The sequence below is a fragment of the Chelmon rostratus genome, chromosome 4, assembly GCF_017976325.1.
Source record: "Chelmon rostratus isolate fCheRos1 chromosome 4, fCheRos1.pri, whole genome shotgun sequence".
NCBI lineage: Eukaryota > Metazoa > Chordata > Actinopteri > Chaetodontiformes > Chaetodontidae > Chelmon > Chelmon rostratus.
Window position 1 is genome coordinate 21,251,026 of NC_055661.1, and position 288,358 is coordinate 21,539,383.

At 43.0% G+C, this 288,358-nt stretch overlaps 8 protein-coding genes across 9 annotated transcripts; 7 read left to right on the top strand and 1 right to left on the bottom strand.

Moving 5' to 3' along the window:
• Nucleotides 1-45,224: 45,224 nt before the first annotated feature.
• ssbp4 (single stranded DNA binding protein 4) lies at nt 45,225-133,584 on the top strand. 2 transcript variants are annotated; one of them, XM_041934604.1, is made up of 17 exons: nt 45,225-45,352; nt 56,532-56,604; nt 60,651-60,712; nt 68,292-68,376; nt 110,966-111,055; nt 121,372-121,455; nt 123,579-123,705; nt 123,872-123,939; nt 125,138-125,202; nt 126,175-126,220; nt 126,323-126,358; nt 126,496-126,550; nt 128,045-128,115; nt 128,243-128,321; nt 128,740-128,768; nt 128,858-128,959; nt 130,392-133,584. In XM_041934604.1, the coding sequence occupies exons 1-17, from the start codon at nt 45,297-45,299 to the stop codon at nt 130,419-130,421; spliced, it is 1,158 nt and encodes a 385-aa protein (XP_041790538.1). In that variant the 5' UTR covers nt 45,225-45,296; the 3' UTR covers nt 130,422-133,584. The 2 variants fall into 2 exon arrangements, with proteins under 2 accessions (XP_041790538.1, XP_041790537.1); XM_041934603.1 differs by having other exon boundaries at nt 130,580-133,584.
• Nucleotides 133,585-134,602: 1,018 nt separating this feature from the next.
• fkbp8 (FKBP prolyl isomerase 8) lies at nt 134,603-140,214 on the top strand. The gene is made up of 9 exons (XM_041935208.1): nt 134,603-134,688; nt 135,264-135,531; nt 135,786-135,955; nt 136,113-136,201; nt 136,555-136,775; nt 137,129-137,301; nt 137,381-137,458; nt 139,351-139,488; nt 139,723-140,214. Exons 2-9 carry the CDS (start codon nt 135,276-135,278, stop codon nt 139,807-139,809), a joined length of 1,212 nt encoding a protein of 403 aa, XP_041791142.1. The 5' UTR covers nt 134,603-134,688; nt 135,264-135,275; the 3' UTR covers nt 139,810-140,214.
• Nucleotides 140,215-142,065: 1,851 nt separating this feature from the next.
• ell (elongation factor RNA polymerase II) lies at nt 142,066-177,847 on the top strand. Its single transcript, XM_041935128.1, has 12 exons — nt 142,066-142,208; nt 155,960-156,004; nt 163,341-163,462; nt 164,665-164,828; nt 166,029-166,279; nt 166,409-166,533; nt 170,613-170,682; nt 172,610-173,228; nt 173,700-173,766; nt 174,694-174,865; nt 174,981-175,025; nt 175,119-177,847. Exons 1-12 carry the CDS (start codon nt 142,074-142,076, stop codon nt 175,221-175,223), a joined length of 1,920 nt encoding a protein of 639 aa, XP_041791062.1. The 5' UTR covers nt 142,066-142,073; the 3' UTR covers nt 175,224-177,847.
• Nucleotides 177,848-181,940: 4,093 nt separating this feature from the next.
• On the top strand, nt 181,941-206,176 carry dot1l (DOT1-like histone H3K79 methyltransferase). Its single transcript, XM_041935486.1, has 28 exons — nt 181,941-182,282; nt 187,322-187,365; nt 187,473-187,547; nt 187,824-187,887; nt 188,197-188,425; nt 188,838-188,932; nt 189,491-189,553; nt 189,675-189,730; nt 190,105-190,184; nt 191,543-191,611; nt 191,724-191,830; nt 192,585-192,626; nt 192,722-192,817; nt 193,046-193,268; nt 193,452-193,565; nt 194,059-194,150; nt 194,338-194,439; nt 195,135-195,272; nt 195,523-195,648; nt 195,954-196,393; nt 196,528-196,624; nt 196,716-196,865; nt 197,130-197,172; nt 197,350-197,966; nt 198,253-198,458; nt 198,781-198,854; nt 198,948-199,640; nt 201,361-206,176. Exons 1-28 carry the CDS (start codon nt 182,202-182,204, stop codon nt 201,366-201,368), a joined length of 4,224 nt encoding a protein of 1,407 aa, XP_041791420.1. The 5' UTR covers nt 181,941-182,201; the 3' UTR covers nt 201,369-206,176.
• A 1,788-nt stretch (nt 206,177-207,964) lies between these two features.
• amh (anti-Mullerian hormone) lies at nt 207,965-212,168 on the top strand. Its single transcript, XM_041935368.1, has 7 exons — nt 207,965-208,097; nt 208,257-208,523; nt 208,607-208,776; nt 208,883-208,994; nt 209,069-209,168; nt 209,249-209,679; nt 211,217-212,168. The coding sequence occupies exons 1-7, from the start codon at nt 207,965-207,967 to the stop codon at nt 211,627-211,629; spliced, it is 1,626 nt and encodes a 541-aa protein (XP_041791302.1). The 3' UTR covers nt 211,630-212,168.
• A 2,449-nt stretch (nt 212,169-214,617) lies between these two features.
• oaz1a (ornithine decarboxylase antizyme 1a) lies at nt 214,618-220,960 on the top strand. The gene is given in 6 exon segments (XM_041934600.1): nt 214,618-214,805; nt 217,766-217,823; nt 217,825-217,911; nt 218,484-218,659; nt 219,421-219,506; nt 220,313-220,960. Coding segments are annotated over 6 exon segments (657 nt in total). The 5' UTR covers nt 214,618-214,686; the 3' UTR covers nt 220,444-220,960.
• A 972-nt stretch (nt 220,961-221,932) lies between these two features.
• peak3 (PEAK family member 3) lies at nt 221,933-225,721 on the bottom strand. Its single transcript, XM_041935844.1, has 4 exons — nt 225,399-225,721; nt 224,893-225,041; nt 224,048-224,598; nt 221,933-223,660 (listed from the first exon to the last, which is right to left on the bottom strand). The coding sequence occupies exons 1-4, from the start codon at nt 225,461-225,463 to the stop codon at nt 222,566-222,568; spliced, it is 1,860 nt and encodes a 619-aa protein (XP_041791778.1). The 5' UTR covers nt 225,464-225,721; the 3' UTR covers nt 221,933-222,565.
• A 5,371-nt stretch (nt 225,722-231,092) lies between these two features.
• Nucleotides 231,093-232,802, top strand: org (oogenesis-related gene). The gene is made up of 5 exons (XM_041935369.1): nt 231,093-231,149; nt 231,281-231,352; nt 231,429-231,648; nt 232,286-232,446; nt 232,665-232,802. The coding sequence occupies exons 1-5, from the start codon at nt 231,093-231,095 to the stop codon at nt 232,800-232,802; spliced, it is 648 nt and encodes a 215-aa protein (XP_041791303.1).
• Nucleotides 232,803-288,358: the final 55,556 nt, after the last annotated feature.

Here is a 288,358-nt window from a genome sequence, read left to right on the forward strand (position 1 = left end):
TGCTTTGTTAGACTTTTCGTGTAATTAATTCCTCTTGTTTTAAACAAATGCCACCTAACACCTTGAATCAATTAGTTGAACATATTCCAGATTTTAAAGGGCTGCACTTGGAGGCCATGAGTTCAGTAACATCCAAGTATTGTGCCAACATATAATTAAGTTTCATGGAGCATAATGCATGCTGTATGAGATTAGCAATTTGTATACTGAGCTAGTAGTTGTTTTCATTTCATTTCTGTATGCAAGGGAATATATTACAGCCTCCTCATTTTCAGTACTGGGGAACTAATGCTGGAAGTGGTTCATGAAGTTTGCTGTGAGACTGTTGAGATTTCAATTAAATATCGGCCTGGTCTGTGTCATGGATTAAGTTTCATAAAATGTGAAGACATATGCTGTAAAGACTGACTGGGTGCTGCTGAATCCTGCAGCAGCGGAGCTGTTTAGTGGAGTATTGAAAATGAAAAAGATGACTCATTTGTAATCTCAGAATATTATTGAGTTTAATTATTTTTATTGAAAACACAAATTTGCTTTCATTCAGCTAAACTGCTCTCATATGTAACTATTACTGTAATGGGTGCTATGTTTACATCTTCAAATTAATGGACTAAATGTCTTTATTAAATTGTGAAAAATTCAGTAATTGAGTAAAATAAGTTGAAGGAGAATGATGCATAGGCTTACAAATTTATCAAAAACATTAACAAAATACCAATAAAGCCAACAGCATTAATAGCTATGACTTTTATGTAATAAATGAACAGATGGTGCAGGATGACCATGTGGGAAGATGTAAACTTGTAATCTGCATATCCAAAAGAAAATATACATTTCATTAGTGTCATCAACATCTGTTGTGTGGTAAATATTCTGTAAGAGCCTGAAATCAAACTGAACCACTGACCGCGATAAAAAAAAAGTTCTCTGTTGAGAAATCAAGTCATTTTCTTCAGGAGGACTTTGTTTATCTTTATTGTGAGTGACAAAAAGCATGTAATAAAGTATTCTTTGTTGTGTGGCACAAAGTATTTGTGGACGTAAATGCAGGAGTCAGGGCCTGGCTGCTGTTGAACTGGTTTGTATTACACCGAACCCGATTCGCTTTACTTACTCCACATCTTCCTGCTTTTAATTTCACTCAATTATTTCATCCATTCTTCCATTTCGCCTCCTCCTGTCTCCTCCACCTGATCCATTTGCTTCTCTACTTCTACATTTCTCTCTCCCTCCACGCCACTCTCCATCTGCTGGCCTTCCTCCATCTCCCCCCTCCGCCCCCTCTCTCCTGTCTGCCCAGAGTCACCAGTCATCCACCAGCATGCGTTCCTCCTCTGGTCATAATGGAGATCATATGTTGAAGCCAGCTCTGAAACCCAACACGGGACGTCCACATCAAATAAAACCTGCTGTCAGCAGCGGGGCCTGGCTCTGCCAAGGGGAGTGAAACCATATCTGTGTCGACCTCACCAACACGCCATAAAATGGAAACCCGAAAGACCAACAGACAGACCACACCTCTCTGGGAGACATTCCATTCCCCCCCCTGCAAAACTACAGTTTTTGTCGCATCTCGGTTGAGGTGTGCTCAAACTTCTGAGGTGAAGTTTGCAGCCTTTACCCACAAAGGTTTGCAGCCGTCAGTCATTCAGAAAAGAAGCGAGATGCACACTGGTCTGGTTGGCGAGCGGCGTGTGTTAAATCCAGTGTGTGTCATCTCAAAAATGTTAACACTGTCTTTGCAGCTCCGTCATCACTGTGGCATCCTCATAAGTCATCTAAATGCTCGTGTTTATTGCATTACCTTCCTCGCCTGAATACATGGATTTTCTGTACTGAACATAAAGTACCGTTGCTTATCCCGGTGTGCTTAGCTGACTTGTGAAATGTGCTCATCTTCTGCCAGTGAACAAAACAACGCTGATTTCAAGTTGGCACCGAACATCGATGACTTGAACTTAGAGCATTGCTGGACTATCAATGCGCATTACGCTGTGAAAATAAAATCTGATTACAACCTTAGTTTGGCCGCGACGATTGACTTTGAGCTTCACGGAGAGACTGCATTGATCTGCAGACAATAAGGCATGTCGCCCTGGATAGATACCATCGAGCGTCTCACCTCGAAAACTGAGCCTCGGACCAGTCAGAGCGGTCACAACTTTAACAAGCAGTGGCTCAAATACAGTCTAGATGCAGTTTGTTGCCATATTTGGGATGTCATCCAGTTTAATCCTTACCGAACCTTGCAAACTATAAATTGTTTGGAAGCTCACAGCCCGTTAAAACATCTTTGAGCCACTGTAAATTTGGTTCACTCCCACTAATTCTGAATTTTTGACTGTAAACCATGAAGAGGAGATCGGGATCACAGCTGTAGTGCAAAGGGTTCGAGATCAGTGAAGATCAGATCATCAAAACAGGGTGCTTGCATGTGGACGTAATCTACTTTTATGATTTTAAATGTCTTCCATCAAGTGTGGGACTTCCTGTGTGGCGTCACACACGTGGCCCGTGGCCCACCACCCACCATATAAGGCGACGGCAGCATCACCATTTCTCAGCAGATATGACCGAGATTGAATTGCCCTTCCAGTCCCCATGTCTGAACGGTAGAGATAGAGATCCAGAGTAGGAGCTGGAAGATGGATGGAGCACTGGCGCTGATGGTACTGCTGCTGGGGGGGTGGGGGGGCCGGGGGTGGAAGCCGAGAGTGTCCTGTTGTTCGTCAAGTAGCCGAGAGATCAGATGCTATCGGGCCAGGAAGTGTCTGCTCTGCTCGGCTCCATTCTACAGCCCGGGCACTGCACACAGCAGCTAGTTTACGTAAAGGATAAACAGTGACCCGGGGGTTGTAATCCACTAGCAGGCTGAGCAGGACTGTGTGGATTACTGGAGGCTAACTGTAGCCTCTCCACTTGTTCTACACCTCAAGAGGATCCTAATTGAGCTAAATCTCATTATTTATGGCTGGCTTTGGAGACAGTAATCAGAGAGGCTGGTGTGTCTTTAAACAGATCAGTCAGGAGTGTGTGTCTTCTTATGTGAGCATGTGCGCATGTGCCCAGCAAACACACACACACACACACACATATGCATTCACACAGGTTCAGTTTCCAGGTTGCTCTCATGAGAAGACTTAGCAGTGGGAGGGGAAATGTTCTGCGGTCATTAGAGGCTCCAGTACACTCATCATCACTGTGCTGCACGTATGAGAGTGTGTGTTTGTGTGTGCATGTGAGAAAGGGAGGGAAATGAAATCACACGAAGGCATTTTTGCTGTGGACAAAACCTGGAGAAAATGAACATCACCGTCACTTGTAAATGACAGATTTAATATTTTCGTAAAACAATAGTTAACGAGATATTTTCCTCTCCTTTATTTCTTCTCGTTTAATGAATCCAGCTGATGTGGATCCAGAATATTCATCGCAAGCAGCTACCTAGACCAGCAATTTCCCGTGTTATTAAAAGGCAGGGATCGTTGATATGGAGATATGAAGTTTCATTGCTGGCTGATATGAGAATTATGAATGGCGACAGAGGGCAAGAGCTGACCCTGTGTGGAGCCATGGCGCTGAGGGGTCTGCAGCTCCACTGATAGACAATAGGGAAGAGAAACTCCAAGAACAGTTCATATAAATGTCACGCTTTCTAGACTGCTAATAAAAAAAGGACAGGGCTCACAATAATAGCTGTGCTAGAAGAGCAAAAGACAGAGAAATTAGGAAAGCAAGAAAGGAAAGGCGGGAAAGGAGAAGTTTGTTAATATATTTCAGACAAAAGGGAAAAAATAAAATGGCGCTGGAGAGATTTCGCAAAGATTTTGAGGTGGTGGGGATGAGGTGATGTGGAGCAGAGTGAAAGAGAGAGAAAGAAAAAGAAAGACGATGAGATGGTGGTTCGGGAGTTTAGAAACCTCTCAACCATATGCATTTCTACGTCTGCAATATACATGCAAATGGCGACACGCAGGCGATAGGAAAGCAAGGAGCAGAGATAGTTTTGGGTTTTTTTTAGCCTGAGCAATGCCAAGCTCCAGCCTACCTCCACCCATCAATGCAAAACACACAGCGCTGCAGACGACGCTGGACGTTTAACTCTTAAATCTAACATTTTCCCCCAGCAATCATCCATCTCTGCAAATCCCAATCTGTATTCATGACTGTGGGTGAAGTCATGGCTTGTGTTCAGAGAGTTATTTTAACAGACAATTAGTTTTATTTTGTCAACACAGAGTGTGAAAAGAAAAGAGATAAAAAAAAGATTTAGAGCCGTGGAGAGACAATAAAACAGAGAGACAGACAGACAGACAGATCCTGGTGCCTGTAGGAAGGGGGACCTGGCTTTGATTTTGGCAACCGGCTCACACCGCAACAAAGGAGCTCCAACACAGACACGGAAAACCCAGAGAGACATAAAGCCCCAAAAGAAGGATTTCTGTTTTCAGGTGCCGATCAGGCTGCTGGATGGAGGGAGAACCTGTCTGAAGCAGATGTTTTATTGGGACACGTGAATGCTTGAGAGGACATTTTACAGTCCATTTTACATCAGTGAACTTGGCCAGCAACAGGAGAAATACAATTTGTCTCGAGGTGCATGTGTGTGCTCTTGTAATTCAATCTTTGTGGGGACCTGTTTGAGTTTTAGACTCTGAGAGGACATTTTTGGTAAGTGAAGCATTCTGGCCTCTGTACACTTCTCTAAAGGGCTTTTGGGTGGTTAAGACTTGGTTTTAGGGTAAAAATAGATTTAGGTTTAGATTAAAGATTGTGCGAGGGTTGGTGTTTGCTCATGCATTATCTCATTAAGGGTCCTCACTAGTATAGAAGTACAAACACACGTGTGTGTGTGTGTGCACTTTGGCACCTGTTATTTTGCCAGTACAGTGAGCAGAACCCGTTCAGCGAACGCTGAGCTCATGTTTTGACACAGCCTGATATGTGCAAGGCATTAATCCTCACACACGTAATCTATCAAAGGCTGAGTGGGTCTGGATGTGTTTTGTGTGCTAAAGTGATGGTGATATTTCGCCACACTGGGGTTGGCACTGGCGGTCAACCACTTTGGTCCATACTGAACAACTATTGGATGGATTTCTTGAAACTTTTGAGCACATTCATGGTCCCCAGAGGACTAATTCTTCTTTCAACCTTTCCTCTAGCGCCACCATGAGGTTGACATTTTTAGTTCTTAGTGAAATGTCTCAATAACTTTGAATACATTGCCCTGAAATTTGGTAAAGATCTCCTTTGTGCCTACAGAATGGACCTTAAGGATTTTGGTGATCCAATACTTTGTTTTGAGACTAATACCTGCAAGAGTAACAACATTTCCACGCACCTCAGCTGTACTTTGTGCATGTTGTGTTAATTAACTAGCAACATGATATACGGTACATGAATATGGGAAACTTCAGCATGCCAGCATAGCCAGGGTCAGCATCTCAGCATGCTTGCATTAGCATTTAAATCAAAGCACTGCTGATCTGAAAGTTACCAAAATTTAAGGATGTGAAGCCTCCAACAGATCACGGTTCAGACCATACAGCCAAACCATGGTCTGATGAAAAGAGGTGGTCTCGGTCCAGATCAAATTGAGTAATGGTTCGGCTCCTTTGTGAGAAAGTTCTTTTGGATGATTCAGACTTTTGGACCCATTTCTGGTAGGTTGTCATCAGAACTGGAAAAAGGAAAAACAGCGCAACACAACGAAATGAGCAGCAGGACACGGAGAGAGGAGACCATGTGACATTTGTCTGTCTATTTTATAGTCAGTTGGGAAAAAAAATCACAAGTATTCCGACACTTTTTAAATTCTTTTCTGAGAAGGTGAGAGAAGAATTTAATTGAATTGATTGAAATGTGCCAACATCGGGCGCATCTATAAACCAATCAGCTGCAAGCTGCAAGTACAAGACCATGTAGGTGATGACAACAGGACGTAGGTATATCATGTGTAGTTCTTCAGCGCGGTCACGTGGTCATGTGAAACCAAAACAAACTGGATCAACTGTAAACAAACAAACAAACAAAAAAAACAGTTGAAAGCAATAATTTGTTTTTGTTTTTTTAGATATGTTCAAGTTAAAATGTAGCAAGCTAAATATATGAGAGTAATTCAAACAAATAACATTTTTTTCTGTCTCTGATTTCTCACCTAAACGGCAATAAAAATCTGTGTTTTTTTTCACTCTATAGCACAATTAGGAGAATGGAAAAAAAAGAAAATATTTCCTCTCACAAATCTTCTTTATCTCAAAAATAATGTAATAAAGGGTTTTTTTTTCGCAATGTCAATTTCAGCATCACACACATGTACAAGAGAATGGATTGAGGGAAATGTGGCTACAAATTTTGTATGTTCAGCATTGTTGGCATGGCAACATACAGCACAACCTGCACTGTGAGTGTGTAAACTGTTGCGTGTCAGTGTGTGCGTGTATGTGTGGTGTGGCTTTGCGCGGTGCAGGTTTGAGGGGTTACACACGGGAGTGTGTGAGCGTGGCTCCATAAACACAGGGGTGTTAGAACAGGAGTTTAAGAGGGTGGAGAGGTGTGGAAGAAGGGGAGCCAGTGTAAATGTTTGTCCGAGAGTGGGAGCTGTAAAAGCATTAATGTATGTCGCGCTGTGTGTTTTAAGACCCAAAAGGAGCACCTACATTAGTGTGTGTGTGTGAACAGTCCGACTGATCATACCTCTCTGACTGAGCATCATTTTTTCTTTATATGTGCGAACATGCATGTTCTGTTGTCTGCGTTTGCACATACTGTAGCGTAGCAGCCACATTTATTGTTTCTCTTGGTATGCGTGTGTACATGCATGTGTATTTGGTGTGTGCATATGCATGTGTGTGTGTGTGTGTGTGTGCAGGTCATTGTGAGAGGAGCTGGCAGCAGCCTCCTCTCTCCTCTTCTCTCCTGCAGTAATCAGTAAGAGTGGAGGCCTGGCCTCCTCTACCTCTCCTTGCCTGTGGTTTGCTCACATACCGTCTCAGTCGAGCGGGTAGGAATGTGTGTGTGTGTGTGTGTGCGTGCGTGTGTGGAAGCATTTCTATGTGTTCTCGTGTGTCATACAGATTGTGCGCGCAGTGATGTGTGCATCTTTGTGTGTGTGTGCGTGTGGGTGTGTGTATGTGTGTGAGAGAGAGATTTAGTGTGTTTGTGTGTAAGAGTAGGGGGTGGGGGTTGAAGAGGCCCTGTAAGGGAGAAGACAGAAAACCTGAAGGTAGTTAGTTGGCCTTTTCCCTGCAGGAAACAGCACATGATACACATGAATTCAAGCCAGCCTATTGTGAAGTGTATGCACGTCATCTAAATATGATGAACGTTTAATCAAACTGTACTGAATGTCAGTTAAATGTCAGGTTAATATCATAATTGGGGAAAACAAAGAAAAATATTGAATACTGATCTGAATTTTCCATCAGGCGTCTTGTACAATGTGTTGGTGTGTCGTATCAGAAGAAACACAGCTGGAGAATTCCTGTCTGTTTTGGCGTTGCTTGCTAGAAAGTGAAGCAGACACAAAAGCCTGTGAGCAGCGTTGTTTTGCAGTCAGATGCGGGCAGAAGAGGACAGAGGAAGGCATTAAAACACCACTGTTTATGCCTTTTCCCAGACAGTCTGCGGACTTGGTAAGCCTCTCTGCTGGTTCCCAGAAACACACACACACACACACACACACACACACACACGCACACAGAAACACACATGAATCTCTCTCTTTTAGTCATGCACACACACACACACACACACTCCTACTATCAAGTTCATTAATGAATTGCGGCTCTTGAACAAGGCACAACGCAAGGCTTATATTACACGGGCTTGGCATGATCCCTCAGCTGATATAATCACAACGTGATGAAAGGTTGTGATGACACATGAACATGGAACATTTGGTGCCTCTCCAAAATATGTCACTATTACAATAACCCACTTACCATGATATTATGATGACTCTGCAGTCATGGCAAAAACACCTAGCATGTTTTAGCAGCATTTTTTCTATTTCGACCTGTTCTATTATAAAGCTTAATTAAGATATGACCTCATTACCTGAAAATATTTGGCTGAGCTTGTGAGTTTATCCAGTTAAGAATGGTCGAGGAACTTAACTGTAAAACACGTAACACTACAAAAAAAGGTAGCAAGGGCTGCAGAATGTGATATTATCAAGAAACACTTCCTGGAGCTAATCCATCACCTTTGACATGTCAGACTGTGACAAGACGCTGTGCCCAAGGTGGCGGATCTCATTACAACTTAGGGGAGGACCACCTGATGATCAATGTAACATTCGCTAACAAGCTAGCTAGCAAGCTACCTCTGAATGCGGATCTGGCTGGGGATAAGTTAACTCACTCGAGGCAATAAACACAGTATGGTTGCATTTTAAAACATTTTATTCTGTTGATGGGTAGACTTCATCTTTGTTTGAACAAACTTAGTCACAGGACTAGCCTATGGTCCTGAAAATCACCAGTCACTAGACCGATAGTGCTTTCATGTGATGTCGGAGTAACAGAAATTCCTGACTGGGAGAATACACGTGAATGCCCCCTCAGGCTGGAACAGCAAAAGTAAAAAATTCTGGCACATGACTTGCCAACTTTGACGTAATTTATGCAGAAACATGGCAGACAAAAGTAAATGTTTGGTTCGTGGTAAGAAACGTTTCATCAATTCATATCATTCATAATTTGCAATATGGAATTAGGTTGTAACTGTTGATGTCCAAGTAGAATCCTAGATTAGTTAGAAAAAATCAAATACATCCGTTTTGTACATACAAGTAAACAAATCAGAAAAACGACTTCCCAATCACTTGAGGAGCACATGAATGCACGACTGCTCACTGAAGACACGAGCTACAGAGATGGACTCTGGGAAAAGCAAAGGTATCGGGCTGCAGCAAACCACTGACTTCATTTGATTCACACTTAGTTCAGTATATGCAATGATTCAGACCACTGAGCAGGATACAAACCTTTTAAAAAGTGTTGATGTGTCAATTATTTCAAAAGTGGAGTCAGATTCAATTAAATATAATTATATATATAATAATTATAATATATATTCAATTACATAATATATTTGCTAGAATGACAAACTGCTTGTATCAGGTATACACCTGGCAGGCAGCGAGGAATTTCCAAGTCATGATTAACATCTATTGTTATCAGAGTTGAGTAAAACACAAAGAAATGAGAATGAAGTTTCTAATAATATATCATAAATAAGCATCTTTTAACTACGGCCGCTCAAACAGTAACATCCTGCATCTCACAAGAAAGTGCGGACACTTGGTTGTGAGGATGTACTTGTAATTGTTTTGATATGCAGCCTCAGTTGTTAACAAGTGGTAAGCAGGGAATTAGTAAATTAAATCTCTGTAGAATTTGCTTGAAATGTTGCTTGAAATTTAGCTGTTACGAAGACTGTGACTGTGCTGTTACACTGAAGCTTGGTTTGGGTGGCCTTTTTCATCTCTGCCGATCTCTGCAGCCTTCCTCCGGATCGCTGTTGAGTCTGTGCGCACATCCCAACACAATAAACGTATCACCGTAATGGGATAAACTCACATTAAATTTCACAGGCTGTTATTAAGCTGTCAATGGAAAAACTCTCTTGATAACATCACAAATTTGCATATTTTCATGTCATATTCCAACAGCTTCGAGTTGTTTGTACTCACACGTGTTTAAGTTGGATTCAAAGATTTGCATATTAAATGAGCATTAGTGTCACATTGTGTGCAGTTTCGTTACAATGAGAAGAAGATCACCGACCCTCTTGTACGATCCACGTGCGAAAACGCGCCAGCTGAAAGGCGTCACGTCTCACTTTCAAAGTGGGGTGGCGGCAGGTCAACTGGAATGTAATGTCAAATCTATAATTCAGTGTAAAGCATGGCTGGAGCATCAGATAGGAGCCATAGACAACGAAAGAAGGCGACAGCAATCGCAGGAGAGTGAAGAGAAACAGGCTAAATGATCAAAAAATGCTCATGTATTCATTTAGAGAGTTAAGAGAAATTAATTTGATTTAGCCAAAAAACACAAATTTCACATTTGCCCCAGAGGACTTAAAATCTGTATAACACCCTAAACACTTGTCGGTGTTCAGACTGAAACTTGCATTTAAAACAAGTGGTGTTAGCAGGGATGTGTATATAGCAGTGAGACAACTGTGGAACAACCTGAAGCACAATTGAAGTGAATGAAGTGCTGCGTTTTTTTCATGTATGGCTGCTGCCTGTGCGAACACGGCCTTAGACTTCTGATTTTGATTAGGGGAAAATTCCACAAAAAACAATTCAGTTTTAATCGGAAAAAATGGTGTAGAGAGAAACTTGACCAACACCCTGTTGTAGCTTGGATGCACCTCCGTGTATTGAAAAAATGCATTCGACCCCAAAGCCGTTGGGAGGATGTAGATTCACCACAAATGCTTAGTTCAACATTGTAAATGTTGAAACTGGAAGCATCGCCCACATGGGACTGAAAGTCACGGGTGAGAGGTATTGGACATCACAGACTTTTCACTGATGTTGTACTGATTCATTTGCTGGTCCAGAGGACAGAATCACTGGATTATTTCTGCATTCCTCCTGACATTGTAATGAACACGATGGGACCAGAGTTACGGAGTTAAAACGCTGCGTAAAATGTAAATAAAAACATTTAAAACAAGGTGTGTTGACTGACAATGGTTTCACAAAGTGTTCCTGAACCCATGCAGTAACGTCCTTTATACAATCATCACAAAGATGTGAACCTCGCTCCATCCTTACTTGTGAACAACCTTTCCAGGATGCCTCTTTCATACCCAATCATGATACTGTCACCTGTTACCAATCAACCTGTTTACCTGTGGAATGTTCCAAACAGGTGTTTTTGGAGCGTTCCACAACTTTCCCAGTCTTTTGTTGCTCCTGTCCCAACTTGGTTTGAACGTGTTGCTGCAACAAATTCAGAATAAGCAGATATTTACAAACATCAATGAAGCTGATGAGGTAAAAAATTAAATATATTGTGTTTGTGCTGTTTTTCATTAGAGCACATGTCAAAAAGGATTAGCAAGTTATCACAATCTGTTTTATTCATGTTTTACACAGTGTCCCAGGATTTTTGGAATCAGGTTTGTAGTTGATAATAAAGTGACTCCATATAATTTACCAACTCAGAAAAGTGGATCTGGTTTAAAGTTAAAAGTGCAGCATTTCCCTCCACGGCATCCTTTTCCTGTCTGGACATAAATAATGGAAACTTACCTAACCACATTTCTATTGTCTGCACTGATTTCACTGGTTAATGATTACAGTGATCCAGGCTCAGGTGCTGCTGAGAATGAAGCTGTTCGTGACCCTCCCCGACCTCCCCACCTCAGCCACACACACATATTCAGCGCTGCGTGTCTCAGTAAGAAGGACAATATGCTGCCATCTCTCTGTGTCGCTCTCCTCTCTTTGAGCTCATCCTAAGCCACCGCCCAGTCTAATTCCAGCCTGCATCTCAGTGCCTGGAAAAAAAAAAAGGAAAACACAGAGTCATAAACATGCCAGATTAGGTCAGAGTTGGTTTCATAACCACTCCATGACCTCTTTACTCTCCCCCTCTTTTCCTTTCTCTTTCCCTCTAGGTCTCTCTCTCTCTTTCTCTCTTTTCTGCACTTCTCTGTCCTCTCTCTTTCCTTCCTGCACCCTCTCCCTCTCATCTCACTGCTCTCCACTTTCTGCGGACCAATCTGTCTTCTATTTGGCTTCGCTCTCTTTTCCAATCTTCCCTATCCCCCGCTCTCTTTTTATGTGCTCTATCTTCACACTCTTTCGCCCACTTTATAAGGTCCCGCTGTACCTCTAAACTTCACAAGTCCCGCGCTCCTTGTATTTCCCTTTTTCCTTTTCTCTGTCCTTTCTTTTTCTTTTTTCCTCACCCCGCTCGCACAGAATTTATTATCCATTTTCTGTGCTACGGCCATCTTAGTCACCAGCTCTCAGCAGCCTGGTGTCTCAACATGGCAAAAAGACATTTCATAACAGCAGCCAAAGCCAAGTCAATATATAGATGACTTCCGGCAACCATAGAAAAAGACAGCGAGATTGATGAAAATAGCATGGCGGCGCCGTGTCCTGGTGGCTCGGTGAAAAAACAACAGCAGATTCGTTGATTTAAAGGAAATTCTGCGAAGCTCTCTTTTAAAATTTCACTCTTGTTTGCTCTGTTTCTCAATACGTAACATAAATTTGGCAACAATGACAAAAATTTCTGGTGTTTGCGTAGTTGTCAGAGTTAATGTTGTTAATAAAGCGTCATGATCAGCACTACTCAGCCAAAGTTTTCTGTGCTCTGGAGGGAGCTTTGACAAGTCGGAGAAAATTACATACGATGCATCGGCCTCGTTCAGACTGTCTTCCATAATCCGTTTTTTTGGTACATCTTTACAAACCACATGAAATGTGATTTTTCCAAATGGGTTCCAAGCCACATTTGGAGGTGGTTTGAAATGCAATCCAATCGGATTCTGCAGATGTGTCTCAGTCAGGACCTTCTGGCCGCTCAAATCGGATTTCAAAGTGTCTTTGGCGTCACTCACAACATGACACATGTCGACCCATCAGACTGACGGAGCACAGTCCCTGCAGCGACGAGCAGAGCGGCAGGACGGCACAGAGGACAAAAGTCCTCGTCACCGTCACTTGACAGTGCGATTGTTTCAAGGGTGAGATGATGGATGTTGTTCTCTCATTCTTCCTTGTTGCAAAGTTGTGTTGCCAGTGTATGTAGTTACTGACAACTATGTCGTTACCGCAGCAACCCATGCAGACACACTGGTGATGTCTGGAAACTGATCGCTCACAAAATACAGTCTGTCTTAAAGATCTGACTTGAGAAACAAATCCTATTTGCCTGCAGTGTGAACAAAGTCAGATGGGAGATGTGGCGTTTGAAAAACATTTACAAGGCAAGGAGGGTCATTGTGGGAAATGTAGTCAGCATATCTTCAAGTTGGGTTCTGCTAGAAAAGAAAGAGTTTGTACGATGTGTTGTCTGGTCACGTTGGAAACCCACTGTGTTCATTGCTGGCTGTGCCTACACTGACCGGGCTGAAAAGCCAAAAAATGAAAAATTTGGGGCGTTCATAGTGTAGCACACAGTTGTTCACTAACCTGACGTTCCAGATGGTTTGTTACGAGGAACCGTCCTAAAAGTCGTCCATGGAAGCTGTTTGGAAAAATGTAAAAAAGACTTGGCAGGTGATTGGATGAACCATCTGTCTATCACCGGTTATCACGGGCTAACGTCAGCCAATCAGATCAACAAACCATATGAGTTTAATCAAAGCCAAGAGAAGAGTAAAGTCATTGTTTCCATCGTTGCCTTCAGCGCCGTTCGTTTCAGTGAAGAAATACACTGACCTTATAGCAGCAGCTATGCTAGCCTCCACAGGAGCAGCCATTGTTGTTTTTGAACGAACGGTCGCTTCTCACTGTTGTCACTGTCACACCTAAACCACACCTGCAGCTGTTAGTAGCCCCTCATTGGAAGCTGATTGATCTGAACGACTGGCCTGGCTGGATGGATTCATCATGTGAGCTCACGTTCGTGTGAATCCAGCTGCCTTATAAGGTTAATTGTTGGGTGTCAATGTCAGACCATCTCTTTCGCAAAGTTGCAGAAAAGGTTCATGTCAGAAGTTCTTCCTTTTGTTCATTTTTTATATTTAACCCTGTTCAAAGTTGTGGAAGTCTGGATCCGGAGGCATTGTTAGTATCTTAAAACACTGTGGGCTTAGCCCAGGCCACAAATCTTTAGATTTTGACCCGATAATTGCACAATTTTCAAGTTATTTCAGAGTAAAATGAATGTAAGATGTGAGACACTGTGCTTTATCATAAGGCTCCAGTCAGGTGCGAAAGGCTGGCTTTCACAACGTGAAATCAGAATAAATAACATGAGTGCAATCTGAGTTCTCATTCAACTTCCTTATTATTTTTATTTTTAGCAGCGGGAGCTTTTAGCAGCAGGAGTAAAAACCTTAAGAAAAAATAATGATGTTGAAGCAGTCATATGCTCGACTGACCGGCTCTGGTCTCAGAGCTTCTGCTCCTTATTGTGTGACAAAGACTCCTTTCGAACTGTGACAAACTGTGTTAACTCTGCGTCCGTCCATCTGATGCTCTCTGCTTCTTCACCTCCCCAGTCGCTCCTTTGGCGTCTCATCTCCTCTGCTCGCTCCCCCTCCCCCCTTTCACGCCAACGAAAACCTAACCAAATCTCTCATGCGATGACTAGATCATAAATTTACAATTTTATTTAATACACAGACTTAACCAATCACTTGAACGCACCAATCAATATCAGATACACAAAGTGAACAAATCGGGGGGCTAAATAGTCATCACTGCTCCATGTTGGCTGACATTCACAAAACACAGCAACGTTATTGGATGACAGCTGCAGGGCCAATATTCAATGCAGAGACATATGTTTCACTGTATCCTTTAACTCTCTAATTCTGTGTTTTCTCTGCATCTTTTCACTCCTTTGTTATCTGCATGTGTTTCTGCCCTCTCACGTCACGTCTTTCCATCCCCAAAATCTTCATTCTTCCAATGAGCTGTTTCTCTTCCTCTTTATCCCACTTTCTTTTGTTCCCCCAGGTAGACCAGTGGTTCTCAGACTGTTTGGAGAGGTGGCTGCCTGAAACCTGAATGCATTACCTATAATCAAATGTAAAGCTGTGCCTTGTACTTGTATTTGTACTTGTAATACTTGTATTCTTAAATGGCGTGTCTCATGACACATTTGAGCTGGACTAGCTAGCTAGCTAACGAGCCCTCCTCTTAACCCACCCGAGCACCCAGATGATTCAGTGGCGCTCTCGCATCCTGACTCATCTGCTGCTACAGCAACAGATGGAGGAAGGTGACTCTTCCTCCACCTCCTCTAACCCCGCCTGCGCCTCGTTGCCTTCATCCTCTCTCTTTCTGATAAAGCTTCTTATATCCATAACCTTCATGTCTCGCCTTTGTGAATTAGCTAGCTAGCTACCGCCAGATGCCAACAATGACAAGCCTTGTAATCGGCGCTCTCTCTCTCTCTAATACTTGTGTGCAGGTCATGTGAAATACATCTGCTGCTTAAATGACACATAGAGGACCCAAACCTCCAGCTACTTTAATGATCGGCTTTAATGCATGATCAGAATGACAGATGAATAGATCTGGGGTGATTTCGTTGTTTATATCTCTTTTTTTTTTGAGAACCATATTTTTCTTTTCCATATATATATAAATATATATATATATATTTATGTTCATTTAACGAGCACCGTGGCCTAACAACGCCACTGATCCAATCTAAAGAAGGGACGTGTCACCAGTCCATTAAATGAGACTGTACTGGTTCATTTTCCAACGGACCATAAATTCTCCAAACTAATACTAAAAACTGCTCCAATGAAACTACATTTGTAATTCTAGGCTCACATGCTGGGCTTCACTGTGAGGGAACGAGAGATAAAGCCACAGGAATAAAACCATACAGTGCAGCTTAAGCTTGGATAAGACAGGTCAGTTAATCTACATCTGGGCCAAAGGACAGCATGTACAGTATCAACACTCTTAAAAGAGAGTATTAAAATATGCTCTATGCTGTCTACTATTAGACACGTGGTGCCTATATTTTAAAATCTGTATGTTATACCACCAGAATGAGAATGAGCAACATAAAAAAGTATGTGTGCAATGTGCAGTGTGTATTACATATTCTCATGAGTATGTGTGGAATTTCACAATCTGGACCATCTGAACCAAAGCGTATTGCATCACACTCGCTTTGCTACTGGGACAAATGTATTGGGGAGTTCTCAACTGTATGTTTAGTAAAGCACAAACTCCGCTTTAGGAATGGATCTTGAATGATTTATCGGCCATAAAATGCATTGATCACAGCTTTTCAGAAAGGAGCAATCTAACAGGGAGTTGAAAACTAACAGCGTGGCTGCCGGGCACGTTCGTGGCCAAATATTCTGTAATCTGTTGTGGTAATTTAATTAGTCAAGAAAGAATGTGATTAATCAAATCAATTAGATTGCACTATGAAAACATAAATCATGTTTCCCCAGTCTCATTATCAACCTCGGGGTGCGTGTGTGTGTGTGTGTGTGTGTGTGTGTGTGTGTGTGTGTGCAAACATGTGTGCGTGTCCAAGTGTGAAAGTGAGAAAATGTGGGTCTATCCTTCAGCAGCAACCATTTTATCTATACAGAGGGTACCAGTCTGTGTGTGTGTTTGTGTGTGCGCGTGTGTGTGTGTGTATGTTGGCGTGTACAGCTAGTGTACACTAGAGAGTAGCTGGAGAGGAGAAAGAGAGGGATAAGCATTTGCAGGCTGCAATTATGGGTAATTTTCCAACAGCAGCAAAATTAAAGCTCCCCAAAACAAAACAAAGAGGGCAAATTTACTCCCTGGACGAGTCTGTCACTGATGCACACAACAGAAAGAGAGAGAGAGAGAGAGAGAGAGAGAGAGAGATAGAGAGAGAGAGAGATCTGTACAAAGCTTCAGGCAGCATCTATTACACAAATATTGACAAGTAATGTCCGTTGTGTTGTTGAGTCAGTTTGGTTCATGTGGGGGCTCTGGCAGCTTCCTCATCTTTTTCCTGTGGGCCCCGACAGGGAGGAGCCTCCCATTTTCTATGGCGTCACCATAACGCACTGTGCCACATTAATCCGACCACACACATCCCGTGCACTCAGGGTTGTACAACGCCGATTTCAAAAATGTTGACACACTGTGTCAAACATTAATAAAACAGATCCTTTTTGACATTCACTCAAATTAAAACACTGCAAAGACAATATATTTAATGTTTGACACATCAACTTGATGCAGCAACAGGTTTAAAACAAGTTGGGGCAGGAGCAGGAAAAGACTGGGAGAGTTGTGGAACGCTCCAAAAACACCTGTTTGGATCATTCCACAGGTAAACAGGTTGCTTGGTAACAGGGGATAGTATCATGATTGGGTATGAAAGGAGCATCCTGGAAAGGCTCAATCGTTCACAAGAGAGGATGGAGCGAGGTTCAGCACTTTGTGAACACATGATTGTATAAAGGATGTTACTACATGGACTCAGTAACACTGTAAACACACTTTATTTGCAGATGATTGCATTCTGTCTTTATTTTGCACAGCGTCCCAACTGTTTTGGAATAGGGGTTGAATATTGAGTGCATATTTAGATTAAACCTCGATGTATCCAGCTCTGCTAGCTAGATAACTTGTTGATATAGCCTGTTTGATGTCAATAGGTCGATTCTTCCACAGTCTGGGGGCTCGAACAGTAAAGGCCCGGCCACCTTTAGTCACAAGATCTAGGAAGAACCAGTAGAGCTGCATCAGCTGATCTCAGAGAACGCCTGGGCTCATAGGAAGTCAATAAATCCTCTATATATTTTGGAGCAAGATCATTTCAGGCATTAAAGGGATCAATGAAAAAATGTATGAACATACATTTCTAATAACCCAGACTTGTGCAATGCGTTACGTCCTTCACTCCATATGTCTCCATAGAGATGATAAAATTTGTTGAAAACCAAAAAAATTTAGTAACATTATTTATTTAATATTTCAGTTTTTAGTATCTGTTAGCAAACACCATTTCCCGTAAGCCCTAGATCACAGTTTAGTTTCCTGGTGGCGGCCCTTAGAAACATTTTGTGCAGCCCTGAACATGATATGACGAAGCATTTTATTTCAATCATCAGTCTATTTGAATATTTCCCCTTTACTGCGCCCGCCTACCAAGCGTCTGTCACGTTAGGAATGACAACTTGCAGAAAGATGCTGGTTTCATGTGAAACCAGCGGAACCTCATGAGTGTCAGGGAACTGGGTTCTGTCATCAGTGCGAGTGCTGTTAGCAACACCAAGTGACTTCGCTGGACAACTCAGCAGTTTCATGTGGAAAGGAGATGGAAGAGCCAGTACAGAAAAAAACCACTGTATGTTTGAGAAGAAAAAGGAGGCTTCAGGACAAATTAATCAACTCTTATTCTGTCAGATGTCAGAGGACATATGAAGTGATCTGTCGTGTCTGCAAACAGGTGAATTCGGTGCTGATGGAAAGTAACATGAAGTAAAAGAGGCTAAAAACACGTTGCAGAAATTGCTGATTATTCCCTCTGGGTTTGTCACTTTGATCCACTGCTAATATAGATAAAACTGATAAGTGGAGCTTTATGCGTTTGGTTTATGATACTTTCATCTGTGTGAGCGTTTGTTGTTGGAGACAGTGAAACATCCGAGTTAAAAGTAAATATCTTGTCTTCTAAATGTGGATGAATTCAGACTCAAGTTCTCACTCGCCATCTCTAAGAAAGAGAAGTAATAGAGGGTGAAGTCGGGTAGGTGTGACTCATCCTGTTCTGAGAGTCACCAGAGCTGAAATTATAAGATGGTATGCATATCAATGAGAACTGAGCTACCATGACAACTCCCAACGATATGAATATTTCTCACAACATGTATACCTTTTTACTCATTTAGTTTTCACACTTTGTTGGAGGGGAGCACATCAGCATTTTGCACATGCTCTGGATATGTAGCAGTGTGAAATGTTGGTATTCTTGCAGCAGCGTTTTCAGTGAAGCATCCCTTTAATGCTCTGTGTGTCTCCCAGAGCGAGGTGATAGCAGAGAGCAGCCACGGTGCAGAATAGGGGTTAATTAACTAAACCTCACAGTGTCACTGCACAACTCCTTTCCTCCCCTTCTCCTCTCCTGTCTTTTTTCTCCCCTCTCCTCTCGTGCCCAGGGCCACTTTCATAGTTGATGTTGTTTCCAATGACACCAGAACGACCATCATTAAAAGCCAGCCAGCATATATATACTCAGCAGTAATAATCCCATCAAAAGGAAACAGGCTAACAACCTCTGTCTAATCCTTCATTAGCTTGGCTCCTCCCCTCACATCTCCCTCCTCCACCAAAGCACCAGTAATTAGCTTAGCACTAACGAGTCGCCAGAGGTAGCAATAGTTCATCTCAACTGCTACATCTCGTGTTAAAGTTCAAAAACGCTGCTGGAACAATGGCATAAATCTGTGTCTATCACACAGGATCACATACTCCCCAAGTGTTCCCAGCCATAACAACTGGACCAAATGACCGTTTCAATTTCAGAAATCATTTGAGCAATCAAAAATGAAGATGTTCTCTTATCAATCCATCAAAAAAAGAAAACAGGCTGAATTCTTCAGGCTGGATTGGACAGAAAATTTAAGTGAGAAGTGATAATTATTCATTTGTTTGCCTGATTTCCAAAAGAATGAAATTATGCTGTTGCCAATTTAGGCAACAGCAGCAGCATGCTAGCAGCACGGCTCTGTGAATACCCCACAGACCAAACTGTGGGATGGATTGCTTTGAGGTTTTGCACAGACATTCAGGCTGACATTGGTTTTAAGTCATATGTCTTAACCAATGGATTGAATTGCATTTTTTTTTTTTTTTTTTTACAGTTAGGTCTTTTGCATTTTAGCTTTGGTGATCGTCTGATCTTCTATGTAGCGCCATCCTTAATTTGTCCCATCCTTCAGTTTATAGTCAAATATCCACAAATATTTATCTATTAAGCCACAGCTGAATGATTTTTGTCTCACTGAAAGAGTTCAAAGCTCTGAAAAAAATTGTGTAATTGCTATTCCTAACATTGATTTTGAATTATGTATCTGTTGTCCCTTATCTGCTTTAAACATCTTCTATTTTATCATTTTTGTAGCAAATATGTTACCTTGCAGGTAAGAGATTTTGATCTCAAGGGACTTCCTGGTTAAATAAAGGTTAAATAATAATTAAAAAAAAAAAAACAGCTGCAGGACTGATCCCATCAGCCTCAGCTGTGCTTTGTCTTTCTTGCTGATTGGTAACTGCTAGCATTCCAGCACGCTGAAGTAAGATGGTGAACATGGTAAATATTATACTTTCTACACCTCAAAATGTTAGCATTGTCATCATGATCATGTTAGCATGCTGACATTAGCATGCTAACACTCGTCACATATGGGCTTTAGTATCATACTTATTCTAAGCCAACAGTGCTCTTAACCTAAACCTAACAAAGTAGTATTGTTTTGGTTCCTGAACGTAACCAAAGTGCGAACGTTTCACAACAATAACCACGTGTTTATTATTGTTCTCAGCAAACTTCATTTTGAAAGTGGAATCAGAGGTTGCATATTTATTCATGCTAACTTGACTGCACAGCCCTGCACATTGGAAAATGATGCTAAAGGCGTACCCAGTGCTCTAAAATGTGACACCAAGGGGTCCTGACCAAGTGTCCATATGTGACGAGTTGGGAGTGAGAATGTGTTGCAAAGAGATGTTCTTAAATCCAGCCTCACAGTCTGGGTATAAAGATGATCCACAGTGGAGAACAGTCACCTCTTACTTCTTTGCACATTTGTAACACAGAATGAATCAAATTTTTTGCTTTTTTGAAACATTTAAGCTGAATTGCTGCATTCACTGTATCTAGAATGAGAGCTAACAGGTACCTGCAGTGATTAATTCTACAGTACTGGCAACATGTGGCTTAATGACGTCGTCAGTGTAAAAACAGCAAAGTCTGTTGTATTGCTACAGAAACCATTTGCTCACACCGTGAGAACATAGAGTTTCAGTGAGGCTCCAGCCAACCAGGCCACTGTCTTTTTCACACGCACATGAAGCACATAAAGCATAGGCAGTCACACACACAGCGGTGCCATAAAGAACAGGTTGGACTTGTAACGCCGAGGCAGATGAATGTTAACTTCAGCGCAGATCTGACGGGAATGACAAGTGTTGTTCATGAAAAACTGTCAGGCCCACATTTAAACGTTAGTCACAAAGTGAGTGTGTGTGTGTGTTCCTCTGTCAATATACACTGAGCCATTAGCATGCGTGAAGCGTAGATTATGGAAATGGACCATATACTGCAGGGCCGTCATGGAAACAACTCAACAAATGAGTTCAAGTAAAGGGGAGAACAGGAAGTGGAGCCAACAGTTTTAATGGTAGAGGTTCATGACACAGAAAAATAATACTCTGTGTGCACATGTACTGTATAGTCATGAATATCAGTGCAGTATTTACAGGACCATCTCATTAACAAACAACTGATTTACTGTGTGCATAGTCTCCCAAATATTCCAAAACTATAAACATATTTATTACATAAATACGTTTGTTTCAAGACTTACTAAATATTAATGAGCTGGAATGTTTCCTCTGAGTGATGTAACCAAGGAAACAGCTTTTATAATTTTATAAAATACAGCTAGTAAAATATTCTTTTAAAGCTTATAACAGACTCTGTACAGTAAAGTCAGGAATTAAAGGATACGAGGAACTGAGGCTATATGTCCTGATATTTCATAAACCAAATCCAGTAGTGAAAATCACTTTAAATCCTGAAGTAAACAAAGCAATAAGTCAGTGGTGTATGTATGCTTTATTTATGTGTTTGTATTTATGGGTGCAACATCCTTCAAGGCAAGGAAAGTAAAAATCTGTATGATCTACTAAAATTCCTTAGAATTGATCCAATGGTTTGGTAACAATATATCTATTTTAGGGGGCAATCATTTGCCAGCATAATTTAATTTAATGCAGTATTGATGAAATATACTCTGTGGTAAGTGGTAAATGTGGTGATTTTGAACTTTCCATCACAGTTGTTTTGAATCTGTAATTGGCACTATTTCTTCTGCCCCGTTAACCCTGAAACAGACCTATAATTCCCTTTGCATGAACAGAACACAAGTGGACAGAACAAAACACAGGTGTGACCGCATCCAAAAGAAAACGAACCACTTTATTGAACATGAAAAGTGAAGCCAAAGTTTATATTATAATGAGTAATTTTGTCTTTTGGCCTGCAAATTACTGGGTTCAAGAGGTGCTGAGCCAATGTGGAAGAGCCATAAACCTGTGTTTTCTTCTCATGGCCAGCAGGGGGCGACGCCACTGGATGCAAAAAGAAGTCTGATTGTATGTAAGCTTATGAGAAAATGACCCTGCTTTTCACTTGATTTATTACCTCCACAGTTTTTTTTTGTGGAGAGTTTATGGTCTCAGTTGTCTGCTCCAAGTCTTCTTCAATGCAGCATGATGTTCATTTTGTAAATTATGATCCCATTTAGAGTAAAATAGACAATAAAGCAAAGTATTTTTTTTATTGACGACTTGCTAAGACGTCGTGCCTGCAGGATCTCAGTCAGATCCAATCAGGACACCATGCGTATCCATGGCAGCTCCACCCTCTTGTCCAAATATGGTCACTTCTGGCGGCAAAAAAAACAAGATGGCGTTAATGCCAAAGTTGAGGTTTTACAAACAGCAGCCCACAAACCAATGGGTGACATCATGGTGGACAGGTCCACTGTTTATTTAACAGTTTATGAGTTGAACCAGGGAGGTCTCAAAATTTAAATAGAGATTTTTAATAGGAAATGTGTGTAATGAGTTGAACATTCAGTTTTCTTTTCCAAATAAATCTAAGACAGCTAAACTTGGGTTAAACTGGGCTTGTTTGAAACCTGTCTGATTGCTTGTATTTGTGATGACTCACAGGCTCTGTTGTAATGCTGTGCTGAGTCCCTGCAACCATCAAATGAATCATTTAAACTGGTAAGTAAACTGTTTTCATGCGCAACCATATTCTCAAGTAATGTAGTGTGAATGCACATGCACCCACAGCCGAACTGAAGGACTACATATTCAGCTTTGTAGCACAGTGTGCATATAGCATGACAAAGCTTCGAAACAGTCAATTTGCCTGTGCCTGTCAATTCAGAAAACATTTTAAAATCCCACTGGAGACAGCAAAGAGCCGCTGGGGTCCTCTCCTCAGATGACTTTTTTCCTGTTTGGCAGCAGTCAGCATCCCCACAGATAAAATCACATGTGAGCAGGGAAGCAAAATCTCATCAGAATTGGTCACTGGAGACACATTTGAGATGCACTCTGCAGGCCATCTGAAATGGATCTGGACACAATCTAGATATATCTGGATGTAAGCTATTAGGTCTGAACAGGGCCTTTGTTCAGCCATGGTGGTTATCGCCATTCATGCTAAATACACCGTCATCCTGTTGTTGCTGCTAGAAACAAACACATAACTTGTGTGTGCCATTTTTCCTCCCACAGACCCACCTAACTTTGAGGAGCACATTTTAAAGGCTGTTGTGAGCTGGTCGCCATGTCACCTCAACTGCCGGAAGAAAAAACAGTGAACGTGGAGAGAGAAAGTGAGGAGGCGTGACATACAATAAAGGTCCCGGGCCAGATTTGAATCAGGGGCGCTGCACTTTGTGTGGTCTTAGCCTCTTGGCCAGAATAACAGCTCCAAAACACACTTTCAACAAGATAAAAATAAGGAACAACTTTTCTTAACATTATTATTATTATATTATATATACAGTATTATTATTTATTATTTGCTCAATTTCAAGATAAGATAAGATAAAACTCATCCCATGGCGGGGAAACTAAATTGTTACATAGGTTTCTGAACCTGGACCCCCTACAAGTTTGCATGTCACAGTGATACTTTTGTTGATTGTTTGCATTGCATTATAAAAGAATTCATAAATTCATTGCAACAATTATTCAGTCAAAATGACCCGTTTTTACTTGAAGGGGATTCTCCACAGTCTCGTTCTCACAACCCTGGTTCCAAAAAATTTAGGGAGTTTGTACAACACGAACAAACACAGAATGCAACAGTGTTCCTGAGCCCATGTAGTAACATCCTTTATACAGTCATGTGTTCACAAAGTGGTGAACCGCGCTCCATCCTCGACGACTGAGCCTTTCCGGGATGCTCCTTTCATTCCCAATCATGATGCTATCACCTGTTACCAATCAACCTGTTTACCTGTGGAATGTTCCCAACAGGTGTTTTTTGGAGCGTCACATTTTGTTTTATTTATGTTTTACACAGCATCCCAACTTCTTTGGGTTTTTCAATCGATGTTGTAATTATTGAGGTGCTTTAGGAGTCTTAAGATGCAACAAATAAAGAGACAGAATCAAGGCATATTCCAGCTTTTGCGCATCTTTTTTGTTATTTACATGCTAAATGTAATTATTTTGTCACATGTCATTTCTTCTTGCATTCCGTTATCTTAAGTACAGACTGATTGAAAATTAGGACACTCATTATCAAATATAATACACATGAATGTGGTAATATGAATATGATGTAGTTATCATCAAATTGAGGTGCGAGCAAACCTTTCTTTCAGATTGCTTCTTTGTTTTGAATTTTAGAAACATGTTTGACAGTTGTGAAATACAACACAGAAGATACAACAGCCTTGACTTCCTGAATGACGAGAGGTCACATGTGGAAAAAGTTACACAAACAGATTCACAATCTCATATTTCACCAGTTTACAAATAATTGAAGGTTTTTATGCCATTTCCTGAATTTTGCAGTTATTTTGTGCTCTGGACATGAATTAACGTCCAACGTCAGTGTGCTCTCATCTACTGCAACAGATCACGAGGGCGTGTTAGCACAGGGTTTTGCCATCACCTTGGCAACCCAACCTTTTACCCTGCAGGTGTTCACACTGTGATTTACTACTTTGGTAACATACAGTAGGAGGATCACATCCCTATATACAGATAAATCTCTCCCTTCCTGTCTTTCTCTCTCTGTCTGTCTCTTTCACTCTGTCAGGCTGAACCCCGCTGATCTGTTCAATCACCCAGGAGCGCTGAGGCAGGACCCCGTAAAAGGTGATTCACTCCATTTCAGCGCTCCATACACCATTTGTCCTGCTCCTCTCATCCCGTCTCCTCTCTGTTTATAGTTCCCCTCGGTCAGCCATTGTTGACCTAACACTGCCGCCTGACATTAAAAGAATTTCTGTTTTAAAAAAAGGAAAAAAGAAAGCATGCGTGCAGACACTCCCATATTTATTTTCTAAAGTAAACACTTCTGTTATGCAACTGTCACTTAAACTAGTTTATACTGGCTTGGTTACTGAGAGACTTCTCTGTAACTTTCGTGGCATTTTGAAATTTTTGACAGTTTGAAATGTTGCAGAGAGCTAACAGGCGCACTGTGTCTGCTACCATTGTCTTGTTTGCAACCAATGACTGACATCACGTTATTGATGCGGACCCAGATCCCAGCGGTTTCCAAACTTTTGTACATGCCATTATTACACATGAGGAGTCTGACAGCCACATGTATAAAGTGGCTGATAGGTGGGCCAGGATCAGCCAAAAAAAAAAAAAAAAAAAGATAAATTGGACAAAGAGCTCCATATAATCTCTGCCTCTCAGCTGACCAAAGATAGACAAAAAGAAATTGAAAAACACAGTCTTTGTTCAAAAAAATATGGCAAACAATTACTCTATGTTCCCTATTGTTTCAGCCGCTGACCCATGAAGGCTAAGAAGTGACTGATGTCTGATTGTATTGTGTTGTGGCTCCTCATCTCCATTCAGTGTGGCCAGGAAACGTAGGGGAACTGGGCAATTATTTCTGATTTATCTACTTGGACAAATCCTGGCATATTGAGCACTGCTCCACAGTCTAGTTGAGGTTTGTGTCCTCATTATCGATACTCTCCATACTGTTGGCTTACTTCAAGCTTTGCCAAGACGTCCAGTTCGTTCTTGGGGTCTATAGTGCATGACTGATTTTGAGAAGCATGATTTTCAGTCATGTAAATGAGTTCATGGCTGGGTGACTCACTAAAGGAGGAGAAGCTGGCCTGGTTTTGTCTTAGAAGTAAACATAATTGTCCACATAGATCGGATATGATGACGAAATCAATCTGTGGACTCCTGTATATTTTAGAAGAAGGAAGGTGAAAGCATCAATATTGTCTGTAGCTCTTTAAATCTACGGAAAAACTGATCTATTGTCAGATTTGTCAAAGTAAGAATGTAAAGAAAGGAATAGTGTAGAAAACAAAGTACTAAATGAATGATTAAGGGTCTGAGGGTAATGTTATTAGCTGGCTGCTCATCATCGGCTGTTGGACAGCTTCTGTTTGAAACCAAGTTTTCTTTATCTGCACAAAATAACATTGCGTAGCATAAATAAAATCATGAAAGACAAACCAACCCAATTAGAAAGCCAATAGTTTACTCTTCTATATGCAACTGTACAAGCACAAACATAATATATGGCTATATTTCTAAATCTATCAGAATTCCACATGTGGACGGTGAGTCATAGTGTAATTAGTTGTACATTATGTGTGTGTTTAGCCTGCGTTTCCAGAGCCACACCTTAGTTTGAGAAAAACGTTTCCCGTATTTATTTCTCCAATTGTTTTGTCACTATTGAACGTTACAACCATCTACTGGATTGTAAGATACATGGTAAATATTCTGCATGCCCTGTCTTGCGATGTTAACGAAAGTGAAGAATACTTTATGTGTCCGGCCAAGGAAGAAGCCACATTTAGTGGCTTCTTCCTTGGCCCAAGCTACAGCCTTCCTCCAACTTTCGTGAAAACTAGGCCAGTAGTTTCTCCATAATCCTGCTGACAAACAGACAAACTGAACTGAAAACACAACCTCGTCCGTGGAAGTAATTAAGCCTTTTCTTTCTTACCTCAACATTAGCCACATTGGTACGCAGCTGCCTGTTTAACAAGGGGACGTGGCAGGGGAGCTCATTTAGTCTCACAAACTCATGATGGTGGTGCTGAGTAATGACTTATTACAAGTAATGCCACACCAAAGTTTTATGGTTGCAAAGCTTGATCAGATGCCACATAAAATCTTACACAATGGTTCGCTACCAGCTTAAATATGAAGACATAACTCATTATTTCTTGTCTTACATCTTCTCTTTATTCTAAAGTGTTTGTTTCTGTGCTCTGAAACTGTCCCGGTTGTTTGTAATCAGTGTGTCTTCAGGCTACCGTTCATCATAGCTTTAGCAGTGTCGCATATACAAAAGATACACTTACACTTGTACATGTATGACTGCACACAATGTGATAATGTTGGTAGTGCACTCCTTTGGCAGTTAATATACAAAGGATGGTGCAATTCATGCAACAACAACCATCAATCAAACACTTTGGAACACTTCAGACAGTTTTATTTGAAGACTTTACAACAGCAGACAAAACTGCTCATCCGAGAACTACTTTATTTCTTTTATTTTGTGATTTGCTGCCGTAACTAATGCACTACCGTGCACAGTCTCTTTATATATTTCCTTGAGGAGCTCTTTAGTAGTCTACTCTTAGCTCTTCAGAGTGTTGGTGTCTAAGTGGTTACACAACAGTAGTTTGCTTCAACAGTACACTGAGAAATCAAGCAAGTTTTCGGATGCATATGTGCATTTTTATATACACTTAATTTTGTTATTTTTCTTGTGTTTGCACAAATTAGAATTATGATTGGCACAAGCTGTACTAGCATGCAATTAAAACAACTATGTACTGACAGTTAAAATTCAGGAAATACTATAAATGTATCAGAAGTTTAATATCTACATCTTATATATTCAAGACATTGTGTCAAATTTCCAGACAGCATCTCATGATGTTCTGTCCCTCAACATTTACATACAGCAGCCTACCTGAAGGAACATGGGTGTGAAGAAGAAACACCCATGAATTAAATTGCATTTAATTGATTAATTAACATTCATTAACAAGACTAGTTGGCCCGTATTTAGTTCAGACTCAGACATATTCTTACAACTACATTTGCACTAGTTTTAGACCCTAACCCAGCGATTTAGGAGCTGATAGCGAATTCTCCAGTGTAAAGTTAATGTTTGAAGTGGGCAGCAGCAACACACAACATTTTCTCCAGCAGTTGCTGGAGTTGCAGCTTCATGAGTTCGTACTAATCCTTTTTCAACAGTGTTGAAGGGGTTTCCCATCTATGTTGAGCACTTGTTGGCTACTTTTCCTTCATTCTGCAGTCCAACTCATCCCAAACCATCTCACTTGGATTTAGGCTGGGTGATTGTGGAAGCCACGTCGTCTGATGGAGCCACTCTCCTTCTTGGTCAAATAGCCCCCACATTACCTGGAGGTGTGTTTTGGGTCACTGTCCTGTTGAAAAGCAAATAATGGCCCCACGAAGCACTAACCAAATGAGATGACATATCGCTGCAGAATGCTGTGGTAGCCAAGCTGGTTAACTGTGCCATGAATTTTGAATAAATCGGCAGGTGTCATCAGCAAATAACCCCAAAACAATCAAACCTCCTCCATGCTTCACGGTGGGAAGCTCACAGTCTCCTCCGAGCAGTTGATATTGAGATGTGTTTGCTACTCGGACTCTGTGAACTGAACTGAGCTCTATTTTGAAGTGCCGTTAATTGGTGATTTCTGAGGCTGGTAACTGTAATGAACTTATCTTCTACAGTAACTCTTGGTCTACCTTTCCTTGGGTGGTCCAGTCTCATCACCAGCATTTGATGTTTATATATATATATATATATATATATATATATATATATATATATATACACACACACACAAACTCCCACCAGAAACCCTCAACTCACTATAGACGATTGCCCATGCTTCACTTTCAATTATCCTTCTCCATCCTGCTACCCCCTACTCCACCCATCCCCCATCCCTAACAGTAAATTGACACTGCTCGACACGTAGGGCATGTGCTATATTCCTGCACATGGAGAGGCCCATTCAATTAATTCCCAGGCAGTGAGCGAGTCATCCAGCCAGCCAGTGAGGCAGGCAGCCAGGGAGGAAGCATTCTTCAGGATTGGGCCATGCTGTCTCGGCCAATCACTGACATACGTATCTTGTAGCTACGACTGTGCCTCCCTCATAGGCACCACTGTGGCTCTGATACGCCTCTTTGTTCCAACTAAATGCTCATTAGTCATGCCAAACTGACACACACATATACAAGCACTCAACCACACCCCTACAACTTCCCACCTCATGTGATTCAGTCACTATAGAACAATGGCAAAATAACTACGGGACAAGAAGCAAACCATGCCCCTATGATGAGAGAAGTGTGTGACACCATCTGCTCCACCACTGCATGCATCCCTGGTACAGTGTTCATTGAGTTTATAATGTCCAACAAAAAGCATTTCCACTTTATAAAACTTTTAAACAATTAAATAAAAGCATTGGCATTGGCATTGTCCGCATATAACGATATAACTCCAGTTTATTTGTCAAGCCTTTGTTCACACAGTGTAAAAGGACTTCACAAAATTAATGAACATTATTATTCTTAATATCATCAAACATCAGATCCGCTGCGTGTCCTGACACCAAGTCCAACTCAAGGAATACAACACAGCACTTTGTGTGGTCTTATCTTTTGTTAAAGCAACCTCAGGCATCCAGGCAATTCATAAATACAAAAAATCTATTATTATATTTTTCCAGCAGTAAAGAAAATGACATAAAATAGTAGACTATCGCATTTTTCTGAGTGGGCCCTGAACGCAACACATGCAGAGTGCTGCGAGAGCTGATATCACGTTGATGTACCATGGCGCCTGTCAACAAAAAATAAGTAGATGCAGAGTATTGCGCTTTCCTGGAGAAATTGACAAACAATTTTTTTGCTGAAGTAAAAGACAAGGCAGTGCATCTAAGTTAGTTTGTGGGGACGAGCTCACAGTCACTAAAAAGGCCAATCTTGTGCATCATTAGCTACAATTAAGCTTAACTGGAAGAGCTACAAGGACAGGTGCACTTGGATAAAGTTAACGCTCTTAGGAGGAGTTGGGTGCTAAACAAGCAGCTGCTAGCTGTTGAGCTGCTAGCACCAGGCAAAGTAAAAGTGTTCCAACGTGTCAGTTAGTCTGGAATAATTCATAACCTAATGCGGAAACCCAGCGATAGCAGGTGTCTGTGTGATTTGGCCTTCATGGTGGACATTACCAAGTACCTCTCAGAGTTGAACCTCAAGTTCCAGCCAGCGTCTCAGCTCTCTGTTTTCAAATAAAGCTGTGGCAAGTGCAACTGGAAAGAGGAAACACTGCATTTTCCAACTCTGTAAGATCAAAAGCCTGCTGTGACATCTGAATATGCTGCTGAGTGTGAAAACTCCTTCAGAGGTTTCAGGACATGAAAAGTAATCAGAAGGAACTGCTCAACTAGAATTTTTGAGCTGAAAAGAAACAGCCGACAACTGTGAGCAGCTCTTTTCAAAACTAACTCTTGCAAACCTGGAAAACCAGCTGTGAGTAGCAACATCATCATAATCATCAACATCACTACTATCTGACACCAGGCGCCTCACCAAAGAGAAGCAGCTCCTGCCATCGCAGAGGTTAGTGTGATACACGTGTTCAATAATTTAGCATGGCTGGGGGCGCTGCCAATGGGGGGCAGGGGGGCCAAGGCCACCCCGATACAATTGCTGGCCCCCACGAGTGAACCCCTCCACTCGACAAGATAACAAGCCTTCCTTATTGTTTTACCATTTCAGATTACAGAATGAGCTCTTATTTCCAACATGGTCCCAAGATATTGAAAGACAAAGAAAAGGCAAAGAAGTACCAGACATTCATCAAAAATGAATGAAAACTGAACAACACAATCCTGAAATCCAAAAAGACATCATCACAATTTAAATAATAAAACATTACTCGTGCTGCATCTTAAACAGAACAAAATGGAGAAAGACATGTAAGATCCATAAATGTACTGTAAATGCACCATAAGCCCCAATTCTATCAGAATAAGAAACGGTGTGGTGCAGTAGGTTGACTGCCTTGGCGGGCCATGGAACATATGCCCCTCACCTTACCAATATCACTCTAATACAGCCAGGAGAACATCCTCTCTGACGGTCAAGATGCATCAAAGCTTGTCCTCCTGTGCTTGTCAGAGGGTGCAGCTGTATCAGCAGGAAAGCTGCTAGTGCTCTGCCCAGGACTGGCTTTCCTCCCATCAGCACCAGAGCTTCTAGCATCCTCGCCACTGTCGCCACATTCAGGTTGGGTGCAATTTAAAAAAGGGCAGATTTCTTGGTCTGAATTTCAGCCATGTGATCGACGTCCATCTTTGGTTTTGGACAGATAAAATACTCTTGTTGGGAAACTTTTATTACATTTACAGTAACGTAACAAGTTGTCGTCAACTGGAGTGATGTTATCACTTCAACTGTTTCCCCCCTGTGCTGTGTGTGTGTGTGTGAGTGAAATTGGCGCAACTGTAAACGACAGCAAAGACTCACACACTGAGCTGAAATGAAATTAGTGCACATAAATTAGGTAAATAACCTAAATGAAATATTTTGTTCTTTTCACAGGAAAATAATAAAGAAAATTTGAATGATAATTGTTTTTACGGTTGCTGACATGACATTTAGCTGTGCTTGAGCACACCTAAAAAGAGTCTAAAATCGTCATATGTCATACAAACCTGTTCTTTTGGAGCACACCTCGGCCATTAACAGCAACTTTAGCACATCGAATGGAGTTAAGTGCAGATGCTTGCCTGGGTGGCATTAAAACTGTCACATGAAAGCAAGCCTATAAAAATGGGTGTTTTGTGTGCCGTTTTAAAGTGAGCTCTTCAGGTGCTAAAAAAAACCCCAAAAAACGTGGCTACCTTTACCTCTCTGAGCAGCTTGAGGGCTGCGCCTGATGAGCTAAGGCTGTGTACAGGCTCATAGGAAGGTGAAAGGTCTGCAGTATAGGTGAGGGCCACAACTTCAGATGTCATGGGTAAAATCTTGAAAAAAAATGATTTTACTGCAACTGCAAAGCACCAATCTACGAATGAGAGCAATTATTTTGCAAAGCTGACACCTGCGAAGATTGGCTCAAGACTGACTGACCCACACCTGGAAAACAGGCCAGTAGCATCATCATCACCACTACCATCTGACATCAGGCGCCTCACCAAAGAGAAGCAGCCTCAGCCATCGCAGAGCTTAGTGTGATATATGTGTTCAATAATTTAGTATGGCCAGGGGCGCCACCAAGGAGAAACAGGGGGGCCAAGGCCACCCCGATACAATTGCTGGCCCCCACAAGTGAGCCCCCTCCACTGGACAAGATAACAAGCCTTCTGGTTGATGTTGGAAATAGATAACATCATGAATAGCTCAAATCGGTCCTACATTTCTGGTAGGTCAGTTGTCGGATGGTTGTCTAGTTCACAGTGAAAGAAAAACAGAGATCGGTACATTTGCATGACACTTCAGACAGCAAATGATTCATATCAATCGGTTCACGCCTTGTGGAGCGCACTATTTATAAACTAGTGTTACAGTCCTCCTCTGACTCACCAATGCCTCTAGTTAAAGTCTTTTTAAGAAATCCTACGCCAACAATGACCACAGTGTTCATTGTGCTGCTTAATCATCAGTGCGCTGGAGGAGCTGCAAGGTGCCTTGACACATAATACCCAGACACTCAAACACAAGCAGAGGCAAAACGCACAGAGCTGAATATGTTATATCTAAGTCTGGATTCTGCGTCACTGTGGCGAAGGCTGTTTACAGAGCACAGGAATACGTGTTGTATGCATTTGTAAATGTGCAAATATGTGTGCTCTTTTTGAGCCACTGCCGCCGCCCCCCGAAATAAATAAATATGCACAGCACATCTACTGTTTGTACTTAAGCAAAATAGACGGCAATGCTGGTGAGCAAAACATCTATCATTTCTGCCTCTGATTAATAGTTGTCCTGGGGATGGCTGCTCTGCAAAAAGAAAGAGAGAGAGAGAGAGAGAGGGGGGGGGGGGGAGCTGAAGTGAGGGATGAGAGGGAAAGGGAAAAAAGCAAAAAAGCAAAAAAAAACAGCAGTGGAGAAAGAATGAGAGAAGAGGAGGAGAGAGAAATGGTTCCTGCTCAGGGGTCTGAAACAGTTAAACAGAAAACTGAGCTCAGAGATTTCTGAATGTCTCCTGTTGTGTTGCGATTGTGTGTTAAAAAGGGTTTATGAATAAAGCCTGTCAAGAGGATGGTGTCATTGTTGGGAAGATGGTGAATCACAAACCACAATGAATTATGTTTATGGAGGTTTGCTTTTTCCCGTTTTACCTCTCTTTCTCTTAAAACATCAGTACTGTAAGCGTAGCCTTGACTTGACCTTCTACGCTCTGTGTCGTCATGTTACTGTGTCATGGCGGTGATCATGCTCACTGCAGTGTGAGCTTCATCATGTAAACTGCCACAAGAGAAACTGTTGGTTTCTTGCACAATTATTAACAAGTCCTCCAAAATAAATGGCAAAATGGTTCGTGATCGCCTTCCAAAACATCAAATGTGAGCATTTTTTATCTTATAGGACAGCATTGATTGTCAGTGCCTCCCAAAAGCATTACAAGTGATTCATATGGCCGTTGTCTGACCTGCCACCACCGCTATGGTTGAGGTTTGGCTATGTTTAAGCACAAAACCTACTTAGTGAAGGTCAGGGAATGATTTTAGTCATGTTTAAAAGAAGAACTGCTTGGTAAAGGGTCAGGAAAGATCACGATCGTGGTTTTAAAGTACACCTAAAAAGGAAACGGGACACAAGCATACATCTCACGCCTCAAAATCACCCATCCAACCGTTCCGCCCCACCTCCAGAACAGGTTTTGTGGGTTTTTGATTTGCTGGTGGAAAGTAAAGCAGAATTGGCGGTTTCATGGTTGTGTTTAGGCAGCTCAAAGCATTCGGCTATGGTTAAGGAGAAGATCATGGTCTTGTTTAAATATTGAAAGAGGCAACATTGACTTGAAGCAAAAGACAGGACATGTTTACTTTTTCAATATTTTACCAAAACCACAATCATTTCCTAACGTGAACCGAAGTGTTTCTGTGGCCTAAATCTAACCACATGTTGGACCCAGAAGACGGTGTCAACATCGTTAGTAGCAATTCCTAAACTGGAAAAAATGTTGCCGGTGGACATATTCCAGGCAGTAATTTCTTTTCCTTCGAAACTTTTTTGGTAGTATGTAGATGTAATTTACAGCAGGAGATTCTTGTCAGATGTAGGCAGATTTAGGACATTCAACAGACGACGGTTGTCTCCATAACATCCTAGATGTTATAAGTATGCTGGTTTCATCTCAGATGTGCCTTCTGCTCTCTGTGGTGTCGCATATTTATCAGTTTTGATGGTCCTGTGTGATCGTGTGTGAGCTTCATTGTGGAAATTGTTTGCCATGAAATCCTCCGAATGGAAATTGTTGGCCACAAGGTTGCTCACATTCTCAATGTCCATCTACCATCTATGGTGCACATGTGTGTATGCGTGTGTGTGTGTGTGTGTCAGAGTGCCATCTGGTCTGGTGTTGAGACGGTTAAAGGCAAACAAAGGACACAATGCAAATAATGTAAATAGCCTTCTTCTTGCCTGTCTCACTGTTATCTTGTGCGTGCGCATGTGTGCGTGCGTGCATGCGTGCGCATGTGTGTGTGTGCGTGACAGTGTGCAAGAGTGTCTATGTGAAATATGGGTGTATGCTAATAAGAAGCCACATGGATATGTAGGTCACGTCAACCTATTTTCTGCAAGGCTCACAGCCCCCTTCCATGTAACATGCACACATGTACTGAAGCACGCAAGCACACATGCAAAACACACACACACGCAGAAATACAGTCACTGCAAAACGTACAACCCCTCCTCACTTCTTAAAACACCCGTTTTTAGTTTGAGCCACTTTGAGTGAAGCTGAGGTAGAGGGAAAAAGAGTGAGAGGGAGGGATGCTACATTCCTGACACACACACACACACACACACACACACACACACACACACACACACCAGGATGCTTTTCTCATATAACCCAAAAAGCCCCGGTGAGCATCTTGCCGAGCCTCCACCTCAGTGTGGAGCCTGCGGTGGCATTCCCCAGGCATCCCGTGGCGTTGGCTCGGTTTTGATTTTACTCTTCACAGTGGTGCACGCCGAGACAAAAGCTTCAGTGTGCCGTCCCCGCTGCCGTCTTACAGACTTCAAGATTTTTTTACAGTGCGATTTGAAGCAGGAGCAGGGTTCATGCAGGAGACAGGCTCCCGTGGGTCTATCCATCGAGATGTTTAAGTGCAAGGAAGCAGGGAGGAGGGAGGAGAAGGGAACCAAACAATACCTCCATCCTACTCTCCTGACAACACAGGCAGCTCTAAATTCATCATCCCACTGTGGCTATTTCGGGAGCTTAAAAAATTAGGAAAACTTCACACAGAAGTGTCTCCTGATCTCCTTCTCTGTGTGTGCTTCTGCCTCTCCCCCTCCCTCCCACCGCCTCTCTCTGCCAGTCGGCTGGTGTAGGTGTTAAGAACGTTAAGAATGGCTGTTTACTTTCTGTGTGGTATTATTCACATCACTGAGCCCTCCGCCTCCCCCCTGCCCCTCCTCTGTACGGTGACAGGACCACGATCCGGTCCGCCCACCCCTAACACCCACCCTCGCGCACACCTCCAGCTATCGTGTCAGCGACTCTGTCCCCTCGGTGACCCTGTCTTTGCATCACACACAGTTTAGAAGTTAGTCAAATGTACAAGCAGCTGACAAGTCCGCTAGAATAAAACACAGTTGACAACAAGTTAGTCTCACTCCATTGTCTCCATCAACCCATTGCTGCATTTTTAGAAATACCAATCATACCCCTTGGTATACTTCCATGTTGCTGTAATTGATTTGTAGTGTTTTTGTTGTTTTTTTTCCAGGCGTTCTGGCTGAAACGATGGCAAAAAATCTGAAATCGCAGGCAGGAGATGGAGTTGACTCATGGCGATGACTCTGAAATAAAGTGAAATATTTAATGGCTGTGAAAGTTGCAGGTTTCATTTTCTTCCCTGTGTGAATGGCAGTTTCATCACTGAGGGCTTGTGTTGTGAAGCCCGAGTAGTGAATGATGTTCATAATGGCACCAGTTCTCTCTTGTAGGGCACAGAGGAGCAGACGACCGTCTATCCCTGACTCCCTGGTGTGACAACCCCCATTACCCGTCTGCTTAAACCCCATCCCCCCTCTGCAACACCACACACACTCACACACGCACACATATACATGTACACATAGGCCCTCAGGGCAGTGGGAGGTCACAGTGCTCCGTGCTGCCTGGCAGTGGTGTACGAGGGCGCGTGGGAGACCTGCAGCAGAGACAAACTGTGCTGCAGAATGTATGCACGCGGTAGTGTGGGCACGCATGCTGGCAAGCGTGCTCATGTGCATGTTTTGGAACGGAATTAAAAAATGTGACAGGGAGCAGGGGGAGGGAAATGAGGGGTGGCATTGGAGAGAGGCTGCTAAACGGAGAGCGGGGACGGTGGGAGGAGTGACTTGGCACGGCATGTTTTTTGCGGGTTCCGCCGAGGCGTGTTTTTGGCGTGGTGGCTGCCTTCACGCCGATGATGCAATTTCACTGGCAGGCGGGCGCGTGTTCCTCTGCCACCGCCGCGCCGGCCCTTATCAGAGTGTGACTGCGGTTCGCCAGTTCCCTCCAGGTCCAGCTTAGGGGATCAGGGTACCGCAAAGCCTGTTACAGAAACAGCTAGCTGCCACTCTCACTTCTCACTCAGCGCGGGCCGACTGCAGCCCGTCGTCCTCCTCAGCGCTGTCATGGTAATTTGACTCCATGTCTGAGGAAAGCAAAACCAATATGTTGTGGTGGTAGGGAAGTCAAGGATGGTGGGGTGGAGCATGGTGGATAATGGATAATGGAAGGAGAGAGAGAGCAGGCACAGGATTTAACCACATGTTTCAGTGTGGCTCTGTCGGGTTGGGCCTAGCTGTTTGTGGTTCCCATCTAAAACTAAGCAGGAAGCCGCACTGGAAAAATCCAGAGCAATTCTTCCTCACAGTTATCGCCCAGAAATAAAGGGGATCTACTGGTGGTGACATTACAGCCGTGTTTGTCTGTGATGTATCAGTCACAAAGGAAATTCCTCTGGTGAGATCAATTCCAATACTGTCACTGCAGTGGCCCATCTGGGGTCTTTCTCTCTCTAACATGCAGAAATGTTCCTCTTTAATCCTCCTTTTCTTCCCTCCTCTCAGCCACGCTTTCCTGTCAGCCTTCTTCACTCTGTCAAGCAAATTTTTTCACCCAAGTAACCGTCCCCCTCCTCCTGTCCGTCTCTCAATGTCTCACTTCCCCTCTATGCCGTCCCTTCATTTTCCATGTCTGCAGAGGATGATGGGATGGCAGCTGTGGAATATGGTCGTCAACATGACTCTCTCTTCCCCGACTGTGCGAGGATAGGGACCCTCGCTCACACGTAGAAAAATGTGTTGCCTTCCTGTGTGTGCGTGTGTGTGCGTTCATTGGCAGGCGTGTGTTCATGCATGTGTGTGTTTATGCTGCGGTGGGGCTGTGCCACTTCCCACCGAAAGAAAACACATGAGAACATTACCACCGCCTCCCTCCCTCCCTCCTCTCTCTCTCTCTCTCTCTCTGCCACTGCACTTCTCCCCATTCTCGCTCACCCCCTCCCCTTTCTTCTTCTTCTTCTTCTTGTTCTTAAAGGTACAGGGACAAAGTAATCAAGTAGAGACAGAAAAGTGGAGGAAATTTCAGTTGTCAAAAAAACATTTAAAGGCAAACAGTTCAACAAACAACTTTAAAGCAGGATGGTGAGGTAAAAACAAATTCGCTGTCATGTTCTGTATGTGTGCTTGATGCAGCGTCATGTCAAGGCCCGACACACTGCGCGGTAACGGCGATCTTGCAGGTTCACTGCACGTCACACTCTGGGAGATGGGTCTAATAAAATATTGGTCTCAATCTGTGCACGTCATTCTGTCGTGCACGTCATCCCGTCGTGCGTTCCCTCTGGGCCGCTCTCATGTTTTTGATTGTGCATCAATTCAAAATTGCGCAACACCACATCAGCCACTGTATCCTGCAACACTTTGCAGCAGTTGACGCGACGTCAGAATTTTGACGCAGGCCACGGTGTGATCCAGGACCGGCGCGTTTCTTTTCAGCGTCAACTTTTGTCTGAGATTACCCAAAATCACGCAGTGTATGTAGTTCATACAGACATTAGAAGCTTGTGATTAAACATGAGCACCCTGGTTCACTTCAATGCCTCAGAGTACATCCACACTATGCTGGTTAAATTGTATATGCACTTTTTCTCTCTTTGTCAGCTCTTTGTCCACTATAAGCAGGTTTTTTTCTCACCCCAAAATGACATGACTCCAGAATGTATAAATCTTAAAATGATGTCAGCCAGCCAGAGGGTCAGAGGTCGTTTGGCAAACAACTTTCTGATGTCTCTAACTTTCTCCACTTATTCTAAATGTTGACATAGAAGATTATCCATTAACATATATTTATGTTGATTTTGGAAGCCGATGTCGTGACTATAAAGTCAATCTGTCACTCCAGACGGCGGCTGTGCAATTTTGTTGTTTGCCAAAGAAAAAGAGATTTAGGTGTTTTGATGTCATTCAGGTGTTTCATTGTGGACAGAGCACTCTGCCTCGGCCTGGAAACATGAACGTGGGTTAAGGTTAGGGCGGCATTTTGAAAATTAGATGTCATAACGTAGACATACTCTCACTCAACTTTTGACTCAATGTAATACCATGTCAAATAGCAAGGTGGCCAATCAAATACATGCAAGCATTTTTTATTTACTTTGTTCCTAACCTGACGTGCCAGATGGTTTGTTAGATAGAACCATCTGGGAAGTCGTCCATGGAAACTGTTTAGAAAAGGTCCTTCACTTCTGAAAAATACTTTGGTCAGTGATTGGATGAGCCATTTGTCTATCACTGTCTACAGCTACAACCAATCAGATCAACAAACCACATGACTTAGTAGGAGAGCCAGACTGTGACAGTTTTGAACCTCCCAACTGCTGGAGCCAGTTAGGGGAAGAGTGATGGAGAAAAGCCTTCAGTGCTGTTCTTTGCCCTTCTTCCAATGAAGAAATACTCTCCAGTTCTGATAATACTGATTGACAATACAATAATTGTCATTATGATAGCCTGTCACATGGTATTATGAACCACTCTGCAGCGTTACAGCACAAACTCATGAATCTGGTGCTCAAACTGGACTTATTTCGTCATCTCATTGGTGCCTGAAACAACATGACCCCACCAGTGGTGTTAATGCAGCCTTTTTTGATCAAAACACCTGGTAAGGCCTCATCTCTCCTCGCCTCAAGGGCTGATTGATGGTAAGGTGGCTTTAGCTGCTGGTAAATCTGAAGTAATGGCATATACAAGTTAAAAAGAAAGGGGAAATGTAACACAGATGCTTTTTACCCATTAAGGCTTTTCTGTTGTCAACTGAAATATGTGGAATAGTGTTTTTAAAGTTCGCAATGACTTTGAACATTTTTACGAGGCGGCCTAGAAGGAAAGATATGGGAGATGGATTTTATTATTATTTCTTTCATGTGTGGCTGCAACCTGTATCTGCAGAGGAGGCGCACAAAAGCAACGAGTGCCAAAGCTTGCTTTCTTTCTTTGTCTCTAATTATGGGAGCGCTGAAGAGCACAGTCTTTCTTCATCACAGCAGAGGCCCGCAGTAGCCGCTGGGTGTCAGATGGATGAAGCGAAGCGAGGGGGGTTGGGGGGGTTGGGGGGTTGGGGAGGGTGCCGGGTGTTTGGGAATGGCACAGATGAACTTGGTGACCAAGTGGAATGACGCAAATCAAAACAGACAAACAGACAGGAAGGCAGGCGGACAGACCTAACAGCTGGTAGGTAGGCACGCAGACAGACAGAATGGCAGACAGACAGACATAACAGACAGACAGTTTCATATTTGGGATAACAGTGCTTGAAGTTATGTAAGCAGCTGCTTACAGCTTCAAAATTCTTTCAGCAGCAGTAGATGTTTATCAAGACGGTGCAGTGTGGATGGATTTTTTTTTTTCTCTTGCAAACAATTTCCTACATGCTCAATGTTTTCTTTGGCTTCTGCTGAGATATGTAGTTTCTGCTATTAAAAATTAATTACCTTAAGCTGAGCATTATTCAAGCCTCGCAACGAAACAGAACCAAAAGAAAGAAACGATTCTGAGACGCTTGTTTCATGTCAGTGACTGAAATCCAGCCAGGGGTTAAATATATGTTTCGTATTATCGGCTGTAACAGCTGAATGATTTATTGATTGATGTCTCTCTGTGTTCTCTGGTGTCAATTTCACACTTACATGTAAAACAGCAGTAGCATCAAAGAGTTCGCCACATGCGCATGCCTCCCATTGTCTCCCGCTCTCTTCGTACATGCAAGCGCATGAACTTCCTCCAACCTGTTGACCCAATCAGCGACATAAAGAGGGGTAAGGAGCAGTTTGAGTACAACCAGCACACCCCTCTTCAGGAATCTGGCGCTTCATAATTCATTTAAAAGTGCCATTTTTCTTCTGTAAGGCAAGATGTCAAGGAGGAGGAGAGGAAAGATGGACTGAGAGCAAAGGAGAAGAGGAGAGGCGGATCAAGGGCCCGCTGCGAGTCAGGGCTGACTCATAGGGATTGTAGGGTGGAGGTTTTGCTGCTGCCTAGTGTTTGGTTGTTTTGGGGTTGTGTGTTTCTCTTTTTACTGGCACTGGAGAAGCGCCTCTACCACACACACACCCAAACCTAACCTACACGCATACATGCAGGCGCTGGGGACGCCTCCTGAGGCAGGTGCCGAGAAATGGGCCGAGAAAGGCATCCATTCGCTCGCCGCTGAATTATTCAACCTGTGATTAATTATAATTTGGCCCCACAAAGGCAGGGGCTGGGGGAATTCCTCTGTTGGTCTGGACTGCAACTTATTGTGTTTTTCCTTCCCGTGCAGGCCGACGTCGGGGCGGAGCAGAGACCTAACAGGGGTACTGGATGCCTGCACGTCTGACGCGGACCCTCTCTGCTGGAGCTGTTGCATAACATGAAAGTCTTTCATTGGGAAGGACCACATTCTGCAGACTGGAACAGAGCAACGAGAATTTAACACACATTTCATGGTAAAGAAAGCTAGCGTGGCCAGAGATGGCTTAGTGGTTTCTGGCTTTGCAACTCCATTGCTTGCCTGAGTGAAAGAAAGGCCACCAAAAGGGAAAAAGGCAGAGAGGGTGAGTGAAGCAGGGAAAAACAGCACATTTACCTCTAGATTCCTCCTAAAATTGTTATAAGTTGCCCAAATAATGACATGTTATCTTATTTTTATTCTATATTTCTCACATTAATTTCTTTGTTACCCTGATCCAGTGTAAAGAAATACCAGTGAAAGATACTGGCCTGCAAGGCGTGGTCTCTCTTACTTGAAATTAGATCTTATTACAGTTATAACATATCAGCACTACTATTACCTCTAAACTCTGATGTCAAACATGCATTGCAATCATAGTTTGTCAAGATCTGAACAAGTCAAATTCAGCCAAATTAAAGGGCCACTGATTTTACTCATGAAGTCCAGTTATTTTGTCACAAGCAGTACTGCTCAGCATGTGAAAACATTTAAATTAGATGTCCTCTGTGGTTCTGGAGGCGGCTCTCCAAAGTTTGCAAAAATAACACTGATTATGTCATTAGGCTCATCTCAGCTTGGGCTTGAGACTTTGACAAACTGAAGCTGTAGGGTTTGGGGAGGGGGGGGCTTAATGAAGGATGCTATTTAGTTGCATTATGGGAAATGTAGGATCCAGTGTTTTGGGAGCTTGACCCTCTGCTTCTTTGATTTTGATCCTTCTTTTTCAGATCCATCTTCCGAGTTCATCAACGCGAATTAGGTGTAATAGAAACTTGCCAGAGCGCCCCTTTAAGTACACACACAAAAAACAAAATAAGTGATTGCATAACCACCTTAACCCCATTGGATACTTCAGATCTGGTCCCTTCCTTGTGTCTCCTTCCTGTAGCCAGCACAGTATCACATGCTAATCTCTGTGGGCAGCCTGATAAGCGAGCATGCTATAGGATATTAAGAGTTAAAGATCACAAGCACATCCTGCCTTTAGGCCTGTTTGACAAATACCATAAGCACGCCTTACTATAAGGATCTAGTGGCTAATCGTTGATGCTATTATATAGAGCTGGTCACATTCGGTGATACGGAACAACCGGTGTGCCACCTCCCCACAGCTGCTTTGTAATTGGAGTCGGGGGTGTAAAAGTGCCAGGGAAAGTGGGTTGCCCTCGGGTCACTGGGGTGTCAGAGCTGCAATGAATAATAATAACCAATCCCCTTTAAGCTAACAAGAAATCAGCTAAAGATCTCATCAGGACCGTGGCCTTGCTCGAGACTTGAAATGTACTTTAGAAGCTCTGCTCCGGCTGTGGGCCGATCGCTCTCTATGCAGAACAGTGAGTATGACTTGGCACTGGAGACTGCTGCTTAAGCCTCCCTTGTGTTAACCAAGAACGCCCTTGATTAACTCATCGCTTCTGGACCCACATCCAACCCGCTCATTTTTGATTTTTTAATAATCTGAGTAAGAAGAAGCCGTGTGTCTCTTGCTGCTTCCAAAGCAGATTCAGGACACCTCAGAGCTGTTTGTGTGGTGTGTCGTTCTCTGACCAGACTATAACAACGACTGCTTCTCAGTTTGAGTCAAATCATTTTGAATACACAGCTAAACCGTGAACTCAGACAGTGATTATCATCAGACAAACACTCACCAATATCTGTATGTGTAGCTAATGTACCAGAAAAATCCATGAGGGTTTCAGAAAGCCCGATCCACATACCTGTTTGACAGTACAAGCATCAGTCATCCATATTGTAAACATCTCTCAAGCAGCTTTAAGTGCCTGCTGCTTTTTCTTAAAGCATGGGTCAAGAATTGGTGATAAAATGTCTTCCCACGTCCAGTGACCTGTATCAATGACCCACATCAAGATCAGGGTCTGAGCCACATCTGTAAAACGGGTAGCTTGATGAAGAGGCAATAACGAACTGACCACTGAGTAGAAAACTACCTGAGTCCTGTTCCAACCCCATATGTCCTTCAGGGGTATCAGGGGTCATCAGGTTTGTTGTGAAAGGGTCCCAAACAGATCCCAGTCCCTGTGTTGGGACCTGTGTGGTTGCTGTGGTGTAAATGGTCCCTGTGTCATGCTGAATGAAATCCACTGGTAACAGAAAGGGAATATGAAGCATAAATACACAAGCTGTTCTGATATTTAGAAACAAAAGATGAGGTGGAGGCAAAGAACAGTATTATGGGAAAAAGGCTGCTATGATGCACATACCGGAGCCACAATGTGAAATATGCCACTATACAAAGGAGTGGGTTTCCCTCCAGCAAGCCAGTCCTATTCTCAAGACACCTTGGAGAGTCTTTTTGCAAAGTGTTTAATATCATACTCACCTTGGGCAAGAACAGAGGCTGTGTTCAAGATGTTATCCATATGTTCATCAGTATTTCTGCATTGTCAATGAATAAGTGAACGATGAAGCAAATGTTGCCATGGCTAATGCATACTAATTTAGTGCAGTGGTTAAACTGACCAGAAAGGTGCGTTTGGGCCGTGAGCAAAATCGTTTTTCAGAGACGTCATTGTTGCATGTAAAGTTAATTCAAGAGAGTGCACACAGACAGATGGATACATGGTCCAGGCAATGCTAATTAAGGTGAAGACACATGGACTCCGAGTCATGAGGAAAGCTAGCTCCAGCTGACATCTGTACAGTTTCAGGCAAATGAAAGATCCACTGCTAGACGAGAATGTTGATATCAGCAACTTCTGCAAAACCCAAAATTAATGCTCCTGTTTTGTCCTCCATGTTTTTAAAATTGTTTATTTCTGCAATATTTTGGCATAGCAACTATAGTATTTGTAAGATAAGAGAAGGACCGTAATAGCAACTATGGTTATGGTATGGTTGGATTTGGTAACTGAAACACTTGGTTAGGTGTAAGGTAGGTGGGTAGTTACTTGGTTGAGGCTGTTATAATTAACAAAAACAATCAACTTTAATTGCAAGACAAAAACTTGTGTAAAACTTGAATAAAAACAGAATGCAGTCATTTTTCAACTGTATTTACTGACAAAGTGCCGACGAAGTGCCCCTGAGTCCATGCAGTAACATCCTTTATACAATCATGTGTTCACAAAGTGGTGAACCTCACTCCATCCTCGCTTGTGAGCGACTGAGCCTTTCCAGGATGCTCCTTTCATACCCAATCATGATACTATCACCTGTTACCAATCAACCTGTTTACCTGTGGAATGATCCAAACAGGTGTTTTTGGAGCGTTCCACAACTTTCCCAGTCTTTTGTTGCTCCTGTCCCAACTTCACTGAGACGTGTTGCTGCATCAAATTGAGAAGAAGCAGATATTTACAAAGACCAATGAAGTTGATGAGGTAAAACATTAAATATATTGTATTGGAACTGTTTTCAATTGAGCATTTATGGAAAAAAAATAAAAAAGTTAGAAAATGATCACATTCTGTTTTATCTATGTTTTACAGTTTTTTTGGATTGAGGTTGTATTTCCTGCACTGGCACTGAAAGCTGCCTCTGGATATAAGCCGTGAGGTGCAGAATCATCCTAACGTGAATCCAGAGGTCAAACTCATGCGAACGACACCAGGCAAAAATTCACTTGATGTTCAGTCTGAAAGAGGTATCTTTTAAGAATACTTCCTGTGGCCACACTATGCTAAAAAAAAAAATTAGCCTGTTCGCTGATATAGCAATGTAGAATGGTGCAGTAGATATTTTGTGATTGTGTCAAAGCAATACTTGTTACATCAAGACCACATCATAATCCAACAAACTGTAGTGAAAAACACCTTCGGTATCAGTGTGTGCAAACATGCAAAAAATGAGAGTAGTGTCAAAGTAAAAGTCCCACAAACCGAAGTCCTGGAATGTCTTTTTAGTGGAAACAAACATGCCGACTATTGCCGCCCTCCCAAAAGGAGCTGGCAATAGTCTTTAAGTGCAGAGCCTGTACCCGGCATGCCTTTCCCCATCTTCCCCCCTTCTCTCCTCATGTTTCTGAGGTCAGTAAACAAGAAGTGTGTGTTTCCCTTTAAGGAGCCCCCACCGTTTGCACAGCGGAGGGAGGAGGAGCGGGCCTGCGGAACAGCGGCTGAGGAGGGGAAAAAAAAATCCAACAGAGGACGGTTTCAAGTCCCCCCAATAGAAACTGTGCCTGATTTGTGGCCAATGTTGGAGATGTAAAAAAAAAAAAAAAAAAGAAGAGAAAGAGAGGGAGGGAGAGGAGAGAGAAGGAGGAGGGAGGAGGAGGGGGAGGAGGAGGAGAAGCGGGGAGGGGGGGAGGAAAAACACTAAAGGGGTAGCTATGGAGATGGAGCGTTTTCCTGGCTGCTTTCTTTGACAGGTGTTGAGTGGGGCAAAAGTCTTAAAACAGAATCCAGCATGTACGCCAAAGGTAAAGGAGCTGTCGTCCCTTCCGATAGCCAAGCGAGAGAAAAGTAAGTGAATTATGCGCTATATGTGAGAGTTTACCTGCTTATCATGCAGGCGAGGGGGGCAGAAGAGGGGAGTCCAACTTTCTAAACTAGGTACTGTAATTTAAAAGGAGTGTACTGTACTAAAGTGCGCTCCTCCGTGCGGTCCCCCCTCCCCTCCGACCACCTTAGAGGTGCGTCTCTTAAACTTTTTTTTTTTTAATTATGCCTCTTGTTTGCACTTTTGCGTTTTTTTACACAGAATATTTACTGATATCGTCCGTTGGTTCACGCTTGTTCTTCTTCTTCTTCTGCAACCTTCCGGAGAGCAACTATGTATTTAAATTGTATAAGCCGCTGCAGCTTTAGAAGAAGAAGAAGAAGACGCGCAATTTCGTTTCATTTAGGCTTCCACATGCTTCTGCACGGGCTGTGTGTGCTCGTCCCTGCGCGGACCGGGCTGCTCGCTCGTCTCGTAAACTTTCGGAGCTGAAGCCGCTGGATGCTTGAATCATTTCGTGTTTCCCGGATAGAAATCGGCCGCTCTGCTCGGGCTGTTCGCGGTGGTTCTCGAGGCGTGAAGCCGGGCGCGCACGCACCGTGGCGGCGGCGAGGGGAAAAGTTTTGTCCCAGTCAGCAGTCAAACGGCGGTGGTAAACTTTTCAGCATCCACTCACACGAAGGAGAGTCACGCTGCCACCGGTACCGACACTGTTTGTCCAGAAGCGGACTTTTAATTGATTGGCCAACTTAGGATCGCGTATTCCTGATCGTTATTGTGTCTGGAAATATTAAAAAAAAAAAAAAAAGAAAAAGAAATCACTACTGTGTTTTTAAATCCGGTGCAATTCCACCATGCTTTGTGCTTATCTTTTGATTTCCTTCTACCTTTCTCATAAAAGCAGATTTGTGCATTCATTGGCGCTTCTGAATAAAAGATTGAACAGCCTGTGTAACTTTTAAATGTCCCTCGTAGACTGGAGGCTGCACTGCTCCTCATGCCTCCTCTTTTTTTATTTCTACGCTACCTAGAATATTTCTGCAAAGGGGCCATTCAGATATTTGGACCTTCTTTGCATCCCAGCACTTCAGATCGGTGTAGTCTTTTATCATCATTAGCTATTTTTAAGCGCTAAACTGGCTGAGGTTAGAGGAGTGAGCAGGGATCCCTGCTGAGATGCAATTGTAATCCAAAAACACTGTCAGGTCCTGAGAGGCTGTGCTGCAACACAGCACCTCATACATCTGTAATAAGAACAAAATTTCTTAAGAGACTCTTGTATTTTTTTGATGCGTCGCCGTGTCATATTCAATTGATTAAGCTTCCTGGAGATGTGGCGCGCTTATGTGCTTAGTGTAAGCTTCCTCGAAATACTTACTTTGTACACTTCTGGTGCCACGAGCGTTCAATTTCACTCTGAATTCGCATCAGATTATTGGAAAATTGAGCAGCTCCGTGTGCGTTTGTGTCTGCGTTGAGGTGGAGGAGCGGAGCCTAAATGAAAACAGTCCCATGTGGTTTTACGAACAGCAGGCAGAGTGACCTTTGAACCAGCATATGATGCTTTAATATTGCATATGAACCATCCGCAGACGTTGGGCTGCTTTTACACCTGCTGGTGTGCTTTAGCACCGTTGCTCTATTTACGGCACGTCGAAAGCAGTAGATTATTTAAATGCTGTGTTTTTAGACAGTTTTTACTTGCACTTGCTTGCTCAGGCAGTGTGGATTATGTTCCATGTGTTATTGGGAGTGAAATCAGTGCAGAGGCAGCATGTATTTCAAATGATAGTGTAGGAGGAGGATTAATAATTTAACTCATGAGAAATACAAGTCTTTGGAGGACTGGAAATGATGAATGCTTCTGTGTTGAAGCCGCTTCTGAATAACAAAATAATTGAATTGGTTAATTTGAGTGTGTTTGCTTGCCTTCATGTATCAGAAACCCCACAGTACATGTCATCGTCTTTAAGCCTTTGTGTGCATTTATTTTAGTTCATGTGTGTGTGTGTGTCACAGGCCTATAGGTAACGTCCAGACATAATGGACGACGCCTGCCCTCTCGCCTCACCTGTCTTGTCACCTTAACCTGCCCCGCAGGGCCAACACATGTTTCCTTGTAAAAGTGGAGCTCACAACAGCTGCCTCAATGCATCACCGAATTAGCTCATATTCATATTTACATATTCATATGGCTCTTTACATATTCAGATACTTAAAAAAAAAGGAAAGAGGGAGCCCCGGATGGACTTGTAAGGACAGACTCAGTCATACAGTATGACAGATAGTAGCACAGCTGCAACTCTCGCTTAGAGGATTGATTATCAACTCATATACTTACTTGATTAAATAAACTATAAATGAGTGATATGATTTATGCATCTCTCTTGGTTTCATTACGGCTGGAATCAGTTCCAGTCAGCTGTTTGCTGCTACTGTATTTCAGCTCTAATCACGCATAGTAGTGGCTCTTCTCCCCCCGTGTTACTCAAGTATTGTTATTCCACTAATGTGCGAATGTTCCCTCTTAAGCTTATTGAGCGACGTGGACGCCGTGTTGCAGTTAGATCAGAGACACAAAACTTCTTGGAGGAACTGACGGTAGAGACTTGAGAAAAATGTAATTAGTCCAAAGCAGTGTTTTCCTTGTGCAGTTGAAAGCCATCAGACCATACAAGGGTATGGGCAGGGCATGAGAGCCGCCCCGCACCAATGGGTGCTACAAGGAAGACGTTGCAGGAGTGAATATATATAGTGTATTGAGTTTGTTTTGATTTTTGGAGCTACTTCCTCGTGCAGGTCCTGTAGTGACTTTTGCTGCTGTGGTCATTTTTGGACATGTCTCATTAGGTTTTGTTTTTTTTTCACATAAAGTATTTCAATGGCGTCACGTTAGAGTGACGATTCCGCTGCTGAAACTTTGCAGGGAAGCTGGATTAACGTCACTCTAACTGGATGTTGTGCAAGAGCCTTTGTCATTTTCACACCACTGTCTCCTTTAACTCCAAGTGAAGAGTTACTGTGTGTGCTGCAGTGTTGTCAGTGTTTCAGCTGCTGTGGTGTTTCTGTTAGCGCCTGGTGTTAGCTCCATGTTGCTACAGGTAATGATGATCTGTTGATTTCAGTAAGGGGCTGTCAGATTTGGTACAGTTGCTGCATATAGTCTGAAACCGTAAAAGTTTAGAGGACAAATCAAACACTGCTGCACCGCACAGCTCATCCTCCTGTGTTTAAAGCACTGAACGCTTCAGCTGTCAGCCACCTGAACGGTGTACAGTAAGTCTGAGGCTTGCTGCACGAAACGTTCCAATTTACAAGCTCAGGTGTGCATTAAAGTGTGTGGCGACACTGTGCACAAAGCCCTGTGTGTTTTTATTTCCTTTAAAACCTTGAAACCAAGGCCTGAATCCAAACAGTTTGCTTAGAAACACAACATAAAACAAACAGTCACATGTGCATTTCACACTTATGTGGATTCCTCCACACATCCGAGGCCTCGCCATACAAGTGGAACCCAGTTGCCTGGTTTCACTGTCTTGAGATCACAGGTAGCAGCATGACGGTGTGAGTGAAGTGTTTTCTTCACATATCCTTGACAAACATCATTGTGATCAGACATTTTGTAAAAAGGAAACATGCTAATAATAATAGAGGTAGAGGAAGAGTCGGTGCCCTTGCGACCAAAGAAATTAATTACTCTCAACACTTTTTTTTCCCCCTGCGTTTCATTGAATTTAATTTGAACAGGGGTAATACAGCAGCTTCAATATTAATGTCACCTTATTATTTAGTAACTGGAACCTCTTTGAAATATGCACTGATGAATCCGGCATCTTAATTAACGGTGCCATTCACAAAAATATTTAATGGCTTGATCAAACATCTCATTTTTTAAAAGCACGTTCTTAGTTCCTGAAAGAATTCTGCTCCCTGCGTCTGTTTCCTAATCCTCCGTGTTTGTTTACAGACATTTTTTGTGCGATTTGGAGTGTCGCTGGATTTGTTTGGGAAACCAACTTCAAGAACTTGAAGTTAATCAGTTTGTTTTGAACATGGGGTTCTTTACATCCTCCACTCCTCCTCTGGCTCCTCCCATGTATTTACATGCAGTTTAATAGGGATCTTCAGGTCTGAATGCATGGTTTTGATTCTACACAGATGGCTCTGCCATCTGCATTTTAGCCTTTTGAGGGAGGCATAAAGCGCCGCGCACTAACATAGGCAGAAACACTGCACTAAAAGTAAAGAAACCCTTGATTTACCCTCGGCACCCTTTGGCTGACTGTGCTTTCATTCAGATATGTCAACAGTCAATTAATGCTGCCTTTCGTCAGCTGCTTTGGGTGCATCCGCACAAATTTGTTAGTTTTCTCACTTGAAATAAAAGAGACAGTATAAATATTGAGACAACGTGCCTGAAGTTGTTAATCAGTTTGGCGACAGAGTTCACAGAAGAGAAGTGTGCGCGACTCTTATCAGCATGCAGAGAATAGGATCTGTCTGAACAGTGAACAGATACACAAGACTTCATGTGTTCCCAAAGATAAAGTCTGTTTTTACATAGAAAACAAGCCATTCTTTCTAAAGTTTGGATTATTTTTTTCTAAGTTGCATCATGTTGTTGTCCTCGTTAACGGCTGTGGGAGGAGGCTCTGGTGATAACAAAACTATGTCAGCTATGTCAATATAATCTCTTATCACAAATCATTATAAAGCTCTCTCCTCCGCCTCTTTCGCTGAAAAGCTGTTGTCGTGAGTGGAAATCAGAGTTTTCCTGACAGCGAGCGAGTTATCAGGCTGTTAAACTGTGAGGTTAGAGGACGTTTACAGGTGAGTCTGTCTGCAGGTAGCGTCGCAGAGTCAGGCCTGCAGCTGGTGGAGAGCACATGGGTGTGTGTGCTGGATGCTCGTGTGTGTGTGTGTGAGACAGTGTGTGGATTAACCCATGGCTAAAGCCACGCGTGTTTACACGCCTATTGACACTGATTTGTTTTGACAAAGGAACTGCCATAACAAAGCCAAGCAAATATAAACTGTGTGTGCAGTGGGAATAAGCTTCAGTGAAACGGCTTCACAGTATCACAGGTGTCTCACACAGACATCCAGCCTCTCGTTCAGCTTCAAGTGATACACCACTACATTCACACCCGTTCACCACTGTAGTGTCAGATCCGTGCCGCTTTTAAATGCTTATAAATATTTAATATTCAGGAAATAATATTTTGTGTTTTCATCCAGTTATGTTTAGTGTTACATTCACTGCGCCACTGGACATATAAATTATAAATGCTGTACGTTTTTAGTCTTTTCTGAAAGGTGTAGATTATATATGAAAGCAGATGCAGTTGCTGCTTAAACCTCCTCCATCACTTCCTCCATGCATACCTTACCCCAGCCTGCCCTTGCTCTCGCTGCTGAATTATTGAAACGAAGACATGGAAGTTAATTTGCTAACTGTCTGTGCTTTAGCTGGCTAAACTCAGCTGAGATGCCCTTGTCTCTGGGGGCGAGGGAAGGAAAGGGAAGGCTGGATGGGGCAGCCCGGGGCTAAATGTCAGGTGTGTTTCCTGGGGACGGGGCAGTGGGAGAGATCTCCTTGATGTGTGGACACGGAGCAAAGTACTAGTTAGGCCACATGAGGTTAGCGTGAGGAGAGGAAAGGAGCTCAGAAATGCTGTAGCTGCCTCAGCTGAAGTCCCACCCAAGTTGCTTTTTTGGGTGGAAGAGCTGTTGCAAATGGTCTTGTAGCTCAAAGGGGAGCTTGAGAAACGGATGTCGTGCATGGCTTTGTGTCTCTTTCAACGTAAACAGCTTCATATTGTGAACCTTGACGGCCAGTCCAGTCAAAGCACGGGTCAGATGTCCGCCCACTTGGACTGATCTCGTGCTTCTCATCACGTCGTGCGCATCAGCATACTTTACTGGTAAATTTCATCTTTCATCCGGCTGACCTCATCCGAGGAAGGAGAGAGTGAAATGTGCAGTGGAGGAAATGCGAGATGCGGAGCGGCCTGCATGGTTGTGGTTTGTCTCGTAAGCATCTCATCTTTTATTCCTGAGTGACATGTGTAACTAGTGCAGGGTTCGCAGGGAAGGAATTCGGGTTTACAGTGTCCACATAGGGGAATAAGTTGAGGCCTCGACCTTCAGTTTCCCTCTGACGCAGCTCTCCTTTACAGCACAACCCCCTCCCGTGTCTCCTTTATCTACCTGGCCTTCCTCGGGCTCTGCTCCATCAGCTTGCAAAAAAAGTCTCCTCCTCAGAGTTACACTTACTGCTTCTGACAGAGTAACAAAAGGTGTCCCCTGAAGCCTGGATTGAATGAGTGTTTTTAAATAATGCATTGCAGCCGGAGCAGGTGCCCATCGCTAGGGCATAGAGCCCCTCAGATCACACCGGGCTCTGCCATGAAAATTTCATTGCCGCAGTGCTCATGGGAATCTCTGTTCGATCCTGGACAGCGCGGACGGGGCGTATAGGAGCTGACGCCTGCCGCTGGGTATTTCACACTGTAAAGAGGGCCTCGTTTTTATATTTGACACCAGCGGACTCCTCACTTTGCCCAGAACCCTGAAAACTTAAACATCCCCTGAACTGTTCGGGCTGATGGAGCAAAAAGGAGGATCGAGGGTTACGTCAGCGTAACAGCGAATCACCAAAGAACACAGCCCTGGACCTGATAGCAGTGTTGATCCACTCATCTGTGTTGGCTTCAGTTATTACCGTGCACTCACAGCTATTAAGGTTTATGACCAGCAGGGAGATATATGTGGACTTCTGTTGCCCTGGGTGTTGCCCCTCAGGCAAAAGGCTGCCTTACCTTATTCCTCGAGGTTTTGGGGCAGTATAGCATGGATGCATGAAGGAGAACTGGATACCATGTTTAAAGATGGTTCCCCATTCATCCATATGATGATTGGTCACTGGGTGCATATATTGAAAGCCTGCAGGGGCTTCCTCATGCTTCCAGCCTGCGGACTTCTTGTTGGCTCCTTGTGCATATGAATGGGACAAAATCATTAAATCACATGGCTTCGCTCAGAAAACCGTAGTCATTGTTTTCCAGCAACTCCATTTACAATGCTAGATGGACAGTGTGCATCACGTGATGATTTCAGAAGATGCAATACCTCGCATGGCCACTACACCAAAATTGTTCCAGGGGCTTAGCATTCAAAACCTGAGAGAAAGACCGCAGTCACTGTTTTGGGCTGAAAAAAATCACTTACAGCTTCTTTTTGGTTTAAAAAAAAAATCTAGGTGTTATTTACAGTTGATATTCTCCCTGAAAACACACTAAAATCAGGCATCAATCAAAGATCAGGCGTTTTTACATGCAGTTTTTTGTTATACTGCCATTATTCTGAACAGTACGTAAACAATTTCATCATAACGTGTTTTTTGCCACCTTGCTATAAATGTGCATAAAGGTAGGAAATAACATTTGCCTGTCTTGAGTGAGCCTTCTGACCTCTCACAGCAGTCTTGTTGCACTAATTTTGAGACAACACGCAATTAAACGTGATAGACTTGTTCCTGAACACAACACTGATCAGTTTCACTTAACGATAGCGGGGTAGCCACTCCATCTCAGGTCAATATTAAACATTTACAACGAGCATTTTGCCCCTTCTTGCGACTCGCGCCTCTCATGCTCTGCTCATGCAATCTGCGAGCGGGCCTTCAGTAGTGACGCCTCTTTGCATAAACACTGACCACCCCTCCGTCGCCACATCCCCCCCAGCAAACGCACACACACCCAAATGAAACACTCTGTCCAACCATAAATCCTTGTATTGGAACAGAGTGTTTACACTATGTATCTGAAATGGGTGTTGATACAGTCGTATCTGATGTAAGAGTGAGAAATAGAAGACGCGATAGCATCTACTGTCTAATGCTAGTTGAAACTGGTTTGGACCAGACCTAGAAGATAATTTTCTTTTAGCAGATGGTTGTCAAGACATTGTAGTGAAATTCAGTGATATCTTTGAGAAGATAAAGAGTCAGGTTCTTCAACTGTGGCCCGGCTCATTATTGATTCATTCAGTATCATCCAGCATCAACCCAAACATCATAACTCTGTGTCTGCTCTGGCCTTGACGCATGTGATCAGCATAAAAACAGTCGCCCACCGTGCACAAAAGCACAGCAGCTCCCCTCCACTCTGTGTCAGACCTGGAGACAATTGCATACAGATGATTGCAGGCTGTGATGTGTGTCTGGGCCTCTCTGCGTTGTAGTAAAACTGTTGTTGCTTCGAGGGGTCGAAGGTTGCTTTTGTCCTGAATTGGTTAGAGCGAGAGGTTCATGTGTAGTCCAATCAGAGCCGGGAAAAATATTGGATATCTGAGACGCTCACGACGATTGCTGGTATTAAGTTGTTCTTCAGGTGAGCTCTGAGCTGCAGAAGTCTTTCAAGGATGAGCGAGTTCACAAGAAAGAAAGCATTCAGATCCTCTATTTAAGTAAAAATACTAATTCCAGGCTGCGTTCAATTATTATCAGCAGAATGTACTTGAAGTATGAAAAGTAAAAGTGCAGTAAAATGCTCGCTGTCAGTGTTTTAGTATTTAATATGTTCTTGTTTTTATTAATATCGCTGCTGCTTTAATGTGTGTGTTGCATGTTGCTGCTGTAGATGCTGGTGAGCTAATTTTAACTGCTTTAAATAGTGTTGGGTGTATTGCATCATATTCTGTAGGATCATCATCATCATATGCTTGTGGTGTTGCGGTCCTGTGAGGACCACGAATCTCTGCAAACTTTCATGAGCTCAGAGAAACAGCCTTGTTTTCCAGCGAATCCAAGGTTTTTGTTTTAAATAGTTTATTTAGGTTGGGGATTTAGGTTCTCAGCCCATGAAGGAACAGCTAATCCTTCAGTTTATCACAAACATTCAAAATCAACACATCTGGAGATTTGTGGTTTTCACTAGACAGGGAGAAAAATAGTAATCTGAAAAGTAACTAGTAACTAAAGCTGCAGTGGAGTAAAAAGTGTAATGTTTCCCTCTGAGGCGTAGTTGAGTAAAAGCATGAAGTTTCATAAAAAGCAAATACTCATGAAAGTTCAAGCAGCTGGAATTTGAATTTAACTACAATGCTCGAGTAAGAGATGGTAATGGATCACATTCACAACAATCCACAGTCTTTTGTGGACTTCCTGCCTTTTTGCTTCTTTAGTTAAAAACAGGCTTTTGTTCCGTCTAACTCTGGACTGAAGTAGTTAACAGAATAGTTCAGCATTTGGGAAATCAGCAGCTTTCTTGCTGAGAGTTAGACGAGGACATCTTTACCACTCACACATCTGTACATGCGTATTTTAAACTACAGCCAGGAGACGCTTAGCTTAGCTTAGCATACAGACTGGAAACAGGGAGAAACAGCTAGCCTGGCTCTGTCTGCAAGTAGCAAAATGCACCTGCCGCGCTCGCTAGTAACATGTTATGTTTTGTGTAATTTATATAAAAACCAAAGTGTAAAAACGGCCCATTGTGCTTTTACGAGGGGTTAAATGTTGGAGTATTTCTAAGCCGGGAGCTGTGACTTTGTGGAGTCTTGTCATCTTGTTGCCAGGCAACCACACTTTTACTTTGTATGGGAAAACATTAATTTTACTCTTTGTATCAACACGTCACACAAACTGAATGCCTTTTCAGACTTTTTTCATGGGGAAAGCTCAAATGTGTGTTTAATTCTTGGTCACAAAAGAGTCAGAATTAGCATGACTTGTTTAAAATCCTGCAATACTAAGCCAGTTTAATTGAATTTATTAGTATTATTAGTTAAGTATTTTTTTGTTCTCCCCATGACTAAAATGTTCAGCTTGCAAACAGAGTGCAGTCGCTTTATTTTTCCTTTCAACTAGTTTTCACCAGAGTTTGTCCAGGTGTCCAGTGTGTAGGATGTAGGGCAATCTATAAGCAGAAAAGAAATATAATATTAATATGGTTTCATTAGTGTATAATGATAATAATAATAATAAAAATAATAATCCATTTCATTTATAGAGTGCTTTTCAGGGTACTCAAAGACCCTTTATATACCTTAGAATGATCATCAGAAAACACATTTATCACCTGAAAATAAGAGTTTGTTGTGTTTTCGTTAGCTTAGAGTGAACTCTTTTTCATTTAAGATGGTCCTCTTCCACAGAGTCCCCCATGTTTCTACAGTAGCCCATAATGGACAAACAAAACACTGGCTCCAGAGGGGGTCTTCCATGGTTTCAGCAGCCACTGTAGGGAAGGGTGAGGCGAGTGGTCGCTAAATTGCAATCGCTAAATGCTGCTAAATTCCACACACTGGACCTTTAAGTCTTGATAAAGGCATATTTTTTGTTAATAACGCGAAATCAAATGAGAGTCAGCACCAGACCTTTAGCCTTTTACTATGAGTGGCAGTTATGTTGTTTTAGCATGTGGTTGACTCGCTCACACTCACAGTTGAACCGTATTCGGGTTTGATGGACCGAGCCAGAGCGAAAATGTGAATATTGGACTCAGCATTTGTTAGTATGTGAGACTGAAATCCAGTGGGATGCTCATTATGTTTCTGTGAGTTTCTTTAGGAATCTTTCAGCATCAAATATGAATCATAATCTACTGTTTAGCCATTTCGCCACACTTTAATCTGATGCATAGGTCGGCGTCAACATGTGTGTGACACCTAAAAATAACAGGAATCCAACAGGCAGCGTGTGAACATCTGAGAGTCCAACTTGAGCCACGTCTGAGGGTATTTTTTCGTCTCCCATGTCCGTGTTTCTCTCAGTGTCGACACTGTTTTGTTTTCAGCCACTCTGCCCCAGCAGCAGACTTTCTAAAACCACAGGGATATGGCTGAGTGCCACAGAAGCTCTTCAGCTCAGCGCTGCAGAGCTTTACATCACACATTTACAACCCCCCCACAGCCTATATGATCTTCATATTGTAAAATCCTGTTTGTCCAATCTCCATCTAGAATGACACTGATGATTTTCTACCAGTTGTGCACATTTGTTGGACTTCAGTTGATGGGCCACTTGGACTGAAACACGTGTGACACATTTGGGGATGAAGAGATAATTAATTTTGAAATTATCTTTCGAATGGGGGCTGTTTTTGTGGGTGAAATGAGTTTTGAGGAGCAAATGTGTGTGAAAAACGCGATCCTCAACACTGATTTTTCTCTCTTTGTCTCTCTTGTCTCTGTTTGCAGGTTAGCTTTATACGTGTATGAGTATTTGCTGCATGTCGGCGCACAGAAATCAGCACAGACCTTCCTGTCAGAGGTAAGACGTTCTTTCAGTTTGACTTCCTGTGCCTGGGGGCGAGTGTGATTCCCCCTCTATTGTACGACCACGGATGGAATTCACATTACAAGTTGCTCAGGCAGCTGTTGAGCAATCTGACTAAAAGCTGACAATATTAATACATTAATGAGCCAAGACTTGCTGAACAACTGCAATGTTCTTTTGACTGTTTGCTAATTTGGGACAATGTAAGCATGGCATCAGTTGGGCTACTTAATATCATTGCCCGCTCTTCATTATTAGCTCTAATTTGTAGTCATAAACACTGTATAATTAGAGCAGTTTGACATATTCTAAGCATGTTGCTCATTTAAGACACGCTGCCAGTCCCTTTAATATTTGAAACCATTCCAAACATAACCATTTGTCCCAGGTCTGCTAGACTTATTAGTCTCATATTAGGCCCCTGAACTGTTGAAGAGGTAAGGTCTCTAATGTGTTGCATCCTCTTCCTTAATGGACATCCTTCCTGCTAATGGTCCCGTGTCCGGCCGTCTCCTGTACAACACCTCTCATGCCCACTGGCTTTATTCAGCTCCACTTAATACGCTGAGAGGGGCTCTGATGGCAAAGTCAGGTCTATACCGTTCAACTTTAATACTGACATCGTTTCATCAGGCGAGCTCAGTGGACAGTCACATAGACACAACCTCGCACATGCGTGCTGCTGCCAACAGTCTTTGATGGAGCTACAGTCAGCAGCCGGTGAGCTTAGCTTAGCATAAAGACTGGAAACTAGCCTGGCTTTGTCTACAGGTGACTAAAGCTCACTATTATCACATTAAGGTGTATTTATTTGACCTGTGCAAAAACTGAAGTTGTGGTTTCACAGGGGTGAAGTCCTGGAATATTTCTTTGTTCGGGTGCAGTAACTTCCTGAAGTTTTGGCTTCACCATGAAGTTTTCAGTGTGCATTGCCTGCGACCCAGAACTTGAAATGCAGCCTCCGTAGTATTTCCCCCTGTTTCTGGTCTGCAGGCTAAGCTAAGCTAACCGGCTAATGGCTTTAATTTACAGCACAGACATTAGAGTGGAATAAATTGTCTCATCTGACTCTCAGCAAGAAAGTGAATCATCATGTTTCCTAAAATGTCAAACTATTTAGTGGGCCGGACCTTTAGAGTAGTGTTGATAGAGCTGTGAGGTTTGCTTTTAGTGTTTTCAACCACAATCATTTATTTTACTCGGCCTGGGCAATAAAACAGGCTGATAATACCCGCATTTTAATTGTTATAAAAGTTTAATCTCTTCCAGTCGTGTTGAAAAGGCTTTGGATTTTTAAAGAAAAATAAAATCTAAAGAAAAAGACCTCAAAAAGAACAGATACTTGCCCCAAATCGCTGAAACGTGGATGTATCAATCAGACGCAATCAGACAGAAATTGGTTGCCTTCAGTTAGAGTGCGCAGGCAGGCGGGCGGGCAGCAAGGCGGGCAGGGCTGCTCGAGGCCGGCCCAGCTGCCAGCGACCACGAGCGGACGTCTAAAATATGATGCAAAGATGGGGGAGCAGCGCAGAGAGATTAAGTGGTCGGGCTGCAGAGAGCCGCGCTCGTTTCTGAGCCCTCGTGGGTGAATCTTCTCCCAGAGATTGAGGGTTATTGGTGAGCTGCTGGAAAGGGGTGAAGTTCTGGGTCGCAGGCAACCGAAGGCAGACACGCGCGCACACACACACACACACACACAGACCCACGCACACTTACACGGCCTCAAACAGGAATTAAAACAACATCTACACAGACAGGGATTAAAACGGCATCCACGCAGACACACACAAACAATCCATGTCCACAAGGCATGCATGCTAAGACTGCTAAGTCAATTTGACGCCAGTTGTCTCAAACGTCGCGCCTGCAACAGTATATTTCTTAATGATTTTGTTTGTTTGAACCACTGCATCGCTCGTGTTTAGTTGTCTTATATGGTCACAGCCAGTGTGTTTGGATTAGATTTACAGTAATGGGGACATATCTGAGCAAACACAGCAGCTTGACCTTTCACCTTTCCCCCTTCGTGCAGTTCTAGCATCAGGCTTTAAAGTGTTCTCACGAGTATTTGAAGAAAGGTTGCAAGCAGACGTGATTTCTTAGACTCATCTGGATCGCTCAGTGTTCAGTTACCATGTTAGCAGCCATCCTCCACATCTGCCTTGAAGCACACAAAACCTGATCAGCGTCTCCTTGCTTAGTTTTCCTTCCTGTGTCCTCTTCTTTTATGCTTTAATCATCCTGCCTTTTTTCTCCTCGTCCTCGCTGTTTAATGCCTCCATGTTTCCCCCTTGTCCTCCTGCTCGTTCCTCCTCACTCTGAGAAGAAAACACAAGCAAACGAAGAAAATATCTTCATTTTGACAACTCAAGAAAACGTTTTCTGCAAATGAATAAATATGCAAGAACATTGAGAAATACATTCAAGAAGACACATGCGGGGCAGAAGAGATGCAAATGCAGACATGCTGCAAATCGTACACAACAGAACTACCTGTGAAAGCTGATTCTTGACTTTGTAAACTAGTTCAAAACTCAGAAATGCTCAGAGGACTACAGCTGCAACTAACAGTTATTTTCAGTATCGATAAATCTGCCAATTAATCTTGATTAATCAATTCATCATTTTGGCTATAAGATCATAACATTGTTAAAAAATGCCTTTTATTATTTGTCATAGCTCAAGGCAATGTGTTCAAACAGCTTGTTTTATCTTATTTTTACTAGACAAAGCGTCAAATCCTCACACTTGAGAAGCTGAAACCATGGAACATTTGGCATATTTTCTTGAAAAATGACTAAAAGATGATGAATCAAGCAGCGAAATACTTGAAGATTAACTTTCTGTCGATCAACTAATCGATTGCTTGGCTCGTTGTTGCAGCTTTGAAGTGGACAGAGCTCACTGACACTAAAAACTGGTGAACACTAGAATAAGAAGGCTGGTGTTACAGTAGTGTCTGAATCATGTGACAGAAGTTTAAAACTAAAATAAACTCTTTTTAAATCGGCATTTTGCAACACATTTGAGGAATTATCGACTTCATGGTGTCGTGCAAAGTGTATCCCATAATCCTCTATTGGGTTCTAGCTTTCCCGTGTTTTGCAGCATGTCTCTATTGGACTCTATGCGATGTTTTCTTTGCAGCACCTACAGTGTGTACCTCGCAGTCTCTTCCTCATGCATAAACACACACACACAGAAAAACCCATAGAAATGTTTCAATAGATAAGGGACTTCTATCCTCACAGGTAGACTGAAGGCACACACACACACACACACACACACACACACACACACACACACACACACACACACCTGCTCAGCACCATCTAATGAGAACACTATCACCTGGACTCTCCTGCCTCAATTAGCCTCTGTTCCTCTTCAGTGAGGAGCGCGCACACACAAAAACACACGCACTCACATTTATAGTATACACACAATACACTTCTGTCCCCGAGAGGACTTTGCCACTCCATGCTCTCCTGCACAGTGCAGCACTCAGCTCTTTAGCAGCATTAAATCAACAGGCCCAACCCACATACGGCACATCACATCACTATAAACTGCACTGGGGAAATCTATAGAATAGACGCTTAAATAGAAATCTGGTGCTTGGATCTATTTTCTATGTATGTATAGAAAGCACAGACAAATGGAGGCGCTGTCATGCTGCCCCTGTGTGTGTGCAGAGTCATGTCAGTGTGTGAGGCGGGCAGCGAGTCTGTTATCTCCCACCGGATCTTATCTCGGTGTCCAGATACAGGCAGGAGCTCTGCTGGTTTGTGAGGGCAGTGGAGAGGGCCGCCGCTTCAAGACAGTCACAGTTTCTTATCCACAAACTCCTCACTGCGCCGCACTCCACTGCGCTGCCCGTTGGCCTATTTTTCTGCCTGACAATCACTCCATCTGTCTAAAGTTGGAAGGACAGCTGAGCAAAATGATTACATTATGCATAAAACATGCTGCAGCGTCTAATTTTTCATTTCCCTCCTCTGTCTTCTCCTTCCTCTACCCCACTTCTCTCGTCCCCTCAGATCCGATGGGAGAAGAACATCACACTTGGGGAACCTCCAGGATTTTTACACTCATGGTGGTGGTATGTATACGTCGCCCGTCTCGCTCTTTCTCTCTCTTGAACAGACACGCACACACACATGCGCACGTTTTTCAGCAGCTCACATTCATGCTGTACAAGTACTCTTGATGGTCTGAAAGAATGTGCAGGGGTGGAGAGGGACAGTAATTGCAGGGAATGCTAAGTGCATCATCTCACACATGTTTAAGTGCTGTACTTCTGCCGTCCCTCTGATTGACAAGTGAGCTAACTTGTCTTGCTCTGTTATTTAAGCTGAACTGTTGTTCTTTTTTTTTTTTAACCTCACATCGAAGTGTGCACTGTCCAATCAAAGTCAGAGAGAGATCTTCTGTGGCTGTTGTTTTCGAAGTCTGACACTGAAGTTTAGCAGCTACAGTTTCCAGTTTCCCAATGGAAAGTTTAATATCGCTTCCAATTCTCTGAGCGATGCCGTGGGCTACAGTTTGAGCCCCTGTTTTAAAACATATATCTGTGGCACCATTAAAATTATGCCGAATTAGCTATTAGCAGTTTTTCTTTGCATTGTACCCATGGATGTACACACAACTCTCACCGGATTACTTTAGTACTGAAGACAACTTTAAAACCTGATGATTCTAAGTCAAGTTTGGCAGTCATGAGGAGCGCCTTTTTTCTATGGTTTCTAAGCAGGTTTATGGGCTCTTATCTGTGATGAACATCAGATATAATGATATACACAGCAAATCTAAGCCACACTGAATGTACAGATATGTGTATTGTGTGTGTGTGTGTGTGTGTGTGTTCACTTTTGATTGAGTTATTCCTCTGAGACTCGATGCCATTTCTGACAACAGTCGGGCGCTTACGGTTTTAAAGTAACTTAATTGCCTCCATTAGCTGCGTGTCACAGCCTCTGTTGCTGCTGCGTTTCCTAACTCTGTTGGTGAGGAGGCCAAATCAACAAGCCAAACTACGATAACTAACTTTCTGTTGTTTTTAGAACGCTGGCATGCACCTGTGCCTTTCAACTCTCGCAGTATCTTTACCCCACCGCACCTCCCCTTCAGCCCTCCCACTCTAAATCTCTACCCCACCGTCAAGATTCTGAGACTTTTTTAGCCTGATGCTCCATTTAGCAGAGCAAGCCTCTGATGTGTGCTGTTCCTCTTTTCTTTCTGCGTCTTTACACAAATCTGTCAGATCTCTTAATGCTAGATAAATAGAGGACAGCGTTTTCTATCTGGCTGGAAGAACAGGGTCAGTGGGCTTAGCGCCTGACACGTACACTGTTTTTCTCCATGTCTGAATTAGAGGGAATGGGAACACCCAAATGTAGGATTCCCCCTTTCCAGTGCTGAAAAAGAAAAATCCGACTCTAAGGCAAAGAGGGGAGCGGGCTGGCAGCGAGGCTGGGCAGCTGGAAAGGATGCAGACAAAGAATCAAGCAGGCAAACAGGCAGGGAGGTTGAGAGGCTGAATCCTCAGCAAGGCAGCACGAGAGCCAGGATAAGAGGTTTGACAGGGCCCGCTTTGTTTGTCATTCATGCTATCCTGCTCATCCCCAAAGCCCCCTGGCCAGCCCTGTGTAATAAACCCGGACATGCGGCTTGATTCATTCATCCTCTCTGGCCCCAGTGTGTGTTGTAATTGTGCAGCCTGTTGACACGGTTCATAATGGTCCTTAAAGAGCCTGGCTTCTCTCAACCTGACAGCTCTCAATTGGACAGCTACCAGTAATACTGACAGAATGACATACACAAACATACAGGGCAGCTTAAGTTTGCTCTCGCCTCTGCCCGAACCAATAAGAGGGCTCAGGGAGACTGGCCCAGTGTGTGTGCGAGAGTGGGAATAGAAAGGGAAACTGAGCGCCCGTAGTTTGTGTTCTGACTGTTTTGATATATTTCTGCACAGTGTGGGAGATGACCTAGTGTGTGAGTGTGTGTGTGTGTGTTTGTGCACCAGAGAGCAGTTGGAGTGCAGGCTGATGATTAGCCAGGCTGAGCAGGGCAGGGCTCCGGTGTAGTATGACCTAGCTGAGGGGTGTCTGTCTGGGCCGCGCAGCACGTGGACATTGAGACTCAATGGGGGTGGGGTCCGGGGGTCGGCTGCTGGGGGAGGAGTCCCCTGTCCACCCCTACGCCACCCAGCAAACCCCCTTCCAACCTCTAGCCTCCCCCAAAACAAAAGCTCCAGATGGTAGGAAAGCCACCATCCTCCCTCATCCCTCACCCTTCGCTCCCCCTCCCTCAACCTTTGTCTGGAGGCCTGTCCCTTTGTTTGCGGAAGAGAGACCCCCGAACGGATTAACTCTTTGCATTCCAGCCTCTTTTGTGTTAAACAGCCAAATCTAAGACCCCGACCCCGCCGCCACCCCAGCCCCGCCCCCGCTGTCCCCTCCTCAGCACCTCACTGGGGTTTTCTTCCCTCCTGTCTCTGCCTCTGTGGCTGCTTCCTGTAGGAAGGCGTTGGTGGGGGGCTTCAGAATGAGCGCCGGGCTGTAAGAGGGGGAGGTGTTGGGGGAGGAAGAGGGAGGCTGGTGGTGGGGGTCACTCATCCACATCTGTTGTTATGGGTGGAAGGATAAAGAAAAGGCTCAGCGAGGGCTGCAGGTGTTGATTGTGTCATTAGCTCCCTCTCTATTGGCTGCTGCTAGTTGTCTCCTCCTTATCCCAAAATCGATTGCTTTAACCAGTTTTCACTGGATGGCCGCTGAATCCTCAATACACACCCCCCTTGCACACCCCAACGCACAAAACACACACATAAAAACCTCAGCACAACAACAGTCTGTAGCGGGATCGTCCGTGTGATAGCCTCTAGCTGAAATTCTTGTTTGTGAGGGGCAGAGAAAACACTGAGTGCAGCCCTCCTCTGCTCTTAAATGTCTGGACTTCTCTTTAGAAACACAGGTAGCAGACAGTCTTCTCCACCTCTTTCTCCTCCGCCTTCTCCTCCCGTTCCATGATTTATCCTTCTTTCCTCACATCACAACTTTCAGATCGTAAATCGTCCAAAAAATCGTTCACCACCGCCTCCTAGTGGCAGGTACGTCTAAATAAAATTCGATATTAGCGCTAATACAGTCAGTTCAGCTCATTTGAAAGAAGCTGTACTCTGTTTGCATTTGGTTTCACTTGTTAATGAGCTGCTGCGAATGTGTAACAACACAACAAAGGCTAATTAAGGCTATTTAGCCAGTGTGACCTACAAAGCTAGCGGTGGGGGTAACCATTTTGGAATAATGCATCAACAATCAGAGTAAACAGAGGTCTTCGTGTTCCTCTGATTCCTCCAGCGTTGCAGCAAATTCAGTGAATCTCAGATGAATTACTTGGAAATCCTGAAAGTGCATAAATCTTCTCTCAACTTTTTCAGCAATTGCAAAAGCACGTTCGCTGCAGGAGATTGAAACAGCAGGATTTCTGCCCATAATCAATTCATTTTGATGCAGTTGTTGCAATGAACCAGAGTTCAGCTTTGACAAGCGAATTAGCATTGTTGACCAATTGGACGCCCTCTCGCCGGCGCTGACGTTTGAAGGAACTCCGATTCGGAGGGTCCAAAATAGGAGAAGCTGCTGCGCAAGCGTGCAGATTTATATGACCTGCGCTTCATGGTTTGCACGAGATGCTACGAACATGTCTGCTGAAATGAACCGTGTTAGCTCGCTGCAGGTATCCACCACATCACTTTGTCTTCATGCCAGAAGGTCTGTCAAGTCTGCATCACGCACCTGAATGCAGGAATATCCTCCAGCTGTGTGTGAATATCCACCAGCGCACACACACACACACGCACACAACTTCATTTTATTGCTGCTTCCTCTTAAGCCGTCAGTCTTCTTGCGATGACAGTTGCTGTAATTATTAGCCACAGTCCAAAGGGAGTGTTCCTGATTTACATGGCACGTTGATGTTGTTGTTTCCTCCTGATTGCTGAATGCATTGCTGCTGCCAGGAGAATAGCTGGTACTTCAGTCAAGGTAATAAAGACAACTGGAAGGGTTGTGTTTCCCCGCCTCTGCTCTTTGATTGCAGCATTTTGTCCCATTAAGAAGAGCCTGTTCTGATAAGAGGAGACAACATGGTCGTCTCCCTGCAACTTTATTTTGTTGGACTCTCTGCTTCTTTCACTCTTGCTCTGTCTGCCTTCTCACCATCTGTCTCCATCTCCCTCTTCATTTCTATGTATATTTCTGTCTCTCCTGACTCGCTGACTGGCTAAAGACGCATACGGGATTATCATGTAGACCTGCCACCAGCAGCCTGTGTGTCTGTCTTTCTGTGTCTTTGTTTACTCTCCTTATTATAATGGAAAAGCACATTGTAACCACCAGCTTTGTCAGACCACAGTTAATTGCAAATAATTATCGTGATGGCATTTAATTTTAGTAATTGTCTTCTTCTGGACGGCTGGACGCTAATCCCTTCCTCCTCTGTTCTGGATACAAAGTGTGTGTGTGTGTGTGTGTGCTGACAGTGCCAGCTCATATTTTTACAGCCTTGTTTCTCATTTGAATGAAAGAAAAAGAGTTTGCATGACCCTGAGCTGCAATTTGAATCTCTCCCGCGACTCTTCAAAGTAAGAGTGGTTAAAGTTTTCTTCCATAAGGAGTTGTGTGGCTCTGCTACCCATAATGCTATAAAGAGCTTGCCATGATTAGATGATTAGATTGAAATGATTAGATAATTGGATAGAAAATTTACTATTGCAAGGGTGTGCAGAGTACAAGATTTCTTGCAGATTGCTGGTGCTAATTAACCGCAAATGTTGACTTCCCAGATAATTTCTGAAGATTAGTGTCTCTGAAAAGGAAGCGACAACAACTATGACATGGGCTTTCCCTGTTAACTGTGGGTGGGATTGTCAAATCAGAGCAAACAATGGTCCCATCCAGACTTTGCCTCGATCCACTCCCAGTGATACATGAGATGGTACAGTAGATGGGAACGTTTTTTCCCCTGATTGCACCCTGACCGCTCTCTTCAGTAAATCTGCCTCTCATTAGCATGGTATTAGAGTAATTATGCTTGTTAATCTAACACCTTTTCGTACCTAATGGCTCCTGTCACTAACTCTATACACAAAAATATATCCTAACCTACAGTAATATGAGAATAATGAAAGTCTCGGTTTCTGCGTTTAGTCTCGTCCACAGGCGATCCTGCTTCAGATTATGCAGAGCCACAGAGAATGAGATTTCCCCGCGTGGCTCAGACAGCTGCAGGTCAGCTGTTCAAATCGCAATATATTTCAGACTTCACAGGCCGTGAGATGTTAGATCACCTTTCCCCTGCCCCTGCGCCTGTACCTGGTTGTGTCTTTTCGCTAACAAACTGTAACCCGCGTCCCATTTCATTTCCCTGAGAGCTGATTGGATTTGCGATGGTCGCGCCTTCTTCGCCGCGGCTCGTGTCTGACGGAGCAGCAATCTCTTTAACGCCAAACCGATAGATATGATAATGCACACTGGCTTTATTGTCAAGTGACAGAAGGGCAGCACGACACACACACCATATGTGAGCACAGCCCCTCTCTGTTCCTTCAGCGCCCTCCTTGTCTAGAGGGGGACCCCAGTGCTCGCTGAACGCCTCGGGGCAGCGACTCTGTCTTTTAATCTTTAAATACTTTAATATCACATTTCTATTGTTGTTCTTATGCTTTGATGCCAGGGTTGAAACTCACTGTTCTTTGTATTTTTTAGGACGCCTATTGTTGCACTCTTGTTTTCTCGATGCCCTCGAATAACAGAAAAAGAACATAAGGGAAAGTAGATCAGTGATCAGCAGCGTTCTGTAATCACCGTATTTAGGAGACAATAACACTAAACCATGAAAATCAAACATCTTGTTCGCGGAACAATGACAACATGTGACAGGGTGCTAGTGAGCGATTCTCTGACAGTTATGGGCGATCAGCTAATATTTTCTGCTCCATTTCGCAGTCTGTCATATCAAGTGTCACGGCTGCTCCTAACATCAGCACAAAGAATGCATGTAACAGTTTATTTGCACCTTTAAATGACAGCGAGAATTTCCTCTCATGACTTCAGCTGTTTCTTTTTTTTTTTTTTTATACGCTGTCCATGAAATCAATATCTTGAAGAAGGAGAAGTCCTTAATGTGGACCGGCTTAGCAGGTACTTAATTTCAGTGCAGTAATTAAGGGTCCATTTGGAGTGGGACCTGGTGGCCCCTGCTGCCCTGGAGAGTGGGATTGGTCTAATTAACTAATATGAGCACGGTTGATTGGGCAGTAAGTAACATAATCACAGCTGATTGGTCAATAACGTGCAGGTCGCCAGGGCAGGCTGAGAGGAACATTTGGTGACCCGTCCTCCCTGGATGAAAGCTCTCTGGTTCCTGTTTGCACACGGCTGTTTAACAGGGCTTCCTGTCGAACCTCAATGCAGTGCATTGCAGTGCTGAACATAATGTGTCTGTAGTGTGGAGTGTTGAAAACTGTCAAGTGGAGCTGAAATGTCTCGCTGATTAATCAATAAGTCTATCGACAGCAAGTCATTTGAGTTATTTTTTAAGCAAAAATGCAAAAAGCTCTGTTGTTTCAGCATCTCAAATGTGAATATGTGCTGGTTTTCTTTGACCTCTATGATAAGAATCTAAATATAGTAGGATTTTCTACGGTTGGTTGAACAAAAACAAGCTATTTAAATATGTAAACTCAGACTCTGGAAAACTGTGATGGACATTTTTCAACGTGTCCCGGGCAAACGGGAGAAATTCCAGTAAAATATAATCTGTGTTTATGGACCCTTTTTCCCATGTTTTTGTGTCTAAGTGACTAATGGGGACAACAATTTTTGAAATTGGTCCAGTATTGAGTGAGAGCACTGCAGCCAGCAGCCGAGAGACGGCCTACAATAAAATAAAATAAATCTCTCTGGGCGTTTGTGCAGCGTCAAAGTACGTCCACTTTAAGTGTTTCTGCCACTGACAGCATTACAGAAAGGGTCCCTGCAGAGAAAGACCTTTCTGATAAAGAGTAAAATCCTTTGGTTCATTGGCACCCAATGAACGCTGAGCACAAAGTTTGGCTTGCTTTGCACAGAAACAAACATACATTCATATTACTCAAAAAGTATAGAATATTAATACTGTATCAGTACTTTAAACACTGAGCCTCTGGAGGATACCCCTTTCATACCCAATCATGATAATATGACCTGTTACTAATCAACCTGTTTACCTGTGGAATGTTCCAAACAGGTGTTTTTGGAGCGTTCCACAACTTTCCCAGTCTTTTGTTGTTCCTGTCCCAACTTGTTTGAAATGTGCATCAGATTCAGAATATTTCATATTTTCACAGATATTTATCAGTGAAGTTGATGAGGTAAAACATTAAAAATATTAGCAAGTTATCACATTCTGTTTTATTGATGTTTTACATAGCAGCCCAGTCTTCTTGGAATCGGGGTTATACCTCCAAAGATCCACTTTAACCACTTTCACTCATTCATTGTACACAGACCTGTCTCCTCTGGGGAACTGCAACCACATCTGCATCAGACACACACAAACCAGGAACATAATGGATGTCTGTGGATCACACAGCTGAAGTGTCTAACCGCTGTCGCTCTCTTGTCCTGTGTGCACAGTGTATTCTGGGATCTGTACTGCGCTGCCCCGGACCGGAGGGAGACATGTGAACATTCCAGCGAGGCCAAGGCTTTCCATGACTATGTGAGTGAACTTAACCAACCCTCCCGTTGTGTACGAGAGGCACAAATACACACACCCACACTCACGCACGCTTGTGAGCGCATACGCGCAGAGTGTGTATCGGAGAGACTGTTCTGTCTACGATAATGCTGCTGGTTCTTGTTTTGACATGTCCGTCCGCCTGCTGCAGCCTCCGTTCTGGATGGGACAGCGCCAGACGTCTGAAATAGCATGCTTTTAAAAATGCAGCACCTATGAACACCACTTGTATATTTTATGGGGAAGCCCTTAGACTTCCATCTTTGGATTTTTAGAGTCTGATGGAGAGGCTTCATGCCATTCTGCCACAGATATCAGCCTCAGCAGCCTGCTGTTGTAGCTCATCTGCCGGCCGCACTTCCTCAAACGCTGACCCCTGACCCCTCAGGTCTCAGCGAAACTGTTGGCCCTGGGGTGAAAGGTCATGGCAATGCCCGGCTATTTATTGGTCCACTCAGGGCTTCGGTAAAGGTCAGAGCACATAAAGCAGCTGGCCGATCACACAAACACATTAACACACGTCCACCAACAATACATAGGACACTATTAGAGCTGGACAGGCTATGGTAGTTGTGGCTGCAGGGGATGGACGGGTGGTGAAAGGTCAGGGTCCACAGCCCCCTTGACCCTCTCATCTTCTGAAGAGTCGGAGCAGTCGATCAGTAACCTATCGAACACACACACACACGTGCATTGTTGTTGAAGAGCCGGTTGATGTCTGAGCGTATCGACTACCACTGGTCCAGCTCTATGGCAAATTTTGAGGTCACTGGCTTTCCGTCAGTTTGGGTTTTCAGATGGATTTCTACACTTTGCCTCGAACGTCTTCCTTTTAGCCTCGTCCACGCTGTATTAAATATTTGCACTGTGTTGCCTGAGAGGTATTTGACTAAGGATTACATGGTTGTTAGGATGTTGACTGGACAGACCGCTTCGGCTACTAGATTATCGTCCCACCTGGGCAGGAGTGAAACCTGAAATGGATTAGAGGCGCTATTCTTACCATACGCTTTCATTCGGGCTGTTTTAGCCCATAGCCAGTCACCCATTCAGTTGAACTCTCTTATGAGGCTTGACAGCAAAAGTGTGAGCACTTGTCAGCTGAACAGATTACATTTGTTGTGCATGTACTATGCGTGTGTGTGTGTGTGTGTGTGTGTGTGGGCACGGGCTGATGTGTGTGTCTCCGCGCCCGTCTGTGAGTGTGTGTGTGTGTCTGTGTGTGTGCATATGTTGGACCACCATAAGATTAATTACATGGTTAATTAAACCTAGTAGTTAATTAAATCTGACAACTGTGTCTAATTAATCTAAATGCAATATAATTTCCTACACCTTTCTCCAGAGGTAGGCCAGCTGGATACCTGCATGTCAGCTCTTTAACGGGTCCGGTTTGACTCGCCTGGTCAATATACGGCTGGACTTCAAGCTTCAAGTTCTGCCACTGGGAAAAAGGTGGATTTTAAAAGTCTGCGGCCACATAAATCTGTCTGCTGAGAGTCAGGATCGCCGTTGTTGCTGGACATTAGATTATAGGGGGAATAAACCAAATGCAGACTGCAAACTGGCACGCTGAAGGCTTCTTGTAGTTCTTGTGAGGACTTTAGTTCAAGGATCCAGACGCCATTGTTTGACCTTCAACCTGGCTCAAGTTCAGGAGGTGGGAGGCTGTGAGCTGTCTGACTGTTGGTGACATATAGTGAGAAAAAAAAAAAACATTATTAATTTAAGAATTAGTTGTTAGCCTTGAACTCTTTTTTTTTAATTTATGTGGCGTGGAAGTTGGAAAACTCGTCTTATTCCATCTTCTTTCAACTCCTCATTGAAGCTTTATGATGAAATATTCAAATCCAAGACTCTTTGATTTTATTGTTTCAATATTTCAGCAAGTGGATGTCTTGTGCATCATTTTTTACACATTTCCTAAAATTTCAGGCTCATATTTTCTGGGATCTTTGCAGAATTTGAAATGAAGTTATGCGCCTCTGAACGGTGTTTGGCTGCACACAGCATGAGTTGGCCAGGACTGACCCAGGGGGCTGCTGCTTTTTAGTGATGCTATTTTGTAATGAAGGAATATTATAAATTCTTTTGGTGTAATTTCGATTGTAAATGCTGGAACTTCTATCCAAAGTGGTCGAAAACAAGAAGGCAGGACAGCAAAGTGTGTGTGCCTGCAGGGAGGGTGTGGCAGAGGCTCTGACAACAGGAAAACGCAGGAGTAGGTGTGTGTGGGCACATGTGCTTTCGCGACTGTTACCGTGTGCGTGCGTGTGTCTTTGTGCGTTTGTGTGACAGAGAGAGAAAGAGAGAGAGAAAGTGAATCCCCAGGGTGATGAGGGGTCTGTCTGTCTCTGATTAACTCTGGCTCCTTGGTCCCCGCAGACCGACGGCCTGATCAAGTCTCTATCACGGCCCCTTGCTGATAACGGCTCCCTCATTCCCCCAAGTCCCCCCGGATCACAGAGTGAAAAACAACACGGCTCCCAGGAGTCGCACACACTCGTTCTGTGTGTGTGTGTGTGTGTCGCTCGGCAGGAATAGTGAAAGAGGAATGTGTGTGAGATAAACTGGTTTGTTTTTATTTATGTTTCTTTTTTTAAGAACTTATAGTCTCCTCTGGTAGCTTAACTGTCAGTTTGTTGTGGGTAACAATGAGAAAATATCAGCGCTGGCCTATAAAATTGATATTTAGAAATACAGTTTGCTTATTTGTTTCCTGGAACTAATGTGGTTGCTAGGCAACATTGAGCCAGAGTAGAGTCTTAGTTACAGATTTGGTTTGGCTCAGCTCAGTTTGGCTCAATTTGGCCCGGTTTGAAGGCACCTCTTACTCAGCCCTGTCCTACTGGCCCCCGTTCTGAGCGATGATGTAGACTTTGTGGACTCTCCAGTTTGGGAAAGATAATGGAATATAATGTGCTAATCCTCAGATCTGGGGACTGGTTGACAGCTAATCCAGGGGAATGTGGTGGGATTGGAGCCCTGGCCGCACTCCCAGAACTGGAGGCCTCTGACTGGCTGGATCGCTGGTTGGCTTCACCCCTGGATGGTGAATTTGCAATCATCGCCACTCGCACATGCAGGCACGCTTGTGTGCAGATCGCACACCCACACTCGTATGCAAATGAGCGCACACGCTGAAAGTAAGCAAGATGATACTGTATCATAAAGAGCTGGAACAGAAGTGAAGTCTTGTACCTCTGTAAAGTAATTTAAGTGGTCTCTCTTGTCGTCTTAATTGTTGGAGTTGTGTTGCTGTCCTTCCTCTTCACATTGCCTTTTAATCATGTTTATTTCCTAAAAGAGATCCGCAAATCTTATAGTCCCCTTTTCTGCTGGAATTTGGATGATCCTCAAACGAGCACTTTGTTGAGGAAGCGTGTTTGATTATGAGAACGTGGCACGTCTTTAGTAACTCAATATGAATGATTAAAGGACGGGAGCTTTGTGATGAAGAAAGCATACATATTGACGAGCGAGACGCGCTTGTTCACACACACACACACACACACGCACACATTCTTGCTCACATTAAAGCAGCCAGAAGAATGAGCCTCTGTTTTCTGTGGCACACACACACACACACGTGCACGCTTGCAATGACAGACAAACAGTCTTTCAAGAAGTGATACACTCGGCCTTGTTGTTGCAGACATTTTGCTTCGCCCCAGCCTGAGGTCGCAACCCCGAACATCTGCGATTCATGCCAATCCGGGTTCACCGCCTGCAGAGTGTCACAGATTTAGCGCCACAAGTGCGTCATTCACATCGCAGTGCTTCACTGACTCTGCTCGGCTCTCGGCTTATTGATGGGGACTGTCACGATGACGGTAGAGATGGATCATGTTAGGTAAAACTAGCGTAAAGGCATGTGTCAATGTGGACAAAGATTAGTCAGAGATTCACGTTGAAGTCGAGCAAAAACATTCACCGACTCCAGCTTCTTGAATGTGAGGATTTGCCAGTTTTCTAATGGAACACGTTGGGCTTTGCAAAATTGGGCATTTCTTGCTATTTTCTGACAAAAGATCAGGTTTGACCTGCAGCTTACACTTAGATTATTTTCTTGATTATTCATTTTGTCAGCAAAATGTTAGAAAATAGGAAGAAGTGACCATCAGGATTTCCCAGAGGTGACATCTACAAATATCTTGTTCAAAGGTATTCATTTTTCCGATCATATAAGACAACACAAAATGAGCAAATCCTCACATTAAAGACGCTCGAACAAGGAAATATTTACTTGAAAAATGACTTCAAGGATTAATCAATCATCAGAACTGTTGCTGATTAATTTTCTGTCAGCTGATCGACTAAGCAGCTAATTGTTTCAGCTGTGAATCTGGACAAAAAGATAATGAAAGTGAGAGTTAGTCGCAGCCCTGGTCTGATGTGTTCCCAGCATGCAGTGTGCAGACAGCGGATAGATGGAGGTGCACTGTTGGCTGTTGCCTGGGGATTCTTTGAGAGGGTTAAACATTTGTTAGGCTGGACCACAGTAACAGGTGGCACAAGGGGAGGAGCTGCACTCTGTAAACAACCGTTGATGGCCAAGCCTTTGTCTGGACTCTGTGTGTGCTCGCGTGTGTGTTCTACGTCTCCACAGCTCCCCGTGTTGCCGGACCAGGTGCTCGCTAATTTTAACGCCACGCGTCTGCTCAAAGCCTTCCTCCCCTTTCACGGCCGTCTTTGTCTCTGTCCTTTTCGCCGGAGACAGAATTTACTCATCCTGCACCGTTTTTCCCTGCTTCAATTCCTCTCAGGTCTTTTTCACCACCAACAACCCCCCCCCCGCCGCCACACACACACACACCAACACCGCCACCACCTCCTGTTTCTTTCCTTTCCTCTCTGTTCCACGCTCTCTTTCTTATTCCTCCCCCTCTCTCCTTTTGCCTCCCTCCCGCCGCCCTCCCCCTCTCTCAGAGGAGATTGATTGGGTAATCTGGCTGGGTGCCAGTAGTGCCCGCTTTCTCGCTCGGGGGAAGGAGAGAAGCGGGGGCGACATGACGACATGCAGGAATAATAATAACATCCATAATATAGGCAGAGTAGGTATGGATGGAGGGATGAGGAGGAGACAGAGAAAGAGAGAGGAGGAATGGAGCCGGCGTTGGCACATCGATGTCTTCTTTACGCTTCGGTTTAAATATAGCCGCACACAAACGGCATGCCACAACATTGTGTCTCCATCTCTGTCCGTCTCTATCTGTCTTTCTATCTGTCTGTCCCCCCCTCCTTCAGCTCCTCCGTTTGCGCCTGTGTCGTCTTTTAATATCAAACAGTGCGTGGAGTGCAGGCTGCAGGCAGACGGGCGTTGAGCGAGAGGACGCTGTCTTTGTGTGCCGTTGTTTACCTTTGTTGCCGTCTAAATGAAAAAGGCCAGTTGGCTCCTCTGTCTGTGTATACCTTTCTCTATCTGAGGGAAGCGACAAAGCCTGAAAGTGCTGCCCTCAAGCTGTGTGTGTGTTCGGCTGGAGGTCTGGAAGTGACAGAAGCAGAAGATCAAATATTGTTTATGATTCCCTTCCTCGCAGGTTCATTCTGGGCAAGCTTAAAAATGTGCCGCGGTTTAGCATTTGATCTTGACGCTGCGAGCGCGGGCTCCCGGATCTGTGTTTGACAAGAGACAGGCATGAAGACAGACATATGCAGACAACAAAACCGGGGACGGGGACAGAAAGACAAGCGGCGGAGGGGAGAGGAGGAGGAGGTGGTGTAGGAGGAGGAGAGACAGTGAGGAAGAGGGAGGGAGATGCATGAGCGTGCAGGAAGAAAGAGGTGTCTGAAGACACTGGGGACTCCTTTGAAGTCTGCATTTTTCTTAGTTTATCTGAGTTTTGGTGCTAGCTATGCTGCTTGCTAGCCAGAGCAGCGTAAAATGCCATGAATCCGCCTGAGCAAAGTTATTGTAGAAGCCAAACACTGCGGCGTTTACTTTCCCTGCATCCATTGCAGATTTCCAACCCGGTCCCATTTAATTTCCCTAACCCAGTTACCCATGAATGCCCTCTTAGTTGCAACATCATCATCCATAAAATTTAAACGAACACTTTAAAATGAATACTACATTCTGGGAAATACTGGGAACTCCTCTGGGCATTTGTTTATCTCTCCCAGTGAAATGAGGGTGAATGCTGCCAGTTCGGTTTCAGTGTTGTCATTTTCAGGAAATAAATTATGGTTCAATAATTAAAAAATGCAGCATTCATCACTTGTCTGCCTTGACTGTAACCGGCTCACTGTGGAGGGATGAAGTGAGCAATTTGTCGGGGGGGGGGGGGCTGGAAGTTCGAGGGTGACCTCCCGTGCTGGAGGTGTTTGTGTCTGTGGCGACTTGTCTGTGGTGTCTCCTGACTGCACTCATTTACACACACACACTCTCGCAATCATTGAAGTTCCCAACACTGGTGACTTACGGTATCCATTTATTCATTGTGTAAAAAGATCCTGTCCTGCTCAAAATGGCATAAATTACTGCAGTTATAATACTTCTGCTGTGTTTTTTCGTGCTTAGTTTCAGCTTTCCTTTGACTCTGACTTTGTGTTTTTCTAACTTTGTGTCCTAAGCCTGGGAGGAGAAGGCAGAACAACCTGCTGTGATTCATTTTGTGAGCATTTTACAGTTTTAGTCAATTTTAAGGGAGGTTTCTCCTCAAAGTGAGGGACGCCGCTCGTCTCCAGTCGACTTTTCCAGCTGTTCTCTCTTCGCAGAGCAAAGCTTGGAGCAGCAGTCCATTACTGCCTGTCCTCATTAGGTCTAAAACACTGACGGTGGTTACGAGGATTGTCAGGTGGGGTCCCAGGGAGTGAAACCTATCTTTAAACATACACTCCTGTTGGTTAACTCAGGGAGTTGAGAAGCCGTTTCCTTCTTTTTTACGCCAAGTCTCTAAATTAAATCAGCTCACTCTGGAGCTGCTGTGGTGGACATAATACAAGAAAAACTAGATTTTTAAGTCAAACTTGATTGCTTGCTGTTGTACAGGTCCAGGAGCGTATGTTAACTGTCTGCTGAGGAATTGAATGTTTGGCAAACTGTGCAGGTGGAGGACATAAAGAACTGGGACTTTCTGTGTTAGTGTGTGATGACACGTTTAAGGCTGCGAGATCACGGATTAATTGGGATTCTTATGAGATTTCCACTCACAGGAGAAACGCTGCATATATGTATATTGTTCTTTGACGTTACATGCAGTTTGTTCTTAGCAATCCACAAATATAAAATAACCTTTTCTATTAAAAAAGGCCCCGTCAAATTATGGTAGCCCTTTACCAAGTGAGTTTTTCTGCATGATATGTGTCGATGATGTCGAGATGTCACGTATGAGAATATGTCGTGTAAATAGAAAAATTAACAGATATACCTAGCCACCTGCCTTTTATTAGGCCCTGAGCAGTGTCTACAGGTATTCCTTTCAGGCTGCATACAGGCCCTTAACCAATAGGGTAGGTCAGCCTGTCAGGCGCCTGAGGAGTCAAGCTCAGGGCAATCGCATTGCCTCCGTTGCTTTGAGTGCGCATTAATAACTGAAAGCAACGTTTTTTTCAACGATCTTCCCTTATCTGGACTGTGGTGACAGGACAGTCAGGAATGTTGGATGTTCAGAAAGACTTCAGCAAGAAAATCAACCTGAAACTGTAAAAACAACAAAAGCAGGATTTTTGAGAAGCGAGCAGGACCCCCCGTGGAAATTACACTTGTGCGGCAGGTTGGTTTGTGGTTAGGTCTTTGTAGATTTCCGAGCTTCCTCGCTCAGTGTTTTGTGGTGATGCCTCCAGTGGCTGTATAAATCTGAGGAGCTGCCGCCACCACAAAACACTGATGTGCTGTCTTTAAACCCAGAAACGTCCCCCACAACTGAAAATGAGCCGGTTTATTGATACGAGCTCAACATTTCCCTTGTTTCCTCATTTCCGTCACCGACAGGGTTGGATGGCTTGTTTCCTCAGTCGCCAAACATTCCCGTCATAGAGATCATAACGTTGAGCAAACAGTAAGTCAGTTCGCAGCCTCTGCATCCCGTCTCCTCCGTCACTTCCTGTGGTCTGTGTGATTATTCCACATGTTGCATGCTGCAACAGCACACACCACGGTGAGTTCAGTGGCTGTTTGTTTTTTCAACGAGTTAAAATGCAAATGAGAAATAAAAAAATATGTTTAATTAGTAAGTAGCTGCACTTCCTCCCTCCAGTCAGGGCTGCGTTTCTGCTTCACACTCGGGAGTTTGAGTTTCATCCTTTTTAACACCATAACAACTTTTTTTTTTTCTAAAAGTCACTCGCTCCTTTTCCTTTTCTTCCTCACGTCTTTGTCCACTCTTACAATCTTTCTCCTTCTCGCACACACACTTTGTCCTGGCCTTTCTCCTCTGCCTCTGCCTCTCTTTGTGGCTTGTCGCTGGCAAACGTTGCAGCCTGGCACAGTGTGTCCCTGGCACAGCGTGTGTGTGTCTCTGTATGCATGTCTGCTGTCTGCTGCACAGCTCTGCCAGTCCACCAGTCTCAAGTACCAGCTGGGCACCCGAACTCACAACCAAAATAAACTGGCCGTACTATCAATGAGCCCATGGGCTGACGCGCGTGTGCAGAAGTGTGCTTGCTTGTGTTTGTGCGTGTGCGCGCGTCTTAGTGTGTGTGTGTGTGTGCGTGAGGTGCTGATCGGACACCCTGCTTATTAAGTCTCATTGAACCGAGTGGTGAAACAAACACAGTCCTTCCTCAGATGAATGCCTGAGATGTTCGCCTGTCTCAACTTTGCATTACACTGAGGCCCTCCCTGCAAGGATTAAAGACTAAAACAATTACAAAGCCTTATTTGTAATTCAAATTCTCCTCAATGCAGACTTAATCCCCATTTTCCAAAGGCAGCAACACTGAGAGGCAGAATAAATGTGTGAGGGAGATCCAGTTCAAGCCTCTGTCGGGGTTTCTGTTGCTAAAATAACACTTATAAGTTATGGGGGGGGGGGTAATGAATGCGCTTTGAGCTGGTTGAGTTATATTTGGAGAACGGTTTGTTTCTGTTAAAAGCTTGTCTTCGTAATGGCGGGATAAATGCTCAGAAGCAGCAGGGGAGTCGCTGATTTTCGCCGCGCTCGTGCGGAGGGACGTGTTCACATCCTCGGGAATATTTGCATTTTATTTTCATTTGCACGCGTGTGTATTTACATATTCACATACATGTGCGTTAAGGTGCGTGTGTGTCCTGATGGCGGGGGCCACAGTGAGCGTGCTTTACTGCTGCCCTGGGTATATTTACAGACAGTGACTTTAATGCAGTGTAATGATTATTTTTATTCCAGGTACTTCGGCAGCCTGTTCGCTCTGAGTGGAATGACTCCCCATTGGCCCACTGATTACCTCTGTGGCTGCTGCCACACCTGGCTCCTTCAGCTCCCCTCTCTCTCCACCATTACACCTTGAGAACCTTCCCTCTTTTATTACTACACCTTCATCTGTTCATTCCTCTCTCCCATTCAACAGTGGCCCACACCTTCATTTTCTTTGGTCTCTTTGTCTGCTGCACCTTTATCATCTCCTCATCTCTTCCTTCCTTTCCCCTCCTCAATTATTACACCTTTACTCCTCTACCTTTCCTCATATAACACCACGATTTCAACCCGCTGACTCTACGCATCTCCCTCTGCACCTAGCGTCACAAAAAGGGCATTAAAACAGAAGAACATGTAAATGGATGGCGATGAGCCAACTCTGTTGTCATTTCTTGCTTTCCTTTCCTGAATGTTTGGAGTCAGCGTCGTGTTAATCTTCCAGCAGAGCATCTTCCTCCCCTGCTTTCCATTTCACTGCACCTTTCTCACGGCTCTCACCTTGAGTCTGGTTTTCACGCGGCTGTTCCTGAAGAGAAAAGCAGCTCGAGCTCCTTTAGCAGTTAACAAAACATCACACTTGGACCGCCTCTAATTGTGGCTGCATTTTAAGCTCGTACTCCCACATTGAGCACGAGTTGAAAGTTTGCGCGTTTAGACTTAATGGCAGTAAGAGGAGAGCGTCTAACGAGGTCTGTCGTTTATAGTTGGCTTCTGAGGCCATCTCCAAACTGCTGGCAAAGTGACAGCCTTGAATTTATGTTGAAGGATTAATGAGTTAATGTTTCTTGGAACTATTTTAGATTTTTAGATTTGAAATATCAGGGTTTTCTTGGCAGCTCTTGAAAGACTTTTCCTGAGCTTTGGAGGAAACAGCACTTGTTCACACGCTGACGCGACTGATGTTACACCTTTAAACACATCTTTGTCAGCTTTTCAGAGACACGCTGAAGAAAGCTCAGTGTTTCGGACTTTTAATTGATTTTTAGCTCAAAAAAGTATTTTGCAGATGTGGCTTAAAAAAATAAGATGTTCCCCCCATAAACTAGTCCTCTCTTCAGCCGACAACTCTCATGTCGTCCATATCAGGGCTGCATCTAACAACTATTATCATAATCTAATAATGTATTATTGAATTATTATTATTTAGATTTAGCCTGATGTTGTTTGAGGCATGTGCAATTCAGGAATTATCAAATTTCTTATTTAGTTTGGTGTTTTCTAACCTTGTACGTGGACAGCACCATGTCCTTCATCCGTAAATGTCGCCATGAACGATGCAAGATGGAAAGTTAGCGCATGTTTGGAATGTGAACGCAATCGATGTGAATGATAATTATTTGCTACTCTTCAACGATTAACTGATCAAGAGAAAACGTATTTCAGAATGGAAAAAAAATACAGCACATAACAGGGAGTGACGTGGCTTTTAGCTTTAAGCTAACTCGCTAGCTAACTTAACGAGGCGAGTCTTCACCCTCCAGAGAGCCTCCTCTTCAGATGCTCCCGCATGACTGATGTGCTCCCATGCCGGGCAAGGTCCGCTTTGTAGAGTGAGATGCCACGCTTTGGGGGGTTTTTGGTCGCAAAGGTGTTGCCATCGAGCAGTCAGCAGTGTCACCATCTCATCGACAGCTAAAGTCATCGGCAGGTAATTCGTTTTTCGGTTTTAGTCAACTATGTTGATTATTCGTCCACATTAGCTCGTGTTCACTCTTTTAAAGGTGTGTTGCTGAGAACCTGCTGATATCTCAGCCTCAGTCTATGGGGAGACACAAAAAATGTGATGAGAATATTAATTGATTCATATTTTGTGCACTATTAATCCACAGTATAAAGACAGTGATCATTTTCATATAGAACTGATTGTCTGCAACAGATATTGAAGGTGTCTGTGCTGCATCCATCGATGCTTCTTTGTTGACCATAGCTCACAGTTTATCTGCTGCACAGTAAAGACAAAAGAGCTAAAAATAGAAATGTTTATATCTTAGCGTGTGTGCGTATCTGACCGTTCGGTGATTTTCCCCTGAGCGAGGTGTTAGCCAGCCTTGAGGTCAGCGCGGGGTCAGAGGTTGCCCCTGCTGCCGTTTTGGCCTTATTCTTCTGAGGGGGCCAGAAAATCCAGAAATCATGTGCTCGGTAACAAGTGCAACGTGTGAACTTCCAACCTCGCCTCTGCTGTCTGGATGTAAGCCTTCAGATCAGTTATTCATATCTCTCATGATTAAGTTCAGTGGATAAATAGGACAGCACATCTGTTTCATTATTGACTGAATGTTTTGGTCTTGTTTAAGCTTCGTGTTCGTGTGCATCCGTTAAAAAAAAAAAAAAAAAAGGAAAATCCAAGGACCAAAAGATGAACGGCGTGCACACACACACTCACATACTGTACACGTGTTCCTCCTCGTATGTGTCCCGCCTGCGCCGTTTGATCTGTTTTTACCACATCAGATCTTTTTTGTAAAAACTGACATTTAGAATAGAGAGATCCACAACACTGCACTCTGTTGCACTCCGAAAAGGTCAGCTTTCACCGAACGAGTGTGTGCGACCAGCCGGCGCTCTGCAGGAGAGAGGAGAGATTTTCTGCTGAACAGTTTGGTCGGATGGTGCCATAGGTTCCTGCTTTGTGTCGACCCGGTTTGGACCATCTCTTGAGTTTCTTCCTCTGTGCCGTGCTGAACTGAGCTGCTCTCTTCTGTGCTGAACTGTTCTGCTGGATGCTGTAATCTCTTCAGTGCATGGCCAGATTACTGTCTGCTCCATATTGTCTGGTGGCGGGCTGCAGGATGGAGAGATGGCAGGAGGAGGGGAGAGAGGGAGGGATGGAGGAGGCTCTGATTTGCTGCTACACAAGGAAGATTACCTTTTTATTAATGTATCCATCTGGACGTTTGCTATATTTGGTTGTTTGTCCAGTCTGTTTGTTTGTGTATAAACCTTATGAGATTTCAATCTAGATAAATCAAGGCTGAGCTTAGACATATGTGATATTTCTCAGGAGTCGACAACCAGATGACCAAATCACAGTGTCGCATTATTATGATTAGATAGAATTAAAATAATGGAGAATTCCCTTTGTGGATCATTCCTGAATTCATTGTGCTATTTATCCAGAACTTCAAATTATTATTTTTGAATTCGATGCTTTTCAGTAAAGAAAAAGAGAAATTTGAGTATTCATTGTGCCCCCCTCCATCCACACCCCCACCCCCGCCCTTCCATGCGTCTTCCTCTCCATCTCTTTCTGTCTCCTGTGCACTCCGTGCAGAAATGATTTCCATTCCTGCTGAATTAATGAGGTTCTGCTGAACTGAGAAAAGGCAAGGGGAGTGTGTACGCACACACACACACACACACACACACACACACACACACACACACAGATGCAGGCAGGGAGAGACACACACACACACACACACACACACATTCTCACAAGCACATATCTACTATAGCCACATTGAAGTCACACTCACACATGCACACATGATTTGCTGAAGCTTGGCCACTTTTTGCCGTTTCACAGCACAAACAGTATTTTGTCTTATAGTAAATTTGAAGAAGCCGGAGATAAAGAGTTGGACAACAATCACAAATGAAGCAACTGGTATATTTTCGAGTGCTGGTTTTATAGTGCACCCACACACACACACAAATGACACACAACAAACACAAAGCCTCATGAGTCGGGCCCCTTAGCTGGGCCCAGTCACCCTGGTAACACACCACTGTGTGTATTAAACACTGCAGTGGTTTGGGACAGTTGGAGGTTGTTCAACACCCCCCCGACCCATACCCCATGCTCTCTCTCTCACACACACACACATAAATGTCATTCCACAACAGTCTCTGCTTGGACCGAAGTCCAACCTTGAGAAGAATCAGCCTTCTCTCTGCTCCTGATACTGATTTTCATGAACTAATGATGCGGCGCTCAGGTGAACAGCCACGCTGGCGCAAAGCTTCTGTCCCAACAGCTAAAGGCCCACGGAGCTGACGGGTGGCTTGAGTCTGGTTCATGCATTGTAAACACAGACAGTGGAAACACACGTGAAGGAGCACGCAGTCAAAAGGATGTAATTGCGGTGCAAGCGGCTGTTGTTATGTGCCAGCTTGCGAGCCACTTGAAAGCTGCATCAAGGATTGGCTGAACAAAGAGGAGCAGAAAGTGTCGTCTGATTCTGCCGAGGTTCTTCCTCGTTGAGCTGATTTTTCCCGAAGCACGACTAATCTGTGGAGTTTTCAGGTGCGCAGCCTTCGCGGGGGAGCGCGAGGAGGCATGAACGCAGAGCCACACGGACCACACCTGCTCACACGTGAAGCTCGAAACAGTCTTTAGACAACACAGACTGTGTGCAAACGGAGCTTTCTTCCTTTAATTCCTCTGGCGTCTTTTCTCTGTGTTTTGTTGGTCTGCCTTCCTTGCTTGCTTTCTTCATTAAATGCACATGATCATGCACATTCAGCCGCGCACACAGAAAATGCAACCTCTCTCCTTCTCCCCGCTCTCTGCTGTCTCAGTGTTTTTCTTTCCCATTTATCATCACTGAAGCAAAGGAACCGATTCCAATTTCATGTGTTTTCATTCCATTCCTCTATTTGCTTATTTCTTCATCCCCCTGTCTCTATTTTGATCTCAGGCAACCAGTCAGCAGTCAATAATCTGTTAAATAGCATTGATCGCCAGCATTTAGTTTCCTGGCCAGCTACTTAGGTTGTAAAGCTGATCAATGTCTTTGAATGGGAACCACCTAGATAGCAGATTGACTGCTGGGACGCGCTCTGCAATCATATCATTTGTCTTCATTTGTTGTTCAATTATTTGTCGTAATGGCTGCTGTCAAAAACAGCCCCATGCTGGCCCACAATGGCACACGGAGCCTAAAACTGAAGAGTGCACACTGTGCCGGCGTGCCCGACTCGCTCGGCTCACCTTCACTCTGCGCCCCCCTCCCCCGACCCCCGCCGCCTCTCACACTCGCACTGCTGCTGGAGGAAAGACATTATATAGTAAACAGCACGAAAGGAACAGTATCGCATGTCGAAACGAGTGTGGGGGTGTGTTCTTGCGTGTGGGGTGTGTGAGCGTGTGGCTCGTGAGTGCATGCAGATGGCGGTCGTGCCTGGATGTGTCGATGAAGTCTGACCCAGACTGGACTTCCTCTGCCCAAGAGCCCCTTCCTGAACTCATCAATCACTTCTTATAGGACACAGACGTGGCCGCATGCGTCCACGTGTGTGCGCGTCTATGTGTCTGGGAATTTTTGGCTTGCCTTGAGTTTTCATGTACGGTTACAACATTTTTTTTATTATTATTGATAAATACGACTCATTATTTGCTGAAGAGATTTGGGAATGTATTGGTTTTCATTTAGAATATTAAAAACAGAAGAGGAATATTTGAATATTTGAACATTTGAAGAAGATAGCGTTTGTTGTCGGGTTTTAACCATTTATTGATATCTTTTTTCACTGTGAGGGACTCTGGTGCATAATCAGCAGCATGTTTGCATTTTCTCCGAATGTTTCTCTGCACTTCCTGTCACCAGAAGCATTTTCTGAGCTGTGATGGTGCAAAAAGACCTTGTGTGCAATGAACTGCTGTGGTCAGCATCCTTCTGCAGCAGGAACCACAACAATGTATGCAGTCCAAAAATCTGGATAAATGTATAAGACCTACTTATACATCATGCACACTTTAGGAAATAATCATCTAATCGTGCAGAAAAAAACAGAAAAGTTGTTTTTCTAATGAAAACTAATCTTAGTTTTTGTTAGGGGTTTCACAGAAGAGGTGACTGGTTTACTATCAAAATTACAAGTCGACAAGTCCTCCATCTGTGGTATTAACGTCGTGCGTCCCAATGCTCGACTGCAATCAACGACATTTAAAGAGAGCAGACAAAGATTTGTTTGAACATTCATTTTCTACGTTATCCCGTGTCAAATAAACAGAGTTTACAGACAGAATCCCGCATGCTACTGCTGTCAAACAGCATCTCCAGCTCAGACAAGCTCGCTGCAGGTTCAGTCCAATCACATCACGGCTTATTTCTAAATGGCCTCTCAGAGCCAATCAAGGACTCAATTGCTGTTTCACCTCCACCCATGTTGGACATTCGTTAATCCTTTCCTGGCTGTGTTTGAGACCTTTTGATGAGAATGTATCATTGTTATTGCGTGAAAACAACATGATTCATCTCCTGCGATTAATCGACTACTTAAAACGCAGCGGTCATTAATGCCCTCATGTTTGTGACATGCAGCATTAGTTTGACACTCTTTCCTCCTGCTCATTCACATGCGGTCAGGCCTCATTTCAACATTAAAGTTGCCCTCATGCAGATTTGTGTCTATAGGTGGTTCTACTGCCCGTCAGTCTTTTCTGCTTTACTGTGGGGCCATCCCACTCTTATTCAGATCAGATCCACTCTGGCTCATCTGGCTCTAACTTACCTCCAACTTTTCCTCTTTCCTACTGTTGCTCTCTCTTTGAATCTGCGTCTGTCTCTCCGGCTCCTTTCTTCTCCTCCTGGTTTTATGGGAGAAGGAGTGTCCTCCCCCTCCCCCCTGCTTGTTTGAAGTGGCCTGCTCATATATCACGGCCTTTCCTCGCAGGATATCCTCCCTCTTCCTGCCTCTCCCTCTCTTTCTCTCCTTCTCCATCATTCCCTCCCTCTCTCATCAACCCCTCCCCCTTTCTGTCAGCTGGGGGGCTGGAGGAGGGCAATACCTGTTAACTCTATTTCTTTTCCACACTTTAACACTCTTCCTGTGCACCCAGCGGACATGCTCCCACACACACACACACACACACACACACACACACACACGGACGATAACGTTAGGTGTCTGCACTTTGCCAGCAGAGAGGAGCTCGGCTTCACATCATTCAGTTTGTTCCAATGTTTCATTATTGAAATAGTCAATTAGAGAACAGAGGTGTTACATCACCTAAACTCAAGTGTGACCAGAATCACGTCTTACAGTGGTTTTATTTGACTTTATAGACTGCATCCTGTCATGTTTTCTGTTCCTGACCTTTTCACTTGTTGTTGTCCTTCACCCATACAGCAAACACAATGTATACATAAACAATAAAGCAGCCAACATACCATACCAACATGCATAAACATGCACATAATTAAAAGGAAAGCTTTGATGTTTCATTATAGAAGTGGGCTTTCTAGTGCTATATGGTTTCCTATTGCAGTTTCATAAGAATTACTTAAATCATCAAAGCGTGGTCCATTTAATATTCTCTCTGTTCTTATTGGTTTTTGTAAATGGCCTTTCCATACTATATATACTGTATGTCCTCTACTGTTTCCAGTCACTTGTTATTCATTTTGAGTGCTGATCCAAAAAAGATATAATTCTTGCTTTTGTAGGATTTTGAGACGTGTTTCTGCACGTATGTTTTATGTTTTTCCACATACCTCATTCACCGAAATTCCATAATATCAGTGATGTAGGTGGTTCAAGTTTTTAGGTATGGTTACTTCCATATATCTCATCTTGTTCATCCCATTTAAAGTCAAACACAAGCACCATAGTTTTTAATTTCTTCTAATAGTTCATGTTGTGAGTTACATACGTCTGTGAGGTACATTATAGTATCGTCTGCGTATAGGGCTTGTTTATTCCTTTATTGTGAGACCTTTTATCTTTCTGTTTTTCCTAATGCTTTCAGCCAAAGGTTCTAAACATAACAGATATCTGTGATGATGGGTCCTCTTGTCATTTTCCTGTCTTTAAAGTAAAAATCGTAGAGATACCCCAAATAAGATGGACTGTGGCACCCAATCAGAGGTGTCTAATGTGAACATTTTGTGCTTCATTTTTGCTTTTTAAGCAGTGGCGTTAAGAGTATGCTGCTCATTGTTACCTCAAAGATGATCTTAACGAATCCTGTTTGATTGAGGTTAATTTTATTAAGTGGTATATGTGAAGGTTTGTTTGCTGTTATTGATATAAAGAGCTTTTGTTGTTCTGCATGATGAACACTCTGTTTTCTGTCTTTAGGTATAACAGTAATGGTTGCCTAACTCCATATGTCTGGCCAGTTTCCTGTTTGCAGGATCTCATTAAAAACTCCACATAGAATGAGAGAAACTGGATATCTGAACTCTAATTCATGAGTAAATCCATCACTTCCAGAACTCGATCTGGTTTTACCTTTAGGGGTAACCTTTAGAATTTCCATCTCTGCCATTGGCTGTACTAAGTGATTATTTTGTTCATGGGTCACTGTGGGAAGGTTTAAGATTTCAAGGTACTCTTTAATTCTCAGTGTGTCTGCACCTACTGCTTCTGGAGTAAAAAGGTTTGGTGCTATTTTTGATTTCCCCCTCTTATATGTGGGTTTTTTGTCCATAATGGCGACTATTGCCGTTTTTTCCTCTCTTTAATTTAATTGCTAATGTTTTCAGTGCTTTTGGTCTGTTATCATAATAGGTTTCCCTACAGAGCATGAGATTCTTTTCAATTGTTTCCAATGCTTTTTTAGCTGCATTTAATTGTATCTGTATATCTTTGTTCGTGCCCTTCTTTATTTTGTTTTCTTTTCTCTCTCTTTTTTCAGAATGAATGTGTTATTATTATGGTTGCTTTTGCAGCTTCCCACAATACTGTAGATGTCACTCCTCCCTTATCATTTATCTCCAAAAAAAAAAAAAAACATCCGCGATACGTTTTGTTTTCTTCTTGAAACACTGATCACCAAGTAAGGAGTTTTTTATCCTCCACACAGTTTCCCATTGTTCCCTCTTGATGTTTAATTCCATTATGACTGGTGTATGGTCTGCTATACTTATGGGCAATATCAAGGTTCAAGGTTAACTTTATTGTCCCACTCGCGGAAATTTGCCGTGCAGCAGTTGTTCACATAATGTCAGAATGCAGAATGACAACATCAACAATAAATCACATGGCCTGTGCAGGGAAATGGGAATTTATACAAGGTACAAATATGTAAGAGTGCGAATGTGCCAGATCTGACCAGGATTGAGGAACGAATATAGCCAGAGTGCTAATTACAATTAAGTTAATCAACAGCACTTTGGATAAAAGAAATGTTTTAGTCCCATGATGAGGAGCCCTAAAACAGCAGCCTGAGGGCAGGAGCTCAGACTCCCTCTGGAGTGGGTGGTCCTGGATGTCCAACATATCATTAGCCCTCCTAAGGCCCTGCCTGTTATAAATGACCAAGAGCTTGGCCTGACTCCTCCCTGAGATCTTACTGGCAATTTAAACAAGACTACCAAGTCTATTATTATGATTTCACATTTTGTAACCTTTGAAATCTCATTTTTTAACATGAAGAAATAATCTGGTCTCGAATAGACCTCATGTGCACAGGAATAAAAGGTGAGAGTCTTCTCTTGAGGGTATAGACAGCGCCAGATATCCTATTTGAGTTTTTGTCAGTGTCTCTGCTGATTGTTTTGATTTATGTCTTACTTTACTTTAAGTGTCTGCTCCACGTTGAAGTTTCTCCCCATTACGATCGCTCCCTTCGCTTCCGTCGTTAGCACAGAGGATTCGTTTCAGAAGTCACAGACACCTTCCTCATGCCTTCCTTCCTTATCTCTGATGCACTTTTCTCAACTGAACATGAAATTATTTCTAATCAGAACTGCCACCCCCCTTTTTGCTGATGTGTGGGAGGAGGAAAGCACTTGGGCTGAGGCTAATTTCTCCAATTTTGCTTGTTCCACATTACTAAAGTGTGTTTCCTGAAGAAAAATAAGTTTTTGGACTTTCCTTTTGCTTCCTTTTTATTGGGTTATTTAGGCCATTTGTATTGAGAGAGATGAATTTAAGCTTTAAGCATTGCGCTGCCTCTGAGGACCTGTTTTCCCTTAACATATAAGAAAGCTCAATGAGCCCCATGTCAGGACTAACAACTCAATGAGAGGGCGTAAATCTTATTCTCTAAAGGAAAAGGAGGAATCAAGGAAAGTATGTCTGGTAGCAGGTTGGAATGGAAGCCAAGATTAAACCAACATGCCACATTATTTTGAATAAAGAACGGTTTTCCCTTCAACCCCCTTTCATTTGTTGTCCTTGTGCAAAGTTCATAAATGGGTTGAAAACCTCTAGTGTGGAAATAATTTCATGCTCTTTCAGAGAAGCCTGCATCTTCTCTTCCAAGCCCGAGTTAATCTAGAATGTTCCTTTAGTTTTTAGCGGCAGTAGCACCTGTTTTGTCCTTAGGCTCAGTTCAATATGAAAAACAACAAGTGTTAGCCCATAAAGCTCAATGTCCCATGTTATTAGGAGGAGAAAAAACAATCGGCCACCGGGTTTGGATGAGTAACTCAAATTCTCAGGTGTAAAAGTCACTCTTGCAGTCATACCTTTCAGCCACGTGCTGTCTGGAATGTGGTGAATCAGGCCTCTGAGTCGTGCACCAATTTCCCTGCTCCTGTAGGTGCATGTGTGTGTCATCTGTGGAGTCACAGGTCGTAGGCCTATCTACAACAACCTTCATATATCGTGCGATTTCTCTTTTTGTGGTGAGTCGTTCCTGCTTCTTTCCTCCTCTATCTTACCTCTACTGCCCCCAAGTGGCCAAAAAATTGTTTTTCCCACAAAACTCACACCTTTAAATCACGATGAACACATGTAGGCAGCACATTGCAATGCTAGCATGGGGTGACTGACGAGCTAGAAGTGCGTGCAGCGTTTTTAGACAATCCTAATCGTTTACATTCAACAGGTTCACAACAGCAGTGCTCACTCGTTCACTCATTTTGCCCCTCATGTTTGATCGCTCCGACACCGCTGATGAGATTTGAACAAAACTTGAGGGGATCACACATTTCACCACAGATCTCCAGTGTTTTCATTATTGCACCAGTTGGCTGAAGGCTGGAGGGGGGGAGTGGTTGGCACAACAATTCCAGGTCAGAACGAGACGACGGGAATGTTTCTTTGCTGATTGGCCATGAGGGCGACAGTGTCATTTTCTACGAATTTCATACAAAACAAATTTCATCATTACATGAGTACGAGGGCGTACTTCAACATGGTTTCCTGTTTGGTTCATTATATTCGCCACAGAAGCTCTGCCACCAGGATTACCCCGCTGTCCTTCATCACTCCCTCTCGTAACACAGTTTATTTGACTCTTATTCGTCCTTAATATCTTTCCTTTATGAGATTCATTATTCACTTCCTCCTTTTCATACTCCTTTAATTCAGCCCTGTACTGCCTCTCTCTCTCTGTTTTTCTCTCTTTCTCCAGCTTTCTCTCCTTTTTTTTCTACTCCTTGTTTTTCTCTCTCCATGCCCTTGTTGTCATTTCGCTACTTCCCCCAGCTCTGCCCTCCCCCTCCATCCACCTCTCCTTTCTCTCTCTCCCCTCCCTCGGTCTCTCTTCCTTTGCTATCTTGCATTTTCTCTCCCCATCTCTTTCTCCCTCCATCCTCCTGCCCTTTTACGCCTCCACCCACCCCTCCTCTCTTCCTCTCCATCCCTCTCTCTCCGGTTGAGGACAAGGAGGTGAAAGCCAAGCGGATTACAGTGGCAGTTTAATCTGGCTGACCCACCAAGGGATTGCTCTCTACTTTGCTGTGAGGCTGCAGGGCTGGAGGGCAGTGGGTGGGTGGGTGGGTGGGGTGAGGGGAGGGTGAGAGGAAGGGGAAGGAGACCAGGTTGTTCGGGAGGGGGGGTTTGGGTTTTAGAGGGGAGCAGTAAAGGAGGGAAGGGAGGGAGAGGAGGAAGAGGGAGGAGGACAAGAGCAGTTGAATTTGTAGATTTTTTCCTGTTTGTCTCGGGCCAAGCTGACATGCTCTCCAGGACAGGCCTGTGTGTGTGTGTGTGTGTGTGAGAGAGAGAGAGAGAGAGAGAGAGACTGTGTGGTGCCAGAGGTGGGGGATGGGTTTTGGTTGTTATTAAGAGATGGAATATTAATGCTACTTTGCCTCTAATTTCTTTCCATCTGCCATCAACTTGTCCTCTGTGTGTGTGCCTGTCTTAGTCTATGAATAGATACTCTTCAGATATTAACAGACAATTAGTCTGTTCTGTGTTTCAAAGACAAAATACAAAAACGTCCTTGGCTTGATTCTTCTTTTTCTTTATTCTGAAAACATCAAAATCTCATTTTACTCCATCTTGTCAAAGTCATTCAAACTCACGCGGCTTTCATCCGCAGTTAACGCGCAGACTAAGGCCTCGCAGAATTTATCAGTTCAACGAGCGCCGCGCCGGTTTCTGTCTTTGTCGGCTGCAGGTCATTAGTGTTTGTTTTTTTTATTGCTATTTTTAATCTCTTGAAATTTGAACATGAAGAACGAGGATAATGTGGCGATTATCAGAGGGGTTCACACAAGCGTTTTGGTTTAGTTTCAGTTGTGTCGTGGGGGGGGGCATGTGAAGTCAGATGTTGTTCAACTAAAAAAAAATGAAAATATGTGTTATGTTGGAAATAAACAGCAAATACCAGATTATCAGTAAATTGGTTATTGAGCTTTCCAAAGGAATGATAGTCTGGTAGAAGAAATAGAAAAAACACATTCAGCTTCCACTAGAGTTACGAGTCCTTCCCAGCCTTATCGTTTATTGATATTAACTGTAAACATAGATTATTAGTTATTTATTGATCTGCCTAAAAATGTGCAGGTTTGTAAGTGTTTTGCAGCCCTAAACTGTGCCTGTAGTCTATCATTCAGCAGCAGGTACAACATCCACCAATCAGAGGCTACGGCAGGTGCCTGAAAGGCGAAACTGGGGGCAAAGAAAGGCTTAATTGTTGTGTGCCTGTGATAATAATTAAAGTCCAGTGTGTGGGATTTAGTGATATCTGGCGGTGAGGTTGCAGATTGCAACCAGCTGAATATCCCTCGCCTCATGCTGCTCTACAGCGGTGGCTATGTGAAAAGCGTGTTGCCTCTGTAGATATATGGAGCTCATTCTAAGCTAACACAAACACAACAAATTCTTATTTTCAGGTGATTATAATAGATCCCACTAAATCCTGCACACCCGACCTTGACGTGGACATGTTTGTCATCTCTTCCCTCATCTGGATTTTGGCAGCTGGACATTAAGACGATATGGTTTGGAGAGATTTTAGCGAATAAACCAAACTGAAACTATGAAAGCAGCAGAGACGAAAACTGGATTTTGAAACAAGAGGGGAACATTTACCCCCAGAGGAAATTACGCTCTTGGATGCACACACGCAGAGTGTTTCAAACACTCGGCTCGGAAGTGCACTCACACTGCTGCAAGTACAAACCTGCTGGATCCATTTTGGAGTCATCTTTTCAACTCGAAATTAAAGTACTTTTACTGCTTACTTATTTTGACTGTTGACACGGTGGTTGTGCTAAAAGATCAGTTTGGATGACCTCGAGGTTTTTCCCTCATATGGGCTTTTTACTCCAATCGAGGCTAATTTTGCTCACTGACTGCGACCAAAACGTAATGTTCCAGAGTCTTGAGGTTTGGCCTTGAACAAACAGGATGTTAATAGTTGTAAGAACACAGCGTGAAGTTTTCGACATTAAGTTGCTTAACCTGTGCATCAAGTGGCTGCAGAGAAGAAATGTCAGGCTAAAAGAAAGTTGGACGCAAGCCTTGAGCTCGAGCAAGAAAATGACTGATTGATGATTGATGATTCTGTGCTGTTTTAATGTCCTAAATGGCTTGTTGTACAGTGGTGAGCGCGGCGCGGGGGTCTGAGGCACGCTGTGTCTGCAGTTCTGTTTGCCTCTACAATGCCTTTCATGTCCCTCATATCAGCCTCCCTTTCATCAGTCCACCCCCGCTGTGCCGTTTCGGAGGAGGGGTCCAGTCGGCGAGCCGGATTAGCTTCCAACTGGTGCTTGTCCAGATTCTGATTCTGAAGGGGGGCTTAACCAACCTCGCCTCAGAAAAGACGAGAGGAAGGAACAGGAGGGAGGGAGGAGAGGAGAGAAGAGGAAAAGAGCTCCTGTGGGGTGGACGCTCCTCTTCAGTTGTTTACCTTGCAATTAGCGCGCTGGATTGTCCCGTGAAAAGGAAGAAAAAGTCAAGTGTGGAGACTATAGAGCAATAGGCCACCACTGATACAGACACAAGAGCTGACGGGGTTCATTATACAGTAGGGAGGGCCTGTGGTGCTGCTCAACACCTGCTCTATTCAAATAGTTATGTATCTACACACACACACACACACACACACACACACACACACACACTGTACAGCATTAAAATGTGCAAAAGCAAACCCCCATACTGCGAGTGTCATGGTCAGGGCACAGACGATGGCACCGACCAATCAGCAACAGATGCCCCCTGGAGATAAATGATCTAGACTGTGTGTGTGTGTGTGTGTGTGTGTGTGTGTGTGTTGTTCAGTGGCACAGTGGTCAACACTGGCCCTCCGAGCTGCTGTCATCGTCACACCACCCTGCAACATGGCTGCCTGGGGACTTTATTTTAGGCCACACCAGGTGCAAGTGTTTTGGGCTGGTTACATGATCTTGGATGCATGAGTGTGTGTGAGTGTGTGTGTGTGTGTACTGTGCATGTGTGTGTATGTGTGTGTGTGGGGGGGGTGTGCATATAAAGAGCTGTGATTGTGTTGCTGGGTCAGACGTGTGTGTCTGCGTGCTGGAGTCCAGGAAAGGTCAGAGATTGGGTGGAGGTGCCAGGAATAGGGGTGTGAGATGCCTGGGTGTCTACAGGGCCGTGTGAGGCGTACACACACACACACACACACACACACAAATGCACACACAAATACACACATAAACACACACATGCATGCAAGGCCTTCAAACCCGAAGACACAGCAGAACAAAAGCTGGTCAAAGTGGGGCAGTTTTCTCTCCCTCCCTCCACAATCTCCTCCTCCTCCTCCCCTTCCTCCTCATCTCTGTCCCTCACGTCTATCCCCATCACTCCTTTCCTCTCTCCTCCCTCCTCCTCCTCCCCTCCCCCTCATTTTTTTTCTCCTCCTCTCCTCTCCTCTCCTCTCCTCTCCTCTCCTGTCGTCTCCTCTTCTCTCTCACGTAAACACGATGCTGCTTTCTGGATCTGGGATGCCTGAGGGACAGAGCACAGACAGGAGCCCCGTCACCATGACAACAGCTTCTCTGAGCTGCCTGACACCCAGACGCCATTGGCTGAGGGCTGTTGGGGGGAGGGGGAAGTGAGGAGAGAGAGAGAAAGAAGAGAGAGAGAGAAGCAGGAATAAGTTAAACAAGGGGTAAAAAAGAAAAAAAAAACGGGGTGTAAGGACGGGAGGCGATGTAGAGAAAAGGAGATAACGGAGGCAAACGACCACATTTCTCCTCATGTGGCATGTTTGTGTTCATGTGCAGGTTTGACATAAAGGCGGAGGAAGAGGGGAGAGGGGGCAGAGAGGAGAGGTGGGGAGGAGCAGGAGGCCAGTGTGTGTTAAAGGGTGTGGGAGCGTGTGTGTAAATGATCGTATAATAAAGCTGCCGCTCCAGGTTTGTGTGTGAATGTGTGCATGCGTGTCATGTGTTTGCATGTTTGCGGCTGTGGGCTTTGTAAGCTCATGAGTCACTGTCCAACCTCACAGTTCATGTGAGTGTTTTCTTAACGAGTCTCATCTCATATTAAAATGGCTTGCGACTGGACACCGTCACACACTCCTTCCTCTCCTCTCACATTGAGCTCCAGTGGAGGTTCAGGTTTTGCAGCTTCTGGGTCATGACATAAGTGCAAATATTGTTGAGTAATTGCTTTATCAGGTATAATGCTTTCCGTGTTCGCCGCCTTAGTGTAGCGCGTTTGCACGCTAACATATGCTAATTATGAGGAGCCTTCAGATGACCTGTGTTTTAACTTTGTGAATGTGTCACGTCTGCGCAGGATGCCGACGCAACACCGCATGCAACCATGAGGCTTTAATGGCAACCATGTGCTTTGGAGCGCAGGGAGTCTGCAGGTTTTTACGTCAACCAAACACGACATCAAGTGATTTCACGATTTCAACTGGAAAGGCATACTGCGTCAGTGGACGTCTGCGCACTCTGGTCATGACATTAGTCCAAATATGTAGGCTGACGGGACTTTCTTTAGTTTTGCAGGTATTTGGTCATAAAGAAAAAAAAGTCTGTATGCAGTTTCTTTGCAATCCATCCATGGTGAGATATTTCAGTCTGGACCAAAGTGGAGGAACAACCAGCAAACACTGCCATCCCTAGAGCCACGACACCAGTGTGCCTGAAGAGCTTACTTGAAGCAATGATAAAAAAAATGAACATGAACTGGCTCTAAATCAACATGAACCCCTGCTGGAGCAGAGACGCTGCAGTGTACTATACAGAGTTGCAGAAAATAGTAAGTCGGGTAAATACTACCAAGGTTACATGTTGGTAGAGTTCACTTTGTGAATGTATGCACTGTTTCTTTTTGTGGATCAGAGGAGCAAATGATGAAGACTACTGAACATATTTGGACTAATGTCACGGTCAGAAAAATCAAGTTTGTACCGACGCCGCTGTAAAGAACGTGTCTGAGAGCGTGCAGACCTCTGATGACGTCACTCACACAGTATGGCGTTCCAGAAATCACCTGATGTTGCGTTTGGTTGATGTAAAAACCTGCAGACTCCCTGCGCTCCAAAGCACATGGTTGCCTTTACAGCCTCACTGTTGCATGTGGTGTTGTGGCATCGCCGTCCTGCGTAGACGTGACAGACTCACAGAGTTAAAACACAGGTCAGCTGAAGGCTCGTCGCAGTGCCGGACTTGACTTGAGTTGATCCTGAACGGACTTCCTGATGCATGTATTTGTAGAGTTTGCAGGGCTGCGTGTTCTTGATGAACTCGTAGCTGGCTTTGCGAAATGCTTCAGTTCATGCTGCTATCTCTGCGGATGGATGGCTACCTCAGTCAGAGAAGGAGAAAGATACAAAGACAGACGAAAGAGAAAGTGACAGAGCAAGGTTTGAGAAGGACAGATTAACACTAGAGGGAGAGGAAGACAGAATCTAAAATCATCCTCAACATCTTCACCTAAACGAACTGAATAATTAAAAAAACAATAACGTAGCATATAAAATAAAGAGAAAATGCTTAACTTAAGAGGCTACAGTCCTCTCAAGCTAACAAGCTAACATGTAATTGAAAACCATTAACATATTTCATCAACTCCCAACTCATTAATAATGAAATATAATCTGGTTCTTAGCTCTAATTTGTACCAGAGTGACACAACAGCCGCTGATGTTTTTACTACCCGCTGGTGCGATTTGCTGGAGTTTGAAAAGCCGCGGTTCCGACTGAGAGCGAGCGGGCCGCTGATGTGGCTTAAATATTTTCCAGTGTTTGCATTACTGTACCTGCAGAAAGGCTGTGAAATGCAATGCACCATGTTTATGTGTTGCCTGGCAGCCTGCCGGCACTGCTCGGAGGGGCAAACTGCGAATGAAAAGTGTGTGTGTGTGTGTGTGTGTGTGTGTGTGTTTGTGTGCGCGTGTGTGTGTACTGGATCTTCCTGCCGTTCTGTGATCACTGCCATATTTAAACTAATCATTGAAGAGGGGGAGCATGTGTCTCCGTGAATATGATCTCGGGTGCTGCTTGCTGTGTATGTGTGTCAGTGTGTATGCGTATGTGTGTGTGTATGTGTGTATGTGTGTCTCTATATGTGTGTGTATAACCACAGCTCACACAGGGGGCATAAATGTCTCAGGCTGTGCTTGCACACGTGTTGGTGTATCCATTTGCAGGAGAGAAGAGTTTTACTCTCTCTCTCTCTCTCACACACACACACACACACACACACACACACACATGCTGAGAGAGAGAGAGAGAGAGAGCAATGAATTGAAGAGAAGAAGGGGAGAGCGGTGAACGAGAGGAGGTTGTTTCCTAAATCAGAACCAGAAGTTCAGACAGAGTGATGGAGCAGCGGCTCAGACAGGGGGGTCGCTCTGTGTGTGTGTGTGTGTGTGTGTGTGTGCGTGTGTGTGTGTGCGTGTGTGTGTGCGTGCGTGTGTGTGTGTTGCAGCGCGGCACAGCCCAGTCTGGTGTGTGTCTGTCTGTTGGGCTTTGGAGGTGAGGAGGTGAGGGGAAAGAAGGAGTCTGACTTGGGTGGAGCAGAGGGCAAAGAGGGATGTGGGGCGTTCAGTGTGTGAGAGAAAATAACACCACCCCCCCACCCTGTTCACAGGAGTGAACAGTAAGCATGTTTTACCTTGACTATTAATCCTTTCTACTGACTGGAGACCAGCAGCAAGCACAAAGAACAGAGGCATCTCCGTTCTCTTTCTTTAAATCTCTCCATTTTCTCTTTCTTCTTCTCTGTTTCTCTATGCCTTCCCTTTTTGTTCGCTCTGTTTCCCTGTTCCCCCTTTATCTTCACATCTTAGTCTGTGTGCGTGCGTGTGTGTGTACGTGTGTGTGTGTGCGTGCGTGCGTGTGTGTGTGTACGTGTTTGTGCATGCGTGTGTGTGTGTGCATGCGTGTGTGTGTGTGTGTGTGTGCGTGTCCCCTCTCTGGTTCTCTCTCTGTGCGTGCCAGTGCTGTGCTACGCTGGCTGAGACGATGCCGGGGATATTTCTGTCAGCCTCTATTTATTTATTGATGGCGATGCTGGTGAGAGTTCGCCTGCCTACATGCGTGCTTGTGTTCAGCGAAAGTGAGGTACTCTCTGGAAATCTTCACCTCCTCTTCCTCTTCTTCGTCTCCTCCCCTCCGCGACACCTCCTGAGTAAATATTTGTCAACCTCCGTCCTAATGGCAGCGCGGGGGGGGCGACCCAGGAAGTGTTGGCTGTTTGACCTCAGAATAGTCGGACGGGAACTAGCTGCTCTGCGGTCTCTGTCTTGTCTCGTGCGGCGGATGAAAGGCCGGTGTCACTGAAATAGAAGTTTAAATCATCCCTGAAAGAGCGCCTCCCCGACGCCGCTGTCTCTGACGGCAAGCTATGGCAAGCTATGGCAAGCTATGAGCCGCGCTGCCTGGCAACCGAAATAGTTCCTGAGAGCAAGAATGCAAATAGAGCACATTAATGTCAGATCTCATTGTACGTCAGGCCCTGCTGAACACTGGGAGCCTGTCGACTGGTGGTCCAGAGGTCAGCAGGTCCTACCGAGCCCGTTTATCTCCCAGTGTGTCTCCTGGCAACAGACAAGGGGAGGAGCTAGCGGAGGTGGGATGGCGGGGAGGGAAGGACCAGGCAGGTGTGGTTGTAAGGTCACCGTCTCATGGATGGGTGACCGTCAAGTAAGAGTAAAGCCGTGTTTATGCTTGACACACTAATTACAGTAATTTCGTTTACTTTTCAACACAGAGGGATGCTTTCATAGAACAGGAGTTACATCAGCACACTTGCAATGTTATTTATGGGAGACCACTGAGGTGCAGTCGCCATCTTCATCTTCATTCATTCGTACAAAGCGGTGATAAAGTTGAGCACAAGCTTTGCAGTGGAAATGTCTTTTCTTGATCCACGAACAGCAGAAAACCGCTGAGGGTCTGTCTTCAGCTCACTTCACTGTCAACGACCTTCATCAGAAACGTCATGACAGTGGCAAACCTTCATGTGTAGTGACGTTTCTGTGGAGATGGACGTCAGCTAAAGCACCACCCTTTAACGCGTGGAACACAAGCCGATCAGGTAACAGTTTTCCTCATAAGCCGCCTTTCCGTCAACGTGGTTTTAATGCAAATTTTGAATAGATAGAAACAGCAAAATTCTGTAAAATCTTCTCAATTTTACAAAAACATTTTTTGCGCTCGCTTCGGGATGCTTTTGCCTTTTTTGAAAGAGTTGATGTGCTTAATGGGAGATGGAAACACCTTTTCTGAAGAAGTAGCAACATTTAACTCACATGACTGATCAGCTGTTTCTGAGACAAGAAGAAGAAGGCGAAGAAGAAGAAGCTGTTTCCATATTGTTCTCTTGTAGAAGTTCAGGGTGATTGTTGTTTTTTTTTCTTCTTCTCCTTCTTCCAGGAGGTTTACTGGCAGTTGGCAAAAAATTGGTTTTGTTTCTGATCTCTACTTCTTCTTCTCTGTTTATTACGGCTATGGGTAACGTAGCCTGTACTGCCAACTTCTGATGAGACTGTGCTTTGTGTAGTAGAGTCTATTCACTCCAAACCAGCTGATGGAAACGTGCCTAATTCACATGTAATTTTTATTTTCTTTTTTTTGCGACATTTCCAAAGTTCACTTCAAATTCACTTGACAGTTAGTTGGAAACATGACTATAAACATTATCCCAAGGTGGTTACCCATTTTCCAGCACCATAATCACACCAGATTAAAGGAAAAAGTTGCCATTATACATACAGTACATTACATACAGTATTTGCATTGGTTTCAAGTTAAACCAGGTAGCTCAGTTCTAATTAGCTGACTCAGCTGTGTTAGTATTAGTATTGGATTTTATTTCCAATTACTGTGCCGCTAGTTTGGCACTAGTTTTTTGGACTTTGACTTCAGCAGTTATTTTCGCCAAGTGGGAGATATCATAGCTGTCAAGAAATCATGCCTCCTACTTGTAATTGCAGCTACAGGGATTCCCGCAGTGTTTTAGAGTGAAAGCAGGGGTCCTCACCTGAAACATAGACAGCCTACACACAGTGACACGAGACTAACACGCTTCCATGAACAAAACAAGAACAGCCGGGTGAAAACGAGCAGGGGTGCTGCTTCAAACGCCAAATGTTGATCCGCTAAGAAATTTGATTAAGAGACAAGATGCTCCAGGTGGTTTAACACCTCTCTTAAACAGTGTCCTGGGGGAAACCTTGGACCAGGAGGCGGGTGGTCCCACATGACTGCTCATAGTTATGGTGCGTATGACGTGACGTAAGATAAAACACGAGTTCTGACATAGCTAAACTAAAGTAGCAGCAGTAATAGTAAGGCTCTTTTTGTCTTGCTCTGTCTGTGTTGCTGAAAGCAGCCCCCCCCCATCGGTTCCTTACAGCAGAGCCAGCACTCCCTTTCTCTTACACCTCCTCCTTATTTGGCCACTCTCTCTCTCTCTCTCTTTGTTTTGTATTTCTTTTTCTCCTCTAACTCTTCTTCTTCTTCTTTCTTTTTGCCTCTCTCCCTCTCTGTTTCCCTCCTTCCTCAACGTGCCCCAGGGCTCTCAGAGTCCCACAGACCGTCCATTGTCTTGGGAATGCGGTTTGCTGTCTGGCCTCACCTCCTCCTCCTCCTCCTCCTCCTCCTCCTCCTCCTCCTCCTCTTCCTCCTCCTGTCTGGCAGGAGACAGGGTTAGGTGGTGTTTGGCCCCTGGGTCCTCAAGGCCACTGGGTTTAAAAACTCGAACCTGACTAACCTTAGGACCAGGACCAGGACAGCCCATGAGGCTAAACTTGGCATCCGACTTGGTGGAAATCTGAACACTGTTTGGAGAGGACAGATGATGTTTGTCATGGTGTGTTTGTCTGTTGCTACAAGCCTGTAAATCTAGAGATGCTCACCCCGATCGGCTGGGTTGTTTGTTTGATGATTAAGTGAATGAAAATATTTGGTGTGCACTTGTGTGAAGCAGTGATTATTTTGGCTCAAAATGAATTTTTAATAAAAGGTGGACGAGAGCTTGAACAAATGTGTCACAGCCTCTGAACTTTCTTGTTAAAGTTTGTTGGGTTAGCAGACAGCTCGTTCCTCCTGAAGTGTGTTTGGTCTTTATGTCTCGGTACTTCTTAGAACGTGTGCGCCAGTGTGACGGAGGAGATGACGGCCAATGAGGCGAGTGTAAAAGCATCCTGTGAATCTCTTTGTCAAAAGGTTTGAATCGGATCTCGCCGTTTGTGAGTTTTCAAGCCGAGTCTCCGGGATAAGAAGTGGGAATTGGTTGCATGTCTGTATGAATGCATGTGTGTTTGTGTGTGTGTGTCTCACACACCCAACCCCCCGATGTCTGGCGCTCAGGAGGACTGCTCCTATGGGAATGCCTCTTCCTGCCTGGTCCGACACACACACACACACACACACGAATACTCTAAAATAGAAATGGGGTGAGTGGATCAGACTGGCGTGAGATGGTTTTAAATGTCTGGTCTGCTGGTTGCTAAACATAAGTGTCGGACACCAGACTGAGAGAGCGGACGGGTGAGAATTTGGCCTGAGTGTCACGTGTGCTGGCGTGTTTCTATTGTTACAGTAGAGCAGAAGAAATTCAGTCACAGGCTTTGACTTTTTTCCCTAATATTTCTCTTATTCTGTCTGCCATGCACACTGTTTACTGAGCTCATTTTCGCTATTACCACATTATGCAGGGTAATGTATGGTAATTCTTTAACTGTTTCGAGCTAAAGACGTCTGACTTCAGCTTTTCAGGTCCACCGTGTTGCTTTAGGCGCCGCGGAATGTGTACAGCCCGACTGTAACTCCCCGGCTGCTCTCTCTCTTTCCATTTTCTGTGTTCGCACTATACGGCACCACCACTTCCCTCTCCTTTTCATCTTGCACCTTCTCAGCTCTGCAGAAATAAAATCCAGTTGTGCGAGCATAACTTGAGAAAGAGAGCGCGTGAGAGAGAGAGAGAAGTGAGCGGGAGAATATGAAAGAATGCCAAAGAATAAGGAGGTGGTAGATATTGCTAACAAGGTTGCCAGAGACTCTTTTCATTTTTAATAGTCCCGTAGGAGGTCTGGCTGATAAAGTGTTATGTTATATTATTAAATCTTGGCAAAGATTTAGCTGCAACAGATTCCTACAGTGGCAAGTGTGAAAGTGAGTCTGTAGGTTAGATAAACTGCAGCAAAATTAATAGACAGGATCGTTCAGTCCGTAAAGGTACATGTGTCTTTCGGATTTTCTGTAGAGTCTGTCGTCTTTAAAAATGAGTTTCATAAAACTGTTTCAGTCAGAATCGTGAAGTTTTGGTTTTGCTGATCCCTTCCTCTTCTTCTGCTAGCCAACAAGTCCGGTAAGCTTCTTGCGTTCATTAAACATCTATGAGGGGTCCTTCCTTTGCTGCAAACATGCATACAGTCCAACATACATGAACAGGGGACGTTGTGATTACATGGTCAGCATCTTAGCAGGACTTTAAAACAGTGAACGCAGCATTGTGCCTAATGACGGAGCGATGCAGTCTGCCAGAAGTTGAGCCAGGTTCAACTGATTGGCAGGATGGATTAGTGGCCTCATTGAAATGAATGAGGAGATGCATGTGAGGAGGTGTCACGTAGGGCCACCAGGATGCCCCCAGCATGATACATTTTATGCTCACAGACACATTAATATGAGTGTTCATTTTAGTGATAGCAGCTTCTTAGCATGCACCATGCAGTGTCTTTACATTGTGTCGCCACTCCTCCATATGCTAGTTTTTGTTGGTGCTGGTGTCGGTGATCCCTGCAAACCAACACTGATGACTTCCAGCGTTTTTGTCCAATGTTTGTTTGTAGACTGCTGCCATTATTATTATAATTATTGTTATTTTTTTCCTAAGGTGTTGTTAAGATCATTGAGAACAATCATTTTGCGGTTAATCGTCCGCCTCTGTGCTCGCTAATTGGCATTTTGTCTTTTTATTGTTAAAATCTGCTCCTTTCCCTTTCTCAGTATTTCATTCTTAGGTAATCTTTAAGGAGTTTTCCTCCATAAAGCTGTAAATGCAGAATATGTAGGAGACTGACATTCACTGAAACATAAAGAATGGAATTAGTATAAAATGTAGGATGTAAGAACAGGAGCGCAGACGTCTGAACCTGCAGAAAAAAATATTTGCAGATATGTAAATGTCACTTGGTGATGCTCGCTAAATGTCACTGTGTGTAGTCCATATACAGACCCACCTATGTGTGCTTGTCTGAAAGTGAGTCCGTATACTTGAGTGTGTGTGTGTGTGTGTGTGTGTGTGTGTGTGTGTGCACATAGACTGTACAGTATATGTTGAAGGAAAATTCCACTGTTGGATCCTCTAATGCTGTTATTCATCATCAGCCTGAGATGTTCAGTGCATTCCTGGAGTGTTTTTTGGTGATGAATTGTTTACAATTTACATATTTTTTTGTGGCACAAGCTTCCCCTCAACGTTTCCTGGAATTAGATTCTAAAATATACTCTGCAAACCTCAGACAGCAGCTGCGAACCTGTTGATTTTCTGCTGTTTTTTTTTTTTTTTGTGTAGGTGGAAAGTAAAAAGTGACAATGAAAGCGGTGATGGAGGTTGAGGTTTTGAAGCTGGAAATAGTGAGCATCTCGTCTGGTTGGCAAATTGCGACATGTCTCTTGGCTGCATTGCATTGTGGTCCACGGAGGCTGATCAGAGCTTCTCTGTGCTTGTTTTATAATGGATCTCTCTCTGTGATGGGTGTAGAAGGGCGGCTGATGAACGACTGTCTTGTTGTTTGGTTCTGAGGCACTGACACAAGAACCTGCCACTTACTGCATTTGACCCAGCTGAGAAAAAAAAAGGAAATGCAACTCACACCACAGCTTTTAAACAGTGTCTAGACTGTTTTAGTGTACCATCACCTGTGAAGTGGCCTTTCAGGGGATGATCCACCTGCTCCGTCCTGATCTGCAGCCCTCTCTGACCTGCAGAGTTGAGCGCTGGCTGAAGCCCTGCTGGATACAGAGTCCACGTCCGGACTTGGTGAATAAGAGCCACAGTAGCGTGACACCGGCCAGTTATTTCAGATGACAGGAGGGAGATAACGCATGATAAAATCATCTTTCTCGCCCGTGTCCCCCGCTCTCTTTCAGACAAACGCTCACACACCTGTCATTCTTCTCCGGTATTCTTCACATTAGCTTTTGTCTCCAAGCTCCTAGCATTCTGTTATTCCCTAATTAGCGGCATTAATAATCTTCAATTAGGCATTTAGCTTTAAGTGCTATGTGGAAGTCTGCCTCCACATGACAGAGCGCCATCATGACACCCTGTCCTCTGGTTCTCTGGTGGCTTTCCACCCAACACCAACTGCCTAATGAGGGAGTGAAAGGCCACGGGCAGAGGGGGTGGGGGCTGCATATCAGCGTGTGTATGTGCACTTGTGTTTGTGTTTGTGTGTGTGTCTGTGTGTAATTAAAGAGCAGTGCCAGCAGGGGGGACCTGTGTTAGAAAGGGTCACCAGGGCGAGCAGCAGGCCATCGCCAACCTTTGGTCATTATCTACTGACACCGCCAATAAAGGTTTCTGTGTGTGTGTTAATGCCTCTGTGTGTGTGTGTGTGTGTGTGTGTGTGTGTGTGTCAGGAGTCCAGCTACTAAATAACATCAGTACTGAATGTGTTTTACACACTCAGTTTATACATGTATTTGACACTTTTCAGTTAGCTTAGGGTTTAGCACTAATGCTCCAAGTAGGGTCCTCCTTTCATCAGTCCTGTCAGTGTACTTGTGCTGCAACTGAAGATTATAATCATTGTAGATTAATCAATATTTTTTTTCAAATAGGCGATTAAGTGGTTTGTCTGTAAACTGTGTGAAAATGTAGTAGGGTGTCCATCAGAGGCTACAGTTTAAAATCAAAGATATTCCATTTACAGTGATGGAAAACAGGAAAAGCAGTAAATCCTCACTTTTGAGAAGCTGGAATCAGAGAATGCTAAATGAATGAATCAAAATAGTTGTAGACTTATTGTTTCAGCTTTTGAACTAATGTTGTGATCTATCAAGGAGGCATATCAATATGTTTTTTGGGGGTTGGGTTTATTACAACAGAATTACATCATCTTATTTTGCAAGTTTTAGCTGTGGCTTCTGGTTGTTGTCGCTGACATCTGGAAAAAAACAGAAATACTGTTACCACAAAGTCCAGTGGGTGCATGAAATGGGCAAGGGCATGGTTTGGTAGTTAGAGAGGCTGTAAACAAGCCACCAGGTCAGACAGATGAGATCTACAGCAAGTACAGGAGGTCAAAGTTGAACGAGGGAGTCGGTCTGTGTAAGAGGCAGTTTGGGGATTAATGTTACTGTTCGCCTTTGCCTTTTCTTCCAAATAATGTTGGTTCACCTGGAGGTTTGTTTACGTCCTGTGTGATCATCTGACTGCTCATGCTTTGTCAGATTTCCAGGATTGAACTCTGCTGTTTCAATGTCATGATGAATGCCAGCAGGAACCACCACAGAAACTATGAAAATTCGATGCAAGTTGTAATTAACTGGAATCATCCCTTAAGTGTGAACTCTCTCTTGTTCTAATGTGCACATTAAAAGTGAATTCAGACTTTTAATCATTGTATTTCTCTGTGTGTTTGCTTGTTTTTCTTTATTTATTTGTCTGTCATGTGGTATGGACCACTCCCCTCCCTCTGTCAGCTGCCATCCAGCCCACAGAGAGTCACCACATCAGTATCATGTAAACAGGAGGCAGGAATTGACAAGCAGACCTGTTTCTGCTTCTTCTTGATTCTTCTCAGAGAAGTATTTTTCAGGTGTTTGTGTGCATATACACCACGAGTGCACAAATGTGTGTGTGTGTGTGTTGTCTTCCCTGTCAGGTGGTATGTGTAAATTGTCATAGGCTGATTGGTTAGCCCGAGAGGCAGCAGCGGGAGTAAAGGCAGGTGCTCCGGGGCAGCAGGGGGAGAGCCGCTGCGGCGTCCCCCAGCCACAGCGCCTTCCCTCTGGGCTTCCACCTCCGAGCGGTGCCTGGGTCGCTGGGAGGCAGCTCCAGGCTCCTGGGGCCCTGACACTGGGAAGATGGGCTGGGGATACAGGGAGGAGGGATGTGTGAATGTGTGTGTTTGTTTGTGTTTGCATGTGTTCTGTGGGGGGATCCCAAGCAGATTTGTTTACCGGTAATTAATTCACCTGATTGACATAACAGCTGCCGGAGCTATGGGAAGGCAACGGCATGTGTGTGTGTGTTTGTGCATGTGTGTGTAATATATACAGTATGCTCCCATGCATAGTCACTGTGTGTGTGAGTGAGTGATTGAGCATGTCTGACTGCATACCTGTGTGTGTGTGTGTGTGTGTGTGTGTGTGTGTGTGTGTGTGTGTGTGTGTATGCACGCCTGTGCAGGGAGCAGCTCCTGCCATCGAGGGCATTTCCATTTGGGAGTCGGGTTCCGGGCAGAGCAGCCCAACAGCTCTCCATCTTCCATCGATTAGACCCGTCTGTCGGCCGGCAGCCCTGCTTACACACTCCTGCCTCTCTGCTAATCTTTATAGAGTTGACTTCACTGACAGAGTTGTTGGTGCACTTGAAGCTGAGCGGAGAGGAGGAGAAGGAGGGCTGTGACAGAAGGACGAATGGGGGAGCTGAGAGGAGAGGGTGATGGCGATGACAGTTAGGAGTGGCGAGGAGAGGAGGGTTTAGTTACAGGGGTGCACGAAGCCAGATGAAACCAACAGTTTGTTTGCAAATCAGTCCGCCAGCTGCAGAACCTGCACGTATACACACTCAACAGAGTACACATTCATGCACACACACCCCTGTTTATGCCTGCACACACCTCAGTTTTAACTGAAGTATATGAAGTGAGCCTTGCCCTTTGTTTGCAGCCCTCTTCCACCAAGGACAAGTTCTATACATTAACACCTTCAACCCATCTGCTTTTTCAGCAGTATTTATGATTTGTGCTTTTTCTGTGTGGCTGCGGCACAGACTGAGAGAGAGAAAAAGAGAGACTGTAGCAGATGTAAACAGAGGAATGAGAGAGAGAGACGCAGGGAGCCCTTGAGTGAATAATGTAAGCTCATAGAAGAGTTGGACTGGCCTGTGTGTGTGCATGTGGAAAACTTTGTGTTCACAGCCTTAGGGCGCCACTATGGACTTTTAACATTTTTATGTGTTTGTGAACACGTTGCAGTATGTCTGTGTGCGTTTGGGATGTAGAGAGTGTGTGCGTGGAGAGGGGGGTCGCTGAAGACTGTACGGTCAGTCCAGGCAGGTCAGGCTGAGTCCTTGTGATGTGAAAGAAACACAGGCCTGCACACACACACACACGTACACTTGCAGACGCACTCGCACAAGCACTAACAGGTCGGTATCAGTGTTGTTGTGGGCAGCAGGTAGCAGTGTGTTGGCCTGCTTGTCTGGACCCAGATAACAGCAGATCCATTACCCCCTGGAAGCTGAGGTCTGATCACCGGGCAGATAGAGCCGCTCACTCACTGTCTGTGGGCCATCCAGTCGGCCAGCTAGCCAGCCAGCCTCCACTGTGGAGCTAAAGAGGATCACAACCAGGGGCAAAAGGGGAGCAGCCCCCTTCTGTTAGAGGAAATGCTCAAATACATGCCTGATGATACAGAAGGACTATTCTTTCTCATTTACTCAGAGAGACAATTCTCATTCATAGATGCATGAAACTCATGAAAGCTGCAGTGTGTAGTTCAGGTACAGTAGTAATTTCCAGCCTTTATTGAAATAGTTCCATATATGAACTACACACTGCAGCTTTCATGTGAATGAAATGAATAATGTGACTAATATGGCTGTTTGCCTTTCAACACCTTTGAAAAGAGCCAGGTTAGCTGTTTCCCCCCTGTCTTTATGCTAAGTTAAGCTAACCAGCTGCTTGCTCTGCCTTCATATTTACCATACAGACACGAGAGTGGCATTGACCTTTTCATCTAAGTCTCAGCAAAAAACGATTAAGTGTTTTTCTCAAAATGAAAAAAAAACCTGTAAGCAGCTTGCTCCCTGATCTTCTAGGTATTCAGGAGCATTCACCTTTCAACACGCCTTCAAATTGTGAGCAGAGACATGAAAAAAAGGCACCCATGTGTTTGCCCTTCCTTGGAAAAGTAGGGAAAAATGTATGTTTCCCTAAAAAAAAAAACCCAAATTGTTCTTTTAAATAGAAGCTCAAATAGCCACACACAACATTAAACACCCTGAAAGAGAGAATAAATGAACAGAGAGCTTTAGATTTCAAAAATATTGAATACTTAATTGATCTAGACGCTCTTTTTCCAATATGGAGGAGGAGGAGGTATGGATGGATGCAGGATTAAGACTGAAGATGTGGCATATAGCAAACAAGCGGGATCATTAGTTAAAACTGGGAGCCGAGCGAAGATAGCGTGGATGAAAATGTATCTGAAAGGAATGAAGATAATGTCGTGAAATGCGGCTCGAATGGTTTTACGGAGGTGGGGAGAGAGAGAGAGTGAGGCAGAGGAGAGTGATGTGTGTGAGGAGTTAACACTGTTCAGGTGCTGTGTATCAGGTTTGTTTGTGTGCAGAGAAAGAAAAAGAGGGAGATAGTGGCAAACAGGGCAGCTATCAAAAGCCACAGGCTGCTTTAAACTCCATCTCTGTTTCTTCTCTCTCTTTCTTTTCTCTCTCTCTCTCTTTCTCTCTCTCTCGCTCTCTCTCTTCCTGCTCCCTGGCCATGCTGATGATTGACGGCCTGAGGGTTTTAATGGGCACTGGAGAGCAGGAGCTGAGGTCGGGGTTGTCATGGCAACTAGGAGAAGGGGCCTTTTGCTGCTGCTTCACCTGAGTACTGTGGAGCCTCGTTGGCTGGTTGAGGCAGGCAGCCACACACACACACACACACACACACACACACAAACACACACACGCACGCACACGCTCGCCACACATACTTACATGCCAGCACCACTTCCATTCACTCTTCCTCCTCTCCGTGAGATGCCCCGCCGTTCATCCAGCTACCTCTTCCTCCTCTCGTTTTCACTTCCATCCTCCTTTTCGCTTTTCCTCTCCTTACTACATAACGCTCTCCGATACGCCACAGCTGGTTAAACGTGTGTGCGTGTGTTTGCATTTGTGTGCGTGCATGTGTGTAATATACAGCGTTTAGTCTTTCCCCCCCATTGTTCGATAACAGCTCACAATTATACACTTTGCATGGCCCAGCTGAGGTCAGATGTGTCTTTGATCCCCGGTTGTCTTTGTAGGAGATCATGTAAAGATGCTCCATCCAACACAAGGCAGCTGGAAAAAGCATTTTTAAAAGACACACGCACACGGCAGGATAGGCGTGTGCCGATTGGTGATTGGATTGCATATTGACGACTGAAGGGATGACCGACGATCTTTATTATTTCTACGGCAATATTTGGCCGATTTTAAACTTATTAACAAAACTACCGTGGCATAAAGCTAATCTCTTGATTCTGCGCCTTACTGTGTGTTTAGAGCAGTTTCTGGTGCAGCCGCATGTTTTTTCCCTGCTGGAATGGCCAGCTGCTTTTCTGCACCCGACTGGGAGCGCTCAAGTTTGGGAGCGCGACGTTTTTTTCCAGCTGAGACGCTTCGGTTGCTATGATACGGAATATCTGCAGAACTAAAGGTTAATTTGTGTGTTGCAAGGGCTTGATTTCACAGATAGTTTGTGTTACCAACAAATCCTCTGTGTGAACATACATAGAGTACTTGCTCTGGTCACACTTCCTCTTGACTTAAAAAACACATCATCATCATCCGGTGATTATGATCGTGATCAGAGCTGATAATGGATCCACACACATTACACACATGGACACACAGACCAGAGAAAAGCAACGATACAGCAGGATCCAATCCCTTTAGACTGATTTATACACTTGAGCTAAGAAACACAGAGACGGAAGACATGCCACAAAGGTCCCAGACCACCAGGCTGCAAGGACCCTCTAGAAGTTTTGAACAGTAAAACTATGCATACACCTCATTTATATTAATGTCCATCTATCATGAACCATCAACCTTCAGTTTTACCCAGATCCATTATGGACTTGTGTGCTGCTGTCAGCAGAGTGTGTACATCAGTTATCATGAGTAACTTTGAGATGCTGGGGGCATCAGTTAGCTCCTTTACGTTGTGGTTGGTGGATACTCTTGACTTCCTTCTCCTCGTGCTTGTTGAGGCTGATACTGATAGACCTCAGAGAACTATAGAAGCATCTTCAGCAGACTGTTCTTCACTGTCCGACCTCTCATCACCCTTTAAGAGATCCCTCTGTCTTTTCTTCTCCCGTTCTCCACCTCTCTTATTTGCCAGCTCCGTCTGTTTAAATGTCCGCTCTCTCTCGCTGCTCTCTGCTCGGGTCTGACTCCTGTGGATATGTCCACGTCCACACTCTGTAAGTCCTGTCGATTCACAGCCTCTTACCAGTGCTGTGTGTGTGTGTGTGTGTGTGTGTGTGTGTGTGTGTGTGTGTCCTGCCTCATGGCCCCGGGGCCTGTTAGTTAGTGTCTGGGCCGTGTGGGTCAGCCGAGAGATGGAGGGATTGTTTGCTCTGGAAGTGAGTGAAGCTCTAGTTACAGTGGGGGGAAGGGGTCAGAGGAGAGCACTCTGTGTGTGTGTGTGTGTGTGTGCTTGTAGATTTTGTGGAGCATCTGTAATTGTTTGTTTCACAGATTTTATAAAATTAAAAAAGCAATATTAAATCTACAACCTGTGGTCATTGACAGTGTGTCCACATGGAAGAGGGGCTGTTTGTAGCCTCAAAATCCCTCTTCTACAGCACTGGGCCATCCTGTAACTCACAAACTGGCTCCACATTCTGACTTTTTGGCTTCCTCCTCTCATCACGCTGGCCATGTGAAATTGTCTCAGAGCTCAGACAAAGCAGTCATGACCAAACACTGATTGTCAGCCTCACCGCCTCAGTAGAAAACCAGAGCAGCGAGTGTCACATCTGTATTCTTGCTGATGCTGAAAATCATTATGATTGAGAGCAAAGATGAAGGAAATAGTGCCTGCAACTTATTTGGGGGCCATAATCAAACTGGGGTTGCAGGATTAAAGGCAGCTCTGTATAAATGAAGACTGTGATACTAATTGAAGTTTTTCATCAATATGGAGCGGGATCAAAATAATGCTTGGAATTTAACAAAAGCATGGGGGTGGCCTGGATAATGAACCTCGATACTCAATGAAATGTGTTTTTAATATTGGGCATAAAAACTGTTGAAAGCTGGCAAGAAAGGTTTCATCCGATTCTTATTCCCGTAACTAAAAAACACGTCTTTCTTCTGCAAATTAAGCTGAAAAAGAGGTTTGGGCAGGGTTTCCATTGCTGGCCCGGGTTTTTAATGTCCCGGACAAATGGTAGAAATTTTGGTGAAATATTATCTGTGTTCATGGACCCAATTTTCCCATGTTTTTGTTTCCAAGTTCCAATGGGGACAACAACTTTTAATCACCGTCCATGTTTTTCCATTAAAAGCGTTTTTTTTTTTGCCACTGACAGGCTCAGATTGTCAGAATAAATCGCTGACAAAATTATGGTGAGGATTCCTACAGAGATGAACCTTTTTGTTAAAGAGTAAGATCCTTTCGGTTTAGGCAGAAACAGCTGTTTTATCGCTCTCACCAAAGCCGCCAGACTCCATTCACAGAAACAGTCATTTTATCATCATAAAACACACTTCATTCAAACTTGACAGAAACAAAATAAAACTCGCCAAAGCTGTCTTGGTTCATCTTTCCACTGTTCCAGCGATCACCACCAACTCTGGTTTGGGCTGAATAAACCCTTAATTCACTGAGTTAGATGTGAAAATATAGAGTGAGGAACGAGAGAGAGGGCAGACACGAGAGAGGCAGCGTGTAGAGCTGAAGGAATATTTTCACATTGAACTTGGGAATGATTTTCACCAGACGTTATGAGTAGAGAGATTTAGATACTTAAATGCCGATTTTCCCAGTAAAAGAAACTTAACAGATAATGGAAATACTTGTCTCTCGCCCTATATGGAGGCACCAATGGACGGCTTTTAATTTGAAGCAGTTGCAGGAAGTGTTGAGATTTGACATTGAGGAATGTTATTGTTCAGTCAGACATTGTGTGAATGTGCAGTTTGTACATTTCCACGTCGTTTTTCTTTAGGTCAGCAGATCAGTTTGAAGCCGTGGACAAAGTAGATAAAATAGTTTGTCTCCTATGTTTTGGAGAAGGAAACAGGAGCTGTGCATTTGTTTGACTCTTCCTGTTCATCACTCTGCTCCTCTCTGAAACTCACAGCTTCACAAGTCCAGCCAGATCTGAAAAGGTACAATTGATTTGGTTGTCTGTTACAGTCAGACGGTGCTGCGTACAAACTATAGTTCACTGGAAGCACGCCGAAGCCTTAATGTTCCTCCGAAACTATCTGCATCTCGACAAGATAGCTTTGTGCCCTTCATCAAATAATTCATCACCGCGGCCAAAGAATCATATCTTCATCAGTTATCGGTAATTGCTCCGTTCGTGTCCAGAAATCCAGTGAGTGTAATCAGGGTTGGAAGTTTTGTAGCTAATAATTTCCGCGCGCTGTATCTCGCTTTCCATTATTTTCAGTCAACACGATTATTTTAACACCTTGCTGATCGTCGTGCAACCGTTTGTGACTGCACTAACGCTGAGCGTACGCTGTGTTTTCTTGTGTTTCAGAGTGCGGCTGCTGCTCCCAGTCCAGTGATGGGCAACATGCCGCCCAATGATGGCATGCCAGGAGGACCCATGCCCCCGGGCTTCTTTCAAGTAAGGAAAAGAACTTTCTCGCTGACTTCATCCCTCACCCACCCCCTCCGTCACCCATCACACGCCCCCGACAGCTCCCCTGCCCCTCCCATCACCATCGCTAAGCCTATCCTTCTGTCTCCTCCTCCTTTTTTAGCCTCTTTAGCTGTCCTAATCCCTGTCCAGATGTGTTCCCTTCTCTGTCTCTCTGCCTCCGTCCCATATGTCCACCCTCGGCTTGTTAACTCCTGACGTTCTGTGTGACGCCGCAGACACGACTAACTGACTCCCAAAGAGTTTTTGCGCCGCGTTGTGTCTGCCCAAATACGAACCGCCGCTTTAGTGAGCAAGTGATCGGCTAGTAGATGCTTCTTTTTTCTTTTCGTTGAGGAGAGCGGAGGAGAGGAGGCTATTTTCTCTGGTTTGTGTTGCTTCACTAATTCCTCCTGTCATCACTGTTCTCTGAGGCTGACGAGGTCACACACACACACACACACACACACACGCAAACACACACACTCTCTGTTTCCATCGCTCTCTCCTTCCTCTCTCATACGCACACACGCAAGCCTTCTTTGACACTTTGATACACATTTAACTACCAACACTTAAAATATCTGCGCACCCAAAGATGCTCACTGAATTAGCAGGAGGTGTCAAGAAAGCTGAAAAATTGTATTCGCTTGGACTGCTTTCAGTAAATCTAAAAGAATATTACTATCAAGACAAGTGAACAGTTGTTGCACATTAAAACAAATCACCTGCACACATTAGATTTTGCCTCATGATAGTATTACAAGTCCAAGCTGGAGCAGCTACGTGTCTATGAGAGTGAAGGAATTAATCTGACTGTGTGTTTCTGAACGGGAAGGGCAGGCAGAAGGTCTTCTGGTTGTAAACGTCACCAGTTTAGCCCCCTCAACAGCCTTGTCCTTGAGCAAGACTACACCTGTGATGCTTGTCTTTCTCTGGATAAGAGCCTTTAAAGGAATAGTTCATTTTGGAAAGTATGCTTATTTGCTCTCTTGCCGAGAGTTTGTTGAGAAGATTCTCATGTCTGTGCAGTAAGTATGGAGCTACTGCCAGCAGTTGCTTAGCTTAGCTTAGCTTAGCTTAGCGTAAAGACTGGAAACAGAGGGAAACAGCTAGCCTAGCTCTGTCCAAGGGTGACAAAATCCACCTACAAGCATCTCCAATTAAACTGTTATATTGTTGTTTAATCCATTCAAAACTGGGTGAGGGAAAACACCACACACCACAGTTGTTTTTTTTTTACACATTTTGTCACTGAAGCTAAGCTAACCCGTTAAGATACAGCATGTTAATTAGCGATGTTTAGATGCTTGGATTAGAGAGTTTGTCTCCTTTGAACAGAGCCAGGCTAGCTGTTTTCTGTTCAGTTTCCAGTCTTAATGCTAAGCTAAGCTAATTGGATGCTGGCTCTTGCTTCACACAGACACGAGAGTGGGATCAATCTTCTCATCTGACTCAAGCAAAGCAAGCAAGCAAGTGAGCGTACTTCCCAAAATATCCCGAATCAATCCTTTAAGTGTGATGACAAACAGTCCCGACTCTTGATTTAGAAATGTAACAGTCAGTGATGAAATCATCTGCTGCTTCATCACTTTATCAACAGAAATTTTATTGACTTTAATTAGTTATCTTGATTTAAGCTCCAGTTTATTTATTAAGCAAAAGTGCCAAACATTTGGCTGCTTCTCTCTGTTAAGTGAATACCGCAGGGTTTTTGACCATTGGTAAGACAAAGCAAGTGATTTTGAGAAACTATGATGCACATTTTTCACTATTTTCACTGAACTGTGAAAAAAAATAGTCAGATTAATTTAAAATATTTGCAGCTCTAATAACTGGTTACATATTTGGTTTTCATTTTTCACTTGTAAGAATAACAAAAATGTGTATTCTATAACACTCCTCATATTGTTAATGATAAACATGTTTTACACATTTGCTCCTATTGGACATATAGCATGCATGATGTGTAAATACATACAGCGTGGAACTGTATAACCATTTGCCTGCATGCGTTGATTGGCAGCATGCCGTGTGTGTGTGTGTGTGTGTGTGTGTGTGTGTGTGTGTGTGTGTGTGTGTGTGTGTGCGTGTGTGTGTGCTGGGGTCATGGAGAATGTTAATGATGTATGAGCAGTGAGCAGGCCAGGGAGAAAGCTATCTGATGGTGTTGCATGAGTGACATTGCGTTCCATAAATAGACCCTGTGTGCATGGCAGACAGACAGATGGAGAGCCAGACAGACAGACAGACAGACAGGCAGGATGGGCAGAGGGGAGAGCAATGTTCACCGTCTTCTCTCCTCTTTGCTTAGCTCAGCTAGTCGGAGCAGCAAAGCAGGCAAAGGTAGAGACGACAAAAAATAAAAGCACGAACAGAGATCCTGCCTTAACGCACAAAAAATGTTCTCTGCACCTCTCCGAACTTTACATCAGCTCTCCCTAAATCAAACAGACGGTGTTGCCAGAACAGCAGCATATTTAAATGTGCTGTAGCATGTCCATATGGCATCTTTCAACTTCAGCTGAAGCTGAAACCACACACACTGCTCAGGTAGCTGGCATTCACTCCCTGGTGAACTAATGGTTGCGGTCGGCACTAAAAGTGCAGGCTACTGAGTTTTCTGCAGCTCATTTATTCATTGAGGTGAAGGGGAAGAAGACTTTTTTTTTTTTTTTTAATCTTTCCCTCCTGCATATTGTTGAGATTTTACACTGATTCTCGTCTCACTGCTCTCAGTTGCTCTGGACGCCAGGTCAGTCCACGTTTGTGGTGTTGGAGTGCATCAGATTCAAAACACCACAAATGTGAATGGATTGTATCGACTAAAACTGAGATTTTGTCTGTGCTTTAGTCAGTTTCATCTCTGGGTCTCAGCTTCCTCCTGCCACCTTCTCGCTCTCCTCTCTCCTTCGCACGCCTGGCATCCTTCTCCATGACATTTCCTCACTCTCTCCATTTCCCTTGTCTTTGAAGCTATTATTTTCTCACTCTCACACACTGTTTCGGCGACACATGCTTACGCACCGACTCCGTTGTGTGTAAACTGTGTGTGTGTGTGTGTGTTGCAGAAATTCTTCCCAGTTGCACTAGCTGGGTAATTAACATAGGTGACCCCAACACTGTTACTGGCTGTGGTCCTCAGAGAGGGGGATGAGGGGCAAAGGAGGGACAGAGGAGGAAAATGGAGGTGGAGGGAGGAGGAGGAGGAAGAGGGCGTCTGCTCCCATGCTCATTTAATCTGTAGCTGCAGGAGGAGCTGGACATGAGAGACATGCTAAAGGAAGGAGGAGGAAGGGGAACAGTGGCAAAAATAACAGACAGATGCTGTGAGGATTTCTCTCTATATATATGTGTACTATATGCTATAATTCTCCTCTCCTCTCAGCAAAAGTCCATTGCTGCTGCATCATGGCCCTCTGGGGAGGACAAGCAAAGTGGGAGATGACGGGGGGAGGAGAAAGAGGAAGGAGAGGCTGCGTGGAGAGGCAGAGTTAATGACAGGGAGGAGGAGGGAAAGAAAGCAGAGGAGAGGAGAGGACACTGAGACGTCAGGAAAGTCTTTCAAAATCTTTTTTTCCATTTTTTTTATTGGACTTCAGAGATGTGCGATCACAAAAATGACAGCTGACGACAATAGTGGACAGTTGACGGGTTCACCTCCCATCTGCTGCTGCATAGATGGAAATGAAATGTATCAGGAGAGGTCAGGAAAGTGTTAAGATTCACTACACAGCTTTTACAAAGCGTGCATGCACAGAGCAGATGTAAATACAACTGGACTGAATAATGAGAAAAGGAGACAAAATCTGGAAGAAACCAGCATAAATAGGAGCGTCAGGCTCCTATCCAGGGAAAAGCAAATTAGATAAAATGTGCTCTTTAGAGATTTATATGGTCCATCTGTCAAATAATGCCCCAGAAATCCCTCTTTGTTGACCTTATTCTCTGATCTACACGTGGTACGTCAGGTACTCCAAAACTTAATGCGCTCCATTAAGTCTGTAAACCAGTTAGGGTGGGGCAGCCTCTTTCCACTAAACCGGAGTGGCTCCTCTTACCAAAAAAGGTATCCGAAGTCAAGGGCAGTGTGTTTTACTGCAGGTAATTGCGGCTCTTCAGGGACAACACCAAAAAGCACAACAAGAGGATTAGGTTTGATTACACATTTAAGAACAAGCAACCCAGGTATCAAAGACAAATTTTAAGAACCTGTTCAAAGCTGACACATGGCAGGCACATGGTGAATTAGGGAGACATCTGCTCTCAGTAATTTATTTATCAAAGGTAAGACTTATCTCAGGGTTCATTCTGGTCAGTTGTACTACAAAGATGCAGATAAATAAGGTGATGTGCTTTAAATCGTGAATGGGAGTCTGAAAATCCTGCGGAGGTGGTTGAAGAATGGTGGCTCAGTTCTTGTTTATTATCTGCAAGGGTCAGATGTCAGATCTCAGTGTTTGATGGGGGTCAGTGTCAGTCCTTCGGTGGAGGATGCAGACTGGTGTAGATCCTAAGGGACAGAAAAGATGGTCGCAAGGTTGTTACGTGGCTTTTCTTGTACACAGAAAAGCGCACATGTCGCCCAAACTGCGTGTTCGACTCCTTTGACCACTGGACAAAGGAGGGCAACAGATTGCGCAGAAAAAGCCAGGCGAAGCATTTTAATCTCCTTTTCTATCGTATCTGTAACAGCGCTGTGAACAGAAGATTCGAAAAATACACACGCAAAAGGACCCAGATGAAAGCGTCCAGGTAAAACTTTTCACTTCTGCCTGAGCTGAAACCCACTGAGGGGAGGATCAGTCTGTGACTCTTATCGCCACCGCTTATCCTTGAGAGGACAGCGACAAAAATGATACCCAACAATTCTCCTTGAATGACAGACACTTGGAAACGAGTGGCAAGTCCTCAGCAAACATCCTCTCCGTCCATTGTCTGCCTGTAGCTACTATTAGATTTAGTGTCATCACAGTTAAACAGTGATTTCAATGTAGCCTTTGTCTCCCGTAGCGCACGCTCCATCCCTATCAGCAGCACTTCTCCGATACGGTATGTTTTATCTGTTTAGAGACAGATGTGAGAACTCCCTCCAAACGCACACACATTTCCCCGTGTGCCGGTGACACTTCAGCTGTAAGCTCTGAACGTTCCTCTCAGCTAAGGAGGGGGATCACAGATATATATAAATCACTCGGTGCCATCCTAACATGTTTAAACGGCTGTCAGCGTTTTCGCGGCCGTCCTCTGGGACAAAACACCCCTGATAGCGTGCTCCCGTCTCAGTGCTGACGTGTTGCCATGCTATATACCATGAGCTAGCAGGAGACCTACTGCTGCCACTGCCGCTCTCTCTGGAATGTTAGCAGGGAATGACAATGAGTGTGCAGTCAGTGTGTGTGTGTGTGTGTGTGTGTGTGTGTGTGTGTGTGTGTGTGTGTGTATGTGGTGCTGTTCCTCCTGGCTTTGTTTGTTGTGTTCAGTGATGCAGGCTGCTTTGTGTTCTCGCTCTCTGTTCGTGTGTGTGTGTGTGTGTGTGTGTGTCCAGTAGTTTGACGGCAGTTACACACTGCCCTCTAGTGTTAGCAGCTGCAAACAAGCGAAGAAAACTCAGATGACTGGTACTCTTCCATCTCTTTTTCTCTCTCCCTCTCTCTCTCTGTCTGTTAGTGGTCCATCAGGGGCAGCGGTGTGGGTCTTCCTTAAGCTGAAATGAGTGGTGGGGAGGCGAGGGGGTTGTGTTGATGGGTTTGTGGTACTGTGCCAAGCTGTTATCTCCTTAGCCGGGTAGAAAATGATTTTATTAATTGCTTCATTTAACGCTCCCTGTGCCCCCCTCCTTCTTCCCCGCTCCTGCACATATACACAAACAACACCACGCAAACACACTCGCACACACACCCCAGCCGAGCTACTTTTCAAACTCGCCCTGTGTACACCTCTGTGACAGTTGAAATGTTCTCTCTCTCTGCCTCTCTCTGCAGGGACCTGTAGAGAGAACAGTACGGCCATAAAGGCCATATGCTGGCCCATTCAGATGTAATAGCAGGAAGGCCCAGGGAGGCCCAGCCAGAGGAGCTATGCTCCATTATGGCACATTATAGAGAGGAACAAGAGAGGAGCCGTGTGTGTGAGTGTGTGTGTGTGCGTGCCCTGGCATGTGTGTGCATGAGATTGTGTATTACCTACATTGCAAGGACAAAAATGTGGGGACTCAACTCCCATTTGGGGACAAAAAGCTGGTTCCCACAAGAAGAGCTAATAAATTTTAGGGTGAAGACTTAGAGTTTTTGGTTAAAGGTTATGGTTAAGGTAATGGCTGGTGTTAAGCGTGTAGCGGCTATGGCTATGGTCAGGGTAAGGCTCCAAGAAATTAATCTAAGCCAATGCAATGTTCTTCTAAGTGACTAAGGCTTGATTGTGTGTGTGTGTGTGTGTGTGTGTGTGTATAGAGGAGAAGCAGGCTGCTGCAGCTGGATCAGTGCAGCCAGACCCCGCAGGGGTGTCTTGTTAGACATACACACACACACACTGGCACATCAACAACAATAACCTCTGAGGTCAGACAGAGCTAGCGCTGCATTAGCCCCGGTGTGAACCTGCTGAGAGACAGATCGAGCCAGTACAGCTGGTGTTAACCACCCAAAACATACACACACAGAGTAGCAGAACAACCACAGCGGCACCGGTACAAACGTCATAACTGTGCCAGCACATCCAGAGTGCACTGTATGTACAACTAAATAAACAGTTCCAGATTGTTGGAATAGATTATTGACCTGCTGTATGCTGTGTAGCTGGTTAATAAGTGTCTTTATTGAAGACGAGGCTGCTTCTCAGGTGAGCTGGTCTCTTGACAATGTGATGAATAGAATCAATGCATCAAGAAAAGTCAACTTCCATATCTCACAAGGACTGGAAGCACATATCTTGAGATCCCCGCTGCTGCTACCGAGCTCAACACTTGTGCCTTTTTAGGAAGGGTTGTGAGTCCATGAATGAGTGCTTCTGCTCATGAGCAGTATTGTTTTCAAGTGTACGTACAAGCTCATCTCTCCTGCCAAAATCTGCGCTCTTATACAATGTACCTGGCAGCGCAGCGGCACTGTGTCTGCGCCTGTGGGAACGCACTCGTTTCAAGCTGTCAGTCAGGCGTGTTTATTTTCCCAGTGTGGCAGCGCCCACAGGTTCCTGGTGCTCAGCTCTGTCGGCACTCCACCGCCCCGGCGATGCCAGCAGAGCACTCGCTCAGGGAGGGCGGCGCAGTGGGCAGTGTGGGAAAGCGAGGGGGAGACGTAGTGGGGTAAGGAGGGAAGGAGAGATTTGTGCGAGGCTGGAGAGACGAAGGTGTCTATGCAGCTGCCTCCTGTAGGAAAAAGTAATGTGAAGAGGTGCACAAGTCTAGACTAGTTACGTGTTAAGAAACAGTTAGTTGATTAATCAAAGGTGGTCAACAAAAAATGACAGCATTTGTGAAAAATGATCAGCTGCTCCAGCCAATGTGTAAAATTTCTAAATTTATGACTGTGGCGCCCCATTCTAATGTCAAAACAGATGCTGTGGTCACACTGAGCTGAAATGTGACGAATGCAGCAGTTTTCTCCAGGACTGTCTCGGTTTTCTCCGAACAAAACTTGTGCCATCAATTTTTAAGATCACATAAAAATTGCACAGGTAGTGGCTTTAAGTAATTTATAACGCCAGAATGCTAAGTATTTGCTGCTTGGGGCTTCTCAAATGTGACACGTTTTAGCAGGGTTTTTTTTTTTAGCTTTATATCATTGCACATTTAATTTTTTGTTTTAGTTTTTTGGTTTTGTTCTGTCGTGACACAAATGAGCAATTTGGATGCTTTTATTTATAATAATAAATAAAAACAAATGTTAAATCACTAAAGGAGCAATCAATTCCAGGCTCACTGCGTGTACGTGCATCTATTCCTGCATGAAAAAGTAAATGCAAAATTATGTAAACATGTCTATCAGAGCGTGTGTTTGTGTGTATGTGTGTGTGTGTCTCAGGTTATACTGCACATGGGTAATCCCCTAATCCTTTATCTATTCACTGTGATGCTGGATACACACCTGTTGAAGTAGCCCCCTTCAGTGCACACACTGTGCATGCACACGCATATTCAAGCCAGCGCACACACTCAGCACCTGAGAGAAGAAGATCCTGCCTTCACCTGTGAGCTCATATTCGCACTCATCACCGCTCAGGAGCACAGCTCACACACACACACACACACACACACCTGTAATGTTACCTGATAGCAGAGTGCTTGACGGAGGCTCTGGCAGACTAGTAGATAAGCCTGGTCTGGCAGTGGGTGGTCCTCTTTCTCCGTATTGATGTTCAGGTAGTAACAGCTCTCTGCTGGAGCAGCTGCTGCTAGAGTCAGATGAGGTTACTGTAGGAAGAGACAACGAGGTCAAAGTTCACACTGTTTTCACTTTAATGCACCTAACACAGTGTTAATGCTCAGAGATTAACTCCAGAATCGGTTCATTCACTCTCAGAGTGCAGTCTGAAACTGCAGTTCACATACCAGTGATGGTGTCATCAATCCAGAGTGGATTTTAAAGACACAGAATAATTTCAGTTACTTTCAACCTGGGACCCATTTTTCTATGTTTTGCCATAATGATGTTTGATTGGGTTCAAATATTTGGCACTTCTCTGGAGAGCACCAAAATTAGATTTGCTCTGGGGAAGTGTTGGACAGCAGCACCTCTCGCAAACTGGATCAGACATCATCATGGCAGAATTTAGAAAAACAACAGCACTTTTGAAAACATCCAGAATTATCCTTTGGCAGTGATTGTAAATGAATGTTGATTAAAGTCCATCTCGTGAATTGATCTGACCTCATCCTGCCAATTAACAAGTCCTGTACATGGAAATCAATGTGGCTCGCTGCAAATGTCAGTGACAAATCTTGTTTCATGCATTCGTTGTTGATGAAGCAGAATAGATATAGATAGATAATTATGCTGTAATTATACATACTTAAATTGGAAATGGTATGATTACTCTCTGATTGTAATGGCAATTAAAGCTGCGCTAAGCAATCTTGGCCACTAGGGGGAAGCAACAGAGTTTTACCATTGTACATGAGCTTATCGGGTTCTTATGAGCGACAGTTACTTCCCTACATTCTTACCTCACACAGAGCTGTATTATCATTTCATTGGTGTAAGGTTTCTGGCCATCGGATGCAAAGAAGTCAAGTGTTTGGTTCAAGAATGTTTGGTTCAAGAACCAAACATTTGACTAAATCTACCTGTGTGTCTCTCGGCTGTCACTTCTTTATTTTGTCTCTCCACCATGCCATGCTGGCCAGGTATCATACCATCAAGTTGTTGTGGTGTGTCTCATGGTTTTAGTATGTTTTATATGCTTGTCATGTTGAACCATTTCAACCAATATCGCCTCTAAAAAAGTTGGGACGCTGTGTAAAACATAAATAAAACAAAACAGAATGCAATCCTTTATGAACTAACTGTGTTACAGTTTCACAAAGTGTTCCTGAGCCCATGTAGTAACATCCTTTATACAATCATGTGTTCACAAAGTGGTGAACCTCGCTCCATCCTTGCTTGTGAGCGACTGAGCCTTTCCAGGATGCTCCTTTCATACCCAATCATGATACTATCACCTGTTACCAGTCAACCTGTTTACCTGTGGGATGTTCCAAACAGGTGTTTTTGGAGCGTTCCACAACTTTCCCAGTCTTTTGTTGCTCCTGTCCCGACTTGTTTGAAATGTGTTGCTGCATCAAATTCAGAAACAGCAGAGATAAACAAACATCAATGAAGCTGATGAGGTGAAACATTAAATATATTGTCTCTGTGCTGGTTTCAGTTGAGTATATGTCAGAAAGGATGAGCAAATGATCACTTTCTGTTTTATTGATGTTTTATGTAGCAGCCCAACTTTTCTGGGAATCAGGGTTGCTTTTTACAGAAGCTTTGAAAGCTGTGATGTATAATGTTTTTTAATGTTGTGAGCATCGCAAACAAAAGTCCATTTAGTTCCATTGCATCAGAGGAAAAAAGTCTCTTCTTCTTTAAATCTGGGCAAATAAAACCCAGTTTTGAAGATATTAATCTGCATGGCTAAATACAACTAGAGGAAAATGAGATCACATTGTCCTTTCAGTCAGTAACTCCAGTGCTCGCTCTGAAAAGGGATTTAATGCAAGGTTGTTGAACGTGATATTTCGTTCCCCCAAGCAGGTTTGAATATCACCAAATACATTATCGGAGCACTTTATTGACATCTTTTTAAATTTTCTTCACCAGGGTCCTCCAGGATCTCAGCCCTCCCCTCACACGCAGCCTCCCCCACACAACCCCAGTAATCCCATGATGGGACCTCACGGACAGGTAAGACGGAAACGTTTACGCTGTTCTCTCAGCTGTAGCTCCCAATCCAAGCCTGCTCTCACTCGCTCATTTACTCACTCACTCACTCACTCACTCACTCACTCACACAGCAGCAGTGTACAAACAGCGCACAGGTCCCTTGTTGTGCTAACAGACAGGACGGGCCGCATCCACGATGGTGGGTTGGATGAATAATTTAGCTGTGTTGGCCCAGCTGTAAGGAGCGGAGGTGCATCTGGAGGGCCTTCTCTCTCCCTCAGCCCAGCACTCACCATCCCATAGTCCATCAATAGACCATTAATATTGCAGCAGAGCCTGACACGGTGCAGCTCCTCATGCACAAACCCACCACAACATGGTCAGCAGGAGAGGAGAGGAGAGGAGGAAAAGGTAGACATGAAAGGGAAGGAGTAGGAGAGGAGGAAGGAGGGTAAAAAAGAGTGGTAAGACAGTCCTCCCCTCAAAGGCTAACTGGGATTATGTAACTCCTCTTTCCCCAAGTGCACACATACACTGACACACTAAACACACAGTGCATAATTACCACTGAAAGCCGGTCTCCTGTTGTATTTGTGTTGTCTGCGCTTATCTCAGTGTGAAGATGATGATATGAACATTATTCTGCTGTTCATGCTCCGTGACCGAAACACACAACTCTTACCCGATCTGCATTCAGATCAGCATGTTTCCCCTTGATACTGGAATAGTTGGATTGAGTTTGGAATTAATTCTTATCATCTGACACTGAAATATGGCTCGCTGGATGTGGGTATTTGTAGTTGCAGCAGTGTACTCTCATAGGTAATTCTGAAAACCATCTGTCTGGGGTGCCTTACATTATTCACTAGCTGTGCGCCGGCTCTGTGTGTGTGTGTGTGTGTGTGTGTGTCTCGGCCAGCGAGTTTTTGTCCCCTCTCTGCTGAAACATCTGTGTGGATGGTGCCTTCAGTTTCTGCTGTGAATCACACTATCCGGGATGCGTTTTGGTTGCACTGCTGTCTCGCGATGCAGACACAGCGAGAAAACGTCCAGCGCGTGTGCAGCTGCACAGGACATTGAAGAACACTTCCTCCTCCCTGTACGACTTTTCTGCTCCACCTTTCACGCTCTCCTGTATTGTTCTTCCAGTCCAACTTTATGTCCTGCATGTTTTCGCCCTCTCTCTTATCTGCCCTCTTTTACCTTTATCCTAATGGATTTTACCACCTGAGGTCTTACTTTCCAAAACTTAATGACAGGCCCCTCCTTCTTGGTAAATGTAACAAAACTGTGACAGTACATTATTCTTCAGCACAATAGCTCCCCCTGCTGACGGAGATAACGCCTCAAAACTGGGCAGGTTCAATCCAGAGTTTAAGCCTTTTGTGCCTTGTTTCGCTCTGTGCAAGTATGAGTGGAACATCTCTGCCTCTGGAGAGCAGGTTTTCACAGATATACTAAGGGAAGAGATGTTAAATTTAGGCTGATTGCAATGTTTTTATTATAAGATTATTATACTGTGGAGATCTGCCTTTAATTTGTTAAAACCTCCAAATAACAGCATCTTTAATAGAAGAGGTAAGAAATGAACCCAAAATAACACAACACTTCCATCTTAAAGCACCAAACAAGCAGTTCAGCAGGATTTATGGATGTGTGGTTATTAAGCTCAATTGTGAAGTTGAATCTGACGTTCGCTGAGCCGATAATGACAGTGGCACGCCGAGACATGTGCACTGTGGTGGTTTGTGTCTTTCAGGATTCAAACATTGTTTTATGTCATGTCATCGTTCTTCAAGTCTGTTTAATCGCTTCTGCTGCACTCATTTTGCAAACATTCCTCTAAATAAATTTTGCCAGTATATCTTTATGATCGGCTGACCCTAATTTTATTGTATTTCTTCACTTGAGATTAGCAATGTTTGGAGGAATACAGCATCATAATTAATTCCTCATAATCACTGTCTTTACTGAAGTTGCTGTTATTGAAATTGTTGATTTTAGAGATTCCATATTAAAACAAGGTCAGGATCAAACTTATTTTTGAGCTTTTAAAGCCCATCTGGCAAGAATCATGACAAGTATTCCCCTCATGATCATCCTGAAATAACGTCCTCATTGTCCTTCTTGTGTCCTTCCTGCAGCCATTCATGTCTCCACGGTACCCAGGTGGCCCAAGGCCCTCCCTCCGCATGCCAAATCAGCCTCCTGGGAGCATCCCCGGGTCACAGCCCCTCTTGCCAAACAGCCTGGACCCCACCAGACCTCAAGGTATTGACAAACCATGTGGTGATATTTCAGAGTGGCTGCACTTAATCTGCAGTGTGATCTCATATTGGCTTTCGAATGAGAGTGTTTTCTCCTCATTTGTGGGATTATTATTGATCTAAACAGAGCTGCCGATCTAACAAGCTGCACTCTCGCTGTTTCACCACAGGACATCCAAACATGGGGGGCCCAATGAGAATGAACCCCCCTCGAGGCATGGGAGGCATGGGCCCACAGGTGCGTACCGGTTTTAATACTCAGACGTACAGAATAAAGCACAGAACTGGACTGTGTTGATAAAGTCATGGCAGTGGATGGTGTCCTTCAGCACTGCCCGCCCACTGCACTCCCACTCTGCAGCTGCCACACAGGCAGATTTGGTGCTTGGACTGTCAGTTTATGAACAAACCCAATGTTTGGTTGCCCTTCATTTAGAGGTACCATAAAAGCAGCTATAATGTCAAAGCAGCAGCCCATAAACTGCATGCAGATTATCTTTTTTCGCTGCTGAAGAGAAATTTTTGGGTCTGCCAGCCTCGTAACTTTGCCTTTAAATGTCAGAAGCGCTCTGATGATTAGCTTGGCTCTGACCAGAGCTCACCCACTGCCAAGGCTAGTTTTACATGTTAAATCCTACTTGCCGACTCCCACCTAGGGAGACAAACAGAGGCGGAATACTCAGGCTGCTCTGAGCAAGCCGCCACCAACACATTTTGACCAAAAATGTTTTGGTTGGTTTTCTTTTATCACTTAAATTTTTGTGGATGTGACTCAGTGTAATACATAAGATGCTTAAAGGACAGTGTCCTTTTGAATTACCATTACCAGACAGCTGCTTCATTCTGCGCCCAGCCACCTCCCGCTCCAACATCACCTCACACAAAGACACACACACACACACACACACACACACACACAAACTCTCCCTGTGCCCCTCAGCCCCTCTCTGTGCCACCCTGGCTCGGTGACTTTGGCAGTGAGCGTACCAGCAGCTGGTGTGGCATCTGCTCGACAAGTGTAATCGTCTGCTGAACAAAACTCTTCCTCTGAGTGGAGCTGCTCTCTGGCCTGCCCCCATAGTCTCTCTTTATATCTGTCTCATTCACACACACACATAAGCGCACGCACACACAAGTGCACACACGTAGTAGCAGCCAAACCCGCCTGCTGAGCAGCTATGAAAACATACATGCAAACACGCAGAGGGGAGCACGGACACATAGAGATACATACTGTACACAGAGACGCACAACATACAGACAGACACAAACACACTTGCACACAGCTGTCCACTTCCACACTCAGCTCATACATCACATTATTAAACACTAGTTAGCGGGAGACATGATCGTCGCTGACCTTCATTAAGATTCAGACCTTTAGACGGAGCAGGTGTGAGACGGCGTGATGACTGTGTGCTCGTCTCTTTGTGCAGAACTACGGCGGCGGGATGAGGCCTCCTCCAAACTCCATGGGGCCAGGGATGCCAGGCATGAACATGTTAGTACACTGAGAAAAAAAAATTGAAATGTTTGTGGATTCTGCTGCCAGGAAAAGCCTAATTTTCATGTTGTTATTTTATAGCTTAGGTTATTTTAGTTGTTTTGCCATTGTTTTCGAGCAGTTATGAGACCAGTTTTATCACCAATCCAGTTGCTAAGATGTGGGGGCAGTGACTGTGATATGTCAAACCTGAACCAGGAACCTGGTCGGGACATTTATGAGGGGCTGATTGGTTGATAGCTGCAGCATTTGCTTTTTTTCTCTCTGCTAAATACTTGTTTATACATACAAATATGTGTTCCTGCCCTTTGAACTCACATCACAGTAGAACAGAATAAAACCACAGAAACTTTCTTCACATCTATGAAAGTGCAAAACTCTTTATTCTTCACGCTTTATATTAATGTTCATATATTAACTAGCAGCTTATTAGCATGCATCTTAGTTGCATATTAGCTCTTTATTAGTCGATACAAAGCACATAATAATGCCTTGTTCTCTGTGTTAGGGTTATTGAAGGTGAGGGTTTGGTTATTAAGATTGTGATGCGTCTGCAACAACTTCCTTACTTCCTATCAGTAACCAATAATTAGGAGGTTATTGAGGGACTTAGTCTTAGTTAGTGGTCTAGTAGCTGTAGAATATGCTCATGCAGAAGAAGGCATTAGTGTGTGCTTCATAACAACTAAAAAAGAGCCAATTTGCCACTAATATGCATGCTAATAAGCAACTAGTTAATGGTGAATATGTGTGCCTTAATATAAAGTGTTCTGATTCTTGTAAGAAGGATTTAATGCATTAGGGATGTTTGTGACTGTGTCCTCTGCAGTTAAAGTGCTGTTACCACACTTACAATGTATATGCACTTCAGAAATCACCAGTTTGAAATCATCACATGTGACAAGGATTTCCTGTGAAGCTTTGCCATGCGCCAGATATCTGTTAAATCTTTCTGTATGTTTCCCCCAGGGGTCCTGGTGGAAGAGGTCCATGGCCAAACCCCAACACCAACTCAGTGAGTCACATTCTCTTACATCTTTATCTCCTACGCGACTGAGTGTGTTAACAATAACTGTGTCTCATGTTTTGTTTCACCTCGGGTCTATTCTCTCCGCAGATAGCTTATTCATCTTCATCTCCAGGCAACTACGTGGTAAGTGTCCCGTCATGGACTCGTGTTCGACCATGGGCCATAAATTACCTGTCATGCAGTAATATCTAACAGGCACGTTGCCATCCAGATGCACTCAGCACTCATTTCTCTTCTTCTCTTGCTTCCTCACCCCTCAGGGCCCTCCAGGGGGAGGCGGCCCACCAGGAACTCCCATCATGCCTAGCCCTGGAGGTGAGTTATACACTTCAGTTTCCCCTCTGATTTCTACTTTTATCCAGTGTTCACTGAACACAGGCTCTGTCTAAAAAACATCAAACCTGCTCTCTGTCTGATACACATCTCTCTTTGGGAGAGACAGGCAGTTATAGGACTCTAAATACTGTAGGAACTGAGCTGTTAGGAGCAGTTTTGCAAGCGTAAAACACTGAAAAATGGTGAAATATTACAGTGGGCCGAAGTTTGTATTATATGTGCCACACGTACGACAAAGAAATGTGGTCAGGTATCACATTTGTTGTCAGCTGTTTCCACTTTAAACACATTCTGAAAAATATTCCAGTGTTGTTAGCCATGTTTCCTCATTGTGGAGACAGTTGCATAAAAGGGAAGCAGAAGCATGTCAGTCTGCAATCAAATGAGTCATCCATCTCAGCTTTGACCCATCAATCTTGTGTCTCTGTGGAGGATTAGCGGAGAACAAAACACCGTTGGCTGACATCCTGTAGATGTTCTGTTTCTGTTGGCCTGTGGAGAGCTTCTTTTTGTGTCCACTATTTATTATTTATATACATACCTCTATTGTGATACGTTGCTGGGGCAACCTTTTTGCACAAAACGCTCCTGCTCACACGTACACCGGGAGGGAAAACATATTTCCACTGCAGTCGCCAAGACTGAGCGTGCACACGCACTCACACACACACACACACACACACACAAACCTCCCACAAAAATGCACACCTCCCACTCAGTATTGCCCCCCTCCTCCAGTCACGACAACACAAGCTAGATTCAGGGACAATAACAGGCAAGATTTCTCTGCCACTTTGCACATGCTGTATCCATCTCCTCCCCTGTCTTTCAGTCTGTTTTTCATATTCGTTCCTGCTTTTCTCAGTCTTCCACTCACAACTTTCTGCCTGCAATGTCAGATCAAGGTCACCTCATCCTTCTGAATCTTTTCAGGACAGACAGACACACCAGGAGCGACACAGCATGTGCTGGTTGTTGCTAAGTTGCCAGGGTGTCCATGTAAAAACTTGGTCTAATCTAGTGATTATAGGAACAAGGGATAATGGGTTTCTTTTATTGCACATCGCAGAAAGCAGTGTGTAGATTGATTGACAGACAGATTCACGGGCATGATGCAGTGGCACTTAAAGTGAAGTACGGGTAGTCTTTGTCCTGTTCAGCAGAAATAAGAACATGCCTGGGTTGCGGCCGAATGCGTTTTACAAATGGCTAAATTAAACTGAAACGATGTCAAATACAGTGAGAGGCAGTGGCTCTCCAGCTGGCTCTGTGCAGCTTAGCTCGTTGTTTTCCATTCATTACCCCAAATCCACCTTATTTTTTGACATTTTCTTGAACAATCGGATATCGGATATGAAACAGACAGGGATAATAGAGCTGGAGCTTTATCTGCAAGTATTTCTTTGAGTCTACGAGGCACAGCGTGCTTTACAGTATTCTGATTTTGATCATCCAACTGCTCTTTATTCATAGATTCAACAAACTCGAGTGAAAACATCTACACAATGATGAACCCTATCGGCCCGGGTGGAAACAGACCTAATGTAAGGGAATTTTGAATTACAGTGTTCCTATATTTAAAGACTTATTTTTATTTTTCTGTCTAATCTACTACCCTGTCATGCTACCCTAGCACTGACCTTTGGACATTTTACTGCTATTTTTCTTCAGTTCCCGATGGGACCTGGTCCTGATGGGCCCATGGGTGGAATGGGTGCTATGGAGCAGCATCATATGAACGGATCGCTAGGTGAGTAGCTAAAGTGTGCAGTGTGCGTAGCAGGCACTGAGTATATTGAGTGAAACCTGTTACTCTCCATGAACAAAGGCCTTTAGAAGACAGACTCTGCCCTCTTATGGCTTATAGAGGAAGTGTTCTCCCTCCTCCTGCTATTGAACAAAGCTAAAACAGATTAGTAGGGCAGTGAGCAGGCCAATCGATCTTGTAGATTGGTGAGACGTGATCAGTGAAGCCAGCGAGTTGGTGCTCATCTGTATCTGAAACAAATAGCTTAATTACAGGCCATTATGTGTGAGGGGGCAGGCTGCTTGTGCTTGCACTGTATATCCTGAACTGATGTTGAATTTGCAGCAGGATGCGGAGGATCAGTCAACAGTTGCTTCAGAATGATTCAGGTCTCTCCTTTTTTTTCCATTTCTGATCGCAGGCTCTGGTGACATGGATGGGTTGCCAAAGGTAAGACTGACTGACTGTCTGTGTGTGCCTCTTTTTGTCTGCCTGTAAGGAGTGCGTCTTCTTATTGTTTCTTCTCATCTGCGCTGTAGAATTCTCCCAACAACATGGCAGGCATGAACAATCCTCCCGGCACTCCGCGGGACGACGGCGAGATGGCAGGCAACTTTTTAAACCCATTCCAAAGTGAAAGTGTGAGTACAGAAAGAGACAGCATACCTCTTAAGCTGGGAACAACTTAGAACACATTATGAAATCCTATTCTGGTTACTCGATCAAACAGCAGCATCACATTTAGATTTATCCAGTCATGGAAATATATTTGAATTGTGATTGCTCCATCTGGTCTGAAACTCAATTACAGGGCAAGAACTTTAGATCCTAAACCCCTGCACACTAGATGGTTGTGTGCGCTAACTGTTCATGCAAGCCGAGGGCCGGTTTCACGGATACACTTTGCCTGTGGCTTAGATCAAACTAATAGTCAGGCTTAAGTCTAAATCTGTCCGTTGCACAAAGCTGTGTAGTTGTTGGGTGTCTCAGGTGGGAACAGATTGCCATGAATTCTGGGTAAATCTTTTTCAAACCAAAAAACATGGCCGCCATGCCAAACCGCTCAGCTCTGTTCACTCCAAAAGAAAATATTGCCTTCTGGAAAAATTTAGAGAAAAAAAATTTAACAAAGAGCGCTTCTCGTAGCTTAAAATCTCAGCATGGTACAGACCTGTGGCCGAGTCAGATGCTGTGCTGTGACAGGGCTCAATCGGATACTGCTTATGCATCTGTCAACCTCAGGAAAGTTTCCCCGGACAAACAAAACTCACCCACAATGTCCTTACTGCTTTATGTTTCCAACAAAGGTCTTTAAAAGCTCTTTCCCTTCTCATTTTGCCTCAGAACACTGTAAACAAACTGCTAATTATGAGCCATGATTTCTTCTTTTTTGTCATTTGGTCCCACTGGTCAGAAGCAGTCATTGATTGTTACCATGGAAACAATTAGTCAGGCTTCATTTTTGTGAACCTCTCCAACTCAAATCAGACTAATCTAAGAGCAAAATGAAGATGCTACAGACCAGTCCAAAATATCTCTGTGAAACCAGGCCCTGCTCTATTTAGCACCAAAAAATCTCCCTGACCCTAAAACCAGGCCTCTGCGCTCAATCGAGCTCATTATCAGTCCTTTATATTGTGCCCAGTTTTCCCAGCTTTACCCAACACACACACACACACACACACACAAACACAGCGTGCATGCACCAACATGAGCATGGAAGAGACGCAGATAATATGCTTTCTCTGATGCATGGAGAGATTGTCATATAGTGATTAATGTGAGACTGACAACCACATTTTGCTCCAGTATCTTCACTGTGATCTGAAATTCCCTAACATTTTCTCCTTGGGCTGGACTCTGCTTTGCTTGCTGCTGGTTTACTGACATAGAGAGTAAATTAGAAAGGGTTAATTGTTACATGTAATGTATGCTGCAAGAGGCCGGTGTCCTGGACATGGCGTTTAGATTAGGTAGTTGTATTGCTTTCATCTTGTACTGGGTAGTAGAACAAGTTTAATATAGTTTTGGCTTATCTTTTCTCCCTTCCCTCTCTTTTTTCTCTCTTTACAGTATTCACCCAACATGACGATGAGTGTGTGATTTTTTTATTTTATCTTTTATTTTATTTTATTTCTTTTTCATCTCCCCTTATCCCAATCTCCCTTTCCCATCTAACCCGGTGCGTCTTGCATTACCCTCCTCCGTCCCTTCCCACCTCCTCCTCCTCCTCCTCGTGGACGGTGTGCTGTGCCACACAGCCCCTGGGGATGCCCCTGGAAAGCAGGACTCCCCTCAAGGTCCCCCATCCCAATGCCTGTAAAATGGGTGTAAGAACATGAAAAGGACTCCAAGCAACAGGATGGGCCTCTTCTTCGCTTCTCCTCGCCTGCCGGGCCTCGACACGGGCCCTCGGACAGTAAGAGCCAGAAACTGCTCCAAGCCTGTCTCTCCCAAACCCAAAACCTGCCCTCGTGGGTGGCGATCAAGCCCAATGCCTCTCTGCATCTACCACCACTCCATTATATCATGCTGATCATAACGTATGAGGGCACGCAGCTGTTGACTGACAGGGGCCGAAAACTCTCATTCAAAAACTCTGCTCCTGTGTTGGCGGAATGATAAAAAACACACACACAAAAAGAGATGAACTGATAATGTTATTTTAGGGCAAGAATGGTTTTCATTAAATGTTTGTATTTTTGTTGTTGATGGTAATATTATTGTTATAATTTTCATAATTGATATTATTCTACTAATGTAGTTATGATTTCCTGTAAAGGGCACATTTTATCTCAGCAGCAGCATCAACAATGACAGAATAAGCACACACTCGAAAAATGCACAATGATTTTCTGTTTACATGATTTTTAGGTTATTTGATGTCTGTTTCGTTTTGTTTTTTTTTTCTTTTTTGTCACAGTCAGTCTCACTTCACATACCTCTCCTTAATACTTCTTCTGAACTTGTAGCTCCAGTCTCTGCCACCTAAATGTTTGTAGCAACATTTGCGTAAACTTTCAAAATAAGAGTCATCGGGATAATTGACTGTCTCCACCCAAGGGCGTAGTTTGTGCTGAGGTGACAGCGTCTCAGCTAAAACTATCCATGCAGTTAAAACAGGGGCTTTCTCAGAACCTTCCTGTTTTCTGGTACAGCGTGTCTGCTGATGCACCTGAATGATCGTACGTCTATCTATCTTGTCTTAATGAGCACCCCTTCTCACGTGTTCCTGTGTTTTTACTGCATGGGAACGGCTCTGATGAACTCCTGAGATGATTGTCAGGACAGGTGCCGGGTCTCATTTGGTAACAGACAGAGCGAGAGAGCGTCTCTTTTATGGATTTGGTCTTGTCTGTAAATACATATTTAGCTTGTATTGTGCTCGTTTTATAATTTGTTATTTACAAGTTGTCTGTGAATCCTAAAACGTGGTTCCTTTCCCTTCCTCACTTTGTGTGATTTCACCCTCACTGTGGACTCCGAGCGGCACTGTTTTCCTCCCCGGATTCGCACCGGCCTCTCACCGACGTCTCCTTTTTGGATTGGGAGATGTTGCGGGACCTCAGATACACTCATGACGCCTGCTTCGAGTTTGGGTTGAACTCACAGATCCTGTATGATCCACTTTCTTAACTCAGACAGGACAGGCTAAATGAACATCTCCTCGGAGCTCACATCGATCAGTTCCCTCAGTGAGTCCCTTATATACGGGATAATGGATCCGGAGCACTGGGAGGCTGTAGCAGCGCTGATGATGGGAGCAGAGTGATGTGCCCCCCACATCGGTCAAAAGAAGAGGAATAATGGGATACTTTTGTAATGGATATATCTCCATTTTTGTGGATTGTTTTCAGCAGATTGTTTTTATTTTAAATGTATTCAACAGAAAAAAATGAAAGCCCATAAAATCTGCACACAAAGAAAAGCATAGTTAAATATCACGCTATTTAATGTGTTTCTTTCTGTATGTTATGTACTCTTGGCTTGGTCAACTCTGTCACTGTTTCAAAGGGATAAATGATCTCTCATAGCATCACACTGCAGCACTTGCGTCATGGCCGTGTTCAAACCAACAATAACTAAACAACCACTGTAGCCTCTATCGGTGATGGTGACGTACTTATCAATTTTCTGATATCAATGTGAACAGATTGTACCCAGAGTTCAACAGGGACATCTCCAGGATTTGGCTAGCGGTGGCCTGGGAAACACTCTCTCCAGTGTTCCTTCAATGTAGTGACACACACCTCCCTTCTCTCCTCCAATCCCATCCCTCACCCCCCTAACCCCCTTAATTTCCTTTTTTGTAAATACTGTATAATGCATTTTGATATCATTGACATGTTTTGATATGTCAGTCACTACCAATGAATACAGCTGAAAGTAAATTATAAATAAATCTGTCCATGTTTTTCATAGAGAACGGATGCGCTGACTATTTGGCTCACGTGGCTAAATTTCCGTAAAAATGTATAGAATACAGTAACACAATAAATGCAGACTGTATGTTAAAGACTTGTATGGTGGGGAGGATAGGACAGAGAGAGGACAGGACAGAGAGAAGCAAACAAGCTGTGGCGTCCTCACTCTGCCCTTGTCTCCTTGTGCTTCAGTTAAATGTTACTATTGGCTTTGAATGATCATTTTGAATCATTTTTTTTCCAAAGGGCATCTTCTCACAAAAAACATGTGACCTCTTACTGCAGTTTTTAATATGAAGGATTTTTATCAATTTAAGAACACTTTTAAAAAGGTTAAAAATACTTATGAGAACCTCATTTTAAATTAAGAATAGATCAAAAGGTAACTGTGTCCTTTGCTATCCACTCCTGTTATAGCGTTGTATAGATTGAAGCTCTCTCACTGATCCTCTCTCAGTCCTCTGTGTATATCGATCGTTGGCCATCTCTGTACTTCTATTGTGATGTATAATACTGTACCATTAGGAAGATTTGCTGGTGGGGTCGGGTGGTTATGTTGAGTCGGGGAGGGGTGGGGGATTCAAGGGAAGGGGATATGAATGATTCTCCTGTACCGTTCATGGTCCTTTCTGATGACACGGCAGTATTCAATATGAAGCAGTCTGTCTCTTGGGTTTGCTTTGTATTTACATGGTAGGATAGTTCAGAATCTTGTCTTAGGGACTTAGGTGTCTTGTGTAGGTAATAAAGATGTTCTTTGTATGTTTCTTTATATTGTAAAGTTTCTTTAGACTGAAAGAAAAACAGATAATTTGCTTATCAAAAAAGAAACGATGCATCAATAATAAATGTCATTTGATTTTTCCTTGTTGTTTGAATCCCTTCTCTGAGCGCTCATTTAGCTTTTGACCCATCTTATCTGCTGCATACAGAAAATTTATATACAGCACAGGAAAGGGTCACTTCAGGCTTTTTTGTAAATCATGTTCATCTTTGAAACACAAATTTCCAGTGGGTGCACCCTCTTCAAAATTTGGAAAATGAAATACGAATGTATTGTATGTTTTATACCTGCATGATGTTTAAGGTGACAGCTTCTGGCAAAGACTGATTAAGGGTAAGGGTTAACTTAAAAGGACTTCTGCACCTAAATGAAGAGGGTTTGAGTGCCCTGTTTTAAGTATTAATCGTTCTTTTAATTAGAATTGTTTTTTTTAGGCCTTAATCAGCGTGTTTGATTTGATCTGCAACTGGTATTTTACCAGTTTTGCTTTGGATTAAACCCACACTTCATATTTCTGCCACACATTTTGAGTTTGGACATGGCTCAACACAGCTCAGATTAAGCATGAAACCATTAATGGCTTTATAGTTAAACTATTAACTATAAAGTCCTGCTGTGTACATTCAGGAGCTTTATCATCGGCGATCTTTTTTGTTGTTGTTTTTAGGATAAGATGGATGACAACATTCTTCATGTGGCAGGTCTTTTAAATGACCTTAAGAAATGTGCTATCATATTTTATTTTGTCCTATTTCTGAATTATAAACAGACACTTATTAGTCCTCAGTGGATACAATCACAATCTGGTAAATACATTTGTATTATATGATGGCTACTTACCTAGCAGTACTTTAGCAGGACAGAGGTGAAGTAATTATTCGACATTAAAACCTAAAATTGCAGTCCTCTGTTCGTCTTTGAGTCCAGACATTAATATGCATGAAAAGGTCCAATAGACGCACAGGAGCTCAAGGTTAACAGGAAGCAGATTGTTTGGATGAGCTGGAGACCGCGACGAAGTCAGTTTGATGTTGTATAATCAGCAACCCATAGAGGTCGCGCTGGTCTCGGCTTCCCCAACAGCAAACTGACTTCGCCACTGTAAACTGAAGGAGAGATTGTCCAGGACCACAACAAGCCTCAGCATACACAGTGGTTAACGGTGAGGGTCCGTTTATTTTGATAAAGGGGTTTATCATAAATGACACTGACTGACTGACTCTATCTGAACTTGATAGAAGCAGCGGTGCACTGCAAGACAAGATAAAAACAGCCACTTAATGTTCACAAACAGTAGCTAGCTGGATACCTAGCGAGATCACAGCTAATGCTGGTTTGCTATTGTCAACTTCCTCGGCTAACGTCTGTTAGCAGTAGCCTGCTAGCCGCTTGAAGAGCGGTAGGATAGTTGTCAGAAACTTCTGGAAACGTGTGGCTAGCTCCTATCAATAAAATACACCAGTGAAGCAAAAAGAATCACAGGTGGATTGTATTTGTAATTGTCACGTCATGGTTTTTGTCATGGACGTCAGTCATGGATGATTTTGGAGGGCAGTTTTTACTGTAGATATTATGTTAGCATGAAAGCTATGTGTAAGCAATAAGCTCACTGATATTATAATATCGCAGCGATCAGTCTTTAAAAAGTGATTTTGACTCTGATTTTGGATTCTGGTATAGGACAGTTATTGAAATCAATAATATTGCATTTTTGAATTTGTCAACATTCTGTCTCAGAGTACTCCATTAATGACCGAAATAGAGGAAATTATGGACGTCTCTGATAGCCATGACAGTGCGCCATCAGCAAAGAAGAATGGACGAACCTCGTTGCTGGACAGCGGGGAGGACTTTGAGGTTTTAGACGAAGACATTGACGACGAACCCCCACCTCTGGAAGATGCCGGAGGTGGGAAGGGGAAAAACACAGATGAGGCTAAAAAGAAAACCGAAGATACAGAACCAAACCCTCAAGGACCAGTGGAAGAATGGCTGGATGTATTGGGTATGTAACAAAGGCATCATGGTAAAATGTCAGATATGTGGGAGAATACATTCCTGTGGAAGGTGTTGAAGAAGTTTAGAAGTTGATATTTATTAGAGGAATGTCCTCTGATGAAAGCCACACACTCCCATGTGAGAGTCCAAGGTGTTGTGATTCCCTTAAGCAAGGCTTCTGATTTGTGGTTGCCCCACAGTCACTGGACAGGGATCAGTGCTTTAACTGACTGAAATTGCTGTGGCTGTGTTTGTCTCTAGGTAATGACCAGCTGAAGAAAAAAGTCCTGGAGGCAGGAGAAGGGCCAGACAGTCGGCCACAGAAAGGACAGAATGTAAAGATTAATCTTAAGACATACCTGATGGATGGGACACTTGCAGAGGACCAGTCTGACCTTTGTTTCACACTTGGCGATGGAGACGTCATCCAGGTAAAAATGAACAATTTGAGAAAACCTCTCAAATGGGGAAGACAGAGTTCCCCTTCTCACATCAGATTATGCTTAATTTGCTTCATGCTACTGATAGCACTTAGTGCTACATTGTACATATCAGTATCACACTGCAGTGAGATTGTTGTCCTTTCAGGCTTTAGATCTCACAGTGCAGCTCATGGAAATGGGAGAGAAGGCCCTCATTCAGACTGATGGCAAATACGCATACGGTGCACGGGGGAGGTAGGGATTTGTTTTAATCTAACTTCTAAAGGCAGTTTTCATGTAAATATTACAACAACCATACGGAAGCCACAGTTTCAAACTTGCCTTTAAAACATGCTATATGAATAAAGCTTTACTTACTTACTGTTAATTCAGAAACAGATGTACATTCCCTTACTTTGTAATTGTAATTTGTACAATGCAGCTTTACTTGCTCTACAAGCTCTGTTCCTGGTTCTTGGATCTTAGGTGCCTGTCTGCACACTTTCATCAGGACATGTGACTGTTGAGATTCCTTTTGTGTAATCTAGTGATTGATATCTTTTATTTCCTTATCGTCTAAACTTGACTGTGTTTCCTCACCTTTCCAGTTTTGAACCTGAAGTTCCCCCCAATGCTGAGCTGTCCCTTGAAGTGGAACTGTTGGAAGCTACTGATGCCCCAGACCTGGAGCTGCTTCCTCCTCCAGAAAAGATTGCCCTGGCCATCCATAAGAGAGAGAGAGGCAATGTTCATTATCAGCGTGGGGACTACGCTTTTGCAGTTAACTCATATGGCATTGCCCTGCAGATAACAGAGTCTAGTTCTAAAGGTGAGATGCAGGCTGGAGAGTCAGTGAGAAGTTAATTACAGATGGAAGTTTTCTGTCACTCAGCAATGGGCTTAGGGGGTACCTAACAATCGGCCGATCAAGGCATTTAAAGAGTGGATGCATACTTTCATTATGCATTTTTTGGACATTTTCGTTTAACCCCATAAACAAGAGGGGGCTCTTACCTAACATGTCCCACATGGTTAAAAAGTCTCACATATGGCCTGCCTTCCATGGTGCATAGCTTTAACTAATTTAACAAATTTTAAGATTGTCTTTTTGTGACCATTTTTTGTTTTTCTTTTTTACTGGTTTTAAACTTTTTGTTGATGTTGTGGTTTCTTTTGCTGCAGTTGATATTAGTCCCGAGGAGGAGAATGAGCTCACGGATGTAAAGGTGAAGTGTTTAAACAACATGGCTGCTTCTCAGCTGAAACTGGACCACTATGATGCAGCACTTAAATCTTGTGTCTTGGCACTGGCACACCAGCCAGACAACATAAAAGCACTTTTCCGCATGGGCAAGGTACATATCATTCTTGTTCTTTGACTTTCTCTGTTAGCCTGTGATAGAATGTTTTATTAATGATTTGTTTTCGCTCAAGGTGCTTGCCCTGCAAGGTGAATACACAGAAGCCATTCAGACTTTGAGGAAGGCACTGAAGTTGGAACCGAGCAACAAGGTACTTTTGGTAAAAACACAGCTTTTAGTATGGAGAAATGTCTTTCTTATGGCCAGTAGATGGTGCCATAGGGTAAAATATCAAATCACGTCTGTGTGCAAGGTCAGGTGGACTGCTGATTCATCATTTCTGAGGATTTGTTTTCATGTTGTGGCTGTAAATAGGTTTGCCCTGCACCCCAGGCATATCTAATACCTAGCCACTGTTTCTGTTCTGCTTATACAGTTGGGTATATGTGGTTCTTTGGCTACACTAGGCCATTTGACAGAACTCAGCTCAGTGCGTGGGCTTCTTGGATCATCTGTGAGCTGTAGCAGCATGGTACTCATGCCCAGAATCCCCCACTTCAGTCCTACACCAATCTGTCAAACAGCACATGGCCTGGCCTCCACTTAAGCATTTCATCCATCCTTTACATCGCATTTTGCAATATGCATCTTAGGTGCATTGAATCTACTCATATCTCAAGCACAAAGATGCATGTTGTAGATAGTATGCGGTAGCAGTCAGTTTTTCCTGGCAGTGTTGCGTCAAAACATTCCTGTCCACTGTTTGTATGTTTGCAATGATATCTATGTGTCAGCACACATTTGAAACCTTGTGCAAGTTTAGCTGTTTTAATACTAAAATTGACTTGCCTCTAAGTGCTGTAGTAATGAAAAGATTCTCTAAATAACATCATGTTCTAACAGCAAGAACAGTGGGTGGGCTTCAGTGACAATACCAGGACACTGCCATTATAATCAATGAGGCAGTCTTAGACAGGCGCAGGCGTCATGGAGTGACAGGATGACGTGCTATTGCTCTATTCTCCAGGCACTGACAGACATGCTGTCTCCATTTTTTACATTGGTGTCAGCTATTCACGCCCTTTATCTTCTACTAAAATGGATGGCAGGAGATTTATTTGCCTGTGGTTTTTTTTTTTTTGACATGACACGCAAACTTGACAATTCCAGTTTAGACTGCCTCAAACCATCTGCGCAGTGTTTGGACACACAGATGTTGTTAGGACAAGATCTTGCATGTTTGTTTAACCTACTTTATCTTTGCACTGGGGACAAGTCAGTGTCATTTTTGTCATTTTGGTGGGTAGCTGATTGCACAATAGTGGTGCGAACTTGCCATGGGTGGTCTGCTGAAACACACTGAAAATGTGTCTCCTTACTCTTAGTATTGGATAGGAACAGCCAAATCCTCAAGGTAGAGACATGTACAGACAGTCACACTGGCTCTCCGGTTCCCGCAAACGTTTTTAAATGTAGACTATGCTCATTTATAAAAATTACTTTTAAGTGAACATTGCTGTTAACTCTATGTAATGGTGCTCCATCAATGGAAGCTTTCTGAAGCGCATTTACAAACATTTTTGTCGTCTCTGAAAGCATTGGTTTGCTTAGTCACTCACCAGCTTTAAGAGCAGTAAAGTGACTCAGATCTGAGACAGTGCTGGAACAATAACTAAACCCATATCCTGGAATTGTGTGGACATGTGGGCTGAATGGCAGGCTAATTCTGTGATGCAAGCCTGTGATTTCTTGTAAGGCAACAAAGAACAGCATAAACATTTTGTCCGGGAGTAACATATATATTTAACTTTTAAAATGATGCTTTATCTATCCAACATGATTGTAGACAAATGGTAGGTCATGTTCCTTTTGAAAAGTCTCATGACATCATTGTCCACTCTTTGCAGACCACTTGGTGACCACTTGTGTCTGTTGATGTAAGGGTATTGTCATCCTGACACACTGCCATTAACAAGGAAATCGGTCTCGGCTTGTTGTAGAGGAGCCGTTTCCCTCATGTTGGGATAGCTGGTAGAGAATAGAGAGGGGTTTGGGTGTTGAGCGGGAGCCTGTAGCACCTGTACGCCTTCTTTCTCTGTGCAGACTATCCACACAGAGCTCTCCAAGCTGGTGAAGAAGCACTCTGAGCAGAGAGGAGCAGAGCAGGCCATGTACAAGAAGATGCTGGGTAACCCCGCTAGTAGCAGCAGCACACAGAAACACCGGGCCAAGTCTTCATGGGTAAGACAGTCATTGAGTGTTCAAAATGTTTAGTTTGAATACAGCTTGAATCTCTGTCTATTATCACACGATGCTCACGCACTTTCATTGCTTCTTTTGGAGTATTGTATGAATAATCGTCAAGGCACACCTTGTGTAACAGTGTTTTAAGTCAGATGTTGCTTTGAGCTTTTCACTGTGCCAGAAATCATGATACTATTTAACATGCTACTTTTGTTCCTTTCATTTCCCCAGGGTCTCAGCTGGAAGTGGCTATTCGGCGCCACTGCAGTAGCCATTGGTGGCGTAGCATTATCTGTTGTCATAGCTGCTAGAAATTGAACCAAGCCTGTAGTGATGGCCTGACCAAGCCACTGCGATGTGAGTGCCTCAGCACAGAAGCACATCTGGCAGTGCCTCCTGATCTTTGGTCAAAGGGGTTGGAAATGTCAGTCGGTCAGCTGCCTCATCACTGTCACTCTCCTTTCTCTGCTATGTTTGAGAACTATATGTGACAAATAATAAGACATCAATATTTGCATATGGGAATTGCATTTCCAACCTTTTAAATGTGTAGGATTATGCATATCTGTCACATTGCCAGACACTGTTTTCTTTTGCTGCCATTGTTTTTGTCTGTGCTAGTTAATGTTGGAGATTGATTATTTAAGCATACAAAATAATAATAAATTACCACAGATTCAGATAGGAGCTATTTAAAAATATTTTCCCATTAGAAAAGCTATTGTGATATGTTCCTATGTTGAATGCTGTAGTTTTAAAGTGTCAGATTGTGCAGGTAAATTGTTTCCGACCAAGAGAGAATATATGGTTCGACTTTGTTTTAATTACGATACAACATTTCATGTCGACAGGTTTATGCAGCTGCCCTGTTATTTTCGATCCGCATGATGGCAAGGTAGCTGGCTTGTGTGCTAGCTCTCACACCCTTTCTATAAACTCTACTTATACACAACGTGACCAGAAAAATAGAAACACCTGTGCAATGGATTGCAATGCATCTGTCAGTTTTTACTGTAGTTGTTTGCATGTCGAGTCAGGTCTGTGGCACATACTGAGGCTGGAGTTTGTTGTGCTGTTATACTGAAAGGCGTTCCTAAAATTGTATCCACATCATTAACATATATGGAGGAAGTAAATATAAAGAAACGGCTCAAAATATAATACAGTTTAAAAATGATGAACTGTAGCCTCAAAAAGTACCATCTGCTACAGAATCAATGTCCATCTGACACAATGTCAAACAGAAATATTAACATTTTACAAAGGTGTTTTATACAAATACATGACTGTATTTGATTGCAGGTAAATGCTGCAGGGTTTGTATATTCCTGGTCACGTGTATATGCATACACTAGAGCATAAGCTAAAGTAGATATACTGTACTTGCAACATCTGTCACATGACTTGCTATCAATAGAGGTGCAGTTATTACCTTTACAACAAGGGCAGAGAATGGTACATAGATTTTCTCAGCGATGTGGTTATGAATAATACTGAAGGAAAGTTTATTTCTGTTAATCAGTTTCAGTCAATTATACCTCGGTTTTTGATGATTAAGACCAAATGTTGAAGGATGAACCTTCGAGTACAATTCTGAGTGTGCGTGGGTTTATTTTTTCCTTCCCTACATTTTTTGCCTGTGAAATTTTCCTTTCATAATGTTCCTCCGGGTGTTTTTTTTATTCCACCGTTTGTGACCGTTGCTTTCTTACACAGTTCATGTGACACCACTCAATCTGTGGCTGCTTTAGAGTAGATGGTCTACAAAGGCTAAAAGTTGCATAAACTAACAGCTGGTGACAAGTGAAGTGGTTCCTGGCATTCCCTGCGTTTGTTAATTTTATATTCATCACAATAAAATTTGTCTGATATCAAACTGCAGTTTCCTTTTTTTTTTGTATCAGATTGTCTTCCAGTGTAGTGAAAAGATATCCAGTAAGTTTTCGAAAATTTCCTTATAAAACTGGCCTTGGTCGAATGAGAGATTAAAATGTATGCTGTCATATTTGTACAGAACTACATGAAAACAGCATTGAGATAATAGCATAACTTAAAGTCATTGATATGCTCTCAATTTTATCGGAAAAATGTTTGATTTGTTTTTATACATTGACAAAATTTTCTGAATATTCCAAAGTGGATGTACTTTTTTTTCAGACATTGACGTTTCGCTGACGTAATCAGATGACATATCGTTTCTCTCTTCCTACGCATTACTGATGTGCGCTGCCCATTCCTAAATACTGCAAAAAATGTGTATTTATTTTCACCCATGAATAACTATAACATGATCACAAAATAGAACAGTATCATACGCATAAATTAGTTTTCTGATTCACGTGTCGTCTCCGAATTAGTTTTACATTTAGTAAAAGTCGATGATTAATAATACTGAGTTGTGAGTTATGTTTTCTGGAGTCTAGATTTAATTTTGCTATATTACACGTGTGACTATATAGGGCTTCATAACTGCTCAGTGACTTCATCATCAGTGACCGGTCATTGAATATTCATTGAAAAGCAACGGGAGTTCTCGGTTTACGACAGAGTGCGTCCGTGCGCGTGGTGGGAACGGTAGCAAGATGGCGGCGCTGAAGGAGGAGCAGTGCTACGGACTGTCCTGTGGAAGAGTGAGCAACGGTAGCAATGTCTCCGTCTTTCACGTTAAACTCACTGACAGCGCGCTGAGAGCGTTTGAAGGCTACCAGAGCAACAAGGTAAACGGCCCGTTTCGCTACTCTGGCATTTTGGTTCGCGTTTTAAGTCTGTCCGGGCGGCTGTGACAGGCGGAGTGAGGTCAGTCCCCACTCTGTCTGCCGCTGCCTTCACGCTGCGATACACAGCCACAGCAGGCTGGTGGAGGCTGGCTAGTTTGGCTTGTTAAGTGTCCGGTTTAGCGATCAACCGCCCGCGACTGGCCAGGCTGACGGATGTCGGATGTTAGTTAGCTGTTCGCCGTTTTGTAGCTACACCCAGACTCACTCCACACCGACTGTTGAACACCGTACTGTTACTCGGTCATCTATCAAGCTCGCAGCTCAGTGCTGCTGGATACACAGCCGTGGTACTTATTTCATCGTATTTGGGTGTTTGTTTTAGTTGGCGAAACAGTTTTTAACTCGGTGTGGTTGCTAACTTGCCTTACTAGCATGTTTTTGTTATAACCTTTTAAGAATTTAAACTAAAAATATGGGAGCAACTTCTGTTGTGTCTAACGTTACAGATGTTTCCATAAAGTTTGTTAAGCTGTCAAAAAAAAAAAAAAAAAATCTGGCAAACCTTGTTAGCTAAACTAGCCAGCAGCTGCCCACACATAATGGTAACGACTGCAGTTGAATGTATAAGCCTGTCCTCTCGTTGACTTTGATTTTTCTTTTCTTTTTTTCACGTGTTAACTGAAAGGAAGCGTCGCCTTGGTTGGGTACCTAATGATGAACATGATGAATAATTTGGAAAAGTACCCAGTATTCATACGAAAGATGGCCATGTCCTCTCCCAACCCCCTCACTGCCACTAAAGGCTCATGTTCACTTGATAGCTTAGAAGTGCGTCAAAGTTACTAAACGGTAGATTCAACACATTTTCTTGTCAAATTCAAGGTCTGATCTCTGAAATGGCTCTGCTGCTGCTGCTGCTGCTGCTTGGCTTCTTGTGGAGAGAGCTATAAGTCTGATGATGGCCATCTAACGTTTCAGCTTCTATAAATATTTGACAGGGAAAACCTGGCAGGTCAGGAGGAGAGGCCTTATCTCCAGCTTCAGTGGCTGTGTGCAGCAGGACTGCAGCTGATAAGCCCGAAAATACAATTGTGATGGGTAATTGAGGGCTACTAGTTGTAGGAAGAGTGTTTATTAAACCAATTTATGATACACAGAAGAAATTGTCAGCATAGGGTTATCCCTTGACTCTTTAAGAGAGATGTAGGTGCAGCAAATTTTAAAGAGTTTTTAAAGGGCCTTTGTGTTTGAGGGACTGTTGTCACATTTGGGTGATTGCACATTTTGCAATGATGAGCATTTGTTTGAGTGGTGATTTTTGTTCGAATGTTTTTAATTATAAATTATCAGAAGAAGAATTTTTTTTTTTATTGAAATATTAAGCATACTGGACAAAGAAGTATGATCAGACCAGTGCAATAAGTTCACTAACGGCTTCGAGAGCTGATGTCAGGCAAAATTAGATTATTTTGACTAAAAATTGGAAAAGCATATACAGTCACAAGGGTTTGTACCACTGCCCTTCATTTATAATGCTTTCAATTCAGAATAGGTTGTAATTTTTTCATAAGGAGGCAGGATGTTACTCATGGGGATGTCTCGAGCGTCTTGGGTTAGCAGTTGATGTTGGCCAGGCTTTGCTCGAGGCGTAGAATGCCCCATCTTAATCTCCATTGTTCTACTTCCACAAAGTCATGTGAAGTGCATATTCTCATGCAATTGTAGTTTGAAAAAGTTAGTAGTGCAAATTCTAAAAATTGATCAGGAATCATTAACAGGAATTCTGTCAGCTGGGCTTTTTTATTGGTGCAGTTGGCTTAACACGGATGATGGAAGAGGCAACTTGGAATCATGTTTGACAGTTAAAATCCACCTTTTTGTTTTTCTCCATGTATTTTAATTGAGTTTTTCAAAATACGCAGTGTACAGACACAGCAGATATGACACGGACATACCGATAAATGAAAAAATAGATATGATTTAACAAAATAAAATAAGCAAGCTCCAACAAAACAAAACGAAAATACCCCCAGTTCACAGAGCAGTTTGCGTGTCCAAAGCAATCGCCGTTTTCAAGAGAAAAGAAGCATAGCTTAAACGTTCCACATAAGAAATAAAAGGTTGCCACACTACATCAAATTTCACAGTGGATCCCACAGTGTCTTATTTCTTGTATTTTGATTAAATAAATTACCTCACAGATTCACCTGCCAAAGGAACGTGGGCGGCCACTCCAAATCAATTTTCCAGCTTTCCCTTATCATTGTGAGTGACAAGTCTTCCATATAGAATATAGCCTTATAAGCCTTAATAAAGCCTAACTGCCTCTTGTACAGACTTGCAGCGATTCTAATTCAATACACTTTTCATCAAACTCAGCAAATATCTCCTCACGGCCCTCTAGCTGTTAGTTTTGTGTGCGCACTGAAAAAATAATCTGGTGTTCGTACGCAGCCTTCGCTCTGTAAATGGGAAACAAAAAAAGTGGCTTAGACTGAGCCTGAGAAACCTTTTCCAGCTAATCAGCAAGAGGGGAGCCAATTGCACTCCAACCTCTGCCTCTTCCTCTGCTTCAGCGGCTACTCTCCCTCCTCAACCCTCTCACCCACGAGGAACAGAGCTTCTGTATACCACTATAGCAATGAAACGTAAATAACGTCAGAGATACCGCCTTGTCAACTTAGCAGAAGAATATTATACTTGCTACGGCAGACCTCACATCTTTTCCCCTGGAATTACACATCCTTGGCTGTGCCTGTTATTTATTGAGGCTAACTTTCCTTTGGCCAGCAGACGCTCTGGATTCCACCATATTTCTCTTCTGGTCAACTCGCCCAGTTGTTCGTGCCATTGCCTTGGCAATGCGCATCCATGAATTTGTAGGGCATAGCTTCTGAAGAAGCACTGAAGGGAAAGGTGTTTGGCAACTTGAGTTAAAACATCAACAGTCTTTCTTACTTCTGCTTCTTCTTACTCCATCTTTAAAAGCCTTGCTCACAATGTGGCCAGATCAGGGCTATTGAGTAATCAAGTGTCTGCATGGTATAGTCATGGGTGCTTGGTTTGTGGTAAAGGTTCAGAGCAGTAGGGAGATAAAAGTGTGTTGCACCATTTTGGGGATGTTGAGGTCGAAACACATTTTGGCTTCTTGTGGGGAGGGCATGTGTCCCTGTGGTCAACAGTTTGGGAGATGGGATTTTTTAAGTGGCTATATGCATTGAAACAGACACACATAAGGAACACACAGGCATGTAGACTGTAGCTTAGTCACTGTAGCTTCACATGATCACAGATGATGAGCATACATCGAACCACCCATCTGACACACAGTGATGCAGGAATGCAATTGTTCTGCATGTCTAAAGTCATTACTTTATTTGTGTGTGTGCATTAAATTATGTATACTACCAGTCTCCTCAGTCTGCCGCACAGGCGCTCAGAGCCATGTATATTTAAATGTAGGGTATTGGGATTCAAAGACAACAATGAAAGCCCAGCAGAACAGCTAGAGTGCTGTGCAAATATATTAAGTCCCTCAACTAACACAGACCACATGTGCACAAACACATATTGAGAGAAGACATTGTCTTACGTTTACACAAAAAAATGTGCTAAGACGTCTCTCAGGTTAGCTACATGACAGGCTAACATCAACTCTTAACTGTGTCATTGTCAAGTCACTACATTTGTGTACATTAGGAAAACGAGAATTTTTTCGCAGGGATGTTTGTCATTCCAGTGTAAGCTGACCAAATGCTAAATGTTGGCCCAGATGTTAGGCTGATTCAGTTAGGCTGTCAAGTAGCCAAAGTTATTGTACTAAGAATCTTGTGAGAAACTGTGGGTATTTCTGTGTGTTTCTGTAAGAACATTGTGCCACACCAGTCATCAAGTAGCAATAGCTGAGTGTATTGACTCCTTCCTGTATGAAACGTGACTGTCAGCTGGTTCCTCCGTTGGTGCGTCTGAGGACAGAGTGAACTGGAGCTCCTGCTGCGGGACCGGCAGCCCAGAGACTCACTCTTTCTTTTTTTACTGCCTGTGACATAAGCAAGGAAATGAGTAAGGCTACTTGAGCGTCATCAAGCTGAAGGTTATGGAGAGGTAACATAAAAGTTTATAATTACGTCCCTGGATGACTGTTATTACAGCACAGTATTGGAAAACACAGTGTTTAAATGGTCTGATTCAGTAGTTTTCATTTTCTTGACTGTGAAAGATGCGTCCGTTTTAAAAGTCTCAAAATAGAAAGTCTATAAAAAACATAAGATTAAGCATTGGCGTAAAATTCTAAGCTCATCTCAAATATGAAATGGACATTCATCCGCAATCTAGGAGAGCTTGCATATAAGTGACAATAAATCTCATGTGCTGACACTGCAGTATTACGCTGGTGAGGGATGAGTAGTCCCATTTGAATGTTCAGCCTTTTGTGGGCCCAAGTCACTTCTTTTGTCTTTTGGCGAGGTAATGGATTGGTGATTATAAACTCAGAATATGAATTTTACATTTTTATGGACATACAGCACAGTTTGTTCTGTGTTGCACTCACCTGGAATGAAGTATAAATATGTAACTGTAATTCATTAATGTAATCATTTAATCTTAAATCCAGTTCTCTGTTAAGAAGAAGCTGTTGAATGAAACCTGATGGTTCGGTGACAGGCTGAGATTCCTGCTGTGGTAGGCATGTTGGATAAAGACAGGACCAGGTAAACAAGCAAACAATAGATATTGCAATTCTGAAATTATGGCGTGACCGTGCCAGGTTGGAGGATTGTTGAGCTGCTCAACAGTGATGTCAGGAATCTTGTGCTTATGTGAATGGGATGTGAAAGACGGATTAGGTTGTCTGACACTGGACTGAGTCTGTACGTGGAGGATGTCCTCAGTGTGGTTGGATGAGCTTTTTACCCTGTCACCACAGAAAGGCAGATTGATTGCATTATGATAAGAACATCCCTGCAGTTTGGTTTCTTCACCAGGTTTAATGCCTTTTGATTGCTGGAATATGTATGCTCTCAATGATGAAACATTGACACCCTCTGCATTATCTGCAAGCCCTCCAGATTTTGAATTACAGTTTATTAAAGAAATTCAGATGCCAGATGTTTTTGTTCCGATTGAAGATCAATCTTTAGTTAAGTACTTGTGGTGACAGGCTGTAGGCTTCACTAAGGAGGTCAGTTTACAGCATGTCAGTTTTGCTCTCGTGCTTTGCTGCAATCTACCTCCTGTCTCGACCCCTATGGGGATGGTATGGGAAGTAATGGAGACTGGGAGGGGATTTTGTTTCTTCATGCTGGTCAGCCTGTGCCAGTGCAATGGTTATTTAAGGAATGCTGACTCCCCAGTTTCAGCAGATCACGGGACGCTGCAAGAGATCACCATAACCACTAAGGCCAAATATGACTCTAAATGTCATGGTGTTCGTCTGTCCTGTGGCAGGGTTGCGACGAGTGACTGTGTCAACCTGGTGTCACTGCGCACATAGCAGACTTCCTGACCTGCTATTTCTTTTCCAAGAGATCAGTCCATGGTCTTTGGACCACAATCATGCTTTGTGCCTGTGGCTTGTAACCAATATTCGAGCAGTATGATGCTTGAAGGCAGGTACAAGTGCAATTTTTAACTGGAGGAACAAGTTTATCCACAAACATGCTTTTGTTATGTCAGTCAGTAGATGAGTAACGATAATGAATCACTGCCCAGACTTTAATGTATGAAATATTGCTGCATCAATTCAGAAACCCTCAATGAGGTTGATCCTTGAAGGAATCTCTGCTAAATCACAACAGGCCCCTCTGCATTTGAAAAGACTGATTTATCAAAGGAGATTCTGCTTTTTGTTTTCTAATAATGCAATCTCTCCTTGTGTGCCTCTCTCCCTGAGAGTCAGAGTGTTTATTTTTGTCAGTGTTTTCAGCCCAGTGACAGTCAGTTTTACCTGGCAATCCCACATCCACTGAGACTGTATTTTTAATCTTGAATTTCTACACTACAACATGACATGCGTTACTTCTATAAATCACAGGAAAACTTGATAGACGCATGGCAGACTGCAAAAAAGGCAGACAAAGGCTGGCAGCATTTTCATATTCGGGTAGTGGTACTAAAGTAATGACCCAGAGACACCACTGCCCAGCTTTATCTGAAGCCAGTAACACCAGGAATGAAAACGGTCTTGGGTGATTGGCTTGTATGCAGCTCTTTGCCATTAAAATTGATGAACTAGACGCAGTTTAACATAAGCAGAGAAGCGAGGCATTTTTAATCAACAGTGGTGTATTAAAAAGATTATTTTGAGTTGATTCATTTTCATTTTGTAATACCAGGGAGCGAGACTCCAGAAAAGATGTTTTCACGGTTATTAAAATGTTAAGCAGGTTTTCCAATGTAGATCTTTTGTAGAAGTGGGCAATTTGTTCTGAAAATAATGAAGCAATATTTCAGGGTATTTCTGCAATGGTGATATATTTAACAATACGGGGAAAAATGGAGCACAACTTGCCAAAGATTCACCAGTGCCATGCTGAGCCAATGTAGTTTGTGTGTGTGATTTAGAACTCCCAATAAACGTGGAGATCTCTGGATTTTTGCTCTCCTCGTACTCAACCGGGCGCATCTGCTTGAGGTGGTGAATTTATTTTGTTTTATTCCCCCCTTTTGTTGCTAAAAGACAAACAGACAGGAAAATTATTCTCCAAACCCTGAATGACAGTGAGTTAATGAAACACTGCAGATTAGATCGTGCAGGGATAATGTTTGCGGCCGATCTCATTGGAGATGTGCTCACATCTCCCACCCGACGCAATAACGCCATAACTCCAGCAATCACAGAAGCTGATGAAAGCTGAGCCATTGTTTCCGCCCTTAATAAGTCTATCAAATAGATTAAGTACTTAAATTACCAGAATGGTAAATATACATAAGCAAATAAATCGAACACCTCACTCAGCTGGTGAATAGGTTACTGCACAGGTAGGTCTGTGTTTTCGAACATTCTGCAGGCTTCATTTAAAATAAGGCTTGCAATTTATTCAAGAGATGTTCATTATATAAAATTATTATTATTGGTATTCATAGTTGCATCATGTCTTAAGACTAAACTGTATAATTAGGCCTAACGAGTTCACCATCCATTCTATGGCCATTAACGCTATTTTAATAATTTTTGTATGATCAACCAATCACACCTTTTTAAAAGAATGCATTATACCTAGCAACGGGGTAAACCACACCTTCCGCTAAGGTAAAAATAGCTGTCCTTTTCTTGCTCTCCCCTCTCTCCCCTTTTTCCTAAGCAATGACTCCTTGCCAGAAATTTTAAGGCTAAGTTAGGAGCTCTCTTGGAGTACCCTCATAATGTTTGTGAATATGACCCTTGATCCTTTGTAATGAAACCACTTCCTCGCCACTGTAGTCGCACCCCATCTTGGAACTAACTCCTCCACCGTGGACCAGGTAGCATTGTTACTTTTGCTTTTGTTACTGCGCAACCATATGCCATCATTGCATCAACAGGTTGCAATATTGCAATTATCACAATATGATTGTTTTTTTCTTATATGATGTGGCACACACCTACATCTTTGTTTATTAGTCACTGAATTGATTTATACCAAAACTTTTACTGCGTTGTCACTGGGAAAGGCACCAAACACATAAAATGGCACACATCATATTCCATCAAAACTGAACTGACTGAACTCCATTGTTATTGGCTGCTAAGATTTGTGTTAGATCCAGTTAGTCAATCAGTTAGTCATTAATCAAACAGGATGCAGCATGCTACAATGTACCAGGGAGTTTTAAGTGAAATGTAAAGGTTGCAAAATTATAAAAGGTTCACAAATTTTAGATTTGTTCGGTTTAATTGGTGAAGTTGATGGTTTCCCTCCTTTGCTTTGGGCTTTTTATGTACACTCTTTTCAAGTCGGCTATGAATGCCTGCTGAGACATCACTTTCACATGACTTTTGTCAAGGCCCTGGATTCCTAGAAGATGACAACTGATGACCTTTTAGTAAGATCTGAAAATACTTTTATTTACGAGATTGGAGAACGACCGATGCTCACTTCAGTTTTCTGCTTAATGTGTCTTTTGTGATGAGGCTGGCATGCATTTGATACTGCGATGTTCAACAGTGATCCATCCAAGTGAAAGTATAATGCTATTTTCACACTGAATGTAGCTCATTTTGATCACTCATTTTACCATCACACCGTAGAGCTGTTGTCGATCTGTATTCATGATTATGTTTGACACCACTCTTCAAACCTAAAATGGTGAGTTTTGCTCATTGGTCTCAGTGCAACAGCAATAGTTTAGTGTAGCAGTTTTGCATTAAATTACATTTCTACTGGCATTTTATTGTGGATGGAAAAGTATTTGAAAATACAACCCAAATTCCAAAAAAAGGTGGAACGCTGTGTAAAACATAAATAAAACATAATCTGATATCTTGCTCATAATTTTTGACATATACTCATTGAAAACAACATGAAAATAATACAAAAACAGAATATGTAATGCTTTATTTTTGTAGATATATGCTTATTCTGAATTTGATGCAACAACACATTTCAGTCGGGGTTATAGACCATCACACCATACAGCTGTTGTCAATCTGTATTCGTGTTTGTCATTCAGCATATTGTTATGGATGATAACTTTTTTCAAAATAAATCCGCCTGAAATCATTTTCAAATGTAAAGCTCTTTTAAGATTTACCCACCCTCATAGTGTGGCTTAAATAAGGATGCAAGGCAAACACAATGGCATTTTTGAAGCCAATTTTTTTTAAATACTGTGTCTGTGTAGAGTGAGTGTGTCATATTCCACATGGACTGACCCTACCCCACAACAAAGAAATGGTGCACACAAGAAATATGCATTGTCATTTCAAGCACTAGATCAAAGGTAGCTCAGCACTCATGAGGTGAACACTAAAAGCTTCAAAGGCTTTCTCGCAGTGAAGAGCCAGTTACAGTAAATACACCATCGAGTAGGTCTAATTAAGCCTGTGTGCTAGTGTGTTACTTCACTCATCTGACACTCTTCTGTCAGATGTTTTAAAGCAGTGGACTAGTTCACCACGTTTTTACTCACTGGACATACTCCACAGTTTTATATTGAGTATTCAGAGTAGGGACACCCAGTACTGTTTCACCCTTGCAGAGTACGGCGTGTGACACAAAATGCTCTTTCCACCTCTGAAATCCTAGACCGTTGGAACATCTCATCAGTGTGACAGTGATGCAACTAAACACCTGACAATTTGGGTGACACAGCCATGCCCGTAGGGATTTAGGCATGGCTATTCCTGTGTGCATCTACTACAAAACAAAGAAATCATTTGGTATTGTAACCAGAGAGAAGAGAGTTACACTCTTATGTTAGAATATAATTTCCGTCTATCTGGTCTACAATGAGTAAGTCTATATGAAGAGGTTGGTAGTTTTCCATGAGTTAGGCCCAGTTGCTTATATAAACACACACATGCATTGTGTACTTTGCATTTTAAAAATGTGAATTCAATATATTGTTAATAGGTCAGTTGAGAGTCTTGGGCTTGTTTTCAGTAAGGTTTCAAGGAGATTGTGGCCTAGCTGGCAAATCTTATACTCAATTAAACTGTTTCACGCCCTTGATAAACCTAAGCAAGTTTTTTATAGTGAAATACCAGCGTCTGTTGGCCAAGGTTTACTGTTTACAAGCTCAAGTCAAGTTTTACATGCTAATTCTCAATTCTCTTAAGAATACACTGGAAAACATTTGGTGAAACAATCACAGCATGTCAAGGACTTCTTGTGGAAAAAAAAGAAAAGGAATTCCTTGAAACTGGGCAAACTTCATCTGCTGAGTAAGATCGTATAATGCGATCACAGGGTCTAGAACAGCTAATAAATGGACCTCGTGGTGAGAATGATTTGCCAACTACATTGTCACTGACTGCATTATTAGTGACAATGTAAGCGATTATCTGTGTGGCTGATGTGGGGCCATGAAGAATATGTCCTCATTAAAAGGAGCTTTTCATATGAAATTGTTACTAATAATAAGATTGTTACAAATATTGTTTTGCTTAAATTTCTAGCATCATTTGCTCCTTTAATACTGCGAGGAAACGTACAGTCTAAAGGCAAACATTTGCATTGTAGAAGGAAACAGACTTGAACAACATTGTCATCGGTGCAGATTTATCACTGCTTGATTGGCTGCAAGTCCATGCTATGTCCAGCTGATCCCCACACTGTTGCTGGTTGGCAGCGTGTGGGAACATCACCGGCCTTGTCATCGATCCACGGTCAGGACCCATACTCTGTCCCTAAGGTTAGCTCTGTGGAACATTCTGGGCTCAGGTCCCAGAGAATAGTGACATGTCAGCAGCCCATTCAAATGAACAGGCTGAGGGTAGCACTATGTTAGCAGTCCTGGGATGGGGGAGGGGGTGGGGGGGGCATAGGGTGGGAGTGCTAAAACTGGTGCTGTGTTAAACATTGCAGGGGTTGACCAGGGAGTGTGGCTCCATGAAAGGTCTGGTGTTCCTGGATAGGCCCTGAGTGTTCAGAGCTCAGGACAGAGTGACACAATACCACACTGCTGGCAGGATGAATGAGACAGTGCCTTCTTTAATCTGATTCTAATTTTATTTGTTTAGGCCAAAAAGGTTTCGGAAAAATGAATTGCCATCCCAGAATTCACTGTGCCTTCACTTTCTGATACAATGCACAACTTGTCAGTCAGTAATGTCTCAGAACAGGCTGTGTGAGTCTATACTTGGACAAAATCATGCTTTTAGCTAAATGCTACTGCTAGCTTGCAACCTGCTGACGATGACAATGCAAACATGCATGCATATACTCAGGAACAGTCGTAGTAGTAATAGTAGTAGTAAGTAGTAGTGGTAGTAGTGGTGACTGAATTGAAACTTTTCACCTCTTGCAGGATTAGCAGTGAAGGAGAGTGGATGGCGAGTAAGTGATTGTGGTTGAAGGGAGGGATGTTTAAAAAGGTATAAAACATGTTTTTACATTAGATTGTGTTAATAATTTGTAGTCCAGCACTTCAATCAAAGCTGTTAGGCCATAAATGTAAATAAATCTTGCAACAGACTTCGTGATGGTTGTAGCCTTTGAGGTTTTGTCAGGTTAGCAACGCTAATGCCAGAAGGGTTTGCAAAACTAGCTGCAACCCCCAAAGCTCAGGCAGTAAGGTTTGGACAGGATTTCCACAGACTTTCCACATGTCTGACATGAACAAAACCTTTCCTCAAATGCAGTTTATCGCCAACCAGCCGTTCTTAAAAGGTGTGGTACATCTGTCACTGAATCAAGAAGCTGGCTGTTTTAATCTCGTGGAGTCAAACTTGGGTTTAAATGAAACCAAACACTGATTTGGACTTTGAGTGAAAAAAAATGAAAGTTAGCGTGTTAATGAAGCTGCATCGGCGACAGAAGCTCACTAGCTTTTGTATGCATTTTCCATATCTCTGGCTCAGAATCAGGCTGGAATACAAAGCATGTTGTGTATTTAATAGGCTTGCCCTCCCTTGAACTTTTAGCTCACTCACTTGATCACATTTGATCCACTAAAGCAGCACTAAGGAAGAAAACTCAAAGTTACTTCCTCCTTTTGATGTTCGTAAATGTTTAGTTCCTACAGTCAGTGAAATGCCAGAAGTATTCCTCTCACAGTTCACAATTTGTCTCCTTGTTGGTAGTGTGTCCATAATAAATGTTTTTGAAAACAAGTTATATTCATGAGTTTGACCGTCTTGAAAATACGGTTTAGGTTGACAGATTGTTTTGGCTCGGTGCTTTCTGTGTGTTTGCTCAGTGTTGCTGCTTTGTCTGATGTGCTGTTCTCACCAGAGGATCAGCCCAAAAGATAATGTAAAACACGGCAGTAATGGTTGTCCAGTTGCTGCAGTCTGACAGAATTGGTTTGTTAACAATGTCTTTGGTTCTGGTTACTCGTTTGGCAACAACTTTAACTTTGTTTTCAAAAAATCCCCCTGTATCGCTCGCCTATAGAATCTTTGGGGAATGAAAGTGCGTCCGTCTCTTTGATTTACTCCATCTGAAATAATGAAACTGGCACTAAATTTGGAGTTATAAGAAATCAAATGATAAGCTGACAGCATGAAGAAAACCCCCAGGACTGTGGATCTGATACTGAAACAGCTGAATACAATCGAAAGCGAAATAGAAATCCCTTTCAGCCCTTCCTCTTTTCCTGTATCACCAAAACTGACATAGCTTGCAGGAGGTCTTTACTCTGCCTATTGTAATTTATTATATTGAGTAGGCCATCTTACCATGCAAATTCACTAGCCACAGTGATAAAAAGTGTTCATCCTGCTTAAGTTTTTCATGTTGAGTACAGTGTCATATCAAACTGGATTTAGCATTTTTGGACATTAAACAACAACAGTAACTCTTCCATGTCAAAATGAAAACAAATGTCCACAGATTTTGTTGTGTTAGATGAAAATCCAATTTATGATTATTTTCATTATTAGTTAATCTGCCGATTATGTCTTGATAATCCCTCAGTACGTAAAATGTCAAATGTCTTATTTTATTATTGAATGTCTCCTTTAGTCCAATCAACAGTCCATAAACCCAAAGATATTAATCACATAAGACAAAAAAACTCCAAGTCCTCACAACAGAGATGCTGAAACTGGGGAATTTTGGCATGTTTGCTTGAAAAATTATTCAGACCAGTTCAGATGATTTTTTTTATTTTTCACTAATTGCTTGTTTCAGATCTAATGTAAGGCATGTCAAACCATGAACATGTTTAGCCACAGATATTTTGTCATAATGACTGCATTGCTCCCTCACATGATGACCAGACTTATCTGAGCCTTATTTGGGGGCTTCTGTGTCTGAAAGTATTTGAAAAATGTCAGTGGTGAGCTCCAGCTATTGGGTGACCGGCTGACTGGACAATAACACACACAATCAATCCCTGTTTTTGTGAGATGATAGCAGACACGCTAACTGTTTTGGCTTGAAGAGGAAATTATTTGAAGGTGGTGGCCACACATTCCAGTCCTTACTTTTTCAGACAGTCCATTTAATGGACAGAGATGTAATCTGTATTAATTTTATGAGCATTTCTCATAGATGTAAGAAATTTGTAACCATATTATATGCTGGAATTTGACTTAAAAACTGAACCAAAACCTGCCTTGGATTTTGATAAATGATGAAAGCAAATAGTTCTTGATAGTAGGCTCAGCCTGCAGAAATGCGCAGTACTAAAATGAGGGAGTATTCGTCTTCATGATGTGAATTTATCTCATGCAAATTATAATGTGGTATCTTTTGAATAGAAAATTGTATTAAAATTATGGTTTCTCTGTGGCTAAGATTTCCCTGAAACAAAGGTTTTATGTAAATGTGTCTCAGTCAGCCTATGTTTTATGGTTTTTAGGAACTTGGGTAGTCAAAGTAACCTGTCTTCTTCCTCATAACTGAAAACAAAGGAAGAAATGAACTTGATGAACTCATAAATTATGGTGCATTTGATCCATAACCATTTATGAATTGATATTGCAGTACTTGGTGAATGCCTTGAAAGTTATTGTAATGCTTCCAGCAATTACTTCCATTGTCTTTTTTTTTTTGTACTTAAACACATACATAAGTAGTTCATGTAAGATTTTAACTGACTGAAATCTGTTATTGTCTTTACCTCGATAGTTATTTAACAATGCTGTTATTTGTCTTTTCTAGGTCCTGTCATCACAGCCATTGATTAGGTTTAATGGAAACCAAGGGGTAAGAACATATTTCTCTCTCTTTCTCTTCCTCTTCCTCGCTGCCGCCTCCACTCCAGAGCAAACACAGGTTTATGTAAATAAAAATTGTGAAAATAATAGATTTTTTTTCCCAGCCTCTCTAGCAACTGGCAACAACATTTCGTTTATTTTGCTTTGGCTCCTAAATGTGCCAAACATCGACTGGGCCCCTCACCATGTCTGGCATGGCAGGACAACTGCTTCCAACCTGCTGCCTGGTTCTTAATAACCTCTCACTTGTTCTGTCAGTATATGTTGCATACATATATATATACATGCACGGTGATGTCAGATGCAGTATAGAAAGATAAACGAATAAAAACCTTTTGGTCTTTTCTGTCCATAGTAGGAGTATTGGCTGATAATGAAATTTGATATTTAAGTCCCTTTGAGACATCTCTCAGAGATGTGATTGAAGGAGCAATGCTTTTTACATTTTCTCAGGGAGATTGTATCATACCATGTTGGTGACCTACTGTAACCTGACAGACCAAATGGTTTGTTACACAGAAGCATCTGGGATGTTTGTGGAAACTGTTTGGAACAGAGGATGAACCATGTCTATCACTGTCTATCATGATAACTTCAACCAATCAGATCTGCTTACTATATAGTACAAAGTCAACCAATTTTGGTATCAGCAATATTAACAGAACTGGTGGTAGTACAAGGCAGTGTTTCCTCTAGGTTGACCGCTTGTCAGCTGCTAATATTCACCTCCGCAGCAAAGCTAAAGTTACCTCTGCCAGCCTTGCCTCTTTTCTGCAATAGGGGCAAGTCAATAAATGCACCAGGTAGGCTATGTGGAGAAACAAAAGAAAGCTATGAAATGGATGGTGGATTGTTTTTGTTCCCTAGAATGCAAGAAACTTCTCTTTCTGTAAATGGTACCTGCTTGTTTATGATAATGACAAAACTCGCACTCGGGTGCCAGTACTGTCCACATGAAGACAATAAACATCCTCGTGCTTACAAGCATTCTCTGCACAAGCAGCTGCTTCCTGCATGGGCAAAAAGCAGGGTGTGCGTGTGTGAGCCTGCCCAGTCTGACATGCATAGGCAGTCTATATGCATTTCTGTACTGGCACGTTGCCGTTCTTAGTGGCATCCAAAGGGCTGGTCCTTTTTGTGATTTGCCTCATATACAAAGATTTTACTGGCTTTCTGTCTCTGTCCAAAACATTGTCATAATAGGCTGTTTGTGGGCATTACTGTAGACAAGGTTTCAGCGCATTTTGACCATCTCAATGATGATGCTGATGATGTCTTAACATCCATCCTAGTCCTCTGCTCACTTCCAAATTCACCTCCAGTCCTACTGTACCCCATGCCTCATGTGTGGAGTGTGACACTAGCTTATCTTAGATCATCACATGTGATCTAAAATGCTACAGTACTGGTTGGAACCACATTGAGAAATTGATGTTGAATGTGGGTCCTTTGGGTATAAGGGTGATTAATTATTAATTAACTGGTGCCTGCTGCACTGGTCTTACATAAGGTGTCATCATCTGAACTTCTCAAAATTTCTCCATTCGCTGAGGAGGATCATTATGTTGTTTACCCTAAAGTGCTTCCTCCTGAAACTTTAGCGTTGCCACATCCCCAGATCTCAGCGGTGGCGGCGGGGATTGTTGTCATTCGGCAATAACATAATGGTTAAAACAATGAAAAAGAAGTTGCACAATAACAGATTTCTTGTAAGAATGGCTGAAAATTGATGAAATTAACAATTTACGGCGCAGCAAGAAAGCAGAGCTGTGCCCACTAGAGTGACTCCCCATCATGCCACTTCTAAAATTCAACATTGAATGCGATGTGCAAATCCCCACTCATGGTAGGGGGTAAAAGTTGGGAATGCAGGAGGAAATAGAGCAGTAGCTTGTTTACTTTGTGACCTACAGGTACAGTAGCGATTTGCCTTTTGTCTAAGTCACAGAGATAACAAGAAGAACCTGCTTACAAACTGCTGCACTATCACATTATAGTACTACACCTGCCAAAACCTCATTCCGCCGATACTGCAGTGTAACACACACACACACACACACACACACACAAGCTCTCAATACACCTTCCAAATTCTCAAATAGACCTCAGGCAGCAGCAGCCTGTTTGATGTGTCTGTTGTCTTGAAGAATTTGGCTGTAAAGATATTGGATATGGTTGTTGCTGTAGCTGATCTCTGTATTTGTTGTTCGTGATTTTCATTTACAAAATAAGATCAGTATTTAACTGTCACTTTGAATCAAGCCTTTATCAGGCTTTAACACAATGCCATGACTGGTTTTCATTCTCCGCACATATCTCCAACGACCTCCTCTAGGAGTCTTCATGCAGTTGATGCTGCCATCCTGCTGTCAATGTTTTTCTGTAAAAATGGGAACGGTGCAGTGCAGAACACTGCAATCTGCATAGAGCCAGACTCCCTTTTTCATCCTCTTTCACTTGATGCTTTGTCATCAAGCAAAATCCATTTTTCTAAATGTCTGTTTTATCTGTACCAACGGGTCAAGTTTGTCTACATAGGCAGATGTGACTCTTTCCCATTGTGTACTAAGACTGTTGCAGAAAGAGTTTTCATTAACTCACTTTAAATCTTTTTTTTTATTTTTTTTTAGCAGGCATTGAAATGTGTAGAGAGCTTGCGAGCACATGCATTTGTGTCATGTGAAGTCATGTTTGTCAGTAGCACAAATCAGATGGTTTGCCCGATGTTAGTTGTCTGATGTGTTTAGGCTGTTGAAATGCTGAAGCAATGCATGTATTTTACTGGTGCAGCAGGCTCACTGTGGAGGAAAATCTGTTACTGTTGAGATCAGAATGCTAGTCAGAAGTGTGAAAGTGGCTAAATTACAGAACAGATGGCCTGGCTGTCACGATGAGATCCCATTTTCATTCACTCATGTTCATTCATCTTGAACAGCTCTCCCTGGGCTCTGACTAAGTGCGCATACACGACAAGTTTTTTTGCACCTTTTTAGAGAGGAAAGGATTTCAAGACTAAAAATGGATGAAAGATGCAAAGAAAACACAGAGGTGGGCTGTATGAAACTTATATAATACAGAAAATCCACGACATGGTCGATGATGCCACTTTAAGCTTCTGTCATGTGCAGTTTGTGTATTTTTGAGTGTGGCAGATACAGTATGTGCTTCTTTCCTTTATCTTCACTGAATAGGTGGCCTGTGGCAATGAGTGTGTGCTGATGTTCTATGCTTGTTGTTCTGTCTTATGCGCCACCCTCCCTGTCTGTCTCTTTGAATTGCTTTTGTTTCGGACTCACTCTCTCTGATTCTGACAAACCATAGCGACAGTTGGCCGTTGGGCCATCGTTGAGTGAATGTGGCTAAATATTGGTTATAGATTTCATGGTGCATCCTGCACAATTGACACTAGACAGCCCTTATCCATAGATACTTTGGCCATTTAGTGTGTTTAATTGGCAGCAAAGGCAGTCAGAGAGAGAGAGCTCTCTGAATGGATTTTCAGCAGGGAAAATCAGCAGTGTCAACCATTTACTTTGGTTTTTGTCTTACTTTGTGCCAATACTTCAATTCAGTGCTGCAATTTTTTTTCAAACTTAATTAATAGTCTTAACATATGATGATATTTACAGTGGTGAAAAATAGTAGGCAGGCTTGTTCTGTTTCTTTTGTTTTCCACACTGATTTTTCAATTAAGAATATAGACTGCTGACTAGTCATATCATGCAGGAGCAGACAGTGCATATACATTGTGGGTCAGTATGCTGTGGGTTGTAGTCTTTGCAGTGTGTTTTGCTTTAAACAGTAAAAATGTGACATGAGGTGACATGAAGCAAAGCACTTCTCACCATCTTTGATGTCGTCTTTGCGTGTCAAGCCTCTATCTCTGTCTGATTTTGTTTTCTGTCTCTTTGCTCCCTCTCTCTCTCTCTGTCTCTCCTGGCCTTGGAGAGAGGACGAGACAAAGTGCGTGGGGGTCGGTCCTCTCCAATGACCACCTCTTGAAAAGACGCATTGTTTTCTCGATGCCATGCAGAATGAGGAGATGAGGCTAGCTGCAGTCAGAACAAGGAGTGGGTGGTTTAGACAACCTGTTTAAAATCCACTTCCACCCTTAGAAAACGTTGTGTAAAGAGGATTATTACTTGTAGAGATGGTATGTTTCATTGTCAGCCCCTGCCCTTCATCCAGTGTTTTAAGTAATCTCTCGAGGCTCTTTAATGTGTGCTCTTCTACTATTTTCCATTGTTTTGTCTAGGTTTTGTGGCAGCAGCAGGCTAAAGCTCTCGAAGCTTTGATATAGACTTCAACAGATGCCGTTGCATGCAAGACTTTTAATTTTCAAGTTAAACTGATATTAACATAGGGGTTTTTAGTTTAGAAATCAGTTTACAACAGAATGTTAGCTTGAAGTTAAAGGTATCCACAGCTAGGTTGTGCCTGTTGTTATTGAGGATGAAGCAGTTTAGCAATGAGCTAGTGCTTGGTGTTGTATTCTGGTCAGACTGGATCAAGTTACTTTGGTTTTCAAGTCATTAGTGTGGTGGAAAGTTGACAAATTGTTGACTACATCTCATTGTGTTGATTCTATAATCCACATTATTTCTCATTTATTTTATTAAACACCTTGACGTGCACCATCTTGTTTTCAAGGGGGTCCTCAGACACAAAAACATGGACATGAAACATAAAATGTCAAGCATAATAAACAAAAAAGCGTCACATCAGAAACGTATTTTAGATACTCGCATAACTTTGCTATTAAAAAGCTTGTCAGCACACCCGGTCTCAATGTGCACAAAGAGACTGTTGTGAAGTCGAGATGCACAGTAAAGACAAACTTGAGAAAAGCCCCGCTCACAAGCGACAAACAAGGGAGTGTCGGCTTTCATCTTAATGATGGCAATTTTTTTTCCAGAAACTGTACTCTTTCATGGATGAGCGAAATGTACATTGTGGTTTCAACACTCACAAGTTAGTTAAAACGGAGCCTCTTTCATCCTCAACAATGTGAGTCAGTGAGTCCCTCCCCGGTGCCTTGCCTTTCAGTCAGTTCCTCTTCCTCTTAATCATCTCTGGATTCACGCACTCAGCCTATCTCCTCTGTTTCTGCAAGAGGATGAATGTCAGTAATATGACTTCACCAGCTATAGATTGAGATGTTTTCCATCACATGGCAGAGTACAGCTTGTATCACTGTCCAGCCTCTTCCCACATGCATACATTTTCCTGGATTGAAACCACCACATCATGGTTTACCTCCTGTAACATACCTTTGGGAATGGGCATAGCCCCGAACACCCTCATACAGCAAACACTAACTTGCAGGAGTTTTAGTGATCCTGGAGAAAGCCATTAAAAAGAAATCAGCAAGTTATGTGTCTTACAGGAGTTTCTTTTTCTTGCTTTCTGTCCACATGTTTCTGTCTACAGACCCATTTTCCTGTTGCTAGCAGTGGCAGCACTGGGTGGTTGATGTCCGTAGCTTAGACATAGCTTTAAACTTAATGTAGGACTTAGTGAAGAATGCTGTTTAGATCTAGTAGTGCCTGTTGGGCAAGAGGCAGGGATGGACCAGCGGTGCAAATAAAGAGCAAGAGCATTCAGAGCTTACGATGTTAGCATATCTTGTTACCTGCAGGCAGGTCAGCGCATAACAAGGGTTTCAGACTGTCCTTTGTGATGGGATTTAAGTTGGGTTTTTTTGTTTGTTTGTTTGTTTTCTACCTCTGCTGCCAAAAGTGTCTCCACTTCCACCTCCTGCCATGATGAATGTGTACTTACTAGCATACTGTAGTGTCCAGTCCAAAACCTTGTAGTGTAGGAGGACCCCATCCTGTGTTAACTGTTGGCAATGGTGATATTGATGATAGTAAAAAGCAAAACTGTATTAATGATATGATGTATTTTAAAATTCCATCAGTTATTGGTTTATCTTAATGAGGTAGTCTGCTGCAGAAGCAGTGTGTGTATATGGGAGTGGAGCATTATTGATAACTGAGAGCACAGGAGGGCAGATAAAGGACATTGTATTTATTTATAGTTGGCCACCTGCAGCCTTCACACGTGTCGAGACCTTTGGTAAACAGAGCTGAGCAGCCCACAGTCAGACCGCACGTCGGCCCCAGCATTGAGTCACAGGCTGAGTCTCTTATCTAGGCTGGGCCACTGGCAATGAACTGCTCGCTGCTCAAGAGGACCTGCGCTGGGGTACTAATCTAATTGGTAACTTCAGCTATGTTTTGTTACCCTGTCTCAGTGTGATGCACAAGCTTTGGCTGTGACACCACTTGAATTCATGCTCAGGAAAACAGAGCTGAGTATGGGGTCAGCCTGCCAGGCCCTCCTGGAAACGCACACCTCCACCTGCTCCTATCTTTAGTCTGAAACTAAACTGGAGTTTTCACTCTTGAATACACATTCTAATGATAGCGTGTTAGAACTATTTTGAGGTGCAGCAAGGCAGACTCGAGTGGCAGGGCAAGGTTTCAGTGTCACCGTGTGCTTTCTCTGCTCTCTCTCTCTCGCATTTCTCTCTAAGAAGATTAGTGACTACTGCATTAAAAATGTTCCAAATGTACCACTTTCGCCCTTTGCCTAACTGCAATAGTGCAAGATGTATTTTAAAGCAAAAATGCAGCATCTGCATCCCAGTTGTCACTTGTTAAATTATTGCATCCATTTAAACAAAGTGTCCAGCAGCTTGCTGATGATTTGAGGTTTTCAGAAGTTGGGAGCACTAGTTCACAGTGGTTAACCCGACTTCCTCTGTAGTCTTCTAAAAGTAACACTTACTGTGTGGGAGGAAGATACTTCTGGGGATGGAATAAGATGTGCATGACTGCATTGAAGGCCAGAGACTGCAGGAATACCTATCATAGTTCTTCTGTTATAGTAATTTTCCTGCATTTCCTCCAATCAAACGTTTTGAACACAATTAGGAACACTGTAGACTATCCTAGTAGACATAAGCTGGAAGAAGAAGCAATAACCCTTGGGCTCATTCAAAGCTTTGCCTAGTCTGTACCAGGTATACAGTACTAGCATTGAAAAATGAGCATTTAAGTCTTCAAATAGGGTGTGGAGTGCAGGTAATCATCCTTTTTTTAATAAAATACAGGTCAAGAAAGGGGTGAAAACAGACATTCATCCATTCATTCAACCTTAAGTTTAACTCGGAAATACGGAGTTAGGGACCCCATTTACAGTACAGCCGATTTGAAACTATTACTTACTTATTAACTAATTAAGCTTTTGTTCTGACACCATTTAATGGACATCTCATGTTGATTTTGTACATTCATGTTTTTCTTCTTTGTCTTTAACAGAAAATTTCAATACCACGGTCAGAAAATTCCAGTGAACTGCAAACGTTTACTTTCTACCTGTCAAATGTGGGCAGAGATAACCCCCAGGGCAGCTTCGACTGCATCCAGCAGTACATCACCAGGTGAAAGCAAACACTGGCTCTCTCTCACTTTCTTCTCCCTCTCATCAAATGTGCTAATTCTTCTTTGTCAGGAACACAAATTCGCTAATGTTAAATTGACATTAATTGTGGGTGCGCATTTGAATCGTGACCTTTGAGCTGTCTTTGAGCTCTGTGTAGATAATCGTCTTTGTGCAGAGCTGCCTAATAAGTGTTTCGAGGCAGACAAGCTGTTTAACATGGTTAGAACATGAGGTGAATCAGTGAGATGATTTGGCTCCAAGTAGCAGCTATGAAACGGAAACCCTGAGGTTTGAAACAAAATACATTTTGGAACAAGAATGAAGTTGTTCAAAATAGTCTATGCATTTTAGTTTATGATATAGGCTATGTTATGTTTTCAGTGTAAATTAAAAACATTCAAATACATGTTAACTTTGATATTTGTAGCACTTGCTTCTGCTGAGTGTTGTCTGTTTCTGTAGTAGCAGTTGCAATGACGCAAGACCTGGTTATGATGTGGGTCCATCGCTTTCTGTGCATCAAGCCTATTACACTCATAGTGCAGGCTTTCTCCAGCCTATTATATGCAAAAAGTGTTGACTGAAATAAATAGGAGCAGATGTCTATGCTGAAGGGGAAGGAAGTAGAGAAACAGAATGGGGAACAACAAGAACCTTCTGCTTCTGACTGTCAAGTTTCTGACCCCATTATACTGAAAATATTTTTAACAAGTGGGTCAGGTGGAGTTCATCCACATCTCTGACTGGATCCTAATCAACCTCGAGTTCCAATCTAAAACCTAAATGACAGAGCTCAGCTTCCACCGACTGTGCCAGCACCATCTCATTTTCTGCCAAATCCTCATCAAAGTGGAGGGGAATCAAAGAGAGCCGGAAAGTCAGGAAAGAATGGGATTTGATGCTGCAGTGAGTCGTACTGTGGGAACCCACAGTTGGATGGAAATTGAAAAAATAATAGTTGTGCCCTCGGGGTGTTTAATGGATCTCATCTGGGAGGGAATGCACAGTGAAGGGATGGGTTATTGCAAATAGTGAGAGATTTAAGGTTAATGCTAAGAATATACTTGTAGTGGTGGATTTACATTGAATATTTTAAGGTAGCATTCTCTAAAATATAACATGATATTAGTTTGTTTCCTGCCTCTGTCTCTCTCTCTATCCCGGTCTTCCTCTCTCACCATCTCCTCTTTGTTTTGGCAGTGAAGGGAGCATTCAGCTGGATTGTTTGGGTGGGATCCAGGACAAGATTACGGTATGTGCCACAGACGACTCCTACCAGAAGGCCAGGGAAAGCATGGCCCAGGTTGAGGAGGAGACTCGCAGTAGGAGTGCCATCGTCATCAAGCCCGGGGGGAGATACGTAGGTGAGCAGTCATGGTACAGATGCATGAAGACCACCCAACACGCACCGGTCAGTCGGACATTTTCTCAGTCACAGACATGCAAAAACCCATGTTGAATAACTCAGCTTTTGGTCGATGGGAAATAGATATTTCAATTTTAGCACCATAAAGGTGTTGGGAGTTAACAGGCATGAAGAGACTGGAAGAATTTCTGTACCCTCCAAACTTCCAAATGGCCCATGTGTTTGTGTAGCCTTTCTCTGCTGGTGAATGGGTTCACATTGCACCAGACAGGTTGTTTGGGTCTGGGGCAGCATGGCAGAGGGCCAGAACACTGCCAACATGCCCCATCTGTAACCAGGCCTTTATTGAATTTGATGGCGGTTGCTTCCTCAGTGGCCAAACATATAATGTGCCACATGCACACTGATCCTCTTTTCTCCCTAACCTCATGAATGTAATCTTACCACACCGATGCAGAAATGTCCCCAGGCATAACATATGAACTGTCTGACTTGTTTTGGTCTCAGATCTTAGCTACAAAACACATCATGCTACAGCTGCCGTGGAAAACCGCAGCAGGCACTGTCTCATAGCCTGAAAAGAAATAAATCCAGCCTATTCACTGTTCAGCAGTGAGTCAAAAAACGTCTAGTCCATGTGTGCTGTGGAGCTAAAGAGTGTTTCGGTCTCAGTGGGAGACAACACAAGATTCAGCTGAATGTGAATCACCTATAAAAGGTCTCGGTGGGAGAGGGTGATAATAGCTGATGTTTGTAATGGAGGGTGAGCTCAGGTGGCTGCGGCAGAAGTAAAGATCAGTGCATGATACATCTTTTGCGTTCATCTGCAAATTCTCAGCCACAGAAATAAATAAATAAATACATTTCTTGGTGAGATTATAGTAAGCAAGCACTGGCTGCCAGCTAAAAAGTCACCTGGGTTCTTTTCTACTAACACTTTTGTTTCAGTGGTAGACTAAAACACTGAATTCCTCCTGTGATTGTAGATTCTCAGCACTACTTAGAAATGGACTGCGAAGTAAACTGTACAAACTAGTTTTTTCTCTCCGTCATGCAACATTACAAAAAGCAGTCGGTGAGATTAATGACATTGTAGATGTCAAATAGAAAATTAGATTTACTGTGAGGGCGTTGACTATTTGTTATGCAACTTCACTAATATCAAACTCTCCCCTGCTGTAACTCCCCCACACCTCAGGTAAGAGGGTTCAGATCTGGAAAGCAGCACCTGGCCTGACAGACATTGCCCCGTCACGGAGGACGTCTCGGCCTGTCATCATTTCTAGCGGTACGCTAAAGAAGAGCGCGGCTCAGCACAGGCCGCTCCGGGAACGCCTCGTCCACCTGTTGGCCCTCAAGCCTTACAAAAAGCCTGAGCTGATCCTGAGGTTGCAGAAAGATGGCCTTCTGCCATCAGAGAAGGACTCCCTGGATAGCCACCTGCAACAGGTTATACACACATTTACCACCTCAGTATTTTCACCTCGAGTCACTCAAAGTGAAGCAATCCCTTCTGATCGTCCTCAACTTGCAGTCAGACAAGTAGACTCACCCATACCCCTTTTTTTCATTTTCTAGGTGGCGAACCTGAGTGGAAAAGACAACACCTTCACATTGAAGGACTTTTTGTATAAGGAAATTCAGAAGGACTGGCCAGGCTACACAGAAGGAGACCAGCAGCTTCTCAAGAGGATCCTGTTTAGGTACGTCAGAGATGTGGATTGCTCTCCACTTGAAACCCACACATCACCCTATTCTGATGGTGATTCTCATCAGCCGTGAATTTAGAGCAGCTGAAAGAGTTCTTTTAAAATGTGGAGAACATGTCAAGTGACATGTTTTGCAGTGTATGGAAATGTGCAAATATTTTTAGATTGGTGAAATTTGTATATATTGTTGACATGCTTTAACATTCTGCTGTCCACTAGATGGTCAGTTCTTTATTTTACTAAACCCTAATGACGTGAGTCAGCATTAGGGGAGTTCATTTACAGTGTTTGTTTAATAGGTCTCATGTGGTGTAGCATACTGGCAGTCTGGGGTTCTTTAGGTTTCGAGCAACACTAGCTGATACTGTCGCAGTGGGTTGCATTTCTATAGTAACAGATTTTAACATCTATAAATTTTGATGCAACTAATGTACTTACATTACTTTTCCTTTTCTCAAATTAAAATTCAGAATGTTGTGGAGTGAGTTTTGTCACTTGTGTTGACTCTCTCTGGCAAGAGTCAGGCCACTGGATGATGGCTCTGGTATGTAAGAACTGTAGAGCTGCCAAGCATTGTAGAGAAACATTCTTCTAGAAAGGAATGCACTCGTGCAAAATCTTTCCCTAGATATAACTGATTATGGATAAGGCTGGATTAACTTCTATGCACTTAAAATGGCATTATGGTTAACAAAACTTACACAAAACCCACGTTTTGTATTTGTTAGAATGGCCAGGTGTGCCTTGTGCCTTCCCAGGAATATTTCTGTGCGCTCCACTGAATTTCATATAAGTGTTGTATTTGTTGACAGCATGAGCTGCTGGCCTTCTTCCCAGTGGAAAAATCTGGTTTCTCAGGATCTGGGACACTAAGGAAAAGCAAGCTCCCAGCTAGCTCTATATATAGACCAGGCAGCAATGCTCGGTCTTGTGTTTACGTAGTGGACTCAAGAATAGCTCCTATTCATGATAAGCTTAGTTTTACCTGTGCTGCAACTCTAACAGCACCCAGACTGCTTATCACGGAGTGACCGGCAATGCAATAGTCCTGCAGCATACACTGCCTTACATACCTGAAATGTCCAGCTTTTGCTGAGACTGCCACTTGCATCATTTTATGGTATATTTTTGTTTTCCTGACCTTTTTCAAAGGTGTTTCTGGGCGCCCCTGCACCTCACCTGGGAGAGCTGCAGCATTTATTAAGGCTGAGTCCTTACCACAACGGGCCCTGTTACTGCATGTCATCCCCCCTCTCTCCCCTGCCTTTCCTGTCTCTGTCCAGCTGTCACTTTTAGATGTAGCAGAAATGCCAAAAATGTTTTAAAAAGAAAAGTTTCTTGTGTTTTGTTCACCTCATCTACATATATGGAGAACAAAAACACCTCACAATATAACTAATCTAATAACATAACTGGCAGTTCCAAGTTAAAAGAAGTCCGTTATTTGATATGTGAAGGCATTTATCTGCACACTATTTGTGTCTCTCTCTTTTTACTGTACTTTGAGCTCTGCTTGAGAGTTTATCAGCTTACTAACAACCACAGCCTCCCACCTGACACCATTGCCCCCCCCCCCCCCCCCCCCCCCCCCCCCCCCCCCCCAGCTTCTCCAGAGTTTTGAGCTGGTGCAGTCAGTCACGCAGGAGCAGCACAGCAACTTGATTGGAACGGACATGACGCAACAGTGTTCCAGCACATGCTGATCCGTGTGTGAGGTGGCACCGGTCCAAGGTTCAGCCATATCGGCCAGCCTGCTGTCCAGCTCCTGCCTGTGTATCTGACTGTCTCCACCACAGAGACACACACACATACACCCTGATTGAACTCGGGTGGGGCATTGACAGGACTTGATGTACTCAACTTCCCCATTCTGATAATGTCATCAGCTGTGGCAGCAGCACTTCTGCAATGTGCAAAGTTTTTTTTTTTTTTTTTACATGTCGGATTATGCTGGGGACGCCCTGGTAAACCCACCTGGTACCATGTATCAAGGCCGAGTCCTTACTGCAGTAGCCCGGGCTCCATTCCAGCCAAGGGGCCCCCTGCTGCATGTCAGCCCTCGCTGCCCTTCCTGTCCCTCTCCAGCTGTTACTATCACAAATAAAGCAGAAATGCCAAAAAAAAAAAAGATTGTAATGTTGGTAAGCACTGTTTATCTTGGTTGGATAGTTGTATATTGGCACAGCTCTTTTGTTTTGACACTTCTGCTGTGTGACAGATTAATCTGGTACATAATGAGGTCAGAGTTTAGTGCTTCATAATCAGTCTGAGGCTCTGTTCACACCTGGCAAGCAGATGGTTCTTGGCTGATCTTGACTGGACAACTCTAAATTAGTGTGATTTTTGTCAACTTTTTTATAAAGTCTTTTGTCCGGTGTCCGGTGTCCAATGTCCTTGCTAGTTTTTAGCAAATTTAGTCAACCTCATCCTTTTTTGTCTGTTTGTATTTAAGTTTTAATTGACTGAAAATCTGGGCATTTTAGTCTCAGTTTAGTCAAAGAAAAACTCAACTATTTATTATAGTTTTAGTCAACAAAAACTTTTAAATCTTTAGAAATTAACGGATTATATTGAACATTTTAGTCCAAAGCACAACACAGTTGTCATTATCACAATTATCTGCAACACAGCCTACATAATGTAACACCACCGCCTCACTAGTTGGCTTCATATAGCTTAAAAAATTAAAATTGTTAAATTGTTTTGTGAACCCCACCTCCCACCCAGTTTCTTTGTGGCGAGCCTTGATGTGTCTCTTTGGGTTTGTGGTATTCTTACCAGCTATATGGCCACATTGCTGTCCTTCTGATAATGATGAATTAATGATTCTGACTTTAACTTTTGTCACTTTGTGAGTTACTTGAAGTCCTGACTGTGCTCATTGTGTGTTGCTGGTGTAGTCCTGATATGACTCACGCAGCTCAGGAAACAACTCGTCTGTAATGTCTCCTTTTTGTTTGTTGTCAACAAAAATAGAGATTTTGGTAAAGTTTTTATTTTTTAGAAGACATTTTAGTCTCATCATTTCTTGTCAACAGTAGTGCTTGTTGATATAGTCACAGTTGGTGTTTAATGACATCAGTGCCATCTGGCCATCGTCTTGTCTTAGTCATGGAATAAGAGTTGTTGACGAACATATTTAGTCATAGTTTTTGATATTGGCATTAACACGACTGTAAAGACAGGTGGGGTTGCTGCACAGTTACTGAAGCCTGTTGTGGAGGTGGTCAGATTGGTGTGAAAACAAATGCAATGCATCTGCGGCACCATTGAGTGACCATATAGTTGACTTTGTAGTGTGCATATTGGCTGATAAACCCAAACAACATCCATACCCAAAATGAGCTGCAGTACCATATTCTTTCTCTCTCGCTTTCTCTCGTTCACTGTAGAGTGTCATGCCACTTTCTCACTTGTCTTGAACTAGCTGCCAAAATTGTTCATGCTGCAGTGTGAGATCATACGTATTCTTCTGCAGAGAAGAGAAAAGCGGCAGAATTATTTATTTGAAAAACACCGAAGACTGTTGAACTGGTAGAAAACTTGTGAACAGATTTAATGAAATTTTGCCTCGTCCATTTTTCAAAATGAAGAGTGTGGTTATGATAAAATGCTGCTCTGTCAAGTAGGTCCTCCTTTGCTCTGTTGTCATAGCTACCCCACTCAGCTTCACAAAGCAACTGTTGTAACTTATTTTTAATGCCCGCGTCCATCTCTAGAATGGGCTTGTCACTGAAAAGGGGCAGCCACACAGTTTGTGTTTTTTCCTGAGTGACATGTCTTGGAATAGTAGAATATTTTAAAGCTTTTTAACAAATTCCGTGATGCTTTAGCCCTTGGTGTGTCTGGTCAAACAAGTCAGCAACACTTGCACTGGAAGAACAATGGGACCCAGTTGAAGTCTCTTAATGTTGCCGCATTAGCACAGATGGAAATACTGTGTCACCTCAACAGGGAATTAGAGAGACAAAGTAGTGTTCCTGCATCACTGGTATGCAGTTTACAGTTTACATCGTGAAGAAATGATAACAAGCTTTCTTCTGACTGTTACATGCATGTGCCCACTCTCTTAGGAAACAGAACAGCTCTGCCCCTCCACTGGAGAGCCCGCCAAAAGAGTCGGCCAGCAACTCGCCATCTCAGGTGAGCTTCATGTTCCCTCCTCTACCTGCCTCTCACTGCCACTTCTCTGTCCCCCGAGCTGCCACTCTGCTTTCACTTTCCCAGCTGTGCAGTAACGCCTCGTCCCCCGTGGCTACTGATGGATGATGTTCTCCTCATATTTCAGATTTGTGAAAGGTTAAAGACATAAACCACAGTACTCAGTAGCACACTGTAGTAGTATGTGAGTTTTCAGCTAATTTTCTGAAAATGAAATAACCCTGTAGGGATGTTTTTTTTTTTTTTTTGGGGGGGGGGTTGTTTAATCATTTTTATTCATTTCTAGGCAGAATTTTAAGACTCTCAAACTGCTTGATGTTAATTCAGTAGTTCAGTAGAGTGTAAATACACTCTGCATGGCTAATCTTTAACCAGCGCTTGTTTACCTTCAGCTAATCCAGCTGATTCAGTAGAAATGGTAGGGGAATTGAACCAGAGTTACCAGATTTTTTCCATTTCCACCAGTTTACAAAAGACTGCAGCCTGCTAACTAGGCTGTCCCTGCAGTTTGGTGGTTTTTGCTATTTCCCAAGGAGGATTTCTTTCCTTAATGATCTGGTTCCCTCTGAACTGATGTGTTTCCTCTCTGTCTCCTCAGTGAATTGAAAAGTACATTTAGCTGGTTCCAGTTGACCAGTATTACTTACTAATGGTTGTTATTCAAGAACCTTTACACAACTAGACATTATTTGTATGCAAATTAAAGCTTTGTTACTACACCAAATAGCCCCCATGGTACACTTCATTTTGTTAAAACTCTTCATTGCATAATTCATTTTTTCATATTCCTTGTCCTGCTGCTCTCTTTTTAGGTCAGCCCAGACTCCCGTGTTCACCCATTGTTTACACTTCCATTAGGTAGAGGGAGGAGGAGCTGCTGTGCTATATTAATAGCTCCTTCCTCTCAGATTCTTCTCACCTCAGACACTTAATGTTTGCCCCTTCCTTTCCACTCCCTCCCTCAGCAAACACAGCACACAAACACACAAGCAAACAGTACCCCAGGCTCTTTTCATTGGTATAAAATTCATTGGTATAAAAAGAGAAGCGCCACAGCAGGTAAAGCTGTGTGCAAACCTCACATAGGTGAGGGATGGATCAGGGAGAGCTGCAAGGCAAACAGTCCGAGACCATGTCCACACAAACACAGATCAATCTGGAAATAACTTCCGTCCGAGCTAGCGTTTAATTTCCAGTCATTTTCCAAAAGTTTTCCATCACGAAGAATAAAGAAAGAAAAGGTTAAATTCTTCATCTTCATCTTCTTCTTTTGGTAGGGAGAAAAATAAAATTGGCATTGCAGACATCCTCTGATCCGTCTCATGCTCTCATGATCAGAGATTTGGCTCCCTTACAATACTGCTACACAGCACCCCCTGTTTTCATATAGCAGTTTTCTGGGTGTAAAAACAAACAAACCAATTAGTGTGGATGAAGGGCCAAAACAAAGAAGAGAATAGTTTCAGGATTGCTTAGTGTGGGTCTTGTAGGCCCAAACTCCTTGCTGGTTTTCAGCGTTGTTTCAGAGCCCTGTTGGGACTCAAGCACACAGTGACTGTGTCGGCCACTCCCAAAGTCATTAGTGTGGGCTGGGTCTGTAACGCAATCCCTGGTATTGTGAAAAGACAGCCCAGTCATCCAAGTCTCAGTGCTACTGAGAATATAGATCCTCTAATTCTCTAGTACTAGTACTTTCTTAGTACTCCTCCTTCATTCTTTAGGTTGCTTTCTCCATCCATCTGCTGGTACTAGACCTTCTCCTGCACACTCACTTGTCCTCCACAGCTCAGACCATTTTTGTTTGCTCTGACCTGAACTGCAGTTTTCCTCTAGCTCACTCTAAGGTCATTTGAATTCATATTGAACCCTACCTCAGGTTCTGCTACTAAAACTGCTATTTTTCTGCCAGAAACGGCCTGCTTCTGACTTCATCGACCCCCTTGTCAACAAAAAGCCTAGGATATCACACCTTGCCAGCAAGGCTGCAACAGCCCCAGTCAATGGCAAGCTCAGCTCCTCCAACGGGAGAGGAGAGGCAGGTGGAGTGCAGGCAGGGGTGGCGGTTTCTATGTCAGACAGCGGCATGACATCCAGCTCCCAGCAACTCCCCGTGCTGGACATCCCTCGTCCTTTCGAAGCACTGTCGGACGTCAGCAACGACTCCAGCCACAACGGGAGAGACTGTGACTCTCAGGAAACGGCGGTGTCCGAGAGGCTCAGCCAACCTCCTTCGCTATTCACGGGCTCGGCGATGCTCACCGCGCCCAGCATCGGCACATCATCTCCTGGACACACGGTCCTGGAAGGCCCTCGGGACAAGAGTCCTTCGTCCAGCAACACCAAGTCCAGAAAGAAATCAAAAAAGCATAAAGACAAGGAGAAGAGCAAAGACAGGGAGAGGGTGAGAGAAAGGGCACAGGAGAAGGAAGTGAAGAAGAGTCGTGAGGAGCGTGTGCCTGAGCCTAACAGAGCCTGTGAGTTGAGCCCAGGAAACCTCAAAAGCAACAGTATTCCACACAAAAGCACAGGTGAGAGCAGCACACACACACACACACACACACACACACACACACACACAGATATCTTTTTTCTTCTTCTGCACAAAACGCCTTATTCAGTAATTTCAGTTTCACAGCTCTTGCATCAGATAAGAGTTTTCTGAATAAAAGTAGTACTTCATATGTGGATGGACACCAGTTAGTCATCACAGTGAGTAGGTGCTGCATCATGTGACCAGTATGTGACTCACTGATTGAATGGAGACCCCTGCTGTTCAGCTTTATGCCTTCAATAACCTCAAATACACCCCTGTGAATCCATCTGGTGGATAGCATCTCTAGAGGATTACACATTGAAGAGATGAATGATGTAAACAGTAGCTAATTAGAAATAATTATCTTTTTATGGTATTGCCTTTCTAGTTGCACCACAGCAGATTTTACTCAGCAAAGATTGCGTATTCAGGTTAATGCCATTTTTTAACTGTGAACTTGTTTCAGATCTGAATGGAATGTGCAACAGTACCAGTATTCCTTCGTCGTCACCTGAGGTGGCAGAGTATTTATTGTGAGTATTTAACCATTTTAGGTATCAATGTGTTAAACACCTGTGCTGCTTGCATAAGAGTTTCAATTCTCCTTAAATTCATTGGACTAAATCTGAGGTTTTCGGACTGAGGCCTCCTCAGGCGGCAACAGGAGAATTGAAGGGAGAGCACAGCGAGAGATACGAGGCAGAGACACTGTGTGCAGTCAAAGGGACAGGTGCTTGCTAGTGCTTTGAAAACAACACTTTAGCTAGCTATTGTAATTTGGCCCACTTACCACTGCGATCAGTGGTTGCAGCAGCAGGGGCTGTGACACAACTCATTGAGGAATTTAAGGTATTTTGAAATGCAGAACAATTTTAATCAAATTGCATTAATCAGGCACTTAGTTGTAACTCAGCCAAATCTGGACACACAGATATCTGCTGTCCGTTGAATATAAACGCTCATAAGTCTGCCAGAATTCATGCAATAAATGCACCTTGTAACTCCAGAACTTGCCTGAGAATCATCATGTTTTTAAGTTTTTCAGTATCAAGATAATCCAGTGATAGTTTTCTGTACATGCATGTGTATATCGGAAACAGGAAGTCCCGATAAATAAATCGGCATGCTTTCAATATACCTGAGAAATACTTTTAATACTTTCAATCGTTCAAATTTTCCAAAGTGTAAACAAGTAGGGGTTAGAAAATACAGGGTTGACGTTGTAGCCACCAGGAGCCCACAAGGGTTGGGTGGTGGGAGTTGTTGTGGAGACATAGTCAGTTGTCTTGATTTTGTCTGAAGGGGCCGCCAGTGTTAGACTTAAACCCATGGACTTAATTTATTCAATTGGTTTGTGTTGTTAGCTCTCATTAAGTCTCCCGGTCATTGTCCCGTTCACTTGAGCTTAATACATGACTTGTATGTATACTTTCTCTCAAAATCTCTCCTGTCCCTCCCAGGAAGTACACAGTGATCGGCTCTCCGGAGCAGCGTCAGAGGTATAAAAACGATTTCAACGCCGAGTACAGTGAGTACCGGGGTCTGCATGCTCGAATAGAGATCATCACCCGGCAGTTCACTGTGCTCGACAATGAGCTCAAACAGCTCCAACAAGGCACAGACAAGTACAAGGTAGAGCCTCTAAAGGACACACACAAATCTGCTTTTTGTGTTAAATAGTGGCTCATTATGCAGTATATCTGTTTTATTCATACCCCTTGACCTTTTTGGTGCCTTCTCTTCACAGACAATCCACAATCAAATACTTCAAGAGTATCATAAAATAAAAAAGGTAAGTTTAAGTCCCACTACAGCAGATTTTGATGGCATGAAGTATCTCAGTGTATTATCAGGCTGTGACTGTGCTTTTTCATATCCCTTGCAGACTAATCCAAACTATAGTCAAGAGAAGAACCGCTGTGAATATCTACACAACAAACTGGCACATATAAAGAGACTTATTGCCGAGTACGATCAACAGCAACTTTAAAAGTAGTATTAGACATTGTTCCCCTGTTATCTCTGGAAACCAAGCAGATAAAGGAAAACTCTGGAGTCCCCTTGTGCTAAAATATTTTCTCATGAAAGATGCCATGAAGGGAGTATTCCCCTCATCAGGGCCAAAGGCTCTGGTGAGGACTAAGCAGGACACACTCTTTTTTTTTTTCCCTCTTCCTTCCTTTTTTCTTTTTTTTCCCCCTTCTTCTCTTTTGGAAGGTGGGGTTGTGCCTCATGTGGCCAGGTCTGTCTGCTTAGTTACGCATCCAGAAAAAAAGGTTCTGTGTGGCTTTGTTTTCCTCAGCAGCCCACCCTGCTTATTGTGCACAGAGGTCAGAAAGAGTCAAACACAGAAGCTTTCTCGGGAGACATCCGAATAATCTTTCCTGCTTTTGAAAACAAAGAGACGGGGGGGTGCCGAGGTGAAAATCGCAGATTGTAAAGACAAATGCAACTAATTTGTTTTCGAGTAAAGTGAATTTCCCCATATACTGAATCGAATGGTTGTGACGTTGAATTTATCTCAGTTTTTCTTTTTATTTATTTTGGACACTTAACTGGGGGGCGCTGCGTCTGTTTTACACTCCTCAATATCAGTACTTAAAAGCTGTCCCTCTTCTTTTCTGCCCTCGCATCTTGAATGTCAGCCAGTATTTTATTCAGAAGCTGCCTTGCCCATCTAATTGTCAATCTGTTGGCTTTCTTTTTTTTCTCTCTTTTGAAGAGATGCTGATATTACTGTTGATTAAATCAAAACAATGCCTCTAAATGCACAGAGTCACACGCAGGTTTGTGCGCTTGGCTTTGCTTTTCTAAAATTATGTGCAGATGTCTTAACGGAGGGGACATGTGCGGAAGTTTCCAGTCACTCTTGAGCTGTAGATTTTCTTTGAACATGGTCTCCACACCCAGTCGTGACGAGCTGCAGCGCTCGTCCATCAGCTACAGCAGTGGTCCTTAGTTATGGTTCATCATGTTGTATCAATGAAAACTAGATTAAGCTCTTAATTGGTTGTCTTTCCAGGTTAGGTCATGCCGGCTTTTGTAGCAATAGAATGATTCAAAGTTACACTATCTGAAGAGTTAATTCAGTTGTAGTCTTCATCGTGCTTCAGAAGATCCTCTAATTGTAAGATGATGCAGACAGGGGATGCAGATCTGCAGGCTTTGTCTTTTTTCATCTTCAGAATGTTCCGAACTAGGTCGAGCCACAGATTTGATTTCTCCCAAGTTACCATCTTTGGCACCTTTTTAGTCATGTTAAAATAGTGTTTACAGTGTCTTTAAGAAGATCAAATTCTTTGTTTTGTCTGTCATCGACCCACACGATAGTCCATCGAGACGACTGTTAAGATGAAGCCATCCTTGATCATCTTCCAGGTGGAGGCCTCTCAGAGAAGGAGGGCTCACCTGCAACCAGTTCTTGCCTTTTTAAAAATGTGATGTCAGATATTCACGGAGGTTGACCTGAAACCTATGTCCTGGATCAGCTCTCCTCTCTGAGAAGCGTCAAGACGGATCCGCTCGACGGATCCGTGGACAAATTGGAAATGCTGTATCAGAACTTAACCAGATGAGCGAGCGGGTCGAGTTTAGTCGGCGACTGCATTTCTTATATCGATCTTTTTATGTGAATATGAAAAATCAGCACTTTTTCTCCTGACCTTGCTGTTACCTGGGAGTTTTGTCCAAATGACTTTTCTCTTTGTCCATCAGAGTGCATGCTTTTATGAATGTGTTACAATGAACAGTCTTTGTAAATTTACTTGGGAAAACAAAAACCGCCCAAGGATATCAAAATCCAAGCAAAGGCCTAGTCCAACTGAATTAGTATGTAATCAATTCGACATGGCTCTGACCAGCATGTGTACCAAAGTGCTTACCGAGTGGGATGAAACAAAACGCTCTACCAAATGTTGGCAAAGGAACATGTCGCAGTATTCTCTGCTTCCTGTTATAATCATGTCTTTTGTCATAATTTATCACCCAGTGGAAACTCTCAGTGTATTCTTGTCAGAAGTCAGAGGACGCTCCTTTGCTCCAGATGGGATGTTGCATGACTGGGCTCAAGTGTTTCAATGTGGTGCCAGGTTTCAGATTATATCACTCTCCTCATGCAAAAGAAACACTACATCAGGGCCAGCGCTCCGAGGCTCATCACAGCGGTGCTGCTGGGTCAAGACTGAGGCTGGATCTGGGACTTGATGCCTGAGCGAGGGGACATAAAGTTTGGAAAGGTGAAACAACACTCAGCATTGCCCAGTACTGCAACCTTTGACAAGAGACGCTTTTCACTGTTCTTACTGTATCTTGTTTTCCAGAAGCATTCTGACATGATTACTGTATTACACCTCTATTACGGTCAAAATCCATTGTGAATGAGTTCATCAGTAAACACGTTTTTGCACAGACGGAGAGCAAAGCGTGTGAAAGTAATGATATGCCAGCACAGGAGTACCGTTGTATGAGTTGATTGTGCCAAAACGACCTGTTGTATAGGTTTTTTTTTTTTCTTTGAGTATATACATGCTGCTGTATAAGCAAAGAGGGCTTTGGAGAAGAATCATGAAATGTTGGCGCTAAAACCCAAAGCACGCTTTTTGAAAACCATAAGGGACTGGGACTGAAATTGATCTTTGTTTCAATAAAATTCTTTAAAATCCTTATTTGTGAAATTCTGAACCAGTTGTCGCTGTCCATTATTGTAATAAAGTTGAATTTTAACATTAGTTCCTGCATAAAAGATGGTGAGATTTTGGGATTAATGCTCTACTCTCTATTAACAAATTAGTTTTAAAATCTGACATTGTTATGGAGAATAACTGTTGTGTTGAACATGGATAGTTATGTCATGAATGCAACATATACAGTTGGTGTTTGTTTCTGATGGTCTTTATAGGGTCATATCTCGACATTTTGGCTTTGACAAAGGTCAAAATATGTAACTTTTCCTTTGGAAAGCTTATAGAACATCTATTTTAAGCCCCCCAAAACACACAGAGACATCAAATCCAGATTTGCCATCTCATAAAACTCTTATAAATGAGAAACTGATGTATTTGATCGGCCTTTCTTTTGTTTCATCTGTCTCATGGACTTGTCAGAATTCTAACATTTGTTTACAATTACTGAGGCTTGTGGTGAAGGTGATGTCCTGTAGATGGCAGCACTTTCACACTGTTAGTTTCCAAATTCTCCACACAGTGCTGGCACACCTTGTTTTGTTTTTAAAAAAGCAACAAATTCAAAAGAAACATTTGGATCCCTCTGGTCTCCCCAGTTTGCAGTGTTTCTCCTGTTATGTACAGTCACCGACACCCTCAAGAATGATGGAAAAGGCTGGTTAATGCACTCCTTTTATATTCAGGGTGTTTGTTCAGTCTCTAGTATTCTATATGTGTTCCCTGTGTCTAATGGATATCCTCTTATAACCCATGAATGTGTGTTGTTTACTGCCAAGTCTGTGCCTCACACTGAAATGTGGATCCAAAAGGGGCCCTGGCATGGCAGCGTGGGCAGGAGAAGATGCTCCTGCAAGGCAACGGAGAGGACAGGGCTCGCTGTAATCTGACACACTGTGAAAGATCCCAGAAATCTACATAGCGACTGTGTTCCAGTTGGCCGGGCTGAGCTGTGCCTGAGCCTCGCTATGCTGCTACTGGCTCCCATCCCAAAGCTGGCCTCAGCGCTGCTCAGGGAGCTGGAGAGGAGGGGGCCCGGTCAGCAAGTTCACTGTGGCAGGCTGCCATCTCTCCCCCTCCTCAACATACAGCAGCATATACATGGACATGTTTACATGCACGCAGCAGAGAGACGGAGAGCTCTCCTCCACCTCTGGGTTCCTACCAGTCGGATGGGATTTGATTTGTGTGGGATTTCTGCCCTGAAATGCAGAGAGGGGTCTTCTTCTGTTTAGATTCTCTGCTTACAGCGGGTCAGTGCTTTAACGTGAACATGTAGGTCATGGTTGAACTAAAGGTCAGTCAATTATTTGAGGTAATTAGAATGTTAAACACGAGGACATTTCATAATAGAATCATGGAAATGGGTTAATATTTCTATGTATCCTGCACATCTCTACGCCCAGCCACAGAGACAGCTAATAAATGCTGCTTGATATGCTGAGAAGAAAGCATTTCTGACCCCTGGCATCTGAATTGCAGGCAGCTTGGCAACCTGTGATGAGCACATGAAAGATCAAAGTACAAGGACACACAATTGTGTCAAAAAAAACCCAGCATTTTAAAAACCGCTATCTGTACAATGAGGGCCAGCAGAGTGTGAATGTGATTTCTCCAACAAAGCTAACATTCAAACTCTATTATAAATACATAATGTGATAACTGAAGACTCATCTGTGAGGGTTATAGCACATGATTTCAGACAAAATTGTGCACAGTATGATAGAAATTATTTTTATTACTTGTGAAAGAGCCACTGACTCTTGTTATTTGCTGTTTGCAGCTTTCTCAGACTTTTATTAATTTTGTACTGGTGGTGCAGAGGAATGAACACTCAAAGGAAGTCATGCACACTTCTGTCCAGAGGACAGAGCAATAAACAGGTCTACAGATTTACCACTAAATCCAGCCAATAAATAGTTTTTCACCTTAATCACCTTTCATTCAGTCTGCACTGTCTATGTCTCATCCTCTGTCATGGATCTGTGTGCGACACTGAGCGCTTCAGCTTCATGTCATGACCTTCAGCGTCATTTTTAACAGTAGGAGGATTGTTTCCACTCAGCTGACCGCACATCCTTTACTGATCATAAATCACCAGTCAGAAACACACAAAGGTTGAGATAAAGACAAAATAATTCCATATAATGATCTATTTTTGTGCTTATAAAGTGCAGATGCTGTAGCAAGCCAGGTGGTGTCCATGCTGGTCATACATTTCGATAAAACTGGTCTGAATCTTTCATGGCTTTCCGGCTGTAATCTCAGGCCACATTCAGGCTGCACGTGACTAAACGTTCTTCTGAACAATACTGGCTCTGTTGTAGATTGCAACACTGAATCAGACAACTTGAATGAGATGAGGACGTTTCTCTTTGGACACATCGTTCTGCCGTGTTGCGTATCCACCCACTCTTGCATTGAAATTCTGGTTTGCAATGCAAACAAATGCAATCGTAACCTAAACAAATCAACATTTTCCCATATTACTTGTTTATCACTCTAAATGCATGAAAAAGTGCAGCAGATTTGGTGCCCCTGTCATCTGTCTTCATGGGAAAACACCATGTCATACACAACACTTGTATGAATTGCATGACTTTTGATGTGTGTGTGTGTGTGTGTAAATATTTAGCCAACCACACATCATGCTACATGCTACAAGATTAATTAGCGTGAATGCCAGTTCAGCATTCAGTGCTTTGTTCTCTTCTTTCATTCATCAATCATTTTCTTTATGTGAACATGCTGGCAATCATTGCATTTCCTCTGTCAGCTTTTCCTCCCACCTCTATTCATGCGATACATTTCAGCTCTTTGCATTTTATGTTCCGAAGTAATGCAGCTCCTCTGTCTGATACTCATACAAACCGTTTCTTCTATCAAGCATTCTAAGCAATTCATTTCAACATGCAGCTTTGGCAGTATCTCAATTTGCCTTCCAGCTTTTTTCAGCAACACATTTCGTCTCTCAGCTTCTTTAGGTAACGCGGTTCAGCTTCCAACTCTGCCAATGCAGTGCAAGCATTCACGTGCATTTTCTGCAGGAAATGCATTTTTATTGACGTAGACATGCTTTGATCTGAGTCCAGTATTTATTATTCCTTTGAAAGCATTTTTTTAAAGACTTTCATCAAAGTTTAAATTAATATATGAAACTGGAGCATCAGGAGTAAATGCTCACTGATAGAGAGAAACACACCCCACAGACCCAAAATAATTTGCTGTGAGCTGCTGTGCAGTCCCTACACTGTACCTTTCTCCAAGATGACATTTTTACTTATCACATACAAGTGTGATCAGTATTAATAGGCATGTGCATTCCATAAATGCATGCCAGTTCTAGGACCCAGGTGTTGCACTTCCTGGCTCACTGGCTCTCACTGCTGTGTGCTACATATGGAAGATAGAGAAAGAAATGGAAAGAAATGTGTTTTGTGAAATATTAAACATGGAATGAAAAATTCAACTCTTTCTACTGGAACAAGTTCACAGATGTGCTCCATGCTCTGATATGTAGCCATTTATCCAGAAACATTGGATAGTGTTAATAACAACATAATGGATAATGTATGATTAAATTGTCAGTGTCTAAAAATATGTCTGCTATACTCTGACACCAAAAACTTAAAAAATATATTAGAGTGAAAGTTAGCACTGTGTCTATTCATAATTAAAAGTTTTAATAATGTTCAATTAGTGGTAGAAAGAAATATTCAATCTAATGTTCATTAATGGGGATATTTTTGTTGAGTCATGTCATCACGGTTGAAAATTGAAACTTATTAATGTACAAAGTTATCATTCAGCGCTCTTAGCTCTGTGTAAATATTTCTGGACTGAGCTGGAACAGAGTCGTAATGTTAACTATGCTCACACGCGCCGTGGGACGGTTGCTCGCTCGTGCTCCGTGTTGCTGGCCCACGCGCTGAGATCACGGTCCCGTCGGTGACGTCTGTGTCCCCTCTGCTACCAGTGGCCCCCTGCCATATATATTCATGCCGGGCAAGATGGCGGCGGTACGGACGAGGTGTTATTGCCAGTGGACATAAAAAGGCATTTTATTCAAAATAGAAAGCGGAGGCAGATACATTTATACACTTGGCCGTATTGTGTGTGTATTTGCCACGCAACGACCGTCGACGTATTTTTTATTCCACGCGTTTCAACGTTTTTTTCTTATAAAATGTTCACGTTGTAGCTCGCTCGCTAACCGACCAGCTGGCTAACAGAGAGCAGTTACTAGCTAGCTAGCTATCTTCCACAGCCAAGCCGCCGTGAAGTGTAGAATGGGAGAAAAGCTGGAGCTCAAGCTCAAATCGCCGGTTGGAGCAGAACCTGCTGGCTATCCGTGGCCATTATCAGTATATGTAAGTGTTACACCTTAAACCTCACCGGGTACAGATTTTGATTTTGTCTTTGTTTTTGTCTTTGTTAGCTAGCTCTTTGCTAACATTGGCTAGCTGAATGAGCCATGGCACGCTCGTCCGGAGAATCAGGTCATACTGGTCGGTTTTGTGACAATCATGGTGTATCGGCCAGCAACGACGACTGATCAGATATTTAGCTTGTTTTGGACTTTCACGTTAATGATTCCCCGACTGCAGGTACATAGAGACGAATAAACATTTGAACAGAGTAACGTCAACGTTACTAGATAGCGACAAGTACAACTAACCCAGATGTTGACACTTAGTACTGAGAAGGTATTTTGAAATTTAAGCGACCCTTCACATCCAGTATCATGTCAGTCTCACTGTAACTTAGTTTCTACCCGAAGTGTCTCGGTTGTGATATTCATGTTCCTACTGAAAACACATGCAAGTGGACCCAAGTCGAACATAAAGAGGTTATACCTGATTTTGTCTTCTCTGATCCAACATTTGATGCCAGTCAACAGTCACACAGGTCACATAGCGATGTAGAGATTATATTTAAACTCAATGTGTGTGAACTTTGTGAGGTATATGCTTCTCGATGCTACATGCATAAGTATGGTCGTATCGCATTCCTCGGGTGCTTTCTGTGTTTTGTTTTCTCATGACATCCTTATGATTGAGACCAGCTGGTTGTGTTTTGCAATTTGAGCTCTATACATCCACTTGATCCCAGATCTGTCAGTTTTCAAGGCGGTAATAGTCTTGCTTTCCAAGAAAGAGACTTCTTTTCCCTCAGTTGTATTTCCATGTAGCATGCTGTCAACACGTCAGTGGATAATTGCAGTTGACTCATTGGGGAGAAACGGAAAGGGAAGCGGTTGCAAGTTTTGTGGGCTTTTCAATGGTGTATATAGTATATAACTTCAAGTGTGTTCTCATTTATAGTAACTGTTGTGTGACAATCGGTACTGACTGAAAAAAAATTGCATTTCTGAGAATGTCTGAGTGGGGTCTTTCGGTATATCTCCTCTCCACCCACACAAGCAGTCTGGTAAATTCAGTTCCATCATTAGTTTATGTATTCCATCATCACAGTAAGAACTGAATGAGTTTCAAGTCACTGAGTCAGTTACTTTTTGATGTAATCAACCGCTCCTGTCTGTTTTGGCTGACAGAGTTGACACTCCCTTTACACCAGGCCAGAGTCTGATAACACTCCCAGTTCCACCCTCCCGGATTTATTGCCTTGTCCATTTTCTTATGGTCTGTAAGGATAAACACAAGAACAAGCATGTCAGGAATTCATACTGTTGACCTGCATGTTTAGCTATTTATACTGGGACTAGCTGTCGTGCACTGAATTAGAAACAGCTGATGGTCCTGCATGTGGAGTACTGCAATATGGAGCCTATTCATGCGGTGCTGTCCTCCTGTTTTCAAAGGGAAAAGACTTCCTCTCCCTTCTCCCCTCCTCTCATGTCCATATGGTCGACTCAACAGGGAGGAGGATAGAATAGACTACTCCTATTCAACAGTGTTATATTAATAGAATTCAAAAACACATGCCAGTGTTGGTGCTCAAGTGTTATTTTTTTCAGTCACGTTTAATGATGAGTTTTTACCCTTGTTGAACTGCTTGCTGGTAGCAACAGATCCCACTCCATGTCGATTCATTCTTCACTCCCACAGAGCATTAAGATTGCTTATCTCACCCACAGAGCATGAACACAGTGCTGTCTGTGTTGTGATACACACACAACATGGCTGTTGTACAGGCTGTTGCAGTATAAAGCATGTTACTCTAATCCAGCAGTGAGAATGAGGCCAATAAAAATGCTCTGTCTTTCTTTCTTTCTTTGCTTTGTGTTTCTCCCTGTCTCTCACTAAATCCCAACATCTGTGCATCTATAAATGCTTCCATATGAAGAGCACCTCTGGTGGGATGCAGCTCTTTGTCCATCTGGTTCAGGGTGTGGGTACTAACCAAACCTACAAAGCATTTAAGAGACACACTGTTGCTCAAGCAATGATGAGGGATATTTGGTTTGCTGCTCACCTGTGTACTTCCCCTATTATTTACAAGGCTAAAATTACTGTAATAAAACCAATGGTGTCTGGGCATAGCCCTTAAGTGTTGTTGCAGCACTGAAATGGAAAAACAAAAGGCAGTTGTCATATTTGAAATTTGCTATTATGGTTATGGACGTGACTTTAATGCACAGTGTTTCTATGTTGGAACCAGGCAGCTAGGCAATACAGGCCAGTTAAATTACAGTGTCATCAACATGTGACCTGCTGTGCTTCTCTGTCATGATAAACAAATGACCACGTCTAGACAGCTCCTCTGGACACAAAACACTTTTTCACAAATCTTCTCTGTCTGTTTGAAAGACAGAAAAGGTAAGCTAGTACCAGTACCTCGTTATAAAGACTGAAGCCCTGTTAGTTAGTTTGCCACCAAGCAAATTAGTTGTATGTTGTGGTAATCGAGAAGTGTACAAGAGTGAAAGTGGCACGCCTGCCTTAGTCATTTGTTCTCGTGGGCTGCTGAAGTATACGTAGTGGAGCAGGGTGTAGCGTAAAACCCCTACACCCACGATGCGTCACGCTGATGTTAGGAGAGATTGACTGAAGAGGTGGTGTAGAGAGGAGGAGTCGTGCGTGCGTCAGTATACCCACAGCGGGGAGAGAGGAGGGTCTCCTGTTCTTTTTGTCTGACTCTAGCTTTCAGACAGTGTTTATTTTTAGCAGCAGCCCTGTGCTCGTGTTGCTGTGTGCCGTCTTTGTGTGAGCAGGTGACCTCCCCCTTTTGGCATCTCATTCGCTCGCTCAAACAGTCTCTTTCATACCCTCACACACCTTGTATGCCATCCCTATTTAGTGGAACACAGTGTATTAAATGAGATGTGCTCATGTATTTTGAAAAAGATGTGTATCTCATTCTGCTTAGTAGCAACACAGCTAGCAGCTCGCTTGATAATATAGCTGTAACCGGAACATTGCGCTGACAGAAATAGTAGATTTCCTGTGTTATGCATATTTGAGTGTGTGCGCATGCATGTTTGAGTTTTGGCGGAAGTTTGCGTAGTAGTGGCGGGCAGTATTGAGCGGGAAGCCGGGAGCTCCAGGCTGTGAGCTGTTAGCTGCGGCGGCTGTGCCAGGCCTCAAACAGCTGACAAATACCAGGCATCCCCTCCTCTCTCTGGCCCCCTCACTCTCCCGAGTTTGTAGCTCTTCTCGCTTTCACTTTCTTTACTTTACCGTCTGATTTCTCCTCCTCTCTTACTTTCCCTCTTTCCTTTCCCTCCACCAGAGGCTCTCATTGGCAATGGCTGGAGCAGGAGACTGAAAGTGGGTCAGTGGGTCAGCTCAGGCAACAGGCTCAGGCTGACTGCGCTCTGGGTGTAACTTGAGTCCTATTAAACACAGAGCTGCTCAGCGCACTCCTGCTAAGATTACTAACTATAGATTTCTTTGCATGGGATGAATATGATTTATCTCATTTTATTTAGCTTTTTTTACACACTTAGTTGAATTTTTAATCAGATTAATTTAAGTTGGCTTTCTCAAACATGGTTTGGAATAGTTTGATTAAGCTGACTCATAATGAACTCTTAAAATTTTAATCTTTAATTAATTTAACTGTTTTCCTGAAGGAATGTTAGAGTTACATAACTGATAATGATAGAAGCATGAGACACAATAGGATTTACTGCCTCAATACTCAATACTTCACTCAATACTTCTGTTGAAATCTGTTCAAGAGTTTTAACAATTGACATTTTATTTAACTATAAGGGAAGTGCAGTAGAGATTATTTCACAACTGGGGCCAAAGCTTGCATTATTGCCACAAAGAGTACCACATATAGTATCTTTTCAATATTTCCATATTACATTAAAGTTTTCTTTTTGTCTCTTTCTATTCTTCAGATTCCACCAGATTATGGACTTCTTGTGTGTTTGTAAACTCACCCCATACATCACAAGAAGTAACTAAGCCTAATTCAAGATGTGTCTCATAAAGCCATCACACTGACAATTCTAGATTAAGGCCGTGTTTGATTTCTGACTCCCCGGGAAAATATTAAACATTAGAATGCAATAATTTAATACAAAAATTCAGGTACCCGAGTTCTGTGTCTTCAGCTTTGTTATGAAGACTGACAATCGTGTGAACATACAGGCTTATGTAATTGACTGCTGCTATCGTTCAGAGAGTATAGTATGTGTCATAAACATTGACAGAGTTTCTGAGTAGTGTAAACAGCATCCAGCAACAGAGTGTCTGCAGTGGTAGTTATGTCTGCCAGGTGTCAATGAGAGGATGACTCACACACAGTAGTTGTTTGGGTCATTGTATTGTGGCATCATAAAGGTGTAAAGAAGTTATTTCGCTGTGACCATGTTTTTAATCAGTGTAAACATTGTATTTGATTCTGCTCACCAATAATTAAATAATATGCATAGCTAGAAAATTGTTGTTCAAATTCTTATAGTAGTAGCTCTTATATACGTCTTATGATATGATATTTGGTGTTATCATACTGTATTCTTATTTGGCACATTTCAGTTAGCTGTGATAGTAGTAGATTTCATGTAAATGGTAAATTAAATGACATATGCCTCAAATTACAGAAATTATTTAAAATAGATGCAGACAAAAGTGCATGGACTCTGTTAATGGTGCTGACATTCTTTATTTTCTGTATTGTGCTACCTGGCTTGTAGAGTTTCTAATATTTGTAGTGAAGCTATACATATTGTTTTGGACCTTAGACACTCTGTTGCCACTTTGTTAAGTTTATTAGGTACACCTATCTTAATCCAGTGCAGTGTAATAAAAACACTTCTGCAATAAATCCTACTGTCACAAAGGCTATAATGTTCTGTTTTTGCTGAGATTGTTTTTGAGAGGTGATGATTACACTTTATGGGCACTTTGGAGACTGTAGTTTGTGGTCCTGTTGAATTTAATGGGTTGTACTGAGGTGTTTAATATTTTGCCCCCTTCCACCCCTCTGTTTTCAGGATAAACACCATGATGCTGCTCATGAAATCATCGAGACCATTCGGTAAGTGTCATCCCTCTCTCTGACTCAACTCCCATATTCACACAGACAGTAATTGACTGTGTCAGGTGTCAGATGTAGTGATGATTTTATGTGTGTGCTTTCTCTAGGTGGGTGTGTGAGGAGATCCCAGACCTCAAACTTGCTATGGAAAACTATGTACTCATTGACTACGACACCAAGAGGTGAGCCTAAGGTGACATCAAAACCTGTTTGTGTCACCAACACTGAAAAGAAAACAAACCAGAAAACAGAAGGACTTTGAAGATTTTGATTTTTTTTTTCTAACTGAAGCCCTATCCGTGCCACAATTGACACAAATTTAAGGGCAGTATTTACAGTTATATTAAGATGAAAATTGTTGTTGGAAAGTCAATGGTAAAATAGGCATTAGTCTCCGATGTTAGATTTTATCTTGTACAAAATGATGATATTGATTTTGTGTCTGTTTATTCTCCCAGCTTCGAGAGTATGCAGAGGCTTTGTGATAAGTACAACAGGGCCATTGACAGCATTCACCAGCTGGTGAGTTTGTATGGATGAAGGTTTTTTAGTGCTGTGTAGGTGATGTGAATGTGAAAGAGAGAGAGAGAGAGAGAGATGTTTTTGCTTGTAGCTATGGACCAAGATCTTTCAAAAGTGCAATTGCCATCTAGTCCAAAATTCTCAAAAACACACATATTCTTGGATTTTGTTCAGAAATCTGATCTTTTGTCCTTCTCTTTGAAAGGCCAGCACCACTTAATAATATCCACACAATTTAATGTATGGAGCGCTATGCTTTGATTTGAGTGTTTTTTGTGTCATTGAACGTATAATCACTTCACTTTATAGTGGAAGGGGACCACCCAGCCTATGAAGCTGAACAAACGTCCTTCCAACGGGCTGCTGAGACACATCCTACAGCAGGTGTACAACCACTCAGTGACAGACCCAGAGAAGCTGAACAACTATGAGCCCTTCTCACCTGAGGTGTACGGAGAGACCTCTTTCGACCTGGTGTCTCAGATCATCGACGAGATGGAAATGATGGAAGATGACACCTTTGTTGACCTTGGCAGTGGTTAGTCAGCTGTTATTTTGGGATGTCCAGGTTTCAGAAAGAACTGATCCAACACAGCTTTTACGTAACACCATGACTGCCATACAAAGCCAATGCCACTGAGTAGAGAAACAAGGAAAGAAATACACTTTGTAGATCATCACCAGACTTTTCAAATATATTGTTCATAGTTAAATAATAATGCAGTCGGAACAGTACACACACGTAATAGTAAAGAAGTCATGTTTTGATTTTTAAAGCACACAGAAGATGTTTAGAGTTGTAGGAGTAGGACATGATGCCATTGTAGGTGGAAAAAAAAGGTTTTCAGTGTAATGGTTAAAAACAAGATGGCTACATTGACAGCCTCTGTGTCTTGGTCTGTTTGGTCTAAGATTGTCTATTCTATCTATCTATTGTCTCTTATTTGCAGGAGTGGGGCAGGTAGTGCTGCAGGTTGCAGCAGCAACCAACTGTAAACACTACTACGGTGTAGAGAAAGCCGACATTCCAGCTACCTATGCAGAGGTAACTACATGAACCCTTGACAGGACCAGAGGGGTATTCCAGAAAGGGAGAAGACAAAAACAAGAGTGTCTGCATTCAGACAGACACAGTGCTGTGATTGCCACCGCAGGCAGCTCTGGCAAATATACAGTAGTCTGGCAAGGGAGGTTTTCCAAAGTGGATTTCCCAGTTCAAATTTCATGTTCTCATCATTCCCCTGTAGCGACACACCCACACCAGCACTGACCTTTGCCAAGGCGCTATTCTTAGTCAAAATGTGTCCTGAGTTCGGTTAATCGAGCCAGCTGCACATCAACTCAAAAGCTCAGTTAGTTATCATGATAAAATACACCAGATTTCCGTTATGCTACTTTCAGAAATAGCAGATTTTCTGTGAACCATGAATGCAATATTCAGAATTTTACTGAAGGGCTCTCGTTAACTAACCAATCCTCCTTTCTGGAACTGCGGAAACACACACATCTTGTTCAAACTGTTTTTTTTTGTTTTGTTTTGGTTTTAAAAAAAAAAATTAGGATCATTTTGTTTAGATATTAATATTCACCTTCTGTCTTTCAGACCATGGATAAAGAGTTTAAAAAGTGGATGAAATGGTATGGAAAGAAACACGGGGAGTACACAGTAAGTTGTTTCTTAGTGCGTCATTTAGTCATAATGCAGACTTAGTATTTTTGAATATTGGCTGTTATGCAGATCCACTTGTATTCAGGATTTTACCCTTACTCTGCTCTGTTTCTTTCAGCTGGAGAGAGGTGACTTTCTGTCTGAAGAATGGAAGGAAAGGATCGCCAACACAAGGTGGTATACCATACCTGGCCACAGTAACAATGTCTAAGATGAATTTATACATGGAGGGACGAGAAAAATAAAAACAGCTGTATATTATTATGCAATCTAAGACATGGCACATGACTAATGAAACGTTCAGCACTGTCATAAATATTATCATTATAAAATGTGCCATTTTAATTGCTTTTGACACTGTATTCAGTGTGTAGGCTCCATATCCATGACTTATGTATAAAAGATTGAAAAGACAGTTGACAATCACACATTTTTTAGAATGTGTCCTCAGTGCTTTGTAGTAAAAAAGTATTTATCATGAAAGTCAAGTTTTGAGTGAGGAATGTATTTTGCCAACTGAAATGTTTCTTTCTTTGTCTGTCTTGCAGTATTATTTTTGTGAATAACTTTGCCTTTGGTCCAGAAGTAGATCACCAGCTGAAGGAGCGCTTTGCTAACATGAAGGAAGGTTAGTATCTTTCAGCTAACCGCTAAATGGTTTTCGTGATGACTAATTGTGGCTTATAGCCAAGGCAGCCCAAGTGGTCCCAAAAAGAGCTGCAGTATATTAAGTTTTAAGTCCACAGACAGACAGACACACACACACACACACACACACACACACACACACACACACACACTCACACCATTATTTCTTTACACAAAACTCCACCATTATACATACACACACACTGTCACTCACAAAGACATACACTAGGCTCTACATTGTACAGAGTTTCACAATTTATCAAATAATGATTCATGAGTGGTCACAACAGTCAATAATGCATTAGTGTAATTCATTATAATAGTGCCAAATTGACCAGCAGCCATCGGGCCATAATGTGACAGAATTTGAGGCACCATATTAATAAAATGCAAGGCAACTTTACAAATGTGGCAACTCTAAAAGCCACAAAGACATAACTGTTTAATAATGTGATGCAACATGAGAAAGATATGGAATTCCTTTGCTATTTGGGTCTCCCTTTGTGCTTCAGGCTTAAAACATGGATAGATTTTCAAATGAAAAATGTTGCCAACATACTTTTGACAATGGATTCTGTCAAACATTAGCGCAGTCAGTGAATACTTGGTTGATTTGTGGCTATTTATGATAGAAAGTAGTTGTACATCTAAATTTACGGAGTTGCTTTGAAGCTAATAATATCCACAACACTGTCATTCAATACTTCCACTTACCTAACTAATCCTAAATAGTACAATGAGATACAAGTATCAAATAGTAATTCCACTGGTCCTTAAATCTTCACAGTCTGACCTGTGTTACTTTGTCATTAAAATTGTAATTAATTGACTTGTGTGGCAGAGCAGCTGGTTGATGAGCCTCAACAAAGTGAGACATTTTATGAGGCCTGATCAAAGGTGGACAAATAAGGCTTTTAAAAAGCAAATGCTAATAGCTTTTCCTTATGACACCAGACCTATTAGCTTGTGTAGAAAACATTTAGGCCCTGTGTTTTGAGCAGTGGGAGTGATGCCTTGCCTTAATGGAAAAAATATTTATTCAGCTGTTCTCATGAAAGTAAAGTAAAGTAAAGTAGCTGACGGTATGCAATAACCACTGTGTCAATGCTTGGCACTTGACCTTTGACCTCACAGCCCCACTACTCCGCTTCTATCTCGGTTTTGACAATATAATGAGTGTGTCTATGGATTACTGCCTTGAATTGGGGAAGTGATTGTGTTTCATATTATTATTGTTATTATTCCATAGCAGCTACTCTATGTGTCCACTGTACTGCATTCAGAATTCATCAGAAGGAAATGTATTGATTTATTCTATTGTTGTATTTTTATTTCCAGGTGGGAAAATTGTATCCTCCAAACCTTTTGCACCTTTAAATTTTAGAATAAACAGTCGAAACTTGAGTGGTAAGTATCGCAGTTCGTGTAAAAGCAGATTTCAATGTCTCATGCTGCCTTGAATTGGCGTCTGATATGCCACATGCCATATGAAGTTCCATGTTTTTTCTTTGTTCTGCAGATATTGGCACAATAATGCGTGTGGTGGAGCTTTCTCCACTCAGGGGCTCCGTGTCCTGGACTGGAAAGCCAGTGTCCTACTACCTGCATACCATAGACCGCACCATAGTAAGCACTGAAGCTGTTGGAGGAGGACTCAAATCCAGAGAGTTGAATTTATATTTGAGGAGAGCTTGACAAGCAGTACAAACACTTTATACATCAGAGACAAAGAGTAACCTAAACTCGAGAGACAGGCTGCCATAATAACAGCTGGTAGTGTCTTAATGAGTAGTCAGTACCAGGAGTGAACAGTCTTAGGAGGGTTATACATGTGCACGTGCATTACAAAAAACGGATACACAGTAGTCACAGTGTCACTGTGCTAATTTGTTAAAGTAATCCCTGGTTACCAGTGGGAATCCCAGTGAGAGAGCAGGCAGGCTGCCAAAGACGTGCTAGTGACCATGTTGTTCTTGTTACCACCTGAAGTACATGTGGCTGCTATCTCCTCACTCTTCATGATTTTTGGTATATTTGTACCAAAGGGTTGGTGGTGTGGCTTCTTAGAATTGTACCACAATAGAAATAATGTGCTTTTTCCATTACGGATTCGGTTTAATTGTTGGTACATTTTAGCGGATGTATTTTGATGGAAAGCAAGAGTAAGTGAGTAAAGGCAAATCAACCTCGAAGAACTGACAGGTGTTCATGTTCAAAGTTGCATTAATGAGAGGGATATTATTATTTATTGACACAAGAAAGCTAATTTTTATGGAGGTTACATTCTGCACAGAGTTGTATTCGAAATGAATGAATGAAATCAGGTTGCAGCCAAAAGTGTTTCTTCTAATATCAACATTTTCATTGTCCTGTCTTTCAGCTTGAAAACTATTTTGCTAGTCTCAAAAATCCTAAACTCAGGGTAAGTGATGTTCTTCTCCCTCAGTGCATTGACAGTGTCACTGTACTCAGTTTATTTTCTCTGCCAAGCAATTAAATTGGTTCATCTTTTATCAGGAAGAGCAAGAGGCAGCTAGGCGACGTCAGCAGAAGGATACGAAGGACAGTAAAAGCAATAGCACCACACCCACAAAACCTAAAGAACAAAACAAGGTAGGACATGCATGGATTTTTAAGACTTTATGTGGAAAGACTGTCTGAGGTAGATGGAGATTAAACATGAACCAACTTTAAGTGAATTACTTTTTTCTATGCTGTTTGCCGTTTTGTCACTGACATGTTTCTCTCTTGAGTTCTATACACTTCAACTCAACACGTCGAAGAGAGCTCTCTGCGCTGTGTGTATGAATACGTGTGTGTGTTCATCCGTGTGTATTACAGCAGGACTCCTGTGGTGAGGAGGAGCGTCCTAGCTTGGTGACAGTGGTCAAGTCCTCTGCCAAACCCCGAAGAGCCCGACTCCTGTCCAAAGGTCGCAAGTTGAACAACAAGAAACTTGGCCGACCCAAGAAAGCCGCCCCGGCTGCTGAGAAGAAGAACAAGAAGAACCAGAGTGCTTTGGATTTGCTGCATGCCAAGACCCTTTCTGCAGCACCCCCTCAGGGTCAGAGAGCACACACACACACACACACACACATACAGAGAATAGGCTAAATATTACCTTTAGGCATTTGCTTTTTCTGAATGAGAGCATTATGAAACAGCTGGGGAAAATCTGAAACCGCCTCATCCTGCAGAAAAGACTAATGTCCTCAGTTTAACCAAAATATACTTCTTATGTGTACAGATGCGTACCGGCCACCTCAGAGTCCCTTCTACCAGCTACCTCCAAAGGTCCAGCACTATCCCTCTAGTCAACTGCTGTTGAGCCCGACTCCTCCTGGTCTGCAACAACTGCTAGGTGAGCTGATGAAAACACTGATTTTTTTTTTTTGTCCCCCATGCTCAAAGTTCTTGTCAAGTCGTACATGTTATACCACACCTTGTTCAAATCTGTATACAAAATACAGTTAATTGAAATTGGTGGTTTTAGTGTTAGTTTAGATTCAATATGGTCAAATGGTCTGCAAAGTGTGGTGTGACTGTAATAATAATTAAAAATGAAGAATTTCTCAGTTTGATCACTATAAAAACTTATAGCCTACACTCTACAGTCGTGTTCAAATATGTAAAATATTGAGAGGAGCATAATGATGTCAGGTGGAATAAAGCCTGGTCATTGATTTAATTAATTAAGTCTGTTCTTAAACACCTAATCTGCTTTAATGTAGTATAAGACTGCATGTCAGTCTGTATGATGTCCGAGGTCCATTTCCCAAACAACTTTCCTAATGATATATCCTCTGTTTGCTGTCTTGCTCCCTCTGTGTCCCAAACCTACATCTTTTTTACAGATAACATCAAAATTCAATACCTCCAGTTTATGGCCCACATGAAGACTCCTCAGTACCGCTCCAACTTGCAGCAGCTTTTAGAGCAGGAGAAGGTAATTAGTAGTTAGACTTGGCTCATTTGCTACTGCTGCTTGAACCTTTTACTACCACATCATGCCAACATACTGTATATTAAGTAGCATGTATTCAACCAGAGGTTATCTACAAAAATGTCTTCTCTCATAATTGTTTGCATTTTTTGCCTAACCTTTTCATTCCTGTTTGCCTTTCTGTCTCTAGCAAAAACACAGGGACCTGTCAGGGCAGGCAGAGCAGCTCCACACAGTCTGTCAGTCTCACAAAGACAAGATCAAAGGTCTCTTTCAGACCAAACTAGATGAGGTGGGTGCTGCTAATTTATTGCTCTCTAGCGCACAGCTATAAAGATACAGTCAACAATATTACCATACAACCTTCTTATATTAACACCCAGAAATGTATTTTGCATATTTTCCCTTGTGTCTCATACATGGTTATACAGTTATTTTACTTTGAAATAATTTATGAAATTAAGTGTACACAGAAATCATTATATCTTTGCATAGCCTAGAACATCACGTGTACTAACAATCAGTGCTTAAGTACGACTATTTAAAGGACAACCTGACTGTCTGTTCCTTTTATACATTTGCAAATGAACATGGTTTAAATCGATGGTGAAACACAACTTGAATGTGAGCATGTGGTAGAGCATATGTCAGGTGTTTTCCTACAGTGTTGTTTTATAGCTTGCATTGACTTAACACTAAGCTCCTTTGATTAAAGCTTCAAGTTTGCTTCACCTGAGACACATGTCGCATCCCTGATGGGTGTGGTCAGATATGTACCATTTTTAAAGCTCTAATTACACCCAGCAGTTGTGTCAGGTTACAGTGATCACACCCTCTGTGCACTTCTGCATTTGTGCAGCAAGGTGAGAACTTCAACCACTGGAGGTCAGCAAAGACAGGGGTTTTCACTAATGTTAAATAACTCTTTAGACATTTTGTGCTTGTAGCTGATTTATGACTGTGTATGCCTGTGTGTGTGGTCATCAGCTGGGAGTGAAAGCCTTGACTGTGGAGGACCTTCTGCAGGCCCAGAAGGAGATATCAGCTCACAATCGTCAGCTGAAAGAGCAGACTAAGCAGCTTGAGAGAGACATGGCCTTGCTGAGAGACCATAGCCTGCTACTGGTGAGACTTCTGTGCTTGCTATTTTTTTTTGTAACCTCCACCCAGTTACTACAGCATCACCACCAGTCGTTACACCTTTTGCCATTGATGCTACTCTGAATTTGTGTAATGGTAGTCGAAGTCTTAGTTCAGCTCTAGTTTGTACTGCACAGGCTTGCACTTGAAGCTAATGTTAAATTATATCTCACTTTGCTTGAGCGTCCTCCAAGTGAAGCGCTAACAGCAAGTGTGTATGTTTGTTGTTTTCTAGCTTAAGTCTCGATGTGAGGAGCTGAAGCTTGACTGGGGTTCTTTGTGCCTGGAGAGTTTGTTGAAGGAGAAGCAGGCGCTACGCAGACAAATCTCTGAGAAACAGAGACACTGCTTGGAATTGCAGGTACACTTTCCACCTCCTCCATTTGCTGGATTCATTTCCAAATCCTTTCTTCCACCTCTTGCATACTCCTCCATACTAGCTGTGTTCTCTGGCCTCTCCTTCCATCCTGCCGCCCCCTTTCATCCGTCCCACTGGCTCTACAGAAATATTCAAAGGAATCAGCCTTGTCCCCTTAACTATTAATAAAATGTAGCGTTCAGGAACAGTTGATGAATTGCTGTCACAAGCATTGTCCCAGACATTTAAGCATTGTCGGAGAGTGCCTGTTTTCCAGTGTAACGGTTCCCCCTTGTGTCTGTTTGTAGATCAGCATCGTGGAGCTAGAGAAAAGTCAGAGGCAGCAGGAGTTGCTTCAGCTCAAATCCTACAGCCCCTGTGAGGGTTCTCCATACCGGAAGAGCCTGGAATCACGCTCTTCCTCAGACATGGACTCCTCTAAGCTTGGCCTGTCCTCAGCCCCTGCCCTCAATGGTGTCAGCCCAGAGCTGTCTATCAATGGCACTAGCTCACCCTGTTTTGACCGGACCAACACCAAGGGGGAGCTTCTTTCTCGCTATCTGCCCATCTCCCCGGACCATGAGGTTGTACCCGCCACCCCTGATGCCCGGCAGAGGCAGCAAAGTTCCTCCTATGCTCTTCCTGATTACACACGCTTCTCCCCTGCCAAGATTGCCTTGCGAAGGCACCTTAACCAGGACCCCACTGCCTCTGCTCACTTGAGAGGTCCAGGGCTGACTGCACACAGGTTGGTTGGCATTAAAAGCTCTCCATTTTCAAGAATGACCCTTTTCATTTTCATGTTCTCCAAGCTGCTCCTTAAGGCAATTCACAGTGCAATGGTTGCAGCTAAATGTGCATGTTTTTCTTTGTGTTTTTTAGGGAAGTGGGTGGTGTTAACTCTCCGCTTGGAGCCAAACAGAACTGCCCCTCTCCCAATTCATGTGATACCCAGAATACTCCTAAAAGTTCTGAGAGGGTAAATGTTTAAGCACACAGTTTTTTGCCTTCCTTGCAGCATTTGGCTCTCGCACTGGTAACACACATTTTCTGTTTTCTTTCTCATACAGGGTGGTAAGGAGAGGAGCCCATCTGTTCAGGGTGACAACAGCATTACAAGCCTTCCAATAAGTATCCCTCTCAGCACTGTCCACCCAAGTAAACTACCAGTCAGCATCCCTCTGGCCAGCGTAGTGCTGCCCAGTCGTGCTGAGAGACTGGTTAGTATGTTCATGACAGTACCTACATAACAGTAAAACTCTGAAGTACCTCTATATTAGTGCCCTGCTCCAGATGTAATAAATGAAATGTTGAAGAATTAGATTGGTGTGTACACAGTAAGATGCACAGAGTTAAGTTACATCAAGTTATAGTCCTTTCACCCTGAAAATTACAGATGTAAGTCTTTACAATTTGAGATATTTTTTAAAAACAGTGTTTCTTGGGATTACCTTATGATATATTCTCTGTGCTCATAATTTCAGAGAAATACTCCAAGTCCTGTGTCTCAGGCAGGTCAGACCAACGGTAAGGGTTACTCTTCAACCAAAATATTGTTCACTTCTTATATTCACTGTCATTACCAAATAATTATCTGTATCTTATTTTTGACTAAAAAGTGCTTTAAATATGGCGTAGTTTATATTTGATATCTGTTCTTCCTGTGGTTCTTTAACCATAAACTGTTCTCTGGTCTCCATTCAGGCTATTCAGGGCTGATGAATGGAGGTCCCCATCCTGAGGACCATAATGGTGCTTCTTCATCACCTTCTCCACACACCAACACTCTTTTGACGGGACCAATGGGCCGAGGAGGTCCCATCCAGAGCCCCCCACTCAGCACTGGAGGGGTGCTCCAGTATGCAGATGGACCCCCGAGGATTCTTCCAGAAGATGGGCAGGATCACCAAGGAGGTGAATCTGACATGGAGCCCCAGGACAGTGAACTGCGGAGGAGAATCTTCTTCTCTTCTTCCTCCTCTTCATCCTCGTCTTCCTCTTTGTCGGGCAGTGGAGGCAGTGCGGCTGGAGGATCACGCCTCCACCATCACACTGGCAACTCAGCCAAGCAGGGATACCACAGTAACCATGGAAACCACCACCACCAGTCCCCTGGCACACAGCACACTCACCCACCCACACATACGACGTCATCGCACTCCTCTCACAGCCTCGGCTCTCAAGAGGGACGTAAGCGAGGGAGAAGGAAGCGCAGCTCTGCAGTAGCTGTCACGGCCAGCGGATCCCCAAAGAGGAGGTCATTCCCCGGGCTCAGCTCCAACAACCACTCTTCAGGATCGCCGCTCAACATTAACTCTATGGTGGGTCATCTAAAGCACGAAGAGAGGAAATTGAACCTGATAGGATATTGATTTTTAAGGTTCCATTGTGTGATATACTGTGATTTAATGAAGTCATGTATTTGAATAATTAGACTTTACAAGCATGTCTCTGGTGTCTGGTAAGTTCAGTTTGTCTACCGTGCAGTTTTGGTGCATTTACGCCCAGATTTCTCTGTGAATGAAGAAGAGCTTGCTATCACATTATTCAAGACCTGTATTTCCAGGTGTAATTTGGCTGTAATCTGCGTCTCCTTTGGGCCAACAGGTGAACAACATCAACCAGCCTCTGGAGATTTCCGCCATCTCCTCCCCAGAACAATCAAGCCGCAGCCCGAACGGGCCGGACCTGGACCAGCCTCCTATCTTGAAGAGAGAGCGCCCCCTAGAGCTCAATGGCACAGGTCGTTACTCCTCAGCCCCCAGCTCTGATGACGAGGACTCAGGATACCCTGCTGACAGCTCCAGTTCACGGTAATCTAGTCCTTATCATGTGAAGAGCAACAATAATGTATCTGCTGAGATGCCCTATTTGCAAGAATACTTTGCTGTTCTCCACTACAGTTGTAGGCTATTTTCCGTTTTTCTGAAGCCTTCCAGGTTGTTGCTTAGTAAACAGGTGACCAGTTACAACACAACACTTTCTTTGCTTTTCTATTTTAATCTGAAGTTATTGAAAAAAATATGGCATCATGCCTTTTGATTGTCTAAGCTCTGTTTAGATTTTATAGGGCTCACACTTAAATTATTGTCACATTTATGTTTGTTTTGATTGTTCATCGTTCCTTTTCACTAGAATTGAAAGAAAAATAGCCACTATATCCTTGGAGAGCAGAGATGGATCTGGTAGACTAGGGGATAGTGAAAGAGGTAAGAAAAGAAGATGTCACTTATTAAAATATAAACGTAATCTTGCACTTCTGCTACCTAGCTTCAACCTTTCTTCTTTTTTCCCTCTACTAGGCAGGAAATCTGGTAGCAGCAGCGGTAACAGCACGGGCAGTGAGGCCTCCTCTTCGTCATTGTCCTCTACTAGCAAGTGGAAATCCACCTTTTCCCCCATTTCTGACCCCAAGCAACCCAACTCTGACCTGAGACAGGGGGGCTCTCCATTCGGCATGGGGGGGTCTAGCCGGGGCACAGACTCTGATTCTGACCACAAACAGCAGCATCAGCAGGTGAGGAAAGGGAGTGATGGAGAGTCGTCCAGCTACATGACCGCCAACCCCTTCCTCAGTCAGGAGCCAGGAACCCGGGGTGGAGCCGGTGCTGGCGGTGGTGGCGGTGCACAGGGAGGCAGTGGTTCAGACCAACGCCAGGCCCCCCAGAAGCAGAAAGCCCCCCGGGACTGGGAGCTGAAGACAAGCAGCAGCCTGGCCAGTCAGAATCTCTTCATATCTGCTGCTGCCAGCAGTGGAGGGGGCATACTGAGTGGAAAGGTGGGAAGCAGTCCTGTAGCAGTGTCCTCAACCACAGGATCTACTGTGGGACAGTACCTGGGGTCTCAGTTCCCACTTGGAGGGACCTCAGTCTTACAGTCCTTGTTCGGGGCCCAGACAGGCGGATCCACGGTGAGTGGGACCCCACGGCTCGTCAACGGTCACTCTGCCCTGGGAAGCTTCTCCAGTGCTGGACTGGCAGGGGGAGCAGCTGGAGGTGAGCATCACTATTAGCAAACTGATCATGTAAAAGTTTAACCTCAGGATCACTGAACAGTCTAGAGTGAGGTCGTAGTCTTAGCCTGGGGTCATCTTGATAAAGAAAAGTGTGAGTCCGAGGATATGCGCCTGCTAAAAGAGCCAGGTAAGTGGAGGTCCAATGCTGCTGTCTTTCTGTCTGCCTCGCTGACAGTTTGACTGACTGGCTCTGTGTGCTGCCTCGCTTTGACGTGAACTGGCTGCTTGAGTGCTGCAGTTGGAGACACCCTTGGAAAATGTTGCATTTTAGCAGAATGAGTACTTAAGAAAAAATCTGAACCAATGATTAGTCTTGAAATCTGTGATTTACCATGGATTAATAACGTGTTATATAACTATTACATTATGTTACGTTAGTCATTTTCTGTGGGTGTATCTGTTTGAGTTGTATGTCAGAGTCATTTCACTCGTAAGCAAAAACCAAACCCAGAAATCTACTTTGCTGCAGAACTGTTTTAAAAAAAACTGCAATCCTAAATTGGCCAAGCTGATCTGGTAACAGTCACAGTGGACTGACTCTGTTTGCTTTCTGTGTGCTTGTCAAAGACTTGCTTGGCGCTGTGCACAACCTGGCTCAGTCCTTGCTTCTCTCTTTGTCCCCCTCCCTCTTGCTCTCTTTGCCACTTGTATCTGCTCTCTCTTCCCCCTGTCCCCACTCTCTCGCCCTCCCCCTCCCTCCATTTCTGCTGTATGATTTGCAGGTATATTTCACCACGTGGTTCCCACAGTGTCATCCCATCAGTTTGGGGCGACACTGCCCACCTCTGGAGGCCTCAGCTCTCTGCTCAGTCTCTCCTCCTCTTCCTCTACCTCCTCCCAAACCCAGCAGCACACCACTCCCCAACCAACCTCCACGCGCCTGGCCTCCGTGTCCTCACCTCTCCCCCTCTCCCTGTCCCAGGCCCAGCACAGCCGCATCCAGTCGGTCCTGCATAGCCCTTCTCCTCCCACGCTCTCCCTGCCCCCTCCCCCACCCCTTCACAGCGTCCCCTCCTCCTCAACACTCACACACTCTGACGCCCCGCCATCCTCTCGATCAGACTCCCTCCACTCCTCCCGTCTGTCCCACTCCTCACTCCACCACCAGAGAGCACAGTCATCACTCTCTCTCTCCATCTCCTCCTCCACCTCTGCCTCCTCTGCTTCTGTCTCTGCTGCCGCCTCGACTGCTTCCCTCTCCTCGTCCTCCTCTCTGCCAACCTCCTCCTCGTCTCGACCATTCGCAGTGCACTACTCCCCTCGGCTGCCCCCTCCACCACCGGCCAGCAGCTCAGGTGGTGGCGGGAGCATGTGGAGGACGCAGGGCATGCATGGCACCTACACCACCTCCCACCTCCCTGGCTCCCGACCTAGATAGGGTTTGGGGTTGAGGGGTAGGGGGGAGGAGAGAGAGGGGAAGGGCGAAGCGCAATCAGATGGTGGAAAGAGGGAGAGAATGAGAGAGAGAGAGACTGGTAGGGAGTGAGAGACACAGGATGCCTGTTTTCCCTGTGCTCCCACAAGCTGTTGTTCTTATTGAACAAGGTAAGTGAGTTCTTAGATTTAAAGCATAAAAAGATGATTTGTTTTGAAAGTGACACGATGTAATTGTGTTCCGGCACATTTGTTCATTGTGGTGTAGAAGCTGTCCGCCGTAGAATCTCTCACGGTGTCTTTTTCTGTCTTCTTTGATGTTGCAGGTAATTGATGAAATCTACCTCAACATTAAATAAACTATGCAAATGTCCATGTGTGGACCAAGGCACTCTCCTCACTCACTGGTGCTTCAAAACGTCTGCACTACCCAACCGCCTCCAAGACCGGCTTCTGTACTGGGATCTCTGACACACACACACACACGCACACACACACACACACACACACACTTACCACCACTATGGTCACCTTGAGCAGATTTCACAGGTACTGGTCATGTTTATGTGTGGAGTGTTAAAATGTTGTTATAATATGGAAATCAGTACCGACTGCTGCCCAGCACTGAATGAACTGAATTATCCAAGATGTCTGGTTCAACGTTAAGGTGCTCGATAGTATGATAGTGTGTCATTTTGTTTGTCTTTGTCACTATTATAGCAACTAGTGTTCAGCAAATAATAGTTTTTATTTTTAACAACAGATAGACTGAAGCACACAGTCCACCTTTCTAAGCTGAATGTCATCAGGAGTCATGTTCCCTCCAAAGTTTTCATATGTGTGCATGTGTTTGCACACTCAAACACACACACACACACACACACACTCACACACACACAGACCAGTTCACTGAACTCTGCTCAGATGTCATGCAGTCTGCCTCTCTGCATGCATGCTCTCTTATCTCTGTTTTCTTCCATCAGTGAAAATCAATATTTGTTGCTACATAATAGAATATGAAACAAGATGAGGAACTTTTGCTCTAACTTCACACTGGATAGTAATAGAGATGCACTGATACTGATATTGGTTAGCAGTCAAATACTGACGCAAATAGCTGGATTGGGTATCAGTGACAATGGGCCGATCTGATAGCGGATACCGTTATTTTAATAAATAACAATTCAGTACATTTATATCTGTGTATTTATTTGTTACATTTTGTTTTACAAAGTTAGGAAAGCAATGTTTAAATCAAGCCTGATGTTGCCTTATACATGAGAGAATGATCCCAGTCTCTTGCACACGGTGAGGCAGACAGCTTATTAAACACTGGTATCGGATCGGTACCCAGTATGGGCTGATACCCAAAGCCCAGCTGTTGGTATCGAGACTGGAAAAAGTCAGATTGGTGCATCACTAGATAGTAAGGTATAGTTACTCATGTAGCAGAACTTGTGCTGGCTGGTTTGTTGACACCCCTTAAACTTCGGTCATGTTGATGATTTACAGTATTTTCATATTTATTTTTAAAATGTGAGTACTTACTGTTAATGCAAAGTGGCACAAATGATAAAGTGCTGTTCTGGCGGCCATTTTTGGAACACATAACTAACTAATTTCTCTTTCTACTAACTAGAGCAAAACCAACTGAGTTCCTGTTCTGAGTGATTAAAAAAATTCTTCAGGTGTCATTCCGTGTTTCTCTTCCAATATCAGATGTTAAACATATCAATTAAATTATGTTTGTTTACTTCAAAAATGAGCTTTTTGGTATTTTGTGGCAGTAATCGGGCTTATTCAACATTTATTGTGAATAAATGAACTGAATAATGACGTGTATGTGTTGAAGTAGGCCGAACACATAACAGTGTTCTGATTTCAGCCTAATTCTGAATATATTGTGAATTAGCAACATTTCAAGGGGTGCCAATAATGCTGAGCAGAGCCAGGTACATTTTCATTTTTTTAGAAAGACCCCATGAAATTCATTTAATGAGATGGTGCTCTGTGTAGACATTGTTAGTCGCTCTTTAGTCGAGACCCAGTGTTGCCAAAGAGTTGTGGCTACACTGTTTAGTGCTTTAGTGAAGCTGAATCCAGAGGTAAAAGTAAGTTTCAACTAATTTCTGTGTTTATCAACATTTTCTTCAGTCAGTTGGGTAAATCACACTACCAGACAGCAGCAGAAATACTCTGACAGCAGGAATTTTTAACTCTTCTTAAGCTAAACTTATTTGTATTTATCTCTGCTGTTGGGAAATGCAGGTTTAAGCAAATGTTTAGGACACATGTATGTGGAATTATACTGCATTTAGTTCATACACACGCACACGTACACACACACTCATGCATGCAACTCCTCACACACTGACAAAACAATTAACCATAACCACAACATACTACTGGACGCTCTTCACACCGTTTTGTTTGCTTTTTTTTTTTTTTTTAATTGTGTAATTTGTTTTTGTAAACAATGTTTGTACTGTGAATGTGATTCATTCTCCGGCTGTATAGTTGTGTATAATTTAGATTATTATATTTATGCCGTCAGTCTCTCAAATTTGCCTTGGTATTTGTTTTCCCTTTGTTTTTTCCTTTTTTTTTGTAATCCTGAAATGTGTTGACATTGTAGAATGCAACAGTGTGTGTACTTGACTCACAGTCTGAAAACAATGGTGCTACATTTGGACTGTATCTGATCTTATTTATTCTATAGTGAAAACGTCAAAAACAAATCAAATACTTGGTGCTGTACACAGGGACATTTGTAAAGCCTTTTTTTGGCATTTCCTTTCTCATATTTAATATGCTATTGTCTGGTTCTTTGAATGCCTAGTGTACAACTGTAGACACCACCTTTAGATAAAACTACTCTGCAACAGCTGGCTCAGAGTCAACAGGTATGAGGACCTCTGTTCATGTTTCTCATGCCACACTTTTAAACACAAGTCAGCCCACTTTGCTCTCAGAAGTGAGCTGCTTATCTGTTAGTGAACAAGACACACTGTTTTTGTACATAACTTTTTGTTTTTCCTTGTTTGTCTCCATCATAAACAGAAAGGTATATAAGAAATGTATCTATATACAGTCTATATATATATGAGTATATATATATATATATATAAGTGAATAGGGGTGTTGGTGCTGCATTGTGACCTTAAACTCAACCTGTTAAACAGGAGGCTTGAAGCCAAGGAGAGTGAAGCATTGCCACACAGACGGTGCCTAACAGTGTGCTGACACAACCGCACCTGAGTCCTTGTGATGCACAAACACACACACATACACACACACACACAGACACACCACAGAACTAGTAACTCAGAAGCTGTGTGTTTTTAAAACTACGGTGCTGTGGCTTGAACACAACTAGACTCTGGCACTAGAACTGTCTTCACTTCTATCAGATGTTTCCACATCTTGTTTCTTTTGTTTGTTTTTGCCGACCCAGATTCTGCAGGAAAAATGGTGCTTCTGTTTCCTAACAATGGCATTTCAGATTTTACAAACAACATCTTTAGTGGTGCGTACTAAACTGCGCGTCAACCTCTTACACACACTGTCTGTCTTACTGTCAAGGCCCTACCTTGTAATGTGAGCGTATTGTGTAATTGCAAAGACATGCTGATGTAAAACACTTGTGTTAGGGTGTATGCGTGCATCACTTGGTTAGGAGTGAGAGCAGCCAAGCTTCCTTTTTCTGATAGTTGGAATACTTAAGCTCAGTTTGTGTGTGTGAGTGCGTGCGTGCGTGCTTTTTTTCCACTCGCCAGTGCATATCTAAGGGAAAATTAGACTAATGAAAGCTTTATTGTGAACTCTTGTCCTGTGCACTCACTCTGTAAACACAAATACATTTCTCACCTGCGAGTGAAAAGAAGAAAGTCATTTTAGAAAATAATTAGAGACTATAGTCAATTTGTTACCAGCACTGAGAGGTCTTTTGTAATTATTGTTGATGCTGTTTTGATTTTCTTATTCTTGGTGTTTGATACAATTGCAGTTACATGTTATGCTTTTAATTGTGTCTTCAGATTCCTGTCAGTTTTTAATACTACTAGTCAGACAGACAGCACGGTGCTCTCCTTCACTTAAAACAAGGAAATTGCAGCTATTGATAAATACTACTCTTTTCCTGTTGTGCTGCAGGGTTTTATGGTTTAATAATCGTCAACACGAGCTTGCCTGGCGGCTTTCTTATGGTCCGGTCTAACCTACGGAGGTTTCTCTAATCTGGAGGGGCGCTGCGGTGTATGTTCACGTGAGAATAGTTTGTGGGAATGGCAACGATTACATTCATTACAGATTTCAACCAGTTTTGTAGCTACTTGTACAATCAGTCACAGGGGTGAGGTGCTGTTATTCAAGTCCTTTGGTGCATGAGCATGATTTGAATTAAAGCTTCTATGCAGTTCTCCAGCATTCTCCATCCTGGTACATTATTGATCTGTGAGAGCGTCGCAGTCGAGGCTGTTTACTCTAAATCCTGCCAAAGGTCTTAACTCAGGAACTTCCCAGATTGCTTGAAATCATGTAATGATGTAAGAAAAATTTCTTTCAACTACTGCATGTCACATATTCAGCATCTTGTGGTATGATGAAGTCCCTCTCCAACTCAACTCAGGACCAGAACAACTCCCCAGTAAGTGTATTTTAAGGTAAAAGTTGCCAGCTGTCTTGTCAGATGTCCTCAGATTCATTCTCACTGTCTCATACATCCAGCCTCTCCAGTGAAATCCAGCTTTATAAAGCTTTATGAGTCGGTCTGATCTCGAGAAGCTGTGAAATGGCTACAACTTTCAGCATCTTCCTCATCTCACAAATGCCTCTGTCTCGATTTGTGTCTCTAAGAGGGAGGTTCACAGTCCTCAGTTAGGATTCTTCCCATCAGTATGGGGGGTAAACTGACACTGGACACGTGACCTACAGTATGTGTATAGTGATCTCTGATAGGTGCAGCCAGGGCAGGTTTGAGGTGCAATAACGGCAAACCTACTTTCCAAAAGGCCCTGGGTTTTAATGATAAAATTGTTACTGTTCGGTGTTGGTGCTTTTATCCTAAGATGTTATAATGAAACAAATGGAATTAATGTTTTTTTTTCTGCGTTTTATGATTATTAATAAAAATGTTTCATATAATATTTGAATTAATTGTCTGATTCCGTTTTGTTGTCCCTCATGGAAGACTAGTAAAGCATGCTGGGGTTTGCATATCATAACTTAGCGTTACATGTTTTATTTTGAAATAACTTGTGATGCTGAGGAAAAAAGTCATCATAACAAGTTTTTTTTTTAAATGAGCATTGGAGAAATTGCTTTAAATGGAGTGCTGCTGCAGGGTTGCTTTCTCACAAATAGCTTGAGCTCCGAGTACCATAATTCAGAGAAGTGTGCACTTGTTTTGTCCCACAACGCCTGTAATCTCTCAACTACAAGCCTGCGAATTGAAGCCCCTCACCTGGACCCACACGTGTCCACAATAGTTTTATCACAGCTTAGCAGACATGGATGGGATCCAAATAGCTCAACATTGTGACCCACAGCATGTAGATGACACGAACAGTGATAAATCCTTACTAAGATGAGAACTGAAATTCTTGGAGTAACTCCAGATTTTAGATGCTGTTATTAAAATGTTGCATACAAGCCCTGATTCCCACAGTACAGACACACAGAAATAACCTCACACTGCTGTCCACAAGAAATGGGAAGATGTGGTACCTGCCAAGAAATGTCCTACAAACACTGTTGATAACATGTTGCAGCCATAAGAGAATAATGAACGATTCTTGCCATTCCATGCTGAAGATTTGTGATGTGCAAGAATGAGCCTTGGCTTTATCTCTTGGGATACATGAGACCTTGACTGTCTGAAAAACAAGACTGCAGCTGTGAGAGTAGTGATGGGAGTGACAGCTCTTTGAAAAGAATCAGATCGCTCATGTTTTGATTGTGTTCCCGCTGCTTTCTGAAAGCACCTGGTGTGTGTGTGTGTGTGTGTGTGTTTTGGTCTTATTTTTATCATTTTCTACATCATTCTCTCGACTTCAAGGAGTTCCCATATATATATATATATATATATATATATATATATGGGTGTGTCACCAGCAAAGCACCCCCACACCACCACACCTCCTCCTCCATGCTTCACGTGGGAACAACACATGCAGATACCATTTCAAGCAAAAACCTCAAGTCTGGACTCAGTCCATCAGTACAGATTTCCACTGGTCTGAAGCCCCTCTTGTTGGTCAGCAGTCATTTCTTTGCAGAAATTCGACCTTGATGGCCTGATTCACGCAGTCTCCTCTGAACAGCTGATGTTGAGATGTGTCTGCTCCTTGAACTCTGGGAACCATTTATGTGGGCTGAGTTGTTGTTAACTGGCAATTTCTGAGGCTGGTTACTGTAATGAGCCTAATCTCGGCAGCAGAGTAATACTTGGTCTACCTTTCCTGTGGCGGTCCCCTCGAGAGCCAGTTTCTTCAGAGCGTTTGATTGTTTTTTTGTGATGGCACTTGAATATATATTCAAAGTTCTTTCCAGATCGACTGACCTTCATGTCCTAAAGTAATAATGGACTGTTGTTTAGGGCTATTTACAATATACCAACACCATCTCTGCACAACACAGCTGATGATCTCATACACATAACGAAGTATTATTTTTCATTTTTGTCACCTTTGGACAGAAAACACCTCTCACCTTCCAGCCCGAGGCATGGTTTGTTTTATACAGTGAAGGGGTCATGAGAAAGTCTCAAATAGAATCCACAGTCTAAATAATCAAGGACACATGTTCCTATTTTAGCAGTGTGTTCCCCAGTCAATGAGAAGGGAAGGCGGGCGGGTATAACTCCCATCCTCGTGAGCTTGACCCATTCAAAACAAGCGATTGTGAAAGGTCTGACCACACAGGCGTACAAACATGCAGTGCAGCGTGTTGGTTGCGGGTGTCTTCTACTGTGGAGCGTTGGTGGTCTGCTGGACCAGGCTCTGTGCGGCCCTGCAGGTCTCACAAGGACAGCATCTGATCCCGGCCCAGGACTCCACAGGGACAGGTCAGACCGGAGAGTTGAAACCGAACAAACTTCTGGAAATCTAGCTCGTCGATTAGTGTGTTTTGTGCAAAAACTGGACTGTTTGCATGTGCCGCTTGCTTTTACCTGTTTTCAGTGTGTAATGCAATTTGTTTTTTTCCCCCAATCTTGTCAAAGCAGACCACCAAACAACGAGCTCCACAGACACCGGAGATGGTTTGGAAATTAAGAATCACGCCCCTCACCATGCACCGTGCTTTGTGGATGACATGCTTGCAGAGTTGCGTGACGGTGTGGGGAACGATGGTGAACTCACAAACTGCACTTTGACTCTCTTTGGAGTCTGCACAGTGTCTGATCATTTATCAGGCTCAGTCTTATTAGAGCTTGCTAAGGAAACAAGAAGAAACCAGAGAAATGGATTGGAGGTTATGGAACCAGCAGGAGGTAACGTCTCTCTGATTGCAATCATTTTTGTTTGAGTGTTGTTGTTTTTTTAATCTTATGTCATGTTTTCTTTTCCCAATCAGTGCATGTGGCGGAGGAAGATGAGAGAGGAACACTCCAGCTGGCCTTTGACCTCCCACAGTCTCCTTTGCTCAAGCAGAACCCTGCGCTGCTTGTGGCGTTTGGAGGTCCCTTCGCTGTAGGAAACCTGGACATCACTTTCACAAGTCAGTCGCTGCAACCTGACACACAGGTAAAAGAAGCCTGGTTTGAATAATGCATGAATGTCCTGAAGTTCCTATTGCATATATTTTTGTCACAGATATCCCTGTTGATTTCCTGTTGCTGTCTTTTTTTAGTCTGTGTGTATTTCAGGAGAAACACGGTACATGATACTGACAGGAAAAGCATCTGAGGGCAACGTCAACCAGAACTGGAGGATTTCTGTTGCCACAAAATCCTCCGATATGAGTAAGATGAGTATGAGTAAGACTTCATTTCTCGTTTCCTGAAGAGTGCATGTGACACATTTCTTGTCTTCGCAGAGCAAAGCCTAAAAGACTTCCTTATTGGTGGAAAATCAGGAAGTAACGCTAGCATGACTGCACTTCTGCTTTTCTCAGGGGAAAGAGGAACTGATACAAGGTTGTCTTTGCTTTCATGCTCCCTTTTGAAATTTTATAGGACTGTTGTCAGACTGGTAACTTTTTTTCAATTTTTTTCAGACATGCACATGCTTCAGGGTTGTTTCCGGCCTCTTCACAGACCTCCTCCTTCCTCTGTGAGCTGAAGCGGTTCCTGGGTGATGTCATGCCACAAGACCACCCTGAGTCCTCTCCACTCCAGCTCAGCTCCTTACAGTCCCGGCCCCCCCTGACACTCGGCTTATCCTCCAGTGGAATCCTGCTTGCAGATCTGATCAACTCCTCGGCCCTCACCATCTTCTCCTTCACCAGCTGTTGCTCTATGTTTCAGGTGCATCATGGAGAGTTGGCCCTGTCTCCTGCACTGTTGGAGGAGCTCAGGCAGAGGTTGGAGCAGGCTGTGATGAGGGTAATGAGGGTAATAAGAGAGGAGGAGGTGGGTGACAGAGCTACAGAGAGACTGGTGACCCTCAAAGATCTCAGTGCGTTTCCAAAGGAGGAATCGCCAGCAGGTGATGTGTACAAAAAACAGCCTCCTAAAGCAGTTGTCATGTTCCAGAAGTGGATTTATTTTAAAGGACCAGTGTGTAAGATTTAGAGGGATTTAGCGGCAGTAATGGAATATAATGTTTTGATTGGAATATAATGGCCTGAAAATAAGAATTGTTGTGTTTTCATGACTTTAGAATGAGTTCTTTATATCTACAGAGGGAGCAAGTCCTCTTTCATGGAATCCGCCATGTTGCACCACCATGTTTCTACAGTAGCCCAGAGGGGACAAAACAAATACTGGCTTTAGGGAGCGCCTTTTGGGTTTTTCTCAGCCAACATAGGTTCTCCCACATGCTTGGAAAGGGAGGGGTGAGGTGGATTCAGCTGGTTGAAATCTGCAACCTCACTTCTAGACAACACTAAATCATACAACTGGTCCTTTATTTCACAAAAGTGAATATAATAGTGGATGTTGCTGTATTTTTTTCCACACGACTGTCTGTCAATGTTTAGATTGGTTCAAGACTTTATACTGCTACCACATTGGAGTGGCAGAAGGTGGACATTCCATCCATTTATTCTTTGCTTCAAGCTAACTATTTAAACTGTTAAGGCATTACTGCCATACTTTTAGAAAATTTGACAGTTATACCATTAAGTTACTTTTAGCAAACTATTTCAGTTGTTTATCCATTAACGTTACTTTTAGCTATTTCAACAGCCAATCCATCAGGCTACTTTTAGCTAAATATTTCAGATGTTTATCCATTACTTTCAGCTATTTCAACACTTAGTCTGTTAGGCTACTTTAAGCTAACTGTTTCAATTGTCCATCCCTTACTTTTACCTATTTCAACAGTTAAACCCACCAGGCTACTTTTTGCGAACTATTATTGAAACCATTACTTTTAGCTAACTGTTTAAATTTTTCATCCATTACTTTTACCTATTTCAACAGTTAAACACACCAGGCTACTTTTGGCTAACTATTTCAGTTGTTTATCCATTACTTTTAGCTAAATGTTTAAATTTTTCATCCATTACTTTTACCTATTTCAACAGTTAAACACACCAGGCTACTTTTAGCTAACTATTTCAATTGTTTATCCATTACTTTTAGCTAACTGTTTCAATTTTTCATCCATTACTTTTATTTCAACAGTTAAACCCACCAGGCTACTTTTTGCTAACTATTTTAGTCATCCATCCATTACTTTTAGCTAACTATATCAGTTGTTTATCCATTACTTTTAGCTAACTATTTTGGTTATTTATCCATTATTTTTAGCTATTTCAGTTATTTATCCATTACTTTTAGCTAACTATTTCAGTTATTTATCCATTACTCAATATGTGGTTATACAGTTTCCAAATCAAATCATAATTTCAGTTTTATCAGTTGTTTGAGCTGCTTCTCAGTCTTTGCACGCGCCCCTTTGCAACACAGACCGTGTCGACTTGTATTGGTATCATTCTTTAGCACAGAAATTTCCATTTCTTTTGGTATTAAGATCCTGTATTACCACTTTTTAATTGATACTTCTGTTTCCTGTCCAGGAGCGAGCCAGTACCGAGCCTTTCTCCTGCTGAGGGCTCTTCAGACAGTGGCCCGTACGTATGAGGTGCAGAGAGGACTGCGGGCCACCAGAGCTGACCCCAACAACCCAGCAAGGGACAGACAATGTGGGCTGAGGAGCTTAACTGTGTCCCTTGAGAAGTACCTTGTGTCTCCAAACACTGCCAACATCAAGAACTGCCATGGCTCTTGTGATTCCCCCATGGACAAAACCAGCAACCACGCCGTCCTGCTCGACAGCCACATTAGACTGAACGTGAATGTGGATGAGCGGGCGCCGTGCTGTGTGCCTGTGGCCTACGAAGACCTGCTGGTGGTGGACTTCAGAGAGCCTGGTGAGACTTCCATCTGCCCTGTAAGCAACGTGGTGGCAAAGGAGTGCGAATGCCGCTAAATGCTGTTTCTGTTTGTGGCACAAAAGCTATTTTGTATGTTTTGTTTAACGGCCACTGACCATCACCTGTTTGGTGGAGGAAAAGTCTCAGTTAACTGTTGCTGTCATTTATTTATTCAGTATTTACGGTGGTAAATGTTAATTATATATACTTTCACATATATGTACAGACAGTGTATTATTTGCAGTAAATGCACACAGCACAGGGCTTCTCAAACTTAAAAATGATTTATTGATAGCATCTTTCTCGGTTTGTTTTTATTGTCAAAGAAACAAACCTCTTATCCCCCATAAGACCACTTTTTGTGCTTTAATCAAGATTACAATTACTTCTGAAAATGTTTTTGATGGCAATTCAAGCGTATGTTACTATGTGTGTGGTGAATGACATTTCTAAAGTGATATAAAATATGTATTAAATTTAATAAACATTTCTGAATAAAGCATGTCCTGCCAGACAAAATGAATGGTGTGCAATACATAAAAATGATTATATGTAACTCTCTCTGTGTTCATATTATTAATAAATTCTAATTATATTGAAGATAATAAGTGTTTTTGTTCCATTTATTTTATTTTTTTTGACCCTGCGTACAAATCACTCTTTCATTTTGGGTTTCAGGATTGCTTTGCTGCCAATCTGCTTTTTTCTTCTTCTTATTGCTCCAAGTTCTTCTGATCCCCACCACCACGTGAAACTGTCCCATATGGAAATCTGGAGGCAGGAAACAACACATAGTCAGGTTTAAACCACATAAAACACACAGTATACATACTGGATGTTAAAAAAAATAAATAAACATTTGCTTATCATGCAGTCACTTCAAAGATTAGACATTAGACATTACATTTTGTGATTTTCAGTGTATCTTTGTCAAGATGATGAAGTTAGGCAGATTTTTTGAAGCCCAAAGGATTTGTTTCAAAATGGGCCATAAATTGGATGATTTAAAGCAGTAAAATAACAAAGAACTGAGGGTGGAGCATGGTGTTAGTGCTCATCCCTGAAATGAGCTATAATCAAATTTGTTCATTCAAATGGACACTTCAAGGTCTCTTTATTTCCAGGTCCTCACAAAACTTTCTCCAAATCCCCATGAGCTTGATGAGAAAAAGGTTTGGTAACACGTTATAAGCCTACAGTGCTGACTAGTTTAGCTGCAGGGCTGTGACTGATCCCATCCATGCTGATCCAGCAAATGAGCTAGGAGGAAATAATCCCACCATTCGGCACACAGATACATAAACAAAGGCCTCCACTGATCTAAAGATCTAAAATCAACCTTACCCTTTAAATGGGGCTCAGGCTACCTAAAAGTGTTAAGGAGATAGTCATTACCTGTGGTAATGAACCATCCTGCAGACTCCCAATGAAAGACCTTATGCCTGTCTCCTCCACAAAAGAATCCATAGCATCTAGAAGACAGAATAATGCAAAAGACACAGAAGCCCCACTGACTTAAACAGATAAAAGACTTTAGGATTACACATATCAGCCAACAAGTAATATTTTAAAGTAGAAAATACTGTAATCTAGTGTCCACTACTGCTGATGCAAACTCATTCAAAGTTTCTGTCAACATTACAAATACATCTTATTTGTCATTCTTACTCAAGGCGAAATGATAACAGTCCTCACCGTGCAGTTCATTGACCCCCGAGCTCACAAGCAGTACGACCAGTGCCAGCACTAAGCAGCGGTTCATGGTGACTCCCTTCCATGGACTTGGAACATCACTCAGATTTTCGATTGACAGAATCCGGTCATAAGACACTATGGACACGCACAAATTAGTGAGATTCTAGCTACCACAGTATTCACTCAGTTGATCATTTAGGCCGGACATATTTCTTACTTTTGATGTTTTCAGATGGTCCAACTCTGGCTGCTAAAGTCCTGTGGGTTACGGATTAGGTTGAAAATCTAAAATAATTCTGTAAATTAAGATGAAAAATTATTATTATTATTATTATTTTCTGTGCAACTGAATGACTGAAAATCAAACCCTTTGCAAAGTTAGTGAGCCGGTGCTGCTGTGTACACGGCCTTTCAGATTGTACTGTATGTCAAAGACTAACATAAGACAGCTTAAAATAGGCGCCAGCAGCTAGTTGAAAATGACAAATAAGATTTAAAGAAACTCAATGTTAAGTTTTCTAATATGAACCTCCGCTCAGAAAAAAGACAAACTTACTGATATGCCCCTTCAGATGTGCCTCACCATTGATGTTTGGGTTAATGTGGTTTGTCGATGGTGATTTCTGTTCTGCTGGGACGAGAGACAGTGTTATACATACCCTGCACCACACTCATTGATGGACAGGCACAGATGACAGCTGCTGAAAAAAGGAAAATGGCACTAATAGTGTGTGCTGATACTGTTGCTACTTACCAGTAGTTGGGCCATAGGTGGACAGAGATTACCAGCATTAGTCTATAATACACTGAAAAGAAAAACTAGATGCCAGATGTGATAAAATAATGAAACTTTGACAAATTTACTATTAATCTTTTCCTGTTGAAGAATGATAAAATGGAGCTACACTCTTACACCTGTTACCAATGTGTTTAGTACCAGAGGTGGAAAGTAACTAAGTACATTTACTCATGTACTGTGTTTATGTACACATTTTAGGTTCTTGGACTTTTCTTCAGTTATTTTTTTTATGCTACTTTATGTGAGTGGAGATGCCTTACATTTTACCCTTACTATTTGTGTGAGAGCTTGAGTTGCCAGTGAACAAATTAAGATATTACATTAAAAACATGATGAACTTGTTATAAACAATGCCTTGTTAAAAATTTAATTACTTTATTAGTTAAAGTTAAATATAGCTCCAACTCCCACAGGTGAAGCAGTACAATTCTGCATACACATGAGTGCCTCTGTAATAACATTGTACTCGCAGCAATGTGGCTCTACGTCATATTTTCACATTAACACGTCATGGTGAACAGGACACACCCCTGACAAACACCGCAGCCTGCCAGCGCTCAGCCCAACATTAGGCGAAGAGGAGAGGACAGAGCGAGCAGCTGGTGTGGACGCTGGCCGGATGGTTAAATCTAACCTACAGACGATTTTGAATAGTCATTGTTTTGTTAGAGAAAAAGAGAGAAACTTATCCGAGATGCCTGTTATTGAGCAGTCCAGTAATAAACCTGAAAGTGAAAGGTATGTCGTTGTAGTCGTTGTGAATTGTTATAAGCTAACTTAGCACGCTAAGCTAAGTTTAAAAACCGCGGCCTAGCGAAGCGCTACGGTATATTTTCGAAGTGGCTAGCACCATTCCCGTGTTTCTTGTTTACATAACAGCGCTATTTATTTCAGTTGACATTTCCGAACTACATTAGGGGTGACTTTTGGATTGATTGACTTTTTCAATAAACGTTTCAAATAAACTGCCATTAATCACAGTAACTCACGATTGTATGACATTGGTGTTCTGCAAACAGACAAAATCCTAGTCAACGCTGCTGTTTATATACATGCTCTAGTTAGCTGGCAAAGCTAACGAGCAGGCTAATATGTGGAACGCCACAGAAACACGCCAGCTATATGCTGAGGTGCAAGCTAGCTGGCTAACGTTAGAAATGTCGACATGGCAAATGAAATTTAATTTTCTAGCTTCTTATGTATTTAGCTACCTTATGGGAAATGGTTGAATAACTTTTTAATCGGTTATTATGAGTATGTTGGTTCAATTTTAATGTAAGTCTCAGCGTAAGGGAATTAATGCGTTAGCTAACGTTAAGGGCTAGCGCCGTGGTTTCGTTGTGTCGCCGATGTTTTCATGTTTTCGCATTTGAAGCGACAACTATCCGTGGCAATAACACCTTAATATTTTTAAAATACGTTACGTGTAACATACTAGGGTGGGAGGTAGAAATATTTACGTAACGTTATGAAAAGTTAGCATGTTGCTAACCAACGTTGTTGAAATGATGGTTGAATTGGTAATTTGTGGCTTCATAGCTTGTTTTTTCCATTTCGCCCACAGGCTCAGGTGCTAGCTAGCTAGCGTTGACATCCTGTAATTTGTCAAAAAGGATGGACCAGTTTGGTCTGCCACGGGCTAATCCTGCGAGATAACTTAATATTCAAAATAGCCTTTGCGATGTGCTTTAATCTAAGTCATTATCTGTTATGGGGGCATTTACCTGCCGGTGGACTCCGGGGACAGCTTGTTTGCTGGTTCACGTACAATTAAATGTGGCGATTGACTGGAAATGAGAACACAGTGGGGTTTGTTGCCTGGTAAAATGGTCATGGTTTTCAACAACTTGTCAGCGATTAGCCCGGGCGTGTATTTTCTTTTCTTTTCTTTCTTTCTTTTTTTTTTTTTAACCTCAGTCGTGTTATGACAAGACTTTGGTCGAGGCTGTTTGCCGAGCTGTAACGTTAGGGTTGCGAAGGACTCGTTGGAAATTTCCACTGCACTGCGAAGGGGGGTGGTATGGGGAATGTTGACTCCAATGATGACATGTTGTACACAGAAACCATTCATTGTTTAATAGATATGTAATTGTTTTTATTCTTTTCTATTCACCCTTGTTGATTTTTGACATTTAAGGCAACATCATAGATGCTGTTATGCCATAGTCATATGATAGATTGTTAAAGATTGGGTAAAATGCGTTAAGAGAATTATGTATGTACTATGTATGTAGTTGTTTTCGCTCGTAAAGCCATGGCTTTTTTTTAGACATCAGCAGGTGTCCTTTTAAACTGATTTTCCTCAAAGCTACTGATCCTGTGGTCTATGTTGAGGTGAGGTTTGTATAGCAGCGTGTTACATCATTTGAAACGCCTATATGTAATAATACATACATTATGATATCCTCCCAGAGATGAGTGGTCCTATTACATGATATTCATACATGGCTGTGGTGCTCTTATGTAAGCAGTAGCTTTAGAGGCTCTCACTCATGTGACTAGGGCATGAATGTGTGGTGCTGCCTGCTGTGAACATTGGGATTTTAAAGAATGCTATTAAGTGAATGGATATGTTAATTGAAGGCCTTGTGCTTTGTGTTAGTTTTAATGCAGAAGAGGCATTGATGTTTTACATAATCTGATAATGGGATTTAGAGAGGATGTGCGTTAGTTTGCAATCTCCAATTCCTTGCAACACCAGGGAATAGGTTGTACATTGCGTATTGACTCAGTTATCAAGAGTTAGGGGAGTGACAGTGATTCTCATTTGTTTTCACATATCTGGTCCACATATAGCACAGCCGTGACATTTGCGTAAGAGAGCATCTGTGGGTGTCTGGGCGCGTGAGCATTGCTGTGGCAGCACTGCTGTGTTAATGGGTTGTGTTCCCAATACGAGCTCTGAGAATAGGCTTAACTCTCAACACTGCAAATGTATGCAGCCACACACACAGACATCTGCACAAGCAAGCCGAGTGAATTCTACAGAGCACGTTGACTGGCTTCCGATTTAAAATGGCTGATCTCATTCGTAAAACAGGTTTTTGTCCCTGTTTGTTGTAAGATGGAGCAACGCGGCTAGTGTAGGGCTAAAGTAGGCTTATGTTTATACAAACAGAACCTGCTCCTCTGGCAGCCTTTTCCTAAGAATCATGTGACAAGCTTAAAGTTAACTCACAAAAACCAAGCCACACTACAGATCTTAGTTTTAGGAAGTTCAACGTCTCACTTACTCACAGGGGACGGTTATGGAGATCATCATATCTTTGTGAGACGGAAACAAAATTAGTCCAGTGGGTGTTTGTGAATGTTTGACAGAAAGATGAAAGACTAAATTGGGTCATTTTATTTTTGATGAGTCGTCAGGGATGTGGTGGGGTAGCATAAACCGCTCATGCTTCTTGTTTGTTAATTGAGTGTGGCCAAGTCAAACGTTTCTCAGTCAACACGTCATACAGATGTCTGTGCCTAAAGTGAGGACAGTTACTGATTGAACTGTGACCTCCAGCTTTTTAGTTTGTTCCTTAAGACTCACTCAGCCTTCATAACTGTTTTACTATAATCTCAGAGATGAGTCACTCAACAGTGTAATGTATGCCAAGCCGGCTGTTTATATTGTGTGAGTGAGCAGAATCTCCAGTGAATATCCAACGTATGATGGCTCCGTCTGAGTGTGTGTTTGTTTCATCCATCTCCAGTCCCAGGAGGTGCTCCCGCTGTTGCAGTAACCCGTGTCCGGGGCCTCTGTGGTGCTCCTGATGCCCCTCTCCCACCCCTGAAGATCCCAGGTGGGCGAGGGAATGACCAGCGGGATCGCAATCTTTCAGCTAAGCTATTCTATTCTGTAAGTTCAACCTCTTTTTAAACATTTTTACACCACGCTGCCTTCTCTTAGTAGGACTGTGTTGTTGATCAGGGGCAAGGGGTAATGCAGCATGGACCTACCTAGGGCTAACAGTGCAGAAAGACAAACTTATTGACTGGGAGAGAGACAAACACAAAGGCGGTTTGCGATTCAGCACTTTTGAGTCGTAGCACTAGATAATCACAGACAATCTATTTATAATATCTGACACTTACTGTAAGATGCATAACTTCCACTGTAATGTTAGTGACAAATCGACTCATTCTGGTCACACTGCAACACTGCTGATTAAAACATGTTTGACAATGATCAGCATGTTGCAGCTGCACTGGTTGTTTGTCACATGACACAACATTAATCTTGGACAGCTAAATTGTACCTGTAATTTTCATAATAATTTCCATTCCAGTAATCAGATAATTTGAGTGGTCATGGATGCTTTTAAAAAATCTTCCGGCACTTCTTCCTGCATTCTATAATTGTAACTTTATTCATGATGTCACCCGAACTCAGTGTGTTCCTCTTGCTCACACTGTTTCTCTCTCCTCTAGGATACTCAGTTGCTGGTTCTCGAGGAGCCTCCCCCCGCCAACGGCAGAGTGCGGTTCTTGCTCTTTGAGCCCCGTCGCTCTGAAGGCAAGCACTGTGTCTGGAGGGCGGCACTGAAAGGAGGGAACCTTTATGTTGAAATCCCTCCTGGAGCTTTGCCCGAGGGCAGCAAAGACAGGTCAGTAGGATAAACTTTTTGGTCAGTGATTAAAAAAAAAAAAAAAAAAAAAAAAGCTTTTGAAGAAACAGTTTGGTTGAAATGAAGCGAAGGGTAAATAATTGAGTCATCGCAAATAAGTGTGAAGTGTGAATGAATTAAAAGATTTTATCAAATGCTAAATTAAAAGCAGACCCTTGTAGGGCTTCAGCTAGCAATTATTTTCATTGTTGATTAATCTGTCAGTCATTTTCTCAATTAAATTATTTTGTTGTTTGGTCTATAAAATGTCAGAAATTTGTGAAAAGCAATGATGAGTGTATCCCAAAGCACAAGATGATGCCCTCAAATGTCATGTTTTGTCCACAACCCAGAGATACTCAGTTTACTGTCATAGAGAAGTGAAAAAAAAAAACAAAAACAGAAAAATCTACATTTAAGAAGCTGGAATCAGAGAATTTTTGTCTTAAAAAATTACTCAAACCAGTTAATCAATTATCGGAATATTTGCAGATTCATTTCATAGTGGACAACTAATCGATTAATTGTTGCAGCTCTACACCTTCGTTTTCTTAATCTGTACTGAGACTGAGCTGTTGCGTTAAAATTAAACATGTCTGTAAATGTAAAAATTAAGAAATATTTGCCAAAGAATATAAGTGTGTAGAGCCTGAATGACCACATAATTGACTCAGGTCCAGTTATAATTTCTACATCTTCTGAAATTCATTAACATCCCTCCTATAATACATTAACACTTCTTGTTCACTTTGTGTCTTTAGTTTTGCCCTTCTGCTGGAATTTGCAGAAGAGCAGCTGCAGGTTGATCATGTGTTCATCTGTTTTCACAAGAGCCGTGACGATAGAGGTGAGTCAGTTTTGTCTGTTAATGCTTAATTTAAAAACCGACGTTTCAATAGTTGACTCAATAGTTACGCGTATGTGAAACAATACATCTAAATTTGATTCACACATTGAATTTGTATCTGCTATAAAGAAAAGAAAAGAAAGGAAAATGTGTGTCTTTTTAAGTGTATTTGTTTTCCAAGTAGCCAAGTTTGGAAGTTTTCTCTGCATAATTTTTTTAAGACTTCAGACTTTCTTTTGAGATGAAGTTGGTTTTACTTGAGTGTAATTTTATATCACCAGTTTTCTAACACAGGTTTAGAAAGTATTTTTCTCAGGAACTAGTGTGTTGTTATGCTTAATTTAGGAGATGCATCTGAACCTAAACAGGGGCAGCTGACACTGGCACTACTTTAGGTACACGTGACTGCAGATATGTGACTCAAAAATGTACATTGAATGATTAAAGAGAAGCAACACGTTGTTTCAGACAGAGGAAAGAGGACTTGTCTCAATTCATGGACCTTGTTAATAACCGGGCAGCAGTGTTTTGAATAAGTTATAAACAGGAAGTGGTAGCTGTTTAGTGAACAAAGGTTACAGAATGTGTGTGTGGCGGCTCAGAAAGAAATATCTGACTTTCCCAAATTCTGATTAAAACATCAATGTGCTGGAAACTGGAGACTATCAACCTTACTTTGATTTGTGTTTTTATAAAGAATTGTCTACTCCAATCTGTGATGTGCTGTATATGTACATTAGCTGTGTGGAGTCTATCAAGGTCAGGAATCAGAGATTTACATCTGTTTACATCTCGTCTCCCTTCAGCATCCCTGCTACGTACATTCAGTTTCCTGGGCTTTGAGATTGTGAGACCGGGTCATCCCCTCGTCCCCTCCCGCCCTGACGCTTTCTTCATGGCTTACAGCATCGAGCGAGACTCCTCTGATGATGATTAAATGACGCTGAGCAGTTACAAATGTTGTTTGATTTTATTTCAATCCATACCCACATCTCTATAATTTTTTGGTGATGAATATATTATCCAACTTAAGTATGGTTGAGGCTTCCTGTCAGAGGTTCCTTTGTGTTTGTTTTACTTTTATCTACCATGTGCTGTGTTTCGATTATATTTGCACTAGGGTAAGATGTTAAATATACCAGGAATGTAAAGCAAAATGCCCACATAATACCCGGGCAATGTGTCCTCGCCACTGTATTACTTTCCATGATGTGTAGTGCTGACCTCCCATTCACGCTCCCTCAACACCCTGATGATCATCTCCACAGTGTAATATTTATGATAAATTTAAATGCATCTTACTCATGTAAGTAGGTATGTTTCATAGTAATTATCATTTGATTCTCCTGTTTATATTGATTTTTTTAATGTGTGCATGATTTTCATTTGTTGCTTTGGTTCTCTTGATAGAAATCTGCATGTTGTAACTGAACTAAATAAAAGTGCTCACCCTAGAGAGTGGTCCTGTCATACAGATGTGCAGAGTTACTGTTTCAGTGTGCTTCGAAAGAACTAGGTCACATGACGTGTCGTCTGACCACATAAAGGAAGGCTGCTCGCGCCTCTATCCACGTTGCTGCAGAGGGGTCACACTTCTGACACACCAACCAAATGAGAGAAGATGTACCTCGAAGCCTGTTTCACACTATTCGAGGAATTGTTTAACCTGGAAACTGGCACACAGCTCTCAGACTTGCTTTCACACCCGTCGACTATCACCTGTTTCTCAACTTCACACCCTTCTATCTGCTGCGGAAAGTGGGTGTGTCTCATAAAGAAGAAATCACCTCAATTCTGCTGTCAGAAAGTGGTTTTCAGACCCTGTGAGTTGGTCTGACAAGCACTTCCTGTGACGCACAGAGACCTTTGGTCTGTCGTAGTAACCATGATTTTATAATACAGTGAAGACAACTGTAGCACAGTTATTTAAATGGTATCTCAAAGTTCTTCTCCAGGTATTGATAAAGCCCCTAAAAAGTCACATCTGGTCATCAAATTAATATTTAGAAGTTTTTTCCTTTAAAAAAAATCATATCCCTTATTTAGACTTCTGCAACACAGCAGATGTGTTTGGACACATCAACAGATAAAAAGAAAGAAAAATACATTTACCAGCTGACCACTATGTTGGCCCGTACTCACTGTGTCCCCAGGATAAATGGATGGAACAGCGTCTGGCTTCAAGACAAGTTTTTGGAGACAAAACAGTGCTTTGGAAAAAGGCCACCGCAGGCTGCAGTTCGACTCAGATTTTTAGATCCTTTGGTAATACTTGAAGGCTCACTATTTATTCTTTTGCAACTTATCAAATGAAAACAGAACACATCTCTGCCATTGCTTTGAAAATAGTGAAATTTTTATCTAAAAATTTCCACCATTTGGACACATTAAGATAAGTTAAAAGTTAAAACTTTATTAATCCCCAGATGCGGAAATTAGGGCCAGATGGCAAAATTAGGGTGGTTAACAACTTTATTTTCATCGGAGGGGGGTCTTTAAAGCCTTGAAAGCCTGACAATTAAAAGTATAATACAACTACTCATGGAAGAAGTAAGCAGCAATCAAAGTTTGGTGCTATTTATTCAAAAAACTGCTCATCTGTTTCACCGGTAGTGTAGGTGGGCTGTGAGATTTGATTGACAGTTGCCTGGCAACCAAGCAACTGACATCAGATTCACCCTGATTGGTGGACGGAGGAATGTGACGTCACCTTTTTCTTTAAGGAGTCTTGCCCACTTTAAACCAGTCAGAAAGCACAGAGAAGAGCAGAATACAGATATTTTGTGCAAATTAACTAAAACTGTTCACTAGCAGTAAATAGTTTGTTCATGAAAATATGTTTTCAGGGCCTTTAATGACTAATATTACAGAAACACATGTTCAATCATAGAGAAATGTGCAGATGGATGGAAACAGTGCACACATTCTTAGTGTATTTTTGGCTATGGAAACTAATGCAGACTGACAGTTTGTAACTTGCTATGTTGGACTGAATAACCAAGTGTCATCAAATGAACAACTGCATGTCAAGACAGACTTTCACATATTGACTATAAATGTCAGTCCGCATTCAGAGTGAGCCACAGCTGAGTGGACGCGCTCACAACTGCCTCAGAGTCTGTAAATGACAGGTACTGCAGGCACATACAGTCCTCCCAATCCAGACCAGACTGATCCTGGATCAGCCCTCTCTCTGCCAACTTCATCACCAGCAGGGCTCGCTTGATTGTCAGCCAGTGGTGTACAGTGGTGGTAATAGGGCGTCTGTGATCAAAGAGTGGCACATGTGGCCCCCAGAGGAGCACCTGAAGCATGGCCACCATGTCCGCCATCGTTGGTCCGCTGCTCTCACTCTGGAGCACGCAGGCCAGATAAAGAAGCCCCCTTCGGTATGAGGACTTGGACAGAGTTGGAGCTGAGCCCAGAGATGTCAGGCTCTCCTGTGAGTGGAGGCAGTATTCAACTAGGGCTCCAATTTGGGATTTGGTGTAGACGAGGGAGTGAGGTACAGAAAGAGCAGATGATAGCGGGGTTAACACAACACGAGGGGGACCATGTGTCCTCCATAACATCTGGATCTTTCCTTTTTTCTCCATCTTTCCCCACTCCACTTCTTCTTTCAATCTGCTGGTCTTCATTTCAGAAGCATCCTGTTCCTGCTTGTTTCCTCCCTCTTCTTTCTCTCTGTTGGTCCACACTAAAAAGATCTCCCAAGGTCTGAGCTCAGCTGCAGAGGTACTGATGTCATGCAGATGTTGCGAGCCCTTTAATATCTGCAGCAACAGAACACATACCTGCCTGTCATAGTCCAAACAATCTGTGCTCTGCAGCGAGCTGCTGTCCCGAACAAAGTCCTCTAATGTGGCCTGTGGCAGGTCTCTCTCAACACTCACTGAGTGTCCTTTCATGATGAAAGACTGAGCGGAGGGCAGGTTAACGTTCATATTATCATACTCAGTGCTGCCTCCACCTGGTGGTTTTGCAGCAGTGCAGCCTGGCTTAAAAGGATGAGATGGATCTCGAGCTCGTGACACGCTGGAATCATTCCTCGGGGTGTTGCTCAGTTGGAAATGAGCAATAACATCTTGCACGTTGACATGCGATGGCTGGTGTCTGGTGTGAGCTGAGGAAGCTTCATCAGTCTGTTTGTGGACCTGCAAAGAAAGGCAGAAAACAGACACACTTATAAAACTCAAGCCATTATCAGGAAACTTGCAAAAGCATGTCGTGTTGAATATGAAAACAAGATATCTGGCCTCCCTGATGCATTCATGACACCTGATGACAGTTTAGAGGAAGTGTTTCTGGTACCGCAAGTCATTGTCACAGTTGCCAGCGTTGATAAAGATCATGTTTGTATTACTGGTTGCTAGGTGCAATAGGCATACCACCCTTTTTTTTTTTCATCTTGCACTCAATTTCAAGTGCTATGTGACTGTAAGTGAACAAAGTATACAACAACAGAATATATGAACATTTTAACAGCATGCATTATCATACAGAACATACTGTAAACTATGTGGAAAGAGTTGCAACGTTACCCTTAAACCAAGCACCCTTCCTGGGAGCTTGGGGCTGTGCAGGCTGTAGTAAACTGCGTCTCCGATCTGCTTTGGCTTGCTGCCCTCACACAGCAGGAAATCCTGAGGGTGGTATGAGGTGACATCTCTCTCTGTGGCCTCCCCCTGCAGCAGGATCCCAGCATCTACACTCTGTGCCATACTTTTCAGAGAGAGTAGATGGCGATGCTGAATCCCCTGAAAGACAGCCCTCTGGTCGTCCAAGCCGCTGAAGAGGTAGAGCAGGTGTTCATCGGGGGTGTCAAAGGACAGCTGGGACAAGGACGGTGAAGGGACAGGACTTCCTCTGACTGCTTTAAAGTCGTCTGGCTCCTCGTGGAAATAAGTGTCGGGTATGGGTGCCAGCATGTACAGGGGGTTGTTAAAGGTGTGAGCTTGTCTTTGCAGTGGAGACAGAGGAGAGAGTGAAGGTGTGTTGGTGCCAGGGAGGGAGAAGGTGCGAGCTAACCTCTTCTTCGGAACAGGTGGTGGGGTGCCGTCGGAAAAAAATCTCACCTGGTGTCCGGAAGGATCTGAGCAACACAGTGAGAGGGATTTAGTTCATATTTAGACATGAAACAGCTCGGACACACCAGTCTGCACCCACAGTGTCAGAAATCACATGTTATGAAAGTAAAAGTTTCAGACAGTAACTTCCTCTCTTTCAGTTCCCACGCGAAAGATGAACTGAGAAGAACAAACCACACATTATCTTTTGCCAGCACACTGACTGCATATAGGAGCTGTGGACCTGGTTTTACAATGACATTTAGTACTTGCAGCTACTCTGCCGCATTTGAACTCACTTCATTATTCCGTAAACCTACCGTAGCGCTGGTGTATGGGGCACTGGGCTGCATGACAATCAGTGGGTTCAGGGAAAACATCGCTGCATGTGTAGTTTTGATGCTGGAGTCCAACAGGGCTCAGCATATCACAGTCAGACCCCACACTGGAGCCTCTGAAGGAGCGACTCCTGTGGAAGAACATGCACAGAGCAACAAAACCTTCACCCTTCTATCGTGAACACATACATGCACAGTGCATAAAACGACTGCAGCTTTTCTCAAGTGCAGCTTGTGTCTGCAAAAAGCAACTCTGAAAGTTTCAAAAAGGCTGGTTCTTATGTGTTTTCTGTGCTGCAGTTCACACCTTAGTGCATGCACTGCAGGACATTGCCAAATGAAGGCTATTTACATGAAGCCAATCAATTAGGATATTTTAATAAGGACTGTGTGATTATAGATTAGATCGAATGAAAACCCCACGAGAGAAGCAGTAGGATGACCATGAACCTCTTTTAAGATCTGTAAGAGACAAAGTATTGTGTTACCTGTGTTGTTTGATAGGCAGCGCTGGTGGCTGCTCCTCCGCTCTGCTGCCAGGACCAGAAGCCATCAGGAATATACAAAGTTACACCACCCAACCTGCTCCTCCACCTCTCTCACAGTTCACTGCTGTCACTACAGTGTATGTGAAGCTCACAGGTGGCTAACTCAGCGCCTCTCTGAGAGACTTCCCGTCAACATCAGTTACTCCCTCTGTCACCTTTTCTCTGCCTCTTTCTCTCTCGCCTGTGCAGTCACACGTTTTTTCAAGTGAATTTTCTGCTCTCGTTATCTTTGGGGCTAATTGTCTGAGCTTGAGGTTGGTACCGGAAAAGTAGTGTCTGTTTAGAGGGCAAAACTGTTCTCTGAGCTAACCTCAACTTGACAGAACGGGGAGGAGCAGTTATAGCAAAGCCCCCCCCTTTAATCTGCACTCTTGTTTCTTTCTTTCTCTCAGTTGATCTACATTTGCCATGCGAGGGCACAGCGTGAACGTCTCTCTTACGGATGATGCAGTTCGAGCCTGCACACGTGCAATGCCCTCTTCAGGGCTTGGGGCTGGCATGTAGGAGCTTTTACTTTCACTCACTTTAGAGGGAAAGTAAAGTATTTAAGCAGATAAAGACAGAGATGATAAGAATGTGCATATCTTGCATGAACAGGGCATTTTGGACAAATATTAATAGTTTCATTTGGTGAATGTAAATTCTGTATGTCCTATAAACGATGGCATGGAAGGAGGACTTCTTTTAGGCAGCTTTACACACTGCAAAAAATATCAAAGCCACTGACTTGTGAGAAAAGCTCTGCAGCACATTGTTAAAGTTAGAAACTTGTTTTATGATAATGAATAAAAAAACACCTTATTGATCTCTGCACAGACAGCTCTTTTGCAGGGATGTGAGGGGTCAGTCTTGCTTAAAGACACGTCTGAGGTTTGTTCAGAAACACTTTCAGTGTTAAATTCTGAGAATTAGGTCAGACTACAGGATTTTACAGCTGAGGCTGCTGGGAAATCTCATTCGTTTTGCAGATATTTGGTTGTAAAGAAAAGTATTGGACAAATTAAAACACTGACCTGATGATGGTGCTAGAGGAAAAGTCAGAGGAACACAAAACTTAACAATTCATCCAGAGGGAGAACATGAATGTGTGTACCAAATTTTATGTCAATCTATGCAGTATTTGTAAAACCACAATTCTCAAAAAACAAAAAAAAAAAACAAAAAAACCCCAAAACAAAACAAAACCCCCCAGAAGATTTGGCGGCTGTGGAGTCAGGGGATCACCATTAGGGACAGAAAAAGACTCAATGATGCAGAAACTGTGTTGATGTTTCACATGACAACATCACAAGTCTACTGTTTTGCAGTTACTTATGCCACCATGTGCTCACAAATGTTACATATGTTTTTAATGTTTGGTATATTTTCTTCTACTGTGCAATAGTATTAACACGGTATTTATCATCCAATTATCTAAAGGCAACATTTATTTTTTATACTCTTGTAACAGTGGTACCCTCATACTCTTGTATATAGTGCACATATACATAGCTAATTTTCTCTTTTTTTATTCTTTATACCTTTTTTATTGCCTCTTTTGATCTTCCGATGTCTATCTTTTATTGTCTGCCGCATGAAACAATCTAATTTACCCAGTGTGGGATTAATAAAGTTTTATCTTATCTCTTAAGATTCATCCTCTGGGGATCATGAATGTCTGTACAAAATTTCACAGTGATCTATCCAAATAGCTGTTGGAATATTTAATAACAATGAGCATTAATATTTATATCAACAAAGAACTTTCATGCTGCAATCCCACTTAAAAGCTAATAGTGTGGAAAAGCCACATGTGCATAAACAACTGACAACACAGTGACCATTTTTGGATATCCTGTTTGGTGTAGTGGACATGTGTGTAAGATGTCATATGAGCGTGGTCATTATTTGTGCTGACGTGTCACCTACAATGGATTCTTGGGGTGGAGTGTGTGCTGCTGAAGTGCTTCCATCCCTGAATGACTCACACATCACAAGGGCTGTTGTCTCTCAAACGGTTCTTCAGTATCGGTTCTGCTATATTTAGACCACAATAGTCACCGTCTCACTGAAAAACATGGCGACAAGGTGTAAACATATTGTGACTGAGCTTTCTGCATTCGGTTGTTCAGTGTGGAGATCATTCACAACTTCAGCTTCTTCTCCTGCCACAAGTCAAAATGTCTGCTGCAGAAAAACACAAGATGGAAAAGATGAAGTCTGTCGATGCTTTTCAGTTCTCTGTTATAATGTTGAGTTTTTGATGTTTTAGCGAGGTGTGGATTCAACAGCATGATCACTCCGGAGGATGCAGTTTGTGGTGCTGTTGAAATGTAACTTTCTTAACTTTAATAAACTTAAGGCAAGACACTACAAGTGAAAACATTGTTTTTTCGTGCACTTGTCAATTTTGAGTTTTTGGGCTAATCTGCTTCCATTTTTCAGACGAGTTAAAATGTTCAGATGTTTATTTTATTTCAGATTATCTGAAAAAAAGCACATGAAAAAAGTGCATCTATATTCTGAAGATTTTTACTGAGGGGTTTGTTCATATATCATTCATAGCCTGATTTATATAACATTTTATTCCTAAAAACATGGTGAAATTTGCTTTTTTATGACAGCTGACAATATTTTCTGATTTGAGAAAAAGAAACTTCCCTCTCATCAACCTTCTCTCCATTAGGCAACTCCTTTTTTTTTTAATTTTAACGAATTTAACTTTTAGTGAACTTAATGAAAGCGGAAATCCTTATTTCTCTTTAAGCCTTTATAAAAGTAAGTGAAGCCACTTACTCAACAAACACAATGGCGAGCGATTAGAAATTTAAATCACCTTAATCTATTCCTGTGTTCGGGGACTCAACTTGCCCTCCACTTAGACAAGTGCAATCTGCGTCATAATGATATTTACCCACTAAAGGTCTGTGTGTGGGAGAGTTGAGGATGCAGGCTATAACTGTGCATTAGTGGACCATCATTAAGAGCCTCTCCACCGAAGCTCTTCATATGCTAAGAAGGGAGGAGAACTGTTTGGTTTCTCTACCTGAGGGATGCATCAGCACACATTCGCTACTGCAGGATGTGCAGTTCAGGGTGAAATGGGAACTACAGAGACATATTCAGCAGGAGGCTTAATGAGAGCAGACAGCTTGAGAGGGAGTGACATTTAAGATCATGAAAGCGGTGCAGGAATTCATTAACCTTAAACACACGGCTGATGATTGATTCTGCCTATTAAGAGAATCTTAAAGATGACCCTCTATACTCCTCGAAAAAACAAACAGGAACTTTAAAATAAAATACGACCCTGAAAGATTCAAACACAATACTCGCAATAATGCAGTTTAAATTGGTTTGTTTCTTCATGTGATACTGGTACATTTTTCATGAGCATTCACAGCTTAATGAGACTGACATTTTTGTCTATTGACACAAGACAAAAACTGTGTGTTTCATAAGGATGGTCGTGGCATTAAGCAGTTTTTTTAACACGATAAATGCACAATTTAAACCAAGTGAAGTTGTATTATAACACTCCTCCTTTGCGCTGTTGCAAATCAGTCTGACTATTTCAATCCTAATGGCTGGAGGTGAAGTGTTTCTTAATAACGTCATAGAAGCGGCGTTTATGCTTGCTGTCTGCATGTCTGGGCGTAGAAGAGGAGGACACTGTAGCGCTGTTGGAGGAGGCAGAAGAAGCTTTTGTCTGTCCATTTACTGACCCTTTATTCTGTGAGTCAATTGAGTCTTTAGACAGTCTCTTCTTGTTCAAGCGCCGTTGCCCAGCTTGGCAGAGAAGCGCCTCCTCGCTCGCCATCTGTGGGCTCTGGCTCAAGGTGATGAAGCCGTACGGGGTGGTGACTTTGGGTAGGTGTGGCAGAGAGAGGGCAGCTCTGCTGGCAGGGTCCAGGCAGTGCTGGGCCTCAGTGTAGAAGCAGGGATAAGATACCTCCCTCTGATGAAGAGATCTCCTCTGGGTAAAGGGGTCTGAGACACTCCGCTCAGCTTTGCGGCCTGACAGAACCAAACTCAAGTGAGAGGATGATGTGGATGATGAGAGTGTGGAGCAGGCTGAAGACGGATATAAGGATGACTCTGGCTCAGTTCCAGGACTCCCTAAGCCTTCTTCTGACTCTGCATAATCCTCCTCTGTCTCTTTGTCCAATGATCTTAAGCTGTTCTGCACAGACAGGCTTGGTATAGTGAACTGTGGGATGCTGTCAGGTGTCAGGATATTTGAAAAAATGTTCTCCCGGCTTGTCTGGGAGTCCGATCCGAGCGAACACCCGAAGGACTTTGCGCTGCTGGTAGCCCACAAGAGTGCACGGATCCCTGCGCTGCTGTGCCTGCGGGCTGTGTTGAAATCATCTGAAGCGTTGGTTCCACAGCAAATAGCTCCAATGCTGAACGTCCGTGTGACTGAGTTCTTATCCATCACTGAATGTCTTCCAGTCTCTTTGCACACTGGCTTGGCTGTAGACTGGCAAGAGGAGAGATTGTAGGCAGCTTTTATACTTCCCTACTTCCCATCAAAAGCATCAACAGATGCGTAAATGTTACGAAAGCCAGAGACGGAAATGATTACCAATTCAGGAGCTTGTCAAGTATGGAGGCATAATGATGGGCCTCTCTCTTGCACCTCTTCATATGCTAAAAAGCAGACAGAGATGCAGCATCTGACTGCCTGGCAGCGATGAATCTGCTGATTAATTTCTCAATTTGCACTTAATTGTTTAGTCTAAAAATGTTGGAAAATGGTGAATAATGACAATCATACTTTCCTAGTAAGTCCAAAATGATATCTTACAATGGATTGTTTTGTCAGACCAACAGTCCAAAGATATTCAAAACACACAAACAAGGCTACGTCTTACGTCGAGATTACCTGCAACTAGATATTTACATCCATTCACTGCCAGCTGAAGCTGTTGTGAGTCTAAGTGAAACAACTGACAAAGCTAACGTGAGCTTGCTAATGTACAACTCATTTACAGTAAAGAGTAAAAAATGACAGGAGTACGGTTGACACGTAACCTAAAGTGCAAAATGCTGTTTAATAATGATTTAAGTCTTCAAACATTAACACAAGTAATATCTACTTTACAAAAGATATCTTTTGCGCCTGTAAAGCTCATTTTTGTAAGTTATGCTAGCTTGTGTTTATACAGTGACTTCCTGTTTACATAGTAGATTGCTCTTGATTGGACAGAGTTGTAGATGTTTCCTAGCAACCAATTTACACATTTCCAACAGTCTTTGCTCGCAACATTTCTTTTGAAATGGTTTAACAAGGTACATGTTTTAAAAATTATATTTGGATTCCTGATAATTTAATATTAGTTTTATTTATTTTTGTTGCTTGTTTCGTGTTACAGGTAAGTAAATCTAGAGTTACACTCCAGTTAAGCGCAGGTTATCAAACAGCCGAGGATTTCTGTTACCAAACCGGTCACGTGTTGCAGGTTAATTAGAGGGATTTGTTTATTGGCGCGCTCTGATTGCGCCAGGTGCATTTGTCCCTGTTGATTGGCTACACGGTGGCAACTTCAGGCTACATTTCACCCTTCAAAACCCTCACATACTGCAGCGCTGCAGCTTTTCCTCCTCGTCGTCGCAGGCCGGCAGCTCCACCAGGCTTTGACCCGAAGCAGGATGACTTCAGTAACCCACAGAGACACTTTGGAGCAGGACGAGGCCGAACGCGCTGAGGTAAGGCTGGGCTGGCCAATCAAAGCTGTAGCAGTTTAATCGGTGCTAGCTGCTAGACACGACTTCCGTCAATAAGAAGACGTGTGCACGTTGTTGTGGTAGTTTTCACCTGTTTGTCTCCTCGCCTGCAGGACAGAGTAGTGAGGAGACACGGTGCGTTTCGCTCCATGCTGCGCGGCCTCTTCTGGCCTTTCGGCATCGTGGTACGAGCAGCTTCTGTTGTCTAATTTAACGCGTTAGCTTTGCGTGCTTTACACCTAACGTGGCTCTCGCTCACAGGTACGTGCATTCCGCGGGTTTTGGTGGGTGCTCGGCTTCCGGCAGCCACGGGAGAAAGCCCTCCAAGGCCCGGAGGTTTCCAGCCCGGCGCGCCAGAGCCTCGCCGGCCGCAAGCGCCTGCGCAGGGTCACCCGCCTGCTGCTGTCTGTCCTGCCCCGCTGGGCGCAGGGCGTCCTGGGATACCCCGTGTCCAGCAACATTGGGCGCTCCCTCTCCCCGGGTATGACGGCTGATTATTTGGAGAGAGATGTCCATCCGTGGTTTGTTCACAAACTCAACATTTAGCCTGCTTCTGAAGCTCATTATATGGAAGCACATATCTTTTTCAGTCTTATTTATCCTAGTACATGACAAACACATTAAATCAGTCTTTACTTCTGTATTTTTGAAATGATATCTCCTCTGGTTTAAAAATTAAACCACATTAAACTGTTCAGTGATCAAAACATCAAAACAAACAGCAGAGATTTAGAGAAATTCCTGATTTAATCAAAAATTAACTGCTTTAATTTAAAGGTTGTATGAAAATGAATTATGCTCTACTCTAGATGAGGCTAACTGGTATACCGACATACCAACGCCACAGCCAGCCAATCAACATGTACAGCTGGAAAACTTAGTTTTCAGAACAGTGATAGAAATGTTTTTGCACCAATTCATGACAGGAAGAATGCAATACTTGCTATCTCATGGGATATCTGTCAACTAGGTCTTATCAAGCAGGGCCAAAAATAGACTGAGGGCTTCCATAAATGCTTAACTGTATTTTATTACTTTTTTGATAGGCAGGGGAAAGCACTAGGCCTCTACATAAAAGCATGAGCTACTGATTTTTAAAAAGCTTTGTTTCCCAACAGAAATCAGAGTGTCTCCCACTAAACCTTGTGGAAAGGGCAGTAAGAGAAAGCAGGACGAGTTGGACGAGGATGAGGAGGAAGAAGAGCATCAGACCTGGGTGGAGGCGCTCACTCAGGAGCTTGCAGATGACGACGGCCCTGAGGAGGATCCTGATTATGAGGTTAGTGCTCATGAAAGCTCATCGGTGTCACATCACAACGTACCAAACTTGCCTGCCTGTTTCTTTGGTGTGAAGTATTGACTATTTTTGTGTTCTCACAAAACTTGTGGATTTTCACCTACGATAGTGCAAAACGTGGCGTTGATTAGCTTCAAAAAACCTTTTAACACACACTGATGGAGACATCAGCTTCTCAATGAATGCTGACCCTTTCTCAGCCCAGTACTGTAGAGACGGAGAGTGAAGAGTATCGTTCGCACAATAACACGGAAAGTGACATCGAGATTCAGGAGAAAGGCGTGGTCGTTATTGAAGACGTGAACACGGTAAGACCTATGGAGATGCAGTGTTTATGAAAGGACTGTCGATAACGTGCAGAGCAGACTGATGCACTAACTTGACTTTTGTGTTCATAGGATGTTGCGCTGTCCACTTCTGAAGTCTCTTGCCCTGCTGTTTAATATGTCATATTGACAATGTTTCAGTGTTTTTTGTATGTGTGTATATATTCAATAAAACTTTGTCCTTTGCCTTGATGTTGCTGTGGCTTTCCACTAGATGGCAGTAATGGTATTTCTATTCAACCACTAGCACTATTGTCACACATCCCACTGAATTCATTGTAGATCTTGTGCTCACCTGTTACAGTAGTTCTCAAATTACTCATTTTTCTCCTTTTTTAAGCATGTTCCAAACAGGTGAAGGTTATCTGATTTAAAGCTCACCCAGGTTAATTTGTTGCTTTAAACCTGGAGTAAAAGTATATCAGGGGGTTCAGGCTTTGTTGCTGAAGCTGATTAAAACTGCAAGTATTCACTGCAGGCAACTGTTCAAAAAACATGAAGTGTAACTTGGATGTCTTCAATGTACAGTTTCATTAAACTCTAGTCGAATGTACCTCGTGGTGGTTTTTGGGTTTTTTTTTTTTTTTTTGGCTGACTTGCTGTTGGTATATTTATCTAATGAATACAAGCTGTACTGAACCATCAGGAATCTAATCCTCATACTGAAGGTTAACAAGTTCATTATTTCCTTGTCTGCGTTGCTGTTCTGTATAGACAGAAGCTATAATTACAACTGGAGTCGAAGCAGCACACATTACTGCTTTCAGAGGCTAAGTGCTAACTGGGTGTACAGCATTAAAGGTGTGACACAAGCTTGGAGTTGGTCATCCGAGGAAAGTTGTGTCTAAATGACGCTTATATTTGTCCATTGTCACATGTTTAAACCAGAGTCAGATTCCCTGTATGTGCACACACACTTGGTCAAAGCCAATTCTGACTTTTGGTCACGTGTGCCTACAAAACATCTGTATTTTTAACAAGGAAGGAAATAGTGAAAGACCACTGCAGATCTTTATCTAGGGTTTGAAAACAAACATGGGTGTAGCCTCTTCTAAATAGCAACAGCCAGTGGGAGGTAATCACATGACCCAGATAGTAATGTGAAAGAAACTGAAGATTGCTGAAATATTTGTGCACATAAGTAGAAAATACTAATGAATATATAACATTAGGCTGTGAGGAAAATACAAGTTTGTTACTTTAAATCCAAAGCATTACATTCAAATGTGTGGGTAAGGTGACAATTTTGTTCCCCAAAGGACAAAGTTAATCTTTTGATGGCTCCCATGTATTTTGATGTGTGAAGTTTCAGGTGGCACCAGAAATAAACCTCTGGTGCCACCTGCAGGCCAAACTAGGTTTTTTTTTTGGCCTGCCAGAAAGAGTTGTCTTTATTTTGCCCTCTTCCAACAAATTATGAATCCACTGAAGAAATGTCTCATGTGACTCAAAAGATGAAACTCTTCATGTTTGACCTTCACATTTATGTGACTGCTGCTGACTTCAAACCATATCACCGTGGCTGACAGTGGCTGAACCTGTGCTATTTCTGACTTGTCTGACCTGAGTTCATCCAAGCAGAAAATGAGCGCTATCACAGAGCTCACCATCCCACTGGCTCTCTGCTGCAGGTGAGAGGGAAGCTGCTGCCACGTGCCTCTCATGACTGGCATGAGGAGAGGGGTGCTGAGTGTAATTTAATGCTGCCCACACACTCGTACCACTCCTGTCCATCTGCACACAAGCAGCTTCTGCTCAGTGCTGAGGGTGAGCTGTGTTTAAGGCCGTAGGTGGCAGGTTACTGTAAAGAGCCTCTTGAAAATAACTGAACCAGCAGTCGTCCTTGTTCGACGATGAGCTCCCACGCTGCAGATTAGATGCTGACACTGATGGTGGAGTAGAGCAGATCATGGTTAGAAATCAGCTAATACTGATCTTTTGTTTCTCTTCTGTTTTTTTGGCTGTTTATCTGTTTTAGATGCAAATTGTCAACTCCAGCGGGACTGAGTGACGTGTCGAGTGGATATTATTAACCAGGAAGTCTGAAGGGGAACTCCGCTGATTTTATGCATCAAGGTCAGTTGACTTGTCACGAACAGGACACGGCCTGTGACAACACTTGTGTATAAAGTTTTTGTGGCTCAGGAGGAGCTTCATCACGTCTCAGAGAATAACCCTGAATATATAATCAAAGTTATCACAGAGTTCGGAGACTACAAATTTAAGGCAGAAAGCCGCGCTGCAAACTTTAGACTTCGGAAGACATGGCCGTCTAAAAAGACACTGTTGAGCTGCATTATGGGAAATGAAGGATCCAGTGTTTTTTGAGCCAGAACGATGCTAGAAACTAAAGGGATATCTCGGCCTCTATGCTGCCTTTTTGTGCAAGTCTGACTTTCTTTTTTAAGCCTTGTGCGTCGACCCCCAAATTTAAGTGCAATACTAGATCACTGGAACACCCCCTTTAAAAAAAGTCTTTGGTATCTGCCATATGAAATAGCACTCACAGTATGAGCCATATACATACAACATGTGCACGACGACGTAATGTTGAAATCTTGCAAATAAGAATACAGTATTTTAAAAATGTGATAACCTTTATTCAATCTGTTAAATCCCACTGAGATTAAGATCCGATCTCAAGGGACACCTGACTATATGTAAAATAATACAAGACACTGCAAAAAATGTTTAAGCACATGCTTTAAAAATGCAGGAGATTGAAAAGCGTGTTCCTAACGTGGCCTGAGGCTACCACACTGTGGTACAACCGAACAGCTCTTTGATAATTACTGCTCTCTGAATCTTATATATTTTGTTTACACTTCAAAGAGGTGTTACGGTAATTTGTCAGGACTTCTATCGCAGCATTCAGCAAATATCCTGTTAAATGCAGTGTGAGTCTGTGGCTACTGTTCTTCTCGGTTAATTCAATCGTGTGCTGTGATAATTAGTGAGAACGTTAGCTTTCTGCCTGAACTGCTGCCGTGTCTGTGGAAAACACTGCTGAATTGCATCATGTGGCGAAGGGAAAAGTGGCTAAAAATGATGCCAAGGAACAGAAAGCCTCGGCACCTCTGACAATGAACATTTAAACGTTTCACATTATGAGCTTGATTAAACTGTTTGTTTACTGTGCGGCTATTGTGCTGCATGGCGTCTGCGCTCATTTGTCCACTCCAGGGAATGAAATTAGCATCTGCCACCTGCCAAATACAAGGTAAATGTTGCCTGTGGCAGGTGAAACATTCAGGTCGCCTGCCAACCTGGCAGATAGGTTTGTTTTGATATTAATGAATATTTTTAAAAAGCTGTTCTGATGATGATCTACTGTTTGTTCTGTCAGAGACCAGTGCCTCAGTGTTTACAGTATTAGAAATGTGCAGCTGGTAGAAATGTTCAGTGACCTGCCACAGTGGCAGATGAGGAAAAAACCTTCAGACCCTGAGCAGGAAATCCTGTAGAAATGGTAAGTGCTTCAGTTGTTGACACCAGGATCCAGCTGCCTTCAATTAATTCCTGAAAACACTTGAAGTTGTTTTGCCGCTGAACTTTGTGACTTCCTCTTTTTGTCGTTTTTCGCCTCCTGATGCTCGGGTGCGAAGGCAGCCACCTCCTCGCTGAAGCACAAGGTCGCACAGTGGTATCAATTAAACCCTTTGTGTTTGTTTGTGTGTGTGTGTGAGAATGAAATTCTGGGGTGAAGACTTGGGTTAGGGTTAAGCACGTAGTAGTTCTGATCAGGGTTCAAGTTCATGTAACGCCCCTGAAGTGATGGAAACTCGGCTCGGTGTGTGCGGTTGTGTTTGTGGGACGGGCTGCAGCAGTGAGAGCTGGATACAGAACAGGAACTGACGGTCTCTGGGGGTTCTCATGGCTGTCTGAACGTTTGAAGGGTAGACTGCTCAGCGGAGGCAGCGAAAGAGAGCATCGACCTCTATCTCTAGTGTTTGTAGCCAGCTGGAGACCGCTTTTAAACCAGGAGCTCCGTCTTTGCCTTTCAACTGCAAGGTGAAAACAGCGTCTGGAAGGGGCCTATAAATTTCATGTGCAGTCCCAGGTGTGCTTCAGATAAAAGCCCGCCTTGACTCGTGTGGTGAACGTAGTGGTGGTCTTGTTGCTCTGTAATGGATGGCTGCATGCAGAATGATTTGTGGGGGTGATGAGTTTTAGATGCAGGGGCATGCTGCATGTTGTATCACAGCTTTTGTTTTAAATGACATTTCACCTCATTCATTCAACGGTTGTGTTGCTGCAGCACAGCTCGTTCTAAAACCTCGACACACTGCAGAGCACTTCTGGTGACATCGACTTATTGTCACCTTGAACGAATGGCAGCAGGTGCCGTCTGCTCCCCAGGTCCCCCGTCCGACCTGCAGGCTATAATCTGCTGCATTACAATGTGACTTTGTAATGTCAGCCAACAAAAGTGTTCACACTCGCTCCCCTGCCTCTTCCTCTTCCACTGTAACCTTCTTTGCCGCCACTCTACACCCACCTGCAACACAGTCATGCAGTGAGTTTTGCTTTACCTACAGCCTAATGACCAGCTGTCCCCGTAGATTTCAAGAGCATCCATCATCTTCAGAGAAGCGGAGCAGGAAAACAGGCATGAAAAATGAAGCAGACAGGTGGAGCCTTCAGTTACTCATACACTGAGGATGGAGAGGCCTCTCAAAAAGTTTCAGAGTAACCTGCACACAAGTCACATTTCATGTAATCGATGTTGATCTAAGCGCTGTGGAGCAAGTGGAGGACCAACTGCTGATGGATGAGCAACTCCTATCTCGGGGCGCTGCCTCTCTAAATCACGTCAAGTTTTCAGAACAAGACAGAATCGAGTAAGTTTGTTCTGGAGATAATTTGACGCGGCAGCGATTTTCATTTCCTTAATGTTGGTTTTATCCCCTCAAATAGTTTAACATGATGATCTGATGCCCTGAACTAGCACAGGCCAGCTTATCCTCAAAGTCCCCCAGAGCTGCCGGCCAGCGTCACCTCAGTTTCTCATCTGGGTGAGTGTATTTTACGTCTCACTGGGCTCCTTGATCAATCCAGCAGGATTTAAAAGCTTTGCCGCTACCTGTGATTGTCTGTCCGAACATCTCTGGCTTTGACTCTGTTTTATTCACTTTGTTTTGATAGTCAGCTTTAAACTGCTTTTGAAATTTACTTTCAAGCTGAAATATGTAACATTTGGCACATTGTTGCCCCCTGGTGGTGCCATGGAAGACTGTTTGGATTTGTGCGGTTTCTCTGAATGAGCCATCGCAGGACTTGGATGACGTTTTAGTAAAGTGTGATCGTGCTGTTACCTGGTTCCACACCTCTGAATCACTATATGATATATAATCAATGAAGTCAAACAACATGGCACTTTAATCTGATTACCAGGCTAGCCCCGCTGGGCTTCTGCTGTTGATTTGAGTGTTTTCAAATGTTGTGAAACAGTTGTGTTTGGTGCTCCACCGTATAGATGGACATGAAGTATTTTTGGTACCACATTTAAGGATGTGACTTGGATTAAAAAAAAAAAAAAATATATATATATATATATATATATGAATGTGAATCAAAATTAAGCTTATTGGTTTAGTGCACAAGTTTAACCTTTGAAGTGGCTCATTGAAAACAAACTTGGTCTGCTGGTGTCTTAATCATGACAAGCACTGGAGGCTGCTTTGGATGAGAACGTCTGCTGAATGCTGCACATGTCAGTGTGAGATACTTACTCTTTGAATTTATATTGAACACTTTCAGACAGCAGAAGCTTCATTTCATTAAGTTTATTATTCAGCAGTTTCTACTAGTCGCGCCGTCTGTCTCTAGGAGTAAGCTGTTGTTAATTTCATCAAATGTTTTTTATTTGACGTGAAATAAAAATAGTTTCATAGATGGAGTTGCTCTCTATATGGTAGGAGTATTCAAATATAAAAGAAGTCTTAACAGTAAAACAGGTTCATGTTTAAGTATTGATAAATATATTGATGTAATAAGGTAATTAGGCAGCCTAAATTTGCATTAACCTGCACAGTGAAGTGCTTTAAAGAATAAAAATGCACAGCATGCCACAAGTAAGAGTGAGATAAAGTCTCAAAGTCAAAGCTTGAAAAGTATCAAATCTTCTAAAAAGGAAAAAAAAACCCAAGTGTCAGCACCTCAAACCTGCTCTGACAGAAGCTGCAGCTCTTGAATAAAGACACTTTTCACCTCATGTTATCTTCAACCGCGAGCAGAGGTCGCGTCTGCGTACGTGCTCGTAGCTTCTAAATTTACATCCCTCAGCAGGTTTTAATCCCAAACAATCACTTCACCGCTTTATCTTGCTGAGTAACATATAGCACTTTCAGGAAGAGTGAAGAGGCTTCAGCTGGAAACCAGGTTACACTCAGATGTTCCCTGTTCTTTTCAGGATGATAAAACAGTTTTCATGTTTGGAGCAGTGAAGCAAGCAGACCCTCTTTGGCCATATGCGCCATAGCTACATGCAGCGTCAACAGTGCGACTGGCATCGCTCTCACTCAGCCGTATCGGTGGCCTTTTCTGGTTTCATGAAACCGACGCAAGGGGTTTGTATTCCCCAAGTGAGGCTTGGAAGGCAGCTGCTCGCTCTGACCCTGCCAACGCGGCGTCCACCTGTTCACATGTTGTGCAGACGGATGGTTTTAACTGTCGCTTTTAACCCAAACACATCATTCACCAGCGATAGCAAGATATTTGCATCTGTTAACATGAGCAGCTGCCATTCAAATGTACTGCTATGCAGTAAATAGTAAGAATACTTGTTAGAGTAAAAACTCCTAAGTATATATATATAATACATAAAGTCCATGTAGCCTTCTTGTAGAGTGGATCCTGTTCTGTTTTTATTTGTTACTGATTTGACTACTGATGCATTCATGTAGCATTTTAATGTTGCAGCTGGTCCAGACAAATTCTAGCTACTTATCATGCTGGCAGTTTAATACACATTGTATAAAGTGATCATACCTTTTGTATGTAACAGCTTAAATTTTCAGTTATTTTGCCACATCAAAGCTCTTCTCACCACCATTTGAACTTCTGCAAACTGCGCTTGATTGACATCTTCTTCATGCATTTGGTGATTCTGTTGCATTTTGGTGAAATAGCCAGCTCATCCTCACCAGAAATAGTAGCCATAAAGGTCAGCGGTGCAACTGCTTTAGTACGACCCATATTTACGTTTATTGTCAGGCTGCGACCTCCAGTGGCTGGAGTGATTATGACAAGAGCAAAGGAGGAAGTCAGGTGACGTAGCATAAAAAGCAAGAAAGTCTGCATCTTTACCTAGACCTAACCAGGCAGCTAAGAACTAATTAAAAAGATCATCTCATAGAAAGAGCAACAGTCTGCACTCGTGGTGTGCTGCAGAATTTCAATCTTGAAAGCTGTGTTAATCCTGTAATTGACATTATTGACGTCAAAGTTGCATGTGAGCGCTGATAAAGCTGTGAAGAAGACTTGGTTTTTGCTGTTTGTGCTGCTCGAGTCATCCTGAGTTCTCTTGTGCAGTAGAGAAAAGCTGGAAAATGATTTACTGAGGAATGAAGTTGGTCGAGTGTTGGAGTTTCCTTGTTGGCCAATGTTTCTTTAACAGTAGTATAGTATTATAAGACATCATTTATTATTATTTTAAATGTATCAAACCAAACAATACAAACCAAATAATTACTGAATTGATCAAGAGAATAATAACCAGATTGTTTCATATTGAAAACATTTAATAGTTGCAGCCCTCTATGAAGTAGTTAGTGCTGCTAACTCATTAATGCATTAGTGATAATAATAATCTAATGATATAATACATAACAATATAACAGTCACAGTGGAGTGGGAGTGCAGTGAGACACAGCCGAGTGGGACAGCAGCTACAATCAAAAATGATTAGATCTGAAAACCTGTCGTTTTGAGGACTGACTCAAAAGGAAAAGCTGTAGTTCGGGGGGCGTGATGCTTCCTGTAGAGTTCAGTCTTAACTTTAACTCTGCTGCGACGGCCCTGGAAGGACATGCTTCATTCATGACCACAGAGAATACCGTTCATCCCTGTTTCCTCTGATGTTTAAATCAGCTGGACAGTGACCTCTCTTCTTATTACTGATAAAGTCCAGCGTGTGGACCAGCTGGTTCTTTGATGTGATTTTTGGATTGCGATATTACAGCCACACTTCTGATGTGTTTTACTCTTCACCGCACCACAATGTTTTCAGGTCATCAACAGCTTGAGATTCTCCCAAATCCCCCACTTTCCTGTTCCCCCTGACTGCTGTCTGTGGCTGCAAAGACGCTAATACGCTCCAATTACCAGCTGTCCAATTAACCCATATTTTTTGCAGTTTCTTGATCTGGTGGTGAAGCCATCTCTGTTGCTCGGGCAGAGTTTGTATTGGTGATGCTGGCTGCAGAATGTAGGACAGCTACATAAAAGGATGGGGGGCTGCAATGATAAAGACTACTGTTGGAGGGAGGCTGAACATCCACTGCAGAGGATTTTGCTGGAGCTTCAGATTTCCTGGCTTGTGAAAATAGCCGTTATTTTGCAGTTAGAAAACCTGATGTGTCTCGCAGAAATAATACACACCGTGTCGCTCTGCGTCTCCGAGACGCCGAGGCCGTTTCCGCGTGACGTTCTCTGTGGTTTTACTGTGTGCCGTCGTTTTGTTTGTCATTATGCCCCCTCCCCTGCCCCCACAGCTCTCTGTAGTCCTGCGCTTTTTGAGAATGTGCCAGGCACAGCTGAGTGACAGTAGTGATAACATGCAGTGTGAATGTTAAGCTTCGTCTTAGTCAGAGGGAGACCTTGCACACACACACACACACACACACACACACACACACACACACACACACAGTCGTGTTTCCATCACATCAGAGGACATTACCTTAAACCTAACCTTAACCCTAACTCCTCACCTTAAGTTTTATGATTTATATTAAGGGCACTTGAGTTTTGTCGAGGCGAGTCCCCACAATGTGACTGTGTAATCAGATTTATGTCCTCACAACGTGAGCAATACACATCTACACACACATCTACACACACAGCGAGAGTCGGAGAGTCAAATCCTAAACCTGCATCTTTGATGTGCCCACTGGCACTAATGAGATTTGTCATCTTTTCTGACAGAATAACTGCAGTCCTTGTTCAGTGGTTGCGTGTTTCTCCACACACTCACACAGTCACACACACACACACACACACGCACACACGCAGAGGAAATAAAGGTGCATGCTCCCTGGCTGCAGTCTGACTGACTGTAGCTTGTTGGACAACTTCCTATCAGTGATTCAGCTCATTTCAAATATGAATTTCCCTCGTGGCTGCAGAGCAAACAATGACACAGGCCTTCATTTTTGCGATAGGACGGCTTTGATTTTCAGGACGGATAGATGGTGATGCGGTGACAGGAGGGCACGGGTGTGTGCGCATGTGTGTTATCGATTTAAGTGGTATATTAATGTATCCCTCACACCTCCCCTGGCTCCTGTTGCTGTGGATGATATCTGTGATTGGTGAGACAACAGGAAATTAAACCAGTAGGTAACACCTTGTAGCCTCAACAGCACTTCAAGGTTGAGACAACTCGAAGCGCCTTAGGCCACAGAAAATAACATTTCCACACCGAGGTGCTGCTTTTGTGACATATTTCTTTGGAAACTTTACTGTCTAGAGACACTGTCAGCGTTTAATAGGTTTTCATTCCTCCTCACCTTGGCTGTCTGGCTACTGGTTATTGGGCACACTGAGTTTATACCGCCAACCCCTCAAAAGGTTTTTCAGCTGTATGATTGATTTAACTGTGAAAGGCCATGAAGGGCAATAGCCCATTTGGCCTCTTCATCGCCTGTGCACCCACACTGATGGAGCTTTAGAAAAAGATCCTCGGTATTTATTTGAAATTTAAATGAGCACGGACGTGAGGCATGACACTCAAAAAGACTAAAGCACCCAGAGTGAGCAAGTGTTGGGTGGAGAGTGCGTGCTTTTAAAAACTGGCTCATCCGGAGAGTGAGCGAGATGCAGTGATTGGAGAGTGGCGTCAGAGTAGCTTTGTAGCATTAGTAGCAGGAACAGAACCTGGCAACCGTAGATGTGCTGCTTGGCTTCAGCCTCCTTACATAACATAAAAAGCATGAGGAGAGTAGCCAGAGGCATGCGAGCAGGACTGAGGGCAGGGAGCGCCCCTCTAATACCTGGAGGCACCAAAACAGGCCGTTTGACGGAGCTAAAAATACAGAGGAGATGAGGCGAGTGAGTGGGAGTACGATGGGAACACCTTTTTTTCTCTTCCCATCTCTGTGAAATATGTTTAGGGTTGAAGAGTTGCCTTTTGTGTGGCTTTGATAGTAGCCGGAAATAATCTCAACCCAAGTCAGCTCCAGTTGACTCACCAAGTTTAGTTTGTTGCAACGCCCCGCTGTGTTGCCTTCTATTCTACCTTTAGTGATTGCATAACTTGTGATTTATAAGGCCGGACTTCCCATCTTTTTCCATTCTGTAATCCCCGCACACCCCCCTGCACGCACTCCCCATCTCTCCCCCTCGCTTCCTGACATTTGTAATGATGTTTATGTGAACTGTGTGCATTGCAGCACTCAGCTTAACTCAACTGGCCACCCATCCTAATCGGCTCTCCTGGCCTGAGCACTAACAAGCTTAAAGCAAAACGGAGCAGCGGTCAGCAAGAAAAATGAGCCAGTCACGGATATTTTCGCCCTGCGGTTGACCATCGCTGCTGTGACTTGTGTGTGGTATACAAATGAGAGGGAGCGTGTTCTCCGTTGTGTGTCTGTGAATACTTTTCTCTATCGCGCAAGACATGCTGCATGGAAATGTAGCTATATATACAAATCAGCTGCAGCAGTATATTGTGTAAGTTCTGAGTGCAGCATGATCTCTCAGCTCACTTAAAGTAATTTAAAAAATCCCATATCTGAAATGTACACTTCACTTACAGATAACTTTTTTTTTTTTCACTTCAGCAAAGCCAGAGCACGGAAAACGTCTCCCTTTGTGTCCATCTAATTGGTTTTTATTGTATCTACACTGGTTAATTCGCTTGTATCATCTGCAGTGATTTGGATTCCTCTTGTCGTGGCTGTTAAAACCGGCTGGAAACCACAGAAAAGAGAAACATAACCCCAGAGCTTTCTAATCCACCCACTATCCTCTGCTCTGCCTCGATCTGCATACGATGTGGGAGGCTATTGTGTGAACTCACTGATCTGATGCCATTTTAAATATGTGCAACACACACACACACACGCGCGCGCGCACAACCACTTATCATTTAATAAAGGTGCCAGAACTATAATCAAATCCCCAAACGAAGTTTGCAGGAAGAGATTTATGTATTACATGTTTTTGCACAACATACAATATGCGACAGCCGTCTGCAGTTCATTGTTCTCTGGGCATGCCTGCATTAAAATGTTTCCTAACAAACAGGAAATAAAAAGCCCTCGTTGTAATTGCACATATGAGGCAAACATGGCCAGAAGCGGAAGAAACTCAGGGGACGCTGATATTCTGTAATGTAGTTTGGGAGCAGTGTTTCTGCTAGCTTTTATTTTGATACAGCATGCTTTTCTCAATAAGCCTAAACAGATATGAAGGAAAGCTCGGGGGAGTCTTTATGAGCAATTGTTGCCTCCAGCAGCGTGCAAGCTCCACGTTAATGTCCGACTTTGTATGTGCATTTATATGTCACGCTTGACCTCGCTGATGCAAATGTGAGCAACAAAAATGCCGAGAGGAAGGACCAAATTTGTGACAAAAATACCGCTTTTCTCCCCAACTTTTCCCCCGTTCACAGCCACTCCGATGATTTCTAACTTACTGCTCAATATCGCTATGACCAAGCTCCCATAATCCCCTCTGACACGTTCCACAGGCTGCATATTTTACATCCGACTTGAAGTTATTTTTGTCTTGGCTAAGAGGTTGCACAGAGTGACATCACATCACATCTGCAGCTGAGTCTCTGGAAAAGGAAACGCAGATGCACAAGCCTGAAAAGATACAGGATTTTCTTCATAATAATAAGTTTTCATCGTGATGCGTTTAGAATTTCATGCGCCGGATCCATATATTTTTGGTGGCTTATCCGTCCTCTTGCTGGCATTAAGCAGTTTAAAGTCTCTCTCTCTCTTTGGGTTTTTTTGTAGTGAAGGTGGAAATGAGCTGCAGCAGAGCGGGGCTCAGTAATCCTGCCCTCTATGCCTTCCAGCCACATACTCCTTATTTACTCCTGACAGCTTCAAATTGAAACTGTGATCACATTTTCCACACTGTTCCTCAGCCACGTTCACTTTTAGAGTCGACCAACCTCACACAGTGAAGTGAGTTTTTTTTCCCCTCTCCTCTTGTTTCTCTCCCTGTCTGTCTCTCTTGATATCTCTCTCTTGGCCCATCTCTCTGCAGTCCGGGCTTGCTTGCTGCCTTTAGGGACTCATCAATAGCTGACCCTGACATTGCTCTTGTTGTCTATGAGTCCTCCAGCCTCTCTCTCTGTCTCTCTCTGTGGAATGGACAGTCCATTTGTTAAGCTATGAACAAAAAAACAAGAAAGACAGAGTGGATTTGAGATTGGATTAGGAGAACAGAGGAGGGGAAGAGGCAGATTAATCAAGGCCAGCGTGTTTCTCTGGGTGACAGCTACAGACAGTTCTGTCATTACCGTCTGATAAGATGGGAGCAGCTCCTGCCTGCCGAGTAAATACAGACTCTTCGTCTGAACTCTCCCTCCCTGAAGAAGTTCTTGTTTGTGCTTAAGCGATGCAGATTTTTCAGAGGATTGCCTCCAGGAAGAATTGCATGCATTTGTTTGTGAGTTATTGTATAAGAATTGGCTAAAATCTACACACACTGTCTCAGTCCACCCTTTTAAATGTAATTCAGTTAGTTTTAGTGGCACGGCTGCACATAATTTAACTTGTAGATACTGTGAGACTCCAGTGTTGACAGGAAGAGTGGATAATACATTAAATCTATAGACTGGAACAGATGGCTCTGTCTAAACACACGCACAAACATAATCGCACACACTTAAAGAGCACCAACATCTAAATCCAAAAATGAGCTAGAAAGTAATCAATACCTCCCTCCCACTTGTTTACTTACTCTCAAATGCACAACAGATTGTCTCAGTACACCCCAAACACACACATTCAAGCTTAAGCTCACACACTGCCCAAATGTCACTGTGTCTGTTCACATCCTCACTCTTGAAAGGATGACAGAGAGCCCACCTTTAGCCTGCAGCCGGAGCCGGAGCCGAAGCACATACACAGGTTGGCCGTGATGTTCGAGTCCTGGCTTTGTGCCCAGACTTGCCCTGTCGTGATGTTGTGGGCAGCAGATTGAGTGTTTGGCCGGACTTCCTCATTTGCTACCCCAGTGGCACCCAGGCTAGTAAAACAGAGAGGAACATGGGAGCATTTGCTAGGGCCCAAATGGACATCAAGACGACATCAGTTATTGACAAAAAAATGAGACAAACTGTAGACTGAATGTCAAAATTCATAGAATACTAATAGAATAAACTTCAGAATGACAAGTCCAAGTCTCACATCCAAACTGGAAATAACGTTGCGGGCTACATGAATTAAAATTCAGCCTGTTCCTTTGCATGATTTTGAGCTCTAACATATATATTTGCTTGACATATCTGCTGACAGCAGGTAAGATGGACTCAGAGTCTGCCGGGGGCATGGAAACAGCGAGTGTAATTACAAAGTGTGTATTTAACTAAAGTGGTCGGGGTGTAAATCTCAGTGGATGGCCTGTATGCCCTGTGTATCAGCGAGAGCAGATGGTGCAAATAATACAGGGATGAGGTGTTTGAATTTGTGTCGGCAGAGGCCAAACATCTCAATTTCACAGCATTTTTAAAAAAGTGAGGGCATTATGTATGGACGTATAGGAGCAGTATGCATATAGGAAGCAAATGAGGCCTGTGGAAAAACATGAATCTATAACCAACATTTAATTTGCATTTAATGTAAAGGCTGTTTTCTCCTGCCAGCTTCAACTTTTAACATTCAATCACAGCTTGCAGCGAGACACATAGACTGCACTGCTAGAAGTCCCATTTAGCAGATTGTCAAGCTTGTTGCTGTAATAATGGCGGAGGCTCGTGTTGCCACGGGCGGAATAAATGTTGTATCATGCATATGCTGCAAAACTTGCACGTCAAATAAAGAGAGAAGCAATTAAAGGTGACTCCCGGTGACTATACCTAATTTAAACCTAATAAGAATGTGTCGTCGTCTCCCCTGTGTATAAGCAACATGGCGTCCTCTCTCCAGGCAGCCGTGCTTTGTGGATTCAAGAGCTCCAAATCTTTGTGTGATTAAAATGAACTCTCCACCCCTTTGATTTAACGTGATCCTCGATTTCGTGTAGCTTGGAAATAAACATCCAGCTGTGCATTGTTGGGGAGATAAAGCAGATAAATGTTCTTACTTGTTTACAGTCTTTCATAGCTGCTGTGCAATAATCAGAAGCATTTTTAATACAAATAAAGGCCATGGCTGTCTGTTCAGTATATCTGTGTGTGTGTGTGTGTGTGTGTGTGTGCGTGAGCCAGAGAGACACAAGGATGATGATGACCTGGAGCCTCCAGTCTGTTAGAGCACTGGACAAATAGTTTTTGACATGACAGTGACATTGTGTGATTAAATATAATTTACTTTGCTCTTTACTCAGGCTCTTTATTCTGTTGCATCCATGACCCTGACGTTCCTGCAGCTCGCCGCATGTTGTTTATTCCTCCTCCACCGCAGCCGCTCGCCTCGCTCGCTTCATTTCTGCGGACCTCAGCTTTACTGAGGCATGAATCCATGACTGATTTTCACCTGCACCTTCATTTGCTGCCTCAGCTTCTTTGGAGCTAAAAGCTTTATATGATGGATAATCTCAACCGTTGTGTATTATCCTTTAGCCGCGGACGCGTGTTGTTTGCTATTTTATGTCATTTATGCTTCCATCACCCTCAACAGGGTGATGGAAGCATACATGACAGATATGAGATATATAAATGACAGATATTTAGCTCAGGATTCTCTAACACACACACACACACACACACATCCCTACATCTGGTTTAAAATTAAACATCAATCTAACTTCATGACTGTGTTATAAATAATAGCTGTGATTTAATTAGCTAAACCAGCAGGGGAATTTACTCTCATCTACGGGGTTTGGTTTAGTCCTGAAGCCTCGACTTAACTGATGAATTCACAGGCCGCCTGAGCCAAAGTCATATACTACGAGCGGCATTCACACACACCTTCTGCTTTCGCATTGCCAGGCGGAATCAATTATTTAACATTTTATTGAAGCTGCCTGCATGGCTCCGGATCTGTCGAGCTCAGCTCACTGTCCCGCTGTCAGCCACACAGACTTCTGCACTTATGCAGGGAAGGAAAAAAAAAAATTAAATGCTATATTTGTATGTCTGTGTTTAATCAGAGGTCTGTCACAAATGTGTGCTCGTGTCTCTCTTGGTTTCTCTCCCTGCTGTCGCCGTGGGTGTATTTTATGCCATGTGTGCGTCCCTGACATTGGCAGGAAGCTGTTGGGGTTATTCATGTGACGCAGTGATGTGTGCAGCGTTGGGGAGATATTCCACATCCCTTTTGGGAGGCATTGACCCTCAACACTGAAGGCTGGGGCCGTCTCTCAAGTGCAGCACCGACTTCTCACTCTACCAGGACTGACACTGACCCAGAAACACGCAGTTTGCAGTCAGTTTTATTTCACTTTTGTGTGTTTTTGTGAGTGTGTGTTTGCTTGGGCAGGTCAGATTTCATTCTTGAAGGACATTATTATTTCCCTTCCCTGCAGGCTTGACTGTAGCTGTGACAAGCGATGTGATGAACAGAAAATCTGAAACAACAGAAAGTGGGTTAGACAGATGCTCACTCGGTGTAATTATAAATCCATCTCTAAAATAGATGTGTTGCTAACTGAGTTCTGGCCATGGTTGCCCAACTCAGCTGGTTTGCAGGGTTTCCCCACTACACTACATTGCTTTAATATCTATGGCAGGGTGAAAAGAAACCAGTTAGACAACTGAGTTGCATATTTATGTTTTAGTTTTGCGGTCTAAAATCCGATTTTTCTACTTTTTTCAGTTGAGTAGATTGCTAGTTAAGTATTGTATTGAACTGCTTTTGGAAAAATCTTGGTTATGAAGATATTGCATTTAAGCTTGCACTGATCATCTTTTCCATCGCGAGTAAAACTTTTAAGAAAGTTTTTTAATAAAGAAAAGCTGGGCTTCACTGAATTGCAGATGTGATCGATTGAGAGGTTTCAGAATTAGAACGGCCGCCAGCCAAACGAGTCCATTTTCAGTGACCACAAGGAAGAAAGTGCTCTTCAGATGTGCAGTTTGTATTCATAGACTATTGACTTTTTTCAGTCACAGTAATATTTAAGACAAGTGAAACACATTATATTCTATGATTTTTTTGTAATCCCAGTTTTGTTGCACACAAAAGTCAATTGTTTGTATTGATTCCACTGTTTGAATGTAGAGTTTTCACTTCAGTTTCATATATTTGTCACTGTGTACATCTTACTTGACACAAAATGCATTCAAAAGTTCAGCTGAAGCTACTGGACTTAGCCAAGTCAAGTTGGTGACACTGTCCTGGCTCTCGTCCATACACCTACATGTGACCACCGGGAAGTATCCGTCCTCTTGCAGCTTAGGAAGGGATAGCTGCAGGGCCAGTATGGACGTGAGGAATGATTGCAGTGAAAAATAACTCTTGGAGATGTGACTATTAAAAGAATCTCTCCTTTTAGACATTACGATCATGCTGAATTCATGCACTGCTTCATTAAACCATTGCAAAACTCGTTTTCTGCATTGGCCTGTGATCTTTCATCTTGTACATCACAAGCACCAACTGTTGATATGCACCATTTACCTCCGCAATCCACTCGTCAAAACTCCACTTTACAGTGAGGCGCTGGACTTGAGGTCAGAACTCTGCAGGGTGCCTTTTTAAGATGATGTTCAGACTCTGCAGCACGGAAAGTGTTTTTCTGTGCCAGTCTGTTTAATCATCTGGCTAATCCCAGCAGAAACAGTTAAGCTATGTACCTTTCTTGTTCTGGCTGCAGTGATTCGCGGAGCGGTCTGACATAATGCAAGAAGTCAGAAGCTCCTCGAGGCCCAGAGCCTCCACAGTCTCTGGTTCCTGTTTATATAAACACTGTTGTAAGAAAAGAAAGTGTGTAATTGCACACGTACACAGTCCCCCAGTTGTCTCTGTATTTACTTGAGCAAATATGGTCTCCAGCCCGCATCCAAACGAAACTGTGTGTGTGTGTGTGTGTTTGTGTTTGTGTGTGTGTGTGTGTGTGTGTGTGTGTGTGTGTGTCTTCAGTCTAAAGAGTTCCTCCAAGCTGTCTCCTCTCTTCCTCCTTGCTGTTTCCTTCAGAGCCCCCTTGGGTGCTGCTTAGCCTCCCCCTTTGGTCTCTCCCATCTTTATTTACTTCATCCTTCCCTCACTCCCCACAGATCAGTCTTCTGGGGGAAGCGGACGTCTCCTCCCCCTCCTCCCTCCACCCTCTGCTCACACATTTCTCCTCTCCCTTTGGGTCCTTGGGCTCCCTGTAGACATCCTTCCCTCCATCCTTTCCCATTTCCCTCTCCTCCGCTCTCCTCCCTTCGCCCTCGACTCCCCACTAATCCAGTCCCATGCTTTCTCGTACACTCTGTTTTTTCTTCCTGCTTCGGCTGAGCTCTGGTGAGTCACCAACCTTTGCCCGAGCCTGCGGGTGTGGGACTGTCCGGCCTACACGCACACAATGATATGTCACGCAAACACTGAAGAACCAGCAGATTACTCATCCTGCCTCTGCCTGGCTACAGCATGGAAATCCTCACTTCAAGTCATCACATCATATTAAGAGGAAAAGTTTAAAGAGCCCGTTCACGCACATCACCTACAGAGAGCCGTGTAATTGAGGAGACATCGCAGTGGCATGGTCTCCCAGATGAAAGTTAAATTTAGCAGAGGCATTAATGAAACATTTGTTTGTGGCCACCAGATTTGATTGCACCATGTTTCTGGCTTGTACATAAAAATTCTTTCATGTCTCATCTGGCTTTGGCTTGTGTTCTGCTGAAGCCTGCCTAACGCGTCATGCATTGTCACTTAATTTCTGCCATCGCCATGTATGTCGGATTAATCGCACAGCAGATAGCGCAGAGGGGAAATCAGCAGCTCACAACACCAGCAGAGACACGCGCTTTTTGTGCCTGTTTGTGTGTACGTTCACGCTTATGTGGTGTGATGAATGTACTTGCTGCCTGAATATGTCTGGGCTGTCAGCGAAGTACATGTGCCACCTCTGAGGCCAAAGCACGAAGATGAGCTGAGCAGCAGCGATTACTCACACAGCCTTTTGCACAGCTGCAATGAAGATCTAACACTGAGCTTGCATGCCTACTCACTCACTCGCACACTCATTCACACACACACACACACACACACACACACACACACACACACACACACACACACACACAGCTTCTGTAAGTTGTGCCGTTGCTCTTCTCACAGCTGCAGCGGGGGCTTGGCTGCCCGTCTGACCGGTCCAGCAGCAGCCAAAGGCCAGATGGGCTCAGCATGGCACTCACTGTAAGGCTGCAGGACACACTCCTGAACACACACTGGTTTGCATGTAAAGCAGGTGTGATACACATGGATGCACAAAAATGTGAAGCCTTGTGCACACACATCTACTGTCTTATGTACTATAATATAACATAATGTAATTTTATTCCTGTATCCTTATTTATGTTTGTAGCACATTTTGAAAAGTGCTATACAAATAAACTTTATTATTTGATTGCAATATGCTGTTCAAGTATTATCCTTTATATCCAGTGTATTTTTTGTTCTGCATGCTGTTACCTGAATGAGAACATGACTCCATAAAACAAGGCTTTTATCTAATCTTTGTTCATCTATGTGTTAGCTATGGTGATCAGTCGGTCCACAGCTTTAGTCCAGACTGAAATATCTCAACAACCACTGGATGGACTGCCATGAAATTTTGTATAGCAGTTCATGGTTCCTAGATGATGAATCATAATGACTTTAGTGATCCTCTGATTTTACCTGCAGCTCCACTATGAGGTTGACATTTGTGGTTCAGCTTGTGACATTTTAAAGTGAAAGGTCACAAGCCAAAAAGGTTGGGAGCTACTGCGCTAAACACTCGCGTATCTTAATGTTTCCTCCAGTACAATTTACAAAAATAAAGAATTACATAATATAGTCTATTGAGCCCTAGGATCCCAATTACTCTATAAGAAAATGATGTTGATGTGTCTATGCTGTGTTTTCTCTTCTTCAAATGCTCTCAAACTTTCCCCACTCACCAATTCTGCTCTCTGGCAGGATCACTTTTCAAGAAATGCAAAGTAGGCGTGTGCCACATCCCACCGCTGTGCTTCTCTTTGTCCTCCATTCACTAAAATATGCCCCTTTCCCTTGTTTTCATGTGTTTTATTTTGAGTGAGTGGGTGTGAATTAACATGCAAAACTGCTTTAAGTTGCTCAAGGCCATTAGCTTGTTGTTTATTATTTGTATGAGTGGGTGAGTCCCGGAGACATAAAACTGGCAGAAGGGTTTGTTGAGTCTTTGCTAATGGCCTTCAGTCAAGGTGAGCTGTGGTCGTAGATGTTTAAAGCTTAGGGGAGCAACACTGTAGTACACAGCTGTTTTGTGGAGCTCATAATGTTTGTGTATCTCACTGTGTTGATACGAATGGAGTGTTCATACGGCTTGATGGTCATTTCTGAGGTTGTGAATATCCTGTTAAATGTCTGCCGATAATTGCCTGCTGTTCCCACTGTTTCTTCTTGCTAATGCAGCCTTCCTTCTATTGAGAGCCGCTTTAAACGGCAAGTTGCAAGTTGTTTATTAGAGCTGACACATACTGTGCTGCTGATTGGTATTCAGCTTAATATGACTCACTTTTGTAGCTGCCTTTGTGATTTTAATTTACTGTAGTCGCTGCCTGAAGTGGTGACACCAGTTGCAAACACTGGAAGATTAATGTTGTAAGGGGAACAATTTTTCTTAACACTACATACTGAACTTAAAAATAACCGTTTTATTGAGACAGCAGTATCTTCCTGCAAAGCTGACAGTTCATATTACCATTCCAGCCGTACAGTATATATGTTTGTCTGCCAGTGTACACAGTGGGCGCCAAAGCAAATCAGAAGCTCCAGTAAGATCAAAAATATGTTGATCTAATATGGCCAATGTAACATGCACACATAAAACCAAACTGACCATTTAGTGGAAGGTCCTCATAAAGAGGGATTGTGTGCAAATCCTTTAAAAACACATATATCAAGGTGCAATTGCATACATGCATATTCATGACAAATATAAAGTATGAAACGTAATCCTACTTGTTCTAAAGAATATTATTTTTTACAATATTTTCCTCCAGGTACCAATCAGCAATTATAGTTAATGTGACAAGTGACCTTTTTCAGGAAAAACTCATAATGTCAGGGAGCATAATTCTCTATCTGCTTGACTATATGAGTTTTACTCAATGAAAGCCTGAGGACTGAAACGTTATCAACAGAAGTGCAACAATGTGCAGGGTTTTTTGCTTTTTCACATTTTTTCCTCTGCTGTGGACTCAAAGTAGTGAAACAAATTAACAAGCATTGCATTAAAACTGTACTTACAAAGGGTACTAAAGTGCTTCAGACTGCTGCCTGGGTACCGCAGCATTTGAATCCCAAGACCATGACTGTGACTTTTTTTTTTTTTGTAACTCAACCTCTCACACCCACACGCAGAAAGCGAGGGTAAGCAGTACTTTCAATTTGACAAATGACTATAGAGTCCTAGAGTTGATGTACAGCCTTTTGAACCTGCACAGTAGGCAGGTACATTGCCTTCATGTTTTATGTATAATGTATTTATCAACACCCACCCCCTCAATACTTCTGCAGAAACCCTTCAAAATATTCAGCCAGAAAAGCTCTGGAACCCAGAATGGACTTGATTTCACTGCTGCCCTCAGGTATAGAGTGTGGACGTAGGCATGCTGATTATTATGGCGCTGTGGTATTATTGTTAAGCTGCTACTGAGAGTTTTACCTTAAGCCAGCCAAGGAAATGGTTGAGGGGACAATGACATTCATGAAGGTCAATGTACTACAGGCTGTTGCGGTGCAGCATTCTGGGCTTTAAAACACAACAACCAGTGGCAATGTTCAGATTGTGTAATAAAAATCCACCCATGTATTTTCTCCATTTTAATTTTTCACTCTACAGTATGAAGAGTGACACTGTTTGCGTTCGGAGACCACACATGCTCAGAGACTGCAGCACAGGAGAGCTCCGTTGTGGCGTTTGAGGACGGCAACGCAGACTGCAGATAGGATGAAACGTGGCACAGCTTCCGTTTTCACCTGGATATGACACTCCTGCACTGCCTCGGGCTCCGATTCATGCTCTGTTAAAAAGTGGCAGTGAAATGTTAAAGATGTGTGAGGATGCCTGAAGGAAGAGTGCAAGTCTTCCCCTCCTTGTCTGCAACTGAGCCCATTAAAGAGTAAAATAGGAGTCCTTGCACTTTAGTTAAGAATGAATGGAGTGGGAAGAGTGTCCAGTCTGCTTGCATCTTTTCAGTTTAGACCTACTAAGTGTGAAATGGTTAAGTGATTATGTTGACTGTGCTAGTCAGCTGTGATGTATATGGTCTGGTCAACAAGATCAATATACTGTATGTTTTCTGAATTAATGTTTCCCTGAGATAGAGATTTAAATGGCAAAGGCATCTATGAAATACAATCCACCCATCAGCACTTTATAATGGTTTCAACCACCTGGCACAGCTCACCACCACCCTCTCTCCAGTGTCACTGTAGTGAGCAGCTGTTGCTCAGTCGGTAGTAGACTAATAGGTCGGTGATTGGCTGTAAAGTTGGTGGTTTGATCTCCGGTTCCCCTTTTGTGTCCTGGAGCAAGACTCTGAGCCCCTAATTGCTCCCCATGAGTGGATATATATAGTGTAGATTCCAAAGCGTCTGACAAATGAATGTAATATCGTGTTGATATCAGTCTGTCCATGTAAACTGGGAATATATTTATTAGGGAAACTGAACTGGACCAGTTGAGGAGATAAACCACTGATGCTATCTAACACTGTAGGAATGTTGGAGAGTGCTTTTTTGAAAGTAATTTCAATGTGTGATGAAAATCCTTGATTTTGTTAGTTTAATTGAAATGAACCAGACCATTTTGACTTCTCAAAACAAGAAAAGAAGAGGTGTAAATAATAATATGGATGAGTCCCAGTAAGTCATGTCAGTGGGGGAGCTTTCACAATACTAGAGCATGGAGCTGCTACTACTGTCCTACTGTGACATGTCTGTTACCTGCACCACAGGCATGTGTTGTTTATCAGAACAAGAACAACACAGCACCATGTTCCCCTATGATCTAGAGATATTGAAATATGAATTACTGTACTAAAAACTACAGTAAAAAGATAACATTAAGCTGCACAATCAATATTCTTATATTAATAATGTCAAAACATACTTGATTTCATGTGAAATGTGTTGCTTTTAGTCTTTAACACCTTTCAGCTTATTGTTTTCAGTGATAAAAACTAAAAAAAACTAAACTCTGTGTGGGACCTGCCCAACACCAAACAGCAGACATTTGATGCTAGTAACTAGCTGGTGAAGGAAGTGGAGCCTTTAGCCGCTAACTAGCCAGATATAGCAACCCGTTCTCACTCCCAACTCATCACATACGGACACTTGGTCGGGACCCCTTGGTGTCACTTTTTAAGGCACTGGGTATCCCTTCAGCGCCATTTTTCAAGGTGCAGGGGTCCCAACCAAGCGCATGTGACGAGTTGGGAGTGAGAATGTGTCAATCATGTATCCATTACATGTAGATAACTATTTCAGCTTAGTATTTCAGTCATGTATCCATTACGTTTATCACATATAGTTATTTCCCTCAGGAGACCAAAACAGAGCTAAAAGGAGAGTAAATATTCAAGTCAAAACACAGCTTGACGTGAATGCTAATGTTGCGCCGCATCTGTCAAATGTATAAACAGGCAACAGTTAGCTAACAGTTCACTGCATCAACTTCATAAGGAGATAATGTGTCAGTGTTGTGTTTTTAGGTGGTTATGCTGTACAAAGGTGGCCCGCTTTAATGAATGTATGTTTAAAACCAATAAATTGTGGAGTAATTTCATAAAAGATTAAAGAGGCTAGCAAGCTAAATTCAATAGCAGTTGGCAACCATTTTAGCATATGATTGGCTAAAGAGAGGGGGCGGGGATTAGTGTCAGTAAAGGTTAGGAAAGAAGAAATTAGAAACAGAGAGTTTAAAGAATTCTAAATTATAACCAAATCCATTGGTGCATTTACATCTGTATTTATTTATCTTAAACGTATTTTATACAGTTTGTCCACACATGGATTTCCATATGAGCTGAATTTTCAAATAAATAAACTCATCTTCCGTTTTTTTTCCCACAGGACTTGAATGCAGCAGAAAACAGCCCGAGTACGAGAGAGAGAGAGAGCGCAGATGAGCCCCAATGAGCAGCAGCCGGGTCTTCTTTCAAACACACACACACACACACACACACTACGCTACGCTCCACATCCCACACACACAAATGCCAGGACACTCATACACATGCAATCCAATAACGAGAGCACCATCAGTCCGAGCTGCCTGCCGCTGCCGGTGGCAGCCCTCAACGTTTCTCCGAGACACAAAGCTGGGAGTCCGCTGGGAGAGGAGCTCCTGCTGCCTTTATAGCGCGAAAAGACACGAGAGCGGAGGGACTTCATTTGGGAGGCGGTAGATAATTCAGCAGCAGTGGTCGGGAAGAGAGAGAGAGAGAGAGAGGAGGGAAGGTGAGTGAATGCATTCCAGTCCAGCTGCTGTTGCTGCCGCTCCTGCTGCTGCTGGAGGAGGAAGAGGAAGACGAGGAAGCTCAGTGTCTGGAGAGGCTTGAGGAGCAACGCTATCCTGCAGAGACACAGCCAGAGCCGACGGCCAGCAGCGATCAGAGCACCTCCAGGCTTGCAGATGTGGAAGGAGCGCCGTGCAAGTTCTAGTCCTGGGTGAGCCAACTTCCCATCACACACACGCACACACACACACGCACACACACACACACACTCATCTGCTGGTCCATTTGATCTGCTGTCTCACACTTTTACACGTCTGGCCGTGCTCTGCACAGAGAGATCGTGCACATGGTGTTTGTCTTTTGTGTTCCTTTCCGGTGATGCCTTTCATCCAGTTTGCTTTTGTCAAGGTGCACCTGATCAGACAACCTGAGGAGCGACACAGTTTATCCCCTCAGCCTCTTCTCACACTGTTATGGTGCAGTCCCGGCTGATCGATTTGCTCTCTAACTCAGATGGACATCGGGTCTCATTATCCCTCACGTTGACTGTGCCTTTTCTATTGTCATCCTTGAGATGGTGTGCTTGTGTACCCATGCAAGCACAGCCACTCTCTCTCTGTGAGTGTGTGTGTGTGTGTATGTGTGTGTCTTTGGTTACCAGTTCTCAATTAGGTTTTAATGATCTAAACGTGGGGCAGAAAGGGGAAGGCAGCCTTTGATCGATCCCTGCAGTCATCTCAGTGTGAGAGGCTCTGTGCCTGTAGTCGGTGTGACACATCTAAGCCTCTGCCTGTGTTTGCTCAGCCCTCTCCCAGCTCTGTTCCTGCCTTTATTGTGGCTCCGCTCAGTTCCTAGTGCAGTTCTTGAAATACGCTGTTTTTTATTAGTAAGGTCTGAATACAGTTTAGCTTTAATCTTGCTGTTTGTCTGTCAAGAACTGTGGTTTGCCACTGTCCCCGCAATCCTTGCACACATTACGTATGTCGCGAAAGCACCTAACAAACTGCAAATTGTAATGTTTGTAAAGACACTTGAAAAACAGAGGTGCACTTGCTATGCATGTAATGGTGGGTTTTTCTTTTAACTATTTTTCGAGCCATTTTGTACCTTTATTAGAAACTTAACAGCAGAGAGATGGCAAGAAATGACGGGAGGAGTAATGGGGAGTGACACGTAACAAAGGTCCCTGGCTGGACTCAAACCGGGACATTACAATTCAGCTCATGAGTCACAGGCAGCACTTAATGCATTTGTTCATGGGGCACTGGTCTTCTCTGAGATTTTGACTAATGTCACTGCTTTCCTGATGAATTCTGCATCTTTTAAGTCTCAGTTGCTGGTAATTAAAATCCCAACATTTCACCATCTTCATCGTGTTGCCCGCCAAATTAAACATCTCAGACTTGTTATCATGTGAAAGCGTTTGGTAGTGTGGGAGAAGAGGTAAAATTCAAACACAAAAAACTGTGTGTGTGTGTGTACCTCATTGGGACAGGATCCAGATGTGTGTCTTGGACAGATGCTGCTCAGGAGGCAGCCCGCTAATTGTAGGATTTGTCATACGATACCTGACTCCTTTTGTCCTGTTGAAGTGTCCCACAGCAACTGAATCCTAAATTGTTTGTGATGGCCAGCATGGCAGCCAAAAAGCTTTGTCCCAAAAGCGCTATGGACGTGCTCATCATCATCACATGATCAGCGTGGAATTGTATATTTCTTGTCTTGCACCACGTGTCACCGTGGTCTTGTGGATTCCTACCTTGCATTTGAGAGCCACAGTAGCTGTTGCTGTCTAAAAATCCAGCAAAAACCTGCATTGAAGTGAATGCAATTATGCAACAGCACTTAATGGTACCCAGGGTGCCACTTAGCCTCCCTATTTGGCAGATTTATGTGTCAGTAATGAAATGTCTGCTGACAGGTCTATGTGGCCCTCAGAGTGCATTGTTGAATCAGGCTTGTTAGTCTTGTCCATTACTGCGCCTACACTTGCCTCCTCATTTTGATCCTTTCTGTTGCACATAAAGCTGTCAGCCGTGCTCAATAGTGACATTACCTCAGCTTAACACTGCCAATGCCCAGACTCATTGTTTTCAACTCTGGACTATTTATGGGGCCAGTAAAGCAGAGATGCATCCGGTGTCAGCAAGATGAGGGCATTGCTGCTCTTCTGGAGAGGACATCGCGAAGCGAGGAGGGAGGAATAGATGGGAGTATTAAGTGGCGGTGGAGTGCAGGAGGAGATGGAGACAGCGCCTCTGCGAGTGGCTGTCAGATACCTGCAGGCATGCTGACATGTCAGCTGTCGCGGTTAGGATGTCCAGCTGGAACGATCATGGGCCTGCGTGTGCTGGCCGTCCTCCCACTCACTGACTGCTGTAATGCCATTATGGATGTTCAGATGTGGCTGTAACCTTAATGCAGAGCTTAGAGAGCATCTGGGCCTTACAAGTTATTTATCAACAAACATGATCGCTTCATTGGACGTTTCTGGTGACGATTGATTCTGGCTGACCTCGTTGCCTTGCAGCAGGGGTTTTCAGCCTTTTTTTGTCACAGGCCCATCAGATGAACTCGAGTACCTCTTCATCAACAGTGCTAGTTATATTAACTGTGCTCATTTGCGTTTTAAAGGGTATTTTATTTAACTGTTTAAAAAGAAAGTAGATTTAAAAGTAAATGTTAGAATATCTTTTATACTGAACTGTCAATGCATAGGTCAGTTTTTAATTTTGCTTTCATTTTACTACCATTTTTATCCAGTGCCATCAATCCATTAGCCTACTTTAAGATAACTGTCAACTATGTATCTTTTACTTTAGGCAACCATTTCAGCTCACTACTGTATTTCAACCATTTATTCATTACTTTTAGCTAATTATTTCAGCCATTCATCCATTGTTTTCAGTTAACTATTTAAGGTGACTCTGTCTACCATTTATCCATTGCTTTTTAGCTAAGTATTTAAGCTAACTGTCTACCATTTATCCATTGCTTTTAGCTAAGTATTTAGCTAAGTATTAAAGCTAACTGTCTACTACTTATCCATTCGTAGTACCTAATTATTTCAACAATTTACTCATTGCTTTTAGCTATTTGAACCATTTATCCTTTACTTTTAGCTAATTATTTCAGGTATTTATCCATTGCTTTTAGCTAAGTATTTAAGCTAACTCTGTCGACCATTTATCCATTGCTTTTAGCTTAGTATTTAAGATAACTGTCTACCATTTATCTATTGCTTTTAGCCAAGTATTTAAGCTAACTGTCTACCACTTATCCATGTAGTTGTAGCTAATTATTTCAACCATTTATTCATTGCTTTTAGCTATTTGAGCCATTTATCCTTTACTTTCAGCTATTTGTCCATTGCATTTAGCTAAGTATTTAAGCTAACTCTGTCTAGCATTTATCTATTGCTTTTAGGTAGCTATTTTAACCATTTATCCTTTACATTTGGCTAGTTATTTCAGCCATTTATCCATTACTTTTAGCTAACTATTTCAACCATGTATCCTTTACTTTGAATTATTTCAACCACTTTTTTCAGCAATTTAAACCATTCATCCATTGCTTACAGTTTCCCTGCTCACTTGCTGACTAGTTTTCATATTGACAACAAACATGTGGTGTTCAGGGGTTATAGCAAACTCAAAATATGAATACGTACATTTTTAATCTAAATTATAACCACCCTGTAGACCCTTTGGTACAAGTATCTCTCATTTGCAGTCACTCCCTTTACAGAACGATCAGCATGACATTAAAGTGGGCCTCAGTCTGTAAACGCTTAGTATTACTTAGTGAAATTAGACTGTACTATGTTTTTCCATGGCTTAGCAGGTCCTAATAAAAGAGTTTTTTTTTTTTTTTTTTTAAATCATGCCATTGACCTATGGAAACTAGGCTGCGGCTCTAGACAAATTAGTAAGGCAGTGCAGTTATGAAGTGCCGCAGACTGCAGTTTGTCATTGTAGTGCCATTTATTTAGATGACTCTAATGGAACTGCTAGTAACTACAGGGCTTTTGTTTTGTTTTTTTGAAACCCACAGGATCAAAGCCAAAGCAATACATCAACCCAGTACAATAAGAGCAATGAAAGTGCTCTGATGTTGAGGAGTCAATATGTCTTCCCCGAATGTGTTTTTGCCTTTTGAAGATGATGCAGTTTATGCCAGTGCCCTCTCAGAAAATATATTTGTCTATAATTTCAAACTATATTAGCTTACATAAATGTCTAGTTGCAGAACCTATTTATATATTGTACGGCAGAGTACACACACTGTCATAGAGCTGCAGTATCATCCAGCACAAGCACCAGGATGGCTACACTTTTCTAATCTGATTTTTTGCATTTCTGCACTTCACTCTTCCTCAATGTTTGCAGAAGCCACAGCTAAACAAAATTGGCCCATTTAAGCCGATGATAGGTCCTATGTGCCTTTACTGGATCGGCTCAGGAGGACTGAAGCCACGGCACAGATCAGATACAGCGAGGAAACGGAGGGGTGAGAAAAAGAGTTTTTGCTCTTTAGATGTTGCATATTTTATGTTTTCTGAGGTCTCTGGATGAAAGAATGTGTGATGTGATGGCCGTAGCATTACATAACTACTAAAAGGGAAGCCAAGGAATCTCATGTTGGTAGGCAGCTTGCTTACACACTGAAGAGGAGTTCAGAGGCTGCACTACAGATTTTGCCTCTTGCATTAAGTCATTTTTGTTTGCCCAGTGGTCCTCAGGAGGTGATGCTTTTCAAAAATGTGAAGCAACAAACACAGCCCTGTTTACGCTCATTCAAGCTCATGCCAGCTATCAACAGTTAAGACCTTTTGTGTCATGTGTCTTTGAGTACAACCGTGAGCAAAGTGTCTCCAACACTGAGCTGTGTTAGGGGATGAAGTGCGGGGTATTTGAGGAGTTTATATACTTGAGGCTCTCTCTGGCTCATTTCATTTTATGTATTTCTATCGCTGCTGGCAGCTTGAAGTGCTGCGACTGGCCAGCCATAAAACAATATTCTCCGGTATGGATCGGCCATCAGGACTGAGATTGCTGGAGAAAATGGAGTTCAAGGCTCCTGCCTGTGCTCTCATCAGGAACGCACCGTCCCCACCAGCAAAAGGCATGATTTAAACAGGAGTCCAAGGCTTTCACACTGCGTAGCGTTGTTAGCGGCTGCACAAGTTGTTGATTGACCGATTTTGACTGAAGTGGGCTATGGTTTCTCATGAATAATCTCTGTCGATCAACACAAACTTGGCAAGACGCCATCCTCTTCCTCTGGCAGTTCACATCAGACACACGACTCTATTGTCGCACGTTACTCAAAACCCCCATATCCCCCATAAAATAATAATAGAATTTTGCAGCTATCTATAAAATAATAATTTTACTATGCCAGTTATTATCACTATATGTTATACATCTCAATCACACAACATAAACGAATAAGACGACTAAACCCTGATCCAAACTTACAAAAACACATCACAAATTGCGATAACATCTACATTCACAAACCACTGATAAAGACCACATCAACCTATGAATTTTAATTGTATATGGCAGACAGGATTTTAGCATTAAAAATCCCCACTCTCACTTGTCACCACCACATTAGTCACACACACTGAAACACACACACTGACACTGACATTTTGTCCGGCATGGAAACTGACACATGACACACTAATACAAACGTAACACACACATTTCTGAATTTCCCTCCCGTCAGCAATCAGGGCTTACGCTGACGCTAATGTTACCTAGCAACACACTTGTCATTAGCTAACAGACACACGAAAAAAAACATGATTGATTTTTCAGCTGTCGCAGGAAAAATTCTTCTGACTTTAGGAAAACTGATTGACATGTTGTAGCATTGTTATGCATTTTACTCTGCCAATCAGTGACCCAATAAAAACAGGTATGGGTGTGGGAAAGGCTCCTCTATGGTCATTTATGGAGCAAATATTGAACTAATGAAAAGAGTAATTGATACTGCTAATTACCAATTTCAGCCTGATGTCAAGTGTTAAAACAAATGCCTTTTCCAGTGCTGAAACAGCCCTCAAAAAGCACTATAATAACATATTCTAAAAAGCCATGTCAATGCCTCAACAAGCTCAATAAATTCAGTAAATCTACAGGGAAAGTTGCTACCATGTCACTATCATGCATTCTAAGCTCATGATACACACAGTGTTCATGCGGTGGCATTGCCAGCAGTGATCATCTATTGAACTGCAATCTAGAGGAAGAAGATAACCAGAGTAAAGGGCATTTGCACTGCAGTATATCCATTACATGCAGCCTGTCAGCTTTGATGATCCCTGCAGCGTCCAGTGTTCTCTTCACTAGAGCACGACATAAACCTTCACCACAACAACACTCGACCCACAGTAGAGTCGTCCTCAGTCAAAGCATCGCAGCTGCATCAGCAAAAGCCAGATGATGTGATCCAGTTAGATAAAAGCTTACCTCTCTTCAGCACTTTAAAGAGTACAAACAGTTAGCACTGATGGGCATCTGGTTGTTTCAGGGCTGTTTATCTCCTTCTCCAGACTGTTGAGGATTTCCTCTCTGAACACAGTTTGTCTTACAACTGTCCTTTTATCTGTTCTGTCCAACTATTATCTGCATGTGCACTTCAATAACATAGTCCATATTTCTGAAACTGTTGCCAGCGTGTTTCTTTTAATACTTCAACAGAATACCACTTGTGGATAAAACTGTAAATTCAGAGGAGCCTTCGACACTTTTTCTGCTTTGTATAAACCAAGCGAGAGATTCCAGAGATATTATTACTTTCTGCTTGAATGCATATCCGTCCTTCCAGCTCTGCTATTAATCACATTTGCAGCAGCTGAGCCTGGCAGACATGGCTTACTGTATTCTGAACTGCTGTGAAGAACCAGCTGTGCTCCTGTGGGTTGACTCAAGTTACACACATCTCTCCTACCATCTCTCCACGGGCCCTGCACACGAGATAGCTCTTTAATCAGCTCTCTTTAATTATGTAATTTTGAAAAAGATTGGATTAACATATGACATGCGGTGTGCAGTTGCAACACACACATTCACCGTTTTTTTCCCTTCGCCTCCGCCCTGAAAGATCCACACTCCTTTGTTGCGTTTAGAAAAAAACATCCTGTGATTGGACTGAAATGCCTAATTACGTTCAGTTGCCTGTAGCTGCACACACACACACACACACACACACACACACACACACACACACACTCATCACGTCACCAGCCTCTCCTAATTTCTTTGTAAGTGCCTGATGATCAAAAATAGCGTATTTCTGTCCTGATGTCCCCTCAGTCCTGAACCCGCTAACGACTCCGACTCCAATGAGAACTTTACGTGTGGCTGTGGTCAGATGCACTTAACTCTGTGCAAGGGAATTAAGCACTGGATTAATTAATCATTCTTCAAATGGGTCCTGTCATCCGCAGCAGTTAACAGCGTGCTGGACTCAGCTGAGCTCTGATGCATTCAGTCGGCCGTTTGCGGGGTGATGATGATGCTTTCAGATCAAGATTAATGCGGTTAGTTGTGCACACAAGATCTACATACGTCTGTGTTTTTGTTTATGCTCTCAAGTGTTGTCTGCTTCCCTCACTCTTCCTCCACTCTCATTAAGAAATTGGTCTTTGAACCCTGTGAACCTATTTTAAATGTCCCAGTGAGCCGTCGGTATAAATGAAGATTAAAGATTCATGCCTCTTTGCATCTTCATAACAGCCCGTGACCCCCAACGCTCCTCTCTCTGCTCTGTGGATCGCACTGTCAGAAATAAAGCCGACTTTTATCTCCTTTTCAGCTGTTGAACACAAATCAGATAATCAGCTGATCACATTATTTTGCTGAAGTGAAAATCAGCAGAACTGAGAACTGCTCAGTGAGGCTGTTCTCTCTGTGTTGACTTTGCTTGACTTACCTTCGTTACCTTTACATTTAACTTTGCTCTTCTTCATGCTTTTGAAAGCTTGCATGTGTGCTTGGCCGCTTGTGTACTTCCTGGAAGAAGAGAGGCATGAAACAGGAGGGCGAGAGCTGGGATTTAAACCCTGTCCACCTGTCATTCCAAGTCTGTCAGCCTCTCTATTTAAAGGAGTAGTTCACCAATTTGGGAAACATGCTTATATGTTAGCTGGCGGAGAGTTAGATGAGAAGATCAATGCTTTGAATGGTAAATTTTAAGCTACAGCCAGCAGCTGGTCGATCTCGGAACCCATCAGTTATTGTCGGACAACATTTTAGCCTCTGAGGGCAACGGCCAATATTACAGCTAGCACATACCTGAATAGCAGATATCTGGGCCAAGAGTTCCTCTTTTGTGCATGATTACCATTAGTATTTTAAGTCCAGGCCACATTATGGCTATTGTGTATAAACAGCTATCTGCTTAGGAACAGATTTTTTAAAAAAGCTAAAAGACAATAGACAATAGCAGATGGACTCTAAGATTACAATAATCATGCCTTTTTGCTCTCCGCACGGACTGTTTACCCGCAACCAAAGCCTGCTCAAACGTGATTGGGCAATACAAATTCAATCCAGAACGCTTTCAGTATCAAAATCTTGCCAACAGATCCTGCATTCATGTAAAGATTTCTGTTCATAGAGATTAGCAGCTGGTTAGCTTAGCTTCGCACAAAGACTAGAAACTGGGGGAAACTAGCCTGGCTCTGTCCAAAAGTAACAAAATCCACCTCCTGGCAAATGTAAGGCTCACTAATTAACACGTTATATCTCGTTTGGTTAATATGTGCAAAAACCAAAATATTGAAAAGAAATTGGGTTGAGTTGCACAGATGTGCTGGACTATTTCTTCTATTAGTCACACCTGTTCAGGTTACTGTTGTGTACCTTGTTTTCTCCATCCTCCGCAACACCACCTGACATGCTGATGTGAAGCTTCCTAACTAATATCAGCTAGCTGCTAAATGCATGCAAGAGATAATTCGCATAATCATTTCAGACTTTGATCACCAGAGGGGTTACATTTCATCCTCCTTAATATACGTCTTAATAATGTGGAGGTTGCACAAGGTCAGACATGTCTTGTTGTACTGACTGTGTTCATTAGTGCTTTTGAGCACTGTATCTTGAAGGTGCTAAGACCATCTGCCCACTGACAAAAAGTCAAACACATGACTTCATTATGGAGATGTTAATTTGAGCTGGGCTGCTATTTTGAAGTGACCTTTTAGTTTGATGAGATACAGTGTTTTCACTATGGATGTTATATTTTGTAGAATATGGAGCAAAATTGAACTCGCCAGCTTTGGATACTGATTCAATGAAAGATGCTGCTGCTAATGATTTCAATTACAGAGTGGTCCTCATTAATAATACCAGCCCAGTTTGAATAGGCGCTGAGCATTTGAATGATACGATGACAAGCTAATAAATGAAATCTAATGGGGTGTTTTTGTTTTTATACTGCAGGGCTAAAATCATTAGGCATTTTTGATTTGCATGCGTGCGTTTGTGCATGCAGCGTGTGAGATGCGAGTCAATCTCTTCATGCAGCCCCACAGAGGCAACATATATTCAAGGCAAGTGCCTTTTTCCAGCCTGTTGTTTGAAAAGAATAGCAAAGCCTGTAAGAAAAATCTCTCCCTTGCTTTGTTTCTGCATCATTTGAACTAATAAATCTGCAGCTGTATGTGTCCATATGTAGCCGTGACAGATGGGTGTGATGAGATTGAGCTTAACAGACTGTGGTTCCTCTTCCTCCCTCGCCTTCTTCCGCTCGTCTCCCTCTTTTTGGGAATGTAGGGATTTGGTTTGCCTGTCAGAAGATCAGAAGTAGTCTGCTGAGGATTTTGGCTTTGAACTGACTCACATCTGTGGCGAGTTTTTGTTCTGCTGTTTGGGGCATCATAGAGGCTATACTCTGCTCGTAAAATGGGTGGAACACACTGTGTGCTTTTTTATACGTGGAGGCGGGTTGCATGCTGCATCTGACAAGTATAGGGTCATGTCAGAATGGATCGCAATCTGTGGGTCTATGTGTCTATGAATATCTCTGCGTGCCGCTGCTCACATGCATATGCACATAAACATGTCTGTGTCTATTTACTGCCCTCCTGTCACATTCCCTCAATATGACAGGTGTGCATCCTGATCCGTGCTGTTTGCCTCACTTTGAGGTGAAGAGGACGAGCCGCTTCTGGACATCAGCAGAACATTATGAATTTATCATGGGAGCAAGAAGAGACGCAGACAGACAGCATTGAATGGGGCTGACGCTCCACTTGTCTTCACAAGCCTGTCATTGGTTCGATATGAATTATTCATGTTTTTTTATTTTTTTTTCTTAGAAAAACATTGATCACAGAATCAGGGATTGGCCCGCCTGCGACGGCGGTCAGCCTGTGTGGCAGAACCTGCCTCATCGCTTTTAAAGGCAACCTTGCCTCCTTTCCCTTCCCTCTGTCCCATACAGTGTACACCCATAGCTTTCCTTCAAAGAAATTTCTTCTCACCCTCCTGCTGCCTCTCGCTTTTGTCTCACGTTGAAACCTCTCATCACAACCACTTTTGATGGATCTCTCGACTGTCCCGGTGTGGGGAAGGCGGCGTCTGCGTGTCAGAGCAAACAGTTTCAAAAGAGCCCCTGAATAATTTGTACGTCAGGATGTAGCTGCGGTTGTGTCTGTTTGCATGGACGAGGTTTTCTTATTTTCTGGTGTGGTTCAGTATGTATTTCTATCTCTATCCAGCATGCTGTTTCATCCCAGCACATCCAGTGCTGAGTTCCTGTGGGATGTCAGAACAGATCTATGTTTAATGCGCAGGCAGGGCCCAATTACTCTACCTAGAGATGCAAAAGACGCCCTTTTGCGTGTCAGCCAACAAGCCATGATGTTGTGACCCACGTCAGACTTGGTTGGTGAGATGGCGTGGCGTGGCGACCCCCTTCAAGGGCACTGGCTGCTCATCCCCTACTCTGGCATCGTGGACATTTGTTGGTTGCCTTGAGAGTTATTTGAGGCTCCTGTCTTGGTTTCTCTTTTATTTCAGAGACTGAAAATTTGAGATGACTCTGTGGAGAGCAGAGGGAGCATGAGCACCCCTCCTCTTTGGTGCCTCTTCATCCCTCTCTTCCTACCGGCGGCCTTTAGGGAGAGCGGCTGAGTCACCATCTCCTCCCTCTCTTCATCCTCAATCTGCTCTCGCTCCTCCTTCCTCCACCTTCCTTCTGTTTTCTCTCACTAAGCCTTCGTCACGGGAGCTGACAACCTGCATCATTTGCCACGGTTCACTTTTAACCCCCTGCAGAGCCTCAGCTGCCGCTGTGTATGTGTGTCAATTTTTGCATTTAGCATAATTTGTGTGTGCATATTTGTGTTGTTTTCAGTCAGTTTGCATGTTCCCTATTAGGCTCTCCTATTAGTCAGAGCTGTAGCACGGACAGCAGCAGCAGCAGCAGCAGCAGCAGCAGCAGCAACACACTTGATGGAATCTCTCTTGAGTTGAGATTTACGCCAGAAAGATAAGAGAGTGTGGCTGTCAACCACCCATCTGAGGACACACACACACACACACACGCACACGGTTACAGTCTATGTTCCTCTGAAGTGCCTCACTTTCGACAAATCCATTTCTAAGGCTCCCTTCCTTCCCTGGCTCTGTCAAAATGTATAATCCCTCATCACCTTCCCTAAGCCATCTCACATCTCTGCTTTCTGTTTTCATCTGTCATTCTTCTTTTGCTTCTATTTATAATTTTTTTCTCGTGTTTTCTCGTGTCTAATAAGTGTTTGAAGGCATTCCTGTTTTCTTTTTTTTCCTCATTTTGTCTTGTTTCGATGACTGGTTTATTGTTTTTTTTTGTTTGTTTTTTTTTACATGGTCAGCACCTTCATGCATGCTCCTCTTCTCCGACACGTTTTCCTCACTTCAAACAGTTGACTCCTTTTAACAAGGAGTTCATTGTTGCATTAGCTAATCTCTCAGAAGACGTGGCACAGATACAGGATCTACTACTTCTCCGACTTCGGCTCATAGCTACAAACAGGCGCTGCTTTCCAGACAAACATCGCCTCATTACTTAAGCGGCACAAAAAGGAAAACAGGGGAGAACGAGCGCATTTGTGATTTAGCAAATGAATGATTATCTCCACAGATTCCTCCCAGTCATTTCTGTGAATGCAGGGAACTGAATGTGATATTGACGTTTGAAGATTAATCAACTATTAGCTGCTGCGATGTGCCGTGAGACTCCTTCTGTGTCTGTGTGCCGTGAGAGCAGCGTCAGTGCCAGCGCTGTTGCTAGAGATCCCTATAATTGCCTCAGAATTCTTCCTGTAATTAACACTCTAGGATAATTACGCCAGAATCCCAGACTTCGCTATCCTCACATTACTCGGCTCAGTGCGGCGGGAAGGAAAACACACGCATGAGTATGGAGACACAGTGTGTTGGTGGGATTAGGTTATTTGCTGCTCTTTTCATTGATGCGAAGGCTCTAAATTCAGTACAAAATGAGGAGATTTCTGTTTCTCCCACTGGTTCGCTGCTAACAAATGTGGGCACATTCTAGCCGAGGCTGTTTTCGATAGTCAACCGCCCCCAATTCAGAGCCCGCTGTCTTGGCTGCAGCGAGATTAAAGCTGAATGGAGGGGAGATGGGAAGTGGACCGGGCAGTGTGGCAGTTCCCAAAGGCACAGGATTAGAGGGTGGGACAGTGAAGTAGGCCATACAAACAGGCTCATCTGAAATATGGACTACAGACCATAACATAGACAGAGCTGGATGGCCCAGTACATTTCATCAGCATGTCATTATGCTGTAATCCCAGGCCAGCCAATGTGCCGGCTGCATGTGTGTCAGGCAGGGATAGCTGTTGGTGAGGGACACTTGTGGATATTGCTATTTTCACTTTGATGCAGAATCACAAGACTTTGATCACAGATGTGCCCCATTTTATTAGAAATCGTTTTTTGGTGCAAGATTGCTTTGTGTCAGGTATGAGGTTTAGAAATCTATCGAGTCTAATTTAACCTTTGTCTGCATTTTAGGGGGCGAAGATTTCGAACAAAGCTGTGAGGAATCTAGATATGCTAAAAGCAGGCTGGCAGCCTACATTTTTTCAAGGCTTGATTGATGCTGTTTGTATTCATTATAGCAAGAAGAAGAGACATATGGGGTTGTGTGGACTTAGTTTGAAGCTGTGTTGCCACCTTTTAATTGTCTTTGAAGGAGAAAAAATGACAAGACCTTTAAGATAGAGCTCTCTAAACTTAATGGCCTTTTCTGAGAAGTGAGAGATAGAAAGATATTCAAAACAACCTCTTTGTTTTTGCTTTTTTTGCCATTTGAATTAGGATAATTGGATGATCTTCCACAGTGTATTACAATATACAATGTACAATACAGAAATCACCCAAATTGGCTGGAAACTGATAACCTGATGCGCCAGATGGTTTGTTAGACAGCACCATCTGGTAAGTCATCCATGGAAACTGTTTGGAAAAGGGCAGACAATTTTGAAAAACATTTGGCAGATTATTGGATGAACCATCTGTCTGTCACCGTCTATCAAGAGCTAACTTCAACCAATCAGATCAAAGAGTCATATAACTTAGCATGGGGAGTGAAACTCTTGCTGAAGCCAGTTGGGAGAAGAGCGAATACATGTTTTCCATGGAGAAAAGCCTTCAGTGCCATTCTTTGCTCTTCTCTCAGTGAAGAAATACTGACTGCAGCTCTGATGTAACTGATGCTATGGCAGCATCTGCACTTTAGGAGCTGCCATTGTTACTTTCGAATGGAAACAACCCCCCATAGCTGTGAGTTGCTCCTTACAGGACGCTGATTGCTCTAAATGCCAGTGGTTTGGACACAAACACATAACTTGAAGCCTGGCAAGGTAGATTCTCGTGTTGCTCGACCTCGGGTGATCTTGTGATCTTGTGATCTTACATCCAGCCACCTTTGCACCGTGGGGTGACGAGCCTTTCAGTTTGCAGAAGGGATTTAATGAGACCAACTACATGAAATGACATGATGCGCAATAGCAACACAGCACCGGGATCCCTCGCTTTCCAATGAAACTGATCAGCCTGTGCAGTTCAGATTCAGCACAGATAGATGAAGATGAGCGGGGCGAAGGAGAGGTCAGAAATGCCAGTCAGCATCATGTTACAGCAGAGAGGGACAGAAAATGCCAGCGTCAAATTTCAAATGTATGCTAATGATGGCCCTTAATGCCTTATTACACATTATGCTACTTCAGCCTCATGACTAAGTGACAAAATGCAATTAGCACATCTGCAAGGAGCTGATGAAGCACATGTTTCAGGGAGCTTTAACAAGTCAGGAGGTAACATACTGCATCTGTATATTTATCTTGACTTATTCTGGCTACCAGCCTCCAGCCTCCTCCATCTCTAACCACACCGAGCTCTCTCTTGTTCCATTTGGTTCAAAATTTTGGGACTTTTTTGCAGAGATTAGATGAGAAGACTGATAACATGTCTGTTTGATGGATATGAAGCTAATGTCAACAACAAGTTAGCCTATCTTAGCATGCAAACAGTGTAAAACATCAAATCGTGATTTTACTGAAGGGTCGGGTAGGTAGGGCTAAATCTTGGCTCGGGTGCAGAAACTTACTCGAGGTGACAACGAGACTCCAGGAAGTAACTGCGCCCCCCGCACCAGACTGTGTCATTTCACATTTTTTTTAACATGTTAAAAAACATATATAACGTGTTAATTAGGGAGCTTTAGAGGTGCTGGTTTGCAGATTTTGTCATCTTTGGACAGAACTAGAACAGTTGTTTCTCTTTGTTCTTAGTTTTGTGTAGAGCTACGCTGACCAGCTGCTACTTTTTAGCTTCTCATTTAATGTACTCATATAGGAGTGGTCTCAATCCTCTCTGCTAATTGCAAGTGAATTTGATTATTTTGCAAATGTCAGACTTTAAATGTTAAACCCCACTGACTAACCCGATCTTACTTTGTCTCCTCCTCCTTGGGCTCCGTCCTTCGTGCATCCTCCGCTTCCATCTTCTTCAGTTTCACGGTTTCCTCCTCACCTTCGGGTCACTCTGGTGTCATAACTGTGGGTGGCCACTCTGTTGTAGGGCCAGCCAGCACCCCTGACAACCAAAGTCACCTCCACAGTGTACAGTATGTGTTGTCACCAGACAAGCTGTGCGTGTTTCAGCGTCGACATTTCAGTGAACTTGTGTACTTGTGAACATGTGCTTTGAAGGTGAAAAGCCTCTGCAGACTCTCCTTAGATGTGTCCTTTTTTTTGTAAAGTTTTGAATCCTTTGGCGAACTTGTTAAACTTTCAGGAGTCACTTCTCAGAACGTTGTCTGCTTCAGTCGACTCGAGCCCAGTGATCGCGGCCTGTGAGCTGTCTCTCTGTCATCATCAATCGTCTTGAATGACTGTAGCTGTCCTCCAAAACTGTCAGCATCAACCTGCTGAAGGCATCATGTGACCCATGAGTCAGTTACATCTTCAGCTTGATTTGTGTTCATGCTTCAAATCTGATTTGAAGTATGGTGATTGAATTGATTTGTTTCTTTTAATTTGTCACAAATGCTAGAGCCAAAGTGACATTTCTTTGTTATTACTGCAATGAACTCATGCTGCCCTGATGTGTTTACAAGGATAAAGTGAATATGTGGCTATAATTGATATTTTTTACAATAACTACAGATCAAATGACTCATGCGTAATGGGAAAGGAGTCTCTCATAGTGACAAACCCACAGATACGTAGTTATCTCTCGACTCGCCGGCGACTTCACTGTTTAGATTCACTGTTCTTGTGTTCCATAGAAGCAGCAGACAAACTGCAAACTACTGCACAATGTGGGTTAACATTTAGCATTAGCATTTAGCAGCTGAAGAGCTATGTATTTTACTCTGTCAACCACTGTGTTGTGTTTCCTAATATGTCCGTCTCAACTTAAATGGTGATAATATGTAAATGTTGTGTTCACAGCTTGTTTCCTTGGCTCTCAAATGGCCAAAAAAAACCTCTTTTATTGTAGGTTTAAGCTTCAGTAGTTATCCCCATGTTCCCCATTTGGTTTAGTGAATGCACTCACTAGAGGACTTTGCAGTTTAACTCCCTTGTGGTTGTGCGGGTAAAAGCTTAAATGGCTCCAATTGGAGAAAAAGCAGCGTGTCAGTCATAGAAGTCTTTGCTTGCGATGCTTGGACACTGTCTAATTAGGCTTTTGACAGTTCTTGTCTGACTGACAGTGGCTCAGTCAGCTAATCTCCTCTTGAGCATTGTGGATGGACAGCTGTAGGATCTAATATGATGTGAAATATGCAGACTCCCAGCGATCTGCTCCGTCTGTCTTCCTGCTTGTAACAAGTGCCGATCTCACCTGGGACCTGCGGCGGTCCAGAGGCTGATCTGCCCGATTCCATCAGTGCCTTTCAAAGATGTCTCTTCCTGGTTTATTACACGGACAGAACTTTCTCCACCTCGCTGCTGTCGAGTGATGAATTATGAATAGATGTGAATCCAGCAGCACCTCCGGTCAGGCCTGAGGATTACTTTCAATTTGCACACCGCTCCCCCTCGCTCCCTCGAAGACTCGCCCGACTAGTCAGACTTCTTTCTCAAGGGACCTGGAGAGCAGTATTAGATTGCTGCCTGAAACTCTAACCCCGCCAATCATGTAAAAAGTTTGAGGAATTAATCTGTATGGGTGTTCAAAGCACCCCATACACACAGTGAACGCTCCTGTTGCTCCCCCAGTGTATGACTCCTACACGAGTGGATTCACCTCTCATGCGTAGATAACATTTCTCACTTTCCTCTGGAAGGACAAGGGAAGCACAGCGCATGTGTGACCCCTCTCAGATACTCGTTGACTCCAGATAACCGGTTGTAATTGGCCTGGTTGATGAGCAGGCAGCAGGCAGTGAAAGGGAAGTAGAAAGGACAGGGATCCTTTTAATGAAGCCAATGAGAAGGACATGGAGAGCCTGCAGGCTTCAAGACGGATTAGAGCAGGCTCCAGCAGATTTAGGCCTATGATGCTTCAACCTTGAGGGGCTGGAAAAGGACAAGTGTTGGAGTCAGAATATAGAATGAGAGTTTACATCTTTTACAGTGTGTCTGATATGCAATACTCCGTTCATCCCCTCCTCCGATACAGCTAAAGGTTAAGCATGCTCTCTATCCAGATATGTTGGTAAACAAAAGCAGCTAAAGGTCAGTGTCCCCAAGACACTAACCCTTTAATATACAGCTCACACACAGATTGAGAACAGTGTGTGTTTGTGTTAATATGCATGCCTGCCTGTCTCTTTCTGTATCTCTGTGCATTCATCCGTTGTCATGTGTAAATTGGAACACGTAACTGTGTGTGTGTGTGTGTGTGTGTGTGTGTGTGTGTGTGTGTGTGTGATGATGTGACGCGTGTGATGCGTGATGCCGGCCTGATATGTCCCATCTCTGCCGCTCTGGATGTGGCGGCGAGTGTGAGAGCGACGGCGAGTCGAGCCAGTTGGCACGGAAAGAGCCTGGGCTGAAGTGATGGCTGGTGACACGGCAGACGGGCCAGCCAGGCAGGAAATAGATGCCAGCGGAGATACTGATCACACTCACCTCCACCTCTTGATGACTTTGTCTTTCTGCCTCTTGTCTCTTTGCCACCTATCCGAGTGAAAACTGCAAAGGGCTAGTTTGATGTGGATAAACAGCTGTAGTTGTGCATTTGCGAGATAAAGTAGTTCAAATCAAGGGTCACAGTCATACTCTGGACCCCTTTGTGTTTAAGAGGATTAAAGTTGGCTGCTAATACAACAGCTATCCATTTAAGCTTGTGAAAATGATTAACCTTTGACGTGAAGTTGTATTCCTGCAAGATGGAAAGCCACTTCTCTGAGGGTAATAATGTTTGAGAGTGGCGTTCGCTTCTTGATCTATTACCCCTTACTTGCATTTATATAGAAGAGCTGTGCTGAAATTATCCAGTATTTGCTCATGTTGCCATAAGCACGTAGGACCGATGATGAATTGTCATTATTTGTGCAAATTTACAGCTGCAGGGTTCTGCTGTGTGAACTAATTGTGAAGGAGGGAAAACAGCAGAGGTGTTCTGTTAAATTGCCCCCAGTTGTCTATTTCACCAGCATAATGGAAATAAAAGAGAATATTATACGGTTATAGTCTGAACAGGTGCCATGCATACTGAAGCAATCACGGCGGAGGAGTTGACAACCAGCCATTTACTCCAAAGTTATGAGAGTCAAACGGTAATGGATGTTTCCAAGTCATTACATTCAGCATTTGATCAGGGTGCTTTCAAGGACACAAATCTTGTGGTTAAACGGTCCGTGACGCCTTCCGACTCGATTGTGTTATTCTATCAGCTTATCAGTAATTGCCCGACACAATAAGGGCATCGTCCTGATAACAAATTCCATTTTATTTCCCTTCTTTCTTAAAAAGCAGCCCCACAAGACTTGGACAAGGACAAATGAACATTTTGATCTGCTCACTGAGCACAAACAATACGTCTGTTCTACCAATTAGGTCCTCTCTTTCCTGGTGGTCTGTCACTTCTCAACCCTGCCGAAGTCTTGTTAGTAGCCTGAGAGGCTGCCTGGGGATGGGGGCCTGCTGGTTGACTGACACACTCTGATCACAGGGGCCTAAAGGGAGGATGGCCATTTAAAAGGCCAGCTGCCAGCAGCAGCCTGTCCACATGGCAAGCTGACTGAAAAGGCAGACGGGTGGCCGGCTGGTGCCGTTGTTCCACTGTCGCACTGTCGTGTCCATAAGTGAAGGACAGCGAAGCCACAAGTGCTCCTGATGACTCCATATTGCCATTACTTTGTTTTTGTTTTGTGCCAAAATGACAGAGCTGTGTTTAAAAGATGTGAAACTATTGGGGGTCACTATTGGGACAACGTTTTGGGAGATACGCTTATTCACTTGCTAGATAACAAGATGGATGACATGTCTGTCCATCAAATGTGAAGCTACAGCAGGGAGCAGGTTAGCTTAGCATAAAGACTGGAAGCAGGTGGAAATGGCTAACCTGCCTCAGTACAAGGTAACAAAAATGTACCTTTCAGCACCTCTAAAAGTCAATAATTAACACTTTCTATCTTAAATCCAAACATAAATTGAAGTGTACCAGTTGTGTTGTTCTGGACATCGTGTGTCAAACTCAAGGTGAATTGACTTTGATTTTTTTCTATTAATAGCTTGTAGGCTGCAGGCCCATTTCCATATTGTCCACAATGTGCAACACTACAATCCTCAGCAACACTTTGTGTTCTCGACCAACCGGGAAAGTCTAACGGTGTTACAAGACAGCACAACGACCGGGCTCTGCCAAAGACATCGCCATGGTTACCCATTAATCACTCGCTCACTTCAAGAAACAGCAGTCAAAAGGGAGCGCAGGTAGATGAAAACACACTTAAACCTAGAAATGAGCATTTAAAAAGTAACTTTTAAAAAATAAATCCACCCCTTCTTTTTCTCGGTTTTCTCTACTTGTTACAGAAGAGGTGTGTAACTTTTAGATACCATAGCAGCGTGAGTACACCTGAAATGATGTTTTTGCCACCCCAATCGCTGGGTCTCACTGCTTTTTTTATTCCCTTCAGTGATTGAGTTTGACGTCCCTGTTCTGGATGATCTCCGTGTGTGTTCAGCTAGGAGGGGAAGCTCATTTTCACCCTGGATCGTCTCTGCAAATTTGACTGCTGGACTGTTTGCTTTTATTCTCCCCAAACAGCTCATGTTGTACAAATGTTAGCAGTAAGCTAGCTAGCGGCGGGCGAAGCGGCCATCTGTTTGAGTGCGTGCCTGTGTGTTTGTATTCAGCTCAGTCCCTGACTGAACTCACCAGAAGCTCCAGTTATTTCTGTGTATTTCAGAGCCAGGCTGCCTGTTTCCAGTCCTATGCTAAGGTAAGCTAGCCATCTCCATGCTCCCGTCAGGTAACCTGCCCAACGTCCCATTTGCATAGACTGGATCCATCCAGGAACATTTCATCCTGAGCATGTCTTTTGGACATAACCTCAATTTCCAAAATATCTCTCATAATAAAAGAGAAATGATTGTTCACTTAATGGAAAGCATTGAATGTTAAAATATCAAATTTCTATTTAATTTGATGTGAATTACTAATGACTGTAATTGGATTTTTTTAATCACCATTAGTCTATTCACTGTGAGCTCTCAAGTCCTCTGAGGCCTTGAAATAAATAAATAAGCACGGGATAAATAAGTTGGCCACCCACGTAATAGGCCTAAATTGATGGAGCACAGTGATGAATTAGTGTTATAGAACATTGCTAATGAAAATGTGTTAGGTCGTGTGTCAATACAATAACACAGCTGAGGGCTCTATAAGCCTCGACTGGCATCATCGAGTGTGTGTGTGTGTATGTGACCGGAGGAAAAAGTGTCACAGTGCATTACAGTGATGGCCGGTGGCCCCTCAAAGACTGGCATCGAACTTAATGTTCTTTTGAGCCACGGATCCCTTTGTGTTAACTCAAACTGACTGTGCTTGGATTGGGTTGGATTGTGTAGGAGTGTTTGTGTGGGAACCCCAATATTAGTTTTAACCTTGAGCTGCGAACATGCCACCGTGAAAACTGATAAAACAGAAACTATGTCAGACCCTGTGGTGATCGTGAGTTAGTACAGACCCGCCTGAGGAAACCTTGAAGAAACGTAAAAATAATAAAAAATAAAAATAGAGCCCTCTCATAGACCGTAGTGTGCTTTGTTTTGATTGTTCCCACTTTCACCTCAGCCATGTGAATTTATTGATGTCTTGTACTTCCTCGATTGGGAACATGTTTATTGTGGTTACAGTTATTGGAGAAACTGGTATCCACCTTAATGAATCTGCTCCCCTACGATCGTTTAGTGTCGATACTGGATGGAGGGGCTCACACCTTGTTCTCTATTTCTAAGGGAACCTAAGCCCTGGAGTTTACTGCTGTAATTTAATGTAAGAAATCCTCTAATGCAGTGAGGTTTGTCTGAGGATATCCTGCAAATGGAAGTGAGATCAAACTTTTCAGATCTGATTCAGTTTTACTCAAGCTGATGCAAAATATAATTGTGGGAACATCTTTTCTCTGGTGGTGCTTAATCCCAGAAAAAATTACCTGGAAGTGCTCCACAAATTAGTTGATTGAAATGAACATCCCGTGGAATGAGCATAGCCTGGGTCCAAAGACGATGATGAGCTTTTTTCATTAGTTTAACAGATTTAAGCAATCAAGTTCACAGTTTCCTCAAAATTGCAGAGTATAAACGGAGCATACATTTTAGTGACGGTTACAAATCTGTTGCATGTGTTTTTGATGAAGTTTTGAACTTTAGATGAGGGCTACGGTGCCGGGAGGGTTCGTCCCTTAAGACTTTATTTCAAGTTTAATTTGAAAGAAACAAAGATATGCACCACAGACTCTTCCTATAATTTGACTGTGAATAAAGTAAGTCAAGAACAGCTGGTCCCCAGATTCCCCCTGAAGACCATTCGATCCGATTAGATTTTGGAGCACCTTTCTGCATAAAACTGCATATTAATGAAGAAAAGTTTTCATGTGATATACATTAACTTTCATTTGTGTGATTAATTACCTCATTGGCACAGATGCTATTTCTAGAATGTCATGCATTATTGTGAGACTCACTTGCCTCTTGTTTAATCATGTTCGTGTTTTTGTTTTTAAAAAGGACGTATTACAAGCTGACTGGAGTTTATCGTGTCTAGAATGATGGAGAAAATGAAGCGCACAGGTCTGTCACTGATATATGCAAAGAGGAACGTTCTGTCACATAAACCTTTAGTTTTTAAACCTTGGCTGATACTTTAACCTACTGCAAAAGTTTAGCTTTATGCATCAGTTTTATGGCAGCGCAAGTGGAAAACAAGTAACTGTATAGTATCATTTATGGCCAATTTGCTTTATCTCCCATCAGTCATGTAGGTTTGAGAGTATCATGTGTTTGTCCCTCTATGTCTTTGGATATTGCAGCTGCAGGTAAGGTCAAAGTCTCCATGTCAGTGGGACACGACCACGCAGCATAACATCTTCAATTATTTAGCTCCCGTTCGTAGAAGCCTTTACGTCCATAAGCCCTGAAACAGTTCTCTCTTATTAAAGATTCATGGCACATGGCAAGACACATTCTTAATCACCCCTTTGTGTCCTTTGGTTTCACTGTTACTGCTTTGCATAGGGCACAAGTGCAATGTAAGAATCTCACTGTAATCCATTATTATAATTAAAATCCCATTTGGCACCCTTAAACTAGTATTTTATATCAATCTGCGTGCGGTGCTACGGTGTAATGGCAATTTCCGACATATCTGATCAGTTCACTGCGGCAGTTTTATTACGCAGGGCCCGAGGACAAAAGCACATTAAGTAAGTGGACTGTTTGCGCTCAGTGCTCCTCATCCATCTTCTCAGACCTGTCCTGTCACCGCAATGTCCACAGCTGCTGGAAGGACCCCTGGGTGCTCAAATTCTTTCACGTACATGTGCTGTGCAACGTTAATACACCCTTATTCTTCTTCCCTAACTGTCCATACTCACATGTACACACAGTCCAGGTGTTCATACTGCATACGAGCGCACCCAGCTTTCCCTTCCCCGGCCAGAGACTGGACGCCATTGCCTGTGTTGGGAGGCACGGCCCTGCCAGTGATAGCGATCCATCACCAGACTGCAGGGTGGAAGTTAACAGGGTCATAAAAGGGAACAAGCAACTCAGTCTTTTCTCTCTCTCTCTCTCTCTCTCTCTCTCTCTCTCTCTCTCTCTCTCTCTCTCTCTCTCTCTCTCTGCCTCGCTCTCTCATCAGGTGAGCATGAGTGTGTGTAATGGCCTCTCTGAGTATGTGTGTGTTCCCTGGACCATGCAGTGCCAGGGGCTTCAGGGTCTCCCTACACGGATTGATGGACACCGACGATGGCTTCCCTCAGTGTAAATGAGTAATGTGTTTTCTCTCTGTTGAACACACACACACACACACACACACAGAGTATGTGCTTATGTAAAGCGCAATGAGTGGGCATGGTAGAAATGAGTGCGAGCGCAGCCATTTGAGGAGCTTTTGTGGATGTTATGCTTCGGCCTGTGTGCCTTTTCTGGAGAGCGCTTGGCTACACCTACACACTCTCGAACACGCTTCCTGCTCATTTGTCAGCTGTGTCCTACACCTGCAGCATGATTAGCGCTCTCATCCTCTCCTCTGCTGCTGTTGATTCTCCCAGGCCTTTTCTCGCTATAGATAACACACGTATATATAGTTCCCTTATACAGAACTGTACAGGGATTGAAAAGCTGGTGAACAATACTGTGCATCATGGTAAATTTTATATAATGTCTCCATAATGTTAAATAATAAGGCTGCTGATATTCTATATTTTTCTTATTGTCAGCAATTCCAATGAAAAGAACAAAACCAAAAACCCAGATCAGTGTATCTAAACCCTGATGTAGCTCATTCCTTTGTGCTCTATAATTTTCAACAAACAATTAAAAACACATCAGTGAGCCACACTGTTGGACTGGCTGACATGTTTCTTCATCATGATTAACATGAGCACTGTAGTTTATTTTGAGTCCATTCCACATATGCCGTCCCGCTGCTGTAAATACTCACTAGAGCACAAAATGTGTATTAATCCACAGCTGAAAATAGTGCCCAACAAATGCTGTTTAACTAATGCTTGTTTAAAGCCACAGTGCCCCAAAATGGAAAGAAGTGGACTCATTGGGCAATTTGGAGATAATGAGTCTAACATATTGTTGGTTTTGTTTTTTTTAATGGGATGGTATCACCAGTCTTATCCTTTAACTTTGCACATGCCACAAAATGTGAGCTAAGACACATGTAGCTCTGCATTTCCACACACATCTCCATCTTGTGTCTCAATCCTTCACACACAAACACACACACACACAATTTTCAGCCTATTATAGAAGCTTCGTGTATAAGTAGTAGGGTGTGTGCGTGTTTAATGTGTCAGATTTAGCTGAGCATCAGCAGTGCCCTCTGTCTGATCCCATCCTAATGTCCTCATGTCGAAACATGCGGGGGCCTCACGATCTATTATTTCGAATAGCCCAGAAGGACAGTGTTTGCCTGAGGCCCATTAGCTTAATTTGCTGTCTTTCAAGCCCTAATAGCTCCGGGTTTAAACAAAAAGAGGCTGTGGAGGAGGTAAGGCTGGAGTAGAGGTAGTGTCAGAAATAAATGATGTAGCGGGTTGTGCAGGAAGAGGTGGTGAAGAGGACGGGGTAGAGAGGTGGCAGACCACTGAGTCCCCCTTGCCCCTGCAGCTTCACAGCCCACTCCACTGTCTAAATATGGCTCTGTTGCTATCTAACCTGCACTTGGCTTTTTTTCTATCTTAAAAGCCACACTTCTCTCACTCCCTCCCTAACTCAGTGCTGTGTTTGGATGGTAATTGGGCCGAGGTCAGAGAGCACATGAATTGCGGGTCACCCACTCTGTCATCTGCACTTCACAGACTCTGAGCTCAGGAGGACCCATGCTGACTGTCGCTGCAGAGAGGGGGTACCTGGCAACCTAATGAGAACTGGAAGACTGTGATTGCTGGGTGATTGCTTACCGCCTAAGCGATCACCCAATATACTCCAACTGTAATTAAGAAGACATCAACATTATCGTGTTTAATCCTGACCCGAAAAAACAGTGATATCAGTAAACATTAGTGAATTAATGGATATAAGAGTCTACAGCCATGCTAGTAACTTTGTGAGGCTGTGGAACAGTGGAGCTAATGCTAACATCTGTGTGCTAACATGCTCACAAACATTTACCATGTTCAGCATCTTAGTTTAGCATGTTAGTGTGCTGACATTTGCCATTAAGCACTTAACACTGATGAGAAGTTAAGGGTTTGCAGTTCATCCAAAATCATGGCAGTCCAGTGGTTGAGACAATCCACCTAAAACTAGAGAGGAAGAAAAGTCAGGAGGTCACAAAGATCACTGGAAAACATTGTCCAGGAATCATGAATGACTATAAAGTTTCATGGCGATCCAGCCAGAAGCTGAGGAGATATTTCAGTCCAGAACAAAAATATAATATGATTAATTCTGAAATCAGGTTTTACTAATAAGATAAAATAAGATAATCCTTTATTAATCCCACAGTGGAGACATTTGCAGTGTTACAGAAGCAAAGGGGATAGCGTAATACTAAGAACATCATTGAAACAATAGGAAAACAGACGGTGGTTCAATTTGATATTATTACACATTGGGAATATTGATATTGCGCAATTTTAATACACTGATCTTGCACATGAGTGAATTATCAGTTTGGCTGTGTGTGGTCTGCTGGGAGCAGTGTTGACTGTAAAGTCTGACAACAGCAGGAAGGAAGCACCTGCGGTATCTCTCCTTCACACCCCGCAGGTGAAGCAGCCTGTCAGTGAAGGAGCTGCTGAGTGCTGTCAGAGTTTCCTACATAGGGTGGGACATGTTCTCCATCAGGGAGGATATCTTAGTCATCATCCTCCTTAGACTCTTTAGAAAATGGCTGCTGCGCCCACACAGTCAAAAAGGTCCTCAGGAGCTCCCCCGTGCCCTCCAAAACACCTGAGTCTCCTCAGCAGATACAGGCTGGTCTGACCTTTCTAATATAGTGCATTTATATTGTCAGTCCAGTCCAGGTGAACACCCAGGTACTTGTCAATGTCTGGGTGTTCACTGGTGTAGGGGGAGACTATCTGCACCTGTGGAAGTCCACAACCAGCTCTTTGGTTTTCCCTGCATTGATCTGGAGAGAGTTCTGCTGGCACCAATCCGCAAATTCCCGGGTCAGTTATCTGTCGTCCCCATCTGTGATGAGACCGACGATTGCAGAGTCCTCTGAGATATTTCGCTGGTGGCGGTTTGCTGGTTTGTGCCTGAGCAGTGTAGAGGGTGAAGAGGAAGTGAGCCAGGACTGTCCCCTGTGGGGCCCCCGTGCCACAGATTAAACATGATTAAAGATTAAACATGAGGTGAATACAAAAGCAATGAGGGTCATAAGTCGCCCTTCTTAGGCGCACAGGAACACCCTTTTGGCTGTGCTGAAGTTTAATCGAGGTGAGACGGGGCATTCGAGAACAAGCACAGCTCAGCATGGAAAAAAGATCAGCATCACTAACAACCAATCAGCACCTCTGCTTGCAACAGCAGCTGCAGCGCACTGTACAAAAGATCGTGCCAAAGTCTTTTAGTCTTTTAATGAAATTTTAATAACAACATAATCCCAGTTGTTTCTGTCAGCTCCTGACTAGAGACTGCTTACTGTTGATATCATGACAATCACTGCATTTGGCTGCCTTTACCCAGTCGTGTTCTGAATATTCTAATCTGGCTGTTTATCGTTTCAGCTGTTCATTCATATGTGCTTAAGCAGTTAACAAAATGTATTAGTATGAGTATCATTGGGATTTTACTGACACTGATATTGATACTGATACTGCTTATAGATTTGCTAAAGCAGTGAAACTCGTGCTTCAGAGTTATAGATTGTTGCACTTGTGAAATCTTTTGAACGCTTTTCTCCATGTCAGCCATGACAGGAGAGCACCGAATGAAACACCCAGTTTTGCAGCGTCAAATCGCCTGACGCTAGCAGCTTCGAGCTCTTCAATAATATAATAGTCCATGTAATTTCAGTGCTCCTAAATGTGGAAATCTGTTCGTGAGGATGTGTGAAAGAACAGGAGAGGATTTCTGCACTGTGGCTTTTATTAAACTAGAAACATACAGCTTTGTAAGTATTTGAATGCTTCAGGCTACGTGAGTGTGTTTCTTGTTGCGAACGTGTCACCTAAAATTTGTATCACAACGCAAGTGTGAACCGCAGTTTCCAGCATCACAAGAGCAGCCTGCAACAGTGTGAAGCCATCTTCTGAATTGTGCTGCCGTTCTGTCTGTCACTGTCATGGCAGCGGAGTCTGATTGGCTCTCTCTGCTGCACATTTTGGAGGACGCAGGCGTTTCACCTCCACAGGAGCACATGTGTTAAGTATGTAAAACTGTGCCATTAGTTTCTCACAGCTAGCAGTTCAAACCTACACTTTGATGATGCACTTCTGAGAAAAATGTAAGGGTGAGGCTATGTTTAGAGACTTGTCTAGTACAGCCTTTTCCACAGCGGTGTTTTGACTTGTCACAGTGTTAAAAGCACAGGTGTAAATTATAAAAATGAATGATGGTTGAATTCCATTTAGCTGCTTTAGTTTCAGGGTCATGGCATTGTGGCTGCTGGCCCACTGTGACACTGTCATGGCTTACTGGTACACTTTAATATAGAGGAGCCATTCTTAATGTTATTAGTAACAAGTTCCTGCGTTGAAAAGGTCTATTAGACTCCTAGCTCAAGACGAACTGGTTCTGTGCCTTTTAAGTAAAATAACTGTTGAACTCTCATGCACTTGAAGGCCACAGCAAACCCGCTGATGATATTGGCAGTGTCTCTTTAAGCCGTTTGGCCTCACAAAGTCATTACGTAAATGATTTTACAGTCTGTTGACAGCTGAAATGCCCAAATATATAAAGCTGGTGTGGCTAAGAGCATAACAGTCTTAACAGAAACAAAAAAAACAAAACAAAACAGATTTTTCAATTCAATTCACCCCCTTGTGTATAAATATTGAGGCATTTCCAGAATAGACCATTACTTCAGGCAGTAAAGTTTTTTTCTAGTCAAAAGTACTCGATGAGTAAATGTTGCCTGGCAACCAAAATTACAAGATGAAGAAAACTGACCTCTTGCCTAATGCTACTAGATGTGTGCACAGTATATGCTGACAGTGATTTCATAAATAATTCATCTGTTTGACAGTGACAGACTATAGCTGTCTGCCTTTTTTCACAGAATTTGGCAGCAGGTAACAGGAAACAGGACCTAAATGCAGACAGTAAGGCATAGCAGGTAAGGCACAGAAAGGAAAGGAAAGAGATACAGCCACGAAAGTAATGCGTCAAATACTACAGCAACTGTGTGTGAAATGCATGAAAGTAGCCCCTAGTTATTTACCAAAGAGCTAATGAGCAAATGAGCAGCAGATGTGCAGGCAGGCGACTAATTACAGAGACGTTCAGGTGAGGTCAGGGCAGCGTCTAGTGGACAGGTGTGTTTCAGCCGGATATGGGGGATAGGAGACTCGGATATTGGAAGGGAGGGGCGGGCTTTGCAGTTTATATCAGAGATGCATATTGATTCTGCCTGCAGGCCATAGCTGGTGTAGTGAACATCCTCTGCCTTCAGTATTTTCATAACTGAACTTTACTGAACATTACTCTCAGCCGGGATCATGTCTATCAGATGAACCAGATATTTTTAACCCTGCTAGACTCTACTCATGCAAGCGTGTTGCTTTTACACCACTGCTGTTTAATTAGTTTTGAGGTGTCTTTGCTGCTTGTGAGCAAATGAAACTTGAGGCCAGACTGAAAGGGTTTGTCAGTCTGTCTCCTGTCAGGAGAAACAGCTCCTTCCCTTCAGCAGCGCCTCTGCTCTGCCCTGTGTCCCCTGTATCAGCTGAAGGTCAGCAGGGACGAGCACACAGAGCTGTACTCCTGCTGCGTAATCAAAGATTACAGCCGTTATTTTTGACTGCGGCTTACTACCAGGTAACAGTAGCCTCCTGTGCAGCAGCTCTGTGTGGAGCTGCCCACAGGGGGGTCATGCTGTATACACTAGAATGCACACAGCTCCGGCCACCTGCTGTTGACCTCTGGTGCATTAGCTGGCCGGGGCCTCTGGGCTTATTACTGAGTGACTGTCACCAGATATGGGTTTCGGAAAACCGGCCATGTGACAGACATTTTTAAATGTGAGGCAGAGGAAGTTTGTGGTTTTCTGTTTCAGTCATTGCCCACCTGCTGTTTATGGGAAAAAACGTCTTAAACTTCTGCAGAAGCAGATGAGCTGCTATAGTTTTCTAAGGAAGGCTGCATGGCATTAAGACATGCTGATGTGGGCAAAATGCCAGACCAGCTAAAGGCTTAACATAAGTCAACATGCATGTCAGGGTGGATGGTTGATGTCCTTGAAACCATGCAGACGGTGCTGTCTTTCAAAATAAATTTTGCTTATCCTCTTGTTGTTTTTTTCTACTCTAACTTAATCCAGGATGTTATAAGTACATCGATTGAAACAGTCCTTGCTAAAATTAAGAAATTCCTTAGCAACCCAGCTGTCACTGCATCTTAAAATGTATGTTAATACAGTTTTATAACATTGCTGACAGACATCATAGAGGTAAATCCTAATATTTACAGTCTTGCATGCCCTTACAAATCAGTTATTTTCTAATGAAAGCAGAATTCAGAATTTTCATGAATAAAAGTACAGTCAAACAATTCAAGAAATATCAGATCCTGAGCAAAACAAATCCCTTTTATGATGAAGAAGATTACACACTGTGGATTATGAAGTAAATAATCCAGTCAAACACATCCGCGAAGAATGTCAAGAAAGTGTAAATAGAGAAGGCAGCCATTTTTTTCCAGTGAAGAGTATTCCAGTATAAAAAAATGGATCATCACACATGCACATTATAACAAGCTGGAAATATTACAGTTTGTTTGTAGCATCAGCAGATGAGATAATTTCCCTCCCTGTGAGCATTAAAAGAAAGGAAATGGAGCACATTCATCACTATGAGACATTAATAATAAAGAAGAGCAGCCCAGTACTATTACATATGTAAATAAAAAAGTTGTATTGAGCTTGTTGTGGCTCCACAGGGAGCTCCATGAGGCCTGGTAACTTGCTTCCAGTGATGTCACTTGAGTCAGCGTCACTTGGGGTTGAAGACTACAAGTTTGAAAGTGAAAGAAGTCTGGGGGAGTGGAGCTAGAAAGAAATGACCTCTGCAGCACGTTGCTCATCTCTGCTAGAGGCTAGGTTACATTAGCATTAGCTAATAAAACACTGGCATAATGCTCCCAAATTACCATCCAAACTCCCAACACTCACTGCGGTTAAGCTTTAATTGTCTGGTACCTTTTATACAAGAAATGCAGCTCAAAGTGCTTTACAACACAGAAATCACATGTTCCAAATGGAAACTAAAACCTACTGAAGGATAATAAAGCTAAAAATGGAGTACATAGAATGCATAAATAAAACACCACATTTCAAAAGAAGTGCAGCAGTGCATAAGAGCGAGGCGAGTAGCGTTTCAGGCCTGTATCAGGAGAGTCATAGCAAGTTGTAGGCTAAGAGTTTTGTTCTTTTGCAAATGTTTAGCGGGCTGCCCGACCTGATATCTTTATGGCTTTAGGGCATTATTGACAAACCCTGCATCTTTGTTTTTTCTTTCGTCTGTTGCTGGGAACCTCCAGTGAACCAGCAGCAGATGATCGTAGTGTTCATGAAGGCAAATAAAGAACGTTGGACCTAGCATTATAGTTAACGTGGGCACCAGTTGTGGACAAGGAAGGAGAATCAATTTTGATACTTAAAAAAAGTTGTGTAAGTGCAATGATGAATCGGTGCAGCACTCTTCTAAGATGAATACGGGCAATGCCTCAGCTGCCATGTTTACCTGTTAAAGCCAGAACCAAAACACAAGGACTGCCTTTGGGTGCAGAAGGAGCTCTTGCTTTTGCTGGTGGGCCTCGTTAGACCACAGAGGATGACACAGAGTTTGCGTGCCGGCTGTGAAAGGCTGCTGTCAGGCTGCTCTGTCTGACACATGTACGTGTCGGCAGTTGGCAGCGAGCATTTCTGTCCACTGCTGCCTTTTTTTTTTCATACATCCAATGGGCTTGTAGGAACCTGAAATTCTCAGTGATTTTTAACGATGTTCTGTTCATTGTAAACCCGTCTGCTATCAGACAATTCCACTCACATATTCAGACAGTTAATTTCATTCAGTGGCAGGTTGGCTAATGGGAATATTCATCTCTGAGCCAGGTGGAATTGTAAATTAGAACATGTGTAGAGGTGGCGGACATTAAAGGGGTTATTAAATAATCTAACAGTAGCAGGTGGGAATTTAAAACCCTTTAACACCGTTAGTCCTCCTCCGCCTCCTACCTTGTGACTTCCTTTTGATAGTTGTGGTTTGGTGCATGGCTGTATGTGTGTTTTCTATACGATGTGTAAGTATTGGTGAAGACAACAGTGATATATTGGAGATTTTGGTCTTTCTCTAACTTTGTCAAACATTAGCACGCAGATGTATATATGGATGTGTCTATATTTACTTGCTAGGTTATTGTGATGAGTGTTTTCAGTAAGCACATTTATGTTTTCCTTCACATTTCCTGTCATTTTTGTGACATAACCAGCACATATTCTAGGTCTTGACCTCCTGGTGTGTCAACCAATGAGAGTTCCTGGAGTCATGGCTGTTCAATATGTTTTAACAGCCTCACCACTCAGTTATTATGATGTTATGGAATATGTTGTCTGGAGTTACTTTGCACTCCACTAGTTGGTATTTCACAATGGGTTTAAAAAGGGATTACCATTCTGCTGCCAACATCCACCAGCAGACGGACGGGTGGCGAGAGGGGAGAATTGTGCATGTGTGTGTTTGTGTG

Bases quoted from the DNA above. Each gene is read 5' to 3' on its own strand.
- ssbp4 (XM_041934603.1), top strand. From the start codon at position 45,297: ATGTACGCCAAAGGTAAAGGAGCTGTCGTCCCTTCCGATAGCCAAGCG. The intron at 68,377-110,965 runs GTGAGTGAACTT...CTTGTGTTTCAG, and splicing joins CCAAGGCTTTCCATGACTAT to AGTGCGGCTGCTGCTCCCAG. The intron at 111,056-121,371 runs GTAAGGAAAAGA...TTTCTTCACCAG, and splicing joins TGCCCCCGGGCTTCTTTCAA to GGTCCTCCAGGATCTCAGCC.
- fkbp8 (XM_041935208.1), top strand. From the start codon at position 135,276: ATGACCGAAATAGAGGAAATTATGGACGTCTCTGATAGCCATGACAGT. The intron at 136,776-137,128 runs GTGAGATGCAGG...CTTTTGCTGCAG, and splicing joins AACAGAGTCTAGTTCTAAAG to TTGATATTAGTCCCGAGGAG. The intron at 137,302-137,380 runs GTACATATCATT...TTTTCGCTCAAG, and splicing joins CACTTTTCCGCATGGGCAAG to GTGCTTGCCCTGCAAGGTGA.
- ell (XM_041935128.1), top strand. From the start codon at position 142,074: ATGGCGGCGCTGAAGGAGGAGCAGTGCTACGGACTGTCCTGTGGAAGA. The intron at 173,229-173,699 runs GTGAGAGCAGCA...AACTTGTTTCAG, and splicing joins TATTCCACACAAAAGCACAG to ATCTGAATGGAATGTGCAAC. The intron at 173,767-174,693 runs GTGAGTATTTAA...TGTCCCTCCCAG, and splicing joins GAGGTGGCAGAGTATTTATT to GAAGTACACAGTGATCGGCT.
- dot1l (XM_041935486.1), top strand. From the start codon at position 182,202: ATGGGAGAAAAGCTGGAGCTCAAGCTCAAATCGCCGGTTGGAGCAGAA. The intron at 190,185-191,542 runs GTTAGTATCTTT...TTTTATTTCCAG, and splicing joins CTTTGCTAACATGAAGGAAG to GTGGGAAAATTGTATCCTCC. The intron at 196,394-196,527 runs GTTGGTTGGCAT...TGTGTTTTTTAG, and splicing joins CCAGGGCTGACTGCACACAG to GGAAGTGGGTGGTGTTAACT.
- amh (XM_041935368.1), top strand. From the start codon at position 207,965: ATGCAGTGCAGCGTGTTGGTTGCGGGTGTCTTCTACTGTGGAGCGTTG. The intron at 209,169-209,248 runs GTTGTCTTTGCT...AATTTTTTTCAG, and splicing joins GAAAGAGGAACTGATACAAG to ACATGCACATGCTTCAGGGT. The intron at 209,680-211,216 runs GTGATGTGTACA...TTTCCTGTCCAG, and splicing joins AAAGGAGGAATCGCCAGCAG to GAGCGAGCCAGTACCGAGCC.
- peak3 (XM_041935844.1), bottom strand. From the start codon at position 225,463: ATGGCTTCTGGTCCTGGCAGCAGAGCGGAGGAGCAGCCACCAGCGCTG. The intron at 225,042-225,398 runs GTAACACAATAC...GTTCTTCCACAG, and splicing joins CTGCCTATCAAACAACACAG to GAGTCGCTCCTTCAGAGGCT. The intron at 224,599-224,892 runs GTAGGTTTACGG...TGTGTTGCTCAG, and splicing joins CCCCATACACCAGCGCTACG to ATCCTTCCGGACACCAGGTG.
- org (XM_041935369.1), top strand. From the start codon at position 231,093: ATGACTTCAGTAACCCACAGAGACACTTTGGAGCAGGACGAGGCCGAA. The intron at 231,649-232,285 runs GTATGACGGCTG...GTTTCCCAACAG, and splicing joins TGGGCGCTCCCTCTCCCCGG to AAATCAGAGTGTCTCCCACT. The intron at 232,447-232,664 runs GTTAGTGCTCAT...ACCCTTTCTCAG, and splicing joins AGGAGGATCCTGATTATGAG to CCCAGTACTGTAGAGACGGA.